Raw genomic sequence first — 267,099 nt, 5'->3', positions numbered from 1 at the left:
TTACTCTATAAATTTAATATCGAGCTTTCGATATTAACTTAAGTTGACTTCTGATCCCTGTTATACTTTTTAACTATCATTTATTCTTTTTCATTTTGTTTTAATTCTTAACATTGCTTAAAAAAAATAAAAAAACACTATTAAAATTTATAAAAAAAACACCCACCCTCCGCTTGCGGGGCTTTTGAATGTCCAAGCAACCGGTGATCAGGGCTCCAGAGTGAGGAACCTCCTCACAATACGCGCCGTTTCAAGGATTACTGCCTTCTGTATCCGACCCTTGATCCAACAACCAAGCGAAAGCTTCTTAAGATGTTGGTTGAAGCTTTTCTTAAGATGTTGGTCGAAGCTATCCTGTTATTTATTATTACGGAATATATTTAGAAACAATACGAAAGACAAATAAAGCTTAGATAATTATTTGAAAAAAAAACTGTTCCTTCAGTAGACATATAATGAAGAGCCAAAATTATCCTAAAATTATTAGGTATCTTAGTAAAAAGATATGTTATTTTGTTTATAGTTTTACTAGTGTATCTTTATCAGTGAAGGGGATGTTGTATAGAAAAAATACAGCTTGGTGACGTCACTACTTTCTATTATTTATTTTTGAAGCGATACTTCTAGAGGTGTATTTTAAGACAGAGGGTAGAGGTAATAAATACGAAAATAAATAAGAAAATTGGGCGCCTCACTACCATCGCTTTAATCTTAAAATAGCAATTTATTTTACATACCTTGGCGTCATAAGAATAAGGGTTGTAATTCTGTAACAAAACTTCAATAATAATTACTGTAATATATACTGCTTTAAGCGATGGTAGTAATTTTTCGAGATGTAAGAAAAATGCGGTTTGGAACACATGCGGTGTTCATGCGACGATTGACTTTGCACACACGCTCAAACAATGCGTATTTGAGGCTATGTCTGGTGCCGGCATAATTATGCTAATTCAGCGTTCTATTTCTTTATAATCTTAGAAGTCCAAACTCTAGTAGTCGTTTTCGAATATTGAAATATTTTAGCAAATGCTAAATTAATCTATTCGATGCCCCAATCAAAATGGTTTCGAAACTAGCGCTCATTTCATTAACGGGCGGCCTTTCGACGTCTTAAACTACCCCGATGATCAGATCACTTTCTAACAACGCCATCTCTCAAGACAGCTATTATGGCGTTCTATCATCATCATAATTCATTTCTTGCATAAACTTTTACATATAATGGTCTTATGAGCTAAAAAAGGGGTTTAAAGTTTGTCATTTCAGGCGTGTAAAATTATACAGGCAGTGAAACAACGTGTAAAAGAATTACGAAATAATATTGAAGGATGCAAGAAGTATGTGTCATAAGCAGTGGCGTTCACTTCATTCATGCACAAAAGCGCTGCATATATCTTATATAACTAGTATTGGAGGTGAATTTTTCAAGTGAACTCTCAATATGAGAGGGTTTGCCCGTAATCACCGCGCTTGGCAAACGAGTTCATGATCGCAGTTGATGGTACTAGAAGAACCGAGGAACTGCTTGTTCTCCGCTATCTTTAATCGCCTCGTACAACACCCGCAGGAAGAAGTGGGGTGGTGATAACTGCATTTTGATTTGCCGTTCAACGGGTCACCTTATTCTATATGAAACCCGGCCGCTAAAAGAACGCGGTCCTTATTTACATCAGTCATTTAAAGCAAGAATAAACAGTTCACCTTATAGTAGCACAATATAAATTCAAAAGCGTTTTCCAATTTATTTAACATTAAATTTACCGCAAAATATTGTTTTTTATGATAATCATTCATTAGTAGCGCAACAAAAATTAACGAACAATTTAAAAATGTCTGTAAAGCAACGCCAATTTTAGGTTACATTGTCAATTAAATCATCAGCTGAACAATAATAAAAAAAAAACAATTTTATCAAATTAATTATTCACTGCTGAATTAGCGGCATTATTATTTCCTACATACGTAATGTATGCTATTTATTTTATTAATTTAATAATAATTATTATTGTATTAGATTGGTGTGTAATTAAAATAAATGTTTATCTGTAACTGTTGATGTTGATCATGTATTATATTCTATTTAGTGATTGAATTTATCGTACATTTAATATTTATAGTCTCTGTGAGTGCAACACAGATTGATTTAAACTTTATAAGAACAAACATAAAAATATTGGAATTATACTTTACAAATTACAATTATCGCAATGTCTGGTGGTACCATTTCTAATCGTATATACTCTTGCTGAAGTTCCGTTTTTAAAGAAATAGTGTGTCTTAGTAAAGTTTGTTGACAACTATTGCCATCAAATTATTGGTTTTGTATGAAGACGAAGAGTTGGCAACTTGTTGGAATAGTTAGTGAATTTGGCAGCAAGTCTAGTTGGAATAATGGGAGTCTAGTTGATTCGCAATGAAAAACTATTTTCTGCGACCATAAAAAATACGCAGTGACAACCATAACATCAGAGTGCCAAGTGTAGGATTTATACAAACCGACTACGGAAATAATTAATGTAATACCAACTAAACACAAGAAAAAGTATTTAACTTTGAAGCACTTATGTTAAAAAAAAATACAATTGAAACGTATTTGTGTACAACCGAATCGGCACAGATGCTCTACAAATTATTTGTTTAAGACTATCAATCTGTAATTATGACGTCATGATGATAATGATACGAGAAGTTTAAACCAATCTGTGTTCGAGAAATATTCTACCAAGCAATATGTTTCAAGTTATAAACTAATGTTACCATTGCAAGAAGTATTTCCTATTTATTTATTGTTTATCCAACAGTTTTATACTTGTGACATATTGCTAATTAAGAAAGAAAAATGTTTGCGTAAATGTTTATAGAATATAATGAATAGATATTTGTACATTCCTCCTGTGGTACTCTATATTGTTGGTATTAAAATATCTGGTACATACATAATTGGATTTTTATTAATTTGTTCCAATATAGTTCCTATAGGTTTCGAAACGTAAGCGTCTACCCCTGCAGGCCTAGTACCCCTAGACTACGTGCCTCCCCATAGCGCTGAGGATGAGGATGTCCCCACGTATTAAAAAAAAAAGGCCTAGTATGTGCACAACTATTCCAATTATTACAAATTTTAGTGCCTTAAGTATTCTTTAGTACTCACATAGCAATTATTGGTACCTTGTTAAATAAAGAAAAATATAGTTAGTAGTAATATAATTAGACATTCTGAAATTGGGATGGTATTAAAGTTTTTTAACTGTTCGATTGATAGAACAGTTTTCTTGTTTAGAAAGGTTTATACAAGTTTTTTTTTTAATTACCTCATGCAAATATTGGCATGTTTACCTGCTTAATTCGAATGAATGCGTTGATTTAGTTAAACTTCAATGACTTGAAGTTTAGACTTTGTAATGGTTGACTAATTTACCCATCTGATACAATTCTGCCTGTCCTTTCCTGTCCTGTCTTAGATCCATTTTTATGAAGAATTTTAAATTTACTTTAAAACTTAATTTTAATTTAAAATACGATAACTCTATAGTCTATACAAGTGACACATTGCACTTACCATTAATTTAATGACACAAATACGTTATTAGTGGCAGTAGCGTGCACTTGACATATAAACAAAAGCACTGCCTACCCTAAAATTGATTTATATAAATAGGAGGAGAATTTTGCCGGTTTGTGCAATTTTCCTACTGTATGTATGCCCTGGTAAGAAACCCAGCGCACGCTACTGATTACTGGATATTAAATAAAATTAATTGGTTTATCTTAATTATCTTTATTATCAAAACTGTTTAAAAACGATAAATAGTATTCTAGTTTCTTTATTACTTTTTTTATTTTGCTTATATCTAATTCAGGCAAATGAGTGTTGCTATGTTCTGGAAATTTCTTACAAAATTCCCCATTATTTTTATTCATTTTACTTTTTGACTTATTACACTTAGATTTGGTGTCTGAAAATATTTGTATGAGGTGTGAAAAAGCTGCTTTGCTGTAATGTAGGTTATTGCCATCTGACGGTCCTTGTAGTATAAGGTATACATCATTCTTCATAACATCGAGACTATCTTTATCTGTCTGTATGTACTCACTCTGAAATTACAAAATTTTCCATCCTTATCCACCATTAATTTTATCCTTCACAACAACTAAATAAAAAAAACTTATTCAAATATTGATTTTTTGATATTGGGGTGTGCTAAATAATTGTATTAATTAAAAGGGTGTACATATTGAGAAAAAGTAAAATTCGGTCAATATTGTTTTAAATAAAAGTTTTTGGTTGGTTGGAAGCAAAAAATACTTTTTTTAAATGTGGCATTGATTTAATTTAATTTAATCTACTGACCTTAGAGTTAAACACATATGAAGCATTGGCCTGCTTGTGAAGACAAAACGCTTGAAAAAGCAACTGCTCATCGCTGAGTTTACTTTAATAACACTAAAAGGATCAAAGAATTATGTGCAGTTGGTAGACTGATAAAATAATAATATCAGTAAAAAAACCATGGGTTACCTGTAGGCACCTTTGAACAACAGACTCAACAGCTGTATCAGCATCTTCAAAGTTGGCATTGGAGTTCAAATTTGTAGAAATATCAAGTAAATAAGATGCAGCTTCCAGTGCTTCTATTTCTCCATTGAAATATCTTGCAGTGAAAGCATATGACGCCAGCACATTAGCCATGTTGAACCTAATGGCTTCTGATGGCTTTTTACTCTGTAAATTAAGAAAAAAAAGGTGATTTTAACCAAAATTTGTCCTTAATTTTTTTTCTCATCTGAAATCCTGATTTTTGTCCTAAAAATAATAATTTTTAATCAACTCCCAAAGTGAAAAGGTTTTAAATTGGATTTATAATTTGTTTTTAGATATTAGTTCTGAAGGAATGTCGCATTCTCTATAAAACTTCACATAGAGTCCTGCAGTAATAAGGATTATTTATTTCCAATATTTTGCAAACGGATCAATTGTGAATAGTAAAGTGAATAAAAATTCAACAGTTTAAAAAACTTGAGCCATCAATCAGCATTGGAGCAGCGTGGTGGGTCTATGCTCTTGAACTATCTCGATATTGTACTGTAGTACCACTGATGTGACCAGTATTTAAATTTCCCAATAACTCATTTTCAAATAACGATGTCAAACTTTATGAACCGGCAGTACTTAGGGACTGCCGGAACGGTTAGTCGTTTGTTATAATATATTTAACGGACCTATAAACCAGCAATAACCCTAAGCGGCCCATCAGGAAAGATAATTAATCACTTATTGGTGCGTGGCGGAACACTCGTTTACACCAACAGTCCGTTAAAGCACTTAACGGGATAAGAGAGGATTATGTTGTAGACCTGTTTACCTCTTTACAATTTACTCTTTACATTTATTATAAAATTATCGGGAACGGGCTTAAATTAATAGATGGTTAAAAAATTAATTTTAAAAATGCGATAAAATGTAGATATAAATGGCTGTAGACTAATTGATTAATGATCTATGACTATAGTATGACGGCCGATTGGCGCAGCGACCCTGCTTTCTGAGTCCAAGGCCGTGGGTTCGATTCCCACTACTGGAAAATGTTCGGTGACGAGCAAGAATGTTTTTCAGTGTCTGGGTGTTTATGTGTATATTATAAGTATTTATGTATATTATACAAAAAAAAGATTCATCAGTCATCTTAGTACCCATAACACAAGCTACACTTACTTTGGGGCTAGATGGCAATGTGTGTATTGGCGTAGTATATTTATTATTATTATTTATTAATGGCATTATTAATGTTTGAAAAGTTCTGAACGTGTTTTGTCACCCTTCAACTTATAGCACTTTTCACTTGTCAGGTTGTGACAACACTGAATACCTATAGCGACGTTTTTTAATGTTTATTTGTAAAACTGTCTTAAAAGTGTCTTAATGAAAAAGACACTAACACTTACTCTAATTTTTATTCTTAGTTTTCATATTAGCTATTAAAACAATACTTACAGTATATTTAAAATGCTTTTCTAGAAATACAATTCAATAATAAAGCTGATCAGATGAGATCCCGTTTTCTGTTATAACCCATTAATCAAACTAACAGTGAGAATAAAAAAATCTTTTTGCATTTGATGGCCAAATTCTTGGTCAAGATTATTTTATGATCCACATAACTTTGTAATTTGTTATTTTGAAAGAAGTACAAATCCCTTTCATGAACAATTTAGGCTAACTTAATTTTAGGTTATTATAAGTTTAGGTTTCTGAATTCAGATAATTATAAAATGAAAAGAACATAGACATCTTACGGTAAGAGAACTAAACATTGGCACAGATTTAATATCAGGACATAGAGTCAATGGTCCATTTTCTGCATTTGTCTCTTTAATTTCCTCTAGAAGTTTCTTCTCCTTTCTGTATGTCCACCATGGTTCCCATTGAGGTATAATGGTACCAACATCGCCTCCACTAAGCATGGCCTCAAATTCATTCCTTTCATCTTCTGTTAATGCATTCCACAAAACATTGGGATCATCCAGATTGAGATCTTTGATTCTTGTGTGCAAGTCTACATCTGAATCATCATCTGAGTCTATACTTTCTACATTCTCTGAAATTTTCAATTAACTTTTTTTATTATCGTTATATATACTTTATATACGTTGCGGTCTTAAAGTGCTGGAAATGCAACCCCACACCGGTAAACGCAGCATAGGTTGGCCTTCAACAAGTTGGACAGGTGACATAAGCCAAGTAGCTGGGAGCTGTTGGAGGCAAGCAGCCCAGGACCATCCATGTATTGTGGAACTCCGTACAAAAGACATATATCCAGCAGTGTTTGTCAATTGGTTGAGATGATGATGATGATGTGATTATTGTTATAAATACTCTTTATTTTTACACATAATCGAGTAAACTAAAATATACACGAAAAACACAAAGATAAAGAAAAAAGTAGAATACAAAAGATGGCCTTATAGCTTAGTAGCAATCTCTGCCAAGCAACATTAAAATAATAGAAAAAGAGAAGAGAATACTGCAGCTGGTACAAAAATTCCAACTAACAAATGAATAACTACATACTAATACAAAAACTAATAATATATTCTTTTAACATGTACATTAATTACTTAAATAAGAATTAAAAATACTATTAAAATGTGGGACTAATACAAGAAAACATTACAGTTTCAATCTATTTCAATAAAGTGAAATATTTTGTGATCATCATATTACCTGGTATATTTTCTGGGTCTTCTATTTCAACATCATCATCTACATTTTCAGTATGCATCCTTTTGAGTATATCAATCATTTTCTTTTTGGAATCATCGTCAACTTGATAAGAGGCCAGTTCTTCATTCACACACTCTCTGTAGAAATTCTCTGAGCATGCAGCATGTCTCTCAGATTTATAGCAGTCAAGGGAGCAATAGAATACTTCACAGCGTGGGCAACAGTATTTGCTGAGATTTTCATCACATCTAAAATATTAAATTTAATAACTTCTCCAGTCTTACACCTGTAATTATAGGGCATGGTGCTCTTTATTCTGTAACTAACTTTTGTCAATTTTCTTTGTCTGCCTATTACGGTTTTTTTTACAATTCCTGTGGTAGACCTCTGTTTTCCACAGTTAAAACTTAGTCTTACTCTCAGTTCTTACAACTAAAAATTCACCCTCAAAGCAAAAATCAAGTTATTGGTTAATTAGTAAGGGCATAATGTTAGCAAGGACAATACACCATGTTTTTAAAATATTATGCTATGTATCTATGTACAACTCAACTCTACTGCTACACTGTATAATTATCTCAACCCATGTAAGTTCACTTAGTGTCTCTACTCAGTGTGCATTTGCAAATCAGATGCAAAATTGCAGTTTTGGTGCAGTTGCCAAAGCTACATTAGTTTAATAGTCTATACTATGCCAGTTGTTGCTTATTTAGCACAGAGACAAAAGATAGTTACTGCCAATGGTGGCAGACAGGCTGTTTTCTATCCATATTGCAGTTGATGTGCAGTTGTCATGCAGAGTGTGTATAAACCTTTCAAAGCAAATCAGTGCTATCAGCTATGATAGGAAATATTTGCAGTTGAGTGCAGCAGGACGTAAGTGACAACACTGCTGTCTCTACTAAATACTTATCACACATTTAATAACTTGCTGTGCTTGCGGTCTGCTACCTTACCCTAAGCTCATATATCCTACCATGTATCTCATGAAAGCAATGTCAGGATAGAGCTTAATAATAGCCGCATCACTGCCATCTAAAGAGGCTCTGGCAGGCTACTTATGGCTAAATAACTAACATTCTCGGGATTTAGTAGACATGAAACCAAAACTACTTATCGGATTTTAAGGGGTTTTCGGTTTTAAAAATAATGCCATTCCTATATAAATCGAACCCTTGTTTCATTTTATTACATTAATTAAAGTAGAACCAGAGATGCGCCAAATCGCGAGCAATTTTTGAAAAGTTTACTCACAAGCCACATAACCTGTCTGCTTTTGATTTAGATGTTTCGGTCGACATTATTAATACAACACTGCTTAAAATTCAAAGTAACATAATAGTTAGTTATGCAGTTATTTCCATTAGTTTCTATTAGTAGATTTTTAACCGTTTAATTATTGACCGTAGTCTAAAAAATTCAACAAGATATAAAACAAAAAACCAAAGTGAACCAGAGCACTTAAATGACAGCTTGTCAAGTGTCAGCGACAGATGTTTCGCAAATCTCTACAGAGAAAGAAAAACTATTACAGAAAAGAACAGTTCTTTTCTTTTCTTGCGATTTATAATATTTATGTTTTATCCACAGCTAAAAATGTATATAGTTTGTTGAAAAAAACCGAGTCCGAAAACCGAATCTAAAAAGTTAATACGTTTTTACTCCCATGCTTTATGCTTATTGCAAACATTAAAATATATGATGTCTTAAAAACTATTAAATCATCTAACGGATGATATTATGTTGTAAATAAATTTTTGTTTTAAGGAAACAAAAATAGACAGCCATATTCTTACTGCTCGATGCGATTTGTATAAATTAAAAAAATATATATATTTTCATTCTTGCACGCGGTAAGCAGTAAGCTAACTCTTTCAGAATCTTTGATAGATTTTCAGATTATGGGAGTAGATAAAGTCTTGTCCTGTATTTAAGAAGTGCATTCTTAGTAAATAAACAAAACATGACTATACATGTGCAATAACAAAATTTGGATAACTTTGAAGCTTGGCCTGGTATATCATATTGGAACAATAAGCAAACTGACCACTTGAAAAAATGCCGCAAGTACTGCCGATCATAGAACAAGATATTCTGCAATAATATGCCCACAGCCTGGAAACCTGGCCATTCCGGGTTATGCAACTGTGCAACTGTTGATAATTAGGTATTGAATGTGTGATAAATCCACATTCGTGTTTTAATAAAAACTATTAAATTCCTAAACTTTTATTGGGTATTGAATCTGTAGTTAGTTTTTCATTTAAAGTGTCACTTTGGCAATAAACTCTGTTATCTGTGGATTGTGTTTTGTTTACAAACATTGATCATTGGTTATTTTTATTCATAAAATTGTTTCTTTTAAAACTCTTTCTGTGTCGTTTTTAAATTTTTATCAAGAATTTGATTTTGATTGATATGGCTGAACCAGAAATAGTTGAGGATTTTTACGGTGTCTACCTCCTTTACAATATTAATCCAAAATATAAAGGTCGTACATACGTAGGGTACACTCGAGACCCTAACAGGAGAATAATGCAACATAACAGGGGCACCTGGGCTGGCGGTGCTCATAGGACTAGTAATAGGGGGCCGTGGTAAGTTGACCTTTACTGATTGCTAGGAGGTAGAATACAATATGATAATACTTATTGTATCCTTTAGCCTACAGGGTTCTAACGATATCTTTGCAAAGTTTCACCATACTAAGTAATTTTCTTTTTTAAATCTCCCATGTAACTTTTACTAACAGCTTTTCCAGGATAAATACTATCCTTACATCTAAATCCAGGATCCAAGCTTCATCTGTGCAAAATTTTATCTGAATCAGTTCAATATTGACACATAAGTAACAAACAAACAAATAGACACACTGAATTTATAATATTAGTCTAGACTGCTCTAACTAAGGTTACCCTCTAAGACTTAGAGGGTAACCTAGTTAGAGTCTAAGTTATACTTTTAAGACAATGTTGGCTTGTTGTGCACTAGCACTTTTTAGCACATTTTTAACCCTCATATTATCTATTATATCATTAATTTTAAGTTTGTAAGTAGATATGTATCAGAAGTGCCTTTGGCGTGGTGGAAAAGCTTTATTGCTACCTCTGGGGCTCTAAAGGGATATACCCAAACTAAAACCACCTCTGCGTGCCTCTTGTTGGCTTTTTTAGACGCCCGGGTAACCCTCTGTATTACGTACAACGGACGGTCCCAGACCAACCAAGTGCGGAAAAGGCCCAGGAACAGAATAGCCCGCTGTATACCTCTCGGACACCCCAACCAATTGTTGGGGCTCCCCCACTTTTACATACCCTACCTATATATACCTACTGCAATAGACTTTGTATACTTATTGATTTTTAAATGATTATTAATGATTTTAGGAAAATGGTATTGATAGTCCATGGATTTCCAAATAACATTTCTGCATTAAGAGTAAGTCCACATTTATACCTGGGGGCCTACTACCATTGCTTGAAGCATTATTTTGTAGTAGAAGAGCATTCTAGAAGAAATTGAGCTTTTTGTCATAATTATGTTTGTCATATTTGTTTTTATGCTTATTTCTGCCACCAAGTAGCATTGCTGTGTACCAGTTGGGCCGGTGTGCGTAACAATTGTCACAGGTTTATCAACACCACTTTGTAGGTTTTTTTCCTTGCATGTCTTGCAAAGTTTTGCTCTGTTTATAGGCAATAGCTTTACACTTACCACATCCAGTGGGCCATCTGCTTGGTACCTCAATTATAATAAACTGACTTTTTGAAATAGCAATGCTTTAAAAGATGGCAGTAAGCCCCCAGAATCTATATTCAAATTAGATTAAGGTGATAATAAATATTTTTTCTATGGCTTGCACATCAATACAGTCTCACTTATTAGATTGTGTTTATGTGACAGATGGTGCTTATCTACATGGTGAGAGGGTCATAACAAAAAGAATACACAACTGAGTTGTGGGTTTTTGGCTTAGGCATTTGCAATTTTTACAGCTTTTAGGCATGGTGATGGCCTGCTGGTAAATGGTTCGGAATGCGTTTTGGGGATACAAAGTTGGATTTTCTTATATATGCATTTAGAGCAATATATATATTTGGAGCTTATAAGCATTTGGAGCAATTGCTTTAATGGTGAAGGAAACCTGCATTCTTGAGGGTGCTCCACAATTTTCCCAAAAAGTGCATGTAGTGTACAATTCTGCACTTGAGCGCAGAGTGGTGCTAAGGGAAGTCCCATGCCCTGTATCATCATCTTTTTTCGTTCTCGTTCACCTTTAAAGCAATTGATAATTAATTGATTAGAACCCACCTAACTCCAAATTTTTATATTCCTTCAATCCTTCGTCATCTTATCACTTAACCATTATTCAGTCAGTTATTCACTAAAGTCAACATCTCCTGAGTATGCTCCAGTTTTGGAGCGAAACGTGCGTAGACGGTACAATATATCACGGATTTCCGCAAAGTAACGAAGCAGGCTTCAATCCAATAACTCCAAAAGTTAAAGTACCCCCGAGAGGCGGTCCGAAATCTTTCTCACTGGGCCTTCCCCGCTTTACAATAGCTAGAAAGCCAAATCAGCAACTAAAACTATCAAAGTTTAATAGATTGTTTTTTAAGCAACAAAATATCATTTGCTTCAACGTAAAGGAAAACATGCAGGTTAGCTTGCCTAAGAGTTCTCAATAACGTTCTAATAGGCGTGTGAAGCGGTGATAGTGCATTGGGCAGGAGTTCGACTTCCCTTTCGAGGGGCCGAGCTCGGATCCCAGTACGCACCTCTAACTTTTCTAAGTTATGTGCGTTTTATGTAATGAAATATATGATGATGATGATGATGATGATTTTTGGTTTTTCAGTTTGAGTGGGCATGGCAAAATCCAAGTAAAACAACAAGACTGCAACACCTAAATTTAAAGAAAATACCTAGAAAAGAAACGGAGTTTCAGTTCAAACTTCGAGTGCTTAGTGAGATGCTGAGAGTTGGGCCATGGAATAGGCTACCATTGATGATAAGATGGCTGGAAAATGAGTACAGAGTTGAATTTCCTGTAAGTATTATGGTAAAGCATCCTTTATGGCGGCCGAGTGGCGCAGTGGGCAGCGACTCTGCTTTTTGAGTCCAAGGCCGTGGGTTCGATTCCCACAACTGCAAAATGTTTGTGTGATGAAAATGAATATTTTTCAGTGTCTGGGTGTTTATTTTTATATTATAAGTGTTTATGTATATTTTACACGCTTAAACTACGCTCACTTTGGGGCTAAATGGCGATGTGGGTATTGTCGTAGTATATATACTCATTGATTTCTAATCCAATAATCTAGGTACGTGTTAATACACATTAATTTTCATAATATATTATGGATTTCCGCAAAGTAACGTCTGCTTCTATCCAATACTGAAGAACCCAATAAATACCTAACAAGTTTTGGCCCTGCCCGTGATTCGAACTCAGAGTGAGTTCCCAACGAGTCACACCCAATCGTGTTACACTGTGACTCGTTAGGATTTTTTTACCACTAATACCTGAAGTCAATAATCAATCTGATCTGATGGTAGAAACTTCTTAGAGATTTTTCTAGTGTTTTTGGTTTATAAAAAAAATATTTTATGATAGCCGCCTTTATTGACAGGTAAAAGTTAGAAAAGCACTACAATATTAAATCTGCAATCTAATGTTCTAGGATAGGATAAAGTACATTATTAATAAATTCTGCCTAGCGCTTTATTTATTGTAGCTACAAAACAAAACACTTTCAATTAATCACTATCAACATTATATAATGTTACGATACATTTTTTTAGCCGGAAAGAAAACCGCCGGACCACATGCCAGTAATACAAGGCCCAGTTAAGAGCTACAACCATAAGAAACTAACAAACATTACCTCCATTCCCACCATTGAGTGCCTATTGTGTTCCGGATACTTGAAAGAAACAGAAAAACTAAGTTGTATGAACGTTAACTGTGATCTAGTATCACATATAAACTGTTTAGCAAACCTTTTTCTTTCACCTGGTGAATATGTACCGATACACGGCACCTGCCCATTTTGCAATACAAAATTGAAATGGGGTGATCTGATACGAAGAATGAATGGATACGATCTAGGTGTCAAAGGTGATCAAACAGGTGACGGTGATGAAGTAGGTGAAGAAATTTATACACAAAATAAAGGTTTTGAAAATGTTGACGACGATGCAGACGTAGTTTGTACACAGGATGAATTAATAAATAATTATGATAATGCTGAGAATTTAGTTGTTACACAGAACCGAATGTTTATTGATAATTTTGATGATGATGATGATGATATAGTTTGTACACAGGATTTTGGTGAAAAGAATGAAGACATTAGTACACAAGATGGAAAATTTGAGAATTTCGACGATGATGACGATTTAGTATGCACACAAAATAATGTACTGAATAATTATATTGATAACCAAGAAACTGATAACGTAATTTGTACTCAAAATGAAATTAAGATTTTTAGTAAAAATGATGATCCTGAGGATAGTGATGATGACGTACTTTTTAAATGCGATAAAGTTTACGACGATCAACCTTCTTGGTTTCTTGATTGTCATGAAAATTTATGACGAACATCTCATTTTGGTATCTGCTTGGAATTAGTAATCTTACGTATATTTACGTGATAATAAGTAATTATCCCGAATTCCAATTCTTTCCAATTCAGTTATAATAACTATATAATAATGCATTCGTTTTGATAACGCGCAGTGTGATGTGTGTATACACAAAATGGAGGTTTTGAAAATGTTGACGACGATGCTGACGTACGAGTAGTTTGTACACAGGATAGATTAATAAATAATTATGATAATGCTGAGAATTTAGTTGTTACACAGATAGGAATGTTTATTGATAATTTTGATGATGATGATGATGATTTAGTTTGTACACATGATTTTGGTGAAAAGAATGAAGACATTAGTACACAAGATGGAAAATTTGAGAATTTCGACGATGATGACGATTTAGTATGCACACAAAATAATGTACTGAATAATTATATTGATAACCAAGAAACTGATAACGTAATTTGTACTCAAAATGAAATTAAGATTTTTAGTAAAAATGATGATCCTGAGGATAGTGATGATGACGTACTTTTTAAACGCGATAAAGTTTACGACGATCAACCTTCTTGGTTTCTTGATTGTCATGAAAATTTATGATGAACATCTAATTTTGGTATCTGCTTGGAATTATGAAGTAATCTTACGTAAATTTACGTGATAATAAGTAATTATTCCGAATTCCAATTCATACATCAGTTATAATAACGCATAGTGCGTTTTGGTAACGCGCAGGAGTTTGGTAACGGCGTAATGATATTGGTCATATTATGTTAAAGATTCCTGTTCAAAAAGAGATCTGCAATGATATTGAAAAATTTTTAGATGTATAAAATTCTAGATAACTAACTAAGCTAGTGTAAATTCCTAGGGGGAGGTTTTTATCTACAACTATTTTGTAATCAGAAACTGAAATCAATAGTTAAAAGGCACAAGATGGAATAGTTCTATATTTTATTAACCGCTAAAAAAAGCTATTTAAATAGCTTTTTTTAGTGGTTGACTTCGAAACTCTTTTTGAACAGACTTCGAATAAACTGTTGATTTTAATAAGTGACTCGTCTAAAGTGAAAAAGAGAATATGTAAATTTTAAGTAATTTGTAGTGTAGTTAAGTTGATCTTACTATTGAATGCTGAATGAAACCAATAAAATATTTTTACATATTTTGGCTTGGCGTTGTCTTCTTTTTCTTCTTTTGGCTTGTTACTACTACATGGTTCTATAAAATTAAATATATATGCCTAATCATGCCGCCTGTCTATTGGTATTCACTATTCTCGCAAATATATAACGGAGCGGGTACACAGGAACCAAGCACCCTTTTAACGTCCCACTGCTGAGACAAAATACTAACAATTATTTAGAAGAAGAACCCAATAGATGCCTAACAAGTTTTGGCTCGACCCGGGCTTCGATCCCAGGTTGAGTTCCCAACGAGTCACACTGTTACTCCGTGGGAATGTTTTTTCCCATCGAGTCATACTGCCCCTCTGGTCACTCGTTGGGAGCTATAGTGGAAAAAAAGTTGTAAAGAGTAACAGGTGCACACTTTCCCGTGGGACTCGTGGAGAACAAAATTCCCATTCACAACAGTGTGGCACGACTGGTTATAATTCGTCGAGAACTCGCCGAACCCAGAATCCCGTTATCTGATGAAAAATATGGTAACCACGAGATCAACTAGGCGATTCGGAACTCACCTTTCTACAATCGAACTGCGAAGCATCGGAACAGATTTTTGTGATACTTTACGTTGTTGGACACGTACAAAGCGTATCGCTCACTCAAATTTTTCGCACCGCTAAGATTTGGAACGCCCTTCCGGCTTTCTTCTTACCCGCGGTTTATAATATGTGTTCCTTCAAAGAATGAAAAGGCTTCTAACAAGGTTGGATCATAACTTACTTGTCATCAGGTATCGATAAAGTCAAGTCCTGTTGCTCTGAATATTATATCCCACACTACCAAAATTTAAAATTAGAAAGTACAAGTTTCACGCAATAACTACTGAATAAATTTACCTGTAATTTGGAATAGAGATAGATAACACACAAGCACGCTACTTTTTATCTCGGATAATTGTATGGTTCCCGAGGCATTTGTAATGAACCAAAAAAACGTGGATGAAGGTGCGCGCACAGTTAGTGGTTTATACAACGGTTAAAGGAAAACCAAAATATTAGAGACACATTACTTACTAGTTACTGTCTCTGAGACTTATCTATGACACCGAAAACGCTGATTTTGTTTTAAAAGTTTTTGAGTAAACCACTGCCACAGTTTTTACTGAAAAAAATCCGAACTAACTTCGCATGCAAAATTAGAATCGACTGACTCCTGTCACTTTATAAGGAACGCGTCGCGTAGCGTAGGTACTATGCAGTATGCGCGTGTCAGTCTTTTATCTTCAATAGGGTTGTCACCAATGAACACTTGGAATACTTTGAATTAGTTTGTTTGGAAAAATAAATAAGCTTCTTTTGATTTAACATTTTTACATGGTGATTCCTTACGAAATATATACTTATGCACCGTTCAATATTATTTCCTAATTCGGTTACACGTTGTATGTCCTACTAACGAGTTATACACAATATTTTAGATGACCTTCCTGGCGCAGCGGTAAGCTCTGTGGTTATTAGTGAGGAGACCCGGGTTCGATCCCCGGGAGGGGTAATTTAGGAATTTAAGTTTATTTTCTGAATTTTCTCTGGGCTGGTCTTGTGGAAGGCGCCGGCCGTGTCTAGCTCACTTTACCAGACGTGCCGCCAAACGACTTAGCGTTCCGCTACAATGTCGCGTAGGAACCGATTGGGGGCAAGGGTGTAATATAACTGCTATACACCCTAACAGGTTAGCCCGTTATCGTCTTAGACTGGTTCATTGCTTACACCAGGTGACATTGCAGTCCAGGGCTAACTTATCATCATCATAATCATCATCACACTGACCCGGTGCGTATTGATGTGTAAAACGCACATAACTTAGGAAAGTCAGAGACGCGTGCTGGGATTAGAACTCTGCACCGGAGATTGAAGTCGAATTTCCAACCACTGGGCTATCACTGCAGTCTAACTTTTAATGAAATAAAAAAATATATACTGATATATATCACAATATACACTGATTCAATCGTCTAAAATATTCAAGAAGTTCGTACGTATACCTGTTTAATCTGCTAGTGGCCCACATGAGACGGGCCAAAACATACAAGTATAATATGGTATTGCTTTCATACAAAAAGTGTCATTACTTTCTCTTGTGAAGTAACAGAGTAGCGGTACGGCGCTTCCATATTGGAACTTCCTTTCACCGGGTCATTAGGCATATACGGCTATCGAATGTGTATCTAGACTTTGAATATTAATGTGCTGTTTAAGTATGAATGAATGCAATTTAATTGTACGCACCAGAAATAAAATATAACAGAAAAGAAGAATAGGTAAAACGCGCAAGTTAGATAGCGAATACAATTTGAGAGAGATCACTAATATGTAGCAATGAGGCCACTCATTGCTACATATTAGAAATTCAGCAGGGCTAAGAAGGCAGGAGACAAAAATTATATCCCCGACAAGGGATATAATGAACGTGTCCACCTGCTAAAGCACGGAAACATGGAATAAGAGAAATTAACCCCCGTTTATTATTACACAAATTGTACTCCCTTGCTCTGTATTTATATCTCTGTAACTCCTTTTTTTTCTTTGGTGCACAATAAAAGTGTATTCATTCATATACATATATTATTTGGAAATTATTTCCACTTGTGCGCCAGTTCTCTGAGAGTTGATAAAACTGTGCGAGAAGATTCATTTTTATCTTTACCCCGGGGTTATACCTAATTGTTTCCTGCCCAAGCTAGCCGTGCAGACAGGAGACAAAAATTATATCCCCCGATTATATCCTCTGACAAGGGAACATGGAATAAGAGAAATTCACCCCCGTTTATTATTACACATATATTATTTGGATATTATTTCCACTTGTGCGCCAATGCTGTGAGAGTTGATAAAGCTGTGGAAAAAGTTAAATTATTATCCTTTTCCGGCGCGATAATTTTCTCCTGCCCATGCTAGCCGTGCAGGCGTAGGTAAAGTAACCAAGCGAAATGTGCGAAATATACAAAAAAATATTTATAAATGTACAAAAGAATATATACATAAACATATATAGGTACCTACAATATAAATAAAAAGAAGAAAAGCTATACACTAGTAATAGCTATAAAAAATAAAATTAAATATATACATATTATTACATATAGTAAAGAGATAAAAAATACTAGGTACCTAGCTTTATATACAACCTCCTCTCAGATAAGAGACAGGGTTTTAGAGCATAGACTAGTATGTGCAGGAGACATTTTTCTCAGTAAATCTAAAACGTTTTGGTTTTGCATTGCAATGAAACACCGTGGCATCAAGATACCGTGTTATTTTACTGAGTAAAAAACAATAAATAAAAAATTTAATACTCAATTTGATACCAATTACTTATCATCCAGACAGTTTTAAGACCGTTCTAAATAGCAAGAGTAAATTAAGTCACGCCTGAATAGGAGGCACAACTTTCACTAGAGAACAGGGGTGTCCAAATAATTATTCAGAAGTTGGATTTATACAGAGTGTGGTGTGGATACGGTGGTGACAGATGAGATTACTATTTGATCATCAGGTCGAAGGTTTTATCAAATTGTCTGACCATAAGTACACACTTAGTATTTAATAACTGGCCCTTTTCCATTTAGTTCAGTTATCAGTATAATTATATTAGAGGTATCCCCTAAAATTTTGGCACTTTTATATTCTAGCTAAAGTTTTTTATATAGAGCAGACAGAGAAAACACCGATAGATAAATGTAATTTTCTGATGCAACAGAACAACACGCTGAATACCTCGCCTCCTCAGCGTCATCCTTGGAGCACCGTTGTGACGTACTTACGCAGCCCGCTAAGCATCTGAAGTAAGCTTAGCTGACTGGAGTCAGCAGGGAGCCTCATCAGCAGCTCATGCGTAGAACGGATGGTCCACACCAACATAGTATGGTGACATTGACGAAATACAAAGTGCTGATTTGGCACACCTAAAAGCCAAAAAAAGCAAAAGAAGAAGAATAACAACTAGGTACGGAAATAGGCCCAGGAAAAGAGACTCGAGATATGTGGCGGCGTAAACAGACGCACAAAAGGCACTGCATTTAGAATCACTTTGTCAACGCTATTGCCTCGGTGGCAACCCTAACGAAATCACGATCAGAAGCGGGCTATCAACGTGGGTATCATGTAATTAATTCACCAGGTATCAACATTAGCTGATACGTTTAATATATGCAATGTTGTTAAAACTAGTTGCAACCATTTAACATTGTGCTTGGATCAGAATTTAGTTACCAGCATGTATTTTCTACTGCTGTCGCGCTGCCGCCGGCTTGTATTTCTTATGTAATTCGTACTGATATTATAAATGCGTGAGTGTCTGTTTGTTTACTTGTTTGTCATATCCAAGATCGGATCAAACCATCGATAACACACATACATATTTAGAGCTTGCATCTTGGAGATGGACATCGGATGCTTTTTATGACGGTTATCTTTCATTGGGGATTCAAAAATATAGCTTTTCCTACCTATGAGCTGCTGGAGATAGACACAGGAAAAGCTAGCCTTTTATGCTATACTTTTAAAAACAATACTAAACCTAAACTGAGGTTCGTTCCTAAGGAATTTAAAAACGACGAATTCGTCAGGTTGCGTCGTCAGTTGTTTGCCATTAGCTATCTAATAGCTAATTATTTAATATCAAATGTATAAAAAAACAGGAGACTACATTTTTATCACCTGACATGGGATAAATTTACTTGTCCACCGGCCAAAGAACGGAAGGAGGGAAATTATAAAGTTTACCTCCGTACATTATTGCACGTAAATTATTAAGATATTATTGCGTGCATCCGTGCAGAGTTGATAGAACTGTGGGAGAACATATTTTTTCCTTAGCCTGTGGAGAAAAAAATATTTTGCCGATGCCACCGTGCCGGGATAAAAAGTATCCAATGCCCGTCTTCGAAATGCAAGCTATCTCTGTGCCCAACGTACAGAAACCTTGCACACGATTAATACTGTAGCATCACACAACCACTCCACCTAAGTAGTGTTTCTAGAACAGGTGGTTAATTAATTTATTCCATTCAGCATTTGACTGAATTACTTTACCTCTAATGTTCTAAACGTTTACCATAAAATAGGGAAAATAGGATAAATTTGTGACGTAGCAAAATTTTGCGGGTGTGAAGTGAGGCGATTTCACTGTTTCTGGACACAAGGCACTGCAGGCAATAATAGCTGAATGAGGGTTCTGTATGTTCTTAACTCTGTGCCGTATTTCTTTAAGATGGATACAGACGTTGAGCCGAACAAATAAACACAGCGACCCGCAATAAAATATAAGTTTTTTGTCGTTTCTAATATAAGTTTTGAAAAATTTATTCAATTCATTTGGTTAATTTTGATTCAAATAAAGATACCGTGATATGTGAAAATAATTTATATTTACAAACAGTGTTTTTATTTTTTATAAATACAATAAATACTAATATCTACCAGGTACATGGATATTCAATCATATACTTTCTTATATCTATTTATAGTACAACGCAATTATTAATACATTAATAATTTACAATAACTGTAACCATACCGCGTTAGTAAATGAATTTAAATTTATATTTTTATTGCAATCGCCGTAAAACATAATCGGTGAAAACAAAATTTTTACAAAGTTAGGAAATTGCAGTAGGTTTTTTACCCATAATGCTTTTTAATTTTGAACTAAACATGCCTGATATTGATTATTTAAATATCAGGCATTGATACATCATATTTTTATGAAAATTAAGCTTAATTTGCTATACCGCGAACAGCAGGAGAATCTGGATGGTGTAATTTATAATTTCTTCAATCTTTATACTCCACACCAAACAGATCTTCGGCAATGTATTTCGCTCCGAAACAAAGCTTAATTTTCATAATATATTATGGATTTCCGCAAAGTAACTGCCTGCCTGCTTTTATCCAATACATAATACATAATAATATTTAAGTAGGTTATTTTTGTGACCAATTTAACAAGGCTAAACTACGTCTGAGCTACCTACCTATATCAATACTCCTAGATTTCGGAGAAGCTGATTCACTATTTAATTTCAAAGACTTAACCCAACTATAAAGCCGCACATATAAAAAGCGCATAATGACGCACATAAAACGTTGAAATTAATCTTGGAAATCTAAACTAAATGTTTACATACCTAAATAACTTTATGAAAAATTTTGCAGGTAGGTGCCAGATTATTCGGATTACAAAAAAGAAACCAATCTATACCGGCGATTTTTAACAACTATACAATTCACAATAAACTGCAATAACACGTAAATGTATGAATACCTATGTTGTATCCTATAAAATAAGTTAAATGCAAAATAACATTTGGTATCATTTCCTAGCATTAAGACACGTATCCATAAAAATAAATAAATGCAAAAGTGATTAATAATAATTAAAAATGTACAAAAATATAAAACCGTATGAAAATCCGTTAAATCCATCAATAGTCGTCGAATAAGCCATCGTCGTCGTCATCATCGAAGTCATCATCATCATCAGCTCCAGGAGGAACCAGCGCTCCGTTCAGAAGTTCACTAACTGGCTCTTGGAAGCCCATGACCTTTGCCAAGCCGTACACAACTCTCATCACCAAAAGCCTTGTAAAGTCCACGGGTGTAGTCTCTTTCCTTTGCAATGTTAGTTGTTTGTCTGTGGGATAGTCCATTTTCCTTTTCTTCATTTCGCACAGATTAAAAACACAAAGTAGAACAAGGAAGAACACAAAGTGGCGCCACATTTTTCCGTTCCCGCGTTCAAGTCAAACTTTATTATTTATTTTTTTATTTTTTAAGGCGAAGGATTTAAATATACAGCATAGTGAGCTAAATTCGAGTCCGTGACGAACTAACGGACGGTTGGCGTTCGAGCGAATGAAGATTCTGAACTCCGAAGCGCGTAAGCAGGACTGTCGCTCAGCTATTGTGTGTCATTCCAATGAGTATATGGATAACTGTCTTAAGACGTGCGAGCTCGGTCGCATATTTTTACAGTTAGTTGGCCACAGGCGTGAAAACGAAGACGCTGCGGTTCAAATTGTGGTTATCTATACCTCATCAATGTTATGCTTAGGGAACCTTGACATCGTAGGGCTTTCATGAAAACGATGCCACCACGGTCCACGTGACATAAATGCCTGCAATGCATTTTAATTTATTTCTTTACAACCATCCTATAGGAATATAAATAAGTAAATATAAATATACTACGACAATACACACATCGCCATACAACCCCAAAAAAAGCGTAGCTTGTGCTATGGGTATTGCATTCTGAAACAAACCTTTAACAATATCGAAAAAATACTCCTTTAAGCTCATATTGAGTATGTAAGTACGAGTATGAGTGTCATAGCCGCGATTATAAGAAATAAAACATTTTACTGTACACCAATAGGTAATAGGAATATTATTAAATGGTGTATGGTACATAACGGTATATGGTATATACCGGCCAAGACATGCCGCCACGCAAGTTAGCGTTCTAGTACGCATTCAGGTAGGTACGACCCTGCGTAGATACTGTAGGGGCATGCATTTAACATAACTACCATACCTATATCAGGCAAGCCCGTTAGTTGATGTGAGATTGTAGTCAAAGCAGGATTTAAAATAAACTTTTTTTAGTTGCGGTTGGCATATAGGAAGGTCCTGGTAACTAAACTTTCCAATGTTAACAACTGAATAGAGACCTCAATTTTCAGCCTTGACATTGTCTAGAACGTTTTCTAGGCTAATCGCATGCACTCTAGACGCGCGATATACGTACCAGGAATTCATGCATTGCCACAATATTTGAATTAAAGTTAAATGCAGTGAAAAGAATATTAAGGAACGATGGGCCGGTGAAGTTTGGTCACGGTTGATCAGAAGACAGTTGTCACCACCAAAAACATTGTTAAATGATGTTTTACAATTTAACAATCATTGTTCTAACTTTTGTGATATAAAAGCGGAGAGGCTTGCAGGCAACCTTGTCATTAAGAAATTCATCAATAGTATAGAACATCGATGTATTAAATGTGTTTTTATACATTCCTTAAAGCCGAAGTTGTGATTAAAAATAAGTACTAGTCTGTATACCTATTACAAGCTTTAATTTTGTTTCCGGTATCAAATAAAATGTCTTTTTTGACGGTTGATTTGCGCAGTGGGCAGCGGCCCTGCTTTCTGAGTCCAAGGCTGTGGGTTCTATACCCACAACTGGGAAAATGTTGTATAGAAAACTATCTGTTTTTTGATGTGGCATTAGATTTAGTTGTAGTTCTAAAAAAAAATAAAGTATTTAGTATCGCTAAGCCTTAAATGAGGGGTTTGCTGCTGTCCGCTGAGGAGTTCTGTCCTCTATCTCCAACCACATTCATCAGATCTACACAGTTTGGGCAAAATTAAACACATATTATAACCCCTATAGTACAAAAATAATTATTTAAATCGGTTATAATTTGTCGGAGTTATGGTGTAAAATAGTCAAACACTTTCATCCTCTCTCCCAAAGGAACCGAGCTTAATGTCGGGATAAAAATTATCCTATATTACTTCTAACACTTTCAAGAATATGTGTATAAAGTTTCATGAAGATCGGTTAGGTAGTTTTCGCGTGAAAGCGTTAAAAACAAACTTACATTCACATTATTATTTTTACAAGTAGGGAAGTAGGGATAGGGATAGGGATGTCATTTTGTTTCTCTTCCCGACGGTGCTGTACAGGAATGATTAAGCGGAGAGCGGGCAGCAGCGTACTCAGTGCTACAACTACCATCTACTGAATGCCTGTCTTCACAGCGGCGTGGTGATTTGGGGCAAAACCTCTAGTTGGGAGAGCCTTTAGTCCAGCAGTGGACTGTTATAGGCTATTGGTGATTGATTAAGGAACTTAGACTAACAGCTTGAGCGTAACAATTCGCCGTTAAAGTTTCCGCATTTCCTGAGTAAGTATGTTATGTACACAGGAAATGTGGACACTTTAACGTCATCTCATCGTACCTACGCTTTTTTCGTTATAACAGGACGCAGGTCCTCTACTAGGTGCTTCAAAAGCATTAGCTGTGCTTACATTTAAAGGTATATGGATTACAACTATGCAATTCGAGGACGAGAAACGCGAGCAGCAAAGCAAAGAAAATACGAGTACATGTGAGTATAAAATTTCGCACCTAAACTTCTGAAACCTTCATATGTGTAAAAAGTACTCAGTGAATAAACTCTGCCGAATAATGGGTCTGGTGTGGAAGAGAGGAAGGATGGAAGGAGAGCGGAAACTCTCCTAATCCGAGTCGGTTCTGCTCGCACGCTGTTACACTCTATGAGTATACAAACAAGTTGTATGAGTAAACTGGAGTACGGAGGGATAACTATGGCAATAACGTAAAAACAGCATACGCACACACATATAAGTGTAAATGCGATTTTAATTTATCACAAGAGAAGTTGGGTTATCACTTTTCATGAGGTTCCTTATAAATGGGAGTCATAGATAAAATATGAAATTATAATGATTAAATTAGTGACTATTAAATGTGTGGTGTCCTACCTACTGCCCCCATTTTAGTTCATCAATGAATACCTTTTTCATTCTGAGAGGAGAGCAGTTCCCTGTGCCCTGCTTTATGACTACCCCTGGTCAAAAACTTTTGGTCTCCATTGTTTGTATATTATGATTATATAGGTACTATTTCAATACTATACTATTCTAACTATCTACTCATTTTGTACGGAATTCCAAAAAGGTCACCTTGACACCTTACTTTTAAAATATTCTTTATTAAAATTGTTCAATATTCATAATTAATTCCTACAATATCAATAAAATTTTATGTAATTTAATTCATAAAAAAAAACAATAATGTAAACAAATGTTATTTTGATTGCGGAAATTATAAAAAGGTCGGCATTTTCGTAGACTATTATTTAACGTTGTTTATCTATACTTCTATAGTAATATTATAAAGAGGAAATATTTCATTGTTTGTTCGCTTTTTTAAATCGATAAACTCTAAAACTGCCTTTTTTATTCTACTTCAAACTTTGAGTTTCTTTTCTTCCTAATTTTGAAGTGGTGTACAACGAAAGAGTACCATTAACTTAATTCGAGACGGGACTCTTTTTGTTTTGTTATTTGGTCGAATAGTTTAAAAGAAGAAAGAAGAACATGGCAAATTAATATTATTTGATGTATTGGAGGGGTCTATGAGTAAGGAAGGTATCCGCGTCGCCAATTTAGTTAAAGCGATTGAAACCGCGGGGAACCGCTAGTCAACTATAAAATAGTATACCATTTACCTAAACCATTCGTAGTTACGGTTCGGTCGCTCAAATAGTTTGCAGTATATTCTATTTGGAATTTAAGTAAATAGGTACAGGTAGTAAATATTAGTAGGTTGGTAGGTCGGTACTTCCTACCAACCTACCCATTGTGAGTACATAACATTGTGAGTTCCATACCCGAAGGATGCCAACGGGACTGTGTTAGGTACTAAGCCTTTGTCTGGTGGGAGGCTTCGGCCGTGGCTAGTTAGTCTACCAATAAATATGTGCCACCGATCTATTCAGCGGTACGATGTCGCTTAGAAACCCATCAGTGGTATGGGTAACGACGACGTAACATCAAAATACCTAGTAAGTACCAAGAATTAGTCATCTGGATCCTCCGTCATTTATACAGAACAGGTGTATAAGTGGTACATGCCGTATCTTTGCAGTAGCCGACACCCTTCGGCATGTGATCACTTTCCAAGCGCGCTATTTGAGCGAACGAAGTATACGTTCCTACATACTTAACTTCTTAAATCGTTCATGACTGATGACTAGGGTCGTTAATCTTTATTATCGGATCTCTCGCTTACCAAGTAGTGCTATTAAAACAACTCATGCGTTACTAATGTTGTACCTTGGACCTTCTTGCTGATATCGTGAGCGTTTTGTACGAAACACCAAAGCAAGTGATGCTGGAAAGAAAGAGCGTTGCGGTTCGACACAAAGTCTACCTGTACGCCTAGCGAATCGAGACAAAAAAATAATTATTAATTATATCCTCTGACAAGAGATTAATTAATTAACATGTTAAGCCAAAGCACGGCAACGGAGAATAGGAAAAGTCTACTCCCGTTTATGACTACCTTCTCGTATATTATTTGGATATTATATCTACCTACGCGTAAATGCTCGGAGAGATGATAAACCTGTGGGAGAAGATAACATTTTGACCGAAAATGTCTCCAGCCCACTCCTCCGTGCAGGGATCCCTAGCCACATTTCAGGAACGCCTCAGCAACCTGGACGGCCTGCTAGACTTCTAGAACGAGTTTGGATGGCTGGAGTAGCATAGCGGGAAGAATTTCGACACAAAAAAGGCGAAAAGCAGACGTGCAGTAAAAAGTCAGTGAAGAAGACCTCCTTAATACAGTAATAGGCGCTGTGGCCTTAAAAGTTTGAGGTCACGGGAGCGTGCCCATCAGAGGGCACGATCAGGCCACTTGCTTTCATTTCCCTCCATTGACCCCGGGCAACGAGTAGTTCTCGGCTAGTAGTAAGTAACTCGATTAAGGTTTTCACATCTGGAAAGCGAAAACAGGCACGTTTATACAGGCACGTTTATACAGGCACAGCACCGGGGCTGCGAGGTAGAGGTCATTCTGCTCCCGCTTCAAGGGCCTTTAATGCAAGTTTAGTACGTCGGAAGTGTCTTTTAGCAAATTTAGTACGTCTCGTATACAGGTCGCAAGTGTCGTTTATGCAAGTTTAGTACACTCTTATACAGGTCGCAAGTATCTTTTATGCTAGTTTAATACGTCTCGTATACAAGAAGCAAGTGTCGTTTATGCAAGTTTGGTACGTTTCGTATACAGCTCGAAAGTGTCTTTTATGCTAGTTGAATACGTCTCGTATACGCGAGTGTATTTTATTCAAATTTAGTACATCTCGTATAAAGATCACAAGTGCCTTTTCAGCAAGTTTAGTACGTCCTGTTAACAGGTTGCAAGTGTCTTTTATGCAAATTTAGTACGTCTCGTATAAAGGTCGCAAGTGTCTTTTATGCAAGTTTAGTACGTCTCCTATACGAGAAACAAGTGTCGTTTGTGCAAATTAATTACGTTTCGTATACATCAAGCAATTGTCGTTATTGCAAGTTTAATGCGTCTCGTAAACAGGACGCAAGTGTCTTTTATGCAAGTTTAGTATGTTTTTTATGCTAGTTAGTCGGGGCTGCGAGGTAGAGGTCATTCTGCTCCCGCTTCAAGGGCCTTTAATGCAAGTTTAGTACGTCGGAAGTGTCTTTTAGCAAATTTAGTACGTCTCGTATACAGGTCGCAAGTGTCGTTTATGCAAGTTTAGTACACTCTTATACAGGTCGCAAGTATCTTTTATGCTAGTTTAATACGTCTCGTATACAAGAAGCAAGTGTCGTTTATGCAAGTTTGGTACGTTTCGTATACAGCTCGAAAGTGTCTTTTATGCTAGTTGAATACGTCTCGTATACGCGAGTGTATTTTATTCAAATTTAGTACATCTCGTATAAAGATCACAAGTGCCTTTTCAGCAAGTTTAGTACGTCCTGTTAACAGGTTGCAAGTGTCTTTTATGCAAATTTAGTACGTCTCGTATAAAGGTCGCAAGTGTCTTTTATGCAAGTTTAGTACGTCTCCTATACGAGAAACAAGTGTCGTTTGTGCAAATTAATTACGTTTCGTATACATCAAGCAATTGTCGTTATTGCAAGTTTAATGCGTCTCGTAAACAGGACGCAAGTGTCTTTTATGCAAGTTTAGTATGTTTTTTATGCTAGTTAGTCCGTGTTTTATGCAAGTAAGTCTCGTTATAGGGGTTTCAACAGTGGCGTGCACAGTTTTTATCCAAAGTATGCATAGAGAAATAAGAACTATTTTCCTAATTTCTATTATTATCCCAATATTTATTATAAAAATCTATTTTTTAAAAGAAATCTTTTATATTTTTTTTGAATATAAAAGGCACGTGTGAGTATTTAAATAGGGAAACTGGTATTTTTGTATACTATACACTACGAGCTACTTACTCATCTTAGCAAGAGATAGAATAGTAAAGACTCTAAGATGAATAGGTCGACATTCAAACCATGTTATTCGACTGAGTACGAGTAATTCAAAAACTGCCCGGTATGCCGCCTAAAGATCACTAAACAAGTACTCGGTCCATCACTACTACAAACCTACTACGTTACCTGCACTATGTTACACGAAAATATAATGGCGAGATGTTACTTTTACAAGAATTGGGTTACACGTTATTTCCCAAAGTACGCAAGTCTGACTCAAACGTGGCACGTTTTTTTTACTTTTATTTGCTAAATTGACTGGACTAATCCTATAAAGATACTATAATTACAGTCGATAAAAAGGTAGGTATGTAGGTATGTAAAGAAAAAATATTGACCTTTAAGCTTTATTTATGTTACATAATAACTTGATGTCTGGGAATTAACAACTTTTTATTACATAAAGCGACTAAAAAGTCTCAGAGGTTATTCATTTTTCAAATAGGTACATCAATGGGTTAAGAGCCGTTTGGAGTCAAATTCAGTTAATCTATATTATACCAAGTGGTATATTTTCAAATAGGTCCATTTAGTATCATCTTCGTTGTCATCATCGTCAGCCTAATATTTTTTTTTATTCCACTACAAGTTAGCCCTTGACTGCAATCTAACCTGGTGGCAAGTGATGATTTAGTCTAACATTGTAGCGGGCTAATCAAAATTCAAAATTCATTTATTTCAAGTAGGCCTCTAATACAAGCACTTTTGAAACGTCAAGTCTGTCCGTGGTAGTGACTCTACCACCGGTTCGGAAGGCAGATTCTACCGAGAAGAAGCCGGCAAGAAACTCAGCAGTTGCCCTTTTCTAACATCAAAAATTTACATTTTACATTTTAACATTCATTTTTCTATCTTGTGAGAGATGAAAGCGGAGCCGGATGCTTCCAAGCAGCCTGGTCATTAAAAAACTCATCAATTGTATAATAACCTCGCTGTAATAAATGTGTTTTAACACATCCTTTAAACTTATGCATTGGTAGGTCCAAAATTACCTTAGGAATCATATTATAAAAGCGTAATCTGTTAGGGAGTATGGTAGTCATACCACCTAATCGGTTTCTACACGTATGCACCAGTACACTAAATCGCTTAGCGGCATGTCTTTATCGATATTAGATACCACACTGCCTGACGCAGGCCTCCCCTTTCAGATGTGTTCGAAAGTGTTCTTGTGTCCCAGCCAGACGGCCAATTGGACCCGTGGGGCTTAGCCGGTAACAGTCCGAAATAACTAGACAATAAAGCTCCAACAATATTTTGAAAATATTACCCAATAAATGGGAAAAATCCCTTTATGGAGCACTGGGTTGGTGCACACTCACACACCAGGTGCTCAAGAGGGTACTTACCTTAGTTAGGAGATTCCTAATTTTTTATTATTTATATGTTTGGCCAATTTTAGTTTATAATATAGTAAATAAGATAATTGTTATTGTTGTAGCTATGGATTTTTATCTTAATTAAACGTTATTATTATTATAACTGACCTAACCTCTCCGGGTGGTGTTCTTGAGGATTCCCTATTAAAAAAAAGGCCTCCTCTTATTACATCAATCTATAGTGTTACGTAAAATATTAGATCTTATATCAATACAGGTTGTGTTTAGATATCCCGAGATTTTACCCACGGTAATAATAAGGATCGAAATGGCATGATTTTATGCAAAGTTATAGAGGCACTATAACTTTTTCCAAAAGACAGGCAGACAGACAAACCCAAACCTATTTCAAATCGAAGCTTTAGTTCCTTAGGTTTTTCCCGATTAATTTTACTAGTAGATATTACAATTACATAACACATTGATGTCGGTTCCATTTTTTTCTGAGTTTCTCAACCTTGATCAACTTTAAGTGGTCCGATGATCGCAATCTCCCCCTATATAACTACTTAGAGCACGCAGACGACGCGATGTATTGAATATTAATTGCATACATCCATCAAGTTTTTTTAAGGTAAGTGATAGGTAGGTATCCTGGGCATACAAAAAGGTCCGAATAAAAAAATCACATTATCATAATCTCAACCAATAAACACTCACTGCTGGACATCGAGTCTTTTTTAGGGAGTTCCACATACGAGTTATATGGAAACACAAACGTCGTAAAAAGTGTCGTGAGAAAATTCGGACCTTTTTTTTGTTGGTGAAGAAAATTGGAAGCGGGACCCATATACCAATAGATTACCTAAAATACGCTTCCATGTGTGTGTGAGTACAAACAAAACTTCAAAATGTGGAAGCAAGATATAATAATTCTTGTTACTGCACGGCTAGCACAAAAATTATATCCCCCGATTATATCACCTGCCATGGGATATAATTAACGTGTCTACCTGCTAAAGCACGGGAACAGGGGATAGGAGAAGTTTATTAAGTTTAAGAAGTTTATTATTACACATATATTATCTGGATAGTATTTCCACTTGTGCGCCAGTGCTCTGAGAGTTGATAAAGCTGTGGGAGAAGATATATTTTAATCCTTTGTACGGGAGCTTTCGTGATACGCTCGACCGTAACAATAGGAAGATCTTCCTCCGAGCGGGTGATCATGCTCGGGGACCGAGGTCCGAACATTCATTTTTGGAAGTTGTATATATATAGGCATTCCTCGTGAACACTTCGCTAGCGCGATGCAGGATTTTAGTAGCGCCATCTAGTAATGTAATGTGGAGACCGCCACACCTTTAAGGATATTATTGTCTCCTGCCCATGCTAGCCGTGCTGAACTAGATATCTACTGCTCCCCGCACACTTCAATAATATGACGATATTTAGTATATTGACCGTGTCTTGGCAGCCTTAGAGGCTACAAACACAGTAAATATACACTGCCCAATTGAAAACCGAAATATCTACTTCACATGCTTTAGAGATATATTATATACTGTCTCTGAGAATTATCTGTGTAACCGAAACGCTAATAGCTTTTGAGTGAACCACTGCCATAGTTTTTGCTGAAAGAAATCACATGACATGCAAAATTAAAATCAAGTGACCCCTGTCATTTTATTAGGTACGCGTAGCGTAGCGAACTATGCGCGTGTCGGTCTTTTATCTTCAATAGGGTTGTCATTAGTAAACACTTATTTTTGAATGTTTTAAATTAGTTAGTTTAAAATATATTTACTTCTTTTGATTAAAAATTTTTACAGGAAGATTCCTTATGAATTATACTCGTATGTATGCACCCTTCGACAGTATTCCATAATACGGTTACACGTTGTTTAAGCTAATTACACGCAGTTACCCAAATATAGAGTGGATATTTAGGTACGCATATATAATATTTATTTAGATAAGCGGCGATAAACTAGTGGTTAGGATTTCAGACTCACATTCGGGGGGGAAGTTCGATCCCACACACCTTTAACTTTTCTTACCTAACCTAACTTTTTAATTGTTAAAGTTGCTTTAATGAAAAACACTACTAAAGAGGAGTGGTTCAATATCAGCCGTGTACACGGTTTGTGTATGTTCTTAATTCTTCGACTATAATATTATTATTATTGGTATATAATTCTATGATATTAATTTGCAATAAAAGCGCGATAAAGCAAAACAATCTTGATTTTTCGATTTTTCCTTGGCATTAATGATGAATTCGATTACCAAAAAACGATTTTAGCGAATTAGCTTTTTTAATGAATTTAATTAATTAATATTGCTATTCCACTACGATCAGAATATTATAAGTTGTAATACTGTCCTTTTCACATGCATTATATATAATTTTATATATTGATATTTATATTGATTTTGATTCATATATACCGATATGTTTTAACTATATATTATATGTAGTATTAGTATGCTTAGTATATGAAATGTATATAATTAGCAATATTTTGGAATTGAACTATCTCGGTTTATGTAATATGTTTCTTCAAGCAAAGGTTGTTTGGAGGAGATCGCTTCAACGATAAAGCCGCAATAAAGACTTCTTCTTCTTCTACTCTGTGTTTAAAATTATTAAATTATATCCCCCGATTATATCACCTGCCATGGGATATAATTAACGTGTCTACCTGCTAAAGCACGGGAACAGGGGATAGGAGAAGTTTATTAAGTTTAAGAAGTTTATTATTACACATATATTATCTGGATAGTATTTCCACATAACACATTTTAAATTTAACACAATTTCACAGCACTATTTTTAATTTGGTTTTTAAGTTTATTTAGTTAAGTTTATTTTATAGAAAATTTTTGTTCAACCGATAAATAATCCAGTCTCAACTTAGGACCGTGTTGACTCTTCTAGTTTAATGACATCCCACTAGATGCTCAGCTCAATCCTGTTTATCTTAAACTATTAAGACTAAAAGGTTGTAAACTAACTCTGAAAATCGTATTATCGTTCTTATTGTGTAAAGCGAGAAATGTTATATTCGACTGTTTTAGAAGTAAGACTTTGGTATTACCTTAACTTTTAAATGTCACTGCAAATATTTACATTCATGTCGAAATAGAATAAGCTTTTAATATTTGAATCAATAAACGACATTTGTAAACGAAAGATATAAAATCCAGGTAGGTATATTAGCAACAGTTTATTTATAAAGCTTCTCAATCAAATTGAAATATTCGTATTATTGCCGGGTATTTAATCAATATTTATTATTATTTCCTTTGACTAGTAATTTAGTCTTCTAAGCAAAAGTGTATTTTTATTTAATTTATTTTTAAATCCCTTAGTAAGTTTTCTATTCCTTTTGTTTTTTTAAAATTTATATTAGCACTAATGGAGTTTGCATGAACTTGCTATGAAAGCTAAGAGCTAATTTTAATTCTTAATTAGGTACTTTACTTTAACTTTTCTCTAAATTGTATCGCCTTATAATATTATGTGGATAATGTTGTGTTGTTGTGGATTACTTATTTACCGACTCGACTCATTTTGGCTTAGGTTAAGAGCTATTGTTATAATATGTAATTGTCCGCTGTCCCAAATAATTAAAATAGAGTAACAGCGAAAAGTTTTTGATATTTAACTGAATACATACTCACAGCACTCCTTAATTTATTAACGAATCATAATTAACATCAAAGATCATCTCCACATTAAGCCAATATATTGACCGATCGCAGCAGTGGGACACACGCTGTTTGGGCCCGTGCACAGGCATCCCTGTGGATCGGTGGGCTTTAACGATATTATTACATAATATCACGTCATGTTAGTTAGAATAAACAGGACTGGTGGTTTAACGTGTTTGGTAACTTTTAAGAATTTATTAAGCCCATTAATTTTTACCATAAATATGTGTTTTATTGTTTTATTTGGTTATTTATTTTTACTCATCATCATTATATCAACCCATTACGGGCCCGGGCATGGATCACCTCCCACAATAAGAAGGGTTTAGGCCGCAGTCCACCACGCTGGCCCAGTACAGATTGGTGGACTTCACACGCCTTTGAGAATGTTGTGGAAAACTCTGAGGCGATGTTTTCCTACACGTTGTTTTAGTATTCACTGAGGGATTTTGGAAGAAACGATGTCACGAAGTTTCCCGAGAGCTGCCCATCTGAGGTAAATAAATAGAATCATTTTATAGCCCACCCATGGATCTGATCAAGATTCTGTGAATCCTGTGATCCAGCAAACATAAGAACATATAGACTAAAGGATGCTAGCATAAAGATGACCTTCTCAAATAATTATACCTACGTTTACAAAAATAGCACGTATAACCGTATTAATTGTAAATCGGTTGTTAGTACTAGTATAGTTACTCAATGTTCTGTCTTCTTCTTCAGAATGACAAATTGCTAATGACAAAAAGAGAGAAAACATTTTATACTACGGTAAAACATACAGATATAAAACGTTCATTAGTCACGTCTATTGTTTGAAGATTATCCTTGTGAGAATGTGTGCGAAGGCTCAAAAGATTGTTATGTTCTATGGTATGTCTATCTGGTCCTTGGACTTGGAAGTTTTTATGTAACTTGTTATATATGCACATATAAGATGCTACCAGTCAGTACGGTCGAGACGCTAGTTCGGACAACATGCGGCGCCTTTTAAGTTTTGTGGTTTTGCTGTGTGGATTCAGTGTGAGTTAATCTTGTTTTTTTTAAGTCTAGTTTTATAGATTACAAAAGTAGCCTAATTTATTATTATCCGTTTCTCTTATAAAGTCTCAGTACGGTATAAGTTATGCTATGTGAATTTTAAAATTAATGAAAATAAAAATTAAATATATAAAATATTTTTCTGTTATTATAGACTCATTATTTGCACTCATTACTTACTTAAAAAAAAGAAGATTCTAATTTCATACGTAATCCACCGGTTATTATGTTTTTTTTTTTATTAATCTATGGGCAAAGCTCTCTAGATTTTAAATACAGATGTCATTAAAAATAACTCGGCTTTAATACCTTTATGGGAAGTAGGTTTTACTAGTTTAAGCATAATGTTGTTAAGGAAGCTTGACGTCGATAAAAAAAATATGCTTAACCTCTTTTTGTTGGTTTTTATTATGATACTGTAGGATTATTTTGTGGACTTATAAACACATACAATTAAACATATTTTTGAAAAACCACTTGAAGCTGAATAAAACACGTATTTTGACGTCAGACGTGCGTACGTCTTCGTACGTATTCGTACGTTCTTTTTTATATGATCGTTCAACTTTACAAAATTTTACAAAATGATTTAAGTTCTTGTAAGTTTGTACTTAGTGTAAAAAATTTAATATTGCTTGTGTAACTTTATGTTAAAGTAAGAGAACGGATAGAAATGCAGTTTTTTGCGTAGCCTATCTAAGTTTAGAGTTTAAACACTTCACGCAGTTTCAACGCGGGTTGGTGAACTTTAACACATTTTGCTTGTGTTACTAAATTTTTAACATGCCGACAGGGTTACGTGTTCTCCGAGGCACAGACTTCTGGGTAGGTTCTCAGATATGTTTTACGACTACAGGCCATATAGGAGAAATTGTGTTTTAGATTATAATTATTGATAACTACCGCATTACCTAACTATCTCAAAACAAAACCGTGTCATAATCGAAATCGATTTGAGAACGTTGCATACTAAAACGCGACCGATAAAATTTACGGGGCCACTCTGTAGTACACTTTTCGGTTGTTTAGAGGAGATCGCTTCAAGCGATAAGGCCGCCTTTGCGCATATGTATACCATCGTTTTTGTTGTATGTGCAATAAAGACTTTTTCTTCTTCTTCTTTTAATATTTTTTAACTAAGTTTAAATTTAAAGTAACCGAAATAATCAATAATCACTAAATATTGATAATAGTTATTTTATTTTATCCCCAAATTTTCATAAATACCTAGGAAAACCTTATTGTGCGTTTGATAAACTTAGTCATTTTTATGAAAAAGAATTATGTATTAATTTTGTCAGAAATATTGTTATGAATAACATATATATTTTTTTTTTGCCTTAAAGAATTTCTGAGATTTAATAATAGTATATTATGTTGCTGAGTATTTCAAAAGGAGGTTCACACAGAGGTTCAATGAGATTCTCAGCATCTTAAGAACTGCGGGGCTGATTAAAAACGGCTGTGCAAAATATTTGCAAACCTCAGAAGAAATATTTGCAAACCTCAGAACAAGTGGGCAGCGACCCTGCTTTCTGAGTCTAGGGTGTGGGCTCGATTCCCATAGCAAAAAAATTTTTGTGTGATGAACATGAATAAATAAATAAATAAATATACTACGACACTAATCAAATCGCCATATAGCTATCAGCCCAATCAGTACCTAGTTCAGTGGCTGGATTGGGAAAACTAAAAAGAAAAACGAAAAGGTGGTGTACACTGTTTAAAACATACGTACGAATAACTAGGTACATACAAATACATAAAACGGACTGCTCGAAAACAACAATACTATTGATAAATATAAAAAATAAATATACTAATACATACTATAACATATTTATATATATGTATATAAATATCAATATATAAACTTAAATATGACTATCATATGACTTAGAGTAGACAAATAAACAATCGTCTTCTTTGAAAATGAGCCTTAACAGCCTTTTTAAATATGCCCAGTGACTTCGACTATCTAATGTTCAATGGGTGTTTGTCTGTATATTATAAGTATTTATGTATATTATTCATAAATATATTCATAAGTCATCTTTGTAACCATAACACAAGTTACGCTTACTCTGGGGCGATGTGTGTATGGTCGTACTATATTTATTTATTCATTTTAATGTAACCAGAGGGCGCTAGGGAAGTTTTTATTACATTGAGTGTTTTTTAGAATCAATTTAAATTTTATTACATAGAGTAAAAAAACTATATGTTAGAATCAAAGCCAAAGGAATAAGGAAAACTGGTTTGATACTTTTTTTTCCTATCCTTAATTTGAGTAATAAATAAGTATTATTATGAAAAACCCAGCATGTTTTTGTGTAGCTACATTTTTATTACTACTGAGAGACGACGCGAAAATCTTTGATTAGGACCTTGTATGGCATTCAATGTTTAAGCTTCCCCGTTGTTCTATTGGTTATAATGTTCGACTGTAGATCACGAAGTCCCGGATTCGATCCCCGGGTCGGGTCAAGGAATAGTATTGGGTATTCCGTCAATATTAGTGGTGATACATCCCGTGCCTCGGAGAGCACGTTAAGCTGTCATCCCTTAGCTTTGACCGTGGCTAGTTACCACCCTACAGTGTTCCGGTGCGATGTCGCGTACAAACCGATCAAAAAGTATTTTACTTATTTCATTTAAATAGACTGATTAGCTGTGTCTTGGATCTCTTTACTTTTGTGCAAAGCTTTCGGTTTTTTTAATTTTAATTATATTAGATTTCCTGTTTAATTATTATATAAATAATGATTTAATTATTATTATTAAAATAATAATTTAATTATTATATAAATAATAATTTAATTATTATTATAATAACAATTAAACCAGACCAAAGAGCACATAATATTATGACATAAGTAGGAACCTATTTATTTACTAAAAGCTTTTGAAAGTAGATTGCAATGGTATAAAATGTCGTTGTTGTTGTTGTGAACTTATCTTATTTTATTGATTATGTAGCTATTTCTTTAAAGCTTAATGAACGAAACGAATTAATAAAATTGTAAAAATACTCGTATATATAACAAAATAATATTTGTTGCGAGATTATATTATTTATGTTGGAGATAGTTGTTTTAATAAATTATAATATCATTATTTACAAAAAATTAAATTCATATATGTACCTTGAAGTTTAAGATTTTGTTTACATGTAATACCAATTATAAAAGTACAATATATTATATTAAATAAATAAATAAATTTACTACGACAATACACACATCGCCATCTAGCCCCAAAGTAAGCGTAGCTTGTGTTGTGGGTACTAAGATGCCTGATGAATATTTTTATGAATTATATACATAAATACTTAGAAAATACATATAAACAACCAGACACTAAAAAACATTCATGCTCATCACACAAACATTTTCCGGTAGTGGGAATCGAACCCACGGCCTTGGGCTCAGAAAGCAGGGTCGCTGCAAACTGAGCCAATCGGCCGTCAAAATAATATAGTGTTATATTATTTTATAAGTAGTGTATTTTCAAAAACTTATTTAAAGCTACGAGATTTTCCTTATCATCATTCGCTGCCTTAATAAGCAGAGACCGTTTTAGAGCATAGGCTCGCCACGCTGCTCCACTGGGGGTGATCAAAACCGGGACCGTCGGGCCGAGACGCAGGGCTTGACATCGACAATTTCCTATCACCGGGCTGGTATTGTAAATTCACAATACCGTATTTAACCGAATTTAAAGAATTCAAAGAGATTGTAGAGACTTTTTGAACTACTAAATAGGCTGCAGATGAAGATGACGTTAGGACAAAAATTCCACGTTTGTATAAGTAAGTAGAAAAATCCTATTATTATAGTTAAAAGGATTACGTAAACGATAAAAAAGCTTGGGTGTGAATTGCTCTAGCAGGTTGCTTCTGAAATAATTTCAAATTACTAATTATGTGGGATGGTAACACTAAAAAGAACACCCATTGAAGTTTATTGTTGGCTTATTTTTAGACTAGCCCTCTTAGCTTCAGGTATAAGTTTACGAATGTTATTCTCGCCATCAAGACACGTATCGTGTATGTGCCGTTATGAATAAAGATATATTTGTATTGTTTTGTCTTGCAGTAACTGCTGATATTCATGGCGACTTATTGCCGGTAGAATCTGCCTTCCAAAGCGGTAGTGGAGTCACCACAAACAGAGTCTTGAACTCTTGACGTTTCAAAAGTTCTTATATAGTAGGCCTTCTTGAAACAAATGAATCTTTAATTTGAAAAATTTGAAAATTAGGGCACAATCTGAATTAAGCAGCTAAGCTTTAATAGTATCTTCTAGTGTGGAATAAAGTGATTTTAAGAAACTTTATAAAAAAGTTTGTATAATAACTTAAAAACTTGTATGGATTTGTGGTTTTAAAACTGCTTCATCATTATCCTATAACAGGCCACTGCTGGAGTAATGGCCTCTCCCAAAGGGAGGTTTTGTCCATTATCACCACGCTGGGCATCGCAGCTTGTTGGAATCGCAGTATATGGCAGTAGTAGCACATAGGACTCAAAGTCAAAGTCAAAGTCAAAGACAAATATTTGTTTCTTCAAATAGGAACATAAACGGCACTTTTGATGGGTTGATTACGTACAAAATGTGTACATAGAAGTAAGTAGTGATGGCGATAACTGCATTCGTAAATTGAAACTACGAGGGTTCCAAAAGCGCACTGGTCTAAGAAGAAGCCCACAAAAAACATAGCCTGCTTTTTGCTATCACCATCTCACATTTTCATTTGGAAATATTTTAAAAGCAACCTGGTTAGAGCAATTGTTCACACCCAAGCTTTTTATCGTTTACGTAATCCTTATACTATAATAGGACTTATCTATAAGCTTTCGCTTAGTACAAATATTGAACTTTTTTAGTTGTAATTTTCCCGTAGTCTCGGCTACTAAGGAAATATATACACTAAAAAGTGCTTATAAAGTTGAAATAAATGAATTTTGAATTTAGATATGTTTGTATTTGCAATGTCACTTATCTTGGTACGTAGGTACTCATATAAAATCAATGCAATTTTTTTTTATATAAAAGGAGACTGTGGATTAGGTTTAACCACAGTTTGTAATGGCGACGTGACATGATTAAAATGTAATTGAGAATCGGAGCCCTGGGATGTGGCAAGAAGTCGACGACTTACGAGATTATGCAATTTTAATGGATGCGTATTTTGCAACAATTGACGCAAAAAGGCATTGACGTAACTATGGGGAACTTGGAACCTGGAAGTTCACGGCCCTCTTCACAAAGCCTACTGTGTGCGCCAGAATACCTTCTTCTTCGTCTTTTTTGGAAACACAAATTTTTATTACATACTAGATTTATACTACATACTAATTACTGAGAATTTTACATTACCGTAATTATTGGTTTTCTGCCAAGAAATTCCCGGTTATTCACTAATATTGTATAGAAATACGTTTAGTTCCACCAAATAGGAGCAGTATTTTGGATATTATATGCTCTTAAAACATTATAGCGGAGGCTTGAGCTAGGTTCGAACGCCGGGTCAGGCCAAAAATTGTCAGGTATTGTGAATTTACAATACCAGCCCGGTGTTAGGAAATCTTGGTTTTTTCAGACTTGTCTTATTATAACAATCTTTTCAATGTAAATTATATTATAAAAATAGAAAAAAAAAAGTAATGGTGTAAAAAAAAATAAAAATAAAGTTTTATTTTTTTGAAATATTAAAAAGATTGTTTACATAACAGGACTACTAAAAAAAAATACAGAATGTATATACTCTGCGCGTCAGGTTCTTAAGCTCACTATTACTGCATGCGCTGCTTAAGCTTGACAACAAAGTGTCTACCAGATAAGCTTTAAAAATAAAGTATAACGTTAGGTACAACAAGGTATAAACGTGCTTAGGCTGTCAATCGAACGCCGGTCACTGACCTCAATTATTTTGCCAGTTAGTATGTGCTTGCTACTTTGCTATACTTAAACTCGCCTTAAACTGTTCTTCCAGTGCAAGCGAAAACGGAGCTAATAATAAATAGAATAGTTTGATTAAATAAAATCAGTTATTTGGTAAGTTAGCATATCATCATCAGCCATATATTGTTCGTAATGCTGTGTGGAGGCTTTGTCTGTCATGGAAGAGCTTTTACGCGTCACGCTGTGTCAATACGGATTCGATTCCCACAACTGGAAAATGTTTGTGTGATGAGCATGAATGTTTGCCAGTGTCTGGGTGTTTATATGTATATTCTAATTATTTGCGTAATATATTATTCATAAAGATATTCATCAGTCATCTTAGCACCCATAACACAAGCTACGCTTACTTTGGGGCTCGGTGGCGATGTGTGTATTGTCGTAGTATATTTATATTTATTTATTTATTAAAAAAAAAAATACGGCTTGATGGGTTTCTTATTCAGCATTTAATTTTCTTTACTTTCTCGAACAGTATGTCGAAATGCAATACATGTAGTAATTATGTATCCTATCAAATGTCGTGACACAATCTAGCTGTCGCCACTAAGAATTGGCAATATTCTAATATTTTGCAAACTGAGAGGTTTGATTCGATAGTAGGTTGAGTTTATGCATACATTAAGTAGTAATTACCTAGTAACATATTAAATCATACTTCTGTAGTACACAAATCTCTAAACTAAACAAAATAAGGAGGTATTAAAGTGAGGCTATCTTATTCTACAGAGATCACTGTGAAAAGAATAGCCCTACTTTTAAAATTATACGCACCTACATGTTTTCTACTTGGTCCGGCAATTACTGGTATAAAAAAAAAGTGCTTTCGAACCGCAGATTCCTTACAAAGATTAAGACATTGCGTTTTTTATGAACTATGGAAAGCTTAGTTCGGATATTGCGTCGAATATTCCCGTATGCTATTTATTACTTACAGTGGAATTCCAGCTTTATGACTTTGATTGGCAGATATAAACCAGTTTCTGTAAATGGTCCGTGGAAAGTTTCTATTTTAGAACTCTTGCAAAGGTGGCTTAATTGTTTTAGCGCCTTTTAAGGTGAATGGTCGAAGCAGGTGCCGATCAAATAGTTTTTGAACGTATGTAAGAATTTTTCAACATAATATTTTAGGTTACCTACCTATACAACCTATTGCAGTGTTAATCGATGTGATCTTTTACATGGTACCGACTTATAATAACTCGTTTTTGTAATCATTAATGGGTAGGTGAACAAGAATTTTACTCAGCTAATGCCTAATTTGAGGTCAAACGTTTTTGTCTCTAAAATGACAGTAAAAAATTTGCAAAGTATTTCCTGGCAAACATGTATTCAGTATCCACGATATCTTCATTGAATAACCTAGGTACGTTAATTAATTTTTTACATGTTTTAACATAACATAACATATATTGAAATGTTTAATTAACATCGCTATATACGTCATATATGTTGTAATTATTATATTAGAATGAAATGATTATTTTAAAAAGACTGCCCAAAAAAGAGGTGTTATAATTTCAGAGATCATATTGTGTTTATGTATGTTAGTATGTGAGTTTCTTTATTCCAAACAAACATTCTTAATGCCTGAACAGTTTGAATGTATGAGGTATTAATGTTCATACAGAGTGGCACAGTCTATAAAATGTGTGTTTTGTGTTAATTACGTACAATGTTTATGTAATTTTAAAATAATTCTCTCCGACAGTTGGCGGTGGCGACCCAAGCTCCATGCATCGAACTGAACGATGGTAACAAGATGCCTATGGTTGCACTTGGTACTGGCAGAGGTACTGCAAGTGAGGTAAGCTATTTTAAGATTTTTACATACCTACAGTATAAACGCGAAAGTTTGTTTGGATGGATGGATGGTTGGATGGATGGATGGATGTTTTTTACCCTATCCCTACCCTATAGGGGATAAATTATACCCTGGATTAATATACACATAGGATTGATCTACGGTTCCCGCAGGATTCATAAAAAATCCAAAAACCGCGAACGAAGCCGCTGGCAACAGCTGGTATACAATAATTTGTAGACTTCAAACACCTCTGAGAACGTTTTGAAGAACTTTCGGGTGTGCACCCTTTCTCTCACCCTTTTTCTCTATCGTTAAAGCGTGTGAAATAATAATTTCGAAAAGTAGAGGCTAACAGGAGGCTGAAGTTTTTGTTCGTTGCGTGTCTTGCACACTGCACTTGCGTCTGATGAAAGCTTCATACTTTGTTTTAATTTTTCTGCATTTGAAATAGTCACCCGCCAGCAGTCTTTTACGCCATTGGTTGCCTGGAAGAAATCGCTATGTAGCGATAAGGCCACCAAATTGTACTCTCTTGATTGTATTTATATCTTTGTAACTACTTTTTGTTTCTTTGGTGTACAATAAAAGTGTATTCATTCATTCATAGTCATCAACACACATAAGAGTAGCGTGGTAGGTCTATGCTCTGAAACCTTGTCTCCTATGAGAGACGCGGCCTGTGCTCAGTAGTGGGACGAAAATAAGCAGGCATCCAATTTACTATTATATCTTTAATCTCTATAGTTTAATTAGTTTGGCCATCCAAAGGGGCAATGCTGCCAGCATCTTAGGAACTGTGACTAGCTGCGGTCGTTTCGAAGACGTTTTAGATGTAATTTAGTTTTATATAGGTTAGGTTATTTTTGTTTATAAAAAAAATAACATTTTATTATGACTGCCGACTGGCGCAGTCGGCAGCGACCCTGCTTTCTGAGTCCAAGGCCGTGGGTTCGATTCTGCGAAATGTTTATCAGATGAACATGAATATTTTTCAGTGTCTGGGTGTTTATTTGTATATTATAAGTATTTATGTATATTATTCATAAAAATATTCAACAGTCATCTTAGTACCCAAAACACAAGCTACGCTTGCTTTGGGGCTAGTTGGCGATGTGTGTATTGACGATACTACGTAAAAATTTATTTATTTATTTATTTTAATATTAAAATTAAACACTCTATATGGTGTTATGGGGATGACCATTCTAACTATATCTTTATGAAATAAAGACTTCTTCAATTGTATTATAACAGGTATTTTACGTGTATATAAGTTTTGTTTTGTTACAAAAACTAAACACAAAAATAGTTTACATTTTATAATAATACTAGCTGTTGCCCGCGACTTCGTCTGCGTTTGATTTTGTATTTTTAAAGCATTCAGTATCGCTAAGCCTTAAATTAGTATAGTAGTATTATATATATATAACATGTGACTGTCACTTAATTATAGAAAAATAATTTGCAATAAAATAAAATTGCGACTATAATTAAAAATCTAAACTATCCTATCTCTTAAGTTGGAACAGACTGCTCACGGTGTGCCTATATAATTTAAAATCGGTTAAGTAGTTTAGGAGTCCATCGCGGACAAACATCGTGACAAGAGATTTATATATATTAAGATGTAGGTACCTCATACCTGTATCAAAGAATTGATACAAATAACATCAACAATGAGATAATAGTAGGCAACTCGTTAGGAAAAAAAACTAACATATTTGAAATATTTTGTTATAATTATTATATGACGTGTACTCATTCATTACGTACGTACATTTATAAAGAAGTGGTTATTTTAAATTCATACATACATGAATAATGAATCGTCAATCGTCGTTTACTTTGTTATATTTAAATCCAGTCTAGATATGAATTATGTTAAAATGAGCAATGAAGCATGCGAGCACTGTAAGACCAAGTAAGCGTTGGATCGGCCATTGGTTTTATAATCCAACTTAAAACTCTCCGTTATTATCGATTAACTTATTATGTTATATATTTAAAAAAGAAGTTTTAACCCATTATTTGTCTCTGTAGTGGCATTAGATGTCGGTTTTATATTATTATATATAAATAATAGAAAGAAAAGAAGGAATAAAGAAAATATATTTATTCATATTAAGTTTTACAAATAGTAGGTACATCTTATATTAATACAGTAGCAGAATGTCTGCCCTGTAAAACCAGAACTGAACACACTACAGCTGAGCATTTGCCATGCATATCGCGCATGACGCTGATTTTTAACTGAGAATCGAGAAATTCGAGAGATCGAGTGTTTTCGATTTCATTCGATTCGTTACAGCGAATGAAATCGAAAAAAAAAAAAAGTAAAGCAGGTTATTTCCACTAAAGTGATAGAAGCAGCAAAATTATGAATAGCTTAAAAAATAATAAAAAAAATACTGTAAATTAACTTCGTAACAAAATAAAATAATATTTTACAGTAATAAATAGTATTTATACATAAACATGTAAGTGAATAAATAGTATTTATACATTTATACATAAACATGTAAGTGAATAAGAAGTTTCAGAACGAGTTTGATCATCGTTATGTTAGCCTCCTAAATATATTTAAACATCACTTGTCCAATATTTACATGCCTAATAATAGGTAAGCAGGTACATTGACCTCGTTCAACTACAAAAAATAATAAGTCCGCTTCTCGGATACCAGTCCGTCGAAATTGCCAAACTTTAACACGGTTTTTTTAAATGTCTGGATAGTGACTTTAAATTCATTATCCAGACACAAAACAAAATAGGTGTTCCGAACAGCGTAGGCATTAAATCACATACCTAGATGATATATTTTAAAATTTGAAAATGTCTCGCAAATACGAGTTATCCACTATCCAGACACTAAAATCAACTAGGTTTCCGAACGGGGTAAGTTATTAAATCAGATGGATAAAGAAATTATAAAATACCCAAATTAAGCTTAATTTTTATAATATATCATGGAATTCCGCAAATTAACGCCTGCTTTTATCCAATAATGAAAGGCGAGTGAGTTATAAATAAGATATTAGTTAACATACTTGGGTGCTGCTTAGTAACTAATTTCAGGCCTATAAAAAGCGAAAAGCTCTCAGTAATCTCTTTTTTTTTAATTTGAAAATTAAAAAAAACTTACTCTGAACTCTCTCTCTTGCTCTTTCACTATCCAGACACAAAAAAAAACTAGGGCTCTAGACGGGGTAGACATTTAATCAGATAGATGTTATATATAATACGATTTTGAACAAAACTTATGTATGTACGAAGTGCACTGCACTCATATAAATGTACGGAATGGGCTGGAACTATCTACACAATTTGCGAACCAAATCAGTTCGTTGTTGAATACTGTCTTCAAGAATAAGTCAATTATAAAACAGTTGTTATTAAAAATACAAGCAAATCCGAAAAGTGATTAAACGTTTATCGTATAAACCTGTATCCCTTTAAATCCGACTATCAAATTTAATTAAATTCAAATTCAAAATCATTTATTTCAAGTAGGCCTACTTTATAAGCACTTTTGAAACGTCAAGTATGTATGTTTGTAGTGACTCTACCACCGGTTCGGAAAGCAGGTTCTACCGAGAAGAGCCGGCAAGAAACTCAGTAGTTGCTCTTTTCCAACATCAACATTTACAATCATTTTGCTATTTTGCGGGAGATGAGAGCGAGGCTGGCTGTTTCCAATCTACCTTGTCATTGAGGAATTCATCAAATGTACTATACATTTGATGAATTCCTCGCTGTACTAGATGCGTTTTTACACATTTTTTAAATGTATGCATGCAATGTATGCATGCAATGTATGCATGCAATGTATGCATGCAATGTATGCATGTATGTATTTATTTATAATTAGAAACTGTAACATCGGTAGCATGACACCTAGATAATTTCGGTTATGCTGCAATTTCTGAAGAAATCACAAGCCGTACATATCTTGATGTTCTTCATTTTCAGACAGCACCAGCGGATGAAGTAAGCAAAGCGGTCTACTGGGCAATAGAAGCAGGGTATAGACACATAGATACAGCAGCCATCTATTATGACGAGCCCGAGGTCGGCCAGGGAATCAGAGAAGCTATAAATAATAATCTTGTTACCAGAGAAGAATTATTTATTACTACTAAGGTAAGTTTTTGCCTACTATTTCTTACCACTTGGTAACTTGAGATTTAAAGAGTAGGCGGAGAAGCCTTTGTCAAGGTTGTTGCTCTTGTACAATACAGATATAAAGAAAATAAAAGATATAGAGCGGTTTTATTAAAAATATATAACATTTATGGAACGTACTAAGCTGAATAAAAAATCGATTAATTAATTGATTGATTGATCAACTTCCATAACCTGATATTGCTTGTTTTTCTACGTATGAAATAAATTATTAAATTGCAGCTTTGGAGTGACAAACACCGTCAAAATGAAGTGGTTCCAGCGCTGAAAGAATCCCTCCAAAAACTTGGATTAGACTATGTCGATCTATATTTGATTCACTTCCCTGTGGCCGTAAAGGTGAGTTACCTAAATGCTCCTCTAGTAATTTTTTTTTGGGTTAACCAGAGTTCTGTGCCCACAGTGCAGGTAATTTAGTTATTCCTTCGTAAAAGTTTGGTCAAACATGTGTTCTACATATCTAATTCTTGATTTATGACATATGACTTTTTAAACAAATCTTCAGATAGGCAGTGGTAAAATATTAGTTCTGGATCGTTCTTATACTCACTTAACTCTGACTCTGACTCTCTAAATAGCTTTTATCTGTATCCGGATGATATCCTTCTAATGCAAGGTTTTATACAAAATTTCTATAACCGTGACTTCGTGCCTTCGAGACTCGATAAGCTATGTCGGTACCAGCGTCGGTTTATCAACGGATCCCATCTATAAAATTTTCAAGTCGTTGTTTGCCTTAACGTATTTCTGTAACCTCAATTGACCTTGAAACTTTAAAAAGATTTTGATAAAATGTCGCAAGGACATTGATAAAATATGTCTAGGAAACCGAGGGAAGGACATAGGATAGTTTTCCAGGAAAAACTAACGCTTCTCGTAACCAAAGTTTGCCGCGGGATTTTCATAATTATAAAATTGTCAGGAGGACGGCAGTTACGACGACGTGGACTACTTGGAGACTTGGAGGGGAATGGAAGAGGCTCGAGCTCTGGGTCTGACCAGATCCATCGGCGTGTCCAACTTTAACGCGAGTCAAGTTGATCGGATTATTGCTAACAGCAGGGTCTGGCCGGCTGTTAATGAAATTGAGGTAAGCCGAAACACGCCTTTTTCTTATATTTCCATTCATACGCTTGTTGAGGTTTTTGATTGCCTCATTGGTTTAATGGTTAGGTTCAACTAAGAAAAGATTCCGATAAGAGGTTGGTCCTAATATAACTTTTATGGACCTGATATGGTTTTTTTTAGCAAACATCTTCTTTGAGTCCTTCAACACCCACCCAAGCCGAGTCTTCTTTTTTCACCTAGACCTATCCCAAGCTGCAGACTTTAGCGTGAAATAAGATAAACCGAATGCCTTCATTTCCGCTTCCAGAGACGGCTTCCATGTTGCATTTGGCCTTTACGCTTTCGCTTCCCCCCATAGCAAACATATTCTTCTCTAAAACCGTACTATATCTTATGTCTACGTACTTGTTGGACTGGAGCCATCCGTTGTACGTTGGGCCACTTTTGTGGGCTTCTCGCTGGATCATTAAAGTCAGATGAGCTCACTCCAGAAGCAGGTCACCCTGGTTTCCAAGTAATTTTTTGAAGTGAAACTCCTTGATGAATCGAAAATGACAATCATATATATATATATATATATATATATATATATCAAGGAGTTTCAGTTTCATATATATATTATATATATATATATATATATATTATGTGTATGTGACAAAATGTGTAAACAATTCTCTCCTCTCTATGAAGAAAGAAACATATTATGTATATATATGTTTCCTATTTTAGTTACCATGGAAACTTAATAATAATAATAATTAAAGAGATTAAAAATAAAACGTGTGGCTACTTATGTACACGCATTAGAAGTTATACTTCTTTGGCGTAATAAGATAAAAATCTTTTCAAAAATGTTATGTTTCGTCTTATTGTAGAAAAAACGACACTAACAATAGAAAAATTCTATAATGTTGACTAACTACAGGGTGTCGGTGTGTTGTGACGGTGCGGGAGCATCGTAAAAAATTACTCTCATAATTTTTCCCTAACGCGCCAAAAGAAGTATAACTTCAATATTTTAATTACTATTCTAATTATAATTAAGTTTATTATAAAGTAAACCTCTGAGTTATCTTAATACTTCATAAATCTCTCGTAGGCTATTTCTCAGAAGTTTCACTTCTGCCGTGTGTGAATTAAGGGCAAAAGTTTTTTTATAAAGCTTTAAAAAAACTAAAAATTACAGGTCAACCCAACTCTAACCCAAGAAGCCCTCGTCACTCACTGCCAGGAGCTTGGTGTAGCAGTCATGGCCTTCAGTCCATTCGGCTTCTTGGTTTCCAGGAGTCGCCCAGATTCACCTCCTCCAAGAGTAGACGACCCGATACTGGTGCAGATGGCGAACAAGTACAATAAGTCCACTGGACAGATTGTACTTCGGTATTTGGTACGTATTAAATGGATATAACTGTCTGTTCAACTTAGAGTGCTTTGAGAGAGTTTTAAGCTCCTATTTAACATAATTTACAAATTTAACTGAACTTTTTTCTAACTCACGCATAATAACTTTAATAATATTATAAAGAAAACAGTTTAAAATAAGGTCAACCATATTGCAATGCCCTGACGGGGCTTCATGTTCATATGCCCATCTTATGTGTTCATATGCATATCTTACGTGCACTGTATTGTATGCTATACATGAAAGCAATAAATCAATGAATTGAATTGAATTGACTGTGACCGGATTTGATTTCAGAACGTGGAAAATTAAAACACGACCCTTAAAATGCTGTGTACTCGTACTTTTCCAGTTCCAGTTTTTGTTCTACATCATCATCATACTAGCCTATTACTACAGGGCACTGGTCTTTTCTCACATTGAGAACCTCCATGGACTCCACACGCCTTTGAAAATATTATGAAGAATCTTTATTTAATTTTTTTTATGAAATTCTTAGACATGCAGGTTTCCTCATGATGTTTTTCTTCACCGTTCAAGCAAGTGGTATTTTAATTGCTCATACGTAATGTATGTACGTAACGTATAAGCAATTATAGAAAAGTTACGAGCTGGGATTCGAACTCGGTCCCCCGAAAGTAAAGCCAAAGTCCTAACGCTTCTAGTCCACTTTAAATTGGCTTAGTAAAATTAATCTTAACAAAAATATTAGTAAAATACCTATTAGATACATATTGTAGAGAACGTCTTTTTTAATTTGTCCCAATATTTTAGTACAAAACCTTCTGCGAATTTGCGTTAGAGGTAACTTTGTAATTATTTTTCACCGATTTTTTTTACCTTTAAATCGTGTTTAAGTTAGAAATATTGTAGAGAATATTCGTATTCGATTCGATTCCTATCTATTATTCGCTTTGAAGAACTTCATAGACTTAATATTAGCCTAATTATGTTTAGAGCTCATTTTGCCATAAAAAAGGAGTAAGGCAAAAATTAGATAATATGTGATTTAATCCCTGAAGTTCTTCACAAAATAAGATTTGTTAATGATTGTAGAACGTTAATGCTTTATTATTATTACTAATGATTTAAGCCCACAAACCTGCATAGGAGCAGCGTTGTAGGTGTGCTCTAAACCGTCTCTACTATGTTCTCATGGTAGAGAGAATTGTAAGAGCGAGTTTGGGAGTATAGCTGAAGAAAAAAGAAGTCAGAAATAGGATAAACCTTTTTTCGTAATAAGAACTTTTTTCTCTCTTTTCAGATCGAACGTGGCCTAGTTCCAATCCCAAAATCCGTCAACAAAAAAAGATTGGCACAGAACATAGACTTGTTCGACTTCAGCCTGACCCCAGAAGAAGTTCAGACGATTAGCAGATTTAATAAGAACAAGCGTGTCATAGACTTTGTAGACTGGAAAGACTACCCTCACTTCCCCTATGGGGATTACTGATACATGTATGTCATAGTTTAGTAAGTACTTACTTTAATTAATAAATAAATTGATATACATAAATTTGTTTTATTTAGTTTTAGAAAAGGGAAGGGTCGCGAATTAAAATCAAACATCTTAGAATGTACCTATCTAGGTATTATAGTATTTAACTTCAACAAAGAAATAAAAGTGTTTTGTAATATTACTAAACGCATTCAAAAAATTCAAAATTCAATTTTTTTTCAAGTAGACCTACTTTATACGTCAAGTATACCGGTTTGAAGTGACTACCTACCACTGGTTCGGAAAGCAGATTCTACCGAGAAGAGCCCGCAAGAAACTCAGTAGTCGCTCTTTTCCAACATTCTATCTTGCGAGAGATGACAGCGAAGCTGGCTGCTTCCAATCTACCTTGTCACTAAGAAATTCTTTAAACGTATAGTAACCTCGCTGTATTAGAAGTGCTTTTACACATTTTTTAAATGTATGCATTGATAGATACAGACTTACCTTAGGAATCATGTTGTAAAAGCGTATACTCAACCCCACAAAGGAGTTCTGCATGTTTCGCAAACGATATGCAGATATCACTAATTTATGTCCATTTCTGATAAGTGGATTGTTCATATCAGCTTTTTTTTTATAAAGAGTAATATTTTGTCTCACAAAGACTATATTATTAATTATATGATATGATTTTGCGCCCGCCGAAACTGCAACCCGTGGTTGGCGCCTGGTTTGCTTAGACTGCAGTATCACTTACCAACAGGTGAGATTGCAGTCAAGGGCTAGCTTGCAAAGGTGAATTACATAAATAGCATTATAAGCTTAGGTAATTACACGGTATAAATACTTAATACTTCACCTACTTATCAGTCCATACCTACAGTGTTTCTTAAAGATTATTATTATAAAGATAATAAATACATCTATATTTATTATATTATAGTATACTACCGGTCCCTCGTGACTTCATTCGTACTTATGATAGGTTTCCCACAAAAAATTTCTTCCGCCATTCTACACTATATACACCACCGCGTCTTTACGTCGCCGCCTGCCTTCTTCGTGAATTGGGCTTACAAACGTTAAACAATTGTTTACTGAGGAAAGGACAAGGACCTTGGCTTGCATCTTGATAAAGAGTTATCGTGGTCTGTGCAAGTCAGGGATTTGAGTAGAAGGACTTTTGGCACTTTTAGGTCGCTGTGCCGTCTGCGATCCATTCTTCCAATCCCGACTAAAGTTATGTTAGCACATTCTCTTTTTCTCTCTATTCTCGACTATGCGGACGCAAGCTATCTTAATTTGTCCGAGGACTATCTTAACAAACTTGAGCGTCTTCAAAATCTAGCTATTCGGTTCATATTTGGATTACGCAAATATGACCATGTATCTGAATTTCGTCAGAAGCTTAAGTGGCTCCCTATCCGCCGTCGCCGGGATCTTCATGTACTTTCACTTCTGTACTGTGTGTTATTTAATCCTAAGACTCCTTCTTATCTTAAAGAGAAGTTTAAATTTCTTGGAGTGCAGTCGGAACTTAGATCGAGTCGTGCGCTGACTTTGAGCATGCCGTTCCACAAAACGAAGTTTTATAAGCATTCGTTCACTGTCAAAGCTACTGAATTGTGGAATGCACTCCCATTGATCATAAGACAGTCGAAGTCATTGGGCATATTTAAAAATGCTGTTAAGGCTCATTATCTCGCTCAGTAAAGACGACTATTATTATTTATTATTATTTATTTATCTACTCAAACTCATATTTAAGTATTTATGGTATATTAAGATATGTATTAGTATATATTTTTTTTTTTATATTTATCAATAGTATTTTTAATTTTTTTTTTTTTTATTTGTGTAGTCTGTTTTATGTATTAGTATGTAGATATTTGTATGTATGTACTAAATAGTGTACCCCACCTATTTGTTTTCTTTTTAGTTTTCCTAATCCTAAGGTTGCCTGGCAGAGATCGCTACTTAGCGATAAGGCCGCCTTTTGTATCCTGCTTCATTCTTCATGTGTTTGTTCTTTTTTTGTCTTGTTTCTTTGCTTGAGTGGTGTACAAATAAAGAGTATAAATAAATAAATAAATAAATGGACAGTTTGTGTGCCCACTGCTGGGCACAGGGAGTGAGACTCTACTCTCTTTGCTGTTTGTCTTTATCATCAACCCTTTCCCCCAACTACAGGGCACGGGTCTCCTCCCACAATAAGAAATGTTAACATGTTGGTAAAGGTTAAAATGTTTGCACATAATAAACTTAAGTAATGATAAATTTTCCTGTGTATGTTTTCTTAATAATAAAAATAAGTTTGTATAAAATAAAAATAAATCGTATGAAAAGCGGACGAAGAGGGTGGTCCACAGCTAGTATTCCTTAAACATTGGGCTATTAAATGCAAGAAGCGCGTTCAAACAAAAAGACGAACTCTTCTGCATTATTAATAGTATAGATGTCAGATGATAATATATTTTTAGTCTTTTATTGAAACGGCTTATTAAGATTAATTTAATTTCCATAGGAAATCTTTATAAAAGCGAATTTAAATTTTTTAATTTAGTTACTGTCGATAATGTTAACTTATCAAAGAGTTGATAGCAGAATGCTATTTTCAGCAATTTGTTTACTGGCGATATGTGCTGTAAGTATTTGAATAACGTCGTACTTATTAGAAACACGTTTATGATTTTAAAGCGTCCAGTCTCACTAGGAGTATTTTAGGCTTAAACTTATGCAATGTCTAACTCCAAGATGCGAACAAAAATATCCTTCTTTACATAGTATACAACAAAGTCGCTCCCGCCCTTGGTACACTTATGCCTAGGTTTACTAAAATTAGGCATCGCTTAAGCTCTAAATCAAATAGAAAAAAACGATTCTCCAACTCTTAGGTGAAAACTATTAGGGAACGGTTGTACGTATGTACAAAGCTTCTTAGATTAGGCGTTACTTATTTAGGCATTACCTTGTTACTCGTTAGTGAAATCGGGTATTAAATCTTTTTAACTACGCAACGGAGTTTATGCAATATTTACAGCAATAGATAGAGTGATACCATAGGAAGGTTTTTAAAAGAGCCAAGAAATTCAAAGATTTGTAATATAATGCTATGAAAAGAATAGTGTTAAAAATTTCAATAAATATAAATTAATAATAATGTGAATAAAAAAAAAAAAAATTATTTAAAAAAAAGCGTGGGATGCTTTTTAAGATATTATCAAAATAATAATCACTCTACTCATATCTGTCAATAAAATATTTATAACTATTGACACCATGCACCCCACGCTTTTTTTTACAATATTTTTTTTTTTTTATTCACACTATTCTTAATTTAAATTTATTTTATATTTTTTTGTTCGGTTTTCTATAAAAAGCGTGTTTCTTAGTTTTTTTTAAACTATTATTTATTTTTTGCACTAACATTGCAAATCAATGTAGGTACTACGGAATTGTATATCTATATATTTAAAAAAGATAAATAAAAAAGTTTGCGATGGTATATGTTTACCTATTTCAACCAACATTGTCAATCGCAAATTACCTTCCCACTACGTTTTCAGCTTACCCACTACTTATGTACTTTTTTTTCCCTATTACAAATGATTTCGAGAGATTTTTGGTTGTGGCCCAGTAGTAGCTCCATTAGTAGAATGCGATGGGTAAGCAAACTCAGTAGAAGAATGAGAATCTTTGGAGGTTTAAAGGAAAATACGGCATACAATTATAGTCATCGTTAAATAAAGAGTGTACATCGAACTCTCAGTTTATAGCGTTACGGGTTAAGCAAAATTTGTTAAAAATTTAGTGCTGGCGGACACGTCTCCATTTATGGGGCATGTGTTAAGTAACATTAAGTCTTAAGTGGTGGTTGCTGATGTCTCCCGAGCAGTTCTGTCCTCTATGTCAGATGCTATACAGATCTATAATCAGATCTTCAACAAATTTGGGCAAAGCTAAACCGATGATACAATTTTTCCCATACTTCCAATACGTTTGTATATTTATTTTTTTGTATATTTGCCTGAAAACTAGGTTAAAATTGGTGAATTTATACTTGCGTTGATGTCGGATTTTCTAATGGCCGGTAATAAAGTTTTCAAAAAAAAAATCTCTAGAGGAGAGGAAATGGGTGAAAGTATTTTTAAAGAAAATCCTGCCTAAGCTATCCTTTATAATTTACATATAGTTGCAGATCGAATCCCGTGTTTCTACAGAATGGATACTTTTGAACGATGGTAACCGGATATCGATGCCTGCCTATGGCACTTATTCGGTGGACGTAAGTAATGTTCAATATGTTTTGATTAGTGTTAATAAGTGGAAGTTTGACGTGTCTGTGTGTGTGTCTGTGTCTGTCTGTGGCGTCGTGGCTCCCGTTGTGGAGTGTTTTAGCTATGTTTGATGAAAGTCGGTTCAAGATAGCCGCAATATGGCGGATCACATATTTTTTCACTACTTCCTCAATATGGGAATCAAATGAAAGAGCTTGACTAGAAGAATACTATACGCTATGACAAATTACAAATCCAAGATGGCCGCCACCTCAAAATGGCGAATTTTTTTTTTTTTCACAACTTCCTCAATATTTTTTAATTTAATATTTATTTTAGCCCTTGACTACAATCTCACCTGGTTGTAAGTGATGATGCAGTCTGAGAGGGTAGGGGGCAAACCTGTTAGTATGGCAGTTATATTAAACCCATACTCCAAATTAGGTTTCTACGTGACATCGTACCGGAACGCTAAATCGTTTAGCGGCACGTCTTTGTAGGTAGTGTTGTAAATTGACGAAACCAGAGAAAATTAAAAAAATATAAAGTTCCTGATTGCCCCTGCCAGAAATCGAACCCGGAGCCTCCTACTTAAATTCACAGCGCTCACCGTTGCGCCAGGGAGTTCGTCAAAAAATCATATTAATAATTTGCTCCGCTTCTAAGCTTTGCGACGTGTTAATCTCTGACGCTAACTCTGTTTCTAAATGAAATAAATGCCTATACGAGTATATACTTGTAGTGGAAGTGGCATAAAATATAGGCAATGACTTCTTTAATGTCGGTTAAAAATGTTACAGTACAATGACAGAGTACCAATACGCCAAGGAACCATTGACGCTATAGAAGCGGGCTGTAGACATATAGATACTGCTTTCGCATACCTCACCGAGGACATGGTTGGCGAGGCGATAGTTGACGTTATCAAACGAGGCATCGTGAAGAGAGAAGATATTTATGTGACTACTAAGGTAAAGTAACTAGCGTTAACTTTTCGTAAAGGGTAGTTCATAGTCATCATCATGATAGAAATTCATTACCGGCCTTATATATAGGGCACGTTTCTCCTATCAAAATGAGAAATCTCAGAATGGGCTAATTTTATTTATTTCACTTCACTTCACTTAGAAGTCAAAGTCAAATTCAAATATATCTTTATTCAAGTAAGCCATTGGTGGCACTTTTGATGCGTACATGAGAAATACACGGTAGTGAGATGATGGCGATAACCATGTTCGTAAACTTAAAACTAAAGCTACGAGGGTTCAAAACGCGTCCTGGTCTAAGAAGAAGCCCGCAACAAACTTAGCCGGGTGTTTTTTTTGTTATCACCATCTCACATTGTAATTTAAAATTATTAGAAGAGCAACCTAGTTAGAGCAATAAATCACACCCAAGCTTTTTTATCGATTACGTAGTCCTTTATACTATAATAGACCTTTTCTATAAGCTTACGTTTAATAAAACCTTTGAACTTTTTAAGAACTTCACTTCATTTCACTTCACTTCGTCGAAAGTTAATTACGTCATGGTTTTACCTACTTATTGGTCGATAATGATTAAGTATATCTGCATAGCATGGTTAAGAGTTATCAGCCCAAAATATAATCTATAGAGAATGTGTATGTGTAGTCACACAGTATAGAGAATGTGTAGAGAATGCAATTTGTTTTTTAATCAATAATAACTACATTACACACACTATCCTGTATTTGACATACACGCATATATACTTTTTTTCAGTAGTGACATAAGACAAATTAACAATGTAACCTTGGCGGAATCTGTAGTTAAAAAAATATACCATATATATAACAGAACCAAAAATGTTTACGACCAATGGATCATATTAAATTGTAAGGCATTGCGTCGACATAAAATCTAATTGCATTTATAAATAATCAGTGAATCAAAGAATAATGGTTTTGCAATAAAGACAGTTATAAAGAGAGATTGTCCGAAAGTTACTTCAGTTCAGAAAATAAATAAAATACAAATTCGAAAAAATAAATTAAAATAAACATTTTAATTATTCTTTCCCTAACAATTGGAAAATTATCTTTACACTAAAAAGTAACAAAAATATTGTTTACTAAGGAAAAATAGATTTTAAGTACAATCTGTGTCTTAATATATAGATGTAGAATTTGCCTATTATCGCTTATAGTCGGTTTCTATGGTTTCCTAGTATTTCAACTAGATGGCACAACTTCAATACCATATAGATCGTAGTAAACTTTCACGCGGTCGAATAAGTAAAAGTAGGTAGAAAATCTCACGCTTTGCATTCTGGACAATCACTCAGGTAACTAGGTCATCATTATCTTCAAGGAAAGTAGAAGCAATAAAGGCCAAATTTCGAACTCCACAGTAGTGGCGAGCACAGGGTTCTTGACCAGGGTATGCATAAAGGAGGAAGATGCCATAAAATGGAATTTTAGGATAGGCAGAGCTTTTGTACATCTATGAAGTGCACGCCACTACTCCACAGTTACACTTAATCCTTCTTATCTAGTTTAGCACTACCCCTTATATTAGTTGTAAGCCAAATACGCACATAAAAGAGCTCTCGTATTTTTCCAGTTATCATTTGAAGTTTCGAATCGGAAACTGGTCGTGCCAACTATGAAAAAGGCTTTAAAGAGGCTTCAGTTAAAATATGTCGATCTGGTGCTTATCCATACACCGGTTAATGTGGTAAGTTTTATTTTTGCTTAGTCCATTAAAATAACCTAGGTTCGTCCGGGAGGTATACAGCGGGTTCCCCGTGCGTCTAATAAAGCCAATAAGAGGGGCATGCAGTGGCGTGCATAGAGGGTATGCACAGGGTATGCAGATGATATAAAATGAAGAAAATCTCCAGTACGAGTTAAAAATACTTATGGGTAGGCTTTCTAAAACTGTTACAATGCCTATCCTTAAGTTTTTTTATAATTCGTACTGGAGATTTTTTGCATACCCTGTTCATACCCTCTATGCACGCCACTGGGGACATGCCGTGGTGGTTTTTGGTTCGGGTATACCCCCTTTACAGCGGAGTCAGTGGCGTGCATAGAGGATATGCTCAGTAAGAGCTATTAAAATTCTACTCTTAAGTATTTTTAACACGTAGTGGAGATTTTTTTAATTTCATATCATCTGCATACCTTGTGCACGCTACTGAAGGGAGTCCCAATTATCCTTCGTCCTGCCCAAGGGTCGGAGGTAGCAATAAAGCTTCTCCACCACGCCAAAAAAAAAGGTATATCTATGTTTGTATTTTATTAATTAATCCTCTACCACCTTGGCGCAGTGTCAAACGCTGCGTTCTTGTTAGGTAGATCTCGGGTTCGATTCCCGGCGGAGCAATTTGGGAATATAACATTTCCGAGCTTTCTCTGGTCTTACTACTACTACTACTACTACTTTTTAAGGGTAACTTCTGTTTCAATATAACTGCCATTTCCCATAAAGGTTAGTCCGCTACCATATTAGATTTCATCATCACTTACCACCTCTTGTCTTGCTTTCCATTGACCGAAATCTCACCTGGTGGTAAGTCAAAATGCAGTATAAAATGGTAATGGGCTATTCTTAATTCTGTGTCTGTAACGTGGCGCCCGGTGTCCGTCAATCTGAGGCGTGTAGGTGTCAAGCCTCAAGTGTCTGAATTACACCTGGAACCAAGCCTTTCAGACCGGAATGCAATGCAACTATGCTGCTAACGGCAGAAGTACACTGTGGTAGTTCTTCCCTGGACGAGCTCAGTCACTAACTCGTCTACTACTACTAAAACTCGTAAATTGACATTGTGCCTTTCAAAATTCAGCTGGGACAAAAGAGTTACGATTATTTGGAAATATGGAAGGGTCTCGAAGATGCTAAGCGCATGGGTTTGACGAGATCAATCGGAGTCTCCAATTTCAATAGAACACAACTGGACGAGATCTTAGCCAACTCAAAAACAATGCCTGCTGTTCATCAGATTGAGGTAAGTCATTTGTTTACTCATTTTTATTGTTGGGAATACGTTAGCCCGGTCCTTGGACTCGGTTAGAAAAGAACAGAACAAAATGGCAAAGAATGGAGGAGTCCTAAATTCAAGAAATAAATAAAATACAAATTCGATAAAATAAATAAAAATAAGCCTTTTTATATATTTTTAAGTACAGTCTTAATATATGGATGTCGAATGTTCCTATAGTTGCTTACAGTGGGTGCCTATGAATCCAACCAAATCAACCGAAAGAACTGTTGACTAATTTAAAATTAAGTGTTTTTAATTAAAACTATTACAATAACTAAAGATGTAAATGCAGGTTTTTCGGTAAATAAAAGGCTTATTTATTTATTTATTTAGTATAACCTTAACATGAGCCTGGTGGTTAGATATGATGCAGTCTGAGAAGGTATCGACCTAACGATGAATACCTTTGTACGGATAAACCCGACTGGGTTTTTGTTACGCCGTAACAGATATTTTTATGTTAACATAAAAAATGTATATTTTTCATTAAAAAATAAAATTTATAAACGGTTTAACCTGTTATGGGCTGTATATATTAAACCTATACCTATACCTATCCTATCTATAAATAAAATATAAATAAAATAATAATAATACCGTCTTTTTCTAGGTGAACCCTACATTCGTGAATCAGGAGTTGGTAGCTTACTCCCAAAGCAAAAACATCACTGTAGCAGGCTATTCATCTTTTGGTTTTCTCGTTAAAAGGGTTTTCAACGATTTATCAGTACCACCAACTTTCGAGGACCCCAAATTGGTGAGAATGGCCAAGAAGCATGGCGTGACCGTCAGTCAGATTGTGCAGCGGTACTTGGTAAATATTTTGTATCCATTTTTTTTAAACCCCTCTGCTCCGCCTTCCTTGATTATTGGAATATCCAACAGATTTTTAAGTTAGTTCGCGATCCTGAGGTTAGTTCGCGATCAAACAAACGAACTTTCAGCTTAATAATAGTAAAGGTTCAAGTGTATTATCAGTCAACATCATCATCATCATATCAGCCCACTACAAAGTACGGTTCTCCTCTCACAATAAGAAGCGGTTAAGGCCGTCTACCACGCTGGCCAAATGCGGATTGGTGGACTCCAGACACCTTTCAGAACATTATGTAGAACTCTCAGGTATGCAGGTTTCCTCACGATGTTTTCCTTCACCGTTGAAGCAAGTGTTATTTTAATTACATAAAACTCACATAACTTAGAAAAGTTAGAGGTGCGTGCTGGGATTCGAACTCGGCCTCATTTGGCTTCATTTCACCGGCAACCACACCGTTCGAACCGATACACAGCATTGCAACAGTGATGCTTTTTAATTACTTATTTATACTGATAAAACGGTGATAGCGCATTGAGTAGGAGATCGACTTCACTTTCTCGGTGAGTTCAAATCCCAGCACGCCCCTTTAACTTTCCTAAGTTATGTACGTTTTAAGTAATTTAAATAAAACTTGCTTCAACGGTGGAGGAAAACATCGTGAGGAAATGATTACCGAGACGGAACCCTGAAAAAAAGATTTACAATTTATTGACGGCCGATTGGCGCAGAGGGCAGCGACCCTGCTTTCTGAGTCCAAGGCCGTGGATTCGATTCCCACAACTGGAAAATGTTTGTGTGATGAACATGAATGTTTTTCAGTGTCTGGGTGTTTATATATATATTATTAGTATTTATGTATATTATTCATAAAAATATTCATCTGTTATCTTAGTACCCATAACACGAGCTACGCTTACTTTGGGACTAGATGGCGGTGTGTGTATTGTCGTAGTATATTTATTATTATTATTATTATAATATTCAAAAAATGAATGTTTTTTATTTTGTGCAATAATCTAACATGGCATCCGTTACTTACAGGTGGATCGGTCTATAATACCAATCGCTGCATCGCTGAATAAGATACATATAAAATTAAATGTGGACATTTTTGATTTTACTTTGAATCCGGAAGATATCCGCACCATAAGTGAATTTGACAGGAACTTAAAAGTCTTTCTGGTTGATTACAATGGCCTCTTTCAAATCATGTGTGACGGATTTAAACGGTTGTTTCAGTTTCGGCAAAGTTATAACTTGCAACAGTATGAGCTCAGGACAAACGGCAGTTACACTTGTAATTTTCGATAAAATACTTATCTATACTTACAAATAGATAAATATTAATATAACCCTATTTGTCCACATTCTTTCTGATTATTGTTTTCAAATTCAATTCTAAATTCAAAATTAATAAGCACATTTGAAACGTCGAGTCAGTCTGTTTGTAGTGACTCTACCACTGGTTCGGAAGGCAGATTCCCCTGAGAAGAAACTCAGCAGATTGCTCTTTTCCAACATCACTTTAAATTTTAACAATCTTTAGAATTTTTCTGTTTAGTGAGAGATGAGAGCGGAGTGGCCTGCTTCCAAGCAGCCTTGTCGTTAAGGAATTCATCGATCGTGTAGTAGCCACGACTTGTTAAATGTGTTTTAATATATTGTTTAAACTTTGGTAAAGGTAGATCTAATATTACCTTCGGTATCATGTTATAAAAGCATATACTCATCCCCACAAAGGATTTCTGTACTTTTCTCAGACGATATGCAGATATCACTAATTTATGTCCGTTTCTAGTTAGTCGACTGTTTATATCGATTTTGTGTTTATAATTACTTATGTTTTGTTTAATAAAGATAATATTATTATAAATATATTGCGAGGCTACTGTAAATATTTCTTTAAATTTGGTACGAAGGGATTCGCGTGATCCAAGTTTATATATCGAATTTTGTTAAATATATTTTTGTATACAATTGAACCAATGATGTCGGCAAATATTAAATTAATTTCCTTAAAATTACTTCTTTATTTCTTTATAAATAACGAGACGTAGAACAAAATTTAAATTCAATATCCTTATTACAGGCACTTATGAAGCATATGTTTAACATGTTAACACTAATGTTATGTGATGGTGATAACTGCATTCGTTAACTTAAAACTAAAGGTAGGAGGGTTCCAAACGCGTCCTGGTCTAAGAAGATCCAACAGCAAACTTAGCCAGTTTTTTTGTTATCACCATCTCACAGTGAGAACGATAGAGAAATATTTTTTGTGATAAACCCAGGCCAAACCCAAGGACCGGTTAAAATACAAAATAGCGTTTTACGTTAAAAAAAAAATCATTATCATCATATCAACCCATTACTGGCCCACTACTAGGGCACGGGTCTCCTCCCATAAGGAGAGGGGTTAGGCCGTAGTCCACCACGTTGGCCCTATGCGGATTGGTGGACTCCACACACCTTTGAGAACATTATGAAGAACTCTTAGGCATGCAGGTTTCCTTACAATGTTTTCCTTCATAAAAAACCATCTTATCAAAACTCAGCAGATGGCAGTTATAATTTAGTAGTGCTATTTTTATCTACAAGAAAAAATATGAAGAGAAAACGATTGTAAATTAAATATTTTGTAGTTATAATGACCAACTATATCAAATACTTATAAGCGCCTAAACATAGCTGATGTTGAACTGCTAATAAAAATTTGGATGACATTTAATTTTTTTTATTTATACTTTATTGGTAGCTACATCCCATTAAGTTAAGGTAATAAACACGATGTAAAAGACGGCTTTATTGCTTAGTAGATCTCTGGATGTGTTGGTGATTGCCAGTGTAAAGGCACATGAGGCCTTAGGTTGAGGACTGATGGAGTGATGGACTCAGAGCGGCACTTTCTAGGTTGTGTTTCTTGCCTGTTGATGACCTCTCTGGCGCAACGGTGAGCGCTGTGAATTTGAGTAGAAGGTCCCAGGTTTGATTCTTGTCAGGAGAAATTTGGGAATTTATAATTTCTGAATTTTCTCTGGTCTGGTCTGGTGGGAGGCTTTGACCGTGGCTAGTTACCCCCATACCGACGCGACGTGCCGCTACAGTAAGTATACCTATTTCTTTAAACTTCTCACGGAGGGATTCGCGTGATTTTAGTTTATATATATATCGTACAGCTCTTTTCTGCAATATAAATATAGTTTCGATATCAGCAGCTTTACCCCATAACAAGATTCCGTAGTTCCGAAGTTCTTGAGCACACTCGCCAAAGTATATCCTGTATAACACCGCCAGGCAGACAACATTAAGTCGGTGCTGTGCTGTAAGCTGTGTAGTTTCGCCTGAGTAACGGATTCGTTGCCGATGATTCTTCTTGCGCGACGATCAACCGAGTCTAAGGCTTACCCCGCGATCTAGTTATCTGGACATACATGTGCAATCAGTCGCTTGCAATGCATTGCCAAGCGATGGATTACCCCATGTATTAACCCCCACTTGTGTGTGCGTATGAACGTGTGTATAAATTATTGTTTCTATATTAAATAGGAGCTTTTTGCCGTTGCCGTAGTAACCCGTGACCCCATTTGACTTCTAATCTTAAACACAGTTGATGTTGTGGTTGTCACGGCGTATGTTTTTAGGAGAACCCTAAATAGTTATATCTCAAAAAGTGTTGGTCTCAGGAAAAATTATTGGAACAAAAGTTTTTCATTATTATGAACAAGTACTGTAATATCGCAGCGGCCATGTTGGAGTAGGAGTAAGGTAGTAGCCCCTAGTAGAAGTAAGGTAATTAGCCTTGTACAAAGCTGTCGGATACCAATTTTGAAAGGCATTATCTTTTGATTATAAAAACTAACTACAATATACTTGAAAGTAGAATAATAATTTAAGATACTGTCCTTACTAATTTATAAACGCTAAAGTTTATCTGTTTGTTTATTTGTTACCTACGTTTTGTTAAGCCGCTACACTGAGCTTGACAAAATTTTGCATGAATTTTGCATCGTGGAGATTGACATAAAACTTTTTTATACCGTACAGGCCGCTTTAAAAAGTACGCCTACTTTTTAAAGCGCCATTGAGCGATATACACTCAATTTGTTTTTTACTTGTGTTACAGTAATTTTATAAAGTGGGTAAATATCCAACCTTTTGATAACTATAAATTCATATTTGCTATATATTTTATTAAATTGATTAGGATTTTACAAATACCCTAATAAATAAAATCCAAAAAAAAGTAGAAATTATATTTGATTAATAACCAATGTTCATGACATCGAGTTGGTGGGTATTTTGATATAATACGGGTGCATTTTCGATACACTTTAGTCCTACATGCACTCGAACGGTGCAAAGATTCCTCCCGGTGTGTAAGTCGTATATCACTTGTTTTATAATGTTTACAATATTTTCATTACTTTTTTTAGGGTAATATGCTTAGAAAATAAAAGAGACTTAATAATTTTACACTAAAAATTAATGAAATGGTTGTGTTCATTATAAAACAAGTTAGCAACAATCAAGTGAATATACTTCGACCGCTCTTTAAAAGTTGGTGCGCTTTGAAAGCGCGTATTGTTATGACCGGTAAGAAAAAAATAGACATAATAAGTTCCATTTAAAGTATACCTCTGTCTTATAACGATGGGCTTGATGTAGTGCTTTACACCGAACAAGTCAAAATTAAGCTGTTTTTATTTTTTTTCTAATTTATTTATTCGGTTTACTTACAAACACTTACGCTAATACAAACGTTTTTTAAATTTTAACTATTCTATTTAAGTGTAATGTTTCCTTAAAAGTAAACACATCATATGAAAATATATAATAAGTTACAGTTATAAAAATAATAACACCATATAATGAAAAGGAAAGGTATTGTGAATGAGAATATAAAAAAAAAATATCTCACACACTATAAAAAAAAATAGGTTTAAGTTTACGGGGATATTCAACAGGTAACCGAAATCTAGAACGGACAACAATTGGGGACAGTCAATTTTAGCGTTTAGAATCTTATTTTTGTTTGTGTAAACTGCAGGTCTAGAAGTACCATGCATATTTATTGCTATTCAATTTACCGAGGCCTACTTAAAATTATCGAAGCACTTTTGGATTTTTTTCTTAGTAATCGGCCGCGAATGCCCACGGAAGTAGGTATCGAATACGCATGCAACCAAATGGTCCGTTAAGGGTTCCAAATAAATAAATTTATAAGGTCTCGTACATAACAATGTATATGTACGTATGTACGAGACCTTATAAATTTATTTGCTACTTACCTACCTACTTAAGTTGCATTCGTGTCAAGTAATGTATTTTATCTATAGACCTGTTACATATTTTAACACTTCTTATTTAGTATAAAGGCAAATTAAGATAATTTTAATTACCATACAGACAGCGAATTTTGAGTTTTAGTTACACGTGTCTAATCGACAGAATGTTATTTTATTCAATATGTTTTCTTGCGATGTTTTCTGTAAGTAATTAATTTCATTTTTGTGTTATTATAATGTAACAATTTCTTTTCAATTTCTACACCTTATTAAAATGAATCTACGCAAAAAATGAACAAAATATTTAAAATATTGGAGCACCTCTGCAATAAAATTAACCCGTCACGGCAAATGGCAAGACGCTCTCTTGTGGCGTCATGCCTTTACAAGTTAGAACACACGTATTGAGTGGAAAATTTTCTTACGTTTACATTACTGAATAACGGTAATGTCACAAGATGGCGCTCATTCGATTCCATACAAATTATAGGCAACTTTAACGTGATACAATTGGTAGAGATAGCTAGAAAATCTAAAATAAGGCGATCTGTGTCTCAAAAACGGATTATGTAGGCAAGCAAGAAATATCATGTAAGTATGGGGAAAAAATAAAAGATACACAAAACGGCATTATCGATAAAAAGCTCAGCACGGCATATGCAGGAGATATTTTGGCCACGGGAAAGGACAAACTGTATATACCTTCCCACTGTTTTATATTATACACTCTCTCTCTATCTCCGATGAAAATATAAATAATGTTTAAATAAACATATATATATAAATGCAAAGGAGAAAATAACTTCTAAAATTAATATAATATAGCGGTAAATTTCTCCACTGACCTGTTGCCTCGATTTGGCAGGTTGACAAATACAGTTTTCATATCTCATGTTCGGAAAATTGGCGATCTTTATCTAAACTGAAAAAGCCAGAATCGTCTCATACTTTACTACTTTTTTATGTTGTTGTTTATTCATTTGTACTATTTGGGACAAGAAAAGAACATTGACCATACAACGTATTCAGTCGTATATATTTTTTATAGACAATTATAATTTAAAGTTATAAGCTAATATCAAAGTAATTTACATTCAAATTAAAAAAAAAAAACTGATAAACAAATATTATCCGGCAAAGAATAGTAAAAATTATTTTCTACATTAGTCTATATTATTGGAAAATATTGCGAAATTACAGAGAAAAAACACACGCTTTTTAGCTATAACAGCAATCCAGAGTCTAAAATCAGTATGGCACGTTTCCCGCCCAGGATAAAATAAAAATTGGCCTTTAAATTAAAACAGATACCTGAAAACAACGGAAAATTATAAAAAGAATTTTCTGTGCTGAAAACCAACAAATATATGCTGTATGGTCAATTATCTTTGCCATTCCTGAAGCCTGAAGGGGACAGGTCAAAAAACAATAAATATTGTAGAAGTGGCGCGATGAAAAAGAAGTGAAATCTGTCCACGGATCGATATCCTATATCCTCAAGATCGATGTGAAAAGTATTATGTTCAACTCGAGAAGACATACCATTCTCACCCAAAACTATCTACACTAAAGCGAGGTGATAATTATCTCGTGTGAGAATGGGGTGTTTACTGTCTCGTTTAACAATCTACTATTTCCCTCGTAAGTAATAGAGTAGAGTGAGATAATCGAGGGGCAAAATTTTTTCATCTAGCCTAGTTAGTAGCTACTAAGTTTCTAGCCGTGCTTGCAATCTACTAGAAGACCTAACATTTAGAAAAAAGGTAATTGTGTACTTGGTAAATGTGTCATGTATGTGTAATATTTATATATTTACATACATATCTATAAATGTAATTATTACACATATATTTGAATACGTCTGTTCCTTCGTTATTTCCTAGAGTTTAGACGCAAATCCGCAGGACAAGTTGATAGAAAGGAGACAGTTGAATGACGGGAACTGGATGCCAACTGCTTGTTTTGGTACTTATACTGAAGACGTAAGTAATATTTATCTATTTATATAAAACGCAAAGGTGACTGACTGACTGATTGATCTATCAACGTACAGCTCTACTCCACTTGATGGATAGGGAGGAAATTTTTCACACAGATAGTTATTATAATGTAGGAATCCACTAAAAAGGATTTTTGAAAACTCCAACCCCAAGAGGGTTAAATGGGGGATAAAAGTACAAGGGGATAAAATCCTTCATTTATCATTTCTTTTTTCAAGTTAATTTCATTAAAATTTGATTTAAGGTTTAGGATAAAAAATAAAGAAATATTTGTTTCACATATTTAAAAAAATTTCGACTCCAAAAGCATCAAATAGGGAATGAAAATTTATATAAGTTTCTGATTTTTTTAAGTAATTTACGTTCATATTTTTCTATTAGCATTCATTCAGATTGTGATTATTAAGAGAATACAGTATGTTTTGGTACTTATTTTTAATCTTCTTTTATTTATTCTCATCTCAGAAAATAACGCCCTTTTTGTATTTTTGTTTAATTTTCCTGTCAGCTTTGATGTTAGAGTCTAGTCGAGTCTCTCTTTATCTCGTTAGCTCTCTATCCTTGGTGGGTTTTAGAACACTTAACACAGTTCGAACTCCGGCACTCCAAACTTTTCAAATATCAAATGCTTTACCGGTGAAGGAAAACATCGCGAGGAAACCTGAGAGTTCCCGTAATGTTCTCAAAGGCGTATCATCTTCATCATCAATTCAACCAATCAACTTTCTTTTCTGGACATAGGTCTTTTGTAGGGAGTTCCACAATCCACGGTCCGCTTGCCTCCAGCGACTCGCCTGATGTTATCTGCCCATCTCGTTCGGGGTCGACCCCCGCTGCATTTGGACGTTGGGGTCTTAAGGTGCTGGACCTTAAGACCCCAACGTCCATCGGTTCTCCGAGCTATGTGATCTGCCCATTGCGACTTCAGCTTCGCGACTCTTTAAGCTATGTTGGTTACTCTGGTTCTTCTACGGATCTCCTCATTCCTGATTTGATCACGTAGAGATACTCTTAGCATAGCTCTCTCTCACGCCAATAGTAAGCGACCACGAGTGTGAAGGATTGTGATGCCTACCAATCTGCATTTGGCCAGCACGGTTACTAAACTACGACTGCCACTATAAGGCACAGGTCTCCATCTCATTCTGTGCCTTAGTCGGTCGGTAATGAGTTCATAATGGGTTGATATAACTTATCGCCAAAGTTAAATGCATTTCTTTAATTAGGTCAAACAAATTACAGTTAAATCAGATGCATCGCGTACGCCAATCCGTCATCGATGCAATCTAGGCAGGATATAGATGTATAGACACCGCATTTGGCTACCTCACCGAAGACATGGTCGGCGAGGCGATGGCTGACGTCATCAGACGAGGCATCGTGAAGCGGACGGATATATTTGTAAATACTAAGGTAATGTATGTTTGTAATTTATATTGGTAGTTTTCTATTTATTTATATGCCTTTAGTTGCAAATATTGTATTAAATATGATTTTTTTTTTTATGGGTATATGTATTTATGCACCACCTACTTTCTGTTTTTTTTCTACGCCATTGGTTGGCCGCCAAATTGTATACGTTGTTTTGTTATACTTTTCTTTCTTTATGTACTTTTTGTGGTGTGCAATAAAAGTATAGTCATTTTCATAATTATTTGTGTATGAATTAATGCATGAACGCATACATATATACATGAACAAATAAATGCATGAATAAATAACAGTGAAATACGAATATATTTTTATTGTATACTACAAGAAATACAGAAAACTAGGCATGCAAGGGACACATCCAGATATCCAGTGAGAGCAGATATGCATCTTATAAGGTTACACTATAATATCATGAGATTATTGACCGATACCAAATGCACATGACCATGGTCTTATCATGCTATAAATAAATATACTACGATAATAAACACATCGCCATCTAGCCCCAAAGTAAGCGTAGCTTCTGTTGTGGGTACTAAGATAGCTCATGAATATTTTTATGAAATAAAAAATACACATAAATCCAAAGTTTATTCGTTAACATCCAAAAACAAAATCGTTGATTCGAAAACTTTACTTCGTTAAATATACTAAATTTATTTATTGTTTAAAATATTTGTTTTTTAAATATAACCTAAAATAAACAATGTAAAACTTAATAAAATCTAAAACGTCTTCGAAACCACCGCAGCGAGGTCAAGGTATAAATACTTAATATACAGATGAGCACCCAAACATTCATGTTCGTCACACAAACATTTTTCAGTTTTTGGAATCGAACCCACGGCCTGAAGAAAGCAGGGTCGCTGCCCACTGCGCCAACCGGATGCCCTCCTGTTGCAATCAGGTGACCCAGGCCAGCTTCACTATATGCACATAAAATTTGAGTTTTATTATTATTTCAGCTATCATTCCAATACGGTACTTGTAGTGAGGTAGTTCCAGCTGTTAAAAAATCATTAAAAAGGATGAAGATAGATTACGTGGACCTAATCCTTATCCATACACCGCGCAATGTGGTAGGTTTGCATTGTTTAATATTAGAATTTCTAACTAAATAATATTACGTTAGTATCTTTGTTATAAATTTTAATTTCAATTAAATATGGTCTAAATATAATTACAATCAGAAAACACGTAATAATAATTTTAAAATTAAAATTAACATTAATAAAATATACAACAAATATAAGCCGTCGAACTGTTCACTTATGGGCGTGGTACCCAAAATGCTGCCGCTATTGCCCCTTTGAATTGCTAGACTTAGCCGTTGGGCTAAAGACGCGCCAGCTCTTTAATATTACTTATCAATCTGTTATAATAGCTTTTACATGATTTTTTATAGTTCTTAGTTTAATACTTATTTTAGTTTTTTTTTTTATAATTTTACCGGAGCTAATTTTGAATTGACTTGAATTAGCAATGGCACTAGACAGAATTTAAAATTCTAACACAATATTTAATTTATGAATGTTGTTACTAATAATTGTTGATGCGTCTTATGAATAAATGAATAAATAAACTACGAGTAGCTGTGCCCCTCGCCCTTTTGTACCCTTCGGTTTCACAAGGATTTTTTTCTTAGGGCGTAGCTTAATGTTAAATAGCCTTAAGAATAAGCAAAAAAGATTGTTCTAGTTCGGGTGATAATTCGACTGATACGCTCCCAAAAAAAACACTTCAACTTATACTTCTATATGTATAGCAAGTTTACCTTTAAAACTTCAGATGGGAGTGGAGAATTACGACACCTTTGAAATATGGAAAGGCCTCGAGGAAGCCAAGCGGTTGGGACTGACGAGATCAATCGGTGTTTCAAATTTCAACAGTACAGATATGGCCAGGATCTTAGCTAACTCAAAAACCCTACCGGCCGTCAACCAGATTGAGGTACTGGAGTTGTTATTTCTACTCTTGGACAATTAACGATGCATAAGTGTACTTCATAAGGAATCACTCTTTAGAAATATTAAACAAAAATAAGCATAGTTATTCTTCCTTACAAACCAATTCAAAACATTCTAAGTGTTTACTTATGAGAACCCTATTGAACATAAAAGACCGACACGCGCATAGTACCTACGCTACGCGACGCGTATCTAATAAAGTGACAGGAGTCACATGATTTTAATTTTGCATGTGATGCTAGGGCTGTATCTGATTTCCTTCAGTAAAAACTATAGCAGTGGTTTAGTCCAAAACATTTATAGGTTTTCCGTTTCACAGATAAGTCTCAGAAATAGATATGTACCTCTAAAAGCTGTGAAGTATTATTTCGGTTTTCATTTAAACTGTGTATAAATCTATTTTAAACCTCAACTCTCAATTTCTTGTAACACACCCACGCACTCACACACACACACATATACACACACACAAAACCACACGCCCCAACACACACACACCCGCGCATAAATACACGTTCACGCACACGCACACTCACACGCAGTGGCGTGCACTCCATACATGCACAAAAGCACTGCATACCCCAAACATTGATATATAACTCGAATAGGAGGAGAGTTTATGCCATTTTATGCAATTTTCCTGGTGCATACCCTGGCAAGAAACCCAATGCACGCCACTGCTCACACGCACACACACATAAACAAAATAAGCTTGTTTAGAGCGAAAGGACCAACATGTAGATGTTTCTTAGAGATTGTTAGGATCTTCCTAAATACCTTGATGGTGGCAGATCAGTTTTATTAATGTACAGTATTATGTTACCTTCTTGCTCTGTCACAAAAAGCTTTGCCTACTATTGAGACTTTAAACTCATCTGTTATTGACAGCTTTCAGAGTTGACAGGAATAAGACCAAGGACCCTCCAAGAAATGGAGAAACAATAATGATATGTTTTAAAATTGTAGGAGTAACGAGAGGTCAAATATCCCAAGTCGTTATAAATTATATTTACTTTTCTACTACTTCTCTTTTTAGACAAACCCCACTTTCGCGAATCAGGAGTTAGTGGCTTACTGCCAAAGCAAGAGCATCGTTGTAATGGGCTACTCGTCGTTCGGTTTCCTCGTGCCAAGACCGTTCAACGATTTATCATTGCCACCATCCTTTGAAGATCCCACATTAGTGGGAATGGCTGAGAAGTACGGTGTTACCGTCAGTCAGGTTGTCCAGCGCTATTTGGTAAATATTTATTATTTAACTATTAAAAGATTTCATAAGTACTCGTACTTAAACTAACTTTAGGAATGTGGTTGGTGCTTTAAATTATATTACTATTATATTATTATAGTGGCACAGTGGTTGACGGCCGACTGGCGCAGTGGGAAGCGACCCTGCTTTCTGAGTCCAAGGCCGTGGGTTCGATTCACACAACTGGAAATGTTTGTGTGATGAGCATAAGTGTTTTTCAGTGTCTGGGTGTTTATATGTATTTTCTAAGTATTTATTTATATATAATTCATAAAAATATTCATCAGTAATCTTTAGTACCCATAACACAAGCTACGCTTACTTTGGGGCTAGATGGCGATGTGTGTATTGTCGTAGTACATTTATTTATTTATATATTAACCGAAGAAATTCTTTAAAATACAGCAAAAAGCTATTATTTTGATAAAACTTCTTTATTCGTATCTGTACAAGCACATTTAAAAAAGAAGAAGGTCCTATGCCACTTCCATGACCACTTGAGTATCAATGGAAAGAAATGATTGTAATTTCATGTAATGTATATTTGAGTTCTTTTAAAAAAGTAAATTAAAAAATAATTATCAACTTCCAGTATTCAAAGTCTGAAATCCTTAGCTAAACTTTGTGTTCAAACTAGACGATTTATGATTGTCAAACAGTCTCGTTTTACCATTTCTTAACTCGGAGTCAAGTCAAATACTGACATCTAAAATGTGTACTCTCACTGTGCTCAGACTTAAGAAGTTTTAAGTTTTTATCTAAAAGTATTGAATCAGGAAAATGTTGGAATAAAAAGTTTGTATATTCTGCATTCTCATTGGCATAGTAGGTACTCCCTTATAAATGATGAAATAAATAACAGTGGCACAGTGGTTAGGACTTCTGCTACACTTTCTAGGGGCCGAGTTCGAATCCCAGCATGCACATGGCACCTCTAACTTTTCAAAGTTATGTGCGTTTTTTAAGTACCTACCTAATTACAATATCACTTGCTTCAACGGTGAAAGGATGCATGCCTGAGAGTTTTCCATAATGCTCTCAAAAGCATGTGAAGTCCACCAACTGGGCCAGCGTGGTGGACAACGCCTGTGTCCTGTAGTGGGCTGGTAATGGTTTGAAAAGATGAAATTAATAACAATTGGTTTATTATTAAAATTAAGCTTAATTTGCTATACTCCGCGAAAAGCCGGAGAATCTGTGTGGTGTAATTTATAATTTCCTCAATCCTTATACTCCACACCAAACAGATCCTCGGCAATACATCCTCTACGCACGTTTCGCTCCGAAACCGGAGCATCCTCAGGAGATGTTGACTTTACAATTAATAATTGTTTAGAAGTGAGTCTTCACACAGATTCTCCTGCTTTTCGCGGAGTATAGCAAATTAAGCTAAATTTTGATAATATATCATGGATTTCCGCAAAGTAACGCCTGCTTCTATCCAAACCCAATTGTTTTGAAAATCAATACTAAAAATAAAACCGTGTGAAAAATAAGCAAAGTAAAATGGCGAACCACTTTCATTTTTCAGATACGTATGCCTTTTTGCCAGTAATTGGGTAACAAGATAAAAAGTATTTATTATTTCAGGTTGATCGCTATATAATACCAATCGCTGGATCGTTGAATAAGGAGCACATACAATCGAATATAAACATATACAATTTTTCCCTCTGCCATGAAGATGTTCTCATTATAAACCAATTTGACAGGAATGTAAAGGTCTATTTAATTGATTACGAAGGACTGTTTAACTATATGCACTTAGCATTTTTGAAGCTAATCGAATTTGTCGAATGCAACAATTTGCGGCAGTATGAGCTTAAATCATAAATCCTCTTTATTCTACCACGTTTTTCATAACTTACTTTAGTTAGTAGTACAAAATTGACCGATCGGACATTCGTATGGTTTTTGTAATTAATTAACTTCATTTGATCTAGAGATGTGAAATTTTAGCCTAAGAATCGCATGTTAAAGCACTTATATCTTATATCTTTAAACGAGCAATTCTTATATATATATATATATAATTGGAATCTCGGAATCGGCTCCAACGATTTTCATGAAATTTAGTATACAGTGGGTTTCGGGGGCGATAAGTCGATCTAGCTAGGATTCATTTATATTTTAATCTCGAAGAAAAAAGAAGAGTAAACGAAGGAAGAGGAATGGGAAGGAGAAAACTACATCCTTTTAGAGAGAAAAACGTGGCTAGATGGAAGACAAGGTATTCAGCAAATAAATTTTTATCACGCGCGTGCAATGCTTTCAACAGTAAAAATTGTGAGTTCGTTTTCAGTCAAAATTGGCACTTTTAGGAATATAATTATGACAAAACAAGTGTTATACAAGCTTTGAAAGTTTTTGTTTTTTTTTTTTTCTTTTACTTTAATTTTGTTGCATAATTTTCGCTTTGTAGTTAATTTCTAAGCAATTGTGGTTAATGTTACCGTTTATGTATAACTAAGCTGGTTTATGTGATATAAAATACGGCATTGTATTTTTATAGCACAAAAACCAATAGTACTGTTTGTTTCCCTCGAAAAGCAAACAAATAAATACAGATATTTTAGAAACAATGTTTGTAACTTAATTCTCTAAATCGAATTAAACAGTGTGTAAAAATAAGCAAAGCAAAAAGGCAAACCGGCACTTGCATTTTTCAGATACGCATTCCAGTTTGTGATATAAAAATGCGGCATTGTAATAGTACTGTTTATTTCCATCGGAAAGCTAATAAATAAATACAGATATTTTAGAAACAATGTTTGTAACCTAATTCTCTAAATCGAATTAAACAGTGTGTAAAAATAAGCAAAGCAAAAAGGCAAACCGGCACTTCCATTTTTCAGATACGCATGCCAGTTTTCCAGTAATTGGGTTTGCACCATGTTATTTTGCTTCTTAATTTTGTGTTTACAGTATAATCTGCTGGCGAACCTAAGAAATAAAGAAAATAAACTATGCGCTACTTTAGAACTTTTTATTTTATTTATAGGTAAATAAAACATTACCTATTTAACGAATATGTATGTTTTTAATTTGTTTCTCATTTTTAACAGACTTCAAAAAACGAGTTTATGATATATTCGAACCACAGCAAGAGGTACTACTAACTTATTTGCTCTGAACGTGCGTATATGAATCAAACATACATTGTACACTAGTAGACCTTGAGAACTTGATAGCCCAGTGGGTGGGACTTCGTCTTCACTTTCAGGAGGGGCGAGTTCAAATCCCAGAACGCACCTCTAACTTTTCTTAGTTTTGGGCGTTTTAATCAATTAAAATATCACTTGCTTCAACGTTGAAGGAAAACATCCAGCGGAAACCTGTATACCTGAAAGTTCTTCATAATGTTCTCAAGGGTGCGTGAAGTCAACCGATCCGCACTGGGCCAGCGTGGTGTACGGCCTTAACCCCTTCTCGTTGTGGGAGGAACCGCGCCCTTTAGTGGGCCGGTAATGGCTTGATATGATGATGAGAACTTGATAGTTCTGCGAACATGTTTCTCTTAAGAAGAGAGACTTGTTCATTTTGAATCCGCAGCAGGGCTCTATTAATATCCGACAAACTAAGTTATCAAATTGTGGAGTTTCTGATTGGAACTAGAGTAATCGACATACGAGTAGCTCAACAAGTCGCAAAGTTAAAGTGGCAATGCGCGGGGCATATATCACCTATACCTAGCACCATAAATAAGCTTCCAGTTAATTTGTTTGATAAGATTAAAAACATTAAAAACATTAAATATGTAAGGGCAAACGTAAAGAATTTTGTTTTAAAAGTACTTTATCAGAGAGAATGTTGCGTGGGATAGGGATCTGTCATCTATGTACAAGTTGTAATCATAAACTTGCTATCTAACTGTTGTGTACTGACTACTGGTGGGGTTGTGATTGCAACTTAAATAATTTAAAAAAAAAATGTTTCTAAAATGAATATCATTAATCATTCTTGTCACATAAACTCTGTGTAGTTTAAGATGAGGTGAGTGACCTAGTTGTCGTAAATTTTTTTACTCTTAAGTTGACCAATAAAAATGAAATAAAAAAAACCGCGTTCATTGTCGTGATTCAATGCGCTCTTGGACAGCAATGCTCAATGGGATCTATTCCATGACGGGTGGAAAGCATTGTTCCGTGAATTCTTTAATTGTTTTTATTTTTACCTATTTTTTTTTCTTTTCTTGTGTATTGTTTCTAAGTTTGTGCAATAATGTATTCTAAATTAAATAAATAAAATAAATAAATAAAATTGTTGAGATACTCTGAGAATATTGAATGACCTCTACTACAATATTCGCAGAGTATCACTATATCATGTCTTATATGATGTATAATATCATCTTTCATTCATTTGTCTTATAGTTATCCATAAATTATGTAGTTCAATCTAGTTTGTGTAAGTGGCCCTGCTGTACTAACAAGATTTTAAATAAATAAATAGCTCCGCAAATCAATCGACGCTGTGGCACAGGTCGCACAGAATAGATGAGTACAGAATTTGCATTCCTTTCTTGACAAAAAGCCCCCCTTTTAATGACATATGATAAATTATTTTTAAATTAAAAATAAACCGACTTCCAACATACGCCTAGGAACTAAAAAGCAAAAAATTCTAATTAAATTTTTGTATTATTTGGGTACCTTCAAATCAAGACTGAATCATCTTCTAGGCAAGCGCGCTTCATCTTAGTCTGCATCATCACTTACCAACAGGTGTGATTGCAGCCAAGCACTTGTCTATATAGTTAAAAAAAAAAAATATTAACACAAACTCTACCTAAATATGACCTAAATACGACTTTTTATTGTGACATTTTTGTAGGTAATAGTGTAATTTAATCATGTAGTACATAATTTTTATGTATCATCAATACTTTTCTCAGCTCACGCCAAATAATTAACTTTATAGGCAAAAACTACTGGCTACTTTGGGTTACATTATTGTTGATAACAGCTCGACCGATTTCGATAAGATTTAAATGGGGCCACCTGGAAAGTATAAGCATATAAAGCAAAAAAACACAGCCTATCACAGGCATTCATAAAGTGAAATGTATACATGTATATATAATATGATTATTACATATACGAGAGCTGTTTGGCGCAGTGGGCAGCGACCCTGCTTTCTGAGTCGAAGGCCGTGGGTTCGATTCCCACAACTGGAAAAATGTCTGTTTGATGAACATTAATGTTTTTCAGTGTCTGGGTGTCTATTTGTATGTAGTCCCCATAATACAAGCTACGCTTTTTTGGTGCTAGATGGCGATGTGTATCGTTGCTGATTGTTGTCGTAGTATATTTATTTATATTTATTTATTACTAGCTGTTGCCCGCGACTTCTTCTGAGTTTGATTTTGTTTTTCCATGTGGCATTATATTTAGCTGCAGTTCTAAAAAAAATTAAAGTATTCAGTATCGCTAAGCCTTAAATGAGGGGTTTGCTGCTGTCCGCTGAGGAGTTCTGTTCTCTATCTCCAACCACAGTTTGGTAAAAATTAAACACATATCAATACAAAAATAATTATTTAAATCGGTTATAATTTGTCGGAGTTATGGTGTCAAATCGTCAAGCACTTTCATCTCCTCTCCCAAAGGAACCGAGCTTAAAGTCGGGATAAAAAGTATCCTATATTACTTCTAACACTTCCAAGAATATGTGTACAAAGTTTCATGTGGATCGGTTAAGTAGTTTTTGCGTTCCAAAATATTTTTTTTTGATAAAATTTGTTAGAAATTTCATTTTTAGTTAATTTAATAAAATTATAATTGCCAAAATAATTAACTTGAATATTTTATTTTTGCATAACTTTATTAAGTAAGAGCTCCAGGAAGCGAAAAATTTATAGATCAATTATTTAAACTTTTATGCCGTAATTTATAAAAACAGAGATTGGAAAAAAATTAGTTAATTAACAATGGTGTAACTTTTTGAAAAATTGTCAAAAAAAATTTTTGTCACCGAGGTTTATTTCGTTCAAGTATCTAGATTACACCATAATTTATACAATTTTTTAAATTGTTATTTAATAACGAAAAAATTATTTAACGTAATATACCAGCCTTTTAGGCGGCGCGCCTATGCCGAAACGTCCTCGTGGAGCTCTATTTCCAGCGTTAAAAAAAAATTATAAATAATATGGATTGAGCTCCGGGAGTTGAGCCTTTTGTATTGAAAATTTCCTCTTCTTTGAGGATCTTTTTTCAAAATTCCTTAAATAATATTATTTTAAAAGTTATTAACGAAAAACTAAATACCTTTTTTTTTTAAATCTTATTTTGTTAATAACGATCGCAATTTTTTATGTGCTAATATACCCTTAAAAAACATTCTTCTAGACGTCATTCCGAATCCAATGAGCTATGGCACATATTTTTAGGAGCTTTATTATTATTTAACGTTTTTGAACTTGTTGACTAGACTAGTATTTATTTACTCTTATATAAGTATTTATTATAAGGTAATAATATATACTTTTAATATTTATTGTATGGCTGGTTTTTTTAAAATATTTATATAGATGCGTGTACGTATTAGTATTAAATATTACTGTATTATAGAATCCCATTTAGAACTCCAATACGAAAGAATCGAATGCATCAGCTTTTTGCTACTACTATGTGTCGCACCAATGCAGGCAAGCGTTCTCTATTATTTAGAATGACACAATCATATAACGAGAACTTTAATAATATAGACATATTTTCCACGCGAATAGGCGCCTTTAAGAAGTTGGTCATTGATCGTTTAAAATAGTCTTAAAATTAAATTTATATACTAGTATTCCGGGTGATAATCAATTACTGTTACAGACAAAGTTTTGCGATCACAAGATATTCATAAATAATTACAGATCTCCTTCTTATATTTTTTTTTGTTTGTATTCTTGTAGAAATTGTTGCAACAATAATGTTTTATTAGCTTTTGAATAAGCCCCATTAACAAATATTTCTTGTAATATGTGGTTTACGCAGTTGACGCCGCAGTGAGTAATTATTTGTACTATGTATACCATTGTGTAATGTGATACTGTGTTGTTGTTTGTGAACCCAAATAAATAAATATATAAGTACTAGCTGTTGCCCGCGACTTCGTCTGCGTTTGATTTTGTTTTTAAAGTATTCAGTATCGCTAAGCCTTAAATGAGTATAGTAGTAAGTATATATATATAACACGTGACTGTCAATTAGTTATAGACAAATAATTTGCAATAAAATAAAATTGCGACTATAATTAAAGATCTAAGCTAACCTATCTCTTGAGTTGGACCAGACTGCTCACGGTGTGCCAATTTACCTTAATATCGGTTAAGTAGTTTAAGAGTCCATCGCGGACAAACATCGTGACAGGAGATTTATATATATTAAGATTTAAAACCTTAGGACTACGGCCTGAACCCCTTATATATTGTGGGAGGAGACCCGTGCTCTGTAGTGGGCTGGTAATGGGTTTGATATAATGATTAAATAAATAAATAAATAAATAAATAAATATACTACGACAATACACACATTGCCACCTAGCCCCAAAGTAAGCGTAGCTTGTGTTATGGGTACTAAGATGACTGATGAATATTTTTAGGAATTATATATAAATAAATACTTAGAAAATACATATAAACACCCAGACACTGAAAAACACTTATGCTCATCACACAAACATTTTCCAGTTGTGGGAATCGAACCCACGGCCTTGGACTCAGAAAGCAGGGTCGCTGCCCACTGCGCCAGTCGGCCGTCAAAGATTAGTATTACGTTATTCATATGCATTTTATATTTTGTACCACCTGCAGTTTGTTCTCCTCTTTTTTTTTTTCCTAATGCTAAGGTTGCCTGGCAGAGATCGCTACTGAGCGATAAGGCCGTTTTTGATATTCTGCTTCTATTTTTATGTTTCTGTTTTCTTGTATCTATCTTTAACTTCATGTGGTGTACGAATAAAGAGTAAAATAAAATAAATAAATATGGTAATGACAGTAGGTATGTTAATTAGTGCTGTAGATAACGTATAAAACGTGAGTGTTTACTGAAAATAATGTATTTAACGAGCTCTTTCTAAATTCTAGTGAAGATAATTATAGTTTGCCTAGCTTTTGCCCGCGGACCGAAGCGCTCACGTTAAGTTCATTTTTTGTATTGGTAAAACGTTAATTACTTAAATAACTTCATATATATTTTCATTCCCTATTTGGTGCTTTTGGAGTAGGAATTTTTAAAATTTGTGAAACTAGCGGTCCCCTGTGACCTCGTCCGCGTGTGAGTCAACCTTAAAAGATAGACATACCTAATTATGATATCCGGGACTATTTTTAGAATTATTAAAGATGAATAATTTCTTGCTACATTATTAAATGGCTTAACTTTAAGGTTTTATGCATCGCAAGAATCGAATACTCGCTAAGGTTTTTTATAAATTGTGATTATAATGGCTTTAGTATGGCTTTTCAGACGTGCCTATTATAGTCTATACCTATTATACAGCTGTAATAGAAAATATGTTATCCACCTAATAATTTAATTGTAAATTAAAACACCTAATATGAGATTGCAAATTGTATTTATAATTCAATTAAGATGATAAAAATGCTTATAAAATGTATTAGCATAACTTATCGATACAAACACACTAATATGGATTACTAGTTAAATTACTTAAGGAATAAAATTTCAGTATCGGTTAAGTGTTTATTAGTATTGGTTTAGTCGCTAAAAATTATACTTTTTTTAACAATAAAATACGAAATGTTATTTCTAAGGGTTATTTTAAATGTTTTACTTCTATGGATTGTAAGTAAATGATTCATGGATAATCACGCTCAAGTGTTGTTTTTTTAATTTGTAAACTGAAGTCAACTCAATTTGTCTTTATTTTAGTAAGATGCCTGTTAAGGCACTTTTTGTTTTAATAAAAGGTTACTTTACGTAACCTTTGAACATATCGAAAGACATTTAAGTATATCTACTGTTTCAGTAGTTTATTTTAACTAAGGAACTAGGTAAAAACCTTTGGTAGGTAAAACCTTTGTCTCAAATACCAGCCCCTTTCCCAAAAAAAAAAATATATAAGGATTAATATAATATAGTTTAAGTACTTAATGTTATAATTACAGTTATTCGATAATATTTATATTTAAGTAAGAGTAACTTTAATGTTCAATATTTTAAATATCAAAGGTACCAACAAACTAAAAAATTGTAAGATACAAACCTTTGTATACTTGTCTTACAATTTTTTAATTCCTTTATTTTAACAGGAAATTTAATTATGTCAAGATTTTAGATTTTATTAATATTAATACTGGTTGGCTTTATTAGTATTAGTATTAATGGTGGTTGTCACTTGAGTGCTGTGGCACGCTTGATTATTCTTCGCCACTCCTCTCTGGAAGCAGCTTTTCTAGCAAACTCATGTAAGGGAACAGCCACTGCAGCCTTTATTTGGCCAGCCCATCGTATTAATAATACTAATCAATATAAAAAAGTGTGTGTGTGTGTGTGTGTGTGTGTGTTTATGTGTGTGTTAGGCATATGCGAAATATTTACTAAGTTAAATTTAATTTGTAACTTTCAGTATCCAGCTAAATCCACAAATATTGATAAGACTGCGTCAAGAGACGCAAGATTATTGAACGATGGCAACACAATGCCTTTGGTTACCTTCGGGACTTTAGTTCCGGTACGTATAAATTACTATAAAAGTACGTTTAATCTACAGAATTAAGAACATACAGAATCCTCATTCAGCCATGATTGCATGCAGTGTGTTCAGAACACACAGTATGTTTTTAGCTCACAAACTTTTTCCCATTATCAAATTTGATGGTAAACGTTTAGACCATTAGAGGTAAAATAATTACTGTCAACTGAGAAATGGTATGGAGTGACTAACCGTCTGTTCGAGAGACACTACTAAAGTAATGTGGTTATTGATGCTTCAAAAAGTTTTGTACAAGGTTTCTGTTTTTTTTTAATTCTGTGGGTTTATGTCATTATCAGCCCACCAGGGCTCGAATCTCCTCTCACAATGATAAGGGTTCAGGTCAAACGTGGATTGGTAGACCTACACAACATTATTACTGAAAAGAATTAAATAGACTCTCTTTATTCCAGTCAGTTCCAATAAAATTATAAACAGTGTTATCGTGAAAATATGTTTCTTAAAAAGATCGCAATTTCTGGCGCTTATTTTCTGTTTTATGAAGTTAATTGTAGCTTAGGAAGTTAGGTACACAGCTTGGTAGCTTATATCTTAATAACAAGAATAACAGACTATTTTATTCAGAAAGCCAATGTCGTTTACAGGACAATGTTAGGCCATCTAGATTTTTTAATGATATTATCAAGCTGTGGGAGAGGACACAATTTTATCCTTTCCCCGGCGAGAAAAATGTTTTCTAGGCTTACTGGACCTATAGATGAATACATTGGATTAATATCAAAAAGTTGGATTTTATATAATTATGACGGCCTCCGTTAGCAGAGGCAAATGTTTGTCTCATAAGTGGGAGGAATAGGGTTCGTGGAGGGGCAATTTGGATTTTTTAATTTCTGAATTTTCTCTTGTCAAAACTGGTGGGAGGCTTCGACCTTGGCTAGTTAGCCCTACCAATAAACACGTGACGCTTTTCAAAATCCTTTAACTTTACACAGCATGTAAATTAAACTCTAAATATAACTACACAGGCTTTAGAGATATATTGATATATTATTTATACCATTATGTCTCTGACAGTTATCTGTGAAACCGAAACGTTAATAGATTATTAGAAAACCACTGCCATAGTTTTGACTGAAGAAAATCAAACATATATGCAAAATTTAAATCGAGTGATTACCATCCCTGATTTTCCGTTATAGGCCCGCTTCATACGCTAATCTATAATTTGTTTAATTTTAGGTCGAAGATTTAGATAAATTACCAGAAGCGGTCTGTTCGGCTTTTGAAAGTGGATACAGGAATCTAGATACGTATTATAATGAATATTTCGTGGCAGATTCTATTAAGAATGCTATAAGCTGTGGAATGGTGACACGGAAGGAATTATTTATATCTGCTAAGGTAAGTAGTATCATTTATTGTATTGCGCCTTCTCTTAACCTATACCACGCTATGATATCATCTTATTGACCTCTCTGGTATTTTTTTAAGTGTTGTTAAAAAAGTGTGTAAATATACTCAAAAATGTCTACACATAGATTATTTTTTTATTTTATCTCATAATTTTCATCAGATTAATGGTCACAGGCAGAATTGTGCAGTTCCTCGCATACCCTGGGAAGTAATGGCCTGTGTGTATGTTTATAGCAGATGGGCCAACATAAAAAAATACATTTATTAGTAGTTTAAGTTCTTCTAACCTTTAGCGGCATTTAACACCTTAATGACTATTTTTTTTTAATACACTACAAATTAGCTTTTGACTGCAATCTAACCTGGTGTTATGTGAATTCAGTCTAAGATGGTAGCGCGCTAACCTGTTAGGGAGTATGGTAGACATACTCCTAATCAGTTTCTACGCGACATCGCACCGGAACACTAAATGGCTTAGCGGCACGTCTTTGTAGGTGGTAGCCTCGGCGAAAGCCTCGCACCGGACTAGAAATGACACAATTCCGAAATGATTGCCCCTTCCGGCAATCGCACCCGGTCCACCTACTTCAATTCACAACGCTCACCGTTGCGCCTTTGAGGTCGTCAAATGACTGGAGTTAACCAAAACGATATAAACTTTCAGAAGTCACTAGACATATGTACACGCAGTGGAGTGGTATCCGATCTCAAGATGACATTGAAGATATTGCAGCTAGACTATGTCGACTTATTTCTCATTAATACACCTATTAATCCGGTAAATATAACATATAATTTAATAACGCCGGTTTTCTGGGAACGGGGACGGTCGCTTTTGTGGGACGCATGCTTTGACACATTGGCCTCATCTTATATCAGGGATAGGATTGTGACGGCCGATTGGCGCAGTGGGCAGCGACCCTGTTTTCAGAGTCAAGGCTGTGGGTTCGATTCCCACAACTGGACAATATTTCTGTGATGACTGTTTTTCAGTGTCTGGGTGTTTATTAGTATATTATATGTATTTATGTATATTATTCATAAAAAATATTCATAAGCCATTTTAATACCCTTAAAACAAGCTACGCTTACTTTGGGGCTAATTGGCGATGTGTGGGGTGTCGTAGTATACTTATTAAAAAAAAAATACAGCATAAAGACCGTAAGCCGCAATTGATGGCAGAAGTATGCCTCTAATAGAGAGTTACAAATGTGTTCATTTTGCCGAGGAAACCCAACCCAACTCAACTTAGACTCAAGAACGGAATAATCTTTCGAAATTTCACCATGGTTGATTGCCTCATCTGGTGTTAGAAAGTCTGGCTCTTTTTTTGCGCAAAGAATAAACCTGGCAGTTCAGTGCAGAAATGCAGCCAGCATTCTTGGCATCATTCCACGCGGTAATGACCTTTACAGTAAATAGTTTATTTAGAGGTTTAATTGTAACGTTATTAATTTAAAATTAATATAAAATGTAACACATCATTTAATTATTGTTATTGTGTAATCATTAATTTTATAATATATAGATTTCTCTTTTACGACAAAATGAAAATTCAGCTTGATTTGCTATATTCCGCGAATAGCAAGAGAAACTGTACGGTGTAATTCATAATTTCTTTAACATCAATTGACTATAGATTCTTAGCAATTGTTCATGTTAAGTCAATGACAAACTTTTTCCCATTTTCAAATTTTATGGTAAACGTTTGGAACATTAGGAGTAAAATAATTAATGTCAACTGGTAAATGGTATGAAGTGATTAGCCACCTGTTCGAGAAACACTACTAAAGTCGAGTGGTTTTTGATGCTTTAATATTAGCACTATAAACGGTTTCTGTATGTTCTTGATTCTGTGAAAGAGATTATAAATTACACACACATAGTCTCCTCCTTTTCGCGGAGTATAGCAAATTAAGCTGAAGGTTCATTGTGTTTTTTTCTATTATTAATTTCTGTTAATACTTAGTCGGGAAAAAAGAACTGTAATGTCATGGATATTTGGAATGGCATGGAAGACGCGAAAAAGCAAGGGTTGACAAAGTCCATCGGCGTTGTCAACTTCAAAAAAGAGGACTTGGATAAGATCTTGCCGTATTGTACAACCAAACCTGCTGTCAATCAACTTGAGGTAAGAAAAAAAATATAAACAAGTGATAACGAATTAGACCGGGAGATATATCTGCGCTGTCTGAGTCTCTCACAAGACTGGAGTGCATTGTTACTGCAAGCGTATTTATACAGAATACTATCTTGAAACTACAAAGTATATAAAATTACTGTTACCCGCGCTTATTATGACAATTAAGCTTAATTTTCTTGCTTTGTGTTACGCACGTTACGCTCCGAAACCGGAGCATCCTCAGGAGATGTTGACTTTACAATGAATAATTGTTAAGTATCTTAACGGAGCGGAACGTGCGTAGAGGGTATATTGCCGGAAATCTGTTTGGTGTGGAGTATAAGGATTGAAGATTTGAAGATTGGATTGAAGAAATTATAAATTACACCATACAGATTCTCCTGCTTTTCGCGGAGTATAGCAAATTAAGCTTAATTCTCATAATACACCATGGAATTCTGCAGAGTAACGCTTGCTTCTATCCAATGTTACCCACGATTTTCATGATCTTTTGAACAAACCCTTTCATTTGATGCCCAGATCATGCGGGTGCATAAAACTTGATTGATCATCTTTGGGAGTCTCTATATTGAATTTAGTTGCCCCTTAGTGACAGCGTCATCCAAACCAAAAGTGTACGCAGAAGAAGTTTAAGTTAATCTTATATTGAAGATTTGTTCCACTTGAACTTTAAACAGTCATTTGCAGTTTTATAATATCATAAATATGTTTAACTATTTAAAAAGGGTATGTTCAAAAGTTGACTACATAATTTTTTCTCGACACATATTTTTAAAATGTTGATTTGGTAAAAGAGCAAGTGCTAAGTTTCTCGCAGGGTATACTTCTCCGAGGACTACAATCTTTCTTCCTAACAGATAGTAGAGTCAAAGCTATGATGAAGTAGGCCTTATTAAAATTTGTAAAATTCTAGCTACAATCAAGCATCAGTCCCCACATTATAACTGTGTAACAAAATAGCCCGTAAGCAACATTATATTGTACTTATACTTATAAGTAATGTGGAGAAATAAATAAATCATTCCTTCAATCGTCAACGAAATCGCCGATATGTCTTCTTTGTGTTTTTAATACACTCTTGATCATAATTTCTAATTTAAAAAAAGTAAGAAAGAAAAATATCTTTTTAACTAAATATGTGCCACAGATTACAATTTGCGACACCTGACGTGCTCATTAGGTAAATAAAATTAGGTGTTTACATTACATAAATAACAAAAGCGCCCGGATAACGCTTGTCATGTGTGGCACAACCTAGTAAAAGGTTCCAGCTCAAAATTAAGCTACATACTAACCTGCCTGACAAAAAGCAGCTCTAACTTTCAATTGCAACCCTTGTCCAGGTGAAGCCATGGAGATAAATATAATAGCTGCCTATCTGTAATCCTATTTCTTTTTTAAGGTGAACCCTACAAATACAAATATAGAGTTAGTGGAATATTGCCAGAAACAGGGCATTATGGTGATGGCCTACAGACCTTTCGGCTTCACAGTACCAAGGCCAGGGGTAACAAACCCACCGCCACCTTGTCTGGATGATCCAGTGCTGGTGAAGATAGCTGAAAAATACAATGTCACCGCCAGTCAAGTTATCGTCCGTTATCCGGTAAACAATTTTAAACCTTCTTTTCAATGATGTTAGGCCGCTCTTTCAAAAAAAAAACATTGGTGAAAACCGTAATAAACGCGGACGAAGACTGCGGGCTAAACCTAATAATATATATAAATAAGGCGAAAAATTCATAAAAAATAACTTTAACTTTTGAGCTGTATTATATTATTGTAAGGTATCATCAAAATCGTTTCAGTCGTTTTTGCGTGACAGAGTGACAAACATCCAGATATCCTCACAAACTTGAACGTTTATAATATTGAATATTAATAACAGCAAGGCTTTTGAAATGAAACTTGACCCTTTGAAAGTTTTAAACGATCGGATTACAATCTGCACTAATCTTATACTTAGTATATAAAGCTTGTTTGTTGTTTACTTTAACGCGATGATCTCAGGAACTGCTGGTCCGATTTGATAAATTATTTCAGTGTTGGATAGCCCATTTATCGAGCAAGGCTAAAGGCTATGTAACGTCTCGCTACGACTAGAAGACACATTTTTCATTGATCAATGAAAAATGTTGCAAAATCGGGAAAAAAAATCCTTGTGAGAGCTTTCAATGCATGCTATGCGTAAACGGTTAAATTTCTTTTGAGGTACGCTCTCGAAGTCGTAAGGGACAGCTCGTAAATAAATAAGCAGCCGATTCGAAGCAAAGTAAGCAAGGGAGCTGGACCTCACTAACTTATCGCCTAAAAATAATTAAATATTTGTAAGAATATCGAAACTGTGAGAGTAGGTAATCATCATCTCAATCTATTACTGGTCTACTACAGGGCATGGGTCTGGTACAACAGGACAAAAAGACCGACGCAATCGACCTGGTGTGTCTGGAGGTTGGTAGACTCCACACGCCTTTGAGAACATTATTGAGTATTTCCAGGCATGCAGGTTTCCTCAACGATTACTGATTAATTTCTCTAGCATGCTCTGCGAAGTGCTAAAAAATACAGGCGATAATTTTTTTACTATAAAAATAACTTTGTTTCAGATCGATCGCGGTGTTGTACCAATGTCCAGGTCTACCAATATGACGAATATTGAACAGAACGATGAAATTAACAGTTTCTGCCTCACTGATGAAGATGTGGCGAAAATCAACGAGTTCAACGTTAACAGGCCAGTCTACCCTGTTAAAAGTTTTACCTTTGGCCCAGATAGTAAAAAGGGCACCAAAAAGGAGCAAGCAAAACGCCGGTATGAGAAATTTTATCCACTGGCGTAAGTGAATTCATTGGTCTAGCGCGTTCCATAGAAATAGCTCTTACGGTCTTTCTGTACCGGGGGCAATATATTTATCATTAGATTAACCAGGAGTCCCCAAATAAAAGAAAACTATAAAGAGTAGATTCGATTACATTAATATAAAAAAAAATAAGATCTTTGTGAGGCAAATGGATAAATTTTGTTGTGGTTGTTATTGTATCTATGTTGTTTATGTAGATACTTTCTTTGTTATCACAATAAATGTTTAATAATATATGCAAACCTTTTTTATTTATAGACAACTGTTGTCTGCGACTTCGTCTGCGTTTGATTTTTTTTTTGATTTGGCATTCAATTTAGTTGTAGTTTTAAAAAAATTTAAAGTATTCAGTATCGCTAAGCCTTAAATGAGGGCTTTGCTGCTGTCCGCTGAGGAGTTCTGTCCTCTATCTCCAACCACATTCATCAGATCTACACAATTGGGCAAAATTAAACACATATTATAACCTCTATAGTACAAAAATAATTATTTAATTCCATTATAATTTGTCGGAGTTTTGGTGTAAAGTCGTCAAACACTTTCATCCCCTCTCCTAAAGGAACCGAGCTTAATGTCGGGATGAAAAGTATCATGTATTACTTCTAATTCTTCGAAGAATATGTGTACAAAGTTTCATGAGGATCGGTTAAGCAGTTTTTGCGTGAAAGCGTAACAAACAAATTTACATTGACATTTATAATATTAGTAGGGGTAGGGATAGGGAAGTAGGGATCCTTTTTCTTTATCCCTGCAGTCAAATGATTCTTGATTTGCACAAAAAAATTTCACTTGCACAGATTTCTAACATAAAAGTTCTTTGGCTTGCCACAGTATCTATCGTTGTAAGTCAATTGAGTTAGTTGTTACTTGCGTTTATGTAAAATTTTGTTAAGATCGATTGAGCTGCGCAATAAATAAATAAACAAGCAAACATACCATTTGGTTTCTGGAACAAATATTTAACACTAATTCGACCCACAAATAAAACAGCGCCACCTCTTAGGATATTTATGAACTACTACGGACTACGCTTAAAGTATTTCGTATTTTTGGTCACTAAAGAAAATATAACCTTGTGGAGAACATCATTATCAACCCATCAACGGCCCACTACAGGACACGGGTCTTTCTCAGAATGAGAGGGGGGTTTATGTCTAGAGTTCTGTGGAGCGTTTTTGAGACAGACCTCGTCCAAATTATTACCGCCATGCTTATTTCTGCCGCTAAGCAGAATTGTTGTAAAGGGCATATATTCATTATCAACATATCTAAACAAAACCAGCCCTACGTGTCTGTGGTGACTTTAAATATTATTTATTTTTATAGGTTTTTAATTATTACTGTTTATGACCAGAATCTTACGTTTTGAGCAAAATTATTTTAAGCTCTCGATTTTAGTATAATAAAAATTTAATTTAAATTACTTAAATGAGTTATAACTAAAGCAAGTATGTCTTAAGAACATTTTAGTTATATAAACTTCCATACTATGAGGCCATGCTATTAATAAAAGTACCTTTGTTAATATTTCAAGATTTATTATCAAAATATAATCGTTCTATGCTAACAAAGTTCATAATACCGTCTTAAAGTTAAGTGCTTATTATAATTCATAGAAACAGTTTTTCCCTCCGTAATAATTGTATTTATTGTAGATTCTATGTAATTATCAGATGTTCAACGTATTTTGGTTTAATTCAACTGTTGGAGCACTGTTATTTAATGACATTCATATAAATTTCCTTATGATATTAAAAACTAATTACATAAAACCCTCTAAGAACTTTAAAAAAATAAATTTAAATTTTTTTTTTTAATTTTCATGCATTATCTGAAACACGGTGGTAATGGGAAAAGGAGGGGCTGCCTCTGTATCACTACTTTTCTCTTGGAGTAAGGAAAATGTAATAATACAGAAACCTATAAGGGAAGGTCAGAGGGGATGAGGATTGGGAGGATAGGACAAGATAGGGATAAAAGAGAGTAAGGAAATTAGAGGTGAAAGAAATGAAAGGAATCTGGAAGGGGGATTTAGCTTTTTTGCTATATTTTTTGCTGACTGTACTTTTTCCAAGATCACATAAATATTTTATTGAACGTGGATTTTATCGACATGAGTTTTCCATAATAGTTTGGTATTGAGATGGGTTCTGATAAAGCTAATGGGAACTGTAGAAGCAAAAGCCAAACTTTTTGAAAGGAAGGAACAGGGGTTTTATTTAAGAGGATTTGAAAATGGAAGAATTGTATTCTTTTTAAATTTCAGGGTTTCGTGAATCTATAATTGTTTTAAATTTACCCCACTTATAAAATAGCAACTACAATTTATAACCTAGGTAAGTTACATGAGACTTCAGATAAAATTATTGCCTCTATGTAACAAATATCACATACATAATAAATTTAACCAATCGAATATACACTAAATCACAAACCATATAAATGATTGAAGAAATCTAAGCGATTAGCTTTGCCTAGTATAAAATGAATCGCCGTCATTAGGAACAGTTTTTTTATCATTACTAAAAATTACATTAAAGCAGTTTGTGCAAATCCAAGGTTGCTTTCCAAGGTTTGCACAAAACTGAAATAAGTATTTAAGTTGATATGTTTTATAATTTTTTTACCAACATGTCTACATTTGCATAAAAAACATCGTATCTTCAAAAGCAATAATAAGGAAGTATTTGTTTAAAATATTGTTTACCTAGAGCTAATTCCTCACAGATTTTATAAGAAGACACTGCTACATCGTAAACGCTACGTTAAACGTGTATCGGTGAACTTTGGTCAATACTTTAAAATTGTTAGCAAAAGTTTTCAATGATAGTATTAATTGCATCGACGTACTTTAATTCCCTGGTATAATAGTTTCATTGACGTTCCATTTTATACAAGACAAAGTTTACAATATCAATCGATGGCTAATTGTCTGAAAGACCCGTCGATACCAAATAGTTCATCATAGTTTGTAGGCTTTCCTGGTCGAAGGCTTTCGTTAGCGATCAGCGAGTCCTGCATTTTGAACCACTCCCTGTATTCTATCAGCTTTTGGGTCCATTTAGCTGCAATAAAAACTGAACTTTTAGTAAATGTAGTAACTTATGTGTAACCTATTTAAGATTATACCTTTTAACCGACATACAAGCGATTTGAAAAATTATTTTATTGTTTGAGACGGTATACTTCTCATGTAGTCCCATTTTCATTAGATAGATAGATGATAGATAGATAGAGTCTTTATAGCCCAAGTTAAAAGTGAAAACAAAAAATAACAAAACTATATATAAGATGCGCAAAAGCGGTCTTATCGCTTTAAGCGACCTCCTCCAGACAACCCTTTATGGTAGAGAACTAGGTTAGGGAAAACGGGATATGCACTATCCCGTTTTATCCTGGTGATACAATTAAAGTAAATACAGATAATTATAATATATATATATATATATATATAAATATATATACATATATAAATATATATATATATATATAAAGACAAAAGAACATACATGTACTATATCATATTAGACAAATAAAATTCTTTTACTCGATCTTTAAATATGTTTACTGTCTGTGACTGTCTTGTATCTCTCGGCAATTCTTTCCACAGATTTACCACTACAAAAAAAAGTTCTTCCACTTCCTTAAGCACCCAACTGTGCCAAAAATCTTACGACTTAATTCAGAGACCTGTGGTATCCATTAGGTCAACTCAACCGGGAGAACTCTTCAAATATTATTTGTACAACTCTAGCGATTTGAGTATTTTTTAAAGTAACTTGAGCATTTGCTGTCGAAAAGCACCGTTTGCACCACCAGCACTAGTTATCGAGTAAAACTGATGATAAAAACCACGGATGGCAACCGGAACTACACAATAATAAGTATTACACAAAACTTACGCAATCATTTTTTGCTTTCTATAATATACTTCACAATAAAGGAGCTGACGGTGAAGTACCGGGAGAACTCCTCAAGCATTAACGCCCCGACTTTGGGAAATGGTAGTATTTTGAAAGGTGCAGTTGACATTCGGTTATTATTACTTATTTTTTTTTTTTTTTTAAATAAATAAATAAATAAATAAATATACTACGACAATACACACATCGCCATCTAGCCCCAAAGTAAGCGTAGCTTGTGTTATGGGTACTAAGATGACTGATGAATATATTTTATATATAATATACATAAATACTTAGAATATAGATGTAAACACCCAGACACTGAAAAACATTCACGCTCATCACACAAACATTTTCCAGTTGTGGGAATCGAACCCACGGCCTTGGACTCAGAAAGCAGGGTCGCTGCAAACTGCGCCAATCGGCCGTCAAATATGATTGCAAACCGTAGAAAAAAAAGCGTAGGAATTTTTATTTTATTATTTTATTTATAGGTATGCCTTCATTCTAAATTTAGCTGTGGTATAAATAATTTAACTTTATTATAGTTCTAAGCTAGTCAGGCCAGAGAGGAGTGGCGACGGATAGTCAAGCGTGCCAAAACACTTAAGTGATGACCACGACCCCTCTGACAAGAGCGAACCGACTGAGAAGAGAAGAAGAAGCTAAAGTCTATCTTCGCTTTCATCTTTAAGAATAGACAGTAAGAATTTTTAAATTTGACTCAATCACTTTATAAATTCTGTTTAATTTTCCTATGACATTTTGGTGTCTTGGAAAGTTATTATGTCTTGGCAGTTTTAAAGAATTTCGATGGGATGGCATATTTTATTTAGACCTATTATTTTCATAAAGCCTTACCTTGTAGTTCATCCATTGATCCACATTGACCGCCGTATTCATTTGGCAACATTTCTTGAGGAATGTATTTGTATAAGTCCTTCAACTCCTTGTGAATGAAAATCTGTAAATGTTCAAAGAGTGATTATAACATAGTTTCTGAAAACGCATTAAAACTTTTAATCGCAATGATGAGAAGAAAGAAATACTATTCTTTGACTGCAATGCTGAATCAAACTTATGAACTATTACTAACTTTACGGCCTGGCTAGCATGTTTTGCTAGTTTTGCATGTTTGCATGCGGCCAGCGCAATGCAGCTAGCAATAAAGATACAGATGTTAAAGTTTAATTATTTTACTTACCCGTTTCCTAATTTTCTCCTTTAGGAAAGGCTTCACAAAGTTGACGAATCTCTCAACTACGGGCGAAGTGTTGATGATGTGAACTTCCTTCAATTTTACAGGGTAGGCTTCCTGAAAACAATGAGAGGTATAATACTAAATGTAACAAATGCAACATACGGATAGAGCAGTATAACATTAAGGGCGCCGGGATCAATCCCAAGCGTAACGAGGATGTAGCCGTACCGTACGAAGAAAGATTTTTCCACCCTTGTTAACACTTCACTTTCCACTTTTCAGTAGGCATCTATTTTAATAGTTTCTGCGGTTAAACCACTGGCGTCACTCGACATTTTGATTCAAAATTAAAAAAATAATGAAATTGAATAATAACCAAAAATAAGTAGATTAGTTTGGGTTATTTTAATGGTCTATTACTTTTATTATTATTTTCTCTCTGGACTTTCTGGCTTTTGGTGAATGTTATTTTAGGAGAGATATAAAAATAAGTTTTTAACCTGCACACAGATCATAAATTTCTTTATAACCGACGGAGACAGTTTGGCCAGCAGACTTGGTCCGAGCACAGCTCCGTCCAAGACGTAGATGTCGCCAGCAACACCGACTACTTCCTCCACTAGTCGTATGTCACCAATCATGAGAGCCAGCTTGAAAGTGTCTGTTATTTGTTTGGAATCGAGTCCGGGATAGAGACCTGCAATAGACATTAACATTTAGTTGTTGCAGATCACCGGTAGGTTGTAGGGACTAAATAAAAGCTGCGATTAAAGCAACATTTGTTGCCTTTGCATTAGAAAGGCAACCGTCAGGAAGTAGTACTGCCAAGTGGAGACTAGACTAGACTGAAGTGACTAAAAAGATTTTGTTGGTATTTTGCCCGCCCGAGCTTACAACCCGTTCGGGATATTAATCATTAGCATCGCGGGAACGGCTTCATAAATAAATATAATGAATACCGACCGTGTTTACTTATTTCCTATGATTGATCTAGCCATTAAGGATGTTTGTTCTCCGCTCACGTAAACGCAATGCTTGTGTCACTGTTCAAGCATAACAAGTACGCTCTTAGCCGAGATAAGACAACAAAACCACACCGCTTATGTACATAATGGATAAGTCATGCTTTGCGATTGTCGGCAGATTGCCTACTAGTTTGTTATTTTTTAGTTTTGGAATTTATGTTATTTATGTTTTAGTTGTCTAAAAGACTCTAAGTCACATTGTTATAGCCCACGTGAGAGGAAAACCATCGGCGATAAATATAGCAACACTACGTAGAGCGATCAAGAAACACGTCCTAAAAAATTGGTTGTCTGTAAAGTCGGCTTACTGACGATAGTTGAACGTGACAACGTCGTAAGAAAATACTGATGGAATGGTTGCATTTTTCAAAAGAAAATTTTGATTTTATTCGTTTGATAGATATTATCGTTGCTATAAACAAAAACACCACGTTCACTTTTCACTGCACTTCATCCTTGCCGAAAACATGTAAATGTATTATTGTATAGAAGCTGTCCACGCGGACGCATCGCTCACTCAAGTAGGAGAGAGACAGATGTCGAACGCAGAGGCCGACTGTGCCTCTTTGTCGCTCGTTCCGCGCTCTCGCTTGCACTTCAAGCCTTGAATGGAACGCCTCAGAGCGAGGTAACGCCGCATACGTCATGTTTTTCGTGCGTGCAGCCGGCTCCTTCGAACTATAAGACGTTGTCACGTCAAAAAGTACCGTTCTGTGTCCATTAACCTGAGGCGTTTGTGTTAAGCCTCATGTGCCTGGGATTTCACCAGATGGAAGGTTATTGCCTAAGACTATCGCTGGAAAAGAACTGAGAAGAGCTGTACTCCGTCAGAGTTCGGGTTATTGACAGTAATCTACCACCACAAATACTGAACTTTTAAGACACACAAGCATGCACGCACGTACTCAGGCAAGCACGCACTTCATAAAGCGTGCATAATAATTTCCATAATTTTAACTTTAATTTAATTTTTTATCTTAATATTACTTTAAATTTTAATTTTCTTATAAATTGATGTAATTTTTGTGAATTATTATTATAAATCCAAACGCTTAAAACATAAATCGAAACCGACTTAAGTGTATTACAGAATACTTACACGTTTAATTTTTTCATCATACTAAATAAACATTGTCAGATCTACGGAGACGTACGGGCTTTATTACCGCCTGTTTTCAAATTTTGATAATGAGTGATTTGGCACTCTGCAGTACACAAATGTCGAAACTAAACTAAATCAACTAGCTTTAAAATAGTGCTTTTTACGGAAAAACACAATGGTAGGGTTGGTAGTGCTTTAAGACCTGTTAATTTAGCTTTGTTGAGAGATTTGGGGAATACTTCATTGGCACCTCCTCCTCCATGCGTCATCAAACTCTCTGATGAGGGTCGTCATCCTTGCCACGGAATATCTTTTCCCGCCGAATGTCACGCCATCTTGGACTTTCGTTCAGAGCAATGTGTACAGGTGTGCCGAATGTAGTGCTGATTTAATTAACCAAGATATAATTGGCACCACTATTAATTTAAAAAGTATTAAAGGCTAGTTTAAATATTAATTCGCATACCTCTGCAAATAGTAACTCTTCTTCCATTCGGCGTCAGACCGGGCAGCGGAGGTCCTTGTCTGAAAAAAAAAAGATACAAGTGTTATAACAGTTAGTTAATACATTGTGTGAAACTGATGATAACTACGAAACATAATTATACTGTTTATAATAAAATATTAAAATGCAAAGTATTTTTAAAATCACTAATCATTTTTTAAAATCTATTACTTTTGTAGTAAATAAATTATCAACAAATTTTCTGACGATTGCGATGTTCTATAATATTCAATGAAATGGTTATATTGACATGTGCTGATTTAACCTTCAATTTTCTGCTCTCAATTATTTTATTTAACAAATGAAAATATTTATAAAATGTGTGTGTGCTAAATAAAATGGAGTCCCAGGAACATTTACTCTTTCATTAATAAATAATACTAAAAGTTTTACTTCAAACCTTTCGTAAAGGTTACACTCACACACTTTTTAAGAAAAATCAAGTAACTCATATAAGAAAAATCAAGCAATATCACACAAGCATATACCACAGATTTGTCTGAATGTCGCAGATTATGTAAGAAACGCAGCATTATATTCATTTTAAGTCCATTATGCAAACAGCATTTGCAGATGCCAATGTCTTATGGAGCGCGCATCAACCTCCCATATATAGATGTGACGCGACTCATATTGAGCATATACCGTGTGTCCAATATGAGGTCAGATATCGTGAATATTATATGTTGCGTGTGTAATAAGGTCTACAATGTGGCTGTTTCCTTGTGAACCTTTTACTACAGTATGACAGGATAATTTGTTTAACAGTCTATATATGTATAGACGTTCGCTCGCATGTTAAGCTCTTATTGAGCCGTTATTAATATTTTGGGTGTCGTTGGCTACCTCTTAGGAGTTAGGCGTAGTCGGTGGCCACTTATTTAGTATTTGTTGGCGTTAAACTCCAACGACGTTTTTCTTTACACACGGTCACAATTGGCAGTTATAGACGCCGCCGACTTCACTTTTTGTTTAAGTTGTTGACTTGTTTCCAACCGACTTGTAAAATGCAGAAAATGAATACTATATAAAATGCTTTTTAGTTTTACAAACTTTTGTAGAAAATATTAAGTATTAGTTCAGTAATTATTTGCTTTTTAGTTTTTTTATTCTACTTTTTAGTTTCGGTTCTTTTTTTGTAAAAAAAAAATCAGAGTTTATGTGACAAGGTAAAGATTAATGATATTAATATTCATCAGTCATCTTAGTACCCGTAACACAAGCTACGCTTAATTTGGGGCTTATTTTAAATTTATATATAGGAAAAATACACGGGATTTATAAAAAACTAAAAAGGTACTTCTAACAAGTCGCTACTAGTTGGTTTAGTTAACTTAACTGTTCCGCCCAAATCAAGAATTCAACTTAGGACTTCGTAACTTGGTAACCAATAGGCGAAAAGGAACTATTTATTCATACAGAGATGTTAATAAATATAAACATTAAAGATATGTTAGCATACAAAATGTAAATGTAAACATTGGAAACTACGGTTTTAAGATTTACGTAATCGGTATTGCTTAGTAGGATTGCGCAGTCATTTAGCGTGCTTGTACGCGCCCTTGAATCATCAAGGCTTAACATAACACATTATCATTCGAATACATACTTAAGTGATATAGCATTAAGAATGTATTTGGATTAATAAGAACTTTTGAAAGATACGAGTCTGAAATTGGACTATGCAGAACCTATTAGGACTTCTTTTGCAAGCACAGATTTGTTTTAAATACTCTATAAAAGCTAAGATCGAGGCCAAAGTTTACTATCTCTCGTTCAAGAATAAAAAAATGGTTCTTTATTAAAGATGAACTCTATTTTTGAAGTGTTGCTTTTTGTTTCTAAGCAGAGCATATTTATTATCTTTTGTCCATTGTTTATTGATCGATCCCAAAGCAAACTGTCTCTTGTTACCACTCGTTACGTCTTTTGCGGTGGACTTTTTACTAGCATTTGATTCCTTGAACCCATTGCTAACTCAAAAAGGCTTAAACAACTTGTAATTGAAGCAACTTTACCTAAAGAGTATGAAATTGACTTAAGATAAGAGAGATGAAATAAGATTTTTGTAAAACATTGTAACAAAATTTTATAAAACATGAAACCACCTCTAAACTTTTTCAGTTGAATCAAAGTTAGAATTCTTTATTTTTTATTAATGGAAAATAAAAGTTGATCTATTTCTAATAAAACAAAGATAGCTTATTTGGTTTGTATGTTGCTTTAAATAATTTCTAGCGGTTAATTAGACTAACTTCCGCGGATTACTTGTAATACGTAATTTTCCTATGAAAACTTGCATTCACTTTTTCCACACAGTATATATCCCACCCACGACTCATCGCCTGTTTAAATAATTATAAAAAGTATTATTTATGTCCAGAAACAAATTTTTAGTATTAGTATATATAAGATAATATTTTACACCAAGTGTGTATTTTATTTTGTAAATACCCGCCAGTACTATATTTTGCAAGAATCAAGATCTCACAACACTTTATTAAATTGTGCTGTTCCAGTATCTCTAACTACTAACTATTGGTTATATCCAACGGGAAACGTCCGCTTATAATTGTACAGTTATTCGCAAGTTCAAGTGTCTGAGTAATGGTTTAACTGGTCTAAAATGTCTGGTTTTCTAAACAAGCTCAAAACAGGTCTTAGCATCAGGTCTAGAAATCATAATTAAATATAACACCTGATACAAGAACGACCGGGAGTTATAAGTGTGACATGTATTTTGATTTTGTTTTTTTTTTTGGTTTGAAAAGCGAATTAGTTGGAAGTATTCTTAGTTATGTTTGATAAAAATCGGTCCAAGATGGCTGCCACCACAAAATGGCGGCTTACATACTTCTTCGCTACTCCCACAATATGGGTGTCAAATGAAAGGGCTTGGCTAGTGGGATAATTTATGTTTATAGATTTTTCAAATTTAAGTATGTTATAATTATTTATTAATAATCGTTATTTATAAATAATATTTAATTATACATTTAAAACCCTAAATAACGTGGCATAACGTTGGAATATTAATGCAGTGTTTGTGACAGCTTTGTTAAAGGTTAGAGCGTAAAAAATCAATGCACATCGTTTTAAAAGTTATTTCATTAAGGCTCTATAAGACATGATGAATTAAAGGTCATATGTAAAGAGGTTACCAGGCCAAAAGCTAAGAGAAATGATTATAATTATTTTAAGTAACGTATATTTCAGTTTTTATACAAGAGCAACAACCAACAAGAAATTGACAACCCTAAGTTTAATGATAATGACATGTATAATCACACACACAAAAAAAAAGCTTTCTGTTGCCCATAGTACAACTAATGCATCCTAAAAATAGCTGATGGTTTTTTTTCACCGTGTATTTCGTGTAATTCCGAAAATAAACGTTGAGGAAGTATTTCTGATACAAGTGCCTATAAGGAATAAGGAATACCTAGCCAAGTTAATAGACTCTTACTTAAACTATCGAGGCCTATCCCACTTCTGATGAACACTTACAGTTTGTTTTTCAAGACTTCTCTTAGGTCAGGGCTGTTCGCGTCGCGGTTGGTGAAGAACTCTGGACAAGCGGCTCTCATTGTGAAGTACATGTCCAGTTTGCGTTTGCACTTCTCCAGGGAAAAGCTGCTGCCTCGTAGGAAGGTCATTAGGGGATTGTCCTCTGCAAATAACGACAAAATTGTAACTAATTCTATATAAAGATAACATTACTACAGTCAATCTGTTATCTGAAGAATTTGGTTTAGATTGATTATTAATTTCGAGTGTTTTTGCTCCAAAAGGTGTGTGGTGTGAAGTGTTCTAGGTGCTAGACCCGTTCATGGGCCTAGCACCTAGAACACTTCCCACTTACAACACCAAAAAATGTACACAGTTAAAGCATTATATTCTATTCTATTTCTATTCTATTCTAGCATCAGGTTATCCAATAGCCAATCTTACTATTTTAGAAAATAAATAAGAAAAGTAAACCCAGATTTCCGATAATTGATACCACATGGTAAAAACCCACGCTTTCTTAATTCTAGGCCATGGTCAACTTGCATGTTTATTACATAAGTGTTAGCAGACTGACTACGTACCCCACTCGTTAGGTAAATGTGGTTCCTTCCGCAGCCAGTCCTTTATCGCTGCCAGGTCTCGGTCCCTGGTAGTGACATCCTCTTTCAGTTCTATCCGGATCTTCTCTGAAAGCTCCGCGGATGGATGCACCAGCAGATCTGTCTTTAGCTTCATGTTTACTGAAAGATAAAATTAAACAAGCGTAAAATTTAAAAATGCCTATACAAATTTCAGAATCGCGGGATTTGATTCTGCATCTCTCCGGAAACACGTAACTCAAGCTATTTTTGCGGTTATTTGAAAGGTGTTTCTTATTTTTAAACAACTTACAGTCGAGTAAAAAATCGATATTATTAATTAGAACACCGGCTTGCTGATTCTTTTATTAAGGTATTGCTGTTTTTATTGTACAAGACAGCTCTCGGGATAGACACAAACAAAATTCTTGCACCGAACTAGTTTTGTATTGAGTTATTCTTTTCTATGATCGAAATATTCTATCTTTATGGTTGGCAAATAATTCTCATCATCATCATTTTACCCGATGGATACACTGCTGGACAAAGGTCTTTTGTAAGGATTTGGAAGGATGTAGTAGATTATTTTCATGTATCATCAATCATTTTCGCGGCGTACGCCAGCAAAGCTCCAAGTCAGAATGACATCTTTAAGAAACATCGTTATATTTCAGCCAATTTACAGAAAACCATAATTAAATATATACTAAAACATTCAGCATGAAACAAAAACTACCGAATGGATTTACATACAGTTTCCACTAATGAACAGAGAGACTCCACTGTTCAGTAATGCTCTGTTCAGATTTTCGCGCCCAAACGCAGCGGGAGACTTTGTTTTAAAAAGTTATAAAGACTTTGCGAAACAAACTACATATATTAGGAAAAGCGGATTTCAAAAGGGAAAGGTGTAATCTCTTAAAAGCTCTGAAGTAAAAGCTTAAGTTCAAAACAAGGATTTTTATGTTCACAAAAGATCTTTTGATTTACACAGAGACAGTAACAGGCCGTTTTTTAGAAGTGATGTTGCAAAACAATCTCACGATTGTGGTCGCGTATATGTTGGAGTAACACATTGCATCAATTTTGGGACCTTGACCCCAAAACTTACGGCTGTTTGGTCATCCGGTGAGAGCATTTTGATGCATAATTTATTCGTACACCAATAATCAAGTCATAAAAAAGAGTCATTTTAATATAACGCCGAAGCTTATACAGTGCTAATAAGAAAGGGGTTAGGGCCTTATTCATTCGAGTACGAGCAGGTTCCCAAATATAAAAAGTACGAAATAAGAAAAATAGTCGATTAAGAGAAATGATTACCACTAAGTCTGTAGAGATTCTATGCTAGCACATATCTGTCTAAGTCATAATAAACGTCAATATGAAGTCAATAAAGTAAATAATGTAGTGTCAATGTTTGCTGCTATCTTCAAACGGAAGCACTGTGTATATTAAATCACTTCTAAAGTGTTACTGAAAAATTCCAAATAGGTGTAGACGTATTTAAAGCGTTTTGCTGCAATTAACAAGAAAATTTAATGCAATTTACTGAAGCGGTGATAACCCCAGAGTTGAAGTTATATTTATTTAGTTTTGACGGCCGACTGGCGCAGTGGGCAGCGAACCTGCTTTCTGAGCCGTGGCCGTGGGTTCGATTCCCACAACTGGAAAATGTTTGTGTGATGAACATGAATGTTTTTCAGTGTCTGGGTGTTTATCTGTATATTATAAGTAATTATGTGATTATATTTATAGAAATATTCATCAGTCATCTTAGTACCCATAACACAAGCTACGCTTACTTTGGGGCTATGTGGCGATGTGTGTAATGTCGTAGTATATTTATTTATTATTTATTTATTTAATTCTAGTAAAGCGGTGATAGCCTCGTGGAGTAGGCTTCAACTTTATTCCTTTTAGTCCCGGCACGCACCACTGACTATTCGGAGTTATGTGCGTTTTTCATTTAACCAATTTAAATATCACTTGCTTTAACGAAGGAAAACATCTTGAGTGGTCTCCATAATGTTCTCAATGGCGTGTGAAGTCTACCAATCCGCACTTGGCCAGTATAGACTCTATAGCCTAAACTCTTCTTATTCTAAGAGGAGTCCCGTGCCCTGTAGTGGGCCGGTAATTGGGTTGATGATCATGATGATGATGTATTCAAAGGTCTACCAATCCGCGCAAGTATTACAACACATTTATTGACGGCCCACTGGCGCAGTGGGCAGCGACCCTGCTTTCTGAGTCCACGGCCGTGGGTTCGATTCCCACAACTGGAAAATGTTTGTGTGATGAGCGTAAGTGTTTTTCTAAGTTTTTTAGAGTCTGAATGTTTATAGGTATTTTCTAAGTATTTATGTATATATAATTCATAAAAATATTCATCAGTCATCTTCTATATAACACAAGCTACGCTTACTTTGGGGCTAGGTGGCGATGTGTGCATTGTCGTAGTATATTTATTTATTTATTTAAAAAAAAAAAAAAAAAAAAAAAAGTCGTGGTTACTACACGATTGATGAATTCCTAAACGACAAGGCTGCTTTGAAGCGGGCAACTCCGCTCTCATCTCTCACAAAACAGAAAAATTCTAAAGATTGTTAAACTTTAAAATGATGTTGGAATAGAGCAATCTGCTGGGTTTCTTGCCGGCTCTTCTCAGTGGAATCTGCCTTTCGAACCGGTGTTAGAGACACTACACACAGACTTGACGTTTCATAAGTGCTTATTAATTAGGCCTACTTGAAATAAATAAATTTTGAATTTGAATTCGCGCTGGGCACGAGGCCTTAGCGTTTGCCTCAACCCATCTCATTGCGGAAGGAAACACGTGTCCGGTAGTGTCCGTGATATGATAACTGATAAAATAAAAGCGTGTTCATATGGATGGTTCTTAGTTGTTACATCAGTTTTGGTCGAATGAAACGTGGTGTTGTCTATCCAGTAGGTACTCGTATATCATTTTAGTCATTTTTAGAGACAACAGTTATTACAGAAGACTGTGGGTAATGTAAGATATGCTAAACCTTCTTGCTCGTGGTGTTTGTATCCTCTATGGCTTCTGACTCAGCATTTCTTTGCTTCGGAAGGTTGCTTTGTTGAAAATAATGTAGTTTTATTTTTAACAAAGACTACTTGCACTCGATGGCACTTTTTTGTTAAAATACAATTTTTTTAAAGACATAAATAAACAATATTTATTCTGACAATACAGACGGAAGGTAAATATACATTTTAGAGGGTAATAACTGGCTAGTAAAACGATTACAATGGGTACCACAAAGTTGTTATTGGAACTACAACTAAAGTTGAATGTTATGAACTACTAAGTTATGATGTCGGTGCATTCCGTTAGGTTTATTACCTCAGCCTATAAGGGCCTCCCTAGACTGCAATCAGAACTGGTTGTAGTGGTAATGATGCAGTCTAAGATGGTAGCGAGCTGTTAGGGGTTTGGCAGTTACATTAAACCCATAATCGGTTTCAACGCGTGCATCGTAATGTTACGTTGAATCGCTTGGCCACTCTTTGTGGGCAGCAGTGGCGTGCATAGAGGGTATGCACAGGGTATGCAGATTGTATAAAATGCAGAAAGTCCAGTCCAGTACGAGTTATAAAAAACTCAAGGATAGGCATTGTAAGAGCTATAAAAAGCCTACCCTTAAGTATTTATAACTCGTACTGGAGATTTTCTTCATTTTGTATCATCTGCATACCCTGTGCATACCCTCTATGCACGCCACTGTTTGGCAGAGTGGTAACTATCCACGGCCGAAGCCTCTTATGTATAACCCAGTCCGTCAGCTACGCAAAGGCTTCATGCTGTAGGAGAGCAGATCAACATCACACTATCCCGATAACTAAGTAACCTAGAACCTAATACCTAAGTAACCTAGCAAGCTTGTAGCGGTGATAGCGCAGTGGGTAGTAGCTTGACTTAACTTTCGGGGGGCCGAGTTAGAATCCCGGCACGCACCCCTAACTATTCTAAGTTATGTGCGTTCTAAGTATTGGATAGAAGCAGGCGTTATTTTGCGGAAATAACGCCTGCTTCCATCCATAAATAATAATATATTATGAAAATTGAGCTTAATTTCCTATTCCGCGAAACGAGAGTCCTAACAGAGTCTTTTACGCTTCCTTGGAGATGTCAGTCCATTGTACTTTTTTCGCTTACATTAATTTTAAAATGAAACAATGCCTGTCGCTACGTCATAATGAGATGAGGTCACACGTACATGAGAACTGTAACCATTAATACAGATCCATGATTAGTGAGTAATGCCCAATTAAAATTGCCGTGAAAGACACTCTATTGTTTGGGAACTAAATATCATTCGAGTAACTCAGCTTAGCGATTCTTGTTACCAGACTGCGTAACGTAATGATACAGTTGTGTGTTTATTTGCCTATGCTTCTATGATTCTTACGTGTTACAGTAATATTATAAAGTGGGTAAATAAACAAATTTTTGATAACTATAAATTCATATTTGCCAGATATTTTATTAAATTGATTAGGATTTTACAAATACCCTAATAATTAATAATTAGTAAATAGATAGTTTTCAAGCAACAATTGAAATTATATTTGATTAATAACGTATGTTCATGACATTGAGTTGGTGGGTATTTTGATAGAAATACGACTGCAATATCGATACACTTCAGTCCTACACGGACTCGAACGATGCAAAGATACCTCCCGGTGTCTTAGTCGTTTATCATACGGCAATAGATTCATCTTAATCTTACGTGTGTCACTGAAGACAGTAACCGAAATTATACATGGTGAAGACGAGATGCAATATTGTAAAGAAGAAGAAAATTAAAGATGACGAGCTATGGAGGGGTTTTTTATACTGATGCCACTATCCCTATGGTATAAATTTCAATATAATCAATTTTCCTAATACTAAATACCTTATTAGTAAATGAAAAATATTATATATCTAAAAATATTGGCTACGTAGTGTTATTGCTATTTATTAATAATAAAGGAAAATTAAATGCCGCTTTATAAAAAAATAAACTACGAAAATACACACATCGCTATCTAGCCCCAAAGTAAGCGTCATCAGTCATTCTAGTACACATAACACAAGTTATGGGTACTAGAATGACTGATGAATATTTTTATATTTACTGTAACATAAACCAACGAAGAACCGAAAAAATATAAAAAAGACTTCAAGCTATGAGAAGTGGGGTATTTCGATAGTGATAGGGCATGCAAGAAACACTTCCTCCTATTAATCTGTGCTGTAGCTGTTTATGCTTGTGTCTAGAATTACACCGGCAAGCGCGCCCTTCAAACAACTCTGTCACCCCATAAGCTATCGGCCATAAACAGAGCTCCTCTTACCATTTTTTTTTTTTTTTGCTTTTTTGGAAGGACTATTGCCGATAACCACCTGAGGGGTTGCTACGTCGTCACCGGGGGAGTGGGGCGAGCGCGAAAGCTCGCCATGAGAAGAGCCCCAGGGCTCGACGACATCGGGGGGGAGAGTGGGAGACGTCGACCCGAGGGTGCCTCCTGCGAGGACTCGGACCTCGGCTCGACGTTAATCTGACTATTGGTGGACTTTTCATTGTTTAGTCCGAACGCCCCCGTGACCGTGGTAAGGATCCACGTCCGGATGACGTCAGAAATCGGGGCCCTCGTCTTCGCCGGCGAAGACGCTGTGTTTGTTGCGTGTGTGTGTTTTGTTGGGACACGTTGTCGGTAGTTATTTTATCGTCAGGGTCGTCAAGGACATGCTTCGGACGTCGCCGCTTTGGCTCGACGCCTCGACCACTAGGGGGTTGGGGTGTCGAACTGCTCCTCTTACCATCTGCGTTGTCCATCGATTATATATCAACCCATTACCGGCCCGGTCTCCTCCCACAATGAGAAGGGGCTATGGCTGTAGTTCACCACGCTGCCCCAGTACGGTTTAGTGGACTCCAAACACTTTTGAGAACCTTATGTAGAACTCTCAGGCATGCAGGTTATGTTTTCTTTCACCGTTGAAACAAGTGATATTTTAATAACTTAAAACGCAGATAACTTAGAAAAGTTAGAGGTGCGTGCTGGGATTCGAACTCGGCCCAAAGGTCATAGTGAAGTCGAGCTCCTACCCACTGGGCTATCACCGTTTTACGCCATGAAATATTTATAAATCAATAACCCCACGAGCGCTAGCAAACCTCTACAACGCGAATGCCTCTCTATGATTTAAGCTCCTGAAGAAGCGTGGAAGTTCTGATGATGAAATAATAATTTGAAATAATCGACCGCCTAAATTTCTGTTATGTAATACGATTGGCAACCCGCACTACTTTAATAATATTCTTACTCAACCATAAAACTGTAATGTAATAACTACATTTTATTCTATTGTATGTAGTAAGTTTAATGTAATTGGTATAATATATTTACTTATTTACTCACTATTTATGTATTTTGCCGGTGTTTTCACAATAAGTGATCCGCCCTTTACTCATACTTCAGTGTTTACTCCATCGTCTGACGAAAGTAACATTCAAAAAGTTTTCGCAACTTTACGACAGGATGATAGAAATAAAAATATTTTAAGTACGCGCCTATTAAAATTCGTTCGCTGATTAAAACGAATTAAGTCGATTAATTAGCTACCACTAAATGCGAATCAAACTGACTTTTGGAGCTTTAATTCTCAAAGAAGAATTTTCGTATGAAATTCGTATTTATTTACCTTTATCTAAGTATTTATTATATGATGTATAGTTTATTATTAGTTTTTTTTTTAAATTATTATTATATGTTAGATGCATTTGTGTATATAAGTTTATGTATTAGTATTTAGTTATTCGTATGTAGGTATTTATTTTATATTTTGTACCATCTGCAGTTAGTTCTCCTCTTTTTTTCCTATTTCTAAGGTTGCCTGGCAGAGATCGCTACTAAGCGATAAGGCCGCCTTTTGTATTCTACTTCTATTTTTATGTTTCTTTTTTTTTCATGTGGTGTACAAATAGAGAGTCATAATAATAATAATATGAAAGTCGGCAATTTTCAAGTTATATCGATGAAATTTGGTATTAGTGCTTTTTATAAAAAAAGTAAAATGTATTACACATTTTTTTGAATTTAGTTACTACCTTCAAGCGAGTGAAAGAAGGTATAATGAGTTTTTATGCAGTTCTTAATTTTTCAAGCAGAATATGCAAAGTCGCTATTTTTTCACTGTATGTAGCTTGCTCTCAGGAGACAGGAATAAGCAACTTATGATACAAGTGCGCTAAGATGGGAATTAAAATTGAGGCGCAATTTTAAGCCCGAGCCAGCGGACAATACTTTTATAGCGTTGTTATCTCAGAGATTTTGATTATATTATTGCACACATATTTATTGTTTTATAAAAAACTATGATATGGTTCAATGAACGACATTCAAAATAGCTAACCTACTCCCTTCCTTTCTTGGGCGTCTCTTAGGGCTCAAAGGAAAAATATTTCCACACATGCCTCTTCGTATTCAAATTTCAAACTAGCTAACCTGACAATAATTCAATCACTAGACTTTTTTGTTTTTTGTGTAATTCTCTGTTATTCATTTGGCGTCCAAGGTTCCATATCTATTCCAAAGAAAAACTTCGACGTATGTAATAGTGAATTCAATAAATACGATTTTGGGTGTCGTTCACTGAACCAAAGTTAAAGTGTTTTATAAAACAATAAATATCTTTGCAATAAAATATAATCAAAATCTCTGAGATATCAACCCTATAAAAGTCGTGTCTGCCGGCTCGGGCTTAATACTAATTTTAATTCCCATATAAGCGCAATTCTTAAATAAGTTGCGTATTGCTGTCTCCAGAAAGCAAAAAATTGCAATTTTCACATATGTTGCTTGAAAAATTAAGGACTTCATACAAACTTATTGTACTTTACTATTTCACTAGATTGAAGGTAGAAACTATGTTCAAAAAAAGTGTATTAATACATTTATATTTTGTGATAAAAAGCACAAATACCAAGTTTCATCGATATAAACGTAATACGTTTAATGTACGTGGTGCGAAACTTACCTTCCTATATTAATAAAATAAAATACATATTTATATTGTATCTATACAGGTTCAAAACCTCCTCCATTTACAAGCAGATTTAAAATGCTCGTCACCGTTTAGAATATATGACTTTTTTATATCGTTAAAAAATGTACCTTTGAATAAGCATTTATATCGATATATCCAAGAACTCAGATATTGCAATAATTAACTGATTAATTGAACTCGAATAAAATTTGACCTGATACTTAACTTAATGGTTAGGATGGCATGCATTCGACTCAGCTTTGTAATATTTTACGAAGTATTAATTTTATTTTAACCGAAAACGAAAAGGTTTTTTTTCACGATTGCTTTAAAAGCTTGTTATAAACGATTTAATAAAAATAAAGTTACCTTCCATCACTTGCTCTCAAGAGCACAACTGTGAAGTGTTACAAATCAATCACTCGTTTTATACCACTCGTTTAATACCAGACGAAAGTCGTCTGGTATTAACAATCCTACTGAAATAGATTATATACTTGTATAAAATTTATTAGTAAAGGTGAAAGCGATTATACGGTGTTAGGTTTACATTTAAAGATAATACTAACGGTTTTGAAATGTTTCAAGAGTACCCTATGAAACTGAATATTTATACGAACAGAGTTGATAATTTTATTCTAGTTCACAATAACTATAAAAGGCTTTATCCCAACTGACTGACAGACAACCTACAGACTAAAAAACGTAATGTAGGAATTTTAAATAAAAAAACAATATTCCCTGGATCCCTAAATAGCGGTTTAAAATGAACGATTTTTATTTAATTCTACATCCTTTAAGGGGAAGAAAGTCTATCAATTTTCAGGTTATATCGATGAATATTGGTATTTGCGCTTTTTATATAAAAAAAAAAATCATTACACATTTTTTGAATAACTAAAGTTATATAACTATAAAAGTTACTACCCTCATAGGTTACAGTAAGTTTAGGAGTTCTTAATTTTTCAAGATATTTTCCATGCAAAATCAGCGAAAGTCTGTATTTTTTATTGTCTGTAGCTTGTTTCCTGGAAACAGGAATAGGCACGGGAAAATTTCTTAATCTCGCCGGATATCAGAAATTCTACGCAGACGAAGTGGCGGGCATCCGTTAGTTGTAAATATAATAAAATAAATTGACTCACTTGAACTTTTCGCGATGTAATATCACAACAAAACAAGTTTAGTTATATAATAACCAAGACAAGAGACACGTCCACCTGGCTGTAACATACAGCTATCACTGACCTCGTACCACCTCTCTCTATACGTTGGGAAATGCGGCACTTAGCTTACTTGACCTAATGCTGCGTTTGCGCAGGGTTCACTACTGGAACTGTCGTGTGAATTTGTCTTTTGCTACGGTAAACCGCTAAACCAAATATCTTTGGAACCGACTGTTGATATGGTGGCATACTAGTGGGACTTACTATTGATTCACCATCAATTCTTTGCCATCGTTGACGGCCTACTAGCGCAGTGGGCAGCGACCCTGCTTTCTGAGTCCAAGGCCGTGGGTTCGATTCCCACAACTGGAAAATATTTATGTGATGAACATTAATCACCACTTTGCCATCGTTGACGGCCTACTGGCGCAGTGGGCAGCGACCCTGCTTTCTGAGTCCAAGGCCGTGGGTTCGATTCCCACAACTGGAAAATATTTATGTGATGAACATTAATGTTTTTCAGTGTCTGGGTGTTTATCTGTATATTATAAGTATTTATGTATATTATTTATATAAATATTCATCAGTCATCTTAGTACCCATAACACAAGCTACGCTTACTTTGGGGCTAGATGGCGATGTGTGTATTGTCTTAGTATATATATTTATTACCATTATCAAAATAATTTTTTTTATAGCAATAATTTACGGATCATGCCGATGGATGGATGGTAAGTGGAAATCCATTGCCTTTAAACACAACTGCACTTCAAGGGCAAGGAGCACGTCCTGTAACATGCCACCCTGAGTCTATCAATTTGAGGCGTCGGTGTTCGTGTCGTTGTTTGAGCTTCGTGTGCCTGTACAACGACAACCACGCCCTTCAGACCGGAACACAGCGTTGCAACAATGCTGCTTAGCGGCAGAAATAAGCATGGAGATAGTACTTCCACTGACGAGCTCGGTCACACACTCCTTTGCTACTTCTTTAACACAGTACCGGCCTACTGCGAGGAAATCCCAATGAGAAGGTTTAGGCCGCAGTCCACCATGTTAACCCGTTGCGACTTAGCAGACTTCATACCGTTGTGGCGTATAGTGACGGCATATCATAATAGGGTAGAAGTTAGCAGCCAGCCTCGCTCTCATCTCCCGCAAGATAGCAAAATGATTGTAAATGTTGATGTTGGAAAAGAGCAACTACTGAGTTTCTTGCCGGCTCTTCTCGGTAGAATCTGCTTTCCGAACCGGTATTAGAGTCACACAAACATACATACTTGACGTTTCAGAAGTGCTTATGAAGAAGGCCTACTTGAAATAAATGAATTTGAATTTGAATTTGAATTTGAATACAGTGGTCACCACCCCTTCTCTTCCTGCCGTCGTACGAGGCGAGGGAATGTAACAGAGAACAGGCAGTAGCAACAGGCGAACCGTCGCTGAAGTGGGCCGGTAATGTCTCGATAATAATTATACTTGGTATTTCAATGTATTATGAATAGTAATTTTGAAACAATATTAATTACTTGATGCGTATGCGGAGCAATTTTAATTTACATATGAATAAAAGAATAAAGTAAACCATAATACACAAACATAATATTACATAATCCGACAGATATGTTGTTCTGTCCAATTTTCGATTTCGTGAAAAGCTATTTTCTAATCCATGAATTCCATACCTGAGAATGGTATATCGTTAATACTTGTCGCCATCATTTTGTTATTTTTCTGTCCGTTTCTGTATCAAAGTCCCTTTTTCAGTAAAGGTTTTAAGAAAAACTGTAACCAGTCAACCATTAATTGAAGTTCGGAAGTCAATAAAAAGATATAGCCTTTTAAGGCGTGATTTTTAACGTGACATCACACAATGTATTATATAATTCAGCAATAATCTTATACCAAAAGTGAAAAGATGCTGCCCCAAACAAAAGTGGTAGTCGTTTGTATATTTTTTTCCATCAGAACGAGATTGCTACTTTAGGTCAGTGATAAAGTCATAGAAAAATTTAACAACATTGTGCATTCTACCACCGAATTTTATTTTACGAAGTATCAAAGGGCGCTGGTTAGGTAGATTTACGGATGATCTCAAGTTAAAACACAAATTTTATTAAATACATTATATTTGAACACTCGGCAGTCGAAGTTGGACTCGTGTAAGTAAACTTTCCCATGTGATCGAAGCATACAAACTTTGCTTAAGAATTGCCAACTCCTAAGATGTGTCAATTAAATTCGAAATATATTTATATTCTTTTGATGTATTATATCAACTTTATAGTGGTCTGGTAAATTCATTTCTAAATCTGCGGTCTGCGTTCGGACTGATGAATGAGTAGCTCAATTACTGTCTACCACTCTGTAGAAATAGAAGGTAGGTTATCCTACCCTCGTTAAAATAATAATAAAGTAGTCTTAAAAGAGGAGTAGCTGTACACCGCGGTTTCACGTGATTAAAAAAATCAAACCAATAAATAATATAATAAATCTAAAAATGTGTATGTGTGTTTGTGTGCAAAAGTGCACAAGGAAATGTTTTTTTTGGATTTTTTGTATCTTTAATATCTCATTTTGAGAGTTCTTCAATCTACCTTGTAGGTAGTAAAGAACTCGCAAAAAGTGATACAAAATTATAGCTTAAAAGCAAGAAATAACAAAGCCTACTTTGCGTCCTCGGAAAAGAACGCACGCGGGAGAAGTCGCGGTTGAAAACTATTAGCCTATAATATTCCTTATAATCTTCTTTTTCTTTTTCTTGCTGTAATTTTCCTTTTAATCTTGTTCTCTTTCTTCTTCTAGCTGTTATCGAGAGCTAAGTGAGATGACGGCACAACATGTCCTGTCCTTCCACTCACTACTATTAGCTGTAATCTCACTTACCACTCTTTCTACATGCGTATCTTATTACACACAATCCACCCATCTCTTATTTTTCCTACCTTCGTTGTTCTAAGAAACTTCTTTGTTTTTATGTAACTTTCCTAAATAAACTAATACAATAGCTAACTGTATAGCTAGCTACCAGTTTCTTAATATAAGGGCATTTAACACAAATTCTTCAGCTAAAGTGACTATTTAATTTAAGTAACTAGTTTTTTTATACCTGATAGACTTGCGCTTGACAAATATCATGCCTGATGTAAAGCAATGATGCAGTCTAAGTTGGGGCGCGCTTGCCAAAAACATGCCTTTTCACTCTTGCCTTGAAAGCATTCAAGTTATATGATAGTCGGTAGTTGCATTAACTTTATCGAGCTATTCAATCAATCAATCAATCAAATCTTTATTCAATTTAGGCTATAGTTACAGCACTTATGAACGTCATACATTTTTTTGTTTGTTTATAAATATTAATGTAAAAAATTAAAAATTAAAAAAAAAACCACAATGATCAATCATTAATAATTAAAATAAAGTGAAGTTTATGTTATAGCTTTAAAATATATTACCCAGGGGTACTTAGCAGGCATTGGTGTTTTATCTATGAACAGAATCATAAAATGCCATGTTGCTGCGGCACAGAGCCGAGTAGGTGACCCGTTGATTACAACGAAGCAACATACGCCTAAATTATTATATATATTTTTTATTTTTCTCTGTCTCTTGTAGTATATTTTAATTTATTTATTGTGGTTAGTAAAAATTTATTTATTTATTTAAAAACTCCAGATCACGGAACAAAGTTAGCAGAGGCATACTTATCAAAGGGTAATAAGGAAACGGAAACACTAATAGGTACCTACACTCCATTTTCTAACTTGTTTTATAATGTAAACTATTTCTTTTTTGTGTAATGTATGTTTTAAAAATATAAAAAAAACAGCAGTGATAAAATAAATAAATAACTAAATATACTACGGTACACATCGCCATCTCGCCCCAAAGTAACCGTGTTTTGAACACAAAACACGGTTACTTTGGGGCTAGATGGCGATGGGTACTAAGGTGACTGATGAATATTTTTATGAATAATAAGCATTTATACTTATAATATACAGATAAATCCCATTCATCACATAAACATTTTCTGGCTGTGGGTGTGATTCCCACTCTTGGACTCAGAGAGCAGAGTCGCTGCCCACTGCGCCAATCGGCTGTCAAGTAATAAATATTAACAAACAAAATAAAATTATATTTTAATATTGTGTAGGTGTGTTTTTACTATTTTCTTAACAATTAAAAATATATTTTACACTCAGAAGTAACGAAAAGATTGTTCAGATCATAAGACAAGTGAGAAAAAATAGATTTTTACATTTAATCTTTGACTGACATAAACCATTTATTATTAACTAGCGGCCCCTCGCGACTTCGTCCGCGTTTAAAAATAAATAAATAAAAATATAAAAAAAAGCCTTTTATTTTTTCATACATTCACATAGTTTCATATGTATACTTAATTTCAAGTATATAAAGTAAAAAAAATAATAATAGTAACTATAATGAACTATAAAAGTGCATTATGAAGAAACCTTTTTCAAGGTCAAGGCCTCCTACAGAGACAGCCAGCGCTGCCTGTTTTTTGCTTTCAGCATGTCTATCTTTTAAGATAGACATGCTGCAAGCATGCTGTAGCGGGCTTGTTTTTAGAACTTTTAAAGGGGAACAACTTTGTTGTACATGATTTTATCGACACTTTAGCTTTAAAAGCAAAGCACGCAGCGAGAGCTCTCGAAAGGAAAAAAAACCTCATTTTTAAAACAATCCTCATTGGCGCTATGCTTCTTTGGGTCCCAGAGGGATGATATGCAGCCAATAGCCTTCTTCAGAAAATGGGTAATCGAACACTGAAAGAATTTTTCAAATCGGACCATTAGTTCCAGAGATCATCGCGTTCAAGTAAACAAACAAACGAGCTTTACATGTATTTATGTAAAATGTACGTTTGTGGGTTATACTAAGTCGGTGGTAATGGATCGTTATGTTGCGCTTCGCTAAACAAAATAACCATACAGTTATGGAAATAAACAATAGTACCTACTGTGAAATAATAACACGTTTATCTTTGTTCCATAGGTAATTGTTAACTAACCGACAAGTTGGTTGACAGGTAGCTATGAAATGTTTTATATTTAAGATATTAAACTGCGAGTTCGTCCGTTTATTTCGGTTTATAAAATAGTGCGAAAACCACCAAGTTTAAATAATCATCATAGTAACCCATTACCGGCCCGATACAGCGCACCATGATGAGATGGGGTTAAGGCCGTAGTCCACCACGCTGGGCCAGTGCGGTTTGGTTGACTCCCCACACCTTTGGGTACATTATGGAAAACTTTAAGGCATGCAGTTTTCCTCACGATGTTTTTCTTGCTGGGATTCGAACTGCCCCTGGAAGTGAATTCTAAATTCTGCCCATTGGGCTAAGTGAAACTCCTCCCCACTGGGTTAAGTAAAAGCCCTACCAACTGAGCTATGTTTTAGCACAGCTGTGCACCAAGTTTTACCGGGCTAAAAGCATTCTGGGTTCTTGCACATTGTGTTTCCCGATTTCGATAGGAATTTGGCCAAAATTCCATGGGTTTTAACTTGTAACTTGCCTATCAGTAAAAATTCCAATAAAATTTGTCCAGCCTTTTCAGCGATTGTTATCATCGCCACTAATCAATGTCCAAACTAAATAAAAATTAAATAAGCCTTTTCGATATTCATTGGTTGAGAAGTACGAAAAGAATTTACCAAAAAAAAATAATTATAAAATTAATAACAATACAAATTTGTTTCGTTAAATAATTTTTTTTTTAAATTGAATTATGCAACCACGGGCCCCATGTGGGTAAAGACCTTCTCCATTTTCTGCCACTCAGCTCTGTTTTGCGCTCTTTTAAACCGGTTTTATCCAGCCGCACTCTCAATTTCATCTGCCCACCGCGTCGCGCCGTTCCTTTGGTCGACCTCATTTTCTAAGGCCCTTTAAACCTCTCCTTAGAGATGTGCGTTTTGTCCATTTGTAATGAGGGGCACGTGCGACTTGCAAAACCTAAAAATCTAAAAGTGCACGCCTCATAGCGGTCATTCACACTAAAAAAAGTCCTACAAAAAAAACTCAAGTTTATTAAAAATGAAATAACAAATAAAATTAATATCTTTATGTCTCACGCGATTTTATCAGACGACATTTACATGGCGCATGCGCGAATCTTGATTTTCCACATACCCTTGCATATAGAAAAAATAGTTTTTGATAAATTACAATTAAACGACAGTAGGTACTTAGAACGCTTATATTAACTAGGAATCAGCAGAGTGCATTAATTTATATTATAAAAAAATAAAATCCGGTAAGATAATTTTACCGTTCAATTTCTCTGCCACATACACGGATCCGTAAACACAGACACACGGACGTCCAAGAATGATTAGTTTTATTATTATTTAGGTACTATATTGAACAAGAATAATTGCTTATGAAATATACATCATATGTGCTAGACAGATTATTTAACTTGATCTTAGTGCACTCATATTATCCTTTAAGTGTCATACTAATAAAAAAAACATCATTTAATTCTGAAAGACTGGGTTTTTTGACATGTCGAGAGTAGAGCATCACCTCACGCTCCGCTTATGAGGCATGCAATAATAAAGTTTTTAATAGTTTTTAATTAGGTCCGGTATTTATCCTTTTGTAACGGTGGTTACTTTTTACGACCACAAATCACCACGAACGAGGTCCTAATATCGATTCCCGGCTCGGGTTATTTATTATGTTTTGTGTTCTATTTCGGCCGTGACTAGCTACCATCCTACCGATAAAGACGTGCCGCCAAGCGATTCAGTGTTCTGGTACTGCGTAGAAACAGTTTGGGGTTCAATACCGTAATCAGGTTAGCCCGCTATCATCTAAGTTATAACTCACCACCATGTGAGATTGAAGTCAAGGCCTAACTTTTAGTGAAAAAAAAAACATAGGCTAGCTATAATCAAAACATAGTATACGGAACACCGATGCGAGGCGTCTCTCGTTCTTAGTATCTCAGTTATTTAATTAATTGTATTAATAAATTAGCATAGCGAAACTGGGAAGAGAATGTGTTCTAGTATTTGAAATGTTAGACAATAATATGTTATTGTAGGTATTAGGTACCCTACTTCAAAATTATGCAACATTTGCTGTGCACATTGACATAATAAGTAAAGGACCGCCCGAAATACCAAAGTGTAAGTGAAATGTCAAAATTTCGTTTGTGTCCAATGTATTGAAATTTGATATAAGTGGAACAGCCACGGTTATTGGAGCTGGAAATCCATACTAATAATAAATGTGAAAGTGTGTTTGTTTGTTTGTCCTTACTTTACGCTCTAACTAAAGAACCAATCGACGTGATTTTTGGGTTATTTGAAAAGGCGGAGAGTAACAAAATGTACTTTTTATCTAAGGAAAACAAACACATTTGTCAAAAAAGACGAAGAACGTGGGCACCATATAGTATAGTAATTGGGAACAGTACCAAGTGAAGTTGTACTAACTTTGCCAAATATTTATGTGCTTTTAGTCTTCGGCTTTATTAATATTGTGACAAGAAGGTTAAGACCGGCCATCTAATTTAGTAGTAGTACAGCTTTTTGTAACAGAGCACGTCCGGAAAAAGTACTAGAGCTACGCCTATTTCTGTCGCCAAGTAGCATTGCTGTGTTCCGGTCTGAAGGACGTGTTTGCCATTGTAATTACAGGCACATTAGGCTTAACAGCTAATCCTCCGGTTATTGGACACAGGACGGCACTTTTAAGAACGTGATCCTTGCATGCCGCGCGAAGTGTTGCTCTGTTTCCAAGCGATGGTCTCATCGACCCGATAGTAAGAGAAAGCACTTACTCACTACACAAACTTTGGAAATAAAATTACAGTAAAAAGGAGGGTAAAATTACTCATATACAAGTTTTCTTTGTCAGTCGCAGCGATGTTGCCCAATCCGGTGGGGAACCTTGGGTTTGAAAGAAAGAAAGAAAGAAATATCGTCTTTATTGTCACACATTTTTATATTGTATAAAATGTACTTTTGTGTCATTAATTGGTTAAAGTATGAAAAAAATGTGTGACAAAGGAGCTGGATCAGTATAGCTGCATACTAAAAAGCGCAGCACTGGTTTTAAGCAGCCCCATTATCTTCGTCGTCACTGAATGCTCGCGACTAAACAATAACAAGATAATCATAAAAGAGGACAATAAAATAGAATATAATATATAAACAAACGAAAGATATTTTTTACATTATCACAAGCTTACTAGAACCTGAAGGACATCATGAAATACAAAATCCACAAAATCTAAGTAAGAGGTAAATAATAAACAAAATCAAAAATTATGAAACTAATAAACATGAAAAACTAAAATCTAAAATCAAATGTAATGTGAGTGTCTTTAGTGTACATAAATATATATATATATATATATATATATATATATATTTTATTTTATTTACTACATACACTATACACTACTACTTCTTCGTCGCCAATTGGAAAAATACAATATAGTTTAGGTCATACTTAAATCGTAGCGTTAGTTTTTTGCGTACCAAGCGGTACCAAGTGATTAGAGCGCCATATCTTGTACGTATATATCATTAACATCAAAATAACCATAACGCCTCAATGGGTATTTGACATTGTATAATGCACCTACCTTCTAATCTTAGTTCTTTATTATGTTGAAAATTAGTAGTCCTTGTATTGGCTTGGCCTTGATTTTTCAGAGTTCGTTACCCAACTGGCATGATGCCTTAAGATTCGACTAGGTATGTAGTGGCATTTTTTTCTTCTTAAAATGAAACTTCTTTAGAATCCTTGTGGTTTGAAACTCGGTGAAACATAAATCCGACACGATAAAGAAACAAACACAAAAATGTATAGGAGAGAATGAGATAGAATACATTACACATCTTGTATAAGCAGTGATAGAGCATTGGGTAGGAGCTCGACTTTAGTTCCCGGAAGCCGAGTTCGAATCCCAGCACGCACCTCTAACTAAGTTATGTGGGTTTCAAGTAATTAAAATATCACTTGCTTCGACGGTGAAGGAAAACATCGTAAGGAAACCTGCATGCCTGAGAGAACTACATAATGTTCTCAAAGATGGGTGGAGTCCACCAATCCGCACTGGGCCAGCGTGGTGGACTGCGGCCCTAACCCTTTCCCAGGGGTGGGAGAAGACCCGTGCTCTATAGTGGGCCGTTAATGGGTTGATGTGATGATGATGATAATAACACATTTTGTTTCCTATTTTAGTTTCCATGGTTTTACATTTAAATGTTATACAATTTTGAAGTTTAAAGCTTTATTAGGTAAAAAAAAAACTTACATTTATTATATACTCCTGATACTCTATATCACTCTCAATCATTTGTAGGCTACTTTTCAGAAGTTTCATTTCTGGCTTGTGTGAAAATTTTACAAGATATATTCTTTTCTGCTATATGATAATTTCCCTTATACGGACGATCAGCGAACTATCGTTGGCTGTCATAGATGCCCTGATGTTATTGGGTATGTTATTGACCCAACGGCCTACGTACATAAAAATCTCTCTATCTGTCAGTTTATAAATAAGTACATATACTCGTATATGTTTTCGTTCATATAATATGATATATGATGAAGTTAAGGGAATCGCATGCAACTGATAAAGTTGATTGTGATTTGAGGAACTCGTTTGATGATTTTTTCATCGATTTGAGAAAAATAAAAGAATCTTAATAAATTCTCATATATTTCAGATTTATTGTTATTAATCCATGTTATAAATGCGAAGGTGTGTTTGTTTTTCAATCAATAACGCAGAAACAAAGCAACGGATTGATGTGAATTTTTTGGGCCGGACAGTGACATAGGCTACTATTTGTCCCGGAAAAATGCACAGCTCGTGTGGGAAGATACGCTTACGCTTACGTTTTGTCAGTCAATCAAGCGGCCAAAGAGCAACGGATTGACGTGATTTTTGGCATAGAGATGGTTTATAAGCCGTAGAATGGCGTGGGCTACTTTTTATCCCGAAAAAACACAAAGTTCCTATGGGAAAATAAGCTTACGCTTACGTGGGAAAATTAGCTTGTTTGCATTTTTCAGGGAAAAAAGTAGCAATCTGTTGCTCCGTTGCTGCGTGACAAGGACCATCAAACAAACAGTTGAGTAGTTGTGAGGACGGAGAGTAACATGAGCTTCTTTTGGTCCTGGAAAAAACATCTAACCCCATAGCGGTGGCTTACAGGAACATTAAAAAAAACATGAAAAATCGTTTCATTCACGACCCAATAAAGATACCACCTTGGTTTTTTGCATAGAAATATTTGAAAGGACGCAGCATAAAGGAGACAAAAGCGTCCTCAAATAGTTCAATGTCTGTATACATGATCGGTGTTCTATTCCTCCTGACACAGTTTTTCAAATACCACGCGAGCGAAGACGCGGGTAAAAGCTAGTAGATATATATAGCACTTAAAATGCATAAATTGACCCGAGCAAAATTAATAATAGTAGTAGAAATCGTTTAGTAGGTTTATTTTAGATATTGGTTTCATAACAATTACATGATGAGTTTCGCAGTTTATTCAATTCAAATTCTAATTATATCGAGTTACGTTAAATAGTACCTAATGCAAAATCGTTTTATGTAGCAAATAAATAAAAAATTTTTTTTTGATATTTTGTTTATTAGGAAAATTTTAATTGAAATAAATCCATTTACAATATGGTCCTTTTACTATTAAATGACTGAAATTGTAAGAGATTTTAAGAATATACAATTATTGTGATACAAATTATGTCTATTATATACAAATCTATCTAATTATCAGGTCCTTATTAAATTCACTTAAAACAAGAGGTTATGCCACTTTATTATAATAAATCATTTATCAAAAGAAAATAAAACCCCAACCCCAAAGATTTGCGAATGCGACGTATACCGTTTGTGAACCCTTCATTTTCATTCAACTGCTATGTAGTAGTAATAAAGGGGTGGGAGAAAAGGGTGAAGGGTAAAAGGTACATTTTAGAGCATTGGGGAGTGTGTTTATTTAGAACTCTTCATAGTCTATGTTCGCCTGGTACCGGTTGTTATGATAAAAGCCTTGTTATGTTTTGAGAAGCCTTCATTTTCCCACTAAGACCTTTAAATTTCTGATACCCTAGTAGCTCTTGTTTTGATTGCGAGTACAATTTCGTAAATAGTGTTGGTTGGGCTTTGACTTTGGATTTATAACATTTCAGAGGAATAAATTTAACAGATTTCCTATAAGAAAATACCCATATAATTATTTCCTCAGCTATTAATAATCCGCCGATATGTCAATAAATGTAATTTTGCCTTGCGGTAACAAAGAAAGTAACTGTGTAGATTATAAATTTCTCTTAATTAAATAAACTTAGAAATAAACGATAGGATTCGTTGAAAAGTGATTTCTCAGTAATCAGAAATTTGATATTCAAAAGAAGAAGACAAAAAAATTGTTATTATTATTATTATTTTTTCTCGCTGCGGTGGTTTCGAGGACGTTTTAGATTTTATTTAGTTTTTAAATAGTTTATTTTAGGTTATATTTATAATTTTATATAACACAATATATTTTTTTTAACAGCGTACCTGTTACATGTTACCAAAGAAGAAGACAAAACATTGCGTAAGTATACAACCGATTAACAAGGTTTATTAGTGAAGGGGTATATTTATAACGTTTGAATAAGTGCTTGTTATATTTTTGTAGTACCTATATGGTAAATAGCTTTTGAGCTACATTACAGAACATAAATGTAATTCAGAGTTGTAGGGTAAGAGTTTGTATGTGATTATGTCTATTTCTATTTTCCTCAAATTATTCAGGAATTGATTTCAGTAAGGTACATTGGTTTCCCTAAAACGGCTAGGCAGCGTCTTTTACGTACTTACTTACGTATCACAAAGATGTGTTTTTTCTTAATTTTATCTTAGACGCATGTCATGTAAAATATATTTTCGTGTGTAAATAGTAATATGGATAAACATTAATCTATGGATAACTGTCTAAAAGAGCCATCAATTCCGAACAGTTCGTCATAATTAGTAGGGTTTCCAGGTCTTAAAGCTTCGTTTGCTTTAATCGCCTCTTGATCTTTGAACCACTGCGTGTAGTCTTCTAACTTCTTCATCCATGCACCTGCGATGAAAACATAAAATGTACTGCCACACATTAGCTATTTATGCAACTTTTACGTAATAACTAAATCAATAATAACTAATTATTGAAGAACTATGAGTAGTTTCATAGAATAAGGTTAATACTTTGTCGGCATTTTAAAATATATCGTTCCTATACAGACAAGGTGTCTGTATAGGAACTTTAAAAAGACAAACGTTTCTTTGTGATAAAGAGTATTAACAAAATAGTTTAAGTGTGTGTAAATTTAATTTTAATCTGTATATCACTTTTCATAAGTCAGACGGTATTTATTCACCTGAGGGGATTATAATTCTCTAACGCTATAAGATCACTAAGTTGATTTATTTTTTTATTTGGATAGATTTTCCGATAGGATTAAATAAATAAATTTAGGTTTAGAAAGCCTTTAAGGTTGTAAAATAAAAATAAATAAATAAATAGGGTTTAGAAGATTTTGTGATATTCTTGTTTTTCAAGTTACCTTATTAGTTTCAGCAAAATGTTGCATAGGTAAATGCCTAAACAAACTTTTTTAGACAGATTATTTACGTATGACGGACCATTGAGTCAGAACACGCGAATAAATCGGCTCGGTAGTGTTTTTACTCATTTTATATAATTATTTTATACTGAAATCTTATAAATGCATTAATTATAGCTAATGTTTCTATCTAAACATGTCTATAGCTAAAATAATTTTTGAAGTCGGTTTAAAACTTTTTAAGTTCATCCATTATATGCAAACAAACAAAAACTATAATGTTTTCTTTTTGCTATATTAAGTTTTTTGACGACCTTTCTGGCGCAGCGGTGAGCGCTGTGAATTTAAGTAGGAAGTCCCGGGCTTGATTTCCGGCAGGGGCAATTTGGGAATTTGTAATTTCAGAATTTTCTCTGGTCTGGTTTGGTCAGAGGCTTGGCCTTGGCTAGTTGCCATCCGACAAAGACGTGCCGCTTAGCAATTTATGTGTTTCAGTGCGATCTCGCGTGGAAACCTGTTAGGTGTTTGACTACCATACTCCCTAACAGGTTGGCCGCTACCATCTTAGACTGATTAGCCTTTCTGTCACCAGATGATTCGTCGCTACCTCTTTTCCTTTTATCAGCCTATCTCTTGAGCTTGAAATTGCAGCCGGCAATCTTTGCTTTCACGCCGGCAAGATTTTAGTTTATTTAGAAGCATTGCAACATTTTCAATATAAAATGTGCCGATATCAAGATTTAAATTAAGAATTCTTAAACGAAACCACTTACTGTTCACTTCATCCAATGAGCAACCGTTACCGCCGAAATCTTCTGGCAGCATCTCTTCCGGTACGTGGTTCTTTAAAGTGTTGATGTCAGAGTGAATGAAGATCTACAAAAAGAAAATTTGGTCTTTAAATTTATAGTCATCTTTGCATTGCGATTTTTTTTTATATCTTACTTTGCTTTTTTTTATTACTAGCGTACCCAGCCCGCATCGCCAGGCTCGATTTTGCTTTATTTTATTTAAACAATAAACTAACATCATTAAATTTTTAATTCAAGTCTCATAAATTGATTGCTTTAATATCGTAAATAAAAGCTGTATTTGACAATTTGACAGTTCAAAAATAGGAGTACTCCGATTGTCCCCAAACTTTACAGGATTACTCACCAGGTCAATCCGGAGATTCCCTGAAAGTTTCATTGAAATCGGTCCAGCCGTTTCGGAGCCCATACGGAACATACCCACACACTTTCTCTTTTATATATATAGACAGATAGATTTTTACTTGTAAGTAATATAAATGACACTCTTAATATTGTTAATTGTTAAAGTGATTAATGACTGAATGATTTTAGCAGGATATGTGACACTATAAAATATAATTACACACCTATGTACAACATGTTGTGTGTACAATATTCAAGCAATATAAAAATTAATTATCATATTTTAGAATTTAGTGCAGGTAATAATAACAAAATGCATCTATAATGTCTTTCTAGCTACAACAACCAACTGAACATTCGTATGTCATATTGCGCAATAGTGAATATTTAACAGGTATCTAACTCTTATGATATCCTGATAACAATGTTTATATTCACTACGATTGTAGGTTGTTATTATTTCATACACGGCGAATCACAAGCAAAGGTAGAGGTAGTAGGCAAGTGATGGAATGAGGCGGGCGAGAAAGGGGCTTTAGGGAATCGAGCCTGTTTATTCAAAGCCCCTTTTCTCCATGTTATCCTAGTACTTATTGTTTTGATAGTGACACGTGATTTTGCTCAGAAAGGATGTCAATACGACTCTTTAATTTTTGATACCCTGGTATTCTGTTTTGATAGTGAAATTTTGTAAACAAGTTCCAGGTCGACTGCCCGCTATGATTAATTCAGTATAGTAGCATAATATAACTTTTTTTTTAATTATACTCAATTTTAATTTGAGGCTCAATTTAAATAATATAACTTGAATTTTTGCATATTCATTTGTCGATAAGAACACATGCCTTTACAAACTCTTTTCCCCCTTATATTATATTCTGCTTTATGTTTTATTTATTCCGAGTTTAATACCGTTTTTTTAAAATGTGTCCACGAAATTTATTACTGGACTTTAATTTTTGAAACAACGCTGACAATGTTATGCTTATTATGTAACTTACTTTCAGTGTTATAAGTGATTCTTCTAGTTCCCAAAATATCTTAAATTCATTTACAAAACAAATTGTAGAGCCAGGTAAATTTTCTTAAAAAAATGCATACTGAGTATGCATTTTTTTACAAGTTATTATTTGCGTGATGAAGGCTCGACCATTGTACTGTGATATGGTATTGACGAAACTGCAAACGAATAATCATTTTCATCCGTTCAAATTTAGTCCTTATATCAAAGCATTGAGGTCGTATTAAAAAAAATCTAAGTTCAGATTACTGCGCATCACACAATGCACACAACATCGTTTTGCTAGTGTGTATAGAATGATGCATTAAGCAATTTCCGAAGCCTCTTTTGCGGTCATGGTTGCCTGGTACCGAATGTTTTGGTTTTCACATTGCGTAACCGGGCAAAAAGGCTAGATTAGGTTTGACAGTATTTTGAAGTTCAAACAAGTATAATTAATTAACCTGCCTCGCTGAATGACCACAGATAGCTAATTATAAATAATAATTCATCCATGTTGAAGTTCTCATTAGGTTAGGTTAGGTTTTTTATACAGTAACTTGCCTCTAGAAAGCTACAGTTAGGCAAATGCTACTTTTTCTCAACATTAATGAAGTGCTTTATATTATGACGTTGGAATGTAACAAACAAAGTAAGTGAAAAAGAAGTTTCTAATACAACTCTCTCGTTAAAAAAAAAACATAAATTTTCTCATTTAAAGCTTTACACTATTGACCTCGTTGGGCAGGTGGGTTGGTCATTGTAAAGCTAGACTGATTGCAACAGTGTCGCTTATGATTGAAGCCGGTCCGCGGAATTTTTCTAGGTTTTGTCTATTTGAAAATATGATTATGTACCTACACTGCTAGTTGCCGATCGGAAGATCGTGTAATTATCTCTTCGAAATACGAATTCGGTAGACTAAAAACTAATTAAATCTCGTTCCTACCCTTCCATCGGAATTGCTTTGATGTTTTTTTTTGTTAATAAATTATATTAAACCACAAAGTAAAATTTTTCCTAGTATAAACATTCATTCCCTATGGCCTTAACCTTTTCAAAAACAAAGAAATACAATCTGACTTCTACAACCTATAAGATTAGATTCGTAGTATCTTTGTGTGATAAAAAACCTGATAAAAAAACCCATAAATGCGGACATCCTCAATTTCAGTGATTCAAAAATTTTTATCTTTCAATACATTGCATTAAGTTTTTTATTTTTTTATTTAGTTTAGTTTTTAATTATTCTATTTATGTTATAGTGTAGTGCGTAGTGATGGGTCATAGAAACCAAATAAATAAATAAAAAATAAATAAATAAATTGCAATAGCACATAAAATTCATTTCAATCGTCGTTTAGTTGTAATAACAAAGTAGTGTATCCAATATCATTTGACTGCGCATCACACATATTAATGCACATGTTATTTTACGTTCCCAGTTTGTATGATGCAGTCTAAGCGATTTAAATCCTCCGTGGCGGCTATGTTTGCCTGGTATCGAATGTTTTTGTTTTCACATTGCGTCACCGGGCCAAAAAGACGTTAAATGTGGTTTGGTAGGTTCTACAATTACGATAATAATCTAGATTGCCTATACATATTCTTAATAGCTACCTATAACTTATTTTTATACTCATCGTTTTTGTTATACTCATCGATAATTGAACTCACTTGACTCATAGTAACTAATCAATTTTATTTTTATTAAAACCTCTAATTTATAACGCAAATTTTTCCATTAAAATCTTCTTCTTGCCCTTATTACGTTATACACAGCAACAGAACGCCACAACATTTTATCGACTGACGGGGTGTCGGACGTCAAACCTCCTGGGGAATATTGGTGGGATAACCGCCATCCGTCGGTTCTAAGGGGTAAGCTTGTAATCCCAAAGTCTATCAGCCTCCCTGACCATAAGCATGATGATAATATTCCTGACCCTTACAAAGAAGATCTTCTTAGCATCAGAATCAGTGTAATTAGAAATGTTGGCTTTATCTGCTGTGGTAATTCGTAAACTCTTTACAATATATTAGTTTCAATTATTATTTACTAAAACTAGCTGTATTTTAGTGTACCTATAAAAACACTCTAATAAATAAAACCTTAAATCTAGTATCAAGTAATCTAGTATAAACCTAGCATCTAAAAGGTATGGACTAAATACATGATTTACTTACTCTGTTCTTAATCTTATCCTTGAGAAAAGGTTTGATGAAGTTTATTAAGCTCTCTATAACAGGTGATGTGTTCACCACGTGAACTTCTTTCAGTTTAATTGGATACGCCTCCTGAAAGACAAAAATAACTAAGTTAATAAACATTGCTATTACTTTTACCATGATGCTTATCCTAACTTTATACTAGTTACTAATCACTAGTTAACAACGGAATAAATTAAATTAGCTATTAAAATAACAATTTTTGGGTTTTAATAAATTCCACTGGATCCCTTTTTTCCCGGAATACTATGCGATGCATCCTTTGGCTGTCCACAGAAGCCAAACTATTGTCGATGCAAAACTTCAAGCCATGCATCGTCAGCCAAAAATACTTCTTTTAAATCCCGCGTGTAAATCCTTTGTACAAAGTCAAAACTATCCTTATCCTTAGACTAGAAGGGAGTTTTGATGCGTGCCTTAAGTTTTTTCTATTGATGTAAGATGGTGATAGAATAACTAAACCTACCAAACGTGATCATGTCTAAGAAGAAGCACATAACGAATATAGCCGTTTACCTAAAATTTATGATTAAAAAAACAATGATAAAAGCATTGAACTTATCGACATATTGCAGATGATGTCATTCAGTTCCTTATTGTGATATATAAAATAGGTAATTCATGTTTGATGTAAAAAAATCCTTTAATGCAGTAAGCATTACAAGTTTTTGTTTCTAATGATCAGATCGTTAGTCACATTTTTTGCTTAATTTTTTTTAATGTTTTTATCAGCATTATTTTAAATTTTCGAATTGTCCATTGTCATCATTATAATTTTCCTTACAGTTCCTGAGTTCCTAGGCGAAAGTCGGATCGATTATCGATACTCTGTGAAGACGTAAAATGGAATTTGTTTACTTTGTTTCGCTTGAATTCGACAAAACTTCTTCAAAAAATCACTATTCTAAAATAAACAAAAAGGTCTTCAGAACATTCGGCTTTAACGAGTTACATATAAGGTCCATTTCGCTTCGATGTTCGAGTGTTTCGATACTTGAAAACGACTCCACGATTCCGAGCGGACAAATCGAATGCTAGCCGTACCGATTTATGGTCTTCTAGAGTTTTCATTATAACTCTATTTTGCAAATAGAATGAACTAATACAAACCTGCACACAAATTAAGAACTTCTTAATTGCAGAGGGCGATAGCTTTGCTAGATGACTGGGTGACACTACCGAAGCATCCAGAATGTATATATCGCCACCAACACCTTCCAGTTCTTCCTTCAGTCTAACGTCGCCCATCATGAGCGCCAACTTGAAGATGTTGTTTAGTTGGTCTGCATCAATGTTCTTATCGAGACCTGGAATTTAGGTTTCAAAAGGTTTTACTTTGAAATGAATATGTGGCTAGAAGGAATCCATCAAGGTTAAAGGCTTTATGGAGTCTTTGGACAGCTTCACTACGTAATGACACATTATGTCATTATTTATCACTTAACAGTTTAGCGTTATAGTTAATTTCAAACTCCTTAACCTTCCTACTATTAATTTCAAAGTTAATAAAAAAATCTTATTGTTACGATATAATTCACTTATTATTTAATGCTTTAATCCGAGTCGAGTCGGTATGAAAATAAATAAATAAATAATAAATAAGTATAGTATGACATTGCACTACGACAAACACATCGCCATGTAGCCCCAAAGTAAGCGTAGCTTGTGTTATGGGTACTAAGATGACTGATGAATATTTTTTATGAATAATATACATTAATACTTTTGATATACAGATAAACACCCAGACATTGAAAACATTCGACTTGTGGGAATCGAACCCACAGCCTTAGACTCAGAAAGCAGGGTGCCCGCTGCACCCTGCGGTCAAGCACGTGGCTTACTGTTTCGGTTTGCTGCAAATAAGTTCTCTGTGTTTCATATTTTCCACCTAAATGGGAAGCGATTTAATAAATCCCGTGTTTATGTTAAGGTATTATTAATATTTTATATATCCTACCTATAGTATTTACACTGATGCTTGATAATAAATTTACAGCTATTGTCGGTATTTCCTCGTAGTATGAAGATTGCCACTTAAACATAATGATGATTAGATAAATAATCTGTAATTGTCTCGTTAATAAAAAAGCCCATGTGATTATTAGTTAAATTAAGTAGATTTTGTCTGAAAGCCACTAATCAATTTTAATTAAAATATTCATCGCAATGTGACTGGTTCATTATTAAACCTAGTTTTTTTTTTAGTTCGACAATACACACATCGCCATCTAGCGCCAAAGTAAGCGTAGCTTGTGTTATGGGTACTAAGATGACTGTTGAATATTTTTATAAATAGCATACATAAATAATTAGAATATACATATAAACACCCAGACACTGAAAAACATTCATGCTCATCACACGAACATTTTCCAGTTGTGGGAATCGAACCCACGGCCTTGGACTCAGAAAGCAGGATCGCTGCAAACTGCGCCAATCGGCCGATTATTTTAGAATGTAAATTAAATTAATTTAGGATTTCCAAGAAGGGTTAACGAGTTTACCGGGGATCCTAGAGCACCTTAGCCAAATAATTAGATTTGTTATTCAAAGGGGCAAAGCTGCAGTATCTTAGGCACTATGCCTCGTTGCGGCGGTTTCTAAGATATTATATATTTCATTTAGTTTCATTCGGGTACATAGATTATTTTAGGTTATAAATATATTTTCATTAAATCGTTAATTATTAATTTTGAAAAAAAAACATGACGTTGTAGGTGGGTCTCGCATATGTAATTAATAAGAATGACTATTTTTTAACTTTATCAAAAAGTTTAGGTGTATGGTTAGACAGCGCTTTTTGAACAGGGCATATAACGTTTTCTTTTGCACTTGACGATTATCATGTATAGATTATAGCTCAGGAAAAATATAGAAGTTTTGGTATTCTACCTTTATTGCTTTGGAACACGTTATATATATACAAGTATAAGAAGAGAGAGATAGATATATTGCGCAAAAGTACAAAGGCTGAAACAAATTAAATAATGAAAAATGAAAAATGCGTAATTATCATGTCCAGAGTCAAGTTAGGGAAAATAATGTTTTTTAAAAGGTACTAGTAGACCTTTTGTAAAACATACAACCAAACTTTTGTATAGCATATTATAAGCTTATAGGTACTTCTTTTACTATTAATATACATAATGCTTACAAATTATGATGAATCAAAGATAGAAAAGGGCTAACCTGTAAGGAGTATGGCAGCTTATTAAAGTCGTACTCCTACGCGAAATTTTACTGGAAAACTAAGTCACTTAATGTCGGTTAAGCGGTAAATAGCCACAGCCAAAGCTTCCCACCAGACTAGAGAAAAGATTTTTGAATAACCAAATTACTTCTGGTATCAAACCCGAGACCTCATACTTTTAAGACCAAACCACTCATTACTGCGTCAGGACAGGTCGATATTTTGTCCGGTATATAGACGCAAAAAATAAGTAAAAACCGTATAAATTGGTAATAAATAAAAACAATTTTGGTTAATGACTTGTTTTTACCAAACACTTGTTATAAGTCGTTTTAACTAATGGTCAGTATTCTTTATACTGTGAACTCTTTTTTTAACCAAAATAATGTATAGTCAATCACCCTTTTTCTGACTTGCTCTTTTTTAAATAATAATATTGTACATACAATAATTACTTCTTTACCTGACTTACGATACCCCTCGTATTTGTCTGCGTACAACTGCAGTTACGTTACTTATCTCATAGAAATAAATACTTATTATATTCTACGACCCATAAGGGAGAGCCCCTTCGCACGAAAATAAATAACTTATAACCTCTGTCTAGAATTGGGTTATAAAATGCAAAAAAAACATTTTCTAGATCTGACAGGTAGTTCCAGAGATTACTGGGATCAAAAAATAAAATAAACAAACAGAATATAAGCTGTTGGTTTTAAGTATTATTATAAACTGTTAATTACCTCGACATATAGTAACACGACGTCCATTTGGGGTTAAACCGGGCAAAGGAGCACCTTGACTGGAAAAAAAACATACCTAAATGAAAACAAGTAAAAAAAGTACTAGCTGTACAAAAATATATATTTATATAAAGCAAAAATATGTATTTATATATATATAACCAAGTAAAAAATATATATTTATATATATACTAGTGGCCCGAAGTCGCGGCCTCCGGGATTGTTTATAATAAATTATGAACTTCAGTCTTGAACGCTAGATGGCACTGAAGTAGCAACATATTGATATTTTTTCACAAACTTTTTTTTGTAAATAATATTAGTTTTTTTTTAAATTAAAAAATTCCTATGTTACTTCTAATACCTCTAAGAATACAAAGTTTCACCTCCAAGAATATGTAGAATATGTGTACAAAGTTTCATGATAATCGGTTGAGTAGGTTTTGCGTGAAAGCGTAACAAACATGCCTACATTAACATTTTAAGAATACTAGTTTACTAAACTATTTTTTTTTTATTTCGACAAAAGGTAAAAAAAAAAAACCTACCTACCTACCCTACCTTCTAAACAGCTATTTCAGTTTAATACACGACAATTCTTTGAAAGCTCCGACTACCGAAGCTATATGCTTTTTGTAATTTTTAGTATAGGTATAACAAATTTATGAAGGACATCATACAATTCTTTCAGGTTAAAATCTTAAGCTGCATAATCACTTATCAACAGGTAGGATCACAGTCATGATTTGAAATAAAAAACATTGTTGTGAAATTAAAAGAAAAAAATATATCATCAGTTTTATACAACTACTAAATTTTTACACTACTTAACTCTTAAAAAAGTTAACTGATTAAAAAAATACATGATATATTCATCATCATCATCGGCGGAACTCGGCCCACCAAAAGTGAAGCCAATATCCTAACCAAACGATACATTGCAATATTACCAAATCTTACTATTATGAAAATAAATGAAATCAAACTAATAAGGCATCGAAGATCTACTAGTAAATGGTAACAAAAAGTAAAGGCTATAAAAGTCAACTTGCAAAATATTGTATTAGATCTATTTGGCCATTGTCAAATGCCAAACAGATCTACTATTTGGCATTTGTCAATAGCTTTTAAATATAATAATGTCAGTTATGAAATCTACAGTGTTGAAATTAGTTAAGATCGTAATTAACTTGAGTGCATAATAGTTGAATAATTTAATATTGCTCATTTGCGTCGAGGATGGCATAACAAAAAAAGCGATTTTTTGCTAATTATAAACCTAAGTACAGAAAAAAAAACTTGTTTCAGCTATAATTAGGACATTTTCGAAGATAAAAGACGGGAGCGCAAAAAAACTTTTTTTAGTTTATTATAAACCAGTACAGAAAAAAAATATGATGAAACGATTTCTCGAAGATATAGACGGGAGAGCAAATATGACATAAATATTCAAATATGATAATAATAATAATAAGTTTATTTCATTTACTAGTTACACAGTAAATTAAAACCAATATAACAATAGGCGAACATAAGGTAATGTGTATCAAGAAACCCAAATTTTATAATACTGTTATAGTGCAAGACTGAGTTTCAGTTATTATCGCCGTCTCTGGAGTGTGAACCATACCCTTAAATAAATCTAGTAAAACAAAAGCGTCTTTTGAGTTACATTAAATTCAATTCAATTTAATGCATTGATACAGTCTAAATATATATATTTTTATAACATTTACATAAATACACCGAAATCAATAAGATTGAAATATAACTGATTGTAGTTAAAAGATTACATGTGTGAATGTGGGCGAGGGCGAGGTTGTGACTGTATATATTATTGAATAGTTTTCAGTCTCATCATAAGTTAGTTTAAAAAGCCAATTTGTTAATTCAATTTTACATTTCCGTGATTAGTAAATGGATATTTTTTTACTTATTTTGTTTTAAAGCATTGGACTTATGAAGTTTAAGTTACGGCCAGCTCAAGCGGTTCAGCGTGGTTCAACTTAATAAATCCTATTAAACCTACGCTTATTTTTAAAAAACTCTGCATCGATGGTATTGGCATGGTTACAAAGAGTAATTAACAGCACATATAGTTTGCCTACTGTAAGAACCCTGCTCATCTTTTATAATTCAGTGGTGGGAAAGCGTATTACAAGTATGAATTACTTACACTTTCGTGACTAATTCAGCAAGCTCTGGCCTATTCACATCTCGGTTTGTGAAGAACTCGGGACACGCTGCTCTCATTGTGAAGTACATATCAAGTTTCCTTTTGCATTTTTCCAAAGAGAAACTGCAGCCTCGGAGGAAAGTCATAATGCGACCATCATCTGTAAACACGTGTTTTAATGAAAATATTTCGAAAATGAGTCCGGTAATATTTTCATATATGTTTCTAAATGAAGAAATCATCGGTCGAATCCATACATATATCAAAAATGATATTGAACATAAAATCAGATCTATAAAATACGGTATTTTATAGATTGTAACAAAAGCAAGTCAAGTTCGGGAACACTTTTTAAACTACATACCTACAAATAAGCATACTTAAAAGAGAGAAAACAATAATTAACTCTTCTATCTTTCAACTTATTAATGGAATATTTTGAGTGGAATTGATATTTTAAAACCAAAAGAAACTGCTTTCACACTTTTTATTTTCTTTTTTATATTGTGATATAGGGCTGACCGCTGGTGTGATAAATTTAAAGAAGTTAGATACTTTAAGTGATGAAAATATGGTCTTCTTGCTGCTGAAATAGAAAATTTGTAATACCAACCAATAAAACGATTCTGAAAACTGTATAGCAATTGTTAGCCGGATGCTTTATACAGCTGCAACAGTCCTTTAACCTTATATTGGAACATTCTTGCGCCAATTCCCAACTATTTTAAGGAATTTATGTTTTGCAATATGGTCTTGCCAAAGCTTAACCAAAGCAGACCGGGTCGGGACCATCACATGTTAAAGATGTTAACCGACACTGACACGCGTACATACTCTCCAGATCATGGGGGATGTCAAATATAAATTCCCATTCCTGTGTATTTCTTATCAACTTTGGCTAACTAGCTAACCAAAGAAGCAGTTGACTTTTAAAAAAAGCTACATAAACAATTTAGGGTTATTAGCTTTACCCCATTGATCTGGTAGATGTGGCTGCTTTCGAAGCCAGTCCTTGATTGCAGCTAGGTCCCTGTCACGAGTGTTGACGTCTTCATTCAATTCCACTCGAATTTTCTTCCACATCTCTCCTGAAGGCTGAACTAAAGTCGCCGCTGATGCCATTCTATAAGAAAAGAATCTTACGTAAGTTTCAAGAGGTTTAAAGATTCAGATCTTTTATTTTAATATCTAAATTCATCATCGTCATCATATTCTTAACCAATCTAGTGTGGGTCTAGTGACCTCCTGTGATCCGCTTGATGTCTTCTGTATTCCTAGTCTACCATCACTATGCTTACCAGCAGGGCTAGCACGGGCAGAAAATTATATCCCCCACATTATATCCCCTGACAAGGAATATAATTAACGTGTCTGGGACACGGTGTCCTGCTAAAGCACGGGAACAGGGAATAGGAGAAGTTTATCCCCGTTTATTATTACAAATATATTGTTTGGATATTATTGCCACTTTTGAGCCAGTGCTCTGAGAGTTGATAAAGCTGTGGGAGAAGATACATTTGTATCCTTTCCTCGGGGATATAATTGTCTCTTGCCCATGCTAGCCGTGCAAGGAATGAAATAAACTCAGGTGTACAGCTAGCTAATAATAGTTGTCGAAGATATAACGCTAAATCCGTAATTGCCTGAAGAAGTTCTGAACAGTGCGTAACTATACTTTCACTATTCTTGTGTTGGTTGCTAGTTGATTTTATTTATCTATCTTTCTATATTTTATTTAACGAAAGACAGAGGTTCTCTTTAAGATGCTAAGATTTTTTTTTTGTAATTTTTTATGCTTTTTTTATTCACTGCACGATATCATCAAATTTTTGAAATTGTATCTAACCGCGACGGGCACCAAGGCACGAATTACCTGATTAAAGTCTCATTTAGTTTCTACCTTGATTGCCATTCCAGTATTGCCCCATAAACTGCGAAAAGAAGGTGTTTTTCTTGGTTAAACTATATTCAAGAAAATTGTTTCACATAACATTTTTAGCTGTATTATGAACCCTTCATTTATTGCGCCAACCATTTTAAATTAAAGTATCAAATTTATTTATTCTTTAAAATATTTGTTTTATAAATATAACCTAAAATAAACTATGTAAAACTAAACTACACATTGTTTGATTAAAAGTGTTTTATGGGTACACCGAATTGTTATGTAAAGAAGAAAAAGAAAGGCATGAAAAGATCAAATAAGCCACAATACAAGTAGCTTTATTTAATTCGATCTTATCATGGTAGAACGCAGTTTTTAAATTTAAGTAAAAAAAGGAAACAACTATACTGTACCATGAATTCATAGCACTACATCCAATGGACTCGTTCAACAACTTTCGCTTTTGTGTGACAGTCAAATAACTATAATTTTATTGGTTTTTTATTATGCCTATTGTACGAAATAATTCTACGATAAGCAAGGCGTTTCTTGTTAACGTTTTATATTATCACAATCACAGTTACATAAAGCAAAGTTGCAATACTTGACGATTTAAAAAAACTGAGCATTTGGTACCTACGTAGGTATTAGACAGTTTTTAGTACAACTGTTTTTCCGATAGCCCCACGATACAATCGCTACACAATTATGTCCTTTACATATAAGTGTTTTCTTTAATATATAACTGTGATATCAAGTATAAAATTTTTATCATCTATTTCTATAGCAATAAAACTTCACACTAAAACACTATTGGCTTCATCAATCAAATTCGAATATGTGTAATGTTTTTCACTGTCAGTTAAAATTATCAACTGCCCTATTGAATTTTCGCTCACGGTTTGGTCAATACTTCTGGTGTACTTATCAATGGGTACTTCATTTTATCAGAAATGTGTGAGTGCCTAGTTTAGATTATATTATTTTCCTAGTGGCAACAACTGACTTTGTCAGAGTTTTTTCGCGAACACCGTTAGAGTTCCAGGCATAAAGAGTATTACTATATGTCGGCAGGGCCAATTTGGGAATTTATAATTTCTTAATTTTGTCTGGTCTGGTCTGGTGGCAGGCTTTGGCTGTGGCTAGTTACCATCATACCGACAAAGACGTGATGCTAAGCGATTTAGTTTTCCGGTGCGATGTCGCGTAGAGCCCGCCACCAGACCACACCACAGAAAATTCGGGAATAATAAGTACCCAATTCTACCCTGCCAGGAATGGAACCCGGGAACTATAACTTAAAACCATAGCGCTCACCGCTGCGCCGGGGAGGTCGACTACTTAACTTCATCATCATCCAAAATCAATTAACGACCCATTGCTGGGCACAGGCACAGCAGAGATGGTTTTAGAGCATAGACCCACCATGCTGCTACAATGCAGGTTGGTGGGCTTGTGACATCAGTTTATCAACGTCCCAATTCTGGACTTCCTATAGAAGCTCTTGTTGCTCTTAGGCGTACATGAATAAATATTTTTTGAATTTTTTTAAAGTAGGGACAGGAGGCCGGATGGGTTACACGTAGGCCTTGAACCAAATTTCACACCGGCGAAGCGTTGTAAAGTAATATTTCCTAACCCAATATAGTGCTCCTTTATTAAGTAAAAAACAACGCATACAAATGTATTTGTGCAGGTTTCTCAAGCAGGAAGGTAGGTGCAAGGCGAGGCGGTGTACATTGCCAATCGATTCTAACGCAATTGGTTTTGCAACCCGCGGACGACATTCCAACATTTGGTGCAGCTAATCTAACCTAAACAGTTCAAGGAATTTTACATTTTAATTTTATGTTTGAGGATAACGCGCGCTGTAAGGGTTCTGCGCAGTTATATCGTTTTAATCTTAACATCATCATCATATCAACCCATTACCGAATCACTAAAGGCCACGTGACTCCTCTTACAATGGGAAGGGGCTAAGGCCGTAGTAAGTGTCGTGCATAGAGGGTATGCACAGGGTATGCAGACGATATAAAATGAAGAAAATCTCCAGTGCGAGTTAAAAAGAAACTTAAGAATTTGCTTTGTAAGATTTATAAATAGCCTACCCTTAAGTATTTATAACTCCACACACCTTTGAGAACATGCAGGTTTTCTCACAATTTTTTCCTTCACCGTAGAAGCAAGTTATATTTTAATTACTTAAAACGCACATAACTTATAAAAGTTGGAGGTGCGTGCTGGGATTCAAAATCCCCCTAAAGTGAAGTCGAGCTCCTACCCACTGGGCTATCACCGCTTCCGGGCTATCCTGCGCTGAGAAAACTATTAATGGTACATACAAATTATGTATTAAATAATTAAAGTACTTATTACCTACAAAAACCTCGCAAGGGAATCTATCTCACTATCATTGTTAAGTCGTAAAAGCAGCTTTCTCTTTTTACTAGAACGCCAGTAGATATAATAGTGGGCTATATAAGTATCGTATACTTTAACATCAAGAACATTTATAGCAGTGAAATACTTTTTAATTTATTCCAAACGGACGTTAAATGTAGAAGTCATCGCGAGTTTTCAAACTAAACAAAATTGTAAAAGTTCTTTGCAAAAACTACATCCGTTTTTTTTACAAGAATACACAATATAAAAATATTTTTCAAAACAGAAACAAACGCGGGCGAAGTCGTGGGCAACAGCTAGTCTATACTAATATTATAAAGAGGTAACGTTTGTGACTTTGTGACGTTGTTAGGGGCAATCCCTGTATCTACTGAACCGATTTTCAAAATTGTTTCACCAAAAGAAAGCTACGTTATTGTGGAGTGTCAAAGGCTATATATATATTAACCTGAAAACTGAAAAGAACTTTTCGTGGGGTTCCGATTTACTAACTAAGTTGGAGAAAAAATGGTCGATCGAAATCGTTCGATAGACCACTCATATATAAATATATGAGTGAGTTTTATGAAAAGTTGTAAATGTATATGTATTAGTATTATATATATTTATGTATAAGTATTATAATAAAAGAAAGGAATCGTACCCAATATGATAGCAAAAATTAAACAAAAAAAAGTCGCTATAAAATAGAATATAGAAATTTTTACCTTAACGATTTAGTTTAAACAATTGATTATGAATGACCTCAACGCAAACAATACTTAACGAATCTAAGAACATTACTGCTTAGGAATATAACAAGAAATATGAAAAGGAAATGAAATTAGAACTTTGTGATCATTATATTCACGTAGGTGTATTATTTACAATGACTTTAAACTTGGATAGACTGATGACAGTGTCCATATTCAAATTATGCTAATAATATAGATTTGAAGTATGCCGGTATGTTTGTTTATTTATTATTTACGTTCAGATCTACTATTACACTAATCTTAAAGAAATAAAGAAAAAATTCCATTTTTTTTAATCCACTACTTGTTAGTGAGATGCAACTGGAAGCGCATTGGGTAAAAGCTCGACCTCACTGTCGAGAGGCCAGGTTCGAATCCTAGCACGCACTTTTTCTAAGTTATGTGCGTTTTAAGTAATTCAAATATCACTTGCTTCAACGGTGTAGGAAAACATCGTTAGGAAACCTGCATGCGTGAGAGTCCGACATAATGTTTTCAAAGGGGTGTAGAGTCCACCAATCCGCACTGGGCCAGCGTGGTGGACAGCCTTAACGCCTTCTCATTGTGGGAGGAGACCCGTACTCTGTAGTGAACCGGTAATAGGTTGAGGTGATGATGAAGAACTGGTGCAACGGACTGGCTGACCTTTTAGGGGTAATGGATTTATATCAAACCCATACCCCTACTCGGTTTCTACGCGTAACCAATCATTAAAAGACTGAATGTATTTCCCTTACCCTGCTTTTATTCGTATATTAAGGAAATGTGCGTGTTTGTAAATAAATATGGATATTACTTTACAGCTAAAAAAGAAATACTACTCATTGACATACTGCAAACACACCCAGCAGAATTGAAAAAGTAAAGGTTACGTTCTTTACCCTCTGCCCGTAAGTCAACAGCCGAAGCCTCCCGAGAGACAGACAGGTCTGAGGTCTTACACGTGGCCAGTTTTTTATCGCAGGATTGTCAAGTTAAAACAATAAATAAGTAGGTACATACGAACACAATGAGCTATGATCTTGTACGTAATTTGTACCTATACTTTAGAAGCGACGTGAAAAGAATAATAATGATATTTATTATTATTTCGTTGTACGACCAAATATAAAGCCAGATCTTGAACTTTTAGACGCTATAACTAATCTTATATCTTTAAACGAGCAATTCTTGTATATATGTATATAATTGGAATCTCGGAATCAGCTCCAATGAAATTTAGTATACAGGGGGTTTCGGGGGCGATAAATCGATCTAGCTAGGATTCATTTTTATTGGAATCTCGGGAAAAAACGGCAAGAAATATCCTTTTTGAGAGATTCTGATGAGTGCGATGCGTGAACGTTACGCCAAACGACGAAAGTATGTAGTAAGTATATCGGAATTGTCGGAATTGTTGTTTCTTTAAAGTTCTATAGTACAGTCCGCTACAACATACGAATATTTTATATAAGAGCTCAAAACAAATGTGTGAAAATGTATTTTTTAATATAAAATACATGTATTTTTTAATATAAAATACATTTTCAAAGTTATAGTTATTGCGTGAAAAACATCAATACATCTATTCAGCCTCACAAAATTTCGCCTTTATAATTTTAGAAGGAAGAAAGATATTTCACATTCCTTGGAAACGGGTTAAAGTTTTGTATTAAAAAAGGTTTTTCTTCATAAATTCATAAAATCAGAAGTATATCTTTAAATAACGCAACTTTACAATAAACAAAACAAAAGCAGATTGCTTAAAGTATAATGTCAAATTAAATTTATCATCTTTTTAGGACTGATCTTCACATTCATATGGATAGGTACATATCGTATCCCAAAAACGGTATTCACGTTTGGGATGATCTGGTATTTTAGTACTTTCTTTGCAAAATACAAGATTAATAAAAACGCACGTCTTGCATTTTGAAACTAAAATGAAATAAAAAAATATAGTAAAAAAACGCCCGGAAAATAACCAAAATAAAATTCTACACTTGGAATTTTATTTTATCATAATTATATTGGGCTTAACAAACCTGCATCAACTATTTCAACGAACAAAATGTAGTGGTAATTAAAAATTCAATAATTAGTAAATAAAAAATTGCTAAACTCACTTTGCTATTCCCAAATTTAAACTTCAATGAATTCACGTGACTTCTAAGCCCGTTGTAACTGACGCGCGCACTCCAAGCCTTCGAACCTTACTGAGAACCTCAGATAGTTTAACTTCAGCATTCTTTGAACCTTGTAAAGGTTGCGACATTGGTCTCTAGTCTGTACAATTTTCTCTGATGATTTAATAATTACACGTAACTAAGGTTTGGATTTTCCTGTTCATGATTTTTTACGTCACAGCTTAGAATTACAAGTAGGCACGTTAGTACTCAATAGCCAAATTTTAAAGTTGTCAAATGTATCATGAAAACAATTATTCATTGTAAAGTCAACATCTCCTGAGGATGCTCCGGTTTCGGAGCGAAACGTGCGTAGAGGGTACATTGCCGAAGATCAGTTTGGTGTGGAGTATAAAGATTGAAGAAATTATAAATTACACCATAGAGATTCTCCTGCTTTTCGCGGAGTATAGCAAATGAGGCTTAATTTTCGTGATATATAATGGATTTACGCAAAGTAACGCCTGCTTCTATCCAATAGTTTCAAATGTTAAATTAACTTTAAACATTTTTTTGCTCAGTAATAGACAACAGTAGCTGATAAAAAAAACATTTCTTAGCAATTATAGTTATATCAATACAATGACTTCACCGCTCTCCGGAACCATACTGATTAGAAACCAATGATAAAATATGAACGTTCAACGAATTTGAATTTCTTTTCGAATATCAAACGAATTTGATTTTTTTTGAACCTTTTAGAGTTTGCGTAGTAGCTTGCAAAATTTTCTTTGCTGATTTAATATAACTAGCGGACCCGCGCGACTTCGTCCGCGTATAAGCCGACTTAAAAAAATAGTCGTATGTCCAATATAAATGATTCCGAGATTCCAATATAAATGAATCCTAGCTAGATCGATTTATCGCCCTCGAAACCACCTGTATACTAAATTATATGAAAATCGTTGGAGCCGATTCCGAGATTCCAATTATATATATACAAGAATTGCTCGTTTAAAGATATTAATAATTAATTAATAATGTATTTAGAAGTAACTAAGATTTGGACTTTCGTGTTTATGATTTTTTACTTCACAGCTTAGAATTACAAGTACGTCAGTATTCAATAGCGAATTTTTAAAGACGCAAAGTTTAATATTTTTTGCTCAATTTCAGACAACAGTAGCTGTTATAAAAACATTTCTTAGCAATTATAGTAATATGAATTTAAAGATTCCAACACTGCCGAACTATACTGAGGAGATAACTGCGAAAATATATGTCTTCAGTATCCATGTTCTTTACCAAATTGTATGCATTGTGTAAAATTATTATTTGCAATCTTTCTTTATCTTTAATATAGTGTTCTATAAAAGAGTATTCATTCATTCATTCATTCTTTGAATCCTGTAAAGTTTGCGTAGAAGTATGCCCCATTTTCTTCACTAAGATTTGGGTTTTTCATGTACATGATTCTTTACGTCACAGCTTAGAATTACAAGAAGTTTAGTATTAGTAGCAGAAACATTTATGGCAGCAGCTGAACTATTTCGCCTCTGTTGAATGGCCAACCTTCGCTAGTTGGAGAGGTTATTCTTCTTCTCATTGGATGAAGAAGAGGCATAATTTGCTCAATAATAGACAACATTATCGGTTCTAAAAGTATTTGATAGCTTTGATAGTTACATGAAATCATAGATTTCACCGCTCTTCCGAACTATACTAAATATAGGTACCTTCGATAAAATTTTACTTATGTATCCAATATCCATGTTCTTTGAAGCTTGTGAAGGTTAAGCTTACTTGAATATTTTTTGCTCAATAATACACAACAGAAGCGGTGTATTAAATATAAAAACATTTGTTAGCAATATGATTTGAATCCAAGATTCCACTGCTCTTCCAAATCATCCTGAGTAATAATTACCGAAAAAAAATTAATAATGTCCCGTAAACCTTGTAAAGGTTGTGACATTGGTTGCTAGTAAGTATTACTTTCTTTGATAATATTTTAATGTAAGTAATTAGGCACGCACTCCTAACTTTCCAAGTTATGTGCGTTTAAGGCAATTCAAATAGCACTTGCTTCAACGGTGAAGGAAAACATCTTGAGGAAACCTGTATACCTGAGAGTTCTTCATAATGTTCTAAGGTGTGTGAAGTCCAAAAATCCGCACTGGGATGGTGGATCCAGCGTGGTGGAAGAACGGTAGTCCAGTACCCTCTATAGAGCAAAAGTCCATACGAGGGTTAATACCGTAACCTCGCTGGCCCGGATAGGCGGACTCCACACGCCTTTGAAAACATTATGCAGAACCCTCAGACATGCAGCTTTTGCCACGATATTTTCATTGACCTTTAAAACAAGTGACATATTTTAATTAATACGCACGTAGGTATAAATATAATTTACAAATAACATAAATACTATACAATAGAGATATTGATAAATAAATATGTCACTTAGTCGTTTTTCGTAGACTTTCGGCTTAAACTTCAGGTTAGTTATCACGTTATTATTGGTACGTTTTAGAGTCAAAGAAAGCGTAGTCTCTAGCATCACGCACTGTTGAAAGACTAGTCTTCCCGCATTGATTACATGTGATCGAGTAGATTTTTAGAAATGGTGATTTAGATATCAAATATAAACGTACTCGGAATTTATGAATCATTTATATCTACGAGACAATAATTCTGATAAGACTATCGTGAAAGTATCATTGTAACTCAGTATCAGTGAATGCAACGTATATTTTATATTAATAGGCGTGGCTTTGCGGAAGTTAATGATATTAGAATAAGTATTATCGCCACCGCATTAACTTCTTTCGCTGGAGACAGAACTCCGCTTTTATAGTAGAGAGGGAATTGAAGCATTGGTTCACCGCGCTGATTAGCAGGGCTTGCAGAGACACACAAATTGTATTCACCCTGCCAGGGGATATAATTAACGTGTCCACCTGCAAAAGTGCTCGAACAGGAAATAGGAGAAGTAAGATAACACGTACTCGTATATTATTTGGATATTAATTCCACTTGTGCGCCAGTTCTCTGAGAGTTGATAAAGCTGTGGGAGAAGATACATTTATATTTAGATAGGTGTCTCATGCCCATGCTAGCCGTGCTGCGGGCTGGTGGTTGCTTTAAATCATTATTTAAGGGATCAGATGGTCATAACCAGGCCGTGTGGTGCTGGAAAAAAAATCCATTTTCTTCCCGCGAGAGTCCTAAGAGGGGACTAAGGGAATTCAACGGAGAACGGGCACCACTGCAGTCCTTTGTGCTACTACCATAACCATTTATTGCGATCTCTAACCCACCTGCCCACTAACAACTAGGGCTGGTGGCTTATTGTGCTCTCCAAGGCAAAAGGATGGAGAAGTCCAACATCCTTACTGAGAATTTCACACGTAAGAGTACCTGATCTAAAACCCCTCACTTGAGAGAGAAGACCTGTGCTCCAATGTGGGGCATAAGATAAGGAGGTTTGGTATCAAGCAGCATAGCATATCGCGATGCCTATCTTATATCTTATGTAAATACAGTTTAAAGAAAAATGGGTAGTTACTTATAAAATCAGGGAGTAAAAGATAGTCGAGTCTACGCTTTTAAAAAGGAATGTGTAATAATACAAGTAACAAATCTAATAAGTCATCTTGAAATCATTTGATAGTCGTAGATCGCGTTCTTCGTCCACTTCTTTTTAAGGTTCTTACAAATCTCCTGGAAACTGTTTGTTTTTTTACGATAAAAAGTAGCCTATCTCACTTTACGCCTTTTGAACTAACTCTATGCCAAAAATCAAATTGATTTGTTGCTGGGTTACGGCGTGAAGGAAGGACAAACAAACAAGCAAGCAAACACACTTTCTCAGTTAGTAATGATAGTAAAAAAATGTACAAAAGTTACCCTTCAGTTTGCACTATAAATAAGAGAAAGCAATTACAGCAAAGAACTATGGCGCGATAATTAAAACCAATAAACTGGAAATAGCTCGACAAATCTGTGTCATAATCAATTCGCAATACCATCTTGCACTCCGCTCCACTTCCTCGCTCTGATTCACTCGCTGCTGCAATATTTTCCGTTAGTATGTTAGAAAATATAGTTTTGTATGTGTTTCGCAAATAGCACTGGCCGGGGACCAGCCATTTAATGTACTTTTTTATTTACGGTGGTACCAATTTCATTGCACACGAGTCTAAACTGAACTGACAGGTCTAAAAGTAAACTCATCCTTTCCTAGACGGACTACTTTTTCGTATGATCAGATTTTTTTTTTTTTTATATTAATAGCGGGCTAACGGTCACCGCCGCCCATAAACATCTGCAGTACCAGAGTTTGTTTATCCGCCCTTGAATAACCCTCGATTGAATTTTGGAGGAAACACATCAGATGGGTTATTGTTCCATAATTTGCAAGTGCGCGGTTGAAATTAGCTGGTATTTCGAGTATGTGCGGTCAGAAAGCGGATTTAGTGGTTTAGAAATTTAGATTTGTTTCTGTTTGCAATAGGGACCACATTCGATCTAATATTATGATCACGGAATGAATATTTTGTGAAAGATTTATTAAGCTTTGCCCTAGCTATCCGTCGCGTTGTTCCGAAACAGTAATTGATTCAACAGAAGTGTTTAATAATCCTTTGTTTTTCGTATCAAAAGTAACATCTCTCCGACTTACAAGTTCTCGCTATGCCAAAATACCTCACATTAACCAAGCTTTGGTTACAAACAAATAGACTAACGAACTTGTTTTCGTTATTATGATATAAGTGTGGCTTAATTAAAAAAAAAATCGACAGCAACTTCCGCATGTTACGTACAAGTAATAGTTGAAAGTATAATGCAGTAATACTGCACCTATTGCTCGGATGCGAGTTAATTGCTGCTATACGTTAAGGAATTTTGTGAACATTCTTCAATTACGAGGCCTTATAAAATTCAATCGTGATAATATCGACGGTCGTTATCATCATCTTCAGGAGTATTAAAGCTTATATTGCTGTGCTTAAGTCTCCACTCTTATAATAGGATCCTCCACGTTATTTGAACGGCCATTGGCTAAAACACATCAATTAATAGCTTTTCCCGTAGTCTATTGTAGACAGTTGCTACTATAAAAAAATGTATTCATTCAATGATTTGTGTACTCCCTACCCTCCATATTTATCTAGATATGATATTTTGTTAGTTGAAAGCCCTGACATAGCTCAAAGGGGTGCTAGAATGGTCAATTAAATAAGATGAGTATACAACATCAAATAAGTGAGACAGCCGCTGGAACCAACCAACTCAAGACTGTCATCACCATTATCAAACTATTATCGGCCAACTACATTACACGGATCATCTCTCTTAATGAGAAAAGTATAGGTCTAGTCTACCGCATTGGCCCAAAGCCGATTACTAGACTTCTAATATCTAACTTTACGGAGAACGGATTTCGTCACGATGTTTTCCTTAGCCGTTTTAGGAAGAGAAAGATAATAACTCTAAATGCACATAATTCCCAAAAGTTAAAGGTAACTTGTATCAAAGTTGGTGTCACTAAAAGGAAGGCTGAAGTATTTTTACACAAGACAAATCTCAAAAGATAAAATAAATATATATACTACGAAATGCACACATCGCCACCTAGCCCCAAAGTAAGCTTAGCTTGTGTTATGACTGATGAATATTTTTATGAATAATATAAATAAATACTTATAATATACAGATAAACACCCAGATACTGAAAAATATGTCATGCTCATCACAAATATTTTCCAGTTGCGGGAATCGAAACCACGGCCTTGGATTCAGAAAGCAGAATCGCTGCCCAATGCGCCAATCAAATGAATGAAGAAATAAAAAACGGAATTGATTAAAGAATACTTTTTATAAACGAGATAAACACTGTGATGTACTCGTTGTTATTAACATTAAAATATGAACATTAAAAAATAATGAGCAAACTGCTTTGGTTGAAAATACAATTTGAGTATTAAATACGAGAGAGTGTGAAGGCGACAGTAGAGATGCTAACACCCGAACAAGATCAAAATAATAGTGTAACTATTAAAGTGTATTAAAAATAATGGTTTCACACTTGAACGGATAAATCACGTCTAAGCTTTATAACTTAATCTATGACTAATTGACGGAAAGAGCCATCGATTCCGAAGAGTTCATCGTAGTTTGTAGGCTTTCCGGGCCTGAGGGCTTCATCTGCCTTGTATTGCTCTTGTTCGGTGAACCAGGGTGTGTACTCTTCAAGCTTCTTAACCCATGCATCTGGAGACAGAGATCATTATGATTATATTGAAAATTCAAAATTGACAGTGTGGATGCTGTGCAGTGGCGTGCATAGAGGGTATTCACATGATATAAACTGAACAAAATCTCCAGTATGAGCTATAAATACTTAAGGGTAGGGTTTTTATAACTCTTACAATGCCTATCAAGTTTTTTTTAACTCCTACTGGAGATTTTCTTCATTATTTATCATCTGCGTACACTGTGCATACCCTCTATGTACGCCACTGATGCCGTTGCGTTACCGAAATTACCTATTATAAATGAATCAAGCAATTATTGAATTCTGTACACATATGTTCGTTGTTTGATTATATACACAAGAATTTTCAATATATATAACGTGTAAACGAATTACGAAATACTGTTGAAGGGTGCATAAGTATATTTCATTAGGAATCACCATGTAAAATCATTAAAACAATAGAAGCATATTTATTTTTCCATGCAAACAAATTCAATCATTTTAAGTGTTTCTTATGACAACCCTATTGAAGATAAAAGACCGACTCGCTCATAGTACCTACGCTATGCTATGCGATGGGTACATTTATAATAGATTAAATAAGTGACAGGAGTCAAAGTTGACTTCAATTTTGCATTTGATGTTAGGGCTGTATCTGATGTTTTTAAATAAAAACCAATGGCAGTTGTTTACTCAAAAACTATTAGCGTTACGGTTTCACAGAGAAATCTTAGAGACAGTAAATAATGTGCCTCTAAAGTCTGTGAAGTAATATTAATGTTTTCATTTACACGTTGTATATCAATAGCCAATACCAGTCTACCGCTGGACTAAAGGGTAATAGCCTCTCCGATAGCGAGGGTTTGTCTATAATGACTACGCTGAACAGATGGGTTGTTTATCACAGTAGGTGGTAGTAGTAGCACAGAGCACGCTACGGCCCTTTCTCCGCTGTATTCCCACAGTCGCCTCGTACAACAACCGCGTAAAGAGCGCTGTATCCTGATCTGCCGTCACCACACAGAACATTTTAAACATAGAATACGCTTTCATGATCAGGGGAGAAAACCAAAATCAGTCGGGTATGTTTGTTATCATAATACGAATTCGAAATTTATATTATTATATTATTATGTTGATAATTGTGAAGGAGAACACTCCTTCGGGTTCATTGTCACAAAAGAGAGCTAGTTATATGTGGAATATTAGGTATAAAAAAAACCTATTTCTTACTAGCTGGGCTCTTCGTCCGCGTTTATTACGGTTTTTTTTACAAATCCCGAACGTTTTTCTGGGATAAAAGTAGTCTGTGTCACTCTTAGAATTTTTAACTAACTTTATGCTAATGTCTAATATAAATAAATTGCCTTGTGTTTTGCTTCAGGCGAAGTAGAACAAAGCTATTTTTCATTCAATATACCTAGCAAAAATCAGGGACAGGAAATATTCTTTCGGGTCTAAGTTGTTTTAAATTCTTCTTTACCAAATTAAATCGGACGTGTCTGTAAAAACGGTGTTGCTCTTATCCATGCATTTCTTTTTAGGAATAACGTTGCCAAATACCTTTTAATTTCTGTTTACAGATAGATGGAATGGCTATTAAAATGCTATCTATTACTTAGAGTTTTTGTTGAGAAAGTCATTTTCATTAATGCAAGTATTGTGTATCAATGATAATGATTAACAATTAAATGAATAAATCATTAACTATGTTAACAATTTTGGTTATATTTGTTCTTTTTGTCACTTCCATTATATTACACATTTTTGTTAAATTTGTACTTATATATGTTTATGTGGTGTACAATAAAAGTGTTTTCATCCATACACAAAGGCTCCATTTCACCATCTTCTGATAAATGTCAGATAGTTTGTTCACAATTTTAGTCTTTGTCACTTGACATAATTTAACATAGTTACAAAACTTACATTTAAGCTTCAAGCCGCTTGTCGGAAGGTGGTGAAACAGGTCTTAAAAATTAACATAAAGTAGAAAATAAATCCATTCTATATCTTTGGGTTTAGAATGGGTCGCAAATCAAAATTCGTCAGATTAAGTTAAAATAAGCGTTAAAGGGTAGGATAGGGCGACATGCAGATATTTTGCAAAAGCTCTCAAAAATGAGATTTTAAAAAAGGAACTTACTGTGAATATCATTCATGGGACCAGCTTTTCCTCCATATTCATTCGGCATCATTTCCTGTGGAATGTGTTTGTAAAGTTCGCTGACATCGCTGTGGATGAAGATCTGCAAATAAAACAACAAAATCAGCAAAATTAAAAAATGTATGTTAGTTATTCTTTTATTATACGTCTTTTTTCGTAATGTTATAACAATTAAAGCAATTTTCACAAATTTTACTTAATAAGCCCAGTGGGTAGGACTTCGACTTCACTATTCGGCGGCCGAGTTCGAATCCCAGCACGCACCTCAACTTTTCTAAGTTATGTGCGTTTTAAGCAATTAAAATATCACTTGCTTCAACGGTGAAGGAAAACATCGTTAGAAAACCTGCCTGAGAGTTCTCCATAATGTACTCAAAGATGTAGGTATGGAGTCCACCAATCCGAACTGGGCTAGCGTGGCTTAAATGAATAGGATTAATGAAACCATATCGAACCTACTCATTTTGAGAATAAATTTAAAATAAAGGTTTTTTTTGCCTTATAGCCAACCACATTGTTTATATATATATGAGATGTTAGTTAGATTTTATGAAAGTGCATCGTAGGGCATGTCAAATTATTTCTCTCCGCAATTCTTGTCATGTTCTTAGGATTACTGACTTTTTTCGTTTAAGAATGTACGTCAGAGATTTTGTTATTTCGCTAGTTCAACAATTTTTTGTTGTGTCCTTATGAGAAAAATATACTTACTCTGTCTCTAATCTTCTCTTTCAGGAATGGTTTGACGAAATTCACAATTTTGTCCACTAATGGTGAAATATTTATCACATGGACTTGTTTCAGTTTCACTGGGTATGCTTCCTGCGAAAACACATTAGTTAAAATTAATTTTCCCGTTTTTTGAGGTCTCAAAAAGGTATTTAACCCTAAGTCAAGTTTACAGCTGTGAAATTGAAGGAAACGTTGAAACAGTAGACGTTATAATAAAAGATATCCTAGCAAAGGTTTAGATTTTTTTAAAGGATTAATTTTATTGGTTAATGCAACTAACTGCCTTGTTTTCTAGTGTTTGTTATGTTCAACCACGGATCACTACGTCTTAGGTTGGTATACCCAAATTGGATTAGATTGGATTTAAATTTTTCCATTTCAATTGTGTTTTCTCAACATTTTAAACGTTTCATAAGTCGCTTTCAAGCACACTCTAATTCACTCTGCTGGATAATCCATATTTTATTTACCTGAACACAAACTAAGAATTTCTTCACCAATGTTGGCGTAAACTTCGCGAAGTGGTTAGGGGTCGCTACAGAAGCATCCAGAATGTAAATATCTCCTGCAACGCCTTCCTTCTCTTCCGTTAGTCTAACATCTCCAAGCATAAGCGCCAGCTTGAATGCGTTTGCTACATTGGGTGTTTGCACATCTTTTTCAACACCTGAAACCAATATATACAAATGATTATTTTGAGTGTTGAACGTAATAACATTTTTACAAACGTTTCTATCTTGTGGAAGTCTGAAAGTTACTAACAGTTTCTGTAAAGCTGATCATTGATGAATCAAAAATCAACCAATCAAATCGTTGGTGATTTTCAAATTTTGTTACGAAAATAGTCATTGATTAGATCTGTTGTTATGGCAAACGAATACTTTACAACTGATGTTTTGCTCATATCAACGCCGTGCGGCGATATTACATTGATTGACGTGAAAAGGTACCCACCTCTCATAAGTACGACACGACGGCCATCGGGAGTAAGACCAGGGAGTGGTGGCATTTGGCTGAAATTATAAGTTCTTTGTTAACAATTTGACTTCATGCATATATTTTTCGCCCTTTGTGTGTTTTTCGTGTTGTTATAGACTTTGATGGCTCTTGTAACTGGTACCAGTCTGCTATTTAATTTAAAGCTCGGTTATTGTTTCATTTAATTTGTGCAGATCAATCCAAAATAAAAAGTTCTTTAAAGTTAAGAAGTTAAAAGTCTGGTTTGTCTATTGTTTTTTTTTTAAAGTGCATTCAACAAAGGTTCAGATACGAAGTCTTAGTTTTTCATACAATTAAGATTTTTGCATTAAAAACATTGTGTCCTGAGTAAAACATATTTCACCATAAGGGTTTCAAACTGAATTTTTTATAACTTTTCTTTTATTGTAATCAGTCTTATTTATAGCTCTTTGTGTGGAGTATGTTTTAAAAATACGACTAGGTAAACCAGTGTGATTATTCAACTGTTTTGTTTTTTTACTAGGGATATAATTTGGTTTGACTTACATAATTTTAGTAATCTCCTGAAGCTCTGGGCGAGTAATGTCTCTGTCGGTGAAGAACTCAGGCACGGCCGAGCGCATGGTGAAGTACATGTCCAGTTTACGCTTGCACTTCTCCAGGGAGAATTTGCATCCGCGAAGGAAGGTCATGATGCGTTGGTCATCTGAAATAGAAAGTTAACTAGTAGAAGTAATTGATAACATCCAAAAATATGTTGGAAATTAATGAGGACATTCTACTCCTCAACTAGTTAAGATGGTATCATTAATTTAAAGCAATACAAGTTAAAGTTAGTAAACGAAGTTATCACCGTACCCTTACAATAATGTAAACATATATGAATCAACGCTTCATAAGTGTCTGTGATAGGCCTACTAATAAAAAAAAAATTGACCAGGGCGCGTTTGGAACCCTCGTAGCTTTAGTTTTAAGTTGACGAATTTATTTATTGCCATCAACTCACTCCTATGTCATATTTTACATGTGATGTACGCATGAAAAGTGCCATCTATGTGCCTATTTCAATAAAGAATTATTTGACTTTGACATTTACTTCCAAAATACGCGAAACTGTACGGAAAAGAACTAATTTGTTACCAAATTCATCGGGTAGATGAGGTTCCTTTTTCAGCCACTCCTTGATATGTGCAAGATCCTGTTCCCGAGTGTCGGGGTTCTCATTTAGCTCCTCGCGGATCTTCTGCCACATCTCTCCAGCTGGCTGTTCTAAAGTCATCTTGGCTTCTGGTTCTGGAACAATGAAATACAAAAAAATATTTACTAAGATGTTTTAGATCATTTTGTATTGCATTAATTCTGATGTGTTCAGTGATTCTGTGTTTCCAATTTTAAAAACGAGTCGGTAGCATACAAATTTATTTTTCTAATATTCGATTAAAATAAATGATTCCCTTTGAAATATTATCTTAGTTTAGATTTGATTTGCTTTTTCAAAACTATGGGTCAGGCGTTTCTAGAACATTCTAAAAGTTATCTTTATTATGCAAATGTTTTAAGTTTTTTAAGTGTTAATATAATCAATCCTGACTCAGTAACAAGAAATATTTTTATTATTTATTCCCTTTTAAGTTAGCCCTAAACAGAAATCTCACCTGAAAATGATGATGCAGTCTAAAATAGTAGCGGTCTAACCCTTTTTGCAGTTAAATTAAACTTATATTCCTAAGAGGTGTCTACGTGACATCGTACCGAATCGCTTGGCATCGCATCTTTGTCGGCATAAAGGAAACTAGCCACGGCTAAGGACTCCCAGCAGACCAGATCGGAGAAAAAATATTAATTCCAATTCCTATTGCGGCTATTGCCTTTGCCGCTCACACAGCTCTCTCCATTGCACCACCTCAATAATTATTATTAGTTTAGTTTCGTAACTATTTCTGAGACATTATAAGGAACCATGTATGGGATAGGATTTCAAGAGCATTGACACATTAGCCCACTAACCTTGTCCCGTAACGGGAGTAAAGTTGTGACACAAGTGTCTAACGTAACACGCTTTACTCGAATAAAAATCAGTTGCGACTTATTTGGTGGTAGAAAACAAACCAAAATAAGAAAACCCAAAAATATGACTGAACTAAAAATAAAAATGAACTAGCTGAATTAAATTCAGCTAGTTCATTTATATTTTTCTAAGGTCTTTTAACGTCCGAATGCTGATTATAGGGTTTTCTCTCATAAGATAAAAGGGTTATAGAGCAGAAACCCACAGCATTGCTCCAATGAGGGTTTGTGGGAGATTGGAATTCAAACTCTTGTAGGAGGATGCTAGAGCATTCAACAACCACGCTGCTCCAATATGGGTGAAAACATTGACATTGAAGTGCCAGTGACATTTAGGCAAACGTGATAATGTACGTGACATTATCTAGTGTCAGCAGGGAAAGCTAACCGTACACCCACCGGGGAGAACCGCTGGTGGGTGCAAGTGGAATTCGTTTAATATCTTGAGTCACAATAATATAGCCGGCTATCTCATCTTACGGAAATTACACGCGAGCAACAAACTTATCTGTGAACTATAAATTCGCTTCTAACATTTACAAGGAAATTTAAGTTATAAAAATAAAATGTGTGATAGCCCTACCTAAACCCGAAACGACTTATACACTTTCTTTAAAAAGAATTAAATTCGCGGTTTATGCCGCGGAACGATCGTGCAAAAACTGCTTTTTAACTTTGCTTTCACCGTTTGGTGTTAGGAAATTCCTTGCTGCGGTCACGAGAAGCGCTCTGATAACCCAGTAAATACTTGGTCGCTTGAAATTACCGCTACATCCCCCTTTTAATTTGTACCATCAGTTGGCATTTTTACCTAGTAGGCTAAGGCACAGTTATTGTATGAGGAACGTTCGAATTTGAATATAAAAACAATTTAATAGACATTAAGTATAAGGGCCCTGTCATAAAGGAACTAGAGGCGAAATTAAATTGGCCCGTATCCCCCGTTATTACTTTTGTAAGGTACAGGACGGGGGCTTTACAAATGGCTCTACAATTTGCATGAAACATAAAAATAATAGGTGAAAGGCATTACGCAAAACGCGCTATCTCATGAAAAGCTAAATTTGATTTCAGAGCACTTTGCATAATGTGTTCCTATCCTTACTGTCTTTGTTATATTATAAATGCCCTAACTCCCAGGCGCAACTGTGAGCGCTGTGAATTTAAATGGGAAATCCCGGGTTTGATTATTGGCAGGGGCAATTTGAGAATTTACAATTTCTGAATTTTCTCTGGTCTGGTCTAGTGAGAGGCTTCAGCTGTGGCCAGTTACCACCCTACCGACAAAGACGTGCCGCTAAAAGACTTAGCGTTCCGGTGCGACGCGATGTCGCGTAGAAACCGATTAGGACTTATAACTAACTGCCAGTAGTGAAATAAAAAAAAATTAAGCAACTATACTTGATATTTAATATAAAGTTAGTTAAAACGACGGAGAGTATAGGCTTTTTGTCCCAGGAAACAAACGGTTTCAACGGGTTTTGTAAAAAAACGTAATAAATGTGCCGAAGAATGAAACTAATAGGTATTCATTGTTTGAATGGAATACTATAATATTGCCAATTTTATTGTACATAAATCTCTTAAATAACTAAATTAGCAGTTCATAAGAATGCCAATCCATTTCACGATGTCAGTATGGAAAAATATAGCACTAATTTTACACCTGTCAATTCAGTTTAGTTAGGATTTGTCGACGATTTGTGCACAACACTGTAAAGCTCATAGCGTCATCTAGTTGTATTATTAGAAACCTTCTAAGTAAGACGCAACTTCCGAGGGTATATATTAAAACTGCGCTACGGTTATCTCTGAACATGTCCAGATGGCGTTAAATATAAGTACACGCGGTCTTATGAAACACTTATTTAGCTCAATTGTAACTCTCTGCAAAAATTATAATTGAGTATCTGTTATTGAAAAATAATACATCTACAATTGTATGTTATCTGTGCCCACAGATATTGAGTGACACTGCTTTCTGACTCCAATGCTGTGGGTTCGATTCCCAGAACTAGAAAATGTTTGAGTGATGAACATGAATGATTTTCAGTGTCGAGGTGTTTATCTGTTTATTATAAGTATTTCTGTATATTATTCATAAAAATATTCATCAGTTATCCTGGTACCCATAACACAAGCTACGATAACTTTGTGGCTAGATGGCGATGTGTGTTCTTTAGTATTATATTTATTTAAATATTAGCGGTGATAGCCTAGTAGGACTTCGACTTCACTTTCGGGGGAGAGAGTTCGAATCCCGGCACGCACCTCTCACTTTTCTAAGTTATGTGCGTTTAAAGCAATTCAAATAACACTTCCTTCAACGTTGAAGGAAAAACATCGTGAGGAAACCTACATACCTGAGAGTTAACCATAATGTACTCAAAGGTGTGTGAAGTCCACCAATCCTCACTGGGCCAGCGTGGTGGACCCATGCCCTGTAGTCGGTCGGTAATGGGCCTATGTACTGCGATCAACAACCCATCTGCCCAGCGTGGTGATTGCCTTTGGTCCAGCAGTGGACTGTTATAGGTTGTGATGAACTGGGACTAACCGAGCTAACGGATTAGACACCCGTAATCTTTTAGCTTAGGTCTGACAATAAAAATCGCTCAACGGAAGAACTTAACAATTTTTGGTCCTTCACTTAGAACCCAGGACTTTGTGATCCATAGTTGAATTAATAACTACTAAGTTATTTTATGCTTAATCATCATCATTCATTATATCAACCTATTGCCTTGGTCGCTAACTATGGGCCTCATAAGAAGGCTCAGAGTCACTCAGCGGGCGATGGAGAGAGCTATGTTAGGAGTATCCCTACGTAAAGTTAATAATCGTGTGAATAAATGATTTTATTATTATTATTATTATTATAGCTCAGCTAGTTGCGAAGCTGAAGTGGCAATGGGCGGGGCACATAGCTCGGAGAACCGATGGACGTTGGGGTCTTAAGGTGCTGGAATGGCGACCCCGCACCGGTAAACGCAGCGTAGGTCGGCCCCAAACGAGGTGGACAGATGACATCAGGCGAGTTGCTGGGAGCCGTTGGAGGCAAGCGGCCCAGGACCGTGCATTGGAACTCCCTACAAAAGACCTATGTCCAGCAGTGGACGTCAATTGGTTAAGATGATGATGATGATTGCCGGCCCACTACGGGGCACGGGTCTCCTCCCACAATGACCACGCTGGCCCGGTGAGTATTGGTGACACACACTTTTGAGAACATTATGGAGTACTCTCAGTTATGCAGGTTTTCTCACGATGTTTTCCTTCGCCGTTGATATTTTAATTGCTTAAAATGCACGCAACTTAGAAAAGTTAAAGGTGTGTGCGAGGATTCGAACTCGCCCCCCCTTCTACCCATCGGGCTATCACCGCTTCAATTATTTTAACGCTTTGTATAGTTGTACTGAATTATGTAAGTTTTTTTTAACAAGCGTACATATAACATAACGCCTTTATGTTATGAAAATATTTCCGCATATAAATAAAAATTATGTACCTATTATTTATTCATACATACAAATTGTAATTCATGCAAACCGAGAAGCGTTGGTTATAAAGAGAGAGTTCGAAAGAAAGTGTTTCAAGAGAAAATTACTGCGTGAAAACTGATCCATATCTTTAGATTATTAAGTATGCTTTATTAGATTATAACATTTAAGAATTTGAATAAATTTGCTGGTTGTATATTTTACATTAATGAAATTGCCTTGGATATTTACTACAAAGGATTATAAGACCGCAAAGATGGTATCGTATAATACGTTTTCATGATGTTCCAAAACGTGTAAAAAAGGATAAGTACCTAATGCAGCAAAATTTTCTGTGGTTATCAACGACTAAAAAGAAACAAATCATACAAAGCAATTCGGATAGCATTAGCGCAAAAACCATTACAATTTATAAACGTTCGAGTCATTGGCAGACTTTTTAAAACATCACGTTTTCAATTGCACCACCCATTATTTTTCATAGCAAGCATAGGTATGCTTTACCGCTATGTACAGCTCACACATTATTTATAACTTAGTAGAATTACTACCTTTATTACTATTCTAATAGAGACGTCATTCACTTGCAATCATTTGGCATTTCTATATCGAGGTGACCTGCACATCCTCTTTCTAATGATAGGGGAGCACGGAAATCGTGTCTGAGATACAGTTTTGTTATTTACGTGTTTAAAATGTCAATTGAAATTTTTAAATATGGGGTTCTATCATTAGACCCTGATTACAATCTAAGTACCGTAAATGTACCAAAATAAAATGAATTCGTATTTCTTTGGTACAATTACTTATTTTCGTAAGTGAGATAACACCAATTATGAATTCAAATTTTAGTCCCTCGAGACAGCTTTGTGAATTGTAATTTGTAAGGATCTATTTAAATAGGGCTATTCAGTTCCTACACAACATTTTAGAAGTTAAAGCGTATTTTCATTTGGCTAGCATGTTATGAATGTGAAGCATAATCATAATCAGCTGATTTCTGAATTTGCCTTCAGTATGTGATCCAAGAAGAGTCAGGATAATTTTCATCGCAAATAAGTTCAATACCAAACATATAGGGCACCGGTGCAAAGAACAGCTTTTCTGTGCATCAAGCCTTAAAAAGCTGAAATGAGGTTTAGGTTAGAGCATACTCGACTAGAATATGCCTAATTCATGTCTTGACGCACTCAAGATCAAGATACGTTGCCGGATATACAATGCAGGGAAAGCATTTTACACTTTAGTGGATTGTATTAAAAAAGTAGATAAAAAACTGTTTTCTGCCTTGGTTTTCTTTGACAAAACAGCGAATACACAATTTTATTAAATTAAATATTTTTTTTAAAAGTTAGGCCCTCTGAGACCGTTCTCTGACAATGCAAAAGACCATTGCGGTTAAGTTGTCATTAAAAATCACTTAGCAAAAGTTTAACAAAATAGGTTGGCTCGTAAAAAGAGCGCTGAAGGTCTTGCCGTATTCGCAGTTGGGCAAGTTTTCTTGAGAAGTTTTTAATATATTATAATGGAACCCACGGTATAATCTCGAACATCTCTTTACTACAAGCTCTCTTCAATGCAAGCATCTATATGCCAATTCCACCGGTCCACTGTCAAGATTTCACCGGTGGTTTAGCAGTAAAAAAGTAACTGATAGACAAACGAGATCATCTATATATTTATATATATAAATATATAAATGAATGAAATCAAATGTATTTATTGATCTCGTTTGTCTATATATAAATATATAGATATATAGATTTATATATATAAATATATAGATGATCTCGTTTGTCTATATAAAGGTGACTGACTGACTGACTGCCTGTTGGCTGATTGACTGAATGACTAACTGATTGACTGATTGACTGATTGATTGACTGACTGACTGATTGACTGATTGACTGACTGACTGACTGACTGACTGACTGATATATCTACGCACAGCTCTAACCACTGGACGGTTCGGGCTGCTATCCGCTAAGAAAGGTTATTTAAAAATTCCAACCCTAAGAGGGTTAAATGGGGATAAAAATGTTGTATAAAATCGTTCATTTATCAATTTGTTTCAAGTTTGAATACATGAAACTTTGATTTTAGGTTTTCGATTAAAAATAAAGCAATACGTGTGACACAAATTAAAAAAACTCCAAAGGCATCAAATTGTATATGAAAGTTTCTGATTTTTTAAGTATTTTTCTATTAGCAGCAAGACATTTTTTGAAACCTTTGTAGTTAAATTAACCAAATCAAAAATTTAACTTAACGTGAGCGAAGCCCTGGGAAAAAGCTAGTTAAGTATGACGTTTACTCGACAGTTCTACGCGGAGGGTACCACGAGATAATGGGTAGACATAAATATCTCGTGGCACGCATCTTAACCTGTAGGGTTAGGGCGCGTTTGAAACTCTAGATACTCGGAGATTTACTTTTGAATTGAAGAATATAAAGTATAATTTATTTTAATCATTCACAATAATTGAAAACCTGATATGAACCAAACTACGGGATATTGTGTAACAAACGTTTGTTACGAAGTAAAATATGACAAACTATGTAAACATATTAGTAGTTATTATATACGCAGACTGTTAAACAATTTAGTATCCCTTCAGTATTTGGATAAAAACCGGAATCTACAAAAAGCAAAAAAGAGAAAGAGTTAATTATTAACTGAGTAATTTAGGAGTTTATATTTCTTCGAATATATTCCATTGTCTAGGAAGTGTAATGTATTTGCCTCCCATTAAACCATATTCAGGTTAACCGCACGCTGTGGGCAAAACGCGTTGCGCAGCGTATAATAACTAGGTACTAGGAGACTACGATCTCGAGCAGTTTCTCCGCGCAACAGCGGGTTAACGACCAGTGAATCATCCGATCGTTTCCACCGAGTCAGCGATCTAATAAATATTAATACTGAACATTCTTTTTCATACTTTCTTGTGGTTACCGCTAATTGTTCGATTAATACGCGTCTGCATCTGTGTAAATGGTTGACTTAAGTCCGAATGATAGAGCATTCATTTTACCTGTCATTTTATAGTTTAAGGTTTTTTTCTATTGAAATGTTACATCTCTATTACATGCAATGGCTTACGATTCAAATATGCATTAGTAAACTTATTTTGTAAAAGGAGTCTTTAGTTTGGGCCTGTTCCACACTTTTAAACGGTTGTTTTGGAGCCATATGTTGAGTATCCCTGCATTCTTGTTGAATGTCATTTAAATTGGTTGAATATAACCACTACACAGAGTAGGTTATACTTACTTAAAATGTGTCTGTTTGTTTCTTCGTTTGTGCTTCCTAACCAAGCAACCAATAAATAATCAACTTAATTTTGGCATAGAGTTAGTTGGAAGGACGGAGAGTAGGTGACATAAGCTATTTTTTATTTTTATAACAAAAGTTTCCCACGCGATAGGTATAGAACCATAATAAACGCGGACGAAGACGCGGGCAACAGCTAGTATTTCAATGTATACCTGATAAAGTGAAACAATATACTAACAGATTATGTGACATATTACTGTAAAAAATATTCAGGAAATAAATAATTTTAGGATTTTAATTTATTTTGTTATCTGAATGCATACCAAAGTCGACACATTCACTGCTATAACGTAAAAGAAAGATCTGATTCCATCTACATTATCGAACAACGAAGCCCTAACTAAGCTATTTCATACAACTTTGTTTTAGTTTTTCCTTGGGATCAATGCTTTTTGGGAACTAGCAAAATCTTAAAAATGTGCAGTGACAAACATAACATCAACTTTGTTCAAATTTAAGGTATCTACATAAGAATAGTTTTAGTAACGAAAGAATATATTAGTTAAGTAAAAGAATAAGTTTTAACGATGTTTATATTATTTATAATAATTACTCTTAATGAAATGAATGAAATAATAACAAAATGAAATTAAAACCGACGTACATTATTACTGGTTTTAAAAATGTAATGCTGGATTAATACTTTGGACATGTTTTCGGAAGTTTAAAAGGTAATGCTTTATTAGAAAAAAACTCAAATTGGCACTAAGAATCACAGCACTACACTAATGAAAATTTGAAAAAAATATATATGTATGTATATTCACCTTGGTAATGAAAAATCAAGTCGCACGCCAAACTTTCAACGATCGAAACACTCTCACTTGAACGCAACGTGTTTGCAGATTAATAAAAACTTTTTTGGTAAAAAAAATTGACTTTTGCAATTTATTATCTATGCACCAGTATTGTTTATGCGCGTGCGCCGCGCTGCCTCAAATGCGATGGCACTGGATGGGTGTTGCTTTTTATGATTTCGTTACGCGGTCTGAGTACAATTATAGTGTAGGGGGAAATATAGTTTTGGAAAATTATGTCAAAATATTTGCAGATCCAGCAGTACTCTATTACATTTTAATATTAATTATTAACACTCTTCAAACCCCAATTTGTGAGATTAATCAACAGTAATTCAATTAGGAGCTTCCAAAATTTATTTCAATTAGTACCTACATGCATTTTTTGCGCGTGTGATTGTAATGTCGTAGTTAAATTTATTAGACTTTAATATTGGCCAACCATGGACATTTTTGAATCATTTTCGGCAAAATGACTCGCTTTAGCGATGGTTTAGGACTTTGGCTTCACTTTCGGGAAGCCGAGTTCGAATCGAAGTCCTATACTCTGGACCATCGCCAACTACAGAGCACGGGTCACTTCCCCAGTGAGAAGGTTTAAGGCCGTGGTCCACCACCACGGTGATTGGCCCAGTGCGGATGTGTGGTCTCCATACACCTTTAAGAACGTTACTGAGAATTCTTAGGTATGCAGGTTTCCTTATGTTTTCCTACACCGTTGAAAGCTTCACATGAAGCTGAACACCTACGCCTCTGGATGATGGACACAGGGCGGCACGTTATAGGCCGTAGTCCTTGCATGACCTGCGAAGTGACCTTGAGAGACGAGACGAGAAAGACCTTGCTCTGTTTTTACTTACCATCAGGTGGGCCGTAACAGAAAAATAGTTGTGCGAGTCGGTCGGAGAAAAATCTTAAAGCACACAAAACATCGTCAAAATAGTTCGTTAGTATGTGGTTCCCTGAATATACAAGTAGGCCAGTTAGGTGTATATGCAAAAAGATGCCAGATTTTCGTTTCAATTTCATAGCAGTTCATGAAATGAAAAAAATGGAAAGTGTCCCAAAACTTCCTGAAAATTCTAGTTTTTGTTTTAAGTTAAATTACTATCAACTCTCTATTTTATGTGTCTGAAAAAAGTACATTTTTTGTTGACCCGTAGGTATTATTATTTACAAAAGATATGTATTAAATTCGGGTATGTAGAACCTCGTTTAAAAACTACAAAAATATATTTTTCCACTGTTAACGGCTGTGAGACGTTATTTATTACCTCTGTAGAAATATATGCTCCCATAAATATATTATCTTGGTAGCTATCCTGGGTTATAAGCATACTCACCTGGGTACAAACGTTTAGCTTAGTAGTAATAATATTCAGATAGCCAGCTACATGTTTAGAGTTTCACAAATGTATACGTTTGGATTGTATTATTTGTTATTTCTAATATCATGGGTATAATAATACATACGCTAGGTTTTATTATTCCCACTACATAAGGAGTCAAAAAAGCGAGTTAATACTACTTAAATAAAATAAAAAATAAAAATAGCCTTTATTCTCTGACTAAATACATTTTTGCTTATACACTACTAGTTACTAAATCTATTATTTAATTTAGTTATATTTATTCCTAAAAAAATTGTAACACCAGCGCGCTTAGTCAGGCTGTCCTTGGACATAGGCCTCCTCTAGAATACTCCAGTGTGCTCTGTCTCTGGCTATTCTGCGCCATCCTTTTGGCAGGTCATCTTCCCACCTTTTTTGTGGCCGTCCTTTTTTCCTCTTGCCATCTCTAGGGTACCAAGATATAATTTCTTTAGTCCATTTTTCTTTCGAGGATCTAACTACATGGCCAGTCCAGCGCCATTTTAGCCTCTTAATCTTTCTGGGGACATCCGTTACTCCTGTGGCCTTCCTAATTTTCCTTATGCTCCACTTGTCTTTCAGCTTAATATTCAACATGCTCCTTTCCATTCTATGTTGGCATACTTTAAGCTTCTGTTGGTGAGCTTTCGTTAATCCCCAGGTTTGACATCCATAAGTGAGGATTGGGAGAATACACATGTTATATACCTTGGATTTGGTTGGCATTGGAATATCTTTGCTTTTTAGTACTTCTTTGAGTGACCAGTATCGAGCCCAGCTATTGTTCACTCGCCTTTGCAATTCCTTGTCCATCTGCATGTTTGGTGAGATTATTTGTCCTAAATAGACATATTCGTCCACATATTCTATCTCTTGGTTGTTTACTTTTATAGTTTGTTTATGTCTATTTGTCATAACCTTCGTTTTGGAAGTGTTGATGGTGAGACCTGCTTTCCGGCTTTCTGATGCTAGTTGGTTTAGCATTTCTTGTAGAGTGTCTGGGTCATCGGTAAATAGCACTAAGTCGTCTGCGAATCTCAGGTGTGTCAGTTTGCATCCATTTATATTAATTCCTAACTCTTCCCACTGTAGATTTCTAAAAATTTCTTCTAGCACTGCTAAGAAGAGTTTAGGAGACAAAGGATCTCCTTGCCTTACTCCTTTCTTTATTTTGAACTCCTCTCCAATTCTTTCCAACTTCACTGTTGCTGTGCTGTTGCTGTATATATTTCTAATGAGTCTGATATATTTATTTTATATTCCTTGACTGGCAAGGGCTTTATATATGTAGTTGTGAGAAAGGGAATCAAATGCCTTATTGTAGTCTATAAATGATATATAGTATGATTTACCATACTCATTATATTTTTCAACAACTTGTTTCACTACATGTATGTGGTCTACTGTTGAAAAATCAGCTCTAAAACCCGCCTGTTCTCTAGGCTGTTCTTCGTCTAACCTTTTAGTGAGCCGGTCTAAGATGATTTTAGAAAATATTTTATAAATTGTTGTCATTAGGCTTATTGGTCTATAGTTGTCCATATTGTCTCTGTCCCCTTTTTTGTGAATTAGCACTACAGTTGACCTGGTCCATTGTTCTGGAACAACTTCATTGTCCAAGATGTTATTGAATAGGTGGGGTAGTGGGCCAAGCAAAATGTCTAATATCCCCTTTAGCAGCTCGCCGGTCACTCCGTCCTCACCAGGGGCTTTATAGTTTTTTTTAGATAGAATGGCTTTCATGGTTTCGCCTTCTAATATATGTGGGACTTCCTCCACGTTTGGGCCCTGGGCCGATATTGATAACTGTTGAGCTATAAAGATCCCTGAAGAAGTCGGTGGTGATTTTGCAGATCAATGCTCTTTTTGACGTTTCCATTTCCTTGTTTCCTTTGTCTTTACCCTTCATTTTTGGTATCCAAGACGAATGATTTTTAAGTTTATTCATTGCTCTCTTGATTCCTCCTGTTTTTTCGATTTCAAAGTGAGACGTGTCTTTTTTTTATGGTGTCTTATACTTGATGTGATCTTTTTACTAATTTCTTCTATCTTTTTGATGTTCTTTTTTCTATCTGTTAACAATTTTGTTCTTTCGTTTATTAATATCCTTGCGTTATGTCCTATTCTGTCCTTATTTGTCCGTTTCATGTTGTGTTAATTCAGTTCTTAGTTTGGTTAGTATTTTTTCAAGTTCATTGTATTTTTCTTGGATGGAATAGTTCGATTTAAGGTTGTCTAGTTGTTCTTTAGCTTTATTTCGTATATTTTCTGGGATTGGAATAGGTATTTGATCCGATATGTTTTTTATGTGTTTTCTTGTTTTCCGCCTGTTAGTAATTTTTAAGGTGGCTCTAACCATCCTATGATTTGTACTAAAATTGAGTTGATTTATAATGCTAACATCATTAAATAAATTAGGCTTGTTAGTTAATATAAAATCTATTTCATTTTTATGTTTCCCATCCGGTGAGATCCATGTCCATTTCCTGTTTATTTTTTTCTTGTAGTAGGTGTTCATTATTCTTAAATTTGATTCCAGAGCAAGATCGATTAATTTTCGTCCGTTTTTATTACGCTTGCCTTGGCTATAGAGACCAATGACATTGTTTTCTCCTACTTGCTGGCAGCCTATTTGGCTGTTGAAATCTCCCATTACAATTTTGTTTTTGTTGCTTTCTTCAATGGTGTCCAGTAGCGATGCATAAAATAAATCTTTATCTTCTTCCTTGGCTTGTTCTGTGGGTGCATACACTTGTATAATAGACCATGGATCTTTTCCTTCTTGTAAAGCCAGATCTAAAACGGCAATTCTTTCTGATTTACTTCTAAATTGTATAATTGATTCTTTTAGTTCCTTTTTGACCATAAAACCTACTCCATGTAGTCCTTTAGTTTCCCCTTTATAGTAAAATATATAATCCTTATACTCTCGCACTTCTTCTCCTAACCGTCGAATTTCGCTCAATCCTAATATATCCCAGTTTATTTTTTCTAGTGCATTCTCTAGTTCTGCAAGTTTGTGATCTGTTCGAAGAGTTCTTGTATTTAAAGTTGCTATAATTAGTTTAGTTTTATCTTTTCCTTTTATGGCGTTCAATATAAATTTGGGTAAAAGTTTAGGTTTAAATGAATTTTCAAATTTTCCTAATTTTTGTAAGCATTCCAGAGGGTGTTGGTCGGAATAATACTACTTAGTAATTTATAAATAAAACGAGCTTCATTCGTTTTAATAAAGGACAGTGTAACTTAAATTACAAAACAAATAGATGCAGAACACATATACTTTGATCTTCGATCTGTGTGTTACTTAGCCTATAAGGTACCCCATAAAATACAGCTTAATAGTTTTAAATTATTTCGGTGGATCATCTATACAAATGTAAAACACACAGACTGGTAAATGCATCAACCATTCCTTTACTTCGCCGTGTCCGTGTAAAAAAATATCCCTTTTTTGTTTTATAATCTGTGTTCCGTGATAAACTCTCCAAACTGTAAACGTAGCTTTTAGGCGAAAGATAATATCAAAAATCTACAGTTACTTTAGCTGCTATAAAATTTTATTTTTGGATTGTCATTCGCTCTTAACTTTGGATATAAACATGTCTTTAACACATTAAAGTGTACTGTTAACTTATTTTACCTTGTTAGTCTAGTAGTCAGCATTGTCGATAGATTTAAATCACGGGATTGAGTTCGATTTCTGAAAAGGCAGGAGGTATTTTTATCAATACATCATCATCGTTACATCATCCATTCAAATAATTGACGTCCACTGCTGGACAAAGGTCTTTGAAGGGAGTTCCACAATCCACGTTCCTGGGCTCCTTGCCGCCATCGACTCTCAGCGATTCGCTTGATTTCGTTTGTCCCCCTCGTTGGGGGCAATTCCATCACCTTAAGACCCCAATGTCTATCGGTTCTCCGAGCTATGTGCACTGCCCATTGCCACTTCGGCTTCGCTGGGCTATGTCGTATAACTCTAGTCTTTCTACGGACCTTATTTCATCACGGAGAGATACTCCTAGTATTGCACTCTCCATAGCCCGCTGAGTGACTCCGAGCCTTCTTATAAAACCATAGAAATACATAGTCCTAATCCCGGTTATGTTTATGTGTATCGCTATATCTCGCCAACTCGCAACAGAGCAGTGTGGTGGACTAGAGCTTAAACCCTAAGGCCGTAGTCCACTACGCTGTGGACCCTGTGTCCGATTTGTGGACTCCACACACCTTTGAGAACATTATGGAGAGCTCTCAGGCATGCAGGTTTCCTCACGATGTTTTCCTTAACCGTTGCAGCGAGTGATATTTAAATTGATTAAAACGCACATAACTTAAAAAAGTTAGATGTGCTTGCTGGGACTCGAACTCGGCCTAACGAAAGTTAAGTCGAAGTCCTATTTACTGGGCTATTTATCCTAAAATAACTGCAACGCGTTTGTAATTTTTGAAGTTTTAAAAATTAAACCTCTTTAGCGGCGTTAGGAAATAATCATGGGAGTGAAATTATACGATGTAACGAAATGCATGCGCACATGGTTACACGATTTTAACAGGATGAAGGTAGTCGTGAAACCGAGTGAGGGAATACAATACATCGTCCGGCAGCTCACTTTTAACGATGCGCGCGCACATCGTCACAAAAAATCGACACCCTGGAGTTCGCTCTAGTCGACATTATGTTTCAATTGTCAAAGTCTGCGAGCTCATTCCGGTGATTTAATTGAATCAATTGTATAAAATCTCAAATTTTAATGTTCAGGGAAACTTGGTGGTTCGATAACTAGATAATGAGTTATAATAAAACTTTAAATGTTTTAAATACCTTTTTTTATTGCTAGTGTCGTTTTCTCTACAAACGAAGATAAAAATTTTGTTAAGATTTTTATCTTGTTACGCCAAAGAAGTATAACTTCGAACGGGTACAAGTACACACACCTATTTTTCTATCTAGGTAATTTTACTCTAATTAAACTCAATTCGTTCATTCGAATTTAAGAACGCTTTTGAATCATCAAGTCCGCCTGTTTGTTCCGACTATTCTACCGATTCGGAAGGAAGAGTTTTACGGGCGATTGATTATTGAAAAATTTAATTAAAGAAATTAAAAAATCCAAAATTCATTTATTTCAAGTAGGCCTAATACAAGCACTTTTGAAACGTCAAGTCTGTCTGTGTGTAGTGACTCTACCACCGGTTCGGAAGGCAGATTCTACCGAGAAAACGCCGGCAAGAACCTTTTTGCTAGATCAACATTTTACAATTTAACTTTCATTATTTAATCTTGTGAGAGACGAAAGCGGTGCCGGCAACCTGAATTTCATCAATAATTAATATCAAAGTAACCTTGCTGCAACAATGAGTTTTAACACATTGTTTAAAATTATGGAATGCTAGGGCCAAAAAAATATTTGCACTTTGAATTGCGAAAAACGGATTAAAAAAATTACTGGTTAGAGTTATTTCTTGGCGATGATAATTAAAACTCTGCAATTGAAATTTAGACGGGAGTTAATTAAAATTTTGGTTAATTATAAAATTTCATGCCTTGCGTGAAGCGACTGCAGGAAAAGTTTGTACTTTCTAGTAAATTACTGTAATTATTATCTTCCAAGACAAGCTAAATGAATAAATAATTTCACGAAGCTCGCCTGTTTATTTTGATTTTACTTAATAGCTAATATGTAAATATATACATAGGTGACTTGATGTCCTGAAACTCCATTGAGTTTGTATGGACATTGCAATATGACCATATGTATGCTATGTAAAATGCAAGCAAAATAATTTATATTTATTCATTAAATTTTTCCACCAATCCGCCCTGGGCCAGCGTCGTAGACTGCAGCCATAACCCCTACTCAACGGGGGAGGAGAGCCGTGCCCCGTGGGCACGGCCAGTACTGGGTTGACGATGATGATGGTGATGAATTACCAAAGCATAAGTTTAAAGAATATGTTAAAACACATTTATTACAGCGAGGTTATTAAACAATTGATGAGTTTCTTAATGACAAGGTTGCTTGGAAGCATCCGGCTCCGCTTTCATCTCTCACAAGATAGAAAAATGAATGTTAAAATGTAAAATGTAAATTTTTGATGTAGGAAAATAGTAACTGCTGAGGTTCTTGCCAGCGTTTTCTCGGTAGAATCTGCCTTCCGAACCGGTGGTAGAGTCACTACACACAGATAGACTTGACGTTTCAAAAGTGCTTGTATTAGGCCTACTTGAAATAAATGAATTTTGAATTTTTTTAATTAAATTTTTCAATAATCAATCGCCTGTAAAAGTCGAATGCTGGACTAAAGGCTGTTCCCAATGGAAGGGTTTGCCCATTATCACCACCCTGGATTGGAGGTTCGGTGAAGCAGTGCACATAACTCAGAGGACGCTGGCCCCCGTTCTCAGTTATATTCCCGCCTCGTACAAAATCCGTGATGCGAGGAAGATTGGTGATAGCTGTATTATGATCTGCCGTCACCACACGGCACAAAATGCCCAGCAATGGGACTTAATAAATTCAATATACTAGACTAAGTATACATAAAATAAGTAATTCAATTAGGGGAAATTGTATACAATTAATAGTAAGTTAATAGAAAAGTTCTAAAAAAAGCTTGGGAGTAAATTATTGCTCTAACCTGTAAATCCTGGACACTCTTGTTAAGAATGACAATGTGAGATGGTGATAACAAAAAAAAACAACCGGCTAAGTTGTTGTAGGCTTCTTCTTAGACCAGGGGGCGTTTGGAACCCTCATAGCTTTAGTTTAAAGTTGTCGCCATCAACTCACTTCTACGTCATATTTTACATGTAATGTACTCAAGCATCAAAAGTGCCATATATGTGCCTATTCGAATAAAGAAATATTCGGCCGACTTGACTGGCAATATGGAAAAATTATGTTGTTACTGTTATTCTTAGAGATCTCCGAATTGAAATCGAAATATCCTAGCCACAATCCATACTGCACCTTTGACCTTTAATGGCGATACTTACATATAATTCGTCTATAACCAAGGTTTATCGACTTTTAAATGCTGTACACTGTGTATTTTACCATCATATTTTACCACAGATACCTAATCTAACTGCAAAAAGCGTTGAACTAAAAAAGCAAAGCTATCGTGTTCACAAGTGTAGGTCTTGTCACACAAAATGAGCGTTGTAGACATTTTTTTTACACTTTTTTATTAAACGTTGTCATTGGTTTGAGTAATTGATGATTTTTGTTGCGTAGTAAATATTAACTTATACATTAAAAATATTCTGTTCGTTTTTTGGGCTAGCAACCGGATTAATCTTGGAAAGTTTGGTTATCGTCCTGGAGATACAGAGAGAATTTAAATGAAGATCCTAAAAATCTTATATGCAGGATTTTAATAAATAAACAAAATTACCTATGGAGATTGCATGAAAAACTAGCTCAGGCGATGAAACTGTAAATGAAATATGACACTGAGATTCTGAAGACAAGTTAATAAATACTTTTAGCCCGGGATAATAAATTCTCCTGGGACTCTGACAAAACTGAAAGAAGTGCGGGCGATGTTGTGAGTATCAGCTAATGTAATATATTTTAATAGAAGTAGAGCTTTCTGTGACCGATTTCGTTCACGGCAGTACTACAACCGTGCTTATTTCTGCCGCTAAGCAGCATTGCTGTGTTCCGGTCTAAAGGGCGCGATTGCAGGTATTCTTTGACGAGGTTGACGTTTACAGGGCGGCCATTTGCAGGTCGTGTTTCGTCTTGCCCTTCGAACTGTTGCTGTGTTTATAGACGATGGTTTTCCACGCATCATTAGGTATTAGGTGGACTTTTTTCTAGGTCCGTTTATTATTACTGAAAAAAATTAAAACAATGAGAAAAACATATACACGTTTATTTGATTTCTACAAACTGCGCATTGAGGTAGCTTTTTTACATGACGCGACTTATACATAAAGATACATCAATGAACCCTAAAAGTCTTTTAGTGTTAGTGAGTTTTTATCATTTTAACCAATTACCGTTCGCAGACGTTATTACTTTTTATACTTATTTAAGTAAAAAAAAAGTAAGAAGTTCTTTAGCTAGCGAGTTCTTTTTTTGTATTAGATAATAAAATACTCGGTGCTTGACTGCAATCTCACTTGATAGTACCTAAATAGCGATTCAGTTAAAGATGCACTCAGATAGGAAAATTGTTCAAACTTACTCTCTTTGCGTTTTGGCGTTAAATCTATATTATGTATACAACGTGTAACCGAATTACGAAATAGTGTAGGTGAGTGCATAAGATTATTTCATGAGGCATCATCCTGTAAAAATATTAAATCAAAAGAAGCATTTTTTTTTTTCAATACAAACGCATTCAAAACATTTTAAGTGTTCATTTATGACAACCCTATTGGAGATAAAATACCGACACGAGCATAGTACCGATCGTAGTATCGACTTTAATTTTGCAAGTGATGTCAGGGCTATATACATTTCTTATCTCATAGACAGTGAACAATGTGCCTTAAAAGCATGTGAAGTAATATTTCGGTTTTTATTTACGCGTTGTAAATGTGATAAACTATTATTGAGGTATATGTAAAAGTTTATCACATATACAACGTGTAAATGAAAAAAAAAAGATATATTACATTGGCGGACTTGCACAAGATGGGTTCCGTTTCATTATCGATACAAACGGTAAAAAAATCATGTCTGGTGTCATTTTGGTATAAAATATTAATAGTATTTGTTGTTGGCCATACCATCTGTGGAAATTTTAAATGTGTACCTATCACACATTCTTTCTTGAGATTCAGCCTGGTGACATACCAACGAACAGACAGATGGATGGACAGCGGAGTCTTGGTAATAGGGCACAGTTTTATGGTTTGGGTACGGAACCCTAAAAAGAAGTCTAAAAAGACTTGCAACGGAAGCTGAGAACATTTTATACATGTTTTCACTAATATATTAGAATGTCTCTCGGAGAAGGTTCTTGTATACATATTAATGCTCAAAGCCACCCATGCGAAACCGTTACGAGTTAGCTAGTCTTATACAGAAGTAGTTTTTGAGTTGGGCTTTATGTAACTCTTCAAAATATTTACAAGAAAATAAGTAGGCTCAATAACTTTCCAATAAATGCATGAAGAGTTTTCAAACGTACCTCTAATTATGGCCGACGGCGCATAGCGTCATTAAGCTTTGAGTCCACTTTATGCAAATGAGCACTATTTAGCCACACAGGAGCGCAGTATTCTGCAGCGGAAAAAGCAAGACCAATAATGGATGTCTGCAGACAGTCTGCGGATGTCCCCTAGCTTCTAATACTTCTATAAAAAATTAACTCTACCGTTGTAGTGCAGCTTTGTGACAGAGCTTGTCCACTCTCTATCTAAGTCTTCTTTAGTAGTAGTAGAGCTTTGTGACAGAGCTTGTCCACTCTCTACCTAAGTCTTCTTTAGTAGTAGTAGAGCTTTGTGATTGAGCTTGTCCGGGGCAGTACTACCGCTATGCTTATATCTGTCGCCAAGCAGCATACGTTCTTGCTTTAAAGAGATACAGACGGGCTTTACACCTAACCTCACGTTGATGGACACATGGCGGGATTTGTAGGACGTGTTCCATGCCTTGCGAATTGTTGAGGTGCTGTTCTTTCTTGTTTTTTAATATTTATACAAGTGCTTGACAGCAATCACACCTGATGTTTCTAAATGTAGATGCACACAGGGCGTGCTTGCCAAGATTAAAGGTACCCAGATTATAGGTATCGGGGTTCCTGCACTAACTGCCCACCTGGTGGGCCAACTGCGATTAGTTATCGCTATCAAAACTACCTACTTAATGAAAATGAAAATACACTTTATTGTACACTTAGGTGTACAGAAATGAAATTATAAACAAAAAAAAAACAATTATTATAATACTGTTCGTGTTAACAGCCAGTTGACCAGCTTTAGCCAACTAGAGATTTTGCTTAACACAATGGCGGCCATCAGTCTTACCTTCAAAAAGCAACATTTCCTAATCAAATTTAGTTAAGACAACCTCTTCAGGTTGTGAGGAAATTTTTCACATTAAAATCATATTTCAACCAAATCAACACCGCATCTTGGTTATCAAGTTACCAAGTCATCGAGATTACTTCTCTTACAGCAACAGTCCTTATTCCTATGGCCATAAGACCTTTACTTTTCCCAGGCATTCTAAAGCGAAATTAGTTTCGAGTTTTTTTTGTATGCAAAATTGTTTGTTACGCTGTTAGCAATAGAAGTTACATTAGCGTAAATTATGTTAAGTGTGTAATAAGAATGGCATAAACGGCACCAGTAATGGTTATGTTAGAAATCCGTTGTGGCTATGAGTCATCGTAGATCACATAGTACGTGCAGCATGCATCCGAATGAAATCCATAAGATGAACTTCAAACCAGAAATGCAAGAGTTTTCAAAAATACCACTATAATTTAAGGCTGACAAACTATTTTTACAGCACAGTACTTAGATTAGCAAGAATCTTTTAATTCTAAAATTGTCATGAACATCGTAATCACTATTTAGTTATATTAACCCTATCTTTATTTATTTTATTTATTTAAACTCTTTATTTTAACACAAATAAAAATACAGAAGAAGAATAAAAAAAAACACAGACAGAAGAAGTATACAAAAGGCGGCCTTATCGCTTTGTAGCGATCTCTTCCAGGCAACCTAAGGATAAAGAAAACAAAAGTACCAATCAAGAAAAGATATCGTAACGGAATGCTAAATCGCTTAGCATGTCTTTTTCGATAGGGTGGTAACTTACCACTGCCGAAGCCTCCACAGAGAAAATTCAGAAATAATAAATTTCCTATATTGTCTCCATTCCAAAATTCAATCAAATCGGTTCAGTAGTTTTAGCGTGTAGGATCCATCCATCCATTCCTTCAAATTTTTTCTATAACATTACTAGGACTAGTCCCTCTTTACATATAGGACTGAGAGAGTAAATAGTCAAAGGGAAAGCGGTATCTTCCGCACTTCTCAAATGGAGTATTTCAGTAACATTAAATGTTACAATAAAAATAATATTTAAGTAAGTGATAAAAGGCTACATTGAGGAGAGTATAAACAATTTCTTCCCAAATTCTATGTCTACGACTTCATCGAGTCGGCTATTACTTGTTTCTATCTAGTTTCTGGTCTGTTCTCGTGGAAGTCCTTGGACGTAGCCAGTTATCATCCTACCGGCAAAGACGTGCCGCTAAGCGATTTAGTGTTCTGGTGCGAAGTCGTGTACAAGCCGATTAGGGGGTATGGCTAGGAAGTATCCTAATAGGTTGGCCCGCTACCATCTTGGACTGCATCATTACCACCAGGTGAGATTGTAGTCAAGGGCTAACCTGTAGTGGAATAAAAAAAAAGATTAATTACTTTCGTGCGAGTTAAGCTTGAACGCTAATTCGTTAGACGGTACATCTGCGATTCACAGACATTAGTAAAAGTAACACAGGTACTCAAATAAAAATTACATCGCATTATCTCTTTGAAGTTTCAACACGGCATGATTCGTGCAAGTGGCCGATATTTTTTTTCTTTTTTATATTTCGCGCGTGCTCTTTACAAGTACTGTGCGAGGAATCACCGCACGCAACGTTACGAAAACGGTTACTCATAAGCAACACGGTTAAGGAGGTGTAAAAGTCTTACAATTTTTTGTTGTGATACCGTATTGTTAATGTGAGTTTAACAAAAATTTTATGTAACCTACAAAGAACTACGTATCGCCAAGCGGGAGTCGAAAGCGCGGATCGTGTTAAAATTTATACATTTAGATATTTCTGGCTATAAAACGTAAAGTAGACGGATTTTTTTTACTCTGAATATTTTCTTTGGGACGAAAAGAAAGGCAGATATATACTAGCGGACCCCAGCGCCATCTGTCGGGCTAATTTAATCTAAACCATCCAGGGTGCCTCCCAAACGCGTACCAAAAATTTCATTCAAATCGGTCCAGCCGTTTGGAGGAGTTCAGTGACATACACACGCACACAAGAAATATATATTATATTATATTATATTATAACTAATATCAAAACAGTACATAATGATAATAATTCTTTAATGACCCATCTACACTATTACATAACAGAATAATTAAAATATTAAATACACAAAATAGTTACAATTTAGAATTTCTGCCTCCAGACAGCCCTACATTGAGTTTAATATATAGCTTGTAAATTCTTATTTCTTGGATAGTCGTATCGATTTATTAATGCCTTCAGAATGCCGTTACTCCTTACCCACGTTCTTTTCATCAAGGATTCTCGTTTAGTTCGAGGAAGGATATTTGTTTTCTTCTGATGGCAAAAATGTCATCAGTATAAGCCCCCGCGAACATAGTAAAGTAACTAACTCATTGTTATGAATTATATAATGAAAACCTAAATAATTGTAAAATGTATGCTTCGGTTTTCTATTGATCTAGAGGACTTCTCTAACGCAGTGGTGGTAAATTTTGATCCCAGACGGTGGCAATAATTTATGAATCTACTCTGGTCGTGTCTGGTCCGGTCATGGTTACCATCCTACAGACAAATACGTGCAGAGTGTGCTTTAGCGTTCCGGTACGGTGTCCCTAACAGGTTAACTCGCTACTCGCGGCATCATGTCTTACCACCAGGTAAGATCGCTTAACTAACGTACTTCTATTCTATCGGAATAAAAAAAAAAGGTTTAGTATTTTTTTAAGAAAATAAGTATAGGGATAAACTTATTTTCTTAAAAAAATACTAAACCCTTTTTTTTATTTATTTTATTTCATATTTTTAAGGTCTCATTTCCTTAAAACATATATTAATGTAAGAATTAGTTAGGTTATTTAATTAAAGTGTGGGACCATTTAATATCAAAATTTGACTAACAACAATTTTCCTAGATTTACCATATTATGTAACAATTATGGTAACGAAAGGAGAAAAGCGCAAAGTTGTACTAGTGTACCCGAAATCAGAGTAGTCATATCGTCTACTATTTAACGACTATTTCCCAGTGGATTGACGTAGGTTCAATTTTGTTTGATAAAAATCTTTTCCATTTTAAAAACTTTTTGACTTCAACTCCATTCGCTATTTCTCAATTGGATTTGTGTGGTTTCTATTTTATTTGAAACTATCGGTCCCCCAACATCGTCCACGTAATACATTGATAAGTTTCATATACAAACTATTGGCTGCTAACCTACCCAATACACCTCGACACACCGCGTCGACTCGCCCGCCTGCCTTCCTCAAGAATTGGTCTATCAAATACAAAAATGCAAAAGGATTTAGAAAAGTTTAACTCCTTTGTTAGTCGATTTATTTGTCTCAATGACTTCATATTTTTATCTTTATGACATAAAAGGTTCCAAATAAACTTGTCTTCACTCTTCCACGAAAACGGGGCTATCAAATGTAAAAACCGACTTACCGAGATTAGTGCGTTCAAACAAACAAAAACAAAATAATCCAATAATCATCTTTGGATTTATATCAATCGTATTAAGTTCAACTGTAAATAATGTTTTATCGCGTAAGAAACTCCTCCAGAACTCTCTTTACTTAAAAATAAAGTAATTCATTATTTCAAGTCGATCTACGTTTCTTAGCCTTTTGAAACGTCAAGTATATCATTCATTTCTAAAACGTACGTAACGTTACATTAAGCCAACCTGAGTCCGTCGTAAATGTCTTTTGTAAACGTTTATTTAATTTAAAATAAACTGACTAATAACAAGTGAAACAACTTGGAGAATTGACAAATGTGTCTACATGAACTTATGCGTGAATGATTGTCTTTTTTTTAATATTGACTAGGACCGTAACAGTTTTACTTACGTGATCTTTAATTAAATTAAAATATTGAACATTCTGTATTTATTGATTAGTTTGCTTCAGTAGCTGATTTCTTAAGAGAAATTCAAACAGCGATGAGATGCATCTGTCACCGGACGGTAACAAAATAGCCCGTAAGCAATATGTATACTGTAGTTGTGTAGTATTTATAGTAATATAGGTAATATGAAGAAAAAGAGAAATAATTTATTTATTAATTAATTCGTTCATTCTTTCATTTACTGGAGTAACGGGACGATAGTAATATGCGGTAGTTGGTTGCTTAAGCAATCGACATATAGCGCGGGATATAACGTACTTAAATATGGCTTAAGCGATACTCGCTGCTATAACGTGGCTAGTGTAGAGCCAGCTTTACATTTTTTGTACGATGTAGGAAATTCTACGTGATATTGGCTATCATAAATACATACACAATAAGTAATACATATGTTTAACTATTGTAAACGTTACGAAATTAATGAAATCAATAATTAAACTTTAAAAACTGCTTATTTCACTGAACGTGTGTTACAACAACGTAGGTTTATGTTGTGTTTTGGATTCGAAACAATTCCATATCCTCAATCACAATTTCAGTAAACTCATAAATATCGCTGAAGTTAATCATTTCTACTAAACAAGGGTGACCATGAACTTTTGATATTAAAGTCACGGTGTCTTTATAAGCAAAGGAAGATAAACAGTACATTTTGAATACAATTTGTACTGATTTTGTATGTATTCTATAATTCAATGGCATTTACTGTGAACGAATGCTTGTAGTACATTATCGTAGCCAAAAAGTCATCACCGTAAAGCGTGTTGAATAGAACGTGTGAGCAGATGGTACGTAGATACCCAACCACCTAATTCCTGACTCGAGGAACTTTTCGACTGAAAGTCTTTGTTTAATCATATTCCCCGTGATTCAAAATCGAACATGCTAAAAAGTAGATCAACACCACTGTCTCAACAATAAGTCCAATGCAATCAAAAACATCTTCATAATTCTACTTGGACTTTCCTTATTTGGGGTCGGCTATCCTGACATTTTCCGCCAGTAACGTCATTTATCATTTCTGACGTAAGGCCAAGAGATGTCACGTCATTGGGCACGGTTCCTGTCCATCTATAGCTATTATGCGTGGGTTTCGTCATTCGGCTTTTGTCTCTATGCAGGCATTGTAGTATGCCAGCGATATTGGCCATCCCTTTTCCTTATACTCCATCATTCGGACCCATGGAGCAATGCCGGTCTTATAGCTCTTCTGTACACGGTGCCTTAGAGCAATGCCGGTCTTACAGCTCTTTCGTACTCGGTGCCTTAGAGCAATGCCGGTCTTAGAGCTCTTCTGTAAACGGTGCCTCAGAGCAATGCTGGTCTTACAGCTCTTCTGTACACGGTGCCTTTGGTTTTAATTGTAAATAGAAAAACATGGCCACCTTTAATTTACTAGTGCGTAACAGATTGCATGCACCCATACGAATCGTTGTTGCTATTTGACGCTCCCATTGTTTATATTGGCCAATTTACAAATTAGCCTTTATTTCTATGCGCTTAAGACATATCGATTTATCTACACGAAAATATTCGTATGTTTGCAAATCCAACTTAGTTAACAGAACAACAAGGTATTTTTTTGCTCGTTTGCAACATCATTTATGGCAAGGATCGTTGCGTCAAGCCCTTGGAAGTAATTTATAATCGTTTCGTTATGTAATTGGTTTGTTTTGGAGGACTAGTCTTTAATTGAAATTGTCAAATAAACCATTCATGCACAACATCACCAACTCTAGTACTTTCCTACGTAAAGTCAATCCTCATCGAGTTTTCAAACTACCTTTCATTTGTTAGTACTTTAAAAAGCTATGGAAAAACGATTTCGACAACTCACTCAAGAAAAGTTAGTGGTCTTACTCTCGCTGTCTCGACTACCCTCTTATGTGTTCACAATGAATTTTAATCTGACGCAACCTTCAGTTGATGTCATTTTAATTGAGTCCCTCGCCCCCTAAAGACCCATTGTTCTAATGCATAGCACGGTTCTGTAACGCCGGGCGTCTTTATATGACTGTAACGTTCGCCATCCACATAAAGAGATATTGCACGTGATGATTATTCCAAATTGTATTACAGTGTCTGAACAATCTATTTTAAACCTTGTGCATTTTAATATAAAGTCTTAAATTTACTGAGGGTGTGTAATATCTCCAGGGTAAGTAAGACCGCTGGGGCGGCTATTGTACTGCTCCTGAAGCGCCAGGACGACGCCAGTTATCAAAACCTAGTTAGTGCGTATCAGAACACGCATACGGTAGGGTTCCGTGGAAATGTGTTGAAAAAACTTGTCACTATGAACCAAAGTAACGAGTTCTAAAGTAGCTGTTCTATCTCCTAAACTATGTAAATAAATAAATAAATATACTACGATAATACACACATCGCCATCTAGTCCCAAAATGAGCGTAGCTTGGGTTATGGGTACTAAGATAACTGATGAATAATTTTTATAAATAATATAAATAAATACTTATAATAAACATATAAGCACCCAGCCACAAATTCATGTTCAGTTGTGGGAAAATATTCCCAATACTCAAGATTAAAAGACACCTTTGAACTTATTTTCTAAATGATGTTTAAGAAACAGGAGTATAACATCGCGATTTTATTAAGATGGTAAAAATTCAAGATTAATTTATTTCAAATAGGCCTAGTTTATAAGCACTTTTGAAACGTCAAGTCAGTCTGTTTGTAGTGACTCTACTACCGGTTCAGGAGGCAGATTCCACTCAGAAGAGCCAGCAAAAAACTCAGCTGTATATCTAATACATATCGTATCGTACTAAAGGTAATTTTTTTGTAGAAAGTACTTATTATTTAAGTGTAATTGACGATTTAGTCAGTGCACGCGGATAAAGAAACTCAGTAGCGCTTTTGTTTTAGACATCCCATTATTACAGGTTGAAATTATATTGATACTGAAATAAAAGACGGAAGTTTTTTGCTGCAAATCTAGGTGAAAGAATTATAAAAATCAATGAAGAACTTTTCAAATTCATCCATTACTTCAAACTAATTTTTTCTCTTTATAATTATAATATAGAAGTAGAAACAGCAGATGTATAGTGGAAGCGTTATTTTTATGTATAGATCTTAAAACCGCATTTAAAGTGTCACCACAAAAATATGATTCTACTAGCAGTAGTTATAAGATAGACATATGCTGTCGGAAACTTTTTGTAGAACTTTTAAAGGGAAATAACTTTGCCATACATGATTGTATCGAAACTTTAACCGTTTACGCAGTGAATGATGAAATTACGCTCCTATTGGTCTAAGCGTGATGATGAGCTTATAGCCTTTCTAGATAAATGAGCTATCCAACAATGAAAGATTTTTTTATATCGGACACGTAGTTCCTGAGATGATAGCGTAAATAAACAAACAAAGAAACAAACTTTCCAGCTTTATATGCGACGATACCAGTGATAGCATATTATGATTTTTTTTAAAGTTGTAATTGACGGACCAAGTAAAAGGCCCAGCTCATGGTGTATGTAAAACCATCGACTATAAACAACTACACTTTGCAGGATATGCAAGAAACACGTCCACGAATTGCCACCCTGTGTACATTAAACTGAAGCGTAGGTGTTAAGTCTCATGTGTATGTAATTACTCCGGCAACTGCGCCACACATTTCTGTCACATGTAACATATTTTTGTACTACTCCAGAAGAAACCTCATTATGATAATACACTGTAGTTACTTATTTCACGAGGGATCTCTAAAAACGCTTATCGGGTCGTTCATTATGCAGCCTCCATAAATTCGAATTTTCATATGAATATTCAAGGTTCAGATTATCTTAGATTGAAAGGGGTTTGTTACTTTTAAACCGATATCAAGTTTTGTACGGAAACTCAAGCTGATTGGTTTATTAAAACACTTATCTTAAAGATTTTAAACTAATTTTTTCGTGGTTAATCAACATTTCTTAAATATAGTTCAACGACCCAGTTGCATGGATCGTGGTCACGACGGGACCACGATCCATGCGACTGGGTCGAAATAACGACAAATCCAAAATATTATTGTGTCATGTACCCGTTGAACTATATTTAAGAAACACGTATAAATCTCATCTAATCTTAATTTAGGGAAGAACTCGGTTTTCTTGATGGTACTGTAAATCTTCCATTCTTCAATATAAAAGGAGTGAAATTTAGGAGCAGCCTTTCCTAAGATGAGGACAAAAATATGGAACCTATTTTGGATATTATGGATACCATATTAAATTGAAAAAAAAACGTGTTTGGGCTTATGTAAACGCGTTAGATTTTATACTTCTTTGGCGTTGCATGATGAAAATCTTTCAAATAATTTAACTTTCGCCTTATTCTACGTTTGTATAAAAAACGACACTAACAATGGAAAAGAGTTTTTAATCCACTGAAAGTTTTTTTATAACGCATTATCTAGGTATCTCATTAGAAGCCAACTAAGTTTCACTCAACATTAGCTTCTTTATTAACAACTTCTTCATTAACAACTTCTTCTTCTTCTTAAATCTTTGGAATGAGCTCGCAGACGTTGACAATTGAAAGTGTCGGTTTTCAGGGTGTGTTTTTGTTTTGTGACGGTGTGCACGCGCATCGTAAATAAATTCTTTCATCATTTTTCCCTAACGCGCCCAAAGAAGTATAACTTCAAACAATGTTTCATTACCTTTGTTTCTAACCTTTTATGGGATTGATTCCAACAGTAAAAGTTGCCTGTGTTTTATATACATTATGTTATCTCCACCGAATTGATTATTCATTGCGAAAAATTAGCCTGTCAAACAGAATGCACAAAGTGTGTCTTGAAAACGTGTGTTTAGATAATGAACCACAGGGAAATAAGGAATAAGCTTAGTAAGATGAAGTTATATCAAAGTCATTTTTGCCATTTTAATATTGTTTATTCCAAAAGCGTATGTAAAATTGTTTCCTTACAGTGTAAAAATAACTTAATAAACTAGTTTTTATGAATACATATACCCCCATTGTTAATAAACGTGGTAAAACGTCGAAATAGCTACGCAATGCTTTGTCACGTTCTGACATTTGAAAGGTTAGTACTGTAAGTGACAAAACAGTGCTTCTATCGTCATGCTACGTTTATTATTAAGGGGGACCTAGTTGACCTCACAAAACAGCGTTTGCAGTTACAATTAGATTGTCATGGAGATGTACCTTTAGAATGAATTTTGCAAGCTTACAATCCTCGATTTGGTTTTAAGTATCGTAATACTGAAATTTAACGTAAGATGGGTCTTCTAGCTTTACCGGAACATAAATTTATAATATTGTTTGTTATCTATGAAACAATCTTGATAAAATTTAGCAAACATGGACCCTGGATATAGGATAATATTTATACAAAAAAAGATGCATTTGCAGATGCACGATTTCTAGATATGGCTATAGGATACATTTCATACCTGGAAAATTTGGGGTTGCTGCAGGATTTGTATACATCCAAAATACATATAGTCCTATACTATAGATCTGTAGTACAGAAATCGCGACTCTAAAACGGGTAGTGTCAGGTCTTTTTTATTTTGAAGTTACAAGCGTGTGTTAGGAAATAGGGAATTACAGCACTTTATCTATGATAAACCCGATGATTATATTAAATATATCAACAAATCATAGTTTGTATACTCATTGATAATGTATTGAAAATAGAATAATGGACTTTAGTAGACTGTCAAATAAAAGTATAGGATCTATGGCGGGAGACGCGAGTTTGACAATATAGATTGGCGGGAAAGAAAAGTGAGGACGGATTTAAAGTAATGAATTGAGAAAAGGAGATTAAGTAAAGTATTGTGGATAGAACGTTACAAATTGGGAATAGATGATTTATAATGGAAACGATAAACGTAACGAAATACTGTTGTGGCGGAACAAGAGTTGTATATACTGGTGATGGAGTTGAGATAAGTTGTTAAAAGTTGTTGGTACTATGGTTGTACCTGATGTTGCATCAGATAAGTATATCTCATCCTTTGGGTTATTTACTGGTATCATATATGGAGCCCTAGCATTATTTTACACACACAGTTTATGTAGCAGAGGTTGCTCTATACAAACAACTTGTTCCAAAAGTCCTGATGTTATAAGTGATCATAGTAGTTATGTTTTAACTGACTTAAAATATGTCTTGTATCAAAGGGCCTAGCGTTATTACATATGACAATGTTGTAATTGTGTTTATAAGTTGTTTTAATTGATTGAATAAAAGAGCAACGGTAGAGTTTCTTGCCAGTGGTCTTCTCTGCCGAAGACAGCATTCCGAACTGGTAGTAGAGTCATTTGAAGGTAACAAGTAATATGAATTATAGAGAAGCCTAATATACAGTATTAGAGTCAGTCTAGTTGTTTTATTTCACTCCTTGGGAAGTCAGGTTTATAGAGTACCGACCCACAACACTGCTCTAAAGCAGGTTGGTGGGCTTTAATGATGTCTTTTATAAAATGAATACTTTAATATGAGAAACTAGGTATTTAGCTTCAATAATACTGTTAATTAATGAAAGATCTAAGTGCCATCCTGAACATTGTTGGTATTGAAGTAAATATCTGAATACCTGGGCCTTTCCATTCTTTATATTTTTTTAGCACGTGCATATCTTATATTAGACCCTGAAGCATGATAGGTATTTCACCGCTCAGAGTCCTAGAATTATTTTCGAGTATATAAACACTTTAAACGACAAATGGAAATTGAACTTATCTGCCTCGTGTTAAAGCTCAAATTCATTCACAATGATACAACCGCATTGGCAGAACAAAAATCAGTGGTAAAAAATTAAAATAAGTAGATTTAGGTCCATTTTTCATATCATTCTTTGACAAATAGCATTTTAATTGACCGCTACGGTTGCAGGCTCGCTAATCTTAAACTCAGGTCTCAGGTTTAGGAACTGTAGTAGATAACATATCACAACATAGAAATTCTCAAACATGGAAGTGTCTGTCCGTCACTCTCAAAGTCCTATAAGCTCCGTGGGCCCCTTCCTCCATATCTTCTTTCTTGCAAAGGGATCTACATGAATGTGTTCGCGTGAGCATATCGTAAGATGCGTTTGTGGTGCACATATTGCGTACTGCGCTCTTGTGTCTTGTGCGTTTAATTTGTGGTTTCAGTTCCGTTTGGTAGAACTTCCTATTTTCCATTTGCAGCCATTTTGAGTTAAGTAAGAGTTTCTTGGTCCATTCATCTGAAATGTTTAAAAATTAGTTAATTTAGCACAAGCTATTCTGAGATCTGAGATCACCTGGAAGTAGGGGTCAAAGTTGCTAGACTCGCGATCTCGTACCGGAGAAGTCAGAACGTCAGAAGACCTTCCCATAAGGATTACAGACTGTGAAGTCATTGTTCAAATGACACAAAATCGTTTTGTGCGGTTAAGAGACAAAAGAACAATTTCCAGCAGTGGACATCCATCAGATCAAGAGACGATATGATTGCGGCACTGTTAAAATCAGACAACCAATTCGTACTGGGCCAGCGTGGTGGTCTACGGCCTTAACCCCTTCTCATTGTGGGAGGAAACCTGTGCTTTGTAGTGGGCTGGTAATAATTTGATGTTATAATGATGATGACTGTTAAAATTGATGGAGGTAGTACAATTCATTAACTAGAAACAGATAAGATGGACATGAGAAAAAAGGTTCACAGTGTTAAAAAGAGCAAAAGATGTTAAAGGAACAGATGGTGAGTGCACTCGGGGGATGAACAAAATAGATCAGATGTAATATACGTGCAAGTTTTGCCAGCCGAATAACATCCCACTGCTGGAATCAGGTCGCTTATTGCGTAAGGCCTTGACATCATGAACATCATCATAATCATCTTCAACATTTACATTTTAAACGCTCACTACAGGGCTGGTCTTCTCTCAGAATGGGCTTATGTCGTAGTCCACCCGGACAAACCTTTTGAGAACGCCACGGAGAACTCTCAGGCATGCAGAATTCCTGATGATGTTATCTTTGACCGTTCATGACGATGTTCCACGGCACCTAATGATGATGTTCGGAGGTCAGCCGGTGGAAAATCGAACGATGATGTGCCATCTTCCTCAATACCGAATTGGTATGTCCATTTGACCGTTCAAATCCTTTAATTAGAATAGATTAAATTTCGTCTATTAATGCCGTGGACGACTCGTTTCAGGATGATGTGCGGCGGAATAGAGAGATGGTTTTCAAGACCTAAAACGCTGCTTCGGTTCTGCTCCGCCCACCAGCGGGAGTATTATCAAATGTTAATAACTTATATAGGTATATGGGTTTTTGAAGTGACAACGTCTTATAAATCGATGGAACCGGCTGCACGCACGAAATAACATGACGTATGCGGCGTTACCTCGCTCTGAGGCGTTCCATTCAAGGCTTGAAGTGCAAGCGAGAGCGCGGAACGAGCGACAAAGAGGCACAGTCGGCCTCTGCGTTCGACATCTGTCTCTCTCCTACTTGAGTGAGCGATGCGTCCGCGTGGACAGCTTCTATACAATAATACATTTACATGTTTTCGGCAAGGAGGAAGTGCAGTGAAAAGTGAATGTGGTGCTAATTGTTTATAGCAACGATAATATCTATCAAACAAATAAAATTAAAATTTTCTTTTGAAAAATACAACCATTCCATCAGTATTTTCTTACGACGTTGTCACGTTCAACTATCGTCAGTAAGCCGACTTTACAGACAACCAATTTTTTATTACTTACCGTTGAGATCCTTCATAGCCCCTGCCTTCCCACCGTACTCATATGGCAAACCTTCTATGGGAAAGTGATCCACTGCCATGGCATTGTTGATTTGCTCTCCATTCGAGTGTAGATGGACAATCTTGCGCCGCCACGGATACAGGCCGATGTGCAAGAGCAGTAGGGACATGGTCTTCAGACGATGTGTATTGATGATGTGAACTTCTGAGAACCGGACTGGGAAGACTGACTGTAACAATCACCATCATCATCGAGTTATACAAGACGTCTCGGTTAAAAAAAAAAAAAAAATTACCGAATCTCTCATTTAACTTTTCGGTGTGCGTTTTTAATTTAAGCTATTATATATCAATTACTAATATGAAATACTTAAAAAAAAACATAATGATAGCGGAAAGATCACAGCTGGAAGAGGTTACAAGGTTATTAGAAAAAGATTGTTTATTTATAAATGAATAAATAAATAAATACCTATACTACGAAGATACACCCATCGCCATCTAGCCCCAAAGTAAGCGTAGCTGTGTTATGGTTACTAAGATAACTGACGAATATTTTTATGAATAATATACAAAAATACAAAGAATATACATATAAACACCCAGCCCTTTAAAAACATTCATGCTCATCAAACAAACATTTTCCACAAGTGGGAATCGAACCCACGGCCTTGGGTGCAGAAACCAGGGTCGCTGCATAATGCGCCGATCGGCCTTCAAATTTATATTTGTTAAGTGTGTGTTATATTAATTAGATATGTAGATTTGGCAAAAATTAACAAAATATTTTAGTTGGTAAAATTATGCTGTGTCTTGCGAAAGCATATTAAAAACTTCAGTAAAGTCGAGTTCAATGCACAACTTTAATTTGCTTTCCTGTCACGCGCATTGAGATCGCATCTCAATTTTCCAGACAGTTTAATTTCGAGTAGATTTATTAATTTATATGTTGTTTTTATACATCTCTGCTTATTTAAAGTTTGTATACTAAATTAATTGATTGTATATATGAGTGTAAAGATTTTTTATGTCGCCTTCAAATGTTAAATGAGCAAAAACGCGATCTAAGAAGAATTGTTTAAATAATCCCAGGCATTGTTTGTTACTTGTGCACAAATCGACATCCGAACTGCTGTTCTTGAAATTTGACACTTATAGCTTGCAACGTTGCATCCCTGAATATCATAAAGCAGGAATCCAAAAAAAAAATTGTTACCATAGCCTCAATCGATCTTTACACAATTTTGTTAAGAAACGACATCGGCGGGATTTTTGGAAATGGAATGTTTCCAAAACCTTCGACTGCCTCATTTTAAACTCCCGACGCAAAAACGACAGGTTGCTAAAGTTTGTTGTGCCTGTCCCTGTGCGTGTGTGTATTTGTCTGTGGCATCGTAGCTCCCGAATAGATAAAGCGATTTTGTTTTTTTTTGAGTGTTCTTAGTTACGTTTAATGAAAATCTTAAATTTATATATTATTCTACTTATTATGTAGCATTTTACACATATTATTTTTCTCATGATTAAGTTACCTTCATACACCATACAAAGTCTTTCCAGTAGGAGCCTCTAAAGTGACTCTTAAGATGAGAAGGTTGCAGGTCACATACATCAATAAATACAACTTCTTCACCGGGTGTTGGGTCGTCACGTAATCTAAAGAAAATGGGAATAGATAGTATGTATTAATAAACACCTTTCTACGTACTAAACAATTTGCTATAATCCGCCAAAACCAGGCAAATCTGCACGGTGCAATTTATAATTCTCACTTTACTAATATTATAAATGCGAAATTGTTTTTGTTTGTTTACTTGTCTCATTGTCCTTCTTCCTTTACGTTCTAACTAGGTTACCAATCAACTTAATCTTTGGCACAGAGTAAGTACAAGAAACGAGAGTGACATACATGAAAACAAACGGTTCCCACGGGATTTGTTAAAAAACCGTATTAAGCGCGGACAAAGAACGCGGTCGTCAATACACTACATTAAAAGATCTTCAAAAATGCATTCTCGGCACACGTTTTGGTCCAAATCCTGGGCATCCTCGGAAAATGTTGACCAAGCAATGCACAATTTAACATGTCCTTGACGAAATTATAACTTTCACCGTGCAGATTTGCCTGGTTTTCGCGGATAATAGCAAATTAAGTTTAATATTTATATCTTTTTATTGAATATTGAATTCCTAATAGGGGAGGCCCGGGCTGAAAGTTCCGATTTTCAAATAACATGTAATTTTATGATAAAAAAATAAGATTTCAATTTTTAATGTTTGATTTTATTAAAAAGTCTTAATCGGTCTCTGTAATAGTGAAGTCATTTCTGCTAGTTTCTCAATATATTTTTTTGTACAGGCATATTTTTGCATAATTTTGGAAAGGAACAATTAACCCCACTTTGGGGCGAGTTGTTCCATGTGTGGGGCAAATTGTTCCACTTGGATAATTTAAATAAAGTAAAAGGATAATATAAGGTTTTTTATATAAAACTTTGAAATAAATAAATTCTAATTAGAAGTCCAAAGCTTTTACTTAATATTATATAGAAGCATACTATTAATTGCACAGTTATTTTCTTCCAAAATACCTATCCATAAGTATAAATATGTTTTATAAGTTACCATTTTTTCATGGCTTTCATTTTTAAATGGCTGCCCATTCAAAATTTTATAGAATTACTTGCACAAAATGTTATGGTTTTCTGCGTGGATAAAGTATATGCTGCACTTAATTAAGATGATACAAATATTTGAAAACCTTGCCTATCCAACAAACTGCGAAATTCCGCCGGAATCAACGCAATATTTCAATTGCAATATCCTTCTTGTGTTCGTCTTTACATAACCACATAGGTGAGTTCTTAGAAGTGTAATTTGTGAAATATCTAACTGACCTGAATTATTACCGGATCTCCACTTGGATAATATGTTATTATCCATAAGAATTAAACAAACATGCATTTTGCCCTACGCTCTACATTTAAAATTACGTTTTCTGTCGATGACGGCCGATTGGCGCAGTAGGCAGCGACCCTGCTTTCTGAGTCCAAGGCCGTGGGTTCGATTCCCACAACTGGACAATATTTGTGTGATGAACATGAATGTTTTTCAGTGTCTGGGTGTTTATCTATATATTATAAGTATTTATGTATATTATTCATAAAAATTATTCATCAGTTATCTTAGTACCCATATCACAAGCTACGCTTACTTTGGGACTGGATGGCGATGTGTGTATTGTCGTAGTATATTTATTTATTTATTTATTTATTTACATTATTCTTCTATGACAGCCTCTGCTCAAACGAATTATAAATAAGTTACACTTCTTTTAGCGCGATGGTAAATCTGTTGAGTGTGAATTCATCTGCATGCAGCAATGGACTTCGGCCATATTAAACATCTCCGATACTATAAGAGCATTGTACGACTTTATAATTTGTATCATGTCTAATAATAATTCTGGAACCTATATGCAAACATCTCAAAAATCTAATGAATTACACGTTAAAGAATTGGTATCTATTTTTATACAAAAATAAAAACACATATTGCCTGAGATAATATAATATTTTTCAGGTTAACGTACGTTATCATAGTTAAATTTTTTTATCGGTGACAAAACTTCAAGCTGTTCGTTCCAGCAATATTGTCATTTTTGAAATAGGAATCAGTTCTTGGGGTAATAACCTTGCTTAGCTGGGTACTATTAAACTTTAAACGATAAACAAAAAGATAAATCAAAATTAAAATCAAAAATACTTTCAGGCATTTAACTTATACAATTGGACGCATTAAGAGCCAATTTCACTCGGCGAGGTAGAACTTTTGATAGCAAAACTTTAAGAGTCTTTAAACACGTACCTAGTACACGTACATAAAAGCGGAGTGCTTTTAAAATGATCCTTAGAACTTTAAACCATAGAGCAACTGGCAAGAGAAATACAACTTTTCCACATTTAAATTCAAAAAGGTGCACCGTAGCTTGTTCTATGCAATTATTTAAATTAAACTGTGTAAATTATAATAACTTTTAACTACTGCGGTGATAGTGCAGTGGGTAGGAGCTCGACTTCACTTTCGGGGAGCCGAGCTCGAAACCCAACACGCACCTCTAACTTTTTTAAGTTATGTGCGTTTTAAGTAATTAAAAATATCACTTGCTTCGACGTTGAAGTAAAACATCGTAAGGAAACCTCTCAGGGATGCATTTTTCCACGCGATGTTGACCTTTACGTGAGTTGACCAGTATTAGAAGTGAGATTAAGAAGAAGAATCGGTGATAGCGCTGTGGGTTGGTACTCCACTTCACCTTCAGGGGGCCTAGTTCAAATCCCAGCACGCACCTCTCACTTCTCTAAGTTATGTGCGTTTTAAGTAAATAAAAAATCACTTGCTTCGAAGGTGAAAGGAAACATCGCGAGGAAACCTGCATGTCTGAGAGTTTTACATAATGTTCTCAAAGGTATGTGGAGTCCATCAATCCGCATTGGGCCAGCGTGGTGGACTACGGCCTTAACCCCTTCTCATTGTGGGAGGAGACCCGCGCCCAGTAGTGGGCCGGTAATGGGTCGATATGATGGTGATGATGAAACTACTGCAGGAGACAGATGCTGTCATAACAGTGGGACATTAAAAGACTGAGGATGATGATCGTTACAAATATTTTAAATGCGAGAAAGTTGTTTGTCCTTCCTTCATGCCCCAACCAAGCCACCAATCCAATGAATTTTTGGTTTTTCCAGCTAACCCTATAGCTGGAAAAACTAAAAGCTACATAGGCTACTTATTATCCCAGGAAAACAAACGTATCCCACGGTACGAAGGGCGCGGGCAACAGCTAGTATATTGTAATTACGAAACTGTGTGTTGGATTACGCGTACTTTTTTATTGCATTACGTATGCCTACTTATTCGATGCGGAAAACACCGCGGGGTACAGCTAGTAATAGTATAAATAAGGATAGATTAACTACAACTATCGCTAAGTAACCTTTGTCGTTTACCTTAAATCCAATATCATAAGCCATCTAGAGAGGAAGGCCTTTGCGCACAGAGGTCGGTCCAACGCCGTGGGTGCCGGGAGGCGAACGAGTGTGATACGCCGACCACCTACGCTCCTAGTGCGTAATGGTACGATGTAACTGAAACGCAATGCATGATCGATATTAGAAGCGCTATGAGCTATAAACTAAGTATCGGTGGTTCTTTACGATCTCTTTGGCTCAGTAGCGAGCCCTGCGTTCGATCTCCGGTGAGGGCAATACGGGAATTTATAATTTGTGATTTCTTTCTGGTCTTGTCTGGTGGGAGGCTTCGGCGGTGGCAAGTTACCACCAAACCTACAAAAGCGTGCCTCCGAGAAGAGATTTGAGAGACAGAGATTTTTTGTTTCGTTATATTATTTTATTTATGTATTAATATAACTGTCATACCACTATAACTTACAATCAGGTGAATTGCAGTCAACGGCTAACTGCTAACTGGTGCGGTGGGCAGCGACCCTGCTTTCTGAGTCTAATGCCGTGGGTCCCGTGGGTGGGTAAAATGAATGAATGAATGAATGCCGTGGGTGCCGTGGGTAGGTAAAATGAATGTTAAAATGTAAAATGTAAATAGTTAATGTTGGAAAAGAGCAACTGCTGAGTTTCTTGCCAGCTTCTTCCGAACCGGTGGTAGAGTCACAACAAACAGCCAGACTTGACGTTTCAAAAGTGCTTATATTAGGCCTACTTGAAATAAATGAATTTTTAATTTTGTTCGATTCCCTAAACTGGAAAATGTTCGTGTAATGAACATCAATGTTTTTCAATGTCTGCTTATCAGTACATTATAAGTGTTTATGTATATTATTCATAAAAATATTCATCAGTCATCAATAACATAAGCTACGCTTACTTTGGGGCTACATGGCGATGTTTGTTTTGTCGTTGTATATTTTTAAAAAAAGAAAGTAAAAAAAAAGAACTGCTTGAGGTTAGGTTAGTTAAAAAAGGAATGTCATCCACTTGTTTTGAGTTACCCGCGGTGTGCACCCAGTTCCTATTTCTATTATTAGTAGTACATAATATGATATATTATGTAGATTTTGTAGGTACCCACTAATACATACTAAATTAATATTAATATTTTATATACATTTATATAATTAATTGAATTTTACTAACAGAATGGAAAGATATTCTCAATTCTATTGTATTTTTTTTTTAAGTTTAGAATCTCAGAAATTGGTCATTTCACAGAACACAGTCAGTATTGCAACAATGCTGCGGAATAATGTATGGCGGTAACGCTATAATATTAAAGATAGTAGTATAATATTAAGGATTACTTAAACGGTAAAAAAGCTTCGGTGTTAATTGCTCTAGCTTCATAGCTAAATAAATTAACTGGGAGATGGTGATAACAAAAAAAAATTACCCGGCTTAGTTTGTTGTGGGCTCTTCTTATACCAGGGCGCGTTTGGAACCCTCGTAGCTTTAGGGTTGGTGAACAAAGTTATCACCATCCCCATACAATTATGTAAACATGTATGTATGAACGCTTGATAAGTGCCTGTGATAGGCCTACAAGAATAAAGAAATTTTGGATTTGAATTTGAATTTACTTTTCCTAGCGAACTCTCTCACAAAAAACTCTACTATACTAATAATTGCGGTAGGTTTGATACTGTTACCTGGTAAAAGTAATCTGGTAACTGTAATTTGGTAAAGGTAATCTGGTAAAGGTAATCTGGCAGGCAGCTACACTACTTTGAAGAAATTATGTGTATAGTAAGTATAACGTAAAAAAGTATATATGGTTGGGAACGGGCAATCTGCCAGTAAAGTTACGAAAAAGCACTTGGACTGTTCAAAAGGGTAAAGGAACCGTGACCGTCCCGAATAAACAACGAACTTTTCAAAAGTGTATGTAAATAGACCGCTTATTTGAATTAAAAAAGTTTTACTTTGATTTTATCAAACATGGCGACATATGGTTCTTGAGAGAGTATAGAGAGTAAGGATGATATGGAACTAGGTCAAGTAGCTCATGTTTTCGGAAGATGAAGCTCTGCAGTAGGTACAGAAGTGATCTCACTTCTGATATGATAATATACGCAATGCGGTGGCCTGAGTTTACGATGGCCATAGTTGTCTAGGTTATTTACCAAGACATTCTCAGAAGCAGCCCGGAGTTAGAAAACCGGTAATGTCAACCTTTCGAGTTTCGGAGACCAGGTTAAGCTGTTGGTTGGATTTCAAAGTATTTTGTATGTGATATTCTAATTCAAAGAAGTTTATATAGGCTATTTAGCATCACACTACGCCTCAAAACTGGGCAAAAAAAGTAAAAGTATTTGACGCGATATGTCGCGGGTTGTGCGAAGCAATGTTTACTTATCAGGTAGGTAAGTAAAAGAAAATAAGTAAAATTACTACAGGAAATTAGGCTATATAGGCCGAGACAGCGAAGCGTGTCCGCATTTAGCTTGTAAGTAGATAATAATACATTTATACCACAGAGTGCAGAATATATACTTACGCATCTTGACAGCTAGACAGGATATCCTCATCGTCCGGATGGCTTTTATGCCACAGCTCCGTCAAACCGCTAGAACCACGTGCAGTGTAGTACTTCCTCGCTCTCTTAGCTGCTTCTACCGTATCACCTCCACAGGTGATAGGAAATAAGTTGAGTGTCTGTATTTCTTCTGGTGAAGCTTCTCTGTCCAGGTTGTCTTGAGCCCATCGTTCACCAAACGACGCTGCGGGAGACATCCTTAAACTGAAATTTTAACTTTATTTATCAATACAATTTTAAAATGCACCACTGGCCTACTTCAAGGCACTGGTCTCTCATTTTGAGAAGAGCTTTGGCCAGTGTCCACCATGCTGGCTAAGTGCGGATTGGTAGACTTCACCCACCTTTGAGGGCACCATGGAGAACTCTCAAGCATGCAGGTTTTCGCGCTATGTTTACCTTTACGTGAGTTGACCAGTATTTGAAGACAGATTAAGAATCGGTGATAGCGCAGTGGGTTGGTGCTCCACTTCACTTTCAGGGGGTCCAGTTCGAATCCCAGCAAGCACCTGTCACTTCTCTCAGTTATGTGCGTTTTAAGTAAATAAAAAATATCACTTTCTTCGAAGGTGAAAGGAAACATCGCGAGGAAACCTGCGTGCCTGAGAGTTCTACATAATGTTCTCAAAGGTATGTGGAGTCCATCAATCCGCATTGGGCCAGCGTGCTGGACTAGGGCCTTAACCTTTTCTCACTGTGGGAGAAGACCCGTGACCTGTAGTCGGCCGGAAATGGGTCGATATGATATAAAGAAGAAGAAGAAGGCATGTGTTCTGACCCTACTTAGCGTGGGAAAAGGCAAGGCATGAAGAACAAGTTTGACTTTGCAGTCTATTTTATGCCCATTTTATGTTCTTTTCATCATCCGCCTTTAACGAACCTTTGCTGGCAAAGGCCTCGTCTCCCAGGGGCTCCTAGGAGAGAATCGAGAGAGAGCAACTCACTGGCGGCCTATTAAAATTCTTCTTAGAAGGACCGGCGTCTTAGAGGCGCATGAGATTGGGCAATAACAGGTCTGTGATGTCCTTAGATGTCCTGGGCCGCACGCGCGCTACACTGAAGGAATCAACATGTTCTCCCTGGCCTAGATGCCCAGCCAACCCCTTGAAACTACTTCAGATTGTTTTAGAGGGTAGACGTTGCTCCAATACGGGTTGGTGGGCGATTATCACCATAACGCAATTTTTGTCTTTAGCCGTGGCTATTTACCAACCTACCGGCAAAGACGTGCCGCTAATAATCACTTACTACCAGGTGAAATTGCAGACAATGGTTAAATTGTAGTGGAGGGCACCAAGGTCTAAGAAGCCTGGTTTATTCAAAAGGAGTATAATTTTGGAATACAAAATATTCAGTCAGAACTTTGCACTTAAGCACACAACTCAATGTCGGAAGCACCATGCAATATTCAACGCCGATATTTTTCCTGTACATTTTTGCTCAACAATATTTCGCGTAGTAAAATCTTTTTCATGTTCGCCGTGCTAATGGAATCTAGAAGTGGGGTGCTTGGTCCAAGTTGCAGTCTTAATAAATATTATATATTATTTTGAATATAAATTTTTTGTTTGGTATATTGATCATAAAAACTTTAGAACAGAATAAAATAGAATATAATACATTTTATTGCTTTAAGTGTGTACATTTTTTTTGGTGTTGTAAGTGGGAATAGTTCCAACAGTTTGCCACTTTGGGGCGTGCAATTTTCTTACATATTTAGAGTTTATATTACAGATTACTATAAGACTTAAGATTTTAAACTTTAGACACTAACTAAGAACTATAAAGAATAATATATTCAACAGATAACCTTCTTCTTTGATAGAAATGTGGACCCGGCCTATTAGCAAACCTTTGGGTGTTGCGTAAAAGTACAAAACAAGGTTTCCGACGCAAGTGTTCCGAGCAATTTAGTTACACGTCTGCCATTTTGGACTGTAAATAGTTTCGTCATTTGCAGGTGTTTTCGTATTTTTTGAAGACACAGTGGGATATTATTTACTTATCGTATTTCGGGAAATTCGTCGCACTGTACAAATAATACTTTTAGGTGCGCTGTCAGCCATAATATAATGTTTCGATTTTTTATAACGTGCTGTAGGTAAGAGTTTTTTTCCGGGATTGTCGATTGCCTGCCTACTAGTGCGTAAACTTGACATTGAAAATCTTAATATAGGTACCTTTTGTCATTGTAGCTATTGTAACTATATTTGCTAGGCGCAAGCCAGAGCCAAGAATTGAAGGCACGCATAAATAAGTAAAATAGCATATAATGGCAAAATCCTCTTCCGTTGCCATTTATATGAATATGTTAGGGTAGGCAGCGCTTTTGTGCATGAATGATGTGCACGCCACGGATACAAAACCAGGCATGCTAACCACTGGACAAACGAAACATATCTAAGTTTAATATCATTGGGTTGCTATACCTATGCCAAATCTCTCACCACATTTAACTGAAAATAACACAGAAGGGTAGGTAATGTCAAGGCATCGAAGTGATTGTCTAGATTTAAATACAAATACTTTAAGTTGATCGCAGACTGCCTCAATAAACCGCACGGGTTTTAACCTGCTAGAAATTGCATATTAGGACAGTAAGATCCTTTTCATCCAAGGTGTCGGCAGCCATTCAATTGGTGTGCTCTAAGCCCTTGTTGAGCTTCTTTAAGCTTCCAAGGCGTTCTTTTGATGCGTTCTCTTATATAGATTAAATAAATAAATAAATATACTACGACAATACACACATCGCCATCTAGCCCCAAAGTTTCCGACGCAAGTGTTTCGAGCAATGTAGTTACAAGTCTGTGTTATGGGTGCTGAGATAACTGATGAATATTTTTATGAATTATATTCATAAATACTTATGTACAAATAAACACCCAACCACAGAAAAACATCCATGCTCATCACACAAACATTTTCCAGTTGTGGGAATCGAACCCACGGCCGTGACTCACAAAACAGGGTCGCTGCCCACTGCGCCAATCGGCCGTCAAATTAAATTTATTTTAATTATTTAAATAGTTACAACAATAATTAAGGAATTTACTTATAATGGCTATATGGTTGTTTATTTTGATGCCGTTCTCTTCAGCATTTTTTTTAACATCCATTTTTTATGGATGATTTACTAACTACTTTATTAACTGGTAACATTGGATATAGATTTATGAAGATACGGTTATCTAGGATAAAGTGGGAAATAATAACTAACATTGATAAAACATCACGTAAAACTTTTGTTACAAAACAAACGGAAAACTACTTGGAAAATAACAAACCAGCTGAACTTTGAACGAGCTAGTGTTTAAAACTATTTTGTTCTCCTATAATAGATGGACTTATTTATAATTGATATATCCAGTAGTGTGTTGACCAAATCTGTGCCTACGCATATTAACAAGTGCCTAAATTAAGTATAAATGTAACAAGCTTATTATTGCGCATCCGGTATGGTCGACTCCTAACTCGAATTTTCTGTAGTTTTATAATAAATATAAATATACTACGACAATACTCACATCGCCATCTAGCCCCAAAGTAAGTGTAGCTTGTGTTATGGGTACTAAGATGCCTGACAAATATTTTTATGAATTATATACATACTTAGAATAATACATAATTAAAATATTGAAATGATAAATGCGCGATTGCAGGCAGTGTGCGATAAATTTTAATAGTATGTGACTTACATTGTTTGCTATCCCGACGCACCGCATTCCACTGCGATATCCGTTATATGTAATGTCGTGATTTGTCAAATATCACTGCCTAATACTTGCAATCAGTGACTAACAGCACAGAAACAGTGATTTTATAATATTACGTTAGAGGGTCAATAGATAGTCCGGAATTACTTACTAAGTTAGATTTTATTGTTCTCTCACGATTACCTAGGCATAAAAAGATTCTGCGCATACCTTTAACTAAAACTAAGAACTGATTTAATTATTTTGTAATCCCTGTCTCTCGCCTTCTTTCTTCTATTTTCAATGACCCCGAAATTAATTTATTTTTTGGTAATATGAATAGTGCACGTCGCAACCTGTTAGATAAACTGTTGCTATTGCTAATTCATTAATTTTTAGTTATAGTTTGCTGCATATTTGCTTGGTTCTACCAGGTACCCTTGTATATAAAAAAAAATCAAAGAACAATCAAGAAACATGTTATTAGTTTTAATTCAACCAATTTGTTAACTATTTATATATTATACTTCTAAGTATATACAACGGTTTTCCAAAAAAAAAAAAAAACTTGCTTACTGTTTGATTGGCCCTTTGTCTGTTACAAATTTATACGAAAGTCTTCCTTCTGTAAGCTTATTGTATGTTCTTATAAGGAGCCCACAATAAAGTAACCGGGTATTAGTTTCTTTATCATTATAGCACTGAGCACAGTGTCACTTAAGCTAATAAGCAATATTCTTAGGCGTTTTCCAACCAAAATACTCGGCAATTTTAATTAAAAAAAAATATCTTTAAATATTCGTTACAGGTATTTTTGTATTTTTTTTCTATCGAGCGAATTTTCTGAACCTTTTAAAGCGAACCACCAATTAGTCAGATATATGGTCGGAGAATACTACAAGGCACGGGTCTTCTCCCACAAGAACGGGTTAAGGCCGCTGGCTCTCTAAACTCTCAGGCATGCTGGTTTCCTCACGATGTTCCGTTTAGTGTTAAGTGATATTTTAATTACTTAAAACGCACATAGAAAACTTGGAGGTGTGTGCTGGGATTCGCACTCGGCCCCCAGATATTTTTTTGCGATTTCATGCTGCTAGTGTTATTTAGTGAAGATTATTCACGTTTATTATATTATTATAATATATAAAATAATATTCATTAAGATCATTATATGAAGAATGGCGTTTGATTTGTTATTTACGGATGTTAATTTTAAATTTTCCCAATTTTAAATAAAACCTATTTAAATAAAATTTACAATTATAATTTAGATAATAATTATTTAATATATATTATTTAAATAGTTACAACAATAATTAACTAATTTATATAAGCTTCAATATAAATTGTATGTTTGTTTCTAACTTGTATCCCGTGAAAAAAAACAATATAAAGAAAGAAAGATGGCGCCAATTTACGCCGGTGCCAATTATGGATTCAGACTCGAACGCTCGACGTACTTGGAATGGCTATAATGTTAGAAGTGTTAAGTTCTAAGAGTGGTTAATAAAACATTATATTAAAAACGAATAAGGAAATAAAAGTTTAAGAAATATTAAGTTTTTTTTTAACTATCATTTATTTGCCAATACTTATCGTAATGCAACTTTGCAACACACTTTACGACAAGGAATATTATTCTATTCAACCAAAATTGCAATGTCAATCCGATTTGGTATTTTTGAATCAATCGTGAACTATAACGAAAATGCACTTATACGTTAATGTCAAGGATTTTCGTTATTTTAGACTAGTTTTATGTTATTCTCTTTGTTGCCGTATATCACGAAGTTGTAACACGCAGATTTATATACTTTGCAATAAAATGTTTTTGATACAAAAAAATAATACAAAGTTTAAATTTTGAAACCAAAAATTTAAATTTTGAAATAAAATAAAAAAAATACTATACCGTCTCAATTTATTCAAAATTTACTAAGTATCTTGGTTGATTTTATTTTATTAATAACTGTCTTATTTATATTTAACACTTCTAAAAATATATACAATTTAATTTTTACTCAATCCGACGACGACTACAATTTCTAAGATTATCAAAAGAAAATTTGCAACAAAAAAAAATAGTCATCGCAACGCGCATATTCAAATTGAATCCAATAATTATGTCAAGAACACTAGTGTCCACACATGGGCTACAAATACAAAACGCCGTGCAGCCACCAGCTTTATTTCTGGTGTTTTCATGGATTTTAAATGGATATATTTTATTTTATTTTCTTTATGCCACTGAAACGCTAAATGCTGGTAACCGCCGCATGCTAAAAATCGTCGCTACTGTTCACTACAGAATATATGCCAATGTCAGTGTTATGTGGTAGTGGCGTAGATGGCGTAGTACGGGGACACTTAAGCGATGGTAGTTAGCCCTCATATTTTCATTATACAATGAGAGGTTGACACTCCAGACATGCGGGCGGCCCTGATAGCGAGCTACACCTTCTCGCGTTTGGAATGACAGGGTCACCACAACTTACGCACAAAATGCATCGTCATCTGTCGAATGGTTAAATAATGCTTACGGATATTAAAATAATTTTATTTATTGAGTCGAGCTTTCAGGATGCAAACTTATTTCTATGCAAAATTTCACTAGATAATTTAAGCCATGTGGCTACTTCACTTTCTGGTTGCCCGAGTTCGAATACCAGCATCACAGAATCAAGAACACACAGAACCCTCATTCAGACGTTATTGCATTGTGTCCAAAAACAGTGAAAACGTCCGAGCACGTCTCACTCCACAGCCGCGTAATGTTGCTAGCTCAAAAAAAAATCACATTTTCTCCATTTTATGGTAAACCTTTAGAACATTAGACGTAAAATAACGGCTAAGTGGAGTGAAGTAACTAACCGCTTGTTCGAGAAACATTACTAAACTGGAGTGATTGTTGATGCTTCAATATTAATCGTGTACGAGGTTTCCGTAAGTTCTCAATTATTCTGTGGCCTTTAACTTAAATTTTTGTGCGTTTTAATTGAAAAAAAATTACTTGCTTCGATGGGGAAGGCAAGCGTCGTGAGGAAGCGTGTTGAATGCGACAGAATGTTCTCAAAGGCGTGTGAAGTCCACAAATCCGCATTGTAAAGAGAGGATCACAAATATAAAGTATTGCTATTTCCCAGTATAAATTAAATGGTGAGTACGTAATTATTAGATGAAAAGGTCAGACGTGTGGAACATAATTAAGGTTAATTCAATAAGGAGATCTTATTCAACCAGGCAATTTCGACGTGTTTCTCAGTTTCTCACATCCTTCCAATATTATAAACTTGAAAGTTTGTGAGGCTTTATGGATATATGCCGTATCGTCAATGGCGTGCATACAGGATATGCACAGGGTATGCAGATGATATAAAATCGAGAATATCTGCAGCACGATTTATAAAAAAACTTAAGGGTTGGTATTGTTAGAAACATAAATAGTCACCTGAGAGTTCTCCATAATGTTTCCTGCATACCTATTCAGGTTTTCCTCACCGTTGAAGCAAGTGACATTTTAATTGCACATATTAGAAAAGTTTGAGTTGCGTGCTAGGATACGAACTCGCCCCCCGAAAGTGAAGTCGAAATCCTAGCCATAGCTATCACCGCTCCTTCAGTTAGTTATCAACTCAAAACGATTTTGATCAAAATCGTATTTTGGTTGGAACGCTACAAATTTTGTTTCATCTAACGCATAGTTAATCCGTGGACTGTTATTAATAACTTGAGAAGCTTATCACTGCAGATTCAGGTCGCTGATATAATCTGTAGTGACGTGCAATATAGGGATTACTGGGCTAGTTTAGCTAGCAAAGTTTGATATGGATTTATACGAAATTGTCAGACAGAGTTGCCTGACAAGTAAATTGTTTGTAAAATAGGCTGTTGCCCGCATTCTTTGTCCGCGTCTACTAAGGTACTTTACATATCCTGTGCGTAAGGTATGTTATCCTAGGATATAAAATAGACAACGTTATTTTCCGTCCTTTCAACTAAATCTGTAATCGAAGGGATCGTTTTCGCTTTATTTCTGACTCTACTCTCATTCCAACCTTCGATCCCGCCTCGGTAACCGTCTGGTACTCCCATTTTGTAAAACGAAGTTAATCGGTAATTCATTCACTTTTAAGGCAACTATGCTCTGGAATAATCTGCCTGCTAAAATCCGTGGAAGTAATTCCCTTCCTATATTTAAGAGTCCACAGTATGTTTTGAATTCGTCCTTTCTTTACACGATTCTTTACTAAAATTATGCAAATCATAACAGACATCAGGCGTAATTGCTATTGTCACCAGTAAAGAGTTCATTATTCTTATTTGAGTCTTTTTGAAAGAGCACTGAACTCTCGGGGCACGAGTATTTATGAAATTTATTCACCAGAAAACTACAGTAAAAAGTATAATAATCAGACAGAGCAGACAAAATGCACGAGCTATCATGACATAGAATAAAAGGATCTGCCTTCCAAGCCCAAGGTCACTACAAAAACTTCACTTTTAAAAAGTGCTTATAGTATGCCTACTAGAAAAATTTAATTCCAAATATTGATCCTTGAATGACTGATATTCTTTTCTTACGTCGAAATTCCAGTCAGTGGATGATGATTTCAAAATAAAATACAGGTTGCAACGGGTATTTTACGGGTCCGAAAGTGCCGACAAATTATTTTGGCGCAATAGTCATTTTTAGATGGGTTATGAATTCCATTTGATTTATGAATTGTATTTTATTAAATAATCTCTATCATTTATACGTTTTCTTTTTTTTTTTTTTAAATTATTAACAATGCTTAAAAATAAATTAAAAAACTATTAAAAATTTATAAAAAAAAAAAACTTCCACCCTCCTCTTGCTGGGCTTTTGAATGCCCAAGCAACCGGTGGTCAGGGCTCCAGAGTGAGGAACCTCCTCACAATACGCGCCGTTTCAAGGACTACTGCCTTCTGTATCCAACAACCTATCCCTTGATCCAACAACCAAACGAAAGCTTCTTAAGATGTTGGTCGAAGCTTTTCGCGGGAAGACCATTGACTGAAACGACGATCGGAACAACAACGGTCGACTCAACGTATTCTATTAATTATTAGAAACTTAAAAATACATTTAACATTATTTTATGAATCATCATTATCATTAAAATTATTACAATCTAAAATAGAAACTATAGGTTCATGGCAACTTAAATAGAAAATAAACAAATTTAATTCGAAGTTATTTAAATATCTCGTGACTACCGCGTCAATTGTACTTTTGTGCGCTAATATTGCGTTGATTGGACCCAGTAAAATCAAATTCTCTATGTAATAATTCAAATAGCTGTGTCTCGTAACAGTGTCGCGAGTCCAGAGATTGTATCTCATCTAAAATATGCGAACCGCGCTAAAAGAAGTTTTCACTTCAAAAATATAAATAAATATAATTTGGCAGGTCGGAATTTCCTAATTATTCATTGTGATACAACGATCTCTAAAACACTATATACTTACCTTCATAGTTTATTTATAATCGACGGCCGATTGGCGCAGTGGGCAGCGACCCTGCTTTCTGAGTCCAAGGCCGTGGGTTCGATTCCCACTGCTGGAAAATGTTTGTATGATGAACATGAATGTTTTTCAGTGTCTGGGTGTTTATATGTATATTATAAGTATTTATGTATATTATTCATTAAAAAAAATATTCATCAGTTATTTTAGTACCCATAACACACGCTACGCTTACTTTGGGACTAGATGGCGGTGTGTGTATTGTCATAGTATATTTATTTATTTATTTATTTATTGTGTTCGTTGTTACAAACTTCCACTTCCGATTTGTAACAACGAGTTTCACATCATTGTCTTTGGTGAGCAACCGTCGATCCCGATCACTATCACTGGAACACAACATGCGGGTTTCCTCACGATGTTTTTCTTCACCGTTGAAGTGATATTTTAATTGCTTAAAACGCACATAACTTAGAACAGAGGTGTTGCTGGGATTCGAACTCGTCCCCAGGAAAGTGAAGTCGAAGTCATACCCACTGATCACCGCTACACGGAACTTAATAGTATCTAATAGTACCTTTGATCATTTATGTAGATACTAGATGTATAACGCCCGTTTTCACTTACGTCGAACTAGGCAATTCCCAAATAAGTTACGCCTAATCTAAGGATATTCCAAGGCGTATCTACATATACATATTATTAAAATATTGCACTATCCCGTTTCCGTAATCATATATTTTATTATTTCATTAAGGGTTGTCTGGAGGAGATCGCTTTTGTTCTTTTATTATTTCCTCATTTATTATCTTTATCCCTTAATTGTGTGCAACAATGAATATCTCTATCTATCCTTTGACCAATAGATATTGCTTAAGAGTTTGAAATGTTTTTCTTTAGTATGTCTATAGAAAAAAAAACGTTTCTAAATTTAATCATTAGGCATTCTATTGAAGAGATTACTAGGTTTAGTTAATACGGGCATAAAGATCGCTAGCCTAGAGGTGATTTCGGATCGATGGGTTAATGCTCTCCCAGGCATGGGCTAGAACAATGGCAATTTCGTTAACTCTGGGCTTCTAGTAGTTTTTACCGACAAATTTAAGGCCACGTGATCCGCTGAAATCATATAATGAATATGAATAAACTGTTGAGTTATTAAAAGTTAATAGTCATTGGTCATTTTAATAAAACTTATAAGCTATTAAACGATCGGTTAATATATTATTTCTCGATATGCAGGAAATCGCCTTGCACGCGCGACCTTACTTGGCGATTGCAGCTAGCCACGACACTTCCACAAATTGCAACACCAAAACTTCATTGTAAATTATCCGTACAAGTTTGAATAAATCGATCCATCGAAGCGTAAAATACTGTAGTTTATACACTTCCTAGCCCCGAATACTGAAAACATCTTAAAATTTAACTTATGTGTTTCAAATATTGGAGAGAAGCAGGCGTTACTTTGCAGAAATCCATAATACATTATCAAAATTAAGCTTAATTTGCTATACTCCGCGAAAAGCAGGAGAATCTGTGTGGTGTAATTTATAATTTCTTCAATCCTTATACTACACTCCAAACTCATCTTCGGCAATATACCCTCTATGCACGTTTCGCTTCGAAACCGGAGCATCCTCAGGAGATGTTGTCTTTACAATGAATAATTGTTAAGTCAACATCTCCTGAGGATGCTCCGGTTTATGTGTTTTCATAATTGCCATTTTTTTTTTTGAAAAACAAGTCGATAGTTTTCATCCGTCTGAGGTACAGAAATATAGTACTAATAAGTTACGTTGCGTGCTACCAGTAATGAGTTATGGTTCCGAAACATGGTCGCTAACTAGGGGCCTCATAAAAAGGCTCTGAGTCACTCAGCGGGGGATGCTCGGAGTATCACTATCGTGATCAAATAAGAAATGAGGAGATCCGTAGAAGAACCAGAGTTACCGACATAGCTCAGCGAGTCTCGAAGCTGAAATGGCACGCCACAGATATAACAGTGCACGAGTGTGTGTGAAAGCACAGATGTACTCTCTATTCCTCCACGAAAGAGAGAAAGAGATCAGGCCCAGGCCCGCTTAACGTGCTCTCCGAGGCAAGGGTGTGAATCACCGCTAATTTTCAAAATTCATGCTGGTACTTGAATAATTAATAATTATACTACGACAATACACGCATAGCCATCTTGCCCCAAAGTAAGCGTAGCTTGTGTTATGGGTTATAATATAAATATTATTATGAATAATATACATAAATCCTTATAATATACAGGTAAATACCCGGACACTAAAAACATTCACGTGCATCACACAAACATTTTCCAGTTTTAGGAATCTAACCCACGCAGGCTCTGAAAGAGAGTTACTGCATACTGCGCCAATTAATTTTCATGTAAGAAATTCTATAGAAACGATATAGAAAAATCCAATATTGATTTGCCCGACCCTGGGATCGAATCAAGGAGCTCGTGATCTGCAGTCAAACATGCTAACCACTAGATCAACGAGGCAGGTTAGCGTGTAAGTTTGTGTGAACATTTATTTTGTAAATCAATAATTCCAATACCTTATCGCAATTTCTTCTTATATTACAATCAAAATGTGTCGAAGCAGCTACTCACTGGCTACATAGTCGCAAACAATTTTTATAGCTCATCCAAGCGAAAGAATTTTTGATGAAAGACTTCTATGTAATATTTATATTCCAATATAAAACCAGCGCGGCATAAACTTTATATCCCATGAAACGTCGTTTATTGTGATTTATGTATGAAAATAAAGCTACGTTGTTTAAAGATTGTGATATTTTTGTAACAAAGTTGTTTGTAGTAACTGTATTTTTTTCATTTTTGTTTTTTATTTGATTGTTTTTTTTTGTTACTTTATATAAGTTTAAGTTAACTTTAGCTTCGTTTATGATTAAATTAAAATATTAAAATGTGGTCAGTGGATGGCTACGCATGTCCGTGGTGTCACCTGACTGGCGCATGCAGCACAACACTGAGCTGTCACCTTTTTTTAGATTGGGCCACACATAACATATATGGTGTTGTTATAATATTGTAATGTGTGGCGCAATGTTAGAAATAAAATTTATTGTCATTTATTTTCATAACATTGATTTGATTGCTGCAATAATCTTGGTGAATCTTAAATAATTTAACTTCACATTACCTACGAATTAAGATCTGTGAGTTGTCTGTGTATTGTAAGACTTGTGAAACTAAGTTTGGCACCCTGTGTTTCTCCACAGTTATTTAATCGCCTTCCTGGTTCACAGTTATGAAAATACTAACCCTAAGAAAACAGCGTTCTAATGTTTTCAAGATATTTTTCCAGTTAAGTATTTCCCCAAAAATTTGGTATTCTGGGTTTAGGTTAAAAAAGAAGTAGGAACTTGGTACAGCTTTTAAAAAATCACTATCAAAGTATTAAATAGTGGATAAAAGTTTATAAAAAAGTATTTAACTAAACTATTTAACTTTAGCTTTAAAAGTAGGCTTTCTTTTTGGCAACGCGTAACGTTCAAGGTAAGGTAAAAGGCAATGCAAGAAAACTTCTTGAACTTCATGACGGGACATGAGAAACTGTTAGAGTCAGCTAACATCCATAAGTATTTAAACAATATCTGATTGTGAAAATGAACGTATACTCGAATATTAAAATGCATTTTGATCACCCATTTTTTTGCAAATTTGCATGCTGATTTTGTCATTTTAATATTGTGTACTTAACCTTTGTGTGTATATAATCTTCTTACTGCAGACCCGTGTGTTCGGGTAAAACTGAATAGACAAGAGCGATTCGGTCTGTCCATCGAGTTTCCAACATCGAGTAGGTACGCTTGCGCAAGCGCAGCTATTAACAGACTGTGCAAGGTTTTAATTGCTACTCTATGGCAAGTTTTGGTTACTACACCACTAATAGGTAACAAGAAACATAAACACTCTAATTGAAACTAAATATGGATAAATACGGAAAAATTGTTATCTGAGGCTTCCGTGACATCACGGCTTCAGATAAAAATTTTAGCGAGTAAGAAAATAAAAATAGTAGAAATCATAAAGTACTAAAAAACAGCAACAATAGTTCACGCAGGTTCGAATTCGGGATGTCTAATTCACTTAGAAAATTGTAACGAGCGAGCGAGCTGAAATTGTAATTGCCATGACAATGATGTGTGTGTGTCCAAATCTTATACCAATGATAAGATCGTGCTCCTACGTCGTGCATGTAGCTTGTGCAAGTTGAAATAAGCCAATTTTCATAGCTACAAGCTATCATAAAGTATATAATATAACAAAGTAATAGCGTGAAGTTACTGTGGAACATGTACGATGTGAGTTTTCGTTTACATAAATCATGATTAATGTTAAAAATGCGATTGCGTCTTGACGGAGTAAACCATTTAACCGATCTTCAGGTCATTTGGCATAAGCTTGTAGCACTGTTTATAGATACGGCCAGTAAGCTACTGCGGGAAAATTTCTTAATCTCACGGAAAATCAAAAGTTCTGTTCGAAATATGTTGCAGACAAGCTCTACTTAATAATATTATAAAAATGTTATATTTTTTTTATTGTAGGTTCTAAACTAAACTGTTAAAAACTGTGTTAGAATAAAGGCTTACATTCATACTAGCTGTTGCCCGCGTTCTTCGTCTGCGTTTATTACGGCTTTTTTATAAGTTTCGTGGGACATGTTTGTATAGCCTAAAAACCCTACATCCTTTTCCAAATTACCAGAAATCAATGTGCCAAATTTCATCAAGATCTGTGCAATGGTTTAACCGGTAAAAAGGTAACAAACAAACGCTTTCATATTTATAAAATTAATTAAATGGATTTCATATCTGAAATTTCTACATGGTTATAAGAGAAAAAGTGCCGACATTCCAATAACATCGCTAAGAGCTAACACAATAATTAATAAATTTTTTTTCCACAATACATTTGCCCGCGACATTAAGAAGTCTATTAAAAAACTCTAAAATTGAGAAGTTCGCTTAACAATGCAACCATACTAAGATATTTGTATGGAAAAATATTTCTGTTTACCGAGGTTTACAATGGAATTACCCTCAATATACGGATTTATGTGATATTAATGCCTTGACTACACAGTGCGAGCTAGCGCGCGAGTAGCTATCGGATCAATTACCTCAGTGCAGCTTCTCGCATCGTGTGACTTACATTCTGCTACCGACTGTCATCAAGAGATAGAGATAATAGCTCGCATGATAACATTTGGGTAAGTTACCAAAGTAACGAGTTACGAGTTACAACTGGAGTAGGATGAAGAGTAGAGCTTGACAGAGCGAAAGAGAGATATTGATGAGAATGTGACACACGTACATATAAACGTGGATCTAGCTTACCCGCCACTCGTTTTCCTTCATCACAATCGTTCCGTGAGCAATCATGGATATAACCTATTCGTGTCCTGGCATCTACCCTACTATCTGATCAGTAGCTCTCATGGTATAACCAAGGCATTAGTTATCTACGTAGAATCCCGCTATGTGTCACAAAATTATTACACACAGTAATTTTAAAGTCGTTGACATTTGCAAAACAATGAAACAAATATAGTTTATTACACGAAGTCAACCGTTAGTTTAGAATGACTAAACCAATTCTTGCCTTTATTAGACTAAACTAACACTCGAAATAAGAAACAGTTGTAAAAAGTGACAATAGTTTAACGGTTATGGAGTTCAGATTAAAAACAAGGTTGTATCATAACCTTCTAGCTCTATTGCCATAACTTTTACGCTTAAGTGCTTACGGGAGTATAAATAAATTACGTTACGGGTTTATGGTCTAATTCGGGTTTATTTATTACCACCTAAGAGTTGGGTTAAAATGAAGACTAAGGCAGGGGCGTGCATAGGGGCTTTATCAAGGGTAGGCATAAAGCAGGAAGATCGCATAAAGTTGGAAAAATCTCCTTCGATAAAAGTTGTATGAAATTTTTAGGGTAAGCATTTGTGCATCTATGAAGGGCACGCTACTGACTGCAGGGGCCTATAAGGCTCGATTTAGAAGTTTGTGACTTGCAACACATTGCTTTTTGTTACAATTCTTTTTGACGCGTTAGGATAGGCATTTTATGGAGAGAGGTTTGTTGTAAATAGGTACAATATCATACTACAACCGATAGTTGCTGCGGGGGAAAACCTCGGGGCTCAACATGTCCTCGATAAACCTTTGTTGTAATATGTATTAAAGAGGTCATCAGATTTTATAAGGCTTTCAAAAAGTAATTTGATTTAACATCTTTCCACATTTTATGAGACAAAATATAAACTTTTTTTGGATTAATGTTTTTTAAATTTCCTACCTTTAGTCAAAAAGTAAAATTATTATAAAACTAGCTGCGCCCCACGGTGTTAACCACGGTAAATAAGTCGTAAAGTTGCGTTGTGAGGACTTGAAAGAAGGACGATATTTGGTGTAAAAATACAAATCAAATCAAATCAAATCAAATCGTTTATTTGCAGATTGGTATTACATTGTTGGTAGGTACACAAAACATAGGGACAAACAATCCGCCTTAGATGGCATGCAAAAAATATATATGATCGTACAATAATTATACAATAATAATACTATCTTAAATGAATCGATATTATTAAAATAAGAATAAAATTTAAGAGTGATATCAAAAGTACAAATATTATTATTCATGTCAAATTATAATCACTGTAAATGTCAAACCTATAATATTGTGTCTGTTAAATATTCTTGGATGGTATAATAACATTTCCCAATAAGTAATTTTTTTATCTTATCTTTAAAATCTACAAGATTTATGTTTCTGTTGGCTAGTGACGCTGGCAATTTGTTGTATATTTTAGGCGCCATAATGAAAATACTATTCCCAAATAACGCTGTGGACGAATAAATACGAATGTTCTTGTTAATAACCTTTGGAAATCTTATGTTTTTCCAGGACCAATAGTATCCTATGTTACTTTCCGTCCTTTCAGCTAACCCTAAGCCAAAAATTAAGTCGATTAGTTGCTTAGTTAAGGCATGAAGAAAGGACAAACAAACAAACACCCTTTCATATTTATAATATAACTATGGATTATTTTTGGACATAAATAAGTTATAGAATAGTTGCACATAGTGTATGTGCAACTATTCTATCCTCAAAGTAATTAGGTGTTTTACCCACTGACCTAATACAATACGCTTTTTTTTTCTTTGTTCATAAACCACTATGTTTATACACGAGCACATTAACATAATGTGTGTGACGTATGTTTATATTATGCGTGTCTGCGACCACCGGAAGTAAACGACTTGAATGCTTAATTTTGTTACGTCAGTAAGTAGCGTATTTGAAATTTGGTTCAATCCCATTTGGTTTGTGCAATAAATAACTCTATTTTTAAAGTTCTTAAGTATTTTTAAAACAATATAACATAGGTTATGGTAATCATAAGTGAAATAGCCAATTTAACATATGCTTAATTATGCTATTCTACGTTTGTAAAAAAACAACATTAACAATAGAAAAAAGGTATTTAATACATTAAAGGTTTTATTATAACGCATTATCTAGTAAAATTAAATTTATTTAAACAAATTCGTTGGTAACTTTTTTGAAAAACTAAAATGTTGACTATAGCTAACTTCAGGGTGTCGATTTATAGTGACGGTGTGCACGCGTACCGTTAAAATTTACTCTCATAATTTTTCCTTAACGCGCCAAAAGAATTATAAGTTCAAAAATTAAGTCGTATTATATCAATCGTAAATTTCATAAAAAATAAAAAGGTTGTACGATGAATAAAAAATGTGTTGCTTTACAATGAATTACGTACTCTGCGATATTTAACGTTAGATATATATATTATTGAATATCAATTAATATCACTTTCTTACTATTTAACTTTTCATTGTGTATATAATGTAAGTGTATCCATAAATTTAAGATAGTGCTAAAAATATTGGGTCATCGCTGTAAGTCCAACCGACATACTCAATAAAGTAACTAACATAACCTTAAAGTAACGAACAAAAACAAAAGCGATAAAATTAAACATACCACGTTCACTGAACTGCGTCTACGCCTCACGTAACCTCACTACTGACTGAGACTGACTCACTGACTCACGATTGTCTTCCCCATTGCCTTGACCTTTGAGAGTTGTTTTGGTGACCGGAGCTCGAGCAAAAAGTGGGGCGGACTCGGTTTCGGCGTAAATGACCTATCTAATTCAACGATCTGGCAAATGTTTTATCCTTTCAAAAAAAGGTTCTTTTTGTTATCTGTTTTCAAAACAAATTCCAATCTGTCTTGCGTTTCTTGCGATTCAATAATGTGGAGAGATAGCGTAGAGTGTTTATTCTACAGGTTAAATAGCGACCAAAGCGCGTACAGATCTAGTACCAAATATATTATATTAAATTCATCAATCAATCAAGAATTAATCAATCAAGAAGGGGTGATAGCCTAGATAGCCTAGCCTAGCCTTCGGCTTAATTTTTGGGAGGCCGGGTTCGAATTCCAACACGCTTCTCTTACTTTTCTAAGTTATGAGCGTTTACAGCAATAAACGGCCGATGGGCCAGAGACCCTGCTTTCTGAGTCAAGGCTTTGGGTTCGATTACCACAACTCGAAAATGTTTGTGTGATGAACATGAATGATTTTCAGTGTCTGGGTGTTTATTTATATATTATAAGTATTTATGTATATTATTCATAAAAATATCCTTAAGTTATCTGACTACCCATAACACAAGCTACGCTTACTTTAGGGCTAGATAGCGATGTGTGTATAGTCGTAGTATATTTATTTATTTATATTATTTAACTTGCTTCAACGGTCAAGGAAAACATCGTGAGGAAACTATGAAAGTTCTTCATAATGTTTTCAAAAGGGTGTGGAGTCCATCAATCCGCACTGGCCCAGCGTGGTGGGCTACACACTTAACCCTTAAGCCATTGTCATTGTTGTAGGAGAACCGTGCCCTGTAATGGGCCGGTATTGGGTTAATAATGATGATGAAAATGAAATTAATAATTTGTATTACCAACGTAGTAAATATAATATAAGGTAATACTATACTATTTATTTATTTTTATATTTTATTTTAAATGCTCTTTGTTTGTTAACATTGGTGAAGCACTAAACTAATCTGTAGCTAAATCTCTGGAACGAACTACCATCTGCAAAATAGGTTTTCCTAACGCAGAGGGTAGGGCATTCAAATCTCTGTAACCAAAATTTCCCAAGCTTGCATAAATGCATAATTATATACCACAGACATAAGCTCAGAACTCTTTCCTAGATCTGTTGAGGGTTAAACGTATTAAGGCTTATGAGTTAGCTATCATTTTCTCAAGATATGTTCTGAGGAAACCTGCTGCTCTACTTTCCTAATCAAATTAAGATCTGCTTGGACTAACAAAATTTTCGCAAGATGATAAAAAATCCAAAGGAAAGTGATTCACAATTGTAGGTACCCACTTCTGAAATTCATTAAACCCTGAGAGCTCTTTGCCCTTTGATCTTAATCGTTACATCTGTACGTACTTTACTATAACGACAAGGCTGCTTGGAAGCAGGCCACTCCGCTCTCATCTCTCACAAAACAGAAAAATTCTAAAAAATTTACTAGAAAAAAACTGTTAAACTATAAAATGATGTTGGAAAAGAGCAGTCTACTGAGTTTCTTGCCGGCGCTTCTGCGTGAAATCTGCCTTCCGAACGGGTGGTAGCGTTACTACAAACAGACATACTTGACGTTTTAATATATAAACTAGGCCTACTTGAAATAAATGAATTTTCAATTTCAATAATTCAATAAAATAACTAAGCAAAGAAAGTTAGAGTGTTTTGGTAGTATTATGAGAAGCAATGAATATGCACTCCTTCAGCTTATTATTCAGGGCAAAATAGCCGACAAAAGACCACATGGTCAAAGAAGAACATGGAGGCTAAAAAAATTACGCCAATGGTTCGGGAAAGTACCCGATAGTTGTTCCGTGCAGCTGCGTCCAAAGTCCAGATAGCCTAAATGGTTGCCAACCTCCGATAGGATTTGGCACTGCAAGAAGAATAATAAAGTAACGTTCACAATTTTTTTTGCCAGGTAGTCTAAGGTCTTACCCACTTATGTAGTCTTAGTACTCTTAACCCTCTTATCTTAATGATGATGATTATAAAAACATATGACACACACACACACATACACGCGCGCCCACACATCCACAACCGTTTGAGAGTGTTGGTGTGTGTGAGAAAAATAAATTTTCATAAAAAAGTAAAGTTTCTTTAATTCGTATATAAGGATAGTGATGATGCAGTCTAAGATGTTAGCTGGCTAATCTGTATGGGGTATGACAACCCATTAGGTTTCCACGCGGCATCGTACCGGAACGCTAAATCCTGTCGGTAGTGTAACTAGCCATGACCGAAAAGGACTTGCCTCTCAGGAGACCAAACCAGAGAAAATTTTGAATTTAGAAATCCCCAAAACAGCCCCCGCGCTAAGGAGGTCGTCATATATCGACCTAAATTAAGGCTTAATGATAAAGAACTGATAAATAAGGTAAGAGGTACAAACTGTATTTTAATAAAATCTATTAAGTAAATGGTATGGTCCAATATATAATATTCAATACATAATATTCTATTTTCAATGTGAAGTTGTTGGGTCAAGTGTGGCTCGAATGCTGTCATAAGCACTGGTTACGTCTGAAATCAATAAAACTGCCAAAAGTCTAAGCATCTGGCGCGAATGTGAAAATGTTTTGCACATGCGCGGGCCAGTGTTGTTTATTGGGCAAAACGGGGCTTCCTTATTTCAGGGGAAAACATTGAACTTAAATTTTATTTCATTCAGTTTATTTACGGACACTTTTGGAATGATTATTCTTAATAATTTAAGAGTATATATTGTTGTATGATCATTAAAGAACGTGCAACCGAATTACGAGATACTGATGAAGGGTGCATAAGTATATTTCATAAGGAATCACCCTGTAAAAATATTAAATCAAAAGGATATTTATTTTTCCATACAAAAGTTTTATAATCCACGTTGCATACAAAAATGTAATAGTGCCTACGCTACGCGGCACGTACCTACGTAAGTGACTCCGGTTACTTGATTTTTATTTTTCATGTGAAGTTAGGGCTGTATCTGATTTCTCTCAGTAAAAACTATGGCAGTTGTTTATTAAAAAAAACAATTAGCGTTTCGGTTTCAAAGATAAGTCTCAGAGACAGTAAATATTGTATCTCTAAAGCCTGTATAGTAATATTTCAGTTTTCATTCACTCGTTCTCTATTTTATTATAATAAAATGGGTTAATTATAAGCAAATTAAATAAAAAAAAAATTTAGAAGCTTCTTTAAAAGTCGGTTAGTAATTATTAATAGCTTTGCAATGTACTTTATGAATAAAATATTACTTTTGTAGATTTAGAGATAAAGCTTAGGTAACTACCTAATGTTGTGGTTGGAGATGGAAATTTAAAAATAAACTGAAAGCACATAATGAATATTAAAAATCTATTTCTTATCCATATTAAATTCAAAATTTAAATATTCATTTATTTCAAGTAGACCTAATTTATAAGCACTTTTGAAACGTCCAGTCAGTCTGTTTGTAGTGACTCTACCACCGGTTCGGATTCAACTCAACTGAGAAGAGCCGGCATGAAACTCAGCAGATTGCTCTTTTCCAACATCATTACATAGAGCTGTTTTGTGAGAGATGAGAGCGGAGTGGCCTGCTTCCAAGCAGCCTTGTCGTTAAGGAATTCATCAATCGTGTAGTAACCACGATTTATTAATAATTTTGATTCCTTAAGAAACGAATATAAAAGTTATTAATAAAAAATAAACATAAAATTATTGCGAATAAATGAATTGAACCTAGCAACACTGAATCAAACGTCAAAATCACGAAGTGGAGCGAAATTTACGCGGAGCACTTTATTTATTTTAATTATGAATGAAAATATCTGTGATTTGCGCTGAAACTGATAATAAAAATAGTTAACGGTTCGAGCATTCATTGAAAAACATTTTCACGGGAAAATGTCGCGTAAAATTCAGTAGAAAGAACGGCCACGAGTTCGATAATCAGGCGAGATGTGTTTGATTCTGTTTTTTGTTGAATTGTTGTATTAATGTAGTGTTGTTGAGTACTCGTTGTTGTTTGTTGTTGTTGCATAGTTAGTCAACGTGTTGTGAACAAGGTTGTGTTTTATAAATCCGGAGAAATTTCGCAGGCTGTAAAAGGTAAATATCCTGTTTTTTAAATAACTATTTTAATATAACTTTAATAGGTATGGTATTGTGTTTTGATGCGCTAATATAAAATACTACTAATAGCTTCCTTGAGAGTTATATACAACGTAACTAACAATGTCAAAATCAAGAATTTCTGAAACAGACCAAAGGCACTTATGATTGTACATAAACTTTCTCCATTGTGGTGAGATTGTGGTACCACATAGGTAAACTAAAAGACGGTTATATAAGAGCCCTATTCTAACAAGTTTTCCACCCACGTTAGATCAATAATTCATTCATATTTTGGCATTTTTATCGTAAACGTTTTTCGAGCTCAACATCAGTACATTTTTCCAAAAAAAAAGAACTAAACTATTAACTAACGCACTAGTTTCAATGCAATTTTTCCCAGTAAGTTGTTCATATTCTCTTACGCGGCTTTCTATCGAATTGTTCTGTATTACTTATTTAACTATGTTAGATACGCGGTACGGGACTGGAAGAAGGTAATAAATGCACCTACTATTAAATCTTACATAATATATATATAGGGAGCCAACACTAAATATCTGTTTTATTTGTTTGTGTGTTACCCATGTTCTCTGTCTCTCTCAATATATAGATGTCAAAGTTTCCCTTTCGAATGAAATTCGCTATGGTTTTGCCATGCTATGGTGATTACGTATCTCGCGTTCTCTGTTTTCCTTGTATTTTTCCTATTGTGTTGTGTTGCAATATAGTTTTTTCTATTCTATTTCTATTCTCGCGACAGGCTTGCGACAGGCGTAAATCTTGCAATCACTGCTGTCAAACGTCACTTTTCCATACAATAAATAAACAAAAGTGACGTTTGACAGCAGTGATTGCAAGATTTACGCCGGTCGCAAACCGGTCGCGAGATACGTACTCACTCTGCCGTGCTCTGTAGTGGGCCTGTAATGGGTTGATGTGATGATGATTTCAGTTTATATTTTTAACAATTTTTAGGTTATAAATAAAGCCAAAAACGATAACTTCGATAGCGTCCCTCATAACTTACCCGATCTCTGAAATTATTGCCAAACTTTGTGGAGCGTGGGCATTATCAGCTTTCAGTATAGGAATAATGGGCCGTTATGGTCGGTTATATGTAAGAACTGACAGTTTACTTGATAATAGGTGTATAAAGCCCTGAGGAACTTGGCCTTGTCCACAGGCTCTTTGAGATGCTTCGGAGAGCGCGTTCGAAATTCAAAAATTACGATTACTCTCGTTATTAACGAATGAATGACTGAATACACTGTTATTTTACACCAAAGACAAAGTCAAAAAAAAAATAATTAAGTCGAACAATAAAAATAAGGCCAATGGATAGGACTGCGACTTTACTTTCGGAGGGCCGAGCTTGAACGCACCTCTAACGTTGTTAGTGCGTTGTGCGTTTTATAATATCGTGAGGAAACCTGCATGCCTGAAAGTTTTCCATAATGGTCTCAAAGGTGTGTTGAGTTCACCAATCCGCACTGTGCCAGCGTGGTGGACTACGGCCTAAACACTTCTTTGTGGGAGGATACCTGTGCCGTAGTGGGACGGTAATAAGCTGACATGTTGATTATGCTGATGAATAAAAAGAAAATAATAAAATCGGCTTCTTCGGATTATATACGATTTAACGTTTCTGGACGACGCAACGTCGTCCAGAAACGTTAAATCGTATATAATCGTATATAAGACGGCCGATTGGCGCAGTGGGCAGCGACCCCGCTTCCAAGGCCGTGGGTTCGATTCCCACAACTGCAAAATGTTTGTGTGGTGGATATGAATGTCTTCCAGTGTCTGGGTGTTTATCTGTATTTTATAAGTATTTATGTATATTATTCATAAAAATAATTCATCAGTCATGTCAGTAATCATAACGCAAGCTACGCTTACTTTGGGGCTCGATGGCGATGTGTGTATTGTCGTAGTATATTTAATTATTATTGTTAGCGGCACTTCTCTGTCGGAAGGGTCGTAACTAGCCACAGCCGAAGCCTCGTACCAGAAAAACATAAACATTACTGTTATTGTTACAGAATATATAATGCGGTATAAGCGGCGTACTTCTCAAACAACGAGAGCGTCGCGCCATTCTGACAAGAAGTACACTATTCGTAAGTAGCCAAATTCTTATTTCAAATTCATTTTATAATAATCTGTTGACGCCACCTAAGTGTACGATTCGATTTTTAAAATTCCCGGGAGTTTTCTATATCCTAGAAATTTTGGTTTTCCTGGGTTCAAAATTAGCCTATGTTATTCTCCTTCGCTTTTAACTAACTCTACAGTCTAAACCAAAAAGATTAGTTACTGAGTTAGCGCGTGAAGTAAGCACAAACAAACAAACAAACGCACTTTCACAATATTATTATGGCTGTTCGATTTCAGAGTCGGAAAATCATTTGTGATGGGGTTTTTGTAAAAATAAAAAAAAAAAAACTTAGTATCTTTTTGGAATTACGAAACTGTCGGTGGACCCTTTGCCTTTGCAACGGTCCTGGTTATTATCACTAACATTCCATAATCGTTAAACCCGCCAACCTGCATTGGAGCAGCGTGGTGGGTCTATTCTTTAAACCCTTCTCTTCTAAATACATGTTACAAGACTTAGTGTGTGTAGAACAGTTATACCACCCATGGTCACCTGAACCTTCTCAATTACTTGGCAAGGATGTCCTCCAAGAATGAGAAGGGATTAGGCCGTAGTCTGCAACGCTAGCCAAGTGCGGAGAACTCTCAGACATGCAGGTTTCTTCACGATGTTTTCCTTCACAGTTAAAACAAGTGATATTTTAATTGCTTAAAGAAACAAAAACGCACATAGCTACTTAAAGTTAGAGGAACGAACTCGATCCCTCGAATGGGAGGCCGGAGCTCTAACCACTGGGCTTTCACTGGACGATGGGTACTTGAGGATGACTGCACGGCTAGCATTTGCAGGAGACAAAAATTAAATCCCCGATTATATCCCCTTACGAGAGACAAATTTAACGTGTCCACGTGCCAAAGCACGGCAACAGGGAATAAGAGAAGGTTACCCCCGTTATATTATTAACGGCGGTTATTATTACCTGAAGATAACAGCACGGCTAGCATTTGCAGGAGACAAAAATTAAATCCCCGATTATATCCCCTTACGAGAGACAAATTTAACGTGTCCACGTGCCAAAGCACGGCAACAGGGAATAAGAGAAGGTTACCCCCGTTATATTATTAACGGCGGTTATTATTACCTGAAGATAACAGCACGCTAGCATAGGCAGGAGACAAAAATAAAATCCCCGATTATATCCCCTTACGAGAGACAAATTTAACGTGTCCACGTGCCAAAGCACGGCCTATTATTACCCGTATATTATCACCTAGGGATAACTGCACGGCTATCATGGGCATGAAACCAAAACCATATCCCCGATTATATTCCAGTGAATATAATCGGGGATATAGTTTTTGTTTCATGTTGTCAGGACAAGGGATAAATTTAACGTACCGCAGGGAATAGGAGAAATTTACCTGTGTTTATTACCTTTAAATAACTGCACGGCTATCATGGGCAGAAAAATAAAACTGCACAGATAGCCATACCGATACTTAGATAACCTTTATTATCGTAGGCAGGATACAAAAATTATCTCCCCTGCCGAGGGATACACTTTACGTGTCCACCAGCCAAAGCACGGTAATAGGGGATAAGAGAAGGTAAACTCCGTTTAATTTTACACGTATCTCTCTATTATTTGAGGGCCTACTGGCGCAGTGGCCAGCGACCCTGCTTTCTGAGTCCTGGGCCGTGGGTTCGATTTCCACAACTGGAAAATGTTTGTGTGATGAACATGATTGTTTTTCAGTGTCTGGGTGTTTATCTGGATATTATATTAAAAGTATTTATGTGTATTATTTTCATAAAAATATTCACCAGCTATCTAGTACCCATAAAACAAGCTACGCTTACTTTGGGGCTAGATGGCGATGTGTGTATTGTCGTAGTATATTTATTTATTTGGATAGTATTTCCACTCCACGTACAACAAGCGAAGCGCTTACGTGCGGAAACTGCCCAGAAGAAGAAGAAGAAGTATTTCCACTCTTGTGCCTATGCTCAGAGAGTTGATAAAGCATTCTAAAGCCGTGCTGGATTTATTCTCTTCCGTAAGCTCCCGCTTGTTTATTATATTACCCTTTAAATGTACAATCAAAGTTTGACACTTGAAACTAATATCGGTTGTTTGCAAACGAGTCTGGGACGCGCGGGCTTTGTGTTTAGAACTTTCCTGATTAAAACTTTTTAGTTGCTGCATCGATTTTGTTTTCGCGCAATTCTCTTTTGATTTGCATATTGATTTTATTATCCTGCCCACAATAGCTACGGTAGGTTTGTAGTTGCTTACAGAATATTTTCGTCTTCCGCACCCGAACGGGACCAAAGCGTAAGTCAAATATTTATTCAAATAGGACTATAGTAGGAATATAGAAGCTTCCTCTTACCGGAACATCCTCATGAGATGTTGACTTCAGAATGAATTTTGATTACTTAACAATTATTTATTGTAAAGTTAACATCTCTTGAGGATGGCCCGGTGTCGGAGCGAAACGTGCGTAGAGAGTACATTACCATCTGTTTCCACACTAAAGAGATTTTCAGTAACGTCCTCTTTACGGAGCATCCTCAAGAGATGTTGAGATTAAAAATATAGCAAATTAAGCTTACCTTTCATAATATAGCATAATAGGAACTTTTGATGCTGTATGGAAGATTTTTATTATATTATTCTACTACAACTTAGCCATTGACTGCAATCTCACCTGGTGGTAAGGGATGATACTGGACTAACCTGTAAGGGATAATGCCAGTTATATACCCATATGCCTAATCGGTTTTTATGCGATATCGTATCGTAACGCTTAATCATTCTAGCCACGACTAAAGCCTCCAAACAGACCAATTTCCCTAATTGCCCTGCCGGGTATCGAACCCAGAATGTCTAACTAAAAACGTAGCGCTTACTGCTGCGCCAGCGAGGTCGTCAGAAGCTACTTTAATGTATACCTCCGCGCCACGGGGAGGTAAAAAGGTTATGCCAGACTCTTACTGACTAAAACTCCACGTTGTTTCTCCTCACCGCCTGGGAACGGGAAGTAGAAGCCCATAACAAACTTAGCCAGGTGCTCTTTTTATTATCACCGATAAGATTACAATAATAATGACATCATTGTCAATTAAAATTATTTCAAGAACAACCCCAAGCTTTTATATCGTCGAACATATTATTGAGTGATAAACTACACCGGGAGGTGCATCATTTGTTCGAGTCCATGTAGGTGACTGAGGTGCATCGATAATGCAGTCGTATTTATATCAAATATTCAATGTCATGAACATTGGGTATTAATCAAATAAAATTTTAATTGTTTCTTGAAAATTGTTTAATAAACGTTTGTATTAAACGTAAGCTTATAGAAAAGTTCTATTATAGTATAAAGGACTACGTAAACGATAAAAAAGCTTGGGTGTAAATTATTGCTCTAACCAGGTTGCTCTTCTAATAATTTAAAATTACATTGTGAGATGGCGATAACAAAAAAAAAAAAAAAAATCACCCGGCTAAGTTTGTTGTGGGCTTCTTCTTAGACCGGGACGCGTTTGGAACCCTCGTAGCTTTAGTTTTAAGTTTACGAATGTGGTTATCGCCATCATCTCACTACCGTGTAATTCTTATGTACGCATCAAAAGTGCCACCTGTGGGCCTACTTGAATAAAGATATTTTTGACTTTGACTTTGACTTTGACTTAAAAAATGGCAAATATGAACCCACTTTACCGACTTTATAAAATTACCGTAACATAAGCCTTCGTTGTTCTTCTGTCCGTCAGTCTATTTAGCCGTATAATTCCGTTTTGTGAAATACGCAACATACTTTTGCTGCGTCGCCAGACTAACGTCAGTCGGACTTTTTTGAGCTGTTCTGTTAAAAAAAACTGTTAAAATTGTATCGTCCTTGATTGTGATTAAACTAGCTGGAAAATGCTGGCATCAAGTTTATGCGGGTTTATCACGTAGGCGGATATTTTATACCAGCACTTAAGCGGAGTGATAAATATTTATGCCAAGAGTCTACCTTTAGGCTGCTGGCTCTTTGCCAAATGTTATCAGACAGTGCTACCGGCGCCTCGCAGACTGTGAAAGCAATAACGTCTCAATTGTGCCTTTGTTGCATAGAATTTTGCGACACAGTCTTTAGACTACTTACATTTTTTATCAGCGCTCTTTTTTTGCTTATACTGCAAGAATTTTATTTATAGCAGTTTTCTTTTCTCGCGGATTTAATATTGCTTATCGATTTAGCCTGCAATGTTCGTATATTTGGCGTTTGACGACCGATTGGCGCAGTGGGTTTGGGACCCTGCCGATTTGCCAGATTGGCTTTCTGAGTCTAAGGCCGTAGGTTAAATTCCCACAACTGGAAAATGTTTGTGTGATGAACGTAAGTGTTTTTCAGTGTCTGGGTGTTTATATGTATATTATACCCATAACACAAGCTACACTTAATTTGGGACTAGATGACGATGTGTGTATTGTCGTAGTATATTTATTTATCTTAGTAGATACTCAGAACACAAGCTACGCTTAATTTGGGGCTATGTGGCGACGTGTGTATTATCGTAGGATATTTATTTAATTATTACTATTTTTTATCTTAGGCAATGATAAATACTTAACAATTATTCATTGTTAAGTCAACATCTCCTGAGGATGCTCTGGTTTCAGAGAGAAACGTGCGTAGAGAGTATATTGCCGAGGATCTGTTTGGTGTGGAGTATACGGATTGAAGATATTATTAATTACACCATACAGATTCTCACTGAAACACCCAGATACTGAAAATCATTCATGTTCATAACACAAACATTTTCCAGTTGTGGGAATTGAACCCACGGCCTTGAACCAACGCCGAAAGCAGGATTGCTGCCCACTTTCCATCGCCTGCTATGTCACTATCTACTTATATTATAAATGTTAAAGTGTGGATGTTTGTCTAATTCACGCAAAAACATCTGAACGGATTTGGATGTAATTTCGCATGCATGTAACCTGTGACATAGAAAAGAACATAAACAACCTTTGACATAGAAACCTTTTATCCTTTTTATACCTTAATCCACGCGAACGAAATCGCGGGTATCTACTAGTTATTTCATATATCAAACAAATATCCTTTATCCTCTTATGTAAAAGTAAAGTGCTATAAAAATACTTGACGAAAAACTGTATTCTACGAAACTTTGTTATCACTTACCGAAACTCGCGTACAAAACTTTTGCAGCACTTTGGAACATTTGAGAGTACAAACATCCTTATAAATAATGCTTGGTATAACCATCTTCATATAACTAAAGGGCAATTGTTTTATTATTACTAGATGTTCAACGTGACTTCGTCCGCGTTTGCTAGGGTTGTTTTGAATTCCGCGGAAAACATCTTTTACCTGAGCTAAAATGTACTATATGTCCTCATCTAGGGTGCACTTTATCTCCTTGCCAAATTAAGTGATTCGCTTCCATGCATCTTTCCATCTTTTGTTCTTTGCCATAACCATTGATGGGAATTGGTAGTGCATTTTTTTGGAATTTCATGGCTTTATTTTAATATGGATATTCCGTTAAATTTGCATCAATACTAGTTAATATTATAAAAACTAAAGTATGTCTGTTTCATTGTTTGCTTACCTATTTTTAGCTCGACCGTTGAAAAACAGATCTTGATGAAATTTAGGACACATGTAGCTTGCACCCTAGAGATGGCTGCCGGTAAAAGTTATTCACATACACACACAACAGTTATAGACACTTTGCATCCTGAAGACAGACAAAGGATACATTTATCCCGGGAAAATAAAGGCGGTATATCTAAAACCCAAAATAAGATCGGATATTGACACGGTAAACAAAAAGTGTACCCCAAATTGCACTCCTTATTCGGTCATTGGACAGAAGGTATCTATAACAAACGAAATTTCCTTTATGTGTATATGATTTTATTATTTTTTATATTATTTCAAATACAAGTGCTTAAACGAATGATTATTTTGATACCTCAATAAAAGATATCAAACCTTTTATTGAGGTATTAAAATAATTAGATTCGAGGCAGCAAGGCGCCTAAACACGATGCAGTGTCTTAAATTAAATATTTAATAAACCCCCGACTTTCATTATTCTACTAGTTAAGCCCTTTCATTTGATACTGAAATTGAGGGAATTATGAAAAATAATTTAATTTGCCATTTTGAGGAGGCAATTTAAATCAATCATAGCTAAGACCACTCTTTACTGAGAGACCACTCTTAGTTGCAACATACAGCCAACACACACACACACACAAACATACACACAAACAATAATAAAACCCTGTCGTTTTTGCGTCACGGGTTAATAAAACAGGTAAGAAAAAATAGACTTTAGTTAGGTTTAGCTTTCCTTCGTTATGCTTTGGAAAGCGCTTCCGTCAGCTTGTCTCCCATTATTGAAATGTTGCCAAATCGAAAGCGTTATAAAAGTTTAGCGAGCTTGCAATTTTGCTGCCAGTAGAACATCTTACTTATTTTTAACCGGTTTCCAAATAAGGCGCACATAAAATCACTGCCTTTTTTTATTTTAGGCGTATCCACTGATTTAATGTAGATACACCTGCCAAATAGTCAACATTCATAGGTCAACGTTTGTTTCAGTTTTATGAAGTTTTAAAGGCGGGTTTTCCATCCAAGAATATGTAAAAAGCGACTAACGTTTCCTTTTCTCATACGCATGGCTAAGGATTAAAACGCCCTCCGAGGTCTGCTTTCATAGTTCTGGCAACTTAGTACCTTGAACACAAGAGTGAATGGGTATCTAGCAAGCATGGTCTTAGAAGTAATCTCCTTTAAGTTAAGTTTATGATTCTGTGATATATCTGTGAATCATAAAGATCGGGTCAGTTGTTCAGATAAGCATAGGTAATCTACAAATAAACAAACAGACACTTTCCCATTTATAATATAAGAATGGATTGTGTGGAAGCTTTCGACAATTAATTTTATTTTGAAAATACTACTACGCCTATGTAATTAATTTGTCCGTTCAAAATTAATAACTCTATGTTTAGAACGAAATTTGTTCACTATTAATTTGCTAGAATTCGTCTAAACTGTCTATATTGTTTATTAACTGACTCTATTATTATTTTCAATATTCTTCTTGTTCTTATACCATGTTATGTTGGATCGGCAAGACATATCTTCTCCAAACTTGACTTTCTTCAGACTTGTAGTTTTAGTTTCTTAACGACTAGGTTGCTTGGAAGAATCCGGCTCCGCCTTCATCGCTCACAAGATAGAAAAATGAATTTTGAAATGTAAAATGTAAATTGTTCATATTGGAAAAGAGCAACTGCTGAGTTTCTTGCCGGCTTCTTCTCGGTAGAATCTGCCTGAATCTGACACACAGACAGACTTGACGTTTCAAAAGTGCTTATATTAGGCCTACTTGAAATAAATGAATTTTGAATGGCGAATTTTAGTTTCACTATATTTTTTACATAATATATAATGTTAACCCTTCTTCTTCTTCTATCAAAATACTTAGTTTTGGTATGGTAGTTTAAAACTAAGCGATTGGGATTTCTAACATACCTAGGGTACGCATCACTGGCCGTTGTAAATAATGCCTTATGCTTTTGCACAAAGCACTAAGTTTCAAAGATGTATAAGCAAGGTAGAGGGAGCAGCTTTAATTGCTTAAATATTGATCTGCAACTGTCCAGCGGTGAAGCACCGCACATAGCTCGAATACACTTTTTTTGGGCAATGAATGCCCTACTTACATCTAAGATCTAGATTTGGCGGTTGTAGCACGTGCAATATACAGAGAAATTTGAATAGTTTTTTTTTTACATTTGGGCTTTTGGATTCGGCTTTTTGAAGACTATTTTTAGTTGGATTATCACGAACTTCATACATTTTAAGTGTTGACACGAAGATGTCTCAGTCCAACACAGGTATCTACGAGCGTTTCAAAAGCCCTCCAAGCGACAAAGATCTCGACACCTTGTCTCACGAACTCTTGTCAGGAGAGTTTTTAACAGAGTGGTTCTCAGTGGATTATTTTAGATGAAATAAAGTTTTTTTTTTTAATTTTTATAAAGGTTATTTCGCGTGGGTCCAGTAACAGGACATAAAAATACTTATATAATTGATTTATTTTATTTGTTATTTACATTGCAATTGTATACTATAGTTTCATAATGTGATTTTGTATTTGTTCTTTAAACATTTTTGCGAGCCTATTGTTAAAACTGCTAAACCTCTGAAACACCTTACGCAAAATGTTTCTGCAAAATAAAGAATTTGAATTTTGAATTTGAATTTGGAGGCGACTATTGGTAACATTGATTTCATATTAAGTACTAAGTAGTATTTGTAAATTCACTGAGTCGTAGAAACACACTCTTGTGACAACCTCCCTGACATAGCGTTGAGCGCTCGGGTTTTAAGTTTGGGAATTTATTATACTCATATCTGAATATTCTCCAGTATGTGGTGGGAGGCTCTAGTCGTGGGAGGTTACCACTCTACCGACAAAGACGTGCCGCCAAGCGACTAAGCGTTGTCAGTAGGTTTTATTTTCCATTTTAAACCGCATCTTACCATCAGGTGAGATTGCAGTCTAGGTCTAACCTGTAGTGGTAAGTATAAAAAAGTAGTCCGTCAAAAACGACGTGAATACTAACCACGATAAGTCACATATTGCTGAAATGGCGAAGAGCTATCCCAGCTCGGTTGATATCTTTGCGTATCATCATCACATCAACCAATTACCAACGGACTACAGAATACAGCTCTCCTCCCACAATGAGCCCTGAGGGAGGAGTGCTGTGCTTTGTAGTCAAGAAGAGGTGATAGCGCATTTCGAACGTCCACCAAAAAAATCTATAGTGATACTAAAATAATGTACATTCATCAATTACATATATATAGCACGTGCATCTTTATTAGAAAATCAATAAACAAAACAATCCACACTAATATCACTTTCTAAAAAAAAGAAAAATAAAACTCGTCGAGCCAGTTTCCTTACCTTACCTAGAACAAGAACAAGTTATGGTAAAAAATCCCTTACCTTTGAAGGCGCCAAATTTTATAATAAAATACCTATACTTATAAAAAATGTAAACTCATTCAATGTATTCAAAACTAAATTACCTTCTTATATATTAAGTAATACCAATAAATTTAAAGACGAGTAAAATTGAATTTAGTTTAGTCTAATGGCGAAGTGTATTAATTTATTATAGAAAACTAAGTTTCCTATGTAAGTGACTCAGGTCTTTATATGGGAATAAATGTCTTTTAACCTAAACCTAATTCACTTTCGGGGGGCCGAGTTCGAATCCCAGAACGCAACTCTAGTTTTTCTTAGTTATGTGCGTTTTAAATAATTAAAATATCACTTGCTTCAACGTTGAAGGAAAACTTCGCGAGGTTCTGCATGCCTGAGAGTTCTCGATAATGTTCTGAAACGTGTGTGGAGTCCACCAATCCGCACTGGGCCAGCGTGGTGGACTACGGCCTTAAACCCTTCTCATTGTGGGATGAGATCCGAGCCCTGTAGTGGGCCGGTAATGCGTTTATATGAATGAATGATTGAATGAATGTAGCATCTACAGTCATTTTAATTTGTTTCTATGCTCCCATACCTTGTAATTAAGACGCCCTTAAATTAATTGGTGACGTTTTCATTCCGGACAGCCGTCAGCCTATTTTTCTTGCCTAATGGTCAGATTAACACGACTATAGCCATTAGAACGGGGCGAGGCGTTCGCTCTAATGACACTAGGCTAGAGCCATTAAACTCTCACTTATATAAAGTACTTATTGCTTTTACCAATTAGTGCCTCAACATAGAGCAAGTATGAAAATGTAGTAGGAATATTACATATGTATCTTATCTTTGTTTGTTTGTTTTTAAATAACCTATTTTCGCTTCATTTATTTAAATGTAGTCTCAAATACAACATCTTATCACAGTAAGTTTATAAGTATATTTATGTTTGGTTTAGTGTAGTACTTTCATTTCTTCATGTACATTATTTACGCAAATTTGTGTGTATGCTATATACGTAATTTTATGTAAGCTTATTGTATAATATGTTATGTATCTTTTAACTTGGACACCAACTACTATTCTTTGTAACTGTTGTTCTGGAAGAGATCACTATCAGTGATAAGGCCGTCTTTATATCCTACTGTAGACTACATTAGAGTGTAATGTAATGTCATCTATGGATGGAAACGTCTGAATTAAATGATTATTATTATTATTATTAATGTAGTAGCTTGCATTCCCTGGGAAATATTTATCCTGGAAAAGTACCAGAGTAATTTTCGCGGGGGAGGAAAAACAGGAGTATATTTGATACTTTATTTCGCACGGCTTTACAGTTTAATCGATCTTGACCAATTTTTGCTGAGATAGCATACTAGAATGTAAAACTTATGGCATATTTGAATGAAAAAAAAGATTATATGTTTTTCTCAGGGCTGCCTGAAGCCAGATAGTGATTAAAAATACACAGATTTTGCTATTTGGTATGTTCAAAAGAACTTTAATTTTATGTATGGCTAAATGTTATTTAAACGATAAAAAAGCTTGGGTGTGATTTGCTCTAACTTCATAGTTTAATATTAATTTTCTGTAAGAAAAAAATACCCGGCTAAGTTTGTTGTGGGCTCTTCTTAGACCAGGGCGCGTTTGGAACCTACGTAGGTTCCAAACGCGCCAGCTATAGGTTTATATACAGCTTTAGGTATAAGTTGGCGAACGAAGTTATCACCATCCCCTTACAATTATGTAAACATATATGTATGAACGATTCATAAGTGCCTGTGACAGGCCTGCATGAAATGAATTGCATTGAATTTGAATAAGATCAAAGAATGAGATTGACTATTCAAAGGAGCAATAGGTACTGCTATAATCTTTCGTATTTTGCATCACAATGATGGTCTCAAATCTCTTTTATATTTAATATAGATTTATTTTCCTATTGAATACTAACAAAAGTAAAAACATCTTTTAGAACACAGTAAACCTTTTAAGCTTAACCTTAGAGATAGTGAGATAGTGACCAGATAAAAGAGTGTAAAAGTAGGTAGACAACATTAATTTGTGTTGGAAGCTTGCCAAATTGGAGAACGAACTGAGGTATCTTTGCTGACTCAGCAATTTTGTTTCGCCATATCGCCAATAGCGTCATAAATTTTCTTAATAAATTCTGTTAGGGAAAGTCGTTTGAAACTCGGGCTCCTATCGGGGAATTCTTAATTGAATAATGTATATTAATAGATTTATCGAAATACTTTTAATACCCTATCAGTATTGGAGTCGCGTTATAAGTTTTGTTATATGTAAGCCTTTGTACAAAGATGAGGCCTATGCCGAGATGGCCCAGTGGTACATTGACAGGGCTACATATACCATTATAAAGGACTACGTAATCGATAAAATGTGAGATGGTGATAACAAAAAGAAAACACCCGGCTAAGTTGGTTGTGGGCTTCTTCTTAGACCAGAACGCGTTTGGAACCTTCGTAGCTTTAGTTTTAAGTTTACGAATGTGGTTATCGCCATCATCTCACTACCGTGTAGTTCTTATTTACGCATCAAAAGTGCCACCTACGGGCCGGGCCTACTTGAATAAAGATATTTTTGACTTTGACTTTGACTTTGACTTTACCACCAATTCAACCAATTTACGGCACACTGCTGTTCTGAAACCCGTGGCGTGAAATAGGTTGATAATTTCTTAAATATAATTCAACGGGTAAATACCACCCGTCCCGTCGTGACCACGATCAATGCAACTTGGTCGAAATATCGACAAATCCAAAAATATTATCGTGGTATATTGAACTATATTTAAGAAATGTTGATAAACCATGAAAATCTTATTTAAAATCTTTAATTAGGTTGATAATAATGAAATGATGTGTGTAAAAAGTGGCCAAATTTCCATATTATTCATATAAATGCAGTTTCTACGTTGCTGTATTGTGTTGTATTAAATTTTGTATGGGAAAGTTTTTTCACAAGCGAACCCAACTTTGACTAGGCTGAATATTATACTTTGGAGTGTAAAGGCCAAACTTATAACATAGCCCCAGTATGATGACACGTCACGCCATATAATGAGTTTAGTAACATATAATCGTAGTCATTTCCATAGAAAATTAAAACTCACTTTACTAGTGAGTTTTAATGTTCGTTACTTTTGTTTCAGGTCATCCATTTGACTCGTATTTTTGTTTTGTCATTTCACTACAAATTAGCCCTTGACAGCAATCTCACTTGCTCTCGAGTGATAAAGAAGTCTAAGATTTTAGTGGGCTTACCTGTTAGGCGTAGGCAGAGTGCATAGAGGGTATGCACAGGGTATGCAGATGATATAAAGGGAAGAAAATCTCCAGTACGAGTTATAAGTACTTGAGGGTAGAATTTTAATAGCTCTTACAATGCCTATTTTTAAGTTTATTCATAACTTGTACTGGAGATTTTCTTCATTTTATATCTGCATACCCGGTGTATACCTTTTATGCACGCTCTGGGGGTAGGGTTTTTATGTTATTAAACACATACCCATATTAAAATTCTACGCGACATTCTTCCTCGTAGGGCAGGTAACTAGGCCTGGCTTAAATTTTACCAGACCAGAGAAATGTTGCCCGCTCTCCATTATATTCCCTAAGTCGCCTCGTACGACACCCGTGGAAAGAGGAGGGGTAGTGACAACTGTATTCTGATCTGCTGTCACCGTCGGCATCAGCGATAGAAAGATAGCACTACTAAATTCAATCCGTCATTTGAACATCTTTGGTAGCCATTGATTATTAATCTATATATATAAAAGAGAAATTGTGTGCGTATGTTCCGTATAGGCTCCGAAACGGCTGGACCGATTTCAATGAAACTTTCAGGGAATCTCTGGATTGACCTGGCGAGTAATCCTGTAAAGCTTGGTGACGATCGGAGCACTCCTAATTTTGAACTATCAAATACAGCTTTTATTTACTATGGTGATATTCTATTGTTGGGTGTACATGGGTGTAGATAATAATCTTCACCCGCTCGAGAAGAGAATAGAAGTAAATGAATACGGAGAGAAATAAATGATTTAATATATTATGAGACTTAAATTAAAAATATTATGATGTAAGTTTATTGTTTAAATAAAGTAAAGCAAAATCTAGCCCGGCGAAGCGGGCTGGGTACGCTAGTTTCATATAATTGTAACTACGTCCAAACTGCATGTCTGACAGACTTGCATTGTAGCGAAATTTAGCTTCAGAAACTCTGAAAATAAAATTATTCATATGAATGCAGCAGGACTTATTTGTTGGCAATAGTGCTTTTAAACTTTCGTTGTTCAGAAATTGTTACGTGTTATTTACAAAGTCCACTTGTAGTGCTGCTTTCCTTTGATAGCGACGCTACTAAAAATAGTGGCTTTTACACGATTACCATAAACAAGAGTGGAATGCTTTTATAGTCCTTAATCGTGCACTCTTGACAGAGGGGTCGTGACTGCCCAGAGACTTCCCGCGCGAGTCTTCTCAACTTTTGGCGGTTGGTAGTATTGCGGGCGCATAATACGACAGTTGTGTGTCAACGATTGCACCGTACCTATCCATCGAGTGGGTGACCGCCCTCTTGACATTATTCCTTTGACATCTCCTTGCAACACCAATCGTTCAATCAACCCCTCATTTTTCGAGATGTGGCCAAACTTCAGAATTCGTATTAAGAATTAGACACTTTATTGCACGTATAACTTACAGGAAAAGAAACAGTAAGAAGTGTACAGTAAAAGGCAATCTCTTACAGGCATCCTTTGTAGACAGTACTTACAGCAAGAGAACGGAAACTATCCCGTTGGCACTAGCCAAGAGCGTTGTAATATATTCGTATATACCAAAATGTATACATACAAATACATACATAATTGAAATAAATATACGCCATATAAAATATAGATATATTTAAATATATAACATACATAATTACAACGCTGAAACGCTTGTATATATGTAAATGAAATCTCGGAATCGGCTCAAACGATTTTCATGAAATTTAGTATACAGGGGGTTTCGGGGGCGATAAATCGATCTAGCTAGGATTCATTTATATTGGAATCTCGGGCAAAAACTGCAAAAAATATCCTTTTTGAGTGATTCTGATGCTTGCGATGCGTAAGTATATCGGAATTGTCGAAATTGTTGTTTCTTTAAAGTTCTATAAAACAGTCCGCGACAACATACGAATATTTTCTTAAGTCGGCTCATTCGCGGACAAAGTCGCGCGGGTCCGCAAGTAAAACAATAATTATGAAAAGATGCCATGTCAAAACATAATTCTCCATTGTGTTCTCTAAGTTTTCACCCAAGAACAAAGATGACGTAAAATAAACATCTTCTAAGTTTATATCTAAAGGTAACGAAAGGTAAAATAGTGGTTTAAACGATTAACTTTCCATAGCTCTTAACGTACTTTATCGTATTAAGATATAGAATAACTACGCATTCAGAACTTAAAATCGCAACGCGAATTACTAATCTAAACTAACTTAATCACGCAAATAAGTTTATGACTTTAAAACTTAATTTTTTTAACAAAAAATACCGTAAGAAATACATATATATATATATTTGTATAATTGATATAGAAAAATAATAACATTTTCGCACAATAATAAATAAATAAATATTTTTTTATTTAATAATATACATGAATACTTATAATATACAGATAACCCAGACACTAAAAAACATACATGTTCATCACTCAAACATTTTCCAGTTGTGGGATTCCCAAAATGTTTGGGAAAATGTCTGCTAGGACTCAGAAAGCAGGGCCACGGCCGTCAAATTAAAAAAAATTGAAGAAATTAATCACATTACTATGTTACATACAACTTACAACTGAAATCAAGTTATTCCAATACTAGGCAACGTCACCTTCTAGAATTTAGCGAAATAAATATTTGACGCCAGAACCTCGGCTCCCTTACACTATAATAAAACTGCATAAAATATCTCACCCTTAATATATTCATACATAAGTCACTCTTGTTTCCCAAGCATAAGATCTACATTCGTATAAACATCCCAAACTTACGGTGAGATATGTTCAATTTACTGGGACTACCGGGTACGGTAGTAGATGAGATCTGCTCTCGTAGAGCGGTCGCGTCCCTTTCGCTAAATTTTGCCGCCAAAATTTACGATTGCTGAAAATATTGTAGAAATTTTGAACACATTTCATAGGCTTTTGTGTCTTCAAAGTGAATATTAGTAATAAAGAGTTCTTATGTAACTTCGTAAATAACGTCTAATGAAAATAGACTTCGATATTCGAAATTTTAAACTATGAAATTGTTGAACTAGGAATTATGATACAAAAAAGTTTAGTGTGGTGTTCGGAATTCAAAAGTTTAAATAATTGATTTCTTAAATCAAGCAAGAAATAATATTATATTCAACGTTAGTAACGTTTAACTATTTTAGATTTCAACAAAATTTCTGTAAAAGAAAAATTATTCGTTACTTCATTGTTATTAAAGTTTCTCTCAATTAACATTGTAATAATATAAAATAAAAACAATGAAATTGTTAAAAAAGTGCAAGTGAAAACTTAGAAGTCAGTCGACTTAAAAATCTATGCTTTTGAAATTCAAAAAATGTTTATAACTGAAAATGTGCTGAGTGTGAGTTTACTTGATTTCCGGAAATGAATAGATTGGATAACACATCAAAACAGGAAAAGGAAGACGAAAATAATGTTCGAGGGAATTGTACTAAGCAGACAAAAATTTTGGGTATGTCCTACTTACTTATGACAAGTGACAATGTGAGATGATATAAATTTGTTGTGGGCATCTGTGCTCTGTGCGTTTGTGTAATAATCAAGTAAGTTTTACTCACTACAATTTTTAAGAAAATATGTACCTACACCTACCAAAAATGCTTATCAATTATTTAATTATAGAAAGTTTTGACTTTAACGATTACAAACAACAAAGAAAGATTGATAAATTCTGCGTTATAAAATAACGCAGAATAAAAAGGTAGCTGAATCCACGCTTTGATACCCAATAGACAAACTACTTGTATTGAAAGTGCTCAAGTGTTCTCAAAGGAATTACATTGTGCCTACTTAAAAAACTAGGAGAAATAAGTCTAACATATTTATACTTTTTATTAAGCCTTAACTGGTCGAAGCGGTGGTTAGGACTTCGGCTTTATTTTCGGGGGGACTGAGTTCGAGTCCCAGCACGTTCATCTAACTTTTCTAAGTTATGTGCGTTTTATGTAATTGAAATATCACTTGCTTCAACGGTGAGGAAAACATCGTGAGCATCCTGCATGCCTGAGAGTTCTCCATAATGTACTCAAAGACGTGTGAAGTCCACCAATCTGCACTGTGCTAGCTTGGTGGACTACAGCCTAAACGCTTATCTGGCCTAGTTGGCCGGTACTGGGTTGATATGATGAGGATGATGATGAATTTATTTTGTAATATAATTCTTGCAATTTTGACTCTTGGTCTTGCAAATGTGAAAACGTTTCTGGCTGCTTATGTATTATTTTGCTATCTGTGCTTCAACTGATATACATATCTTGCGTATAAAGCATTTCAAACTTTACGCAAACTAGACGCAACTCTCGTTGATCAATTAGTGAATTTCCCAGTATCAGCCCGGAGTTGTAAAGTTCGACATTAAACATCCTCGTGCCTCAGAGAACATGTTAAGCTCTCTTCGTCGGGCCTGTATTTTCAACATGATGACATTATAATAAATGAAAGCAAAATAGGTGACGTGCACCCTGCTAGCACTAATGTGGTAAAAATTGATACTACATCCATTTCAATGTAAAAAAAAATATCAAATATAAAAGGTTTTAGGCTAGCCTCAAATTTTACTCATTAAATGCCACTTGTTTTTTTTTACAACGATGAGATAGTTTATTAAATGTATTTAATAAACTATCTCATCGTTGTAAAACGAAATAAGGAATTGAAAACGAAATAATAAATCGTTTTTCTCTTTACGTAGTGTTGTGAACGTAGTGCTATTTGAAATAATGTTACGGAGCGATGGTATTATTTTATAAAATTGAAATTGGAAATGATAATCTAATAGTTTCGTTAGAGTAGGAGTAGGACTGCATCGCACTGTGATGCTATTACGTATTAAACCTAATATGATTCGTTAACGTGGTAAATCTGATATGATTGTAATCCGTTGTTTTATGTGATGCTGGGTTTAGGCTTGTGGCATACTAGTCCCCGCAGTGAGCATCGCCCTGACTTGACGTCTGACGTAAAGATACTCGAATGCAGAACGCACTGCTGTGAGGTACACTCCAGTGTCCATGCGCTGTTTCATTTAAATACGCGTACTGCACCGCTAGAGCTACACTCTTACAAAGTGTCCATGCGCTGTTGTAGGGCTCGCAATCGGATTTGTTTCTAGTCCCACCTCGGATAGGAGTCCACCGTTGTGCTGCGTATGTTGGAAATTGCAACCACCATTATTTGAATAAGAGATAAAGGTACCATGAAAGACTTCTTCTTCTACTAGGAGGAAGGAGTGATAAATTGAGAATTCACTATGCCGTTAAACGGAGATATCATTACCTGAAGTAGTCCTAGAACTTTTACTCGGAAATTGAACAACACATAATCTAGAAACATTTCGATTATGACTGTTCTAGGAATTACTTTGTTGTTTCGGAGGTACTAGGTACTTACACGTTAAATATCTATGTATCTGATAAAACGATGTAGCTAATGGCACGATTACGGTTACCTACACTAGTTCATTTACTACGCTCCATTCGATTGCTTAAGCAATTTGTGTTAAAGATCAAGTTATTTGGAGCAAAACTTGTTAACTTGACGTTCGGTATGGGAATCAAACTTTCAAAACTTTATTGGTATTATTAAACGATTTTCTGAAAAGCCGTGCATTGGTAGCCTCTAGTGCTGCAGATGTTCATGGCCGGCTGTAATCACTTAAAATTAGGTGACACTATTGCTCGTTTGCTTTTCTTTTCGCTAGGGAGATTACCAAGCTATATTAATTTGTATGGACTTTATTATTGGTCAAAACTTTTAGTGGCATACAAAGACAGCTTCTATTAATAAAACAAAACTATTTTAATATCATAGCTGTCTACTAAGGCCGCTAACCCACTGGCGTTTTACGAGCGTTGGCGCTTCTCCAACGTTGCGCAGCTCCAACGTTGAGCAGACGCGACGTTAACGACGAGAGTTTCTAGAGGCAAGCGTTACATCCCCTGAACGCAACGTTAACGTCGCACACATGATGCGATTTGAGGTGTATAATCAGAGACAAAATGGATTTCGACGAAGAAACACTACTATTGGCTTTGCTACTTCGACGAAGATTACGTTAAAGAAAAAGAAAGTCCCATCGTAAATTTTGGGAAAGTCCTTTATGGTCCAATCGATTACAAGAAAGTGAATGCTGTAATGTTCGCACAGTACTCTAATAATATTAAAAATAATGAATCAGAATTTTATATTAACGTTGGCGTTTTACCATTAGAAACTCGTGACATCTGCTCAACGTTGGCGCTGCGCAGACGTTGGAGAAGCGCCAACGATCGTAAAACGCCAGTGGGATAGCGGCCTTAATATCTACCCTGTCAGAATAACACAATATGTATACGCAACTGGGAACGATGTCGATGGGCATATAAAAAGTTTCTTTAAATTACTACCCTATAACTAAGCTCAGTTCGGTAGCGTTTTTTTCCAGAATCTCAAGCACTTTGACTCATTGCAATGATTTCAAAGACATTTTAGATTTAATTAAGTCTTATTTTGCTACATTATATTAGTTTTTTTTTCTTGTTCATTTTTACACGTATTATAATACTAATAAACTATTATTAATTTTAATTAAATTAAATATAGCCCATTGGACTCGCTAAAAATTTATCGTTCTCGGTGAAAGAATCGGTGAAATTAGAATCATATAATTAATTTACTAATTATATCAGGTAAATCGTGAATAATTATTCGATTAAGTTATTCGATATTATTGAACCAGATCAAAAACTAATATACATATTTGTTTGCAGTCTGCGACATGCAAATCTTAAAGTTTCTGTATCAACTTTTTTTATGTCAAATTCAAAGAAAAAATGGTAATAGCTCCGGGGTTAGCCTCCATTTAATAATAATAGTAGTAATAAAATAATAACAACGTTTGCTTCGGATAATATCCCATAGCTTGTATAAAAAAACGATGTCGTGAAGAAACCACAGCAAACTGCATTAGGCTTAACAACAGGTGAGACAAGTCAAGGGCTGACTCGTAATGGAATTATTGAATACCAAATTCAGATTCGGTCACCCATCCAACTACTGACGTGTGTCAACGTTGCTTCACTTACTTTGCATCGCCAATAGCCAGCTAAAATCCAATCAGTCGTGGCCGAAATGCCTGTAGGAATAAATCGCTTCCCCAAAGCCCATTTCCCGCAAGCTCCGAATGAAATATTAATAGAAACGCCTCAAGGAACTCGTCAAAGGCGAAAGGAAAATGTACAAAGGGAATGGATCAAAGGCTCTAACATTATTATTTGTCACAGACCCTTATGATTTGTGGCACGCCATCCGTCTGGGGTTCCATCAATTTTTCTTAGAATTACTGTTCAGTATTTCAGAGCTGTAACAGGGTAAATAGACCGTGAATTATACGGATTTGGGACGAACGCTGTTTGAATAATTATACCATACTAGGCTGTGTCAGCGGCTTCATCTTTTTTTTTTATAAATACGACATTACACACATCGCCATCTAGCCCTAAAGTAAGCAAAGCTTGTGTTATGGGTACTAAGAGCACTGTTGAATATTTTTATAGATAATAGACATATTAAATACAGATAAACACCCAGACACTGAAAAACATCAATTTTGATCACACAAACATTTTCCAGTTGTAGGAATCGAACCCACGGCCTTGGACTCAGAAAGCAGGGTCGCTGCAAACTGCGCCAATCGGCCGTCGAGATTATATCATACTAGCATGATGCATTTATTTCAGACTACAAAGGTCCATGTATTAGTAATTCAAAATAAACTTAATAACTATTCTAGTTAATATAATTAATGTTACTACATACTAAAGCTGACATCTAGTGCGATTTAAATACACTATCCTGCCAGTCAGCTAAAGCCTTCTGATCAATATTGGAGCTGCTCTCGATCCTACGTTTGAGGGACGCGATATTTTTCCTAATAACTGTGCCAAAAGAAGCCATCAACTCGGTTCTCCGCAAAAACACCAGACCCGCTATAGTAGCGAGGCAATCCCAGCATTATCCTGAAGATACCAATATATTGGACTCGAAGAGCATTCAGAGGCCTTTGGGTACAATAACCCCACAGAGTGCAGGTAAAGAAGGACTGACAAAAGGATTTGAACAACCTATGTTACTCTCCGCCCTTTTAACTAACTCTATGCCAAAAATCAATTTGATATGTAGCTTAGTTAGGGCGTGAAAGACATGACATACAAACAAACACTCTTTAACATTTATAATATTCACGCGCAGGAAGTAAAGTATAGTTCGTCCGCTCAAATAATTTTCAGTAGGTACACGCCACTTCGGAAACTATGTGAAAATAAATGAATGGGGACATATTATTCAGTACTAGACGACTTCGACCCCCACGACTTCGTCCGCGTATGTATATATCAATCGAGAAGCTAGAATATATCTCATGCTAACATCATAATCATCGTGGGTAGCTATATACCTACTTTTATTTTACGTGGTATTTTAGTTGATACATACATACATACATCCATCCTCACAAACTTTCGCATTTTTAATATTTGTAGGATTACCATCCTTCGATCGTTGCCCTGCGACTAACAGTTATTTGTGAAGAATTATGTTCTGTATCTCTAAAAATATTTATTATATCCTTATTAAAATAAGACCGTACGTGCTTGATAGTATACACTTTTAAATAAAAAAAGAATTATTAAAATCGGTTCAAATTTAACGGAGCTATGAAGTAAAATTGATAAAAATGTTCATCCCATTTCCCGGAGGAAACTTATTGTTTACCGGGATAAAAAGTAGCCTATATGTTGACCCACTACCACTATACCAAGTTTTATTTGAATCCGTTTAGTAGTTTTCACTTGATGCCCGGACAGACAAACAGATAGACAAAAACTAAATTATAATCCGTTTTGGCCTCAGTATCGATTATAAAGCATCCCCGGTCAAAATTTTCAAAATATATTAAATGTACAGTATCTTTGTACAGTATCTTGTATCTTTCAGTTACAGTTTTATTATAAGTATAGATTATTCAGTATATAATTAATTATTCAGTTTCTATGGTAAATAAAATAGGAAACAATAGTAGATTATGAATCAAGTGATGTTACATTGCATTTACAATCGGCGGCAAATCGGGGCGTCAGTTAAAAGCGAATGTGCTAAGAAAGCCGGCGGAGTAAAATCTACTATTGCACTACTTTCCAATTTAAACTGGACATTTTAAATTATTAACAATAGACCAAAATGCGAAAATGAAATGCCTACTATTTTTAGCCGAATAAAACCTTTTTGTTGGTTAAAAATATCCGGGCTAGGTTTACATATCCGGCAAAATTAAAAGTGGTCCATCTTCATACATATAACTTGCAGTGCGCTACATACTATACTTAATCGAGTCATAATAAATAAAGCCCAAGTAAGGTAATTTTCAATAAAACACGCGTGTCTAATATCTTGGATTATGAGACTTATATGGATGTTATAAGGTACTCGTTACGAGCAAGTGTGATGTGAAATGTGGAATGTTTCTATCGAATTATCTCCCATACACTTATGTGTTTCTTTCTTTACCGTGACGCATTTTCGCTCCATTGGGTTTCAATTCATAATGATTCTAAAGAAATTTAAAAAGAAGTAAAAAGATTTGCTTAGCTAAGACTCTTTTTTCACACCATCATAAACTCTGTAGTACAAACCTACATGAACATTCCAATCTGGTAGCTTCCAGAAACTTTAAAAAAGTAATTTGGCCTACAGAAAATTTAATTCGCAGGCGACTACTTCGCATGAAACCTCGCTCATTGCAAATGGGCGTTCTTCTCCGGGAAAAATTCAATTGCAATGTCTTTAAATTGTTCGCTTAGCATTAGAGAATCTCTTGGCTCCTCTTAGCCTTAATTCTACTAATCCTATTACCGTTAACAACTCTGCTGAGTGCTTTTAAATGTCCTGGTCAAAATATATACTTATCACAGCTATAAAATAAATAGAATATGTTTGCGCATTTCATAGCTCATGAGGCAGTCATAGGCTACAATCTATAAGAGTCGAGCAACAGGCAGGCTTTGCAACGTGGTGGGTTTATAACGGGCAAATATAGTATTTTTTTAATTCTACTATAAGCCAGCACTTCACTGTACCTGGCCTCTCATGGCAGTTACGAGTATATTAAGCCCATATCCCTAATCAGCTTGTACGCGACCTCGTACCGATACGCTAAATTAGCGGTACATTTTTCGATAGGGTATCTAGCCACGGCCGAACCCTCACACTACACTAGATCAGAAATAATTCTGTTATCATTTATTCATAAATTCCCAATTGTCCCTATCGGGAATCGCTCCCATGATCTTCATCTTAGAACCTCAGTGCTCACCACTTCTGCACTGTACAACTTTTCTGTATTTCTTCTACGCCATTGGTTGCTTACAAGAGGTCTCCATGTTAGCCGCCACATTGTATACGCTGTGGTGTTGATAGTGTTGTAATTTAAATTTTTTTCTGTAACTTTTTGTTTGGTGTTCATTTATTCACTGCACCACCAGGGCTAGCACAGGTATTCAAAAATTTTATCCCCCGAGTATATCCCACGTTAATATAATAAACGTGAGGGATATAATTAACGTGTCAATCTGTTAAAGCACGTGATCGTATTATAACTCTCCTTTACAACATCCTACGATACTTCTTTACGATATTTTAACTGTCCTTTACATCATCCTTTATAATTCTTCTTCTCCTGGTTATTTGTGTGAGCGTATAAAGCTATGTCTTCCGCCTACGAGACCCTTGCGGTCTTGCGTGTCAAAAAATCCTCTTGATGTCCCTTCATATAATACTATTTTCTTCCAGAAATCTTTCTCCGTCCACGCTACACACCTTTGGAACTTACTACCAGAACATATTAGACAATGCCGATCGGTGCACTCTTTTAAACACAATGTAAAGGAGCATTATCTATCGTTGTCATAGTATATTTATCACTGTTTACTTATTATAGATATATAATTATATTAATATTATATAATATTTATTATATTATTTTTATGTATTTTGTAGTTATTATGAAGTATATTGTACCTTTATTTGACCTATACCACAATTAAATCTTCTTACTCACATCCTGGGGTAGCTGGAAGAGATCTCTTATAGAGATAAGCTTTCCTTTGTACACTTAATGTATCTTATGTTCACAATCACAATTTATGGTACATAAATAATAAATAAATTAAAAAAAATCATGGAATAGGACAAGTTTACCCCCGTTTATTATTACACATATATTTGGATATTATTTGCTATTGTGCGCCAATGCTCTGAGAGTTGATAAAGCTGTGGGAGAAGGTACATTTGTATCCTTTCCCCGTTGAGATAATGGTCTCTTGCCCATGCTAAGGAAGGTCGTCAGTCTTAAATGTAGGGATAAAACATACCCTTCAAAAGCAATCATCCCAAACAAATTACATTCATCTAAGTCTTATTTCATACATTGACGGTAAAGAGATTACGTTATATGATCCACAGAGCTTTGAGTTGAAGGGAGGATGGAATTAGGTCATCCTACACACGAGTCCTTTTATCTTGTTATGAAAGTTATTATTATTGTTTTTATCGTTAGTAGATTAAGAGTTGCGAAACATAACAACAGAAGAAGGCTTTCATATCTCAGGCTTTATACTTATACTTGATGGCCGATTGGAGCAGTGGGTAGCGACCCTGCTTTCCAAGGCCGTGGGTTCGATTCCCACAACTCGAAAATGTTTGTGTGATTAACATGAATGATTTTCAGTGTCTGGCTGTTTACCTGTATTTTATATGTATTTATGTATATTATTCATAAAAATATTCATCAGTCTTTTAGTACCGATAACACAAGCTACGCTAACTTTGGGGCTAGATGGCGATGTGTTTATAGTCGCAGTTTATTTTTTTATTTAATACTAGCTGTTGTCTTCAACTTAGCACCCCGTAGGAACAGTTTGGGAGAAATTTTCAAGTTAAAAAATAAAAAAGGAAAATCGGGCGTAGTTTTTAAAACGAACTTTTTCATTAAGTGTAAATTAAATGTCCGATTGGAATAAATTATTAAGTATTCAACTGCAATACAAATACTCTTGATGATAAAACAATTTATTTCAATAAGAATTAATACTGCGATACTAATTTAATCCACTTTTGTTTCTACCGGCGATCTTATAAAATTTTAAAACACATAAGCTGTTATTACGAATTAACTTTAACGGTTAGACATTCGCTTGCGATATTTTATAGGTAATAATGAATACTTTAATGATGTAATAGGTACATAATTTGTATGTATCATCAATAGTTTTCTCACCGCACGCCAAATAACGAATGTTATAGGCAACATTTTGGTACTTTGGGTTATATTTACTCCTAACTTCAATATTCGTTGTATACGTGGTTTCTGTTTGTTCTTAATTCTGTGCGATAGGTTTGATATTTTAATAAATCATATTGGATAGAAGCACGCGTAATTGTTAAGTGAAAAACTCTGTTCGCCTCTATTGAACATATTCAGAGGCACTAATGAGGTTGGAGGGGCTTAGATAGATAAAGTGGGGGTAAAAGGCGACACTTAACAATTAATCAATGTAAAGTCAACATTTGCTGAGAATGCTCCGGTTTTGGAGCGAAGCGTGCATAGAGGGTACGTTGCCGAAGATCTATTTGGTGTGGAGTATAAGGATGGAAGAAATTATAAATAACACTATGGTGTAACAGATTCTCCTGCTTTTCACGGAGTAAAGCAAATTAAGCTTAATTTTCATAATATTTAATAAATCCATCTTTTCTTCCTTTAGAGCTGGACTTGGACTACTTGGAGCGCGGCGGCGTGGGCAGCATGACAGTTGGAGGTGCACCCAGCGTGGAGCCCAGCCCTGAGAGTCTGGACCTGATCAAGGTTGTTCTACTGGGTGCCCCTGCTGTTGGGAAGACGAGCATCATACAGGTGATTATAGAGTACAGTCCCGAAAGCTCATGCTTCTGATACGTGAACCGTTTTCAATCTATTTATTCATCATCTTCATCATCATCGGCCCTAGACCTGTAGAACTGGAGCCTCCTTCTCAGAAAGATAAGGTTATAGGCAGTAGTCCACCACGCTGCCCAAGTGCAGATCGGTAGACACACGCCTTAGAAAAACTTTATGAACAACTCACAGGCATGTAGATTTTCTCACGATGTAATGCTTCACCGTTAAAGCGAGTGATTTATAATTACACATGGTCACGAAAAGTTATAGGTGCGTGCGTGGTACGTCCTCCTGGGAAGCCGAAGCCGCCTAGTGGCTTCAGTGGCTTCCGCTTACCTCAAAATCATAATCAATAGCTAGGGTCTAAATAATGGCTGAATTCGATTCTGATTGAGATTATGTCGTTCGAAGGGCTTTAACGGTGGCCAAAGATTACATACCTATCCCTCGGATAAGTTACCTTTGGTATTAATTTATCTATCTTAACCTAACTAATTCCTAATCCGTAGATTAACGTGCCTATCATTAAAATAATTTCAGGAAAGTTTGTATCCAATTCCTGAAACAATTTTTACGTCAACGATAAAAATGCTTGGGTGTTATTTAATTATTGCTCTAACCAGGCTGCTTCTTTAATACTTTTAAATGTGAGATGGTGATACCAAAAAAAAGCATCCGGCTAAGTTTGTGAGCTTCTTCTTAGACCAGAGCGCGTTTGGAACCCTCGTAGCTTTTGTTTTAAGATGACGAATTTAATTATCGCCATCAACTCACTTTTATGCCATATTTTACATGTAATGTACGCACCAAAAGTGCCATCTATGTGCCTATTTGAATAAATATGTTATGCTATTATAGGTACGTTCATCTACGGATTAGGAGTATCTAGTTTCAGGTTAGTCAGGTCCAGATAAATATTGGGTATTTCTGTTATAAACGCTCAGTGCCAGTCTTGAGTATGTAATTGGTTAGTTGTCCTTTACCTCGGAGAGCACGTTAATAATTAGTCCCGATGATAACTATCACTAACATTATCGTGAAAGCCCACCAACCTGCATCGAAGCACCCTTGTAGGTCTATGCGCTACAACCCTCTCCTATAAAAGTCGAAGAGGAAGTTTAATAAACTTTAATAGACTGGTGATAATTAATAAATACAGGATTCTGACGTCTTGCGAATTTTCAGTTCTGAAAAAGGCGTATGGTAAGTTGTCCTTGCACCAATCTGCGATTCGCTTTATGTCTATCATAGCTGTTGCCCGCAATTTTCTCAAAGGTATGTGGAGTTCACCAATCCGCACTGGGCCAGCGTGGTGGACTACAGCCTTAACCCCTTCCCTTAAGTGGGCCGGTAATAGGTCGATATGATATTTTTTTTTATTAATTCCATTAGTACGGTTAACACTAATTTTATAGATAGCAGATTAAAACGAGAACATAAAAAAAAAAGAAAATACAAAAAAAAAACAGAAACACAAACATAATTACAACAATTCAATCAACTTTACAATAGTTTTACCTAATAGTAATTATACTTCTTCTCAAAATATCAAAAAAATAGTTAAGCCAAAAACATGGTGCTATTACATTTCTCACTGTACTGTAGGCAATGGTTACAAACGGTGTTCCAAGGATCCGCAAATATGATGAGGATGTTACTGACTGTACTTTTCACTAACTCGTGCATTAAGGAAGGACAAACAAACAAACACACTTTCGCATTTATAATATTAGTAAGTATAACAGTAAAAGCTCGGTACATCACGAACGATATTAAGTTATGCAGACGGCTTAGATTACATTACAGTCAGAGACTAATTCAATAGCACTAATATAATGTAAAATGAGTTGGAAGGTAATTTTCCAGCTATATCTAGGAATATATTAGTGTGCGGGTAAAAGAGGATATTAAATGTACATTATTATACTACCAGGTCAAAATTTAACCATATAAAATGAATACTGGGCTACCTAAATGCGAAACTGCTGCAGGCATCGCTTTATAAAATTTAATTAGGCTTTTAGTAAAGCGTAGCTAAAACCAACGTTGGCATAAAATATTTTCATTAAAGTGTTCACTTATTTTCATTACTTATTTCACCACAGATGTTGTGACAGCTGAAAAGATACCTAAAATAAAATGCCTCATACTATTTTCCACCACATTGCGTTCGTAAAGTTTCAACATTTTTAAATTGAAGTATAAAATGAAAATTGAAGTGACGTAAAGGAAAACTCTCTCAGAATTCCTACTTACATTTCCGCTTAACATTATTTTACTTGTTTTGTATAGCTGGAAAATAATTCTTACTTAGTTCTTATTTATGTTTTCCTTAGGTAGGTAGTTTATGTAGCTGTTGCCCGTGACTTCGCCGGCAATAAAATCTAGATTTGCCCTGAAATTAAAAATTAGTAGTGTGTGATTCAATCGGATGCCTGAGGCTTCGTCTGCGTAGGATTCCTGATTTACCGTGAGCTTAAGAAGATCCTCTAAGGTGCTTTTGCCCTTTTCCAGAGAGGAAGCTACCGGTTTATTTCTTTAAGATCAGTTCAATAGTTTATTCAGTAGATGGCCGCAAATAGACTGACAGACACACTTTGGTGCTTAATTATATTAATATATTGCGGTTTATTACTTAAAATAAAGTTTCAAGGAATCCGTTCATCCCGTATGCTGCTGTCCTAGCTTAACCACCTTAATTAAATAATCCTGGGCTGGTTTCCGCATTTAAAACTTCTCGTGTGTTGTACGTGCAGCCCTGACAACTCGTTTTAGCGGTCTCTTACTTTAAAAACATTGGACATTCATATAAACTCCCAAACCATGATTTACCACTTTAGGGTTAGATTTGGATAAACTTTAGGGTTTTAAAAGAAACACCTTTTTCTTTATTGGTAGTCTGTTGTTTTATTAATGAAAAAAAAAATTCTTTCATCTCCAATTTTTCCATCCTTTACAGGTGATCACCAAAAAAAAAAGGTTGATATAAGTATTTTTTATTTACAATTACTAGCCTAAATGCGTATTACGGTGTCCTAACCTAACCTAACTTGAAAAACATAGGACTTTCATATAGACTTCGAACTCCTGCTTACCCTATATCTATGCTTTGAAATAAAGCTATCAATATGTGAGTGAGTGAGTCAGTAGATTCCTCTTTTACTTACTTAAGATAGACAAGCTTTTACTTTTATTGTGATACAAATTGACGGCAAGTCCTTGATGGCAATCTCAACTTATCACAAATATAACATAAAAAAATCACACCACATTGGAATTGTCATCACATTTGCGAGTATGGTTTTATGTAACAGAACTTGAAAACTTGTTCTTAGCTCGTACTAGAGCAGAGACACTACGGTTGCCTATTTTTTTTTCTAGTACAAGTAGCAAGCGATGATGCAGTCTAAGATGGTGGCGGACTAACTTTTTAGAGACAGCTTTCATCATATACACCCATTACAACTACATGGCTATGGTCTTCTCCCACAATGAGAAGTTCAAAGCATGTGAAGGCCTTAGTACCTATACAACACGTGCCCAGTGCGGATTGGTAGACTTCACACGCCTTTGAAAACATTATCGAGAATTCTCAGGCATGCAGGAGGCTCCCGATGTTATCCTTTACCGTTGAAGCAAGTGATATTTTAATTACAAAAAACGCACGTAACTTAGAAGAGTTAGAGGCTGCGATTAGGACTCCAAAAGTGAAGCCGAAATCGTAACCACCGTAAGGTCCGTAAGGTCTATCACCGCTTGCAGCTATATTAAATTATATATCCCCTAATTTGTTTCCTCGCGATCTGGGAGTCAAACCAGGAGCTCCCCAACGAAAAAGGTCTGCAAATTAAACAAGGTGACGTAATGGAAAATGCTACGCTATGCGTGTAGATAAATTTTCTTACTTAACAGCGGAGTGCTCCAAACCAGCTCTAAGCTCATTAGGCTGCGGCAATATCAACAACTTACCTACGCTGAATATTAGTTCTATATTTCATTAAATATTCATTGAATACAAAGCGTATATAACTCAAGGCAGTTTGCATATACGTCTATATATAATAGGTTAGGTACATATAAAGAGGGTAAGGTTTCTAATAACAGCTCAGGTACTTTGATAACAATACACTTAGTGTGATATTGTATCCTTCAGAAGTAATTTAATAGGATACTCCGCATCGTCAGCAATAAAAGCGTAGTAGGCATAATTATATTTTCAAATTCAAATGACGAAATATATAAGTACTAGCTGTTGCCCGCGACTTCGTCTGCGTTTGATTTTGTTTTTTTGATGTGGCATTCGATTTAGTTGTAGTTCTAATAAAAATTCAAGTATACTATATAGGGGTTTGCAGCTGTCCGCTGAGGATTTCTGTCCCCTATCTCCAACCACATTCATCAGATCGGCACAAAGTTTAGCCAAAATTAAATACATATAATAACCTCTATAGTACAAAAATAATTATTTAAATCGGTTATAATTTGTCGGAGTTATGGTGTAAAACCGTCAAACACTTTTATCCCCTTTCCCAAAGAAACCGAGCTTAATGTCGGGATAAAAAGTATCCTATATTACTTCTAACACTTCCAAGAATATGTGTACAAAGTTTCATGAGGATCGGTTAAGTTGTTTTTGCGTGAAAGGGTAACAAACAAACTTACATTGACATTTATAATTTACTAGCTGTTGCCCGCGACTTCGTCTGCGTTTGATTTTGTTTTTAAAGTATTCAGTATCGCTAAGCTTTAAATGAGTATAGTAGTATATATATATAACATGTGCCTGTTAATTATAGACAAATAATTTGCAATAAAATAAAATTGTGACTATAATTAAAGATCTAAGCTATCCTATCTCTTAAGTTGGACCAGACCGCTCACGGTGAGCCAATTTAATTTTAAATCGGTTAAGTAGTTTAGGAGTCCATCGCGGACAAACATCGTGACAGGAGATTTATATATATTAAGATAATATAATTTAATAATAAATAATATAATATAATATAATGAAATAATATAATATTAGTAGGGATAGGGATAATAAGTAATCTTAAGAAGAAGAAGAAGAAACACTTTATTGCACGTATAACAAACAGGAAAAGAAGTAAGGAGTTTTCAGTACACAATGTAGAAATGCAATGGCTTTGAGGACATTATCGAGAATTCTCAGGCATGCAGGATGCTCCCGATGTTATCCTTTACCGTTGAAGCAAGTGATATTTTAATTACAAAAAACGCACGTAACTTAGAAGAGTTAGAGGCTGCGATTAGAACTCCAAAAGTGAAGCCGAAATCGTAACCACCATAAGGTCCGTAAGGTCTAGCACCGCTTGCAGCTATATTAAATTATATATCCCCCTAATTATGCCTTATCGCTGCAAACAATCTCGTACAGGCAACCTTTAAAAGTAACTTTTTAAGTATTTTATTTTATGTTTATTATTCATAATAAAAAAACCATCAGTCATCTTGGTACCAATAAAACAAGCTACGCTTTCTTTGGGGCTAGATGACGACATGTGTATTTTCGTAGTATATTTATTTATTTTACATTTAACTTTCTTTTTAATTTGGTGCTACAGAAATGCCCAGGCTGACCGCTAATACCGATTCATGTATTTCGGATGTAGGTTATTTGTATTCATAAAAAAATACGTTTTAAAATAACCTTTGTTCGCGTTGGTCTCACTAGTGACTTAATTAACAGACTGGTCTAGTGTGACATTAAAGCATATTGGATCCAATGTTGGCTCCTGAAATGGGAATAATCTCGCAAATTTTCGAGTAACATTACATTCAAATGGGCTTTGGGAACGTGTTGATGTATTCGGTTTCGAGAAAATTGCTGCCGGGGACGTGGATGGGTTTTATATTATGTTCATTACTAAAGTTGCGAATCTAAAGTGGTAAAGGGGGCCGTTGGACATTAGGGTCCCAATGTATTGGAATGGGGGCCTGGATAACGTAGTATAGCGCGGTAGAACCCCCACTAGTTGGACAGCTGACATTAGGCGAGTGGTAGGGTCTCCCTACAATGGACAAAGATGGCAAAATACCATAAATAAATAATAAATATATAAATATACTACGACAATACACACAGCGCCATCTAGCCCCAAAGTAAGCGTAGCTTGTGTTATGGGTACTAAGATGACTGAAGAATACTTTTATGAATATAATACACATACATACTTATAATATACAGATAAACACCTAGACACTGAGAAACATTCATGTTCATCACACAAACATTTTTCCAGTCGTGGGAATCGAACCCGCCACCTTGGACGCAGAAAACAGAAAGTTAATTATACTTTAAGTTTAGAACTTAATTATACTGGTACATAAACGATAATATTATCCATACTTGCTTAGGAATTGATTACCAAGCGAAAATTATACAACAAAATTAAATTAAACAAAAACTTAAAAGCTTAAAATACTTATTTTGCCATAATTATTTTCCTAAAAGTGCCAATTTTTAAGTGAAAAACGTTCATCTCACAAAATTTGCTGTTGAAAATTATTTAAAGAATAAACGTTCATGAACACACTCGTAGATGTATGCATTTGTAAGTTTGACAATTATTTTGCTATCTGACATTATTTTAAACTACAACGTGTACCCGAATTATGAAATACTGTTGAAGGGCGTGGAAGTAAATTTCATAATAAATCACTCTCTAAAAATATTAAATCAATAGAAGCATATTTATTTTCCATACAAACTAATTCAAATCATTTTAAATGTTTACTTGTAACAACCCTATTCAAGATAAAAGACCGGCACGCCTATGCTTCGCTTCGTAACCAATAAAGTGACAGAAGTCACTTGATTTCAATTTTGCATTTTATGTAAGTGCTGTCTGATTTCTTTCAGTAAAAATAATGGGGTTTACTCAAAAACTATTAGCATTTTGGTTTCACAGATAAGTCTCAGAGACAGTAAATAATGCACGACTGAAGCCTGTGAAGTAATGTTTCGGTTTTTATTTACACGTTGTATAATCATTTCCTTAAATCGAACAGGTATTAGAACAATTTTAATTATAAATAAATAAATAAATAAATATACTACGACAATACACACATCGCCACCTAGCCCCAAAGTAAGCGTAGCTTGTGTTATGGGTACTAAGATGACTGATGAATATTTTTATGAATTATATATACATAAATACTTAGAAAATACATATAAACACCCGGACACTGAAAAACACTTAATGCTCATCACACAAACATTTTCCAGTTGTGGGAATCGAACCCACGGCCTTGGACTCAGAAAGCAGGGTCGCTGCCCACTGCGCCAGTCGGCCGTCGATATTATATGATATCCTAGTAATGCTTCAAACGACCTTACATAGGTTACTATTTAAAGTGATCATATATTTAGTACGGCAGGGAACAAACAAGAAACAATCTCCCAAGAGAGCCGACACTGTGTGTTTCCGGCGACCCTTATTTATCCCTTTAATTTACCTTTGTTGAGAACAACAAATATAACATCCCTGTCCTCCAACAACCACCTTTATTTGTCTGGGCTGTTGAGTGTGGCAAAACATTTATTATTCTTTAGCCTGTTCTATATTAGGTATATATAAGCTGTAGTGTATAAAATTAAACTTGGTAACTTATATCTTTAGACAGGCGATTGGCGCCTGCTTTCTGAGCCCAAGTCCGTGGGTTCGATTCCCATTACTGGAAAATGTGTGTGTGACGATCGTGAAAGTTTTTCAGTGTCTGGGTGTTTATATGTATATTCTAAGTATGTATGAATTTATTTGATTATCTCTAAAATATAATTTTTATTAATACATAACTATAACCTAAAATAAACTATTAATTAATTAATTATTATTATTATTATTTATTTAATTATTACTACAGTATGTATGTATATAATTCATAAAAATATTCATCACGCATCTTAGTAGGTACACATAACATAAAACTTATCATCAAACTTATTTATTTATTATATACTTCTTTTACCTTCTACATAATCGGATATTAAATTAAGAAGTTATCGCGAGTTTAGGGACTACACATAAGCAAAACAGTTATTCTTACACTTTATTTAAAAAAGTTTTATAAGAATACGCAACTAAAAATATCAGCAGAACTACACCTAAATTGAATGTCACGCGTCTCTAAATTAAACTCTTCCTACGGAATTCTTTGAAAACACAAACAAGCGCGTCGTAGTCGCGGGCTGGTCTTAGATATATCGGATGATATCCATCATTCGATATTAAATTTTATAATTGACGCACCGAGCAGATGGTCCACCTTATTTTAATTGAAAAAACATCACCTAAAATTGAGCAGGGCATGCGTCGTATACAAATTGCCGCCCTGTGTTCATTGAGGCGTGTGTGATAATCCTCATGTGCCTATAATTACACTGGCAACCACACCCTTCAGACCGGAACACAGCAATGCCGCTTTGCTACTATAAAAAGCTCTACTACTACTTAACAGATACAATGCTGCTTGGCAGCAGCTGTGCCATAAAAAGCTCTACTTCTACTTATGAGATAGTAGCTATTTATGCAACTATTGCGTCATAAAGGCTACACAGGTATCTATATCAAAACCACCCCATTTCGACACTACTGTCAAATTTACAATCGGTACATTTCGATAACGGAGTAGATACAGATAGATATTGACGTGACAACGTCTTATAATTTGATGGAGCCGGCTGCACGCACGAAAAAACATGACGTATACGACGTTACCTCGCTCTGAGGCGTTCCATTCAAGGCTTGAAGTGCAAGCGAGAGCGCGGAACGAGCGACAAAGAGGCACAGTCGGCCTCCGCGTTCGACATCTGTCGCTCTCCTACTTGAGTGAGCGATGCGTCCGCGTGGACAGCTTCCATACAATAATACATTTACATGTTTTCGGCAAGGATGAAGTGCAGTGAAAAGTGAATGTGGTGTCAATTGTTTATAGCAACGATCTATCAAACAAATAAAATTAAAATTTACTTTTGAATAATGCAACCATTCCATCAGTATTTTCTTACGACGTTGTCACGTTCAACTATCGTCAGTAAGCCGACTTTACAGACTAATTTTTTTTTTAGTAGTAGTACATACAGATAGTTATTTTTCATTTGGCCGCAAATTGTTGCAATGCTGTTTTTCGGTCTGCAGGGCGTGGTTGAAGGTGTGATTGCAAGCACATTAGGCTCAAAACCTACGCCTCAAATTGATGGAAACAGGGCAGCATGTTGCAGGATTTGCTCCTTGAATGCCCTGGAAATTGTTGCTTGATCCTTCAATTATTACTATCCAAAAAAAATCCCAACAGCCAACACACAAACATTGGATCAAATATAAACACATACGTATTTATTAAAACGAGGATCACGTAGTGTTTAGGCACGCAGTGTACGGGTTTACGACGTATTATTGGGGAACGTGACACCGACTGAGTGTCTTTACGCTTTACGATTTACTTTTATTGTATTATCAAAAGACGAAAAGCCACCTTTGTTTAATTTATTTATTCGTCTAAAGGTCCATATAAAATGAAAATAAACTAGAACGGGATTTTCTTATCTGCAGCTTTGGTTTAGCTTTGTGTCTTGTACGTATCTATACTAATCATAAAAGGGAAAGATTTTTATTCGTTTTTTGTCTGTACCCAAAAGGCTCCCAAAGTACTGGTCTGATTTAACCCATTTCTTCACTCCCTAAAAAAAAACTAAACTATCACGAAGTAACAGGCTTATTTTTTTATTTTAATTTGAGATCCTTAAAAAAATAACGTAACCCAAAGAAGCAAAATTTTGTAAATGAATTACTTGGTGTTCGCTGGCAAAACTTATATAGTAGATAATACAGAAAAATTAAGTATTATGATGATTAAGTACTCATTATTACAAAAAAAAGTCCGCAAGGGAATAATAATACCTATATCTCAAAGCAAAACAGTTAGTTATACGCTTCATTAAAAAAGTTCTTTTTAAAACTATGTCCAATATTTTTTACAAGATAAAAAATATTGGACATAGTTTTAAAAACGCAACATAAAAATATCTCTTAAATAAACTCTTCTTACGGGATGCTCTGTATACAAAAACAAACGCGGACGAAGTCGCGGGTAACAGCTAGTTGTAGATATATCGGATGATATCCAACAAGACTTAACTGCAATCTTGAAGTGGTAAGAAAAAGATTATTCATTAAATCAATTATTGATATGACTCACTTACCAAATCGCTTCGTTAAGCCGACCGTGGCGAGTTAACGAAGCGATAACGGCTTAACGTGTACTTAGGTGTTACTGATACTTAACTAACACCTGAGATTAATCGTTGTCTGGATTTTGACGTAGTTTTCAAACCCGCATTGAAGCTAGCAGCCGGCTCAAAGCTCTTAATCCCTCTCTCCTATAAGTAGTATGAGGATCTGCAGCTGTATATAGATTAAGTCGATGTTGATAATAGGTTATTGAAAATACGATAAACGATGATTTAGCCCAACGACTAAATCTAGCAATTGAAAGGGGCAAAACCGCCAGTGTTTTAGGTATCATACCATAAGTAAAAAGTATGTCGGGGTATATTTTTTGTGAATATTATTGTTCGTAGTTGGTTTTTTGATTGTACATACCTATTTTTATTTTTCTGTAATTATTATTAATATGACTGCCCCATACTGAGGCACTGGATACACATGCATGAATGTGTACCTAGTGCGTCAGTATGCAAAGATAAGATATTGAAATTATTTTTTTTTATTTTTTTTTTGATATTTTAATTTCATCATCATCATCACATCAAAACATTACCGTCAAATTACAGAGGGGTTCAGGCCGAAGTCCACCACGCTTGCTGAGTGGACGGAGAGTTCTACATTATGTTGTCAAGGCATGTAGAGTCCACCAAACCGCAATGGGCCATCGTGATGGACTACGGACTAACCCCTTATCATTGTGGGAGGAGACTCGTGCCCTGTAGTGGGCCGGTAATGGGTCGATATAATGATGTTTCCTTAATCGGTGCCATCAGACCATTTATTTCCTCAGTCTTTTTGCAGCTACTTCCTCAAAACATCTTTATATTATGGTCGGTCCATTATGCATTTTATGGTCAAGTTTACTTAATTGTACTTATCTACATATAATGTATGAATTTTCGCTATAGACTAATGAATGTGCCACTAAACAACTTTTCCTTTTCAGCAATTCGTCTGGAGTGACTTCTCGGAAGACTACCTGCCAACCGACCGAAAACACACCTTCTACCCTTCGGTGATAATCAACGAGCATTTATACGAAGTTAAAATAACAGACGTCCCAGTGATACCTTACTTTCCAATCAATTCCTACTACGAATGGGCGCATTACAGATTTTACGGGCTAAGAAACGCCACAGCTTACATCCTGGTCTTCGATCTGTCTAACGTGGAAACGTTTCAGTACATACGAACGTTGAGAGATCAAATGGTGGAGAGTCGTGACATGAGGAACGTACCGGTTCTTGTGGTGGGAAATAAGCAAGATCTTCTGTGCAGCACAACTCCGTCCGCTACCAGTGGTTTGCAGCAGTTGGCTATGGCTGAAAGTGCGTGCGGTGATTCAAGAGAGAAAAGAAGGAATATCGTTAACCTTGTCCGTAAGCATTGGAAGTGTAGTTACGTAGAATGCTCAGCTAAATACAATTGGCGGGTCATTGCTGTGTTTAAGGAGTTAATGGAGATGATTGACGCTTTAGAGTGGAGTGGAAGTGGTAGCCGATCGGATCCCCTTCCAGACTCGTCAGCTGGAGGTGGATCTTCTCATGAGAACCGTTGTGTTGTTGCTTAGCACTTCTAGGTATTTTTATTCATCACCATCATTTCAACCAATTGACGTCCACTGCTTTACAATAGGTCTTTTGTAGGGAGTTCCACAATCCACGGTCCTGGGCCGCTTGCCTTCAGCGGCTCCCAGTCTGATGTAATCTGTCCACCTCGTTCGGGGCCGACCTACGTTGCGTTTACCGGTGCGAGGTCCCCATTCCAGCACCTAAGACCCAAACGTCAATCGGTTCTCCGAGCTATGTGCCCTGCCCATTGCTACTTCAGCTTCGCGACTCGCTGAGCTATGTCGGTAACTCCAGTTCTTCTACGGATCTCCTCATTTCTTATTTAATCACGTAGAGATACTTCTAGCATAGCTCTCCCCATCGCCCGCTGAGTGACTTTGAGCCTTCTTATGATGCCATATCATTGTTAATCGTATTCAGGATATTAAAGCCACTTGTATTCATTAGTGTACAAATGCCAAGCAAAATCAACGTGCTTAATGTGTCTGCTACAACATTTTTTATTTCTGAAACATTAACGATTGAATTGTTAAATATGAATTGAATATCGGAAAGATTACGTCAACATGTTGGGATGTGAATACTTTGCATTCACATTTATTAAGTCCTGCATTAGTGATCTTATAATATGAATACAATCTATTGTACACATAACAAAATAAACACCTGGTCACTTTTTGTGTACTTGTACTATATTATAATAGCGATTATAACATGCGGTTTTTTCCACGCTAAAAATTTACCGCTACCAGGCGACCAGAAGGAATGAAGAGATGAAAAGAAGCATTATAGTCTTAGTATATTCATTATATAGCTAATAAAAGGCAATTGTATATATATTGTCCATGTGAAAATATTAATGCTTTAATTTAAACATTGTGTTATAAATCATATTTGTATACTAATGAATATGTGACTTTAATTTCCAAAATTTGCGGAACGTAAAAAGAAAATCAGAACAAGAAAACAAAAAAATCATTAGTAGTGACGGACTATTTGGTGTTATATTAATGGTATTAAAAATGTTAACATTTTAATCACTAGGAACTTAATTTACAATATGATGTTAAGTATGTTATATTATATTAAAACCACAGAATGTAGAACATACAGACACCGTGGACACGACTAACATTAAAGCATGAAATAAGCAATTCACTCTCAAACTGGTCACTTCATTAATCTACCATTCCGCGGGTGTGAAGTGAGACGTGCTCGTGACGAGCGTTTCCTCTGTTTTTGGGCACAATTTGAGGATTCTGTACGTTCTTAAATCTGTGATTAAAACAGCTTTGCGGTTTAAATACCTATATTTTTATGAACTGAATTTCGAATTATACAAAGTAATTGTTATTTCAATAGAATTGCAGTGTTGATTTAATCAATGTGTTTTTAAAATGAAAGTTTTCTCATATCACATTATTGTATAAAAATATTTTCAAGTGTTTATTAAACTAATGCAGCACCCTTCAAACTTTGAAGTAAAATAAGTATTAAGGCGATTTCCCTTGAGATATTTCAAAGACATCTTTAATCTTTATGCAAAATCACAAAGTAACTTCAAGCAGTAATAGCGCTTTGCAAAATATTCAAGTCTGCGATATTTTTTTCTCTTTTCACATTCAAGAACTTTTCCGTGAACGTTTACCTAAGAAGGTACCTTTTACGTGCTTTTGTTTAATCAAAGTTACTGTTTACTTAACTTTAGACACCTATTCATTATTTATAAGTTTAATCCTTAAGATTTATGGTATATCCATCTTCATATTCCATCCTCGAACAAGAATAATAATAACGTTTATTTCCAAAAATCTTAAGTCTAAACAATATAGTAAAAAGGTTTTCTTATTTTATAGGATGGGGCATCCATGAAATATTAAATAATTATTTTACTACAAGCTTCTGAAGATAAACTAAGAAACCTTGTATTTCAGGTTCAGTGCCTTCACTCCCTAGGGTGTTTGATTATTTTTAGCAATAGCATAATCATCATCATATTCATATTGCGCAGCTTATGGAAAGCGACTATTCGGGACCCTATTGACTCTACTTCTTAATCTACCAACGTTTTCTGGTGCGTGCAGGCCCTCCAGCACTTTGGGATCCTAACACCCATCACTCCTTCGAGTTATATCTACCGTCTATTGCTACTTTAGCTTTGCAACTTATTAGGCTAATTTTAGCTCTTCCGCAGATCTCCTCTTTTCTACTTTCAATTAATTACGTAGAAAAACTCCGAACAAGACCCTCACCATCGCACGTTCACCCTGTGTGTTACTATCTGGCTCATATCTAGCGGGCATATTTACCTTTCTTTTTGAATATTGCGTGTTGCCAGTGATGACATATGGAGAAACTGCTTCAATGCTATTTAAATGTATAAGTTAACGTTCTTTAATACAAGACTTCCTAATCGTTGGTCTAGAGCATATCATGCTGTCTGCAAGCTCTGCCAAAACTATAAAATTTTCACAAGAAACGCTGCAGCATAATTATTGTCAGCGTAGTTTACGGGTCTTGAGTCAACGCCTCCTTAAACGCGTTCGTGGGGAAGCTATACGTAAAAATTTACGCCAACACCCAATCGGAGTTGGGTTTGATCAAAACTCTGTATTCTTCAGTCCTATAAGAGAAAGGGGCCTGTGGAATTGTGAAACAGTGGAATTTTAAAGTCCGGATTAACTCATTCTATGCCTTCTTGTTTAGCGTGATTGTTGTTCTTCTTGTTGAATTCTGTGCATTTGAACTGAAAACTCTAATGTCAACTTTCGTTATTTTTGTAAACTCAGACATCCGACATGAAGTTCTGCAGGGCTATTCTGTAAAGACGTTTTTGTAACTAGACAGTTAAATCCGCGATGAGTTTGCAAACTCGTTTTCTCTATAACTCGATAGTAAAGGTGGCGCTGTTTGTCGGATGCGGCGGAGAGATTAACTGCATGTTCGGGCTAATTTGACATTATGCGGTGATGTTTGGTATTCGGTAAGGTTATTATTTGCCTCGATCGTCGAATTACTTTCCTTCGAAGCTCGTGTCAAGTTGTCAAACAAAAAGTTAATCAAGAGCAATCGAGTTCTCTAGTGAATTAAACTATTTAAAGTGTATTTTTAGATTACATTTAAGTAAAAATGAATTATTTTTGTTACATTTTAGTTCATTATAGCACATTACACAGGTCATACATTTTACAGATCGGTAGACAGAAGCCTGCAGACCTTGACATTGATATATCTGTATAAAACCTTACATTGGCGGACAATCAATTACTGGCAGAAGCTTCAAATTTTACTAAACTTAAATACGTAATAACGTAATATTAGTAAAAAACCACTATTTTCATTCGGAATTGTTACAAACGTTAAATAAATAAAAAAGGTCTTCTCAATAGGTATATAATAACACTTCATTAGTTTATGTGCATCAAATAAGTGTTTTAATATATTGTTATAAGTATTGTGCAGTTGTTCTACATTATTTAGACTCATAGCTTAATATATTCAAATACACGTGTACCTACATTACTAAAGCGTGCGTAAATCCTACTAATATTAGAAATGTGAAAGTGTTTGTTACTCAGCCACGCAGCCATGAAATTTGGAATACATGTAGCATTTGACATGGAAAAGAACATAGGCTACCTTTTATTCCGATTCATTTAGAAGTTCCTGAGGGAAATTGAAATTTTCTTACGAGCTTAGCCGCGGACAAACAGCTTTGGAATTTGGTATGCATGTCACTTATGCTTTAGAAATGAACATGTGCTTCCTATACTGATGAACTCAAATAGTTTCCCGTGGTAGGATTAAAAATTATTAAGGAGCGAAGCTTTAGACCCAATTCTGAAGTCCACGCAGACGAAGTCGCGGGCAGAAGCTAGTAAATCATATTAATATGATTAGTATTTAAGATATGAGTTTAAATAAATTTTATAAATACCTAACCTAAGGTTTTAAAAGTATCTGTTATACTAAGTAGATTTACGTACAGTTACAATCTTGCTATGTATAAGTACAAAATTTATATCTAAGCTTGTTCAGTAAATGTATTTTTATATTTCCTATATATTATTTGTCAGTTATAAATGTTATGTCTGGATCACGTAAAAGTGTTATGTCGTTTTATGGTGCATTGATAGTATGAATAGCTGTAAAAACCATTTTGCGACATGACTCCTGATGGAATCAATCCTACTGGATAGATCTTCGAACGCATATCATAGTCAGTATAAACCAGGCTTCAACATTTAACAGATCCCGCATATTCATTGGAGCAGCAGGCGTTACTTAAAATTAAACTTAATTTGCTAAACTCCGCAAAAAGCAGGAGAATTCGTATGGTGTAATTCATAAAATCTTCAATCTCTATACTCCACACCAAACAGATCTTCAGATTCAATTATTCATTCTAAAGTCAACATCTCCTGATAATGCTCCGCTATCTGAGGGAAGCGTTCGTAGACGGTACATTGCCGAAGATCTGTTTGGTTTGGAGTATAAAGATTGAAAGCATTATAAACTAAACCATACGGATTCTCCTGCTTTTCGCGGAGTATAGCAAATTAAGCAAAATCATCATAATATGCCACTTATTCAAATAAAACATATTAACCCCCATTATCACGACCTATTTGCTATGTTTGCTTAATGAAAGCATAGTTCTATCTAGTGTTTAATGCATCTCGATACAACACGACACTTTTCAGTGAACCCGACTGTAAGCTCAATTTGAACTGTTTTTTAGAATGGCTTTAAATCGTTTCATCTATTTAAGAAATTCATGCCAATGTTCTGTTTCTTTATATCATTTAATTGAATATTTTGTGCGACGCTATTTTTCTTATCAATTAATATAATATCGATGATGTATGTAATATATTATATATGCTTTATATTTGGTATGTATATCCCTTTTTCATATGAGAAGGGAGTCCTACCCATAAAGAAGAGAGGTAGAGTCACTACAAACATACACACTTGACGTTTCAAAAGTGCTTATAAAGTAGTCCTACTTGAAATAAATGAATTTGAATTTTAATTTAAGTGGAGACATCACTTTTTACTCTTTTTTCAAATATATGAGTATAGCAAATTAAGTTAAATTTTCATAATACGTAATAAAAGATTATTTCAAATGTTTTAGCACTTGTTTAGCCAGCCACGAAACTATTTCGTAGGTTTTAGATAATATATATTTTACATAAATTTCAACAGAAATCATGATTTATGGATATCAATATCAACCGCTCTAATGGCTCTTAACGTCATTTCCATCGCCGCTCCTGTATCGATCGATGGAATATGATAGCACGTTATTGCGGGGCCACGAACTCGTCCATAAACTTATCAAACATCGCACCGTGCACCGATCGCAAAACATTTCTCAGCACATGAAAACTTGAATTTAAAAGGATTGTGTGGTTTTATGAAACTATGGTAAAAGTAAAACTCTTTTTCACGTTATAGACATTTAACTAAAAATTTTCGGAATAATATACCATTAAGGGTATAAAGATCGCTTTATCAATATTAATTTTTTTTCTTGGAAAATCGGAATGATAATGGAAAATGATAAAAGTAGACTAGGTCTTCAACTAATATTTTTATTGAACTCTGTATCTTAGAGTACGACATACATAATACTAAACAAATGTTAGATAGTATACATTTATTAAAAAACTGAAAACAATAATTTATAATCGGTAAGTCACTTTGATCCGTTTTTCTATTATTTTCAATCATTCATTATTTTTTTTATAAATTCCATCTTCATCACGAGTTTCACAGTTTATGAATGTTACCAATATTTTATCGAGCACTGGCACAAATGAGTGATGGTCTATTCACTACACGGTCAGCTGATGCGAACTATAGGCGCCGCCATATAGACCTTGGCTGTTCCATGACGAGCGCCTGACACTCCGCGGCCGACCGTCACGCGACATGCAACACACAGTCGAAAAAGTCTGAGACGATGTTATAAAAGTTTCACTTTACAAAAACGTTTATAATACCAACAAGCATATATTTATTTAATCATCATATGTTTCATATTTTGACAAGGTTAGGGTAGTCATTTTGTACATAGCTACAACTTGTGTTTTTTTAAAGAAATATCAATACTTATAATAATAATTCAACTTATGATTTTTATACATCAGGTGCGGTCGTTTCGCTTGCCACACACTTTTTCGCTTCCGCGTTAATGTCCTAGCCCCGCGGATTATTGGAAAGCACTCTATGACGGAAATTTTTCCTTTGAACGAAATACCGTTTGCAAATTAACTGCTTTGTGTTTTAGAATACAGACCGAAGTATTGAGTTTCATCGGTTCAAATTGCTTTGCTATGCAAATAAAAAAGTGACCAGCTCCAGTTCAAGACAAAAGAGTATTTGACGTTTTTGGAGTCAATAAGCACCTACTTGAATCTAGAAAATTTGACTCTCTTCCCGGTTTCCTATTGAGCAGAACTGTTGTGTGCATATTCATATCGGATGTAAATGTAATATTATTAAGACATGCAGCTGAAATGTAGCCATTGGAACTCTGTAATAAAACGAAAAACCACACAAGTTAGGCGTTGTCTACAATCACACTTTGTGATAAGAGATATAAGATAAAATCTAGATAGATAGATAGGAAGTCTTTATTGCAAATACATATATATATATATATATATATATATATATATATATATATATATATATATATATATATATGCGCAAAGGTAGCCTTATCGCTTAAAACGATCTCCTCCAGACAACCTTTGGTTGATGAAGCATGACGATAGAAAAAGACGATAGAAAAAGATAGAAATGAAATATGAATGACATAAGTTATTCTCTCCTATTATTTCATGCAAAACTTAATGAAAAGTTATTGCTTTAATGACCATTCATTAGAATACGCCTTTGTGTTCTTCTATATTAGGCTAAAGTCATGAGACGGTAAGAAAATAATACTTACACGGATAAATTTTGTTCACGACAATATAATCTCTTACTTTTATGTTATTTATTAATTTCAATATAACTAAGATACCATAATGTTTTTTTTAATGTCTTCGCTCTCATCTCCTGCATCAAGATAGAAAAAGAGCATCTGCTGAGTTTCATGCCGGTAAGAACCCGGTACAATCTGTTTTTCGAACCGTTAATATAGTCACACCATATGTACATACTTGACGCTGCAAATGTGCACATAAAGTAGGTTTACTTGAAATAAATGAATTTGAATCATGAATTTTTGGAGTTTACTCCTTAAGAATCGATTTTCATATATAAGGCGCCCGGTATGAGAAAAATGTGAGGAGTAAAATCTACTGACGAATGACCTCGTTACGTTTTCGCTTTGCGACGTTGCATGCCCGGCAACTGTGTTGCGCAAACATGCAACGTCGCTTTCGTTCAATTCACTTTTTTTTCCTATTTAAGTTATCAAGGAAACCGAATATTATCTAGGTAAAGAAACAAACACATAAATGGGACAGAGTGAGATAGAAAACATTATACATTTTTTTTCCTAATCTTGTTACCATGGAAACTAAATAATAAACATTACATTTATCCTAATAGTTCTGATACTCTACATCCACCTCAATCTCCCGTAGGCTACTTTTACGAAGTTACACTTCCGACGAGTGTGAATAAATTGCACATGTTTTTTTATTTACCCTTTCATATGGTATAAATCTTTATTCAGTTAAATTAACTCTTTTTGCGTATGTTTAGACAATCGTACTTAAGGAGTAAACTCCAGTCGTGCATCGGAGCTGACACAAACTTTTTTATAAAAACATCAATCAAATAGCTTATCAATAGAGGGGTGAATACCTGCCAATGAGCCTACATAAAACCGCTCGTAATAGGTTAACGGAAATTCTGCAAAAATAAAGTAAAAAAATGAAAACGAAGCACGAAGCTCGTGCAAGGCTTTATAGAAATGAATACGGCTATACTTCAGCGCAAGTTTTAATCAACTGCCTTGCAGCATTTTCAGTCCACTCTTGTGACGATGAGCTTTGAAAGCGTTTTATCTTTTTGTGGCAAAAAGGCGTCCGTTAAAAGAAACAGAACATTGGTACAGGGTACTTTTACACTTTTCTACTTAATATTTCCGAATTAGATCTTATAACAAAACAATAAACTGAGCGAGAGAGATAGCTATGAGGTTTATGTATAAGATTTTAAACTTTGAATATAAGTAAACTAAGAAATTAAATTATTTTTTTGTGCATCAGCAGTTAGCTGTGTGTAGTAGGGTGTATGCACACAACGTAATTTAAACGCGCAGTCTACGCTGTGCGTTTCATGAGCGTGCGTTTACATCGCCCTAGAGGATTACAGTGACATTTACTGCATTTGCATCAATACAAACGTGCTGAATCGGTTCAATGCATAATTATATGCATTTCTATTATTTATTATCGTAGTGCATCTGTATCGGCATACTTGCCGATATTTTATTTGAATGTCTGAATTTATACGCGTCTGCAATAAATGCTTACAGCTGCGAGTTAATCACGTTTAAAAAACGTTAATTCACGTGTGCATAAGCTCCATTAAAAAATGATTTGATTGGTTATAAATGTCCTTATGTATGCTGATAAAAGTATCAGCGGTCATGTTTGCTTTATGTAAGTATAGATTAAGAGTATCTGAAATATCAACATGGTATGGTTTATCAACAGTGACGAAAATATATCTTTACACATATTGGTAATGTATATTCTCTTTACGTCTTTTTTCAACATTCAATTCTGCAACAAATAATTAACCCTCTAATTTCACCTCATAAGAATTACTGCATAGTTGATTATTCTGAAAACCTTATGGCTATGTTCACATGAAGAGAAGTCAATAACTTCTACCTTTCATGCCGACTTAAGATTTTCACGCCATAGTGTAGTATACACGGTTAATACAAATAGCAGAAGCGGGGGATATCCGGTTTATAATTAACTGTAATTACACCTCTTTTGCCATTTATCAAATAATATCTTAAAGCTGAAGGTATTCAGATAATTAATATATCATCATAATCAATTATTAAATACAAAATTATTTTTAATTCCTAAAATATCAAATGGATTTAACAAAGAAGCTGACATTAGGGAATTTTTAGGCGGACTCAAGATTTCATGCCAAAGAAAAATAGTGACAATTATTCGATTTGATTGATACAGAGTACTGTCTACGACATTGTCGTGTTAACCTAGCCTATCAGAGCAAGTAACGTTGAATGCTTATGTGCAAAAATATATTAGTACGTTCATAGAATATTTTCTAGATAGGCAAAGTAATAAATTGAAATCTATTCATATTCGCTTTACTAAAACTGCCGTTATTATTTATAAAAATATAACTATTCTATATCTTGACTGAAAATATAACTTTAACATAAATAAAGCATTTTACTAAATTTATTCGATTTTTTAACTAATTAAGCTCAACAGATTGTCAAGTACGTCTTAATCTATTTTTGATTTAATTGGTTACAGCGATTTTTTCATCGTGATAAATCGGCTGCAACTTAAATATTATCTCTAGGCAATATTTAAAAAGTCTATCTTATTATTATTACCTAAGAAACTACTGTGTTTTCTAAGCTGAAGTTTATACCTATTTGGAGGTTATTTCGTTTAGATACCGCTGCACCGCTTTGTTCGTACTTGCTGTAGGGTGTGTCTTATTGCACCGAATATAGATGTATTCTATAAGTGTATATAGTTAAATATTGTGTGTTTCAAAACTTTACCGATAAAAGGTGTACCTCAAGAACTTGACAAGGTATAAAAGACCGGTTCAAGATTTAAAAGTTTTAAAAGTTTTTGCCGAATTATTAGATACCTAGCTCCTACCTAGATCTGAATTCTGTATTAAAAAAATTTAACTAGAGATAAAGATAATATCTACTTAAAAAAATCTAAACAAAACAAATCAAAGCAACAAAACTTAAAAACATCTTAACTAGAGATTAAGATCATCTCTAGTTAAGATGTTCCGATGCGACAAATTTTTATTATAATTCGTTAATTTGTTGTCAATTGAACTCTGTGTTGTGCTTACTAATACCCTAGTGCTTCCCGTTTTAGATGTAGTACCTAAATAGTCCTTAATGTCTATGTAAATAATTAGTCTCTTTGTATTGGTAATAGTTACGCAAAACGAAGATGTAAACGGAAAGCCGGAGTGTACACTTACGAGTATTTAAGATTTGTTTAGGCGTGTAAGATATATCTTTGGTGAAAGTGAATGTTCGAAATGATATTGTTGATTGTTAATGTTACTATTTGTGTTACACTGTGAAATGTATTCTTACATAAAACTTAAGTTCGTTACCATCAGTCAAGCGTAATTTCTTGTACGCTTGACTGATTGAAACGAACTGTGACAGCGAGGTTCTTATAAAAAGTTGTATCCAAGTTTACGAGATTTCAATGTCAGATCGAATAAAGGCTGCGAAAATTCTTCTTGCTACGAACTTATGAGATGTAAAAAATTACAGTACGTGTATAAACAGGTGTCAAAAAAAAAAGTTATAAAATTTATTTCGTGCGCAGTTGAGATTTCAATACCATACTCGTAAAGTCGGTTCAATCAACACAATATACTCTTAACCGCAACTTGTGACATAAAAACAAAAATTTTATGCCTGATCAGAATTTTAATAAAATAAAAAAATAATACTCAACCTAGTCTTAGCAGTTAACGGAGTTTTAACGACGTGTTAAATGTAATGTCGATTGTGACTTGTGTTGTAAATAATGTTTCCGTGTAGTGGTAATTTGGTCGTTTTACAAATGTTATACGGTGCAATAAAAAGTTGTGAACACTTTTAGTCTATCCTTTTATTTCCTGAACTATATTTGATGATATAAAATGTAATACCTACGGTAAACAAACAACAGTTATAAATGTATTATTTATGGTTGGTACATCAAGACGAAAATTCTTCGAGTGCAGTGGAATAATCATCGTTTCGTTAAACTTGTTACTAAGATAGGTTCCTAAACACCTTTCTTCAAAATAGTGTTACAGTAAATTTATAAAGTAGGTAAATAATTAAACTTTTGATAACTATAAATTCATATTCGACAGATATTTTATTAAATTGATAAGGATTTGTAAATATGAAAGTTCTCAAGAAAGTATAAAAATTATATTTGAATAACGACCAATGTTCATGACATTGAGTTGGTGGGTATTTTGATATAAATACGACTACATTATCGATTTACGTCAGTCCTACATGGAATCGAACGATGCAAAGATACCTCCCAGTGTCTTAGTCGTTATAAATAGTTTCAGACATTAAGTGCTTTATTAATTATTATGGCATAACGCCACACAAACTTTTAACAAACTGAAACTGACAGCATCTTTCTGATGTGAGAGCTTGAAAAAAAACAGTGATTTTTGTAGTATTCCGAGGTCATTTTACGTTTAGGTAAGTAATAAAATTATTTCCCTATAGATGATCTAATCTGAAGGAACCTTCATTTATTTTGTTATTAACAGAGCCCTTAAGCCAAGCTAAAAATCACATCAATCTTAAGCACCAATATTGGTGCAATATGCATTTACAATATAACTAGCGGATGCAAAGAATTTCGTCTTCGTAGAGTTCCTGATATCCCGTGTGATTCGATTAAAAAAAATCAATATACCAAATTTAAGGATATATCTCGAAAAATAAAATACATTTATAGAAAATTTTATCCCCTATTTAATCACTCTTCGGAGATTGTAGCTTTATAAACTGCTTAAGATAAAAGCACGAGTTCCATTAGATACACAAATTCTTCACTTGTGTCAACTCTTTAAGCGGAAAATTTTAAAAATATTGCTGTCAGTCAATCAAAATTGTTTAGATCCTTGGTTTCGATTAATACTTAAAACCTCCGGGTATAAATAATACCTAGCTATTTTAGTAGATAGATATAAGCTATTAGAAATCTAAGCTCGAAAAGACGTCTTCGCATTCTAGGTACTAGGATACTATATAAATGCAGAAGGTTGGCTATTGTATTCATATCATATAGTTGGCTATTGTATTAATGCTCCATAAAATCACCATTTTCACAGCTTTGTACATGACAATTCATTGCTAACATGACTTCTGTGCAACAAGCGAACTATACTGGCCTTTATTGGCCTTAAAAATAAAATCTGGCTACAACTGGATGTATTTTAGTTTAAAACTAAAGTTACTATTGCGAATGCGGGCATCGATCGCACAACTCTGAAACGACTCTTTGTGGGTTGATTGGCTCTGTAGCATAATTGCTACAGCACATAGCTTGATTGCAATGCAGGTTGCTGAAATTTTCGTTTTCAACGTATTTGGTCTATAACTTGTATATAGATAGGTATTGGTGACTTACCGATAATGTCTATGTACAATACGACGTCAGCGTCATGATGATGATGAAGTGTGTGTGTGTGTGTGTGTGCGTTTATGTATATGCTGGTGTGGGTGTTTATGTGTGTTTAAATATGGGTGTGTGTGTGTGTGTGTTTGTGGCATTGAAGCTCCGAAACGGATGATTTTGTTTTGGTGGAAGATGGCCGCCGCCACAAAATAGTGTATAACATGCAGTTTCACAACTCCCGAAATATGTATCAAAAGAAAGGGCTTGACTACTATCCACTATAGCTAATTTGAAATCCACGATGGCCGCCATTTTACAAAGGCAAATTTCATTTTATTCACAACGAACACCTTTTTCTACTTTTCACACTTTTACACCTTTTTTTTAGATAGATATGCTCAAAGTATTTCTACGAGATCAAATGAGAAATACGAAAATCCTGTCGGTTTAAAGAAAAATAAGCGGGGTACATAGCTAGGACAGCTGATAGACGATGGGGCCCAAGATACTGGAATGGCGATCTATAGCCGATGCCGGAGTCCCCGACTTCTACTCTGTGCTGCGTAAGAGGATTGCGAGTTTCTGGGAAATCGTTGTAAATTCCAATAATAAGCTCCTTAGAGTCGTCGCTCAGGCATCCCCTGACAGCATACTTATTAAACATTGGCGAAAAGTGCACCAGATTCCAAACACGAAATAATATAAAATAGTTGGATTTTAATTTTAATTTTAATTTATTTTTTAATTGAAATTTAATTTATTCTAATTTTCAATTCTAGATTTTAATTAATTACTGTTTTTTTTTTATTTATCTATTTTAAAAATCTGTCTTTTATTTTTATTTTGTGTTAACCTCTAAATTTTGACCTGAAATAAAATGTTTTTTTTATTTAAATGCCAACATGCTTATTTCAGCCGCCAAGCAGCATTGCTGCAATGCTGTGTTACGGTCTGAAGGGCGTGGGTGCCGGTGTAATTAAAGGTAAATGAGGCTTCACATCTACGCCTCAGGTTTATGGACACAGTGCAACATTTTGCACTTTCATGGCCTGCAAAGTTTTCCTTGGTCCATGAACTATAAACTATTAAAAAAAAGTACCTATGTACAGCGGTTGACGTCCATCGGTTTAAATGAATACTGGTGCAAGTGTTTTTAAAAAATATCATAAATTTGTGTAACATTAAAAACATGTCTTTCTCGTTCTTTACCACTAGGTGAAATTGCAGACAAAGGCAATATAAAAACAATGTAGGAAAAACAACACTGGAAGAAAAAAAGTTCGTTCGTTCTACATGTAAGTATGTATTATAATAAGCTTAAGACAGCATCTTAGCTATAGTTCCATTTCCTGGTAACCGGATATTGCGAAGGCGGAGAGCGGAAACTGTCCTCGGGGAGGCTTCAGAACTATAGACTTTAATAACCTTTGGTTGTAAGCATACTCAGACTAAACTTAGTTTATGATTTTTGTTTTTATTATTATGACCTGAAAGATATAATTAAAACTGTATGAGGTTTCATTTGCGTCTTAACGTCCCGTTAATTGTGAAACAACACGTTAACTATATTAAATTATATGAAATATTATAAAATTGTATTGTATGTAATTTAATTCATAAATTATGAAATTGTTTACAATTTCATAATATTATAAAATGATATTATGAAATTGTATACAATTTTTCAAAAAATTACCGGTTGGTACATTAACACATCTTGGAGATGTCTCTTAAAAAGTTCAAAGTTTTTTATTAAGCGAAAGCTTATAGAAAAGTCCTGTTATAGTATATATGGATGACGTAAACAATAAAAAAGCTTAGGTGTGAATTTTTGCTCTAACCAGGTTGATTTTAAAAATATTTTTAAATGGCAATGTGAGATGGTGATACTAATAAAAACTACCGGCTAACTTTGTTGTTAGCTTCTTATTAGACCAGAACACGTTTGGAACCCTCGTAGCTTTAGTTTTAGGTTTACGAATCAGGTTATCGCCATCACTACTTACTACTATGTTCATATTTTGTATGTAAAATTGTATGCAACAACTAATATCCATTAAAAATATTGCCTTTATTAAAATCACACATCCCTCGATACAACATGGCAATTTGGAAATGGAAGCCCGGATGTGTACTCGGTACCATTTCCATATTGCAATAAAATCAAAAGAGCCGTGAAATCCCGGAATGGCTCGTGAATGCGATCAACAATCGATTCACGCCTTGTTAATTACAGTATCTTACTTCCACAATTATTATGATCAAAAATCATCACTAAATATGTTAGGTATGCACTTTATTAACCAAACATATGGGGCACATGGGAGTGGAAGTGCTGTGGGGGGACTGAAGCGATCTTCGAATCGAGGACTCAGGGAGGTCATCATTTTATTTTTATATTATTTATTAAGGTTTACTTACTAACACTTACAGTAATACAACCGATTTTATTTTTAAAATTTAATCTATTCTATTGAAGTTTAGTGTAAGGGCTATCGTGATGGATTCCCCACAAGAGAAGGGGTTAAGGCCGTAATCTCCTTAACCCTGTCTCTTGTGGGGGTGACCCGTGCACTGTGGTGGTCCGGTAATAGGTTGATGTGATGATGATGATTCAAGCGTAGTGTTTTCTTAATAGTAAACACAGCATATTAAAACATGTAATAAGTTGCAGTTTTATTATAAACAAGTATGGATGAGTACAATATAATAAGACCAAATAATAAAAAGAAAAGGAACTGTGCACGAGACTATAATAATAACAGATTATCACATATATTTTAAACTGAAAAGAGGAAATAGAAAGTAACGCTCATTATTTACAATTATTTTCTGTCGCTATTTATGAATGAATCGAATTTTCCGTCCGAATAAATCAGTTGGATACTCAGCCTACACACGAATACCTTTGTAGTTTTAATTCTGACTCTGATAACGAAACGACCTGAATCCGGCGTAACATACTAGATGGCGCCACAAAGATCCTGCATCGCAAGGCTGCTTGGAAGCAGGCCACTCCGCTCTCATCTCTCACAAAACAGAAAAATTCTAAAGATTGTTAAACTTTAAAATGATGTTGGAAAAGAGCAATCTGCTGAGTTTCTTGCCGGCTCTTCTCAGTGGAATCTGCCTTCCGAACCGGTGGTAGAATCACTACAAACAGACTGACTTGACGTTTCAAAAGTGCTTATTAATTAGGCCTACTTGAAATAAATGAATTTTGAATTTTGAATCGCGCTAACGTAGTGTTTACAAAAAAATAACCATATATCCAACCATCCAACATGGAAGTTGTCTTACAAAGATAAATGGTTGCTTACGGTTGAGCGCATTCCCTTAGATCCCGTACTCTCTGTTTTTTAGGCGATGTCTTTACACTTAAGTACAATCAGATTGCACATCTGCTAGGTCCGGAATTTATTACTATAAAAAAGAGTCAATTTCCTATGAAATTGAGATGTATTTAGGTGTCATCAAGTTGATCACATCCCAGAAAGTAGTCCATCATTGTCTCAGAAAACAGAGCTATGAAACGATGAAAAGGAAAATAATATTGCATAGGTACGCATACGAGTAATATCACGGCTTCCCTAGAGAATTATGTGCTTGGCTATGGATCGATATCGGGGATAATCTCTATAGCCTGCGGTTGGGAGCCGTAAACGATGTGAGCAAAGACAATATTCTACTTTTAAAATATATGAACACTTTTGTGATGCAGCGTTGTTTGCAGTTAGTTGCAAGTTCCCAATTTGAATCCCAATTAATTTTAATTGTGTGCAAAGGTAATATACACTTTTGGGTCATCTTCAAATTAATTTGTAACATAATATAACTTTTGGTAGCTATAAAAGGTACGAAAGCCTATGCACATCGCCATCTAGACCCAAAGTAAGCTTAGGTTATGTTATGGGTACTAAGATGACTGAATAATATTTTAATTAATAATATACATAAATACTTATAATATGCAGATTGAAAAACCACCAATTGCGGGAATCAAACCCACAGCCTTGGACGTAAAAAGCAGGGTCGCTGCCCACTGCGCCAATCGGCCATCATTTAGTGAATGACTGTAAGACAACCTAAGTAGGTACAGCAAAAACAGCTGAACATAGAAAATTGAAGAATGTAGAGCATATTTTATCTGATTTTTCTGGAGACATTCATAGGCAGTACGGGTTTTTTTTTGTAATTT

General features: G+C 35.0%; 11 protein-coding genes across 16 annotated transcripts; 5 read left to right on the top strand and 6 right to left on the bottom strand.

Moving 5' to 3' along the window:
- Positions 1 to 3,771: 3,771 nt before the first annotated feature.
- LOC120628409 (zinc finger HIT domain-containing protein 2) lies at positions 3,772 to 8,708 on the bottom strand. The gene is made up of 5 exons (XM_039896765.1): positions 8,480 to 8,708; positions 7,226 to 7,473; positions 6,298 to 6,599; positions 4,523 to 4,726; positions 3,772 to 4,098 (listed from the first exon to the last, which is right to left on the bottom strand). The coding sequence occupies exons 1-5, from the start codon at positions 8,524 to 8,526 to the stop codon at positions 3,772 to 3,774; spliced, it is 1,128 nt and encodes a 375-aa protein (XP_039752699.1). The 5' UTR covers positions 8,527 to 8,708.
- An 866-nt stretch (positions 8,709 to 9,574) lies between these two features.
- LOC120628462 (structure-specific endonuclease subunit SLX1 homolog) lies at positions 9,575 to 14,996 on the top strand. The gene is made up of 4 exons (XM_039896847.1): positions 9,575 to 9,822; positions 10,612 to 10,663; positions 12,087 to 12,278; positions 13,034 to 14,996. The coding sequence occupies exons 1-4, from the start codon at positions 9,644 to 9,646 to the stop codon at positions 13,829 to 13,831; spliced, it is 1,221 nt and encodes a 406-aa protein (XP_039752781.1). The 5' UTR covers positions 9,575 to 9,643; the 3' UTR covers positions 13,832 to 14,996.
- Positions 14,997 to 21,439: 6,443 nt separating this feature from the next.
- Positions 21,440 to 21,829, bottom strand: LOC120628377. The gene has a single exon (XM_039896714.1). The coding sequence runs from the start codon at positions 21,734 to 21,736 to the stop codon at positions 21,440 to 21,442; it is 297 nt and encodes a 98-aa protein (XP_039752648.1). The 5' UTR covers positions 21,737 to 21,829.
- A 12,215-nt stretch (positions 21,830 to 34,044) lies between these two features.
- Positions 34,045 to 50,070, top strand: LOC120628047 (aldo-keto reductase AKR2E4-like). Its single transcript, XM_039896237.1, has 7 exons — positions 34,045 to 34,127; positions 41,823 to 41,918; positions 45,888 to 46,058; positions 46,323 to 46,439; positions 47,023 to 47,190; positions 48,355 to 48,555; positions 49,835 to 50,070. The coding sequence occupies exons 1-7, from the start codon at positions 34,083 to 34,085 to the stop codon at positions 50,021 to 50,023; spliced, it is 987 nt and encodes a 328-aa protein (XP_039752171.1). The 5' UTR covers positions 34,045 to 34,082; the 3' UTR covers positions 50,024 to 50,070.
- Positions 50,071 to 55,079: 5,009 nt separating this feature from the next.
- On the top strand, positions 55,080 to 71,665 carry LOC120627897 (aldo-keto reductase AKR2E4-like). Its single transcript, XM_039896018.1, has 9 exons — positions 55,080 to 55,259; positions 56,872 to 56,985; positions 58,097 to 58,258; positions 58,905 to 59,108; positions 67,687 to 67,809; positions 68,796 to 68,909; positions 69,619 to 69,780; positions 70,834 to 71,037; positions 71,639 to 71,665. Exons 1-9 carry the CDS (start codon positions 55,080 to 55,082, stop codon positions 71,663 to 71,665), a joined length of 1,290 nt encoding a protein of 429 aa, XP_039751952.1.
- An 8,072-nt stretch (positions 71,666 to 79,737) lies between these two features.
- On the top strand, positions 79,738 to 87,271 carry LOC120628242 (aldo-keto reductase AKR2E4-like). Of its 2 annotated transcripts, XM_039896519.1 has the most exons (7): positions 79,738 to 79,841; positions 80,626 to 80,730; positions 81,952 to 82,113; positions 82,790 to 82,903; positions 84,096 to 84,257; positions 85,672 to 85,875; positions 86,876 to 87,271. In XM_039896519.1, the coding sequence occupies exons 1-7, from the start codon at positions 79,797 to 79,799 to the stop codon at positions 87,107 to 87,109; spliced, it is 1,026 nt and encodes a 341-aa protein (XP_039752453.1). In that variant the 5' UTR covers positions 79,738 to 79,796; the 3' UTR covers positions 87,110 to 87,271. The 2 variants fall into 2 exon arrangements, with proteins under 2 accessions (XP_039752453.1, XP_039752454.1); XM_039896520.1 differs by lacking the exon at positions 84,096 to 84,257.
- A 1,380-nt stretch (positions 87,272 to 88,651) lies between these two features.
- Positions 88,652 to 108,287, bottom strand: LOC120627814 (alpha-tocopherol transfer protein-like). Of its 3 annotated transcripts, none has more exons than XM_039895868.1 (8): positions 108,170 to 108,287; positions 98,960 to 99,118; positions 98,376 to 98,538; positions 94,830 to 94,888; positions 92,737 to 92,933; positions 92,240 to 92,350; positions 91,897 to 91,999; positions 88,652 to 90,195 (listed from the first exon to the last, which is right to left on the bottom strand). In XM_039895868.1, exons 2-8 carry the CDS (start codon positions 99,111 to 99,113, stop codon positions 90,044 to 90,046), a joined length of 939 nt encoding a protein of 312 aa, XP_039751802.1. In that variant the 5' UTR covers positions 99,114 to 99,118; positions 108,170 to 108,287; the 3' UTR covers positions 88,652 to 90,043. The 3 variants fall into 3 exon arrangements, with proteins under 3 accessions (XP_039751802.1, XP_039751803.1, XP_039751800.1); XM_039895869.1 differs by lacking the exon at positions 108,170 to 108,287 and adding an exon at positions 107,594 to 107,617; XM_039895866.1 differs by lacking the exon at positions 108,170 to 108,287 and adding an exon at positions 107,394 to 107,562.
- A 10,592-nt stretch (positions 108,288 to 118,879) lies between these two features.
- Positions 118,880 to 138,529, bottom strand: LOC120627815 (alpha-tocopherol transfer protein-like). Of its 3 annotated transcripts, none has more exons than XM_039895871.1 (8): positions 138,435 to 138,529; positions 132,279 to 132,430; positions 131,308 to 131,467; positions 129,132 to 129,190; positions 126,306 to 126,502; positions 125,154 to 125,264; positions 121,583 to 121,685; positions 118,880 to 120,325 (listed from the first exon to the last, which is right to left on the bottom strand). In XM_039895871.1, exons 2-8 carry the CDS (start codon positions 132,427 to 132,429, stop codon positions 120,174 to 120,176), a joined length of 933 nt encoding a protein of 310 aa, XP_039751805.1. In that variant the 5' UTR covers position 132,430; positions 138,435 to 138,529; the 3' UTR covers positions 118,880 to 120,173. The 3 variants fall into 3 exon arrangements, with proteins under 3 accessions (XP_039751805.1, XP_039751804.1, XP_039751806.1); XM_039895870.1 differs by lacking the exon at positions 138,435 to 138,529 and adding an exon at positions 133,606 to 133,829; XM_039895872.1 differs by lacking the exon at positions 138,435 to 138,529 and adding an exon at positions 133,181 to 133,220.
- Positions 138,530 to 144,338: 5,809 nt separating this feature from the next.
- On the bottom strand, positions 144,339 to 158,383 carry LOC120627816 (alpha-tocopherol transfer protein-like). The gene is made up of 8 exons (XM_039895873.1): positions 158,227 to 158,383; positions 149,696 to 149,848; positions 149,102 to 149,261; positions 148,550 to 148,608; positions 148,066 to 148,262; positions 147,575 to 147,685; positions 146,843 to 146,945; positions 144,339 to 144,710 (listed from the first exon to the last, which is right to left on the bottom strand). Exons 2-8 carry the CDS (start codon positions 149,832 to 149,834, stop codon positions 144,559 to 144,561), a joined length of 921 nt encoding a protein of 306 aa, XP_039751807.1. The 5' UTR covers positions 149,835 to 149,848; positions 158,227 to 158,383; the 3' UTR covers positions 144,339 to 144,558.
- A 21,781-nt stretch (positions 158,384 to 180,164) lies between these two features.
- Positions 180,165 to 207,094, bottom strand: LOC120628196. Its single transcript, XM_039896446.1, has 6 exons — positions 207,069 to 207,094; positions 189,788 to 190,030; positions 187,270 to 187,407; positions 183,793 to 183,916; positions 182,262 to 182,490; positions 180,165 to 180,749 (listed from the first exon to the last, which is right to left on the bottom strand). The coding sequence occupies exons 2-6, from the start codon at positions 190,021 to 190,023 to the stop codon at positions 180,487 to 180,489; spliced, it is 990 nt and encodes a 329-aa protein (XP_039752380.1). The 5' UTR covers positions 190,024 to 190,030; positions 207,069 to 207,094; the 3' UTR covers positions 180,165 to 180,486.
- A 6,240-nt stretch (positions 207,095 to 213,334) lies between these two features.
- Positions 213,335 to 250,529, top strand: LOC120628394 (ras-like protein family member 10B). The gene is made up of 3 exons (XM_039896748.1): positions 213,335 to 213,404; positions 238,537 to 238,685; positions 249,906 to 250,529. Exons 1-3 carry the CDS (start codon positions 213,335 to 213,337, stop codon positions 250,527 to 250,529), a joined length of 843 nt encoding a protein of 280 aa, XP_039752682.1.
- The last annotated feature ends 16,570 nt before the right edge of the window (positions 250,530 to 267,099 follow it).

Source organism: Pararge aegeria, chromosome 12 (genome assembly GCF_905163445.1).
Source record: "Pararge aegeria chromosome 12, ilParAegt1.1, whole genome shotgun sequence".
Lineage (NCBI taxonomy): Eukaryota > Metazoa > Arthropoda > Insecta > Lepidoptera > Nymphalidae > Pararge > Pararge aegeria.
The sequence above is the reverse complement of the archived record's forward strand: the minus strand, read 5'-3'. Positions and strand labels throughout refer to the sequence as shown.

Coding starts and splice junctions, on each gene's coding strand:
- LOC120627814 (XM_039895866.1), bottom strand. Junction 98,539..98,959: donor ACATTTACCTAACGAGTGGG/GTACGTAGTCAG, acceptor CGTTATTTGCAG/AGGACAATCCCCTAATGACC. Junction 94,889..98,375: donor GAAGTCTTGAAAAACAAACT/GTAAGTGTTCAT, acceptor TTTTTTTTTCAG/ACAAGGACCTCCGCTGCCCG.
- LOC120628394 (XM_039896748.1), top strand. CDS start 213,335: ATGCGGTATAAGCGGCGTACTTCTCAAACAACGAGAGCGTCGCGCCAT. Junction 213,405..238,536: donor TGACAAGAAGTACACTATTC/GTAAGTAGCCAA, acceptor TTCTTCCTTTAG/AGCTGGACTTGGACTACTTG. Junction 238,686..249,905: donor GGAAGACGAGCATCATACAG/GTGATTATAGAG, acceptor TTTCCTTTTCAG/CAATTCGTCTGGAGTGACTT.
- LOC120627897 (XM_039896018.1), top strand. CDS start 55,080: ATGTTACAGTACAATGACAGAGTACCAATACGCCAAGGAACCATTGAC. Junction 59,109..67,686: donor AGATTGTGCAGCGGTACTTG/GTAAATATTTTG, acceptor GATGCAATCTAG/GCAGGATATAGATGTATAGA. Junction 68,910..69,618: donor TCCATACACCGCGCAATGTG/GTAGGTTTGCAT, acceptor TTAAAACTTCAG/ATGGGAGTGGAGAATTACGA.
- LOC120628409 (XM_039896765.1), bottom strand. CDS start 8,526: ATGTCGACCGAAACATCTAAATCAAAAGCAGACAGGTTATGTGGCTT. Junction 6,600..7,225: donor AGACCCAGAAAATATACCAG/GTAATATGATGA, acceptor TGAAAATTTCAG/AGAATGTAGAAAGTATAGAC. Junction 4,099..4,522: donor TTGTTCAAAGGTGCCTACAG/GTAACCCATGGT, acceptor TTGTAATTTCAG/AGTGAGTACATACAGACAGA.
- LOC120628462 (XM_039896847.1), top strand. CDS start 9,644: ATGGCTGAACCAGAAATAGTTGAGGATTTTTACGGTGTCTACCTCCTT. Junction 10,664..12,086: donor ATAACATTTCTGCATTAAGA/GTAAGTCCACAT, acceptor TTGGTTTTTCAG/TTTGAGTGGGCATGGCAAAA. Junction 12,279..13,033: donor AGTACAGAGTTGAATTTCCT/GTAAGTATTATG, acceptor ACATTTTTTTAG/CCGGAAAGAAAACCGCCGGA.
- LOC120628047 (XM_039896237.1), top strand. CDS start 34,083: ATGCGGCGCCTTTTAAGTTTTGTGGTTTTGCTGTGTGGATTCAGT. Junction 34,128..41,822: donor TTTTGCTGTGTGGATTCAGT/GTGAGTTAATCT, acceptor TCTCTCCGACAG/TTGGCGGTGGCGACCCAAGC. Junction 46,059..46,322: donor AATTATTTATTACTACTAAG/GTAAGTTTTTGC, acceptor ATTAAATTGCAG/CTTTGGAGTGACAAACACCG.
- LOC120628196 (XM_039896446.1), bottom strand. CDS start 190,023: ATGTCTCCCGCAGCGTCGTTTGGTGAACGATGGGCTCAAGACAACCTG. Junction 187,408..189,787: donor CTGTCTAGCTGTCAAGATGC/GTAAGTATATAT, acceptor ATTGCGTTTCAG/TTACATCGTACCATTACGCA. Junction 180,750..182,261: donor GGCTATGAAGGATCTCAACG/GTAAGTAATAAA, acceptor TAAACATTTCAG/ATGAATGGACCAAGAAACTC.
- LOC120627816 (XM_039895873.1), bottom strand. CDS start 149,834: ATGACTTTAGAACAGCCAGCTGGAGAGATGTGGCAGAAGATCCGCGAG. Junction 148,609..149,101: donor CAGGAGATTACTAAAATTAT/GTAAGTCAAACC, acceptor TTATAATTTCAG/CCAAATGCCACCACTCCCTG. Junction 144,711..146,842: donor TCCCATGAATGATATTCACA/GTAAGTTCCTTT, acceptor CTCTGTCTCCAG/ATGCATGGGTTAAGAAGCTT.
- LOC120628377 (XM_039896714.1), bottom strand. CDS start 21,736: ATGTGGCGCCACTTTGTGTTCTTCCTTGTTCTACTTTGTGTTTTTAAT.
- LOC120628242 (XM_039896519.1), top strand. CDS start 79,797: ATGTTATTTCTAAGGGTTATTTTAAATGTTTTACTTCTATGGATT. Junction 80,731..81,951: donor CCTTCGGGACTTTAGTTCCG/GTACGTATAAAT, acceptor GTTTAATTTTAG/GTCGAAGATTTAGATAAATT. Junction 82,114..82,789: donor AATTATTTATATCTGCTAAG/GTAAGTAGTATC, acceptor ATAAACTTTCAG/AAGTCACTAGACATATGTAC.
- LOC120627815 (XM_039895871.1), bottom strand. CDS start 132,429: ATGGCATCAGCGGCGACTTTAGTTCAGCCTTCAGGAGAGATGTGGAAG. Junction 126,503..129,131: donor TCGTGTTACTATATGTCGAG/GTAATTAACAGT, acceptor CCTAAATTCCAG/GTCTCGATAAGAACATTGAT. Junction 125,265..126,305: donor AGTTCTTAATTTGTGTGCAG/GTTTGTATTAGT, acceptor TTTGTCTTTCAG/GAGGCGTATCCAATTAAACT.